The 243793-nt window shown below is 42.8% G+C and overlaps 4 protein-coding genes, 1 non-coding gene and 1 pseudogene across 22 annotated transcripts; 3 read left to right on the forward strand and 3 right to left on the reverse strand.

Annotated features, from left to right (window-relative positions):
• Positions 1 to 98928: 98928 nt before the first annotated feature.
• LOC102277491 (acyl-CoA dehydrogenase family member 10) lies at positions 98929 to 147418 on the reverse strand. 9 transcript variants are annotated; one of them, XM_070386143.1, is made up of 21 exons: positions 147296 to 147418; positions 145219 to 145418; positions 140713 to 140861; positions 139125 to 139319; positions 135237 to 135395; positions 134370 to 134529; positions 132772 to 132913; positions 126708 to 126776; positions 125087 to 125268; positions 120689 to 120839; positions 119239 to 119384; positions 118307 to 118480; positions 112053 to 112441; positions 108350 to 108490; positions 107726 to 107863; positions 107510 to 107600; positions 106416 to 106574; positions 105224 to 105396; positions 103154 to 103297; positions 102060 to 102137; positions 98930 to 101464 (listed from the first exon to the last, which is right to left on the reverse strand). In XM_070386143.1, the coding sequence occupies exons 2-21, from the start codon at positions 145403 to 145405 to the stop codon at positions 101324 to 101326; spliced, it is 3168 nt and encodes a 1055-aa protein (XP_070242244.1). In that variant the 5' UTR covers positions 145406 to 145418; positions 147296 to 147418; the 3' UTR covers positions 98930 to 101323. The 9 variants fall into 9 exon arrangements, with proteins under 9 accessions (XP_070242243.1, XP_070242244.1, XP_070242247.1 ...); XM_070386146.1 differs by having other exon boundaries at positions 147308 to 147390; XM_005897410.3 differs by having other exon boundaries at positions 147261 to 147357.
• LOC138991483 (ras-related protein Rap-1b-like) lies at positions 127327 to 128368 on the forward strand. The gene has a single exon (XM_070386159.1). It carries the CDS (start codon positions 127342 to 127344, stop codon positions 127930 to 127932), a length of 591 nt encoding a protein of 196 aa, XP_070242260.1. The 5' UTR covers positions 127327 to 127341; the 3' UTR covers positions 127933 to 128368.
• Positions 147419 to 150466: 3048 nt separating the features above from the next.
• LOC102280128 (probable ATP-dependent RNA helicase DDX5 pseudogene) lies at positions 150467 to 152840 on the forward strand (annotated as a pseudogene).
• A 3146-nt stretch (positions 152841 to 155986) lies between these two features.
• On the reverse strand, positions 155987 to 202965 carry LOC102279848 (acyl-CoA dehydrogenase family member 10). Of its 10 annotated transcripts, none has more exons than XM_070386157.1 (11): positions 202846 to 202965; positions 198202 to 198401; positions 170476 to 170876; positions 166915 to 167055; positions 166306 to 166443; positions 166090 to 166180; positions 164983 to 165141; positions 164141 to 164313; positions 162393 to 162536; positions 161335 to 161416; positions 155987 to 160743 (listed from the first exon to the last, which is right to left on the reverse strand). In XM_070386157.1, the coding sequence occupies exons 2-11, from the start codon at positions 198386 to 198388 to the stop codon at positions 160610 to 160612; spliced, it is 1650 nt and encodes a 549-aa protein (XP_070242258.1). In that variant the 5' UTR covers positions 198389 to 198401; positions 202846 to 202965; the 3' UTR covers positions 155987 to 160609. The 10 variants fall into 10 exon arrangements, 9 of the variants coding, with proteins under 9 accessions (XP_070242258.1, XP_070242252.1, XP_070242251.1 ...); XM_070386151.1 differs by lacking the exon at positions 202846 to 202965 and adding exons at positions 176099 to 176280; positions 178185 to 178253 and having other exon boundaries at positions 155987 to 161416; positions 198202 to 198339; XM_070386150.1 differs by lacking the exons at positions 198202 to 198401; positions 202846 to 202965 and adding exons at positions 176099 to 176280; positions 178185 to 178253; positions 181813 to 181951 and having other exon boundaries at positions 155987 to 161416.
• TRNAG-CCC (transfer RNA glycine (anticodon CCC)) lies at positions 194220 to 194292 on the reverse strand. The gene has a single exon. It is a non-coding gene; the product is annotated as a tRNA-Gly (tRNA).
• Positions 202966 to 203108: 143 nt separating the features above from the next.
• BRAP (BRCA1 associated protein) lies at positions 203109 to 234768 on the forward strand. Its single transcript, XM_070386160.1, has 12 exons — positions 203109 to 203289; positions 205078 to 205239; positions 206209 to 206407; positions 207683 to 207872; positions 213544 to 213657; positions 215586 to 215734; positions 221095 to 221170; positions 221867 to 222005; positions 222380 to 222489; positions 224411 to 224500; positions 230010 to 230113; positions 232334 to 234768. Exons 1-12 carry the CDS (start codon positions 203208 to 203210, stop codon positions 232695 to 232697), a joined length of 1779 nt encoding a protein of 592 aa, XP_070242261.1. The 5' UTR covers positions 203109 to 203207; the 3' UTR covers positions 232698 to 234768.
• The last annotated feature ends 9025 nt before the right edge of the window (positions 234769 to 243793 follow it).

Consider the following 243793-nt stretch of genomic DNA (forward strand, 5'->3'; position numbering starts at 1 on the left):
TGGTGAGGGTCAAAACTGCAACTCAATTAGGTATTAAATCTAGGTCTGGTATCATGGACTTTAGCACAAGTAATGCCATTTGGGGCCAGTGGTTTTTCTCTTAAACAATATATATTATACGTGTGTGTGTGTGTGTGTGTGTTAGTCACTCAGTTGTGTCCAGCACTTTGTGACTACAGCCTGCCAGGCTCCTTTGTCCATGGAATTCTCTAGGCAAGAATACTGGAGTGGGTAGCCATTCCCTTCTCCAGGGGATCTTCCCAACCCAGGAATTGAACCCGGGTCTCACTCATTGCAGGCAGATTCTTTACTGTCTGAGCCACCAGGGAGGCTCCAACAATATATATTATATATGCAATAATATGGAGAAACCTGTTTTATTTAAAGATTTATGTTATGTGGGCCATTTTTAAAGTCTTTTACAGTGTTTGTTACAATATTGCTTCTGTTTCATGTTTTGGTTTTTTGGCCACACGTCCTATGGAATCTTAGCTCCCCAACCAGGGATTGAACCCAAACCCCCTGCATTGGAAGGGGGAGTCTGAAGCACTGGACCACCAGTGAAGTTCCTCTTATTTTCTTGACATCAAAAATTATCTTCCACCCCAACCCAAACCCATGGCACTGCCTTCCACTAGCCTACGAAGGAGCTTGGCTGGGAGGGTTAGGTGTGATTTATAGTATTAGCAAATTTCTGTTGGTAAGTGCTACAACCACAGCTACCACCATGATTTCATGGACTGGGAAACTGGAAAGAAACACACACTATTGGGTTTTTCAAGCGAGAAAAACCCAACTCCAGTGCCCATTCCCAGCCATTCTTGACAAATAATTGGAGAGTGAGCTGATTTCTTTTTTAAAGGGTTTGGAATACCATCAACCAACTACTGAGCTTTTCTCTTTTTGAGTGGGATAGACAAGTTGAGAGCCAGAACTGAGTTATTCCAGACCATTGAGAGGAATTTGTGCTGTGATAAGGAACCAAGACACAGAAAGGGAAAGAGGAGGCGGAGCCGGGAGAGGAGGCTGATATTTAGAGAAGAAATTCTGGTGGAATGAAGATGTTTAAAGGGAATTGCTGTGACGTTTGCTACGTGGTATGCAATATCATCCTTTTTCCACACCTTCTCCAAAAAATCCTCAGTAAAACTTATTGCTTCATCATGTACAGCAGATTGGAACTGATTTTCTAGCACTGCATTTAAGCCAGGAATGCAACCTCAAAGTGGACCGAGTGTGAGAGCTTATGGTTACTGTCAGGAGCCTTGCCACATCTAGGTTATATATTTTCAAACATGACCATGTTTGATGATTTTTAATAATTAGCATGCATTATTTGAGTTATCAGTAAAAATACTTTTTTTAAAGTTACCTACACTTAAGGACGTGGTAGCTTGAAACACCAATACTTTGGCCACCTGACTCGAAGAGCTGACTCATTTGAAAAAACCCTGATGCTGGGAAAGATTGAGAGCAGGAGGAGAAGGGGACGACAGAGGATGAGATGGTTGGATGGCATTACCGACTCAATGGACATGAGTCTGGGTAAACTCCAGGAGTTGGTGATGGACAGGGAAGCCTGGCGTGCTGCGGTTCATGGGGTCGCAAACAGTTGGACACGACTGAGCGACTGAAGTGAACTGAAGGACATGGAGTTGAAAGTTATTTTCTTACCTGACTCAGTAGAACATGGCATAGAGACCTTTGCACTTGTTTAAGGGAATCGAGTCCTGGAATAGAATCTTAAACCACTGGGTCTATTTAGAAGAATGTTTTGTTATAGAAAAGAATCTCCCAAAAATTTGTGTGCTTGCATTGTGTTTTTATTACAAACCTCTGGCAGAACTTCAAACACGCTAATAAGCCTCTCAAACAGCTATATAAAGAGAAGACATCTGTGCAGAATGGCCCTGTGATTCAAGTTTCTGAGATCATGGTGATCCTGTGGATGAGAAACCTGGAAGGAAAGCATTTGAGTCTCTGGCATGTTCTCCAATGAAGTGCAAATATGGATTCCTATTATTGTCAAGGCCTAGGAATTCAACCCTGAATGCTCATTGGAAGGTCTAATGCTGAAGGTGAAGCTTTATGTCAGTGGTATCTCACGAGATCACCCTCTTAGCTGCTCCCATTAGTGGATACTCCTGGGGCTGGCACCCATCAAACCAGTCTGGGAGAGAGATGCCCAAGTTTGCTGCAAAAGTACGCAGACTTGATGCTGTCTGGCTCCATCAGTGCATTTTCTAGCTTCCAGTCAGCCACCCAGGCTTCACCACTTCCCTTCTTTTTTGCCTTCTAAAGTTCCTGCCTTCCTAGTCCCTGCAAGCCAGCCTAGACTGACACACAGCCTTGCCTGGGTCCCCTGCTGCAGCTGCGGGATTCCATCTCACGCTTGCTGCCTGGGCCCCACCCCCTGCCTGAGCTCCCGGCTGTGGATGACTCCCAAGACTACAGCTCCTCAGCGCAGCCCTGATGGCTATTGTCACGCTATTTTGCTAAGTCAAATCACTTCCAAGGGCTAAGTCATTATTCTGTATCCTCTTTCTCTCAAATTGGCCTAATTAGTGCATCCAGAAGGGGCATGTGGAGTCAGCACAGAATAATGAGTAAAAAAGCACAAGCTTGGACAGCATGTGCATGTAGAATGCAATGTGAATTGCGCCACCTGGAGGAAAATTCCAGCGCTGCAGTCCACATGAATGATTTCCCCTGCATTTGCCCAGGCTTGTGTAATGGTGGGATCTTACAAGCTGCGTGGCTCTGAACAAATCAATTCATCTCCCAGCGCCTCGGTTTCATCATCTATAAAATGGAGCTCATATAGAGTACCTAGATGGGAATACCAGACCACCTGACCTGCCTCTTGAGAAACCTATATGCAGGTCAGGAAGCAACAGTTAGAACTGGACATGGAACAACAGACTGGTTCTAAATAGGAAAAGGAGTACATCAAGGCTGTATATTGTCACCCTGCTTATTTAACTTATATGCAGAGTACATCATGAGAAACACTGGACTGGAAGAAACACAAGCTGGAATCAAGATTGCCGGGAGAAATCTCAATAACCTCAGATATGCAGATGACACCAACCTTATGGCAGAAAGTGAAGAGGAACTAAAAAGCCTCTTGATGAAAGTGACAGAGGAGAGTGAAAAAGTTGGCTTAAAGCTCAACAGTCAGAAAATGAAGATCATGGTATCTGGTCCCATCACTTCATGGGAAATAGATGGGAAAACAGTGTCAGACTTTATTTTTGGGGGCTCCAAAATCACTGTGGATGGTGATTGTAGCCATGAAATTAAAAGACGCTTACTCCTTGGAAGGAAAGTTATGACCAACCTAGATAACATATTGAAAAGCAGAGACATTACTTTGCCAACAAAGGTCCATCTAGTCAAGGCTATGGTTTTTCCTGTGGTCATGTATGGATGTGAGACTTGGACTGTGAAGAAAGCTGAGCACCGAAGAATTGATGCTTTTGGACTGTGGTGTTGGAGAATACTCTTGAGAGTCCCTTGAACTGCAAGGACATCCAACCAGTCCATCCTAAAGGAGATCAGTCCTGAATATTCATTGGAAGGACTGATGCTGAAGCTGAAGCTCCAATACTTTGGCCACCTCATGCAAAGAGTTGAGTCATTGGAAAATACTCTGATGCTGGAAGGGATTGGGGGCAGGAGGAGAAGGGGACGACAGAGGATGAGATGGCTGGATGGCACCACCGACTCGATGGACGTGAGTTTGAGTGAACTCTGGGAATTGGTGATGGACAGGGAGGCCTGGCATGCTGCAATTCATAGGGTCGCAAAGAGTCGGACACAACTGAGCGACTGAACTGAACTGAACCTCACAGGATTGTTGTAGGGAGAAAACAAAATGCTAGGCAAACACAGCATAGTGCCTGGTACATTAAAAATGTTCTATATGAATTAGTGAAGCACAAGCTGGAATCAAGATTGCCAGGAGAAATATCAATAACCTCAGATATGCAGATGACACCACCCTTATGGCAGAAAGCAAAGAAGAACTAAAGAGCCTCTTGATGAAAGTGAAAGAGGAGAGTGAAAAAATTGGCTTAAAACTCAACATTCAGAAAATGAAGATCATGGCATCTGGTCCCATCACTTCATGGCAAACAGATGGGGAAACAGTGGAAACAGTGACAGGTTTTATTTTGGGGTGAGGGCTCCAAAATCACTGCAGATGGTGACTGCAGCCATGAAATTAAAAAACGCTTGGTCCTTGGAAGAAAAGCTAATGACCAACCTAGACAGCATATTAAAAAGCAGAGACATTACTTTGCCAACAAAGGTCCGTCTGGTCAAAGCTATGGTTTTTCCAGTGGTCATGTATGGATGTGAGAGTTGGACGATAAAGAAAGCTAAAGAATTGATGCTTTTGAACTGTGGTGTTGGAGAAGACTCTTGAGAGTCCCTTGGACTGCAAGGAGATCCAACCAGTCCATCCTAAAGAAAATCAGTCCTGAATATTCATTGGAAGGACTGATGCTGAAGCTGAAGCTCCAATACTTTGGCCACCTGATGCGAAGAGCTGACTCATTTGAAAAGACCCTGATGCTGGGAAAGATTGAACGCAGGAGGAGAAGGGGATAACAGAGTATGAGATGGTTGGATGACATCACTGACTCAATGGACATGAGTTTGAGTAAACTCTGGGAATTTGTGATACACAGGGAAGCCTGGCGTGCTGCAGTCCATGGGGTCGCAAAGAGTGAGACATGACTGAGCGACTGAACTGAACTGAACTGATATGCATTAGTAGGGCTTCCCTGGTAGCTCAGTGGTAAAGAACCTGCCTGCCAATGCAAGAGACACAGATGTAGGAGATGTGGATTTGATCCCTGGATCAGGAAGATCACCTGGAGAAAGGAATCGCAATCCACTCCAGTATTCCTGCCTGGAAAATTCCATGGACAGAGGAGCCTGGCAGGCTAGAGTCCATAGAGAGCAAAAGAGTCAGACATGACTTCAAGACTAAACAACAACAACAACAAATATGCATTAGTAGCTGTTATTTTCCAAGTATAAACCCAATGGCCAATCTTCTTTAAGCTTAAATGTCATCAGAGATGCTGTCTTTCTACATATTGCTGGGACTGGCAAGCAATACTGCAACATCCTGTCAGTATATGTGTAGCTGAAAGGGGGATCTGGCTGCTCGCTGCTCAAAAGTCAATAAAGAGGCAAGGTTGGAAAGGAAAATGTGCTTTATTTTGAGTGCTGGCAACCAGGGAGGGGGGTGGATGGGAGGGAGGGGGAGGGAAGAGGGAAGATGACTGCCTGTACAAGGTCTGACTCCCCGCCTCCACTGACAATTGGTGGCAAGAGATTTTACAGACTGAAGGAGAAGGTGACATATAGATACAGTACAGTGAGCTCTGAGAGTCAACTTGAAATTGGTCATTGGTGGTCTGACCACTATCATTTTGATTGTTTTAGTTACAGTTCATCTTAGTTCCAATGTCAGTTTGCTCCCATTTCCTTGAGGCCATTTCTCAGAATTGAGGTAGCTTATGTCATGGCTACAGTCTGGGTATCATGTAACTTCTGGGTAACTTCTATATTAGGTTAAGGGGTTTTGGTATCTATAAGGCAGCTTACAGGATATGGGGGCTTCTCAAGTGGCTCAGTGGTAAAGAATCTGTCTACCTATTCAGGAGACGCAGTTTCGAACCCTGGGTCAGAAAGATCCCCTGGAGAAGGAAATGGCTACTCCAGTGTTCTTGCCTGGGAAATCCCATGAACAGAGGAGCCTGGCGGGCTACAGTCCATGGGGTCACAAAGAGTTGAACACGACTTCGCAACTGACCATGCCCACACAGGCTATGGCTCAGAATATGACCTATAGCACTTGAAAAGGAACTAAAGGTCCTAGACTTTGCTTAATAACTACACTTATTATTTGGTCTCCTTTGACTGCTTTTCTTTGTTTCTGCATTTTCTCGCTGCTCTGATTAAACTTATTCTTCGGCTAAAGTTTTCCACAGACAAAAGGCAGGCAGGAGACATGTGTGTTGGGGGGTGGGGCTGGGCAAGGACCGTAGGGTCCTGCTCCATTTCATGTGGACTGGAGCCTTTTTTTTTTTTATAAATTTATTTTTTTGGCCCAAAGTTATACTTGGATAGGTTTGGGTTCTGTACATTTTGGCCAAGTCCCAGTTTAAAAGCAGTACTTCTTAAACTTCAATATGTGTATCAGTCATGTAGGGGTCTTAAAAATGTAGACTCTGAATCAGCAGGTCTGGTCTGAGACCTAAGACTTTGCTTTTCTAAGGAGCTGATGCCAAGTAATGCTGATGCTGCTGGTTCACGGACACATTGTGAATAGCCAGGTTTTATTGAGGTATGATTACAGATCATAAAATTCACCTGTTCTGAGTGTATGGTTCAATACTTTTTGGTAAGTTTATCATTCTGTGCCACCATTCTTATAACCCAGTTTAGGAATGTTTTCATCACCCCAACAATATCACCGCTTTTACAGTTAATCCCTGTTCCTACCCCCGGCCCCAGGCAACTGATCTACTTTCTGGTTTTATAATTTGCCTTTTCTGGGTATTTCCTATAAATGAAATGTTGCAGTACATGGTCTTTTGTGTCTGGCTTCTTTCAGAGAATATAATGGTTTGGGGGTTCACCCAGGTTGCAGCAGGTGTCATCACTCCATTTCTTTGTATTGCTCAGTAGTATGAGCAGACCATATTTTGTTTATCCATTCACCAGTTTGGGGGTTGCTTTCACGTTTTGGCTATTATGAATAATGCTGCTCTAAACATTCATGTGCAAGTCTCTTTGTGAAAGTATGTTTTCATTTCTCTTGAGTAAATGCCTAGGAGTGAGTTTGCTGGTGAGAAGTAAGGCTTTAGAGCATCATAAGATGTCAGACAGTTCTATGTTAAATAACAGGGCTTTGTTGATATTTGTGACTATTTTCAGGCCCAGGGAGGTGCTTACAACTCATGGACTATCTAGTAATTCTATTTTCCTTAAATCGGGGTTCCTCAACCTCAGCACCTTTGGGAATTTCCTGGCAGGCCAGTGATTAGGACTCCATGCTTTCACTGCCTGGGTTTGATCCCTAATCCAAAAACAGATGCCGCAAGCCATGTGATCCAGCCAAAAAAAAACACACCAAAAACAGAACCTCAGCACTGTTGATATTTTAGGCCAGGTGATTCTTTGTTGGGTTGGAGGGAGGGTGTCCTATGCATCGTGGGATGTTGAACAGCAGCCCTGGTCTTCACCCGCTCAAGGCCCCTAGCACGCCCACCACTAGCCCCCAGTTGTGATTGCTAAAGTTGTCTCCAGACATTGCCAAGAGTCCCCTGGGAGGCAATATCGCTCTGGGTAAGAATCATATATTAGGGTTTACTTAATAAATTTGTTCCAATCGTGCTTCTGACCTAGAGGTATTTAGTGGTCGAGTACATGGTCAATCCTGTCTTCCTTACTCGGAGAAGGTGTGTGGGTCCTGTCTTGGAGCTCTCAGCGTTGACATCCTACACGCTGCTTTATTTAATTTGTTCTAAATCAGTAGTTCTCCTGTGGTTCGGTGTGTATGCATTTGTTCTCAAATTGGGCCAAGAGAAGAAATAAAGGATTGCAGATGGCACAGGCTGTAGTCTCTGTCTATTTAATTCAGATGAGTCCAGCCTGATGGGACTTACTCCAAAGTATGTGCTTGAGGCATACCTAATACACATGTAGTAGGTATTTTGAGTTATTCAGCTCTGCTTATAAGAAACACAAAGGAAAATAGAGTGGATGTTTGTTGTTTTTTGACTGCCGGGTATACATTTCTTGCTTCCAAACAGCTTCCTGCTTGCATTTTGAAGAATTACTTCTCCCTGACTGTAGGTGCTTGGTGAGACAGAAAATCCAGGATGCAACTGAGGAAGACAAAGGGCTTCCTGGAGCCCTCCCCCACCTCTCGACAGATCCTTCCTATCCAACTCTGGGAGGGGGAGTGTTTCAGTTTTTCTATTGCTATGAAACAAACAACTGCAACCTTAGAAGTTTAAAACCACAGTGATTTATAATTTCTCATAATTATTCTGTGGGTTAGTTACCTGGACAGATCTGCTGGTCTCACCTGGGCTCATCCACATGGCTACCTTCAGTTAGAAAGTTGGCTTGGCCTGGATAGAAGACTCAAGATGGTCTCACTCAATATTTGGTAGTGAGTGCTCCTCCACGTGACCTCTCATCCTCCAGTTGCCAAGCCCTACAACAAGACTCACGTAAGATCTATTTTCCTCTTACCTGAATGGTGTGGCATGAAGATATGAGATGTACTAAAAGTAGCAGAATCCAGAACAGCCATAGGACTACTGGGAAGATTGGAAATGATGACTGTAGGAGTTAGAAAGGAGATGCAGAAAGAAAGACATGACATTCTTGGTGACATTCTGTAAGCCACTGGATCAAGCCTTACCTGAAGCTGAAGACTACATATAGACTTCAGTTATGTGAGCAAATAGATAATAAATTTTCAGTGTTTTTTAAGCCATCTGGAGTTAGCTGCAATCAAAAGCATCCTCACCAACAACTATCTCTTATAAGAATAACCTGCTACTTCTTTAGAGGGTAACAGATGGAGGAACTTTAAGCTGTGTATCATTGAAGAGGACCCAACTCCCAAAGCAAGCTCTATAGTCTCTCTTGGCACTTTAAGGGGTATTCATAGATCCTCCTTGAGCCCCTTCAGTTATAGATACCATATGTCTGCATCCTCCAATAGCATCTTTTAGAGTGTCCTATGTAAGCAAGAAAAGCAATTTGCAATTGAATGGAAATTTTCTTTGCAATTTAGTCTTTGAAAGTTTTTCCTATAGTCTAGGTCTCTAAGTGTGAAGAATTTGGCAAGAACAAACAGAGCAAGTGTCTTGGGGCTCATTCTGGGCTGTTAAAATCCATATTAAGCTCAGAAGATCATTTATTTTCCACCCCTGGCCATCTCAACCTGCAGGATTCAGAAATAATTTGGTACTTCCGAAAGTGACCAGAGGAACAGCCGAGCTTGTGGGAGCCAAGCAGATAATTCATCTTATTCTCTCACTGCTGCTAACATGTGAAAAGGAAGTGTGAGCTCCATTTTCCAGATAAAGCAAATTGAAACATGTGGAGGTGATTGATTCAGCTATGGCTTAAACAAGCATTATCAAGGGTGCTTACATTTGATGCTGGCAGAGCTCCTAAATAACCTTTGTAAATCACATGTTATCCACCTGCCTGTGTGTGTGTGCTAAGTCACTTCAGTCGTGTCTGACTCTTGGCAATCCCATGGACTGTAGCCCACCAGGCTCCTCTGTCCATGGGATTCTCCAGGCAAGAATACTGGAGTGGGCTGCCATTCCCTTCTCCAGGGGATCTTCCTGACCCAGGGATTGAACCCGCATCTCTTATGTCTCCTGCATTGGCAGGCATGTTCTTTACCATTAGTGCCACTTGAGAAGCCTAGACACCTAAAAATAGAACCAGAATTCTGAGGGAGCAGTCCCCCCAAAAAAAATAAGAAAAAGAAAAGGCCAGAAGCATTTCAAAATTATAAATCTAGTTTAAATGAGCAGGACATGCATTACGTGACACAGTGCAAGGACCTCATTAGTGACTGACTTTTAGGGAGTTATTAGAATTGTCCAAAAATGAATACTGATCCTTCCACAGTTTCGTGGGTAGAATCAAATGCCATGAGTAAGTATGCAAATTAGCAGATGCCCACATGTCCAGAGTCTAAAGAAAATAAATCAAGAAGTTATCCAAAGAAACACATTCTTCCCCTTTATTAGCATTCGGTTCAGTTTAGTTCAACAAGCGTTTATCGGATGCCTACTCCATGCCCAGCACTGGTCATTTCATTTCCATTCATATGATGGTCAGCTATCATTTTCTCATTTTCCTCATCAAACTCTTCCAAATAGAACACTGTGTTAGTTTCCTAAGGCTGTGTCGACTAAAAAATATAGACACAACCTGAAAGTCGAGAGTTATTTTATTTGGTGGGAATGTTTAGGAGTCCAGGCCTGGGAGAAGGCGTCTCAGTACCTCCGAGAAAACTGCTCCAAGGAAGCAGGAGGGGAAGTCAGGCTATATATAAGTTTGCAATAAAGGGAACAGGCACCCTGAACATCAAAGATCAGCTATCAAGTTAAGGAATTGAACATACTATGTGGAAAGATGCAAACCTCTGGGCTCACTGAATTCACTCCCTTCACCTCAGCTTTCTGGGGCCAATCCTGTCTCCTTGCTCATCTTGCTTCTTGCATTCCCCCAGCCCCTTAGCAATCACCGTGGGGGATGACAGTGTCCACTGGATCAGAGTGTTGGGAGCCCTCATTCACATGTGGAGGCCAGAAATTGCTGATGACTGTGACATTTCTTGTTTATCGATATGGCAGATGTTTTCATCTCACAGCTGCCATAACAAAGTACTGCCACTGAGATTAAACAATAGAATTTAATTCTGTCACAGTCCTGGAGGCTGCAAGTCCCAAATAGAGGTGTCTGCTGAGCCATCTTCTCTCTGAAGGCTCCAGGGGAGGACTCTTCCTGCTTCTTGCAGCCTCTGGTGGTGCCAGACTTTCCTTGGCTTGTGGCCACATCACCCCAATCTCAGTCTCTGTCTTCATGTGGCCTTCTTCTGTGTGTGGGCCTCCCTGTATCTTCTCCTCACCCTATAAAGATGCCAGTCTGTGGATTTAGGGTCCAGCCTAAGTCCAGGATGATTCCCTCTTGAGATCCTTAACTGGTTAGATCTGCAAAGACTCTATTTCCAAATAAGGTCACATTCTGAGGTTCCAGGTAGGCATGAATTTCAAGGGGCAGGGGTACACCATTTAACCCATTATAAATGCTGTCTCACTAAAGCCTGAAAGAGAAATGCTGATTTCACCAAAGCTTTTGAAAGGGAGGAGGAGAAGGTTCAGATTACTCACCCTACAGCCGACATCCATGAAATCCCCTGTTGCAGGTTGAATAACTGGGAAGCAGAGTCAGGTGAAGATTAGCTTGAAGGGTGTTTATTAAACAGTGCCTTGGGACTTTCCTGGTGCCTCAGATGGTAAACAATCTGCCTGTAATGCAGGAGGTGTGGGTTTGATCCTTGGGTTGGGAAGATCCCCTGGAGAAGGGAAAGGCTGCCTACTTACCTGGAGGATTCCTTGGACAGAAGGGCCTGGTGGCTACAGTCCATGGTGTCACAGAGTCCAACATGATTGAGTGACTAACACTTTCACTTTTGGGATCCTAACCCTTGGAGAGGGAGGGAAAGAAAGCCAGACTGGGGAAACTTGAGCTATGATGCAGTCACCCCAAAGTCTGACACCCACCATGAAGAACTCTGGAGCTGGGATGTCCTTCAGAGCTTTTCTGTCCCCATCCATTACTGGGTGTAGGATTCCCAGGGATGGGTATGACCTTGGGTGAAGTGGGTATCTTTTGGAAAGGCAGTCCCCATAGTGGGCTGAAAGCTGAGGACTGCCAGCCAGTAAAATGACCGGCAGCCGGGGGAGTAAGTCCTTCATCCTTGAAGGGGGATCTGGACAGTGCATCACAGTATCTACAGCACTGCCTTAGTCACTGCTCTCTTTCTGCAGCTGCCATGGAGGAGGTTTTCCTTTTTTTCCTGTCTCCATGAGGTGCTGAGGACCCCTCACAGTCCTTGCCCCACTGAAGCTTCCTTCTCCAAACTTGCAAAGTTTGGAGTTTCCATCCACAAAAAAGGAGTCTGAGAATTACCTCTAAGGGTTACCTCCTTAAAAAAAAAAAATATTAAAGAGGTAATAAAGAGCAAACGACATGTTTGTCAGTATTGCATCATGGACTATGTACTGGATTTTGAGTAAGAAGACATAGATTCAACAGCTAGTTCCACCACTATCTGTGTAACCTTGAGCAAATCACTAGTTTTTTAGAAGAGAGGGCAAGGAGTGTGTCTGCTTTGTTTGTGACTGATAATGCAGAACCTAGGGTAGTACTTTACATTTTGTAGGTTTAGTAAACATTCCCCACGTACATGAGGGAATTAACAAGCTTTGCCCGGGCTTTGGTTTCTCTGGGATAATGTTGATTTGGTAAGGAGAAGCGAGGTCATGATTCCCCAAGTGTGGTGCCTGCAGCAGCAGCAGCAGCAGCAGCAGCAGCAGCGGCAGCATCCCCTGGGAACTTGTTAGAAATGCAAATTATCAGGCTCCACCCCAGCTGTGCTGAATCAGCAAACCTAAAGGAGGGGCCAGCATTTTGTGATTTAATAAGCTCTTCCGTTGATTCTGCTGCCTGCTCAAGTTCAAGAACCACTGGGCTAGGTTACACCAAGGCAACAAACTCAAAATCTCAATGGCTTAATATGGCAAAGGCTTATCTCTTGCACACACTAAATGCCCATCTTCTGTTGACAAGGGGCTCCGTTCATCATGGTCACCCAGGGATTCAGGCTGATGGAGCAGCCGGCATCTAGAAAGCCATTGGTGGTCATGGCCAAAGAAAAAGATGTGGGGAATCACAAACTGGGTCTTTGAAGCCCCACCAACATGTGCTGTCATTTCTGCTCACAATCCATTATCCGAAGCAAGTCGCAGGGGCACATCCAACTGGAAAAGAGTAGAGAAGGGCTTCACCCATTGTGGGATTGTTGGGAGGATCGAGTTAAGTAGCAGATAGGGAAGCCTTTGGAGACCTGTTAAAAGCTATATCACTTGAAAAGATTATTTCTATTACTTCTGCTCTTGGTATAAAAGTGTTGGCCCCCTGGCTGTTTTGCTCCTTGTCACCGTTATTAAGTGATGGCTGAGAATGGGGACACAATGATGTGGAATTCTAAAGCAGGAAGTCACAACTATATAAGGTTATGTTCAAAATAAGTTTATCAGATTTTTTTTGAGATGCTGGCTTTGAGGAGACCAAACGATAGAAACGTATAAAAAGCACGATGCATGCTTCACGTGGCACGTAGAATGTATTTGATATTTTCTTAAGCAAGCAAATTTTTCCTACTGTTCAGATGAATTATTGTGACAATCTCACAGTTACAAAGACTGGATTGGTTTGGAACAAGCTTTTTGTTTACTGGTCACATTAGATGTAGGGTTCATACAGCTGGTTCACAGGGTAGTTTATAGAGGTAGGAGTCCATCCAGAGTTCAAATCTCAGCTCAGCTACTTATTACCTGTGTAACCTGAAGTCAGTTATTTAAGCTCTCTGTGACTCTCTTTTCTTCTGGGGAAAAAATGAGGCTCATCATAATTGATACCTCACAGGGTTATTGTAATGATTACATGAAATAATACCTATAAAATGCTTAAAACAGTATCTGCAACATAGCAGGTACATAATACATACATGAAGCTATTGTACTGTTGTTGGTTTTTACATTTTTAATTCTAAAATCCAAACTCTTCATCAATAAATTTCAAGATTCTGCTTGAACTCTGTCTACCTTCTCCACCTCACCTGCTCCTATACTCCTCACTGACTTACCTCTTGAAGACCACACTGGCCTTTTCCTTTCTCAAATATGCCAGGTTGGTCCCTGCACCAGGGCCTTTGTCGGGAAGCTTCCCTGTAGCTCAGATGGTAAAGAATCTGCCTGCAATGCAGAAGATCTGGGTTCGATCCCTGGGTCAGGAAGATCTGCTAGAGAAGGAAATGGCAGCCCACTCCAGTATTCTTACCGAGAATCCCATGGACAGAGGAGCCTCGTGGGGTACAGTCCATGGGATCACAAAGATCACAAGGATCACAAAGTTGAACATGACTGAGCAACTAACACTTCTACCAGGGCCTTTGTACTTGTCATTCCCTCTGGCTTGGCTCTGTCAGCAGCTTTGCAGATGGCTAGCTCTATCTTATAGTTTATTTCTTGGTTCCAATTAGTCTTGTTTAGGCTTCAGAGATGAAGCAGAGCAGGCCTCTGACCTTACTTCTAACCTGCCTGGACACTGCCCTGGCTGTGAGTGACTACGTACTATGCGGCACCATAGATGAGATAGGGGACGGATCATGAGATAGTTGAACCCCTGGGAGGGGGTCAAGCCAACCTAGCCCTGGGCGTAACAACATTCCAAGTCTTACAAGACAAAATAAACAGCATTAACATGAAGCCAGAGCTGCAACTTGCTCACGGATTGATGATGATATCAGTTTGCATTCTGGGATTATAAGCAGGAACTCAAGCTGCAGTTTTTGAAGTCTCACCCATGGAGCGGACGTGCCGCCTGGGAGGTTTTCCCAAATGGGACTCCAGATGTGCCATGTCACAGGACTTCGCAGTGCTAAGTCTGGATGTTTGTCAAAAGCCAATTTAGTGATGTATCCTCTGCTGTTTCTATTTCTCTTTTAATGTTAGTATATTGAAAGTAAGCTAGATAATTCTCTAATAAATACTGGTATTATTTGTTTGTTTAGAATGAGTGGCTTATTTTGTTAACAAATCCTTTGAACCTGAGACGAAAATGAGAACTTACTCCAAAACAAATGTACTCTTCTACATGGGTGACCGCAAAATCCAAAATTAGCCACCCTTACAGGCTGATTTAGTTTTTCTCCCCCACCATCCTGGCATTTTTACTCTCTGTAACCATCTTGTTCATCAGTTTACCAGCTATATGTCATTTTCTTAAGAGCAGGGACCTTGAATATCTCCTTTATCCCTGGGACTCAAACTTCTAAAATGATGCCCAAGACATAAGTCAGCACCCTATGAATTGTTGAAAGAAGGGTTCGGGTGGATAGATCAGCACTCTACCCCATGAGAAGAAACTATCTTCTCTTGAAACTTGAGATGACAATGATTTTCTGCAGCAGAAATGTTTTTCATGTTGAGTGGATCCAAAAATGAAGTGCTTCTGGAGCCATGTGGGGAGGAAATGCTGTTTTTAACAAAGGGCCGACACGGTCACCATGCCAGCTGATCTACTTTGCCGCCTCACCATGGATGAGGCAAAATATTGTACTCACGGCCAAATGATTTTTGTACATTACTACGCTAGAGCTATGTGCTATGTCCTAGCAGTTGGGTGTACACATACTTTGGGGGAGAAAAATAACATGTATTGCAGCCTTCTTTAAAAAAAAGTTCTAATCTCAGAAAAATCACAAGCTCAGTGTAGAAATTTTGGAAAACAGAGGAAAGTAGGAAGCACACAGAAAAATGTGAGACTTCAATCAGCTTTCCAGTCTTTTTTCTGTGAATGTTTTAAAAATGAGTCTGCATCACATAAACTGTTTTAGAGTTGAACTTTTCATAGTGGCATATCATGGGTATGATTATTTATTTAACATTCTCCTACAAAAATGTTTATTGGTTATAATAGATTTAAATAAATTTGAATATCTAAAATACACACTCATGGTGAAAAACAAAACAAAACAAAACTCAGATAGTACAGGGGACTAGGAAAGAAAAAAAGCTTCTCCTACTGCTAAAGGTATCTGGCAATTCCTTCCAGAATATTCTATGTTTACATATACATAAATGGAATCATTACATTATGGTTTAACAACTTATTATTTAACAGTATAACAATACGCTTTAGATATCTCTCCATAGTTGCATGGTGTTCTGCATTGTTTATTGCATAAATATGTGGTAGCTTTTTTAACTACCTCTACTTGGACACTTTTGTAATACTTAGTACTTTGATGTTTCTACACAATGATTAAATTCTCTCTCTTTCTCTCTCCCTCTTCTGTCTCTTTTTCTTCTTTCAATAGATACATAGATAGATGGGTATATAGACAAGTACATAGACAGTTAGATTAAATAGATAGATAGATAGAGATACATAGATATAACTGCTTAGAGTAGTGCCCACATATGTGTGTGAGTGTATGCATATCTCCTTTGACTTATAAATTCTTTATACATTGCAAATCTATAAATTTTTAGGATCAATAACATATTTTAAATTTTGTAAGATACTACCAAGTTGCCCTCCAAAGGGATGTACTAGCTTCCAATTTCACTGAGAGTTTTTGAACGTATTTTTCTACCCTTTCTCTACCCTTTTGCCAACATTGTTGTTGTTGTGTTAGTTACTGCTCCAGGCAAGAATACTGGAGTGGGTTGCCATTTCCTTCTCCGGGGAATCTTCCCGACCCAGGGATTGAACCAGGGTCTCCTGCGTTGCAGGCAGATTCTTCACTGTCTGAAACACTAGGGAAGCCCTTTGCCAGTATTAGATAGCATCATTTTTTTTTAAATTTGTTAAACTGTTAAATGAAAAAGTATACTTAATGGTTGTTTTTAATTTGCATTTCTCTAATTGTTAGTGAACTTGCTCTATCTTTCTATGTGCTGCTGCTAAGTCACTTCAGTCGTGTCCGACTCTGTGCAACCCCACAGACGGCAGCCCACCAGGCTCCCCCGTCCCTGGGATTCTCCAGGCAAGAACACTGGAGTGGGTTGACATTGCCTTCTCCCTATCTTTCTATGTGTCTATCTGCCCCAGTTCAATTCCTGTGTTAGGATGATCCCCTGGAGAAGGGATAGGCCACCCACTCCAGTAGTCTTGGCCTTCTTTGGTGGCTCAGCCAGTAAAGATCTGCCCGAAATGCGGGAGACCTGGGTTCAATCCCTGGGTTAGGAAGATCCCCTGGAGGAGGGCATGGCAACCCACTGCAGTATTCTAGCCTGGAGAATCCCCATGGACAGAGGAGCCTGGCGGGCTACAGCCTATGGGGTCTCAAACACGACTAGGTGACTAAGCACAGCACATACGTACATAGAGAGATGTCAATATATAGATATTTATTGCTTGTTTGTTTATTTTTCCTGAGAATTGCCTTTCATGTCCTTTGTGCGGTTTTCCATCATTCCTCTTTTTCTCATTGTTGTCTAATCTCATATGTTGTTAGGAAGGAAATCGTATGTTGCTAGGAAGGAACAAAATTCATGTAACTAGTGTCTTGGTGTTAATTATGTGTTGTTTTCAATTTTCTGAAAACATTGGAGGTTCTCAGCTCTGCTCTGTTGCATCACCTGAGAGGTTGTTGGTTTTTCTTAAATACTAATGTTCTCCCTCAAGAGATCTTGATGTAGTCGGTCTGAGGTGGGGCCCAGACATCAGTGTCCCACAGGGTTTCTTAATCTCAGCACTACTGACTTGTTGGATTAGACAAATCTTTGTTGCAGGGACATACTCTGTCCTCTCTTGGGTGTTTACCAGCATCCTGGTCTCTACCCCTGAGATGCCATTCCTCCACAATTGTAACAATCAAAAATATTTCCAGGTAATGCCACCTGTCCCCTGCATGCAAAGCGCTCCTCTAGCCTTCCCCTGCAACCCCACACTTGGTTGAGAACCACTAATATATTGGCTTTAACTCCCGAGTGAATCTAAAATGCAAGCAGAGTTGAGAACCTCTGGTGTAAATAATGCTGCAGTGAATATCTTCAAGCATATGTTGTTGCCTACATCTTTAATCCTCTCCATGGGTCATGGACTTGTTGTGAAGGGGCTTGAGTAACTCAATGAAGCTATGAGCCATGCCTTGCAGGGTCACCCAATATGGACGGGTCATAGTGGAGACTTCTGACAAAATGTGGTCCTCTGGAGGAGGGAATGGCAAAACAGTATGCTTTCCATGAGAACCCTATGAACTGTATAAAAAGGAAAAAGATATGACACCAAAAGATGAGTCCCCCAGGTGGGACAGTGTCCAATATGCTACTGGGGAAGAGCAGAGGACAATGGCTAATAGCTCCAGAAGGAAAGAAGCAGCTGGGCCAAAGCGGAAATTATGCTCAGTGGTGGATGTGTCTGGAGAAGGAAATGGCAACCCACTCCAGTGTTCTTGCCTGGAGAATCCCAGGGACGGGGGAGCCTAGTGGGCTGCCGTCTATGGGGTCGCACAGAGTCGGACACTTCTGAAGTGACTTAGCAGCAGCAGCAGTGGATGTGTCTGGTGATGGAAGTAAAATCAGGTGCTGTAAGGAACGGTATTGCCTAGGAATTTGGAATGTTAGGTCCATGAATCAAGGTAAATTGGCACCAATTCTAATGGACATGAATTTGGGGTAACTCTGGGAGATTGTGAGGGACAGGGAGGCCTGGCGTGCTGCAGTCCTTGGGGTTGCAAAGAGTCAGACATGACTGAACAACTAAACAACAACAACAACAACACCTTTCTTTCCTTAGCATAACCTCAGGAAGCTGGCACATCTCAGGGCTTCAGACAGAGTTTGGCCAGTTGCCCTTCAAAAAGATTGTAATAGGTATTGACTCTCTCATCACCAGTGCCTGAGAGCATCTTATCCCCCTCACGTTTGCCAGTTCTGAATATTATCAGCATCCTTCTCATCCAGTGTGATGTGCAAGAAATATTATCCCGTGTTGAAGCTGCTGTTTTGTAGGCTGCCTTCAAAACTGGGTTTCCACCTAATGAAGAATGTGCAAAAGGTGACCTTAAAATCAATCTTTTTCATCATGTTGGCTAGTTGATTTCACCACTTGTGAAAGCCGGAAGGATTTGGATAAGTTTTGATGCTCATCTAGCCGTGGTGTCTTTGTAAATGTTTAATAACTGGCTCTCTAGAGGTTAAAAATAACAAACAGACCCCTCCTCAAAAAAAAAAAAAAAACTGTTTGCCAGTTTCTGTGATGTAAGTACACCCATTGTGGTCAGTTTCAAGTTATCAGTGTGATGCCATTGAATACGCAGATGGGAGGAGATGTACACAATTGGTTGTTGGTGGTTGGTTGTGCCTGGTTGCAGCTCACCACAGCCTTGTATGAAGGTCAAAATAACTGTATAATTCAGTTCTGGGTCCTATATCTCATAATAAGAATTTAACCTATTCCTGTTAGATTAGGTGTAAGTTAGCAAAGTGGACAAGCGAATAAGTGACAAATCTAGCCCATGAGTTCAGCTTGCATAATGAAAAATTTGAGAGAAAACAAGGGTAGTAGGTGAAGACAAGGGTCTGTGTCATCCAGGACTTATTCTAAATACCCAGAGGGCCTAAATATTGTCAGCTTGCCACTCTACGTAGAATAACCTGACTTCAGAGGGTCTATCCTTGGTTTTGACACTTGCAAGATGTCCAGCCTTAAGCAGCCCCTTTAAATTTCTGTGCCTTATTTTTATCCCATGAATTCAGAAGAACTGTGCAACGCATCACCAGGGATGCAGTAAGGCCATCGCCCCACTGATTAACATGAAGCCACAAAATGACAAGTCAGCTGACTTCAGCTCTGCGCACTCAAGACAGTTCCAGAGCTTAATAATCATCGTGTCCAGCACAGAATCAAAATGCATGACCTGACTTGCTAAGCAGTTTCCCAGTGACAGCAGTCAAAATAAGAATGAGTTTCCCTTCTTCCCAACATAAAAAAACAGCAACATATAAGGTCAGATTCCAGACAGAAAATGACCTATTAACTTCAGTAAACATTCAGCTCCACTGTTCAAGGACTATTTTAGCAGTTTAAGAATTTCTTAAACTAGTTGTTCACAATTCTGACTGTAATTCTGACTGTAGTCACAAATCAGACTCATCAAGGGAAGTTTTAAAAATTATGAATGCCTAGGCCCCAACCACAGGGATTCTAGTTTAAGTGGTTTGGAGCAGGCTCTAGCACCCTGAGTTTTTAAACTCTCCAGGTCACTCAGCTGGTAAAGAATCTGCCTCAATGCAAGAGCCCCCGGGTCGATTCCTAGGTTGAGAAGATCACCTGGAGAAGGGATGGGTTACCCACTCCAGCACTCACGGGCTACCCTGGTGCCTCAGACAGTAAAGAATCCACCTGCAATGGGGGAGACCTGGGTTCTATCCCTGGGTTGGGACGATCCCCTGGAGGAGGGCTTGGCAACCCACTGCAGTATTCTTGTCTGGAGAATCCCCGACAGAGGAGCCTGGTGGGCAATAGTCCATGGGGTCACAGAATCAGACATGACTGAGTGACTAAGCACAGCATAACACAGGTCATTGTAATGTGCAGCCAGATCTGAAAACCACTGACCTAAGTCAGTGGTTCCTAAGCTTGAATCTGTATCAGAATCATTTGAGAGAAACGTTTAGGCAGACAGGGACCTGGGTAGGAACTTGGTAGGAATCTGCAGAGATTCTAATTTGGTGAACTTTGTCTCTGCAGTGCGACCCTTCCCTGGTGATCCAGTGGTTAAGACTCTACTTCGTCTGCAAGGGGTGAAGGTTTGATCTCTGGTCGGAAAACTAAGATCTCACATGCTGCTCTGTGTGGCCAAAAAAAATTAAGGTATACTTTTAACAAACTCCTCACCTCAAGACTCACTGTTAATTTAGACAGTGGGGAATGCTCCAAGGATTGGGCAGTGATGGGGAACGATCAGATCAGATCAGGATATCAGCAAAATGACTGGAGAGAGGAGATACAGGATGACTCCTTAGGGAGCTGTGAAAGAATTCCAGGCAAGTGACTCTGATCTGAAGTAAGTCAAGGGCATTGGGGATGGAGGGCAGGCACTGGACCTTGGACAGACTTGGGAGGTGGTGTTAGCAGGATTTGGTGATTGATTGGATGTGGAGAATGAAGGGAGAGGAAAAAGTCACAGATGACCACCAGGTTTCTCCATTCATAATCGGTTGGATGGTGGTGCAAATACGGACATAGGAGTCACAGTAAATTTGGAGAGAAAAGCAATGTGTTCAGTTTGGGACCTGATACATTTGAGATACCTCTGGGACAGAGAGTGCATATATTCAGTGGCTGACTAGATAGTTATCGCTGCCATCAAGAAAGATAATGGGGGAATTCCCTGATGGTCCAGTGGTTAGGACTCCACACTTTCACTGCCAAGGGCTGGGGTTCAATCCCTGGTCCAGGAACTAAGATCCCTCAAGCTGCATGGCCAAAAAAGGAAGAAAGATGATGGGCTTTCTTAGTAGTAACAAAGTAGTAACAAAGGTGATGGAGACCTGAGTGTTGTTGATGAAGAAATGGAAATGAATGAACAAGTTTCCATTTCTTCAACTGTCAACAGTTGAATGGATGCATTCACTCAGGGCCAACTTCTCCATTAGGCCTAGCAGGCTCAGGGCCTAATGCCCATAAAAAATGTTTTAACTGCTTTTAAAAGCAGAAGAAAGCAAATAAATCTAATAATAATAATGAACCCAGTCTGGATTATTTGCATCTTTATATGCACAAAGTCATAAAATATAATTTTTAATATCTTATATAGTCAAAACCATGGTTTTGCCAGTAGTCATATATGGATGTGAGAGTTGGACCATAAAGAAGGCTGAGCACTGAAGAATTGATGCTTTCGAACAGCAATGCTGGAGAAGACTCTTGAGAGTCCCTTGGACAGCAAGGAGATCAAGCCAGTCAATCCTAAAGGAAATCAACCCTGAATAGTCATTGGAAGGACTGATGCTGAAGCTCCAATACTTTGGCCACCTGATGTGAAGAGCCGACTTATTGGAAAAGACCCTGATACTGAAAAAGATTGAAGTCAGGAGGAGAAGGGGACAACAGAGGATGAGATGGTTGGATGGCATCACCGACTCAATGGCCATGAGTTTGAGCAAACTCCAGGAGATAGTGAAAGACAGGAAAGCCTTGTGTGCTATAGTCCATGGGGTAGAAAAGAGTCAGACACGACTTGGCAACTGAACAGCAAATGGAGGGGGCCCTCTGTAAACAAAAGTGCCTTGGGCCCACAGAAGTCATCATGTGGCCCCAAGTCCACCAGGGAGAGGAGAGCTGAGGCCAGGCTGAAGGAACTCTTGGGTTTCACAGAGATTTTCCCTCCCTGTGGGTGGAGTCCCTTGGGCAGTCTTGTGAAGCTGAGGAACCTTCCTTAGGCTTTTAAATGTCTAAGATAAAACACAAAGTTACCAGGGAACCAATTATGTTGAAAAGTGAAGTGAAGTGAAAGTCGCTCAGTCATGTCCAACTCTTTGCCACCCCGTGGAGTGTTCATGGAATTCTCCAGGCTAGAATACTGGAGTGGGTAGCCTTTCCCTTCTCTAGGGGATCTTCCCAACCCAGGGATCAAACTGGGGTCTCCTGCATTGCAGGTGGATTCTTTACCACTGAGCTATCAGGGAAACTCTAAAGAGAGTCATCAAAACATTTTAAGAAACCAATTTGGTATATAGTAATATGTTTGTGTGTCTTTACTGAGGCATTGAATAATAAGATTCAGCAGCAAACCTAAAAACTCCCGTCATTTCAAAGTAGTAACAAGTGTTAACTTTGAAATAACAGCAACAGCTATAGATGTAAAATGCAAATATCCGTGACTTGTCCTGGCGACAAGGTCACAGGCACCACTGACACTCCTGTATTTCGTTGCTTACATCCATAAGGGAAGGAGAAATGCTGACTCTCATTCAGAAATAGATGAAAATAAAGTGACTTTCTCCCAGTCAAGTTCATGGATGCCTGAATTCTATCCACAGTCTCCCTGAGGGTCTGTAGATTCCAGTTAGGAACTCCTAGTCTACAGGGAGAGATCAGAGGAATATGAACAGATCCAAGAAAAACATGACCCAAATGTGGAGTGTTTAATAAGAGCTGCCCTGAAGTGTTAAGACAAAAGGTTGGTATGGGGCTGGGGGCTGGGGTGAAGATAAATCAACTATCAGCACCTTGAGGACAGAGATTGTATCCTGTATTATCCAGGAGTCGGAGGGTCATGGAGTTATCATAGGGACCTGTGAAATTAATGTAACCCATCATCAGCTACAGACTGAAGAAATGTTGCCTCCTACATATTAAATACAAGAGAAGTTTTCAGTTATGTAAAAGTGATGCTGCAATAAATAAAATAGAAATCTGTTAAATGTCCTTGAATCCTGGTTTCTTTGAGTCAGTATGTATTTCCTCTATGGGAGTGCTCTAAAATTATATGGAGATCATTGAGCCATCAACTACGCTGTTTTCTCTGCTGAGAGGGCTCTTATCCACTCTCTCCCCTACTTCTTTGCCAAGACAGCTCTTACTCCTCCTTGGGTCTCAGTTTAAACATCACTTTCCCAGGGAGGCCTCTGCTGCACCCTCCAAAGATGAACTCACCCTATTACTCATCTCCAGGGTTCCTAAATGGCTAATTAATAGCTCCCATCACATGTGTCTCACAGAATTGGACACGACCTAGAGACTGTACAACAAATCACATGCATAATTAATTAGTTGTCCAATATTTGTCTTCGCTTTCTCCGTGAGGATTGGGATTGCACCTGAATTCTCAAACCAGGAATGAATGTTTGTCGCCTGGATGGTGAGTGAAAGGCCCATGGGGACAGGAATTTAGAGAACAAGGAGTATGTTTAAATATTTTCCTTTTTCCCATTGCCTCATCAGTTTTCACCGATTTTGCCTGCCATTTATATCATAACTCCCCTAGGTTTAATCTCAGTTTAATTTCAGTTTAATCTCATTTTAACTTTGGAGTCTGAACTCAAAGACTTCTGTCACTTCCAGTTTACTTCTCAATGGATTTAAGGGGCAAGGGAAAGAGGCAGGAAGTTACTATTCCCATGATAGAAAGAAAAAAAGACAGGTGGGTGTTTTGGGAGTAGGGAAAGTTTGAGGAGGCAGAAAATGAATGAAAGAAGGTATCAACTTGGTAGAAATCGGGGAGAACCATCAGCTGCCTCACTCCCCCCAGAAACTGACCAAAGGAGCCTCTGAGAGGAAACTTGCATTTTGGTGCCATCTGGTGGCTGATATTGGAGCAGTTCCCACAGGAAAAAATTCTACCCTACAATTATGAGGCATCTATTGTGTTCAATGTGCCAGGGAATCTATAAGCAATTCCTTACTTTTTTATCCTCCTTTACCAATGACAGAGCATTTTTATAACAGGGAAGAGCAAAATCTGACTCCATGTTGGATCTGTTTCTTTTAGTTTAACCTTTGCTTTCATTGATTTGTTACTATAATCTCCAAAAGGATGCTGTCTATAACTGTAAGCACACGTAATGGAACCCTGCCCCCCTGCTTGAATGTTAAACTAAAGGGCCTTTGTTCAGCTCACAGGGAGACATTCTGACCCCTGCTCTGCCTGTGAATGGCTGCAGTAAAGAAGAAATTAACATATCTCCTCGATGGTGCTGGCCAAGCTGGGAGATATTTTGCAAGATTTACGGCCTTTTTGCTTTACCTCCTCACCCTCTCCCCTCTTTAGTCTATAAAACAAATTGACATCCAGACCCCAGTAAGATGATCTCTAAGGCTGTAGCTCGTCATCTTCTCTTAAGCTCAGCTTTCTGAATAAAGTCACTATTCCTTGCCTCAACACCCCAGTTATTGGCCTGTGGTGTGGTGAGTAGACCCCGCTTGGATTTGGTAACATTTTCACATACAGTATTGCAACTCATTCTCATAGCAACCCCAAGAAGGAGGCCCTAAGCAAGTGAAATTACTCCCATTCCCATTTTGCAGATGAGGAGACTGAGCCCCAGCTTGCACAGGCCCTTGCAGCTGGTCAAGAGCAGAGTTCAGATGAGCCCAGAACCCATATTATTGACTCTTATTTCACTGACTACAACCACATTGATATTACTTCTTTAGTTCTATTCTGGGTAGAAGACAAAAAATGAAACAACAACAACAACAACAAAAAATCTAAGTTCTCCTGCAGTGAAAGTGTATAAACCTGGAAAGAGACAAAGAAAAGGAAAATGAACCAAGAAGAGAGAGAAGGAAGAAATGGCATCTCTAAAATTTTTTCCAGCTCTTAATTTATTAATTTCAAGTAGTACCCCCAAAGTTTAAGGCTTCAGATCATTGAAAGACAAATAAGAAACAACAAGAAATAACAATACAGTATTGTATAAATGAAAGTTGCTAATGAGTCTGGGTGAACTCCGGGAGTTGGTGATGGACAGGGAGGCCTGGCGTGCTGCCATTCATGGGGTCACAAAGAGTCGGACACGACTGAGTGACTGAACTGAACTGAACTGAAGAGAGTAAATCTTAATAGTTCTTATCACAAGAAAAAGAACATAATTATGGGAGGTGATGATTATTAACTAAATTTATTGTGGTAATCATTTCACAATTTATACATATATCAAACCATTATGTTGTACACCTAAAACTAATACAATTTCATATGCCAATAATATCTCAATTAAAAATAATTTAAAATAACTTTAAAAGAATAAAAAGGAATCAATTAAGATCTTCCCTTGAAGTTTGGCATTAGAAGGAACCCTGAAAGTCACATAAATTACTCTTCCTTGCAAAGCAAGTGTTCTCTGCACAGTATCCTCCAACCTTACTAAGCATGCAAACTCCCTGGGGATTGTGCTAAAATGCAGCTCCTGAGGCAGTCGGTCTGGCACAGGGCCTGAGACTATACATTTCAAACTGGTCCCCAATTGATGCTTATAATGCAGGTCTGCAAACTGCTACTTTGAGCTGCAAGGATCTAGAGCAAAGGCTGGCAAACTTGCTCTGTGAAGGATGAGATACTTGAGACTTTGCAAGTCGTATAGCCTCTCTTGTAACTGTTCAATCCTGCCATTGCAGATTCTCCATTCTGCACAATAGCACAACCTTAGATAATGCATAAAAATGGGTGTGGCTGTATTCCAAAATAACAAAAAGTTTACTGGATTTGGCCTGCTGGCTATAGTTTGCTCACTCCTGCTCTACTTATTTCTATTCCTGGATGAGTTTTATGTATGTATGGAAAATGTGTTGGTGGGGTTATGTGTGGGGTACTGTCCCTGGTGATTCAGCAATAAAGAATCCGCCTGTGATGCAGGAGACATGGGTTCGATCCCTGAGTTGAGAAGATTCCCTGGAGAAGGAAATGGCAACCCACTCTGGTATTCTTGCCTGGAAAATCCCATGGACAGAGGAGCCTGGTGGGCTAAAGTCCATGGGGTCACAAAAGAGTCAGACACAACTTAGCAACTAAACAACAACAAACAACTGTCCAGCAGTCGAGATTTCAGGTTCTTAAACTCAAGGACTGTCACCACCACTCCTTAAGTTGTTCCCATTCATTTGAACCTTCATACTGGGTATTGGTCTGACATCAGGTTTCCATAAAGGAGTAGAGAATGGAAGGTAATATTACTGACACTTGCAGAGGGCTTGTTATGTTCCAGACGCTGTTCTAAGTTCTTTGTATATATTAACTATTTAACCCTCACAACAACCTTGTTAGGAAGCACAATTATCATCTCCAATTTACAGATGGAAAAACTAAGTTTGGTTAAGTTATTTGTCAGAAGTTGCACCAAATAGTAATTAACAGCTGGGCTTTGAATTGAGGGAAGCCAATGCCAGACTCCCTACTCTCTCTTTTTTTTTAATTGACAGACTTTTTTTTAAGTCTTTATTAAACTTGTTACAATATTGCTTATGTTTTGATTTTTTTTTTTTTTTTGTGACACATGTGGGATCTCAGTTCCCCAACCAGGGATCAAACCTACACCCCCTGCATTGGAAGGCAAAGTCTTAACCACTGGACTGCCAGGGAAGTCCCTAGACTCCTTATTCTTTATTGCCTCATTATACTACTCCTGAAGAGAAGCAGCAGGTGGTTTACCATTAGTTGCGATAAATGGGTGGAGGGAGACTGAGTTACATGGAGAAAGATGCAAAATAAAGAAGTTGAAATAGAAATAGAAATAGAAATGATCTTCTGTTGCCTAATTTGCTGTTATTAGTTTTCTTACGTTCTATTTTGTCATGCATTAAATTCCTTTAATGATGGTATATAGCTATTATTTTCAAGAGTAGGAATAGAAATGGTCATTTTCACATTCAGCTGTAATCCCAGCTACCCTTCTCTTGCTAACGTGCTTTAAATACATGCTATCCTTACAACAAAGGGTCAGGCAGAGTTTGAGAGAGTGAATTTTCCAAGGAGGTTAGCTGGGCGCTTTGAAAACTTTTACCTGCCATGTTCAATGCCCCCTCCGAAACTGGGAAAAGAGGACTTCAAGGGCACCTCACTATGCCAAGACCAGCCTTAGAGGGTGCTGTCAAAGTTTTCTGTCGAGGCAAGTCTTCTTGTCGAGACTTCTTTAGATGCAAAAGTAAAAACCAGACCATATCTGTTGGCACAGATTAGAGGTTCTCAACCCCAGCATTATTGAGATTTTGGACCAGATAATTCTTTGTTGTGGGCGAGCTGCTATCTGTGCATTGCAGGATGTCTAGCAGCATCCTGTCCTCCCCACCATGAGAAGCCAGCAGCATCACCCCAGTTTGTGACAATCAAAAATGTCTCCAGGAATTGCCGTCATCCCCGGGGAAGTCACAGTCACTCGCAATTGAAAACCACCAGTACAGATCAATGACAGTTTACAATTCAAGAGTGCCCACCACCATCTGTGCATGGGAGTATATATTGGCACAAACTTTTTGAAGAGTGATTTTGAAAGTGGCTTTGGAAAGCAATCATTAAAATATTCAAAATATTTGCATTTGGAAGGAAATAGAAAGGATTTACTATTTATAGACCTGGAAATGTAAAAGAGTCATTAGGAATAAAGATTTGACAATCTACAAGATTCTATTTTCCTTGAATGATAGGCACAGATCTGGAGGCTGCCAGCTTCCAAAAATCCCTAAAGCAACTGTGTGCATGATAAATCCTTGGATAATTGATTGGAGGTGTGGGCATCTGGCTTAATGTGCTTAGTCTACACATTTCCAGGACTGCTGTGATTGGTCTAAGGCTGAGCCAAACAGAGTACTTCCTAGGGTGCTCCTTACCAACGTGATGGGGCAGCAGGGGGCACAAGGGTTTCTCTCTAAGATCACAAAGCAGTAAAGATGGGAGCCCAGCATGCAACAGCCATGCCCCCACCTAGTGAAGTCACCGTTCTGAGAAAATGAAGCCAATTAAGTTAGAGAGCAGCAGAGGTGAGAGGCACAGACAATGCTAGCGATGTTCTACTCTCAGCTTCTGACCATCCCCATGACCAGCTCCAACCAGGACATGCCGGTGATTTCATCATGTGAAACAACTTATTCAAGCTAATTCATATTGGAGTTTTGTCTCTTGCAACCACTCGGTTTTTACTGAGGTACCTTAACAAAGATGTTAAGAGAATCCATACAATGGCCAGAAACATGTATAAAATGTTGACTCATAAATCTCTTAAGGCAAAAAAATCCCTGTGCAAACCAGATAGGTGCACATACATCTATTTTGTCAATTCTGGCATGGCTCTAGAACATTCTCAGCAGATATGGCTGCTTCTTTTCACATACAGATAATCACAATGGCTTCCACCGGTTAAAAGGATTTATACTTCCCACAGCTTTCACATTCATTATCTCCTTTGCCTTCCACAATAATGCAATCAGACAGGGAAGGAGATTTTAGCATCCCTGTTTCCAGGTGAGAAAATGGAGACACCATGTGGCTAAATGACTTTTTTATGTAATGTAGGGGTTTGGAACAAGATCAGCTCTTCTCGAATTCAATCAGTCACGAACTGTGTCATGACTGATTTGATGCTAATGGTTAAAGTACCAGAGCTGGAGAATGATTCATCTTTTTTAAAATAACACATTATCCCTGTAACAACCTAATTCTCACCAGCATTCAATATGCATTCCCAAGTAGGAGAAAAGCAGTGGAGTTACACCTGGCATATTGGGAATTCCCATGGGAGTGTTATTCATGTGACTAACCAAGCACGTTCTTAGCAACAGAAAAAAACAAGGTTGAGAGTCAGTGGATTAGCCAGGCCTGGAACTTGTTTCCAGCTCTAAAACTGGATGATTCACCCAACATAAATGAGTTAATAGTACTTGAGAGTAAAAAAACCACTTTTCCTTGCCCGTGGATCTTAATCCATGACTTAGCAACTGAACAGCATTTCAAAGAGTGGTAGATTGATCATAAAATGTATCATCCAAACCAGGGTAGTTTTAAGAGACAAAGGAGCATCTATGGAATGGAACATCAGGGCAATAGATTAAACAGGAATTGCATTGAACAAACCAGAACTTGAATCACTCTAACTATATGTAACTCAAGACAAGTATGTTTATATAACTGGAAACCACGAGACGTGGCCTGAGGAACATCACTCTGAAGGTGAGTTGGATGTGTCTTGGTTTCAGTTACCCCCAAAAGCAGACTTTAAAGCAAGGATTTTTTGGTGTGAGTAGTTCACTGAGGAAGTTCGAGAGAGTGAGGAAGTGAGACAAGGAAAGAAAGACAGACAATAAGAGTGTGCTGGACTTCCCTGGCTGTCCAGTGGTTAAGACTCCCAGCTTCTGATGCAGGAGACATGGGTTCAATCCCTGGTCAGATAACTAAGATCCCACATGCCATGAGGTGCAGCCAAATAATAATTAAAAAAATATTCTAATGCCACATGGGAAGACATTAAAAAAAGACTGTGTTCTCAAGCCAGCAACTGCTGAAGCCAGCTGGAATGGGACCCCCTGAGGCGATCAGAGAGATGTGCCACCCACATTTCCCCTCAAGGAAAGACTTGCTGTCCAGCTGCAGGCAGTGGGGTCTGCAGACCCCACCTCACCCCCACCCTGGCCCCACTCTTCAGGATCTGCCTTAGGAACAAACAGCTGCCTCACTCAAGGTCATGCCCTTCCCAGAGAAGCCTGTACTGTTGACCAAGCAAGGCAAAGCTAGAAAGGCTGTCCATTTCCTCCAGCTGTGGGACACTCTAACGGGCAGTCCTCACTCCAGAGTTTCCCTTGGATTGGCCAAGTGTTGGTCCAGCTGGTGTTCCAACCAGACTTTTCCTTTCCTTTCAGAGGGGTTGATCCCTAATAAGCATTTTGTATCCCAAGCTGCATACAAGCTTCTGCTTCCAGAGAAGCTAGCCCCAAACCATCCCTCTGGGGAAACTCAGGGTATTGATTATGTTTTTTATTTTCTGTATCTTATGATATTTTGACACTTTGAGGGACCTTTCAGACCTGAGTAGAAACTGCACCTACAGGGCCATCTAGTTCCTAAGGGTGGTGGACTGTTTGCTTGGAACATGTCTAGTCATGAGCAGACCCCTTGATCTGCTGCCATGTCCCCATCCGCCTGTTTATCTAACTCAAACACCAAACCAATATTTCCTCTGCCCCAATCACCCCAGAATCAGATGCCTATGCCCCAGAGCCTACTTGAATTATTCATAGGTTCCCATCCTAAACTATTTACAGTCTCTTTTTCTGCAGAAGCTTAGGCTTTCCGCTATTACTGATTCTGTTTCCTGATCAAAATCTGATGCCTCCCTCGTGGCCCTGAGTGGCATGCTGTGTCCCTGTCTCTGGGGAATGTAAGTAATAAACAGTTGTTCAATGGCCTTGGATTCTTCATGTCATCACTCAGACAGAGAATGCCTATAGCACCTTTATTTATAACTGCCCAAATCTGAAAGCAACCAAGATGTCCTTCAAAGGCTGAACAAGCAAATGAAAGCAGCCACTCTGAAAAGGCTAAATACTGTGTGATTCCAACTACATGACATTCTGGAAAAGACAAAACTGTAGTCAAAAGTAAAAGAGGATGCTAATAAAAAGAGGCAGGAAGAGGTGGGTGGTTTCCACACTTTGGGGGAGGGAGGGAGAGATGAATATGTAAAGCATAGAGGATCTTCAGGGCAGTGAAGCTACTTTGTATGATACTGTAATGACAGATATAGGACATTACATATTTTGACAAAACGCATACCACTGTACAGAGCTTCCCAAGTGGGTTCGCCATCCCTGGGTCAGGAACATCTCCTGAAGGAGAAAATGGCAACCCGTTTCAGTGTTCTTGCTGGAAGAATCCCATGGACAGAGGAGCCTGGTGGGCTACAATCCATGGGGATCACAAAGAGTCGAACACAACTGAGCAATGACACACACGTGCACACGTGCACACACACCATGGTACAGCATCAAGATAGACCCTAGTGTACATAGGGACTTTAGTTAATAATAATACATCAACACTGCTTCACTGATTGTAGCAGATATATCATACTAATGTAGATTTTACTTAAAATGTTACTAAGAGGGGAAACTGTGGGCAGAATAAAAGAGGATAAGGCAACTCTGTACTCTCTGCTCAATTTTCTGGAAACCTAAAGCTGTTATAAAACCAAGCCAAAACAAAAAACTGTGTGAAAGAAGAAAGATGGGGAGGGAAATGGATGGATGCTCCAGATAGATATATCTGGGCTCAGCCAGGACAGAGTGAAATTTAAACTTTTCAAAAAATAATAGATATAAGCCACAAGATGCCACTTCACACCCATTAAGGTGGCTATAATTAAACACACACAGGAGGAAGTGGAGAAACTGGAACTCTCATATATTGCCAGTGGAACATAAAACAGTGTAACCACTTTGGAAAACAGGTGACTCTCACATGATCTAGCAATTCCACTCCTGGGTATATACCCAAAGGGATTAAAAATGAGGACTTGAACAGAGCTGAATATGCCAGTGTTCACTGCAATATTATCACAGTAGCCAAAAAGTAGAAACAGCTAAATGTGTGTTCCTGGATAAATGGATAAACAGAATGTGGTGTATCCATATACCAATGGAACATTCTTCAGCCATGACAAAGGAAGTTCTGATACATGTTACAACATGGATGAAATTTAAAATCATCCCAGTAAGTGAAAGCAGCCAGATGGGAAAGGTCACATATACGGCATGACTCTATATGAAATATCGAGAATATGTAAATCCATAGAGACAGAAAGTAGATTAATGGTTGCCAGAAGCTGGGAAGAGGGAGAAATAAGGAGTGACTGCTAAAGGATATAGGGTTCTTTCTGGGATGATGGAATAGTTCTGGAGTTAGATAGTGGTGATGGTTTCATAACACAGTGAACATACTGAACACCACTGGATGGTTCACTTTAAAGGGTGAGTTTTATATTATGCAAATTATATCTTAATTTAAACACACATAAATAACACAAGTGCCAAACTATTTCTCGCTCCTCCTTTGCTAAGATCTACATGAAAACAGAACTTCCTAGAAGTAACCTACTTATGGCTAATGCTGAGTGGCAAGAATTTGTCTTTCAAAGGCTAGATTTTTTTCATTTCTAGTTACTGCTTATTAAGTAAACCTATTGTGCTTGCCACTTAAGGGGAAAGTATGAAAACAGCAACAAAAAAACACAAAAACCCAAATACCTTCATGCCTGTGACCCACCACCTAAACAATAATTTCTTTCTGATTCGTGGGATGTAAGGCATTCACTCAATTTCCAGCATCTGAGACTCCTGGGGAACCCAGTTTCCAACATTGCTGGTAATTCTTTTCTCAATAGGGGTGTTACTGAGAACAGTTTTCCAGGACACCTACAAGCAAAGATTAGGCTTATAAACAGGCTGCATTTGAACTACCATTGGGTGTTCTGAGATGCACGTAGCCTGCTGGGTATACATTTTAAAATGCCATCTCTGGAGCTATCTTTAGTCTTTGCCTTGCAGCTTCTGCTCATGAAAATAAATACGTCCACAAGACAGTGGTTTCAGGAGCAACTTTGACCTTACAAACACAATTGCAGTGCGGTGGTAGATCTCTTCGTGATCTACAGGAACCCTTATGGATGGAGGTCCTCTGAATTTCGTTCTTCCATTTAACAAATATTTACTGAGCACCTGCTATTAACATGTGCAGGCACTGTTCTAAGCCCTGGGTTCAAGAAAGAAGGGGCCAGAGAGTCCTCTGCCTCTGTACCTGCTTCTAGTCACAGAGTTGGTTTATAAACCAACTGTACATCTCTGCATATCTTTGTTCTGTATTATTCTACAGAGCAATAATCAAATGCCTTCAATGTGCCCAGCACAGTGCTCGAGGCAGGTGAATGAGGCTCTGGTCCAAGAAGTTCACAGAAGGGAAAAAAAAAATTGTTCAATAAATAAAGGAAAAATGTTAAAACTTGCTCGTGTTTATTTATTTATGGGTTGCTGTGTTCCAAAAAAAGATTCAAGGCTGCTTACAAGGATACATAAAACCCAGCCAGATTGCATAAATTTTAAATAGGAGAGAAGGGAGAAAAAGAAAAACAAGAATGAGGAATGAAATGGGGCCAGGAATGAGACAAACACAAAGATAAACATGAGAACTTCCTCTATGCCTGACGCCCGGCTGTAGTCCCTTGTATAGTAGATGCCCCCGGGGCCCTGCCCAGAGTCCCTCAGTACTCTGCTCTGTACACACAAGGGTGCTCGTTGCTACACTTGGCACTTTCTGAATAAGGGCTTTGTTCTGGTTGTGGAAGCACACCTGGCGAGCAAGCAGGATGGCCTGGAAGTCCCAAAGAGTTTGTGTCTCTAGAAACAGCCCCACCCAGTGATGGATGGGAGTTGGTAGACGAATATCCCAGCTTCCTCTCCTTCCACTGAGATAATGTGAGGCGTGTTCTCCACAGCCTCCCAGTGCCCCCTGGGGATGCTGAGATCCACTTGCCCATAGCGATAACTCACTTGCCACATGCCCTTTATTGGCCATCTTCCTTTCTGTGTCTCCCTTTCCCTCTCCCCACGCTGCTATTTCCTGGCTTCATCTCCTAAATAAATTACCTGCCCTTGAATCCTTGTCTCAGAATGAACTTCTTGGGGAACTCAACCAACGATAACTCACCAGACCCTCATCTGCTATTTTTTGTAGAACTCCAGGTTCCTGCAAGTATCACTCCCAGAATCTCCTGGGATGCCCAGGAAGGAGTTGCACATGCTCAGAAACAAGTCTAGTCAGCTAAACTACCAAGTTTGTACATTTTTCCTCTTTTTCTACTTTTCTGGACACCTCTGCATCAACCAGGCATGTTGATATTTCTGCTGCTTATGACTACCCTGGTTGACTGCCACTTTATCCAAGAGTCATCTCCACTTTGCATCACTGGGCACCTTTTGTACCAGCCATGCTGCCTCCTATTGGGTACCAACTAACACTAGGGTACCAACTAAGGTACCAGGGGCCAAAGTAGTTAGATGTCCCATGGTGATGTTCAGTAGAGGAGAATGCCTCCCCACACACTGTGTTCGACATTGTGGATGCAATGCCAGAACAAAATTGTTTGAGAGCCAAAGAGAGGTTTTCATTAAACAATCTCCTCATTTTTTACTTATAGCCATAGCCACATAAAACTCAGGCATGGTAAGTCCATAAGGACTAGTTGTTAGAACAAATCTGAGTGAAACGTACATCACTATCTTCAAAAATCACCCATCCAAACCTTAGCCAAGTATAAACCTTGTTTTAAGGCTATCTTGTTTGATCTTGTCTTCCTCTTGATGAGTTATCTCCTGGGAGGTCCTTGGGCCCCTGGTGCAAATAAGATACATGCGAAATGTACACGGTGTCTTGGTATCTGGAGTTATTAACTTAAATACCACTGAATATTGGAGGACATCGACTCAAACCAATCAGTTCTTAGTTCTTCTTTCTGGTAATTGTAGAACAGAGTCACCTATTTATTGAAGTTACTACAGGATCATTTGTATATGTGTGTGTGTGTATATATATACACACACACACATATTTTAGCATCTGGTTACTCGTGCGCTCTGAAACCATCATTGGCTCCCCATTACCCTTAAAATAAAATGTAGACTTCTTAACATGACCTGTTTGGTTCCTGTTGGCTCCTGTTTGCCAACTCCATCTCCTATCCCTTTTCCTTTTGTATGCCACATCCTAGTCATATGACTTCTTTTCTGTTGTTCCTCAAACACATCAAACTGTCAACTGAAGTCCTTTGCATCTGCTGTGGCTTCTGTCTGGATTGCTCTTCCCGTGGCTGACTCCTTTTTCTTCAAATGTCAATTCAGATGTCACCTTCTCAGAGACTACCAGTTACCTTACCTAAATTAGAGGCCCCGTACACACACTCCCCACCATTTGATAAAATTACTCTTTACCAAATCATTATATTAATTTTTGTCATAGAACGTGTCAGAATCTATGATTATCTTATTCAATGGTTTTCTGTCTCCTTTCACTGAAATATAACCTCCACGAGGACAGGCACCTTGTTTGGCTTTTTCTCCTAAATACTCAGTACCAACCACAGTGCACCCAATATCCACCCAATACGTTGATGAGTGAATGTATGTAAATAAGTGCTCATTTTCTGTTCTCAATAGCAGAAAGGTACATACTTGGGTTTATCCAAAATTAATGGCACATCATTAAAGTATGACTTAAAAAGCAGGGAGGCCAGCAAGCATCCCTTACTTTCCCTCAAGACTTTTCCTAGTGACTCTGATCCTGTATGAGCATCAGTGACTGGCAGGAGAGAAGGAAAGCTTCATCAAACTCCTGCGATTAAACCCATAACCAATTTCTGGTCCCAGTTAAAGGCTAAGGAAAGGTCAATAAAATTGATAAACATTACTTTTAACTACATTTTTCACATGACAGCAAAAAAAAAAACCAAACATATATATATATAAAAGTTCATGTTAGGTGCTCAAAAATAAAAACAAACAATTGAAATTAATTTTAGTAGTATATTTTATTAAATTTAATGTTTCCAAAATGGTATCATTTCAACGTGTAAAGAGTATTTTTTAAAAAGATAAAACAGATCTTTTACATCCTTATTTTTCCTACTAAGGCTTTGAAATCTGCTGTAAATATAATTTCATACTTACAGCATATCTCGGTTGGAAGGATAAATTTGAATTGCAAATTATGGCTCTGGATTTAGATTTCAAAAATTTAGAGCTGAAAAAGTAGATGCATATTCCCAAGGGATTCCAAACATACTTAAGAGTTTTTCCAATCATGGAGTCAAGAATCGGTTTTAAAAGTTAACATGAAGATTGATGACTTTATGCTAAGTGAGAGAAACCAGACACAAAAGGTCACATATTATATGATCATTAAATCCATGGAGACAGAAAAACTAGTGGTTGCCAGGGGCTTGGGGGAGGAGAGTGAGGGTAATTGTTTAATAGGTACAGGGGTGTTTTGCGGAGTGATAAAAATGTTTTGAATTAGATAGAGATGGTTGTTACACAACATTGTGAATGTACTAAATGCCATGAAATTGTTCATTTTAAGATGTTTAACTTTGCATTGAGTTTAACCTTGATTTTTAAAAACTGAAATTAATCAAATTTGATTCAAGTTACAACTTCAGTTCCTCCATCACACTAACATGTACATCACAATCTGTGTACTCAACAGCCCTAGACCATGACACTGTCCAACACATGACCAAACTACTCCTTTGCAGAGACCTGAGCTTCTTAAATCATTTATTTCTGTTTTTACAGAACACGGCTTCCCTGCGCTTAGCGAAAGCTTTCAAGGTGAAGTGTCCCAGTTTATTTAAACACCACCTGGCAGCCGCTGAAGTGGTACGTTTCTATTTCATGAGAGCCAGCCATGAATCTGATTGCTACTGTTCCACATGATTAGCACGTTTGGGGTGACAGATTGTTAAGGGCTGTCACCTTTTTGAGCATGTTGTGATTCTTTCATAGTTTTTCTGAAGGGCACCAGGCAGCATTCAGAAGCTTGCGGTCTGTGATAATGGTTTCCAGCAGCCCTTGCCTCCAGGGAGCTAGAGGGGAGCAAGGAGGAGATGAGTCACAGAGAGCAGGCACTGTGCCGGTCATGACACATGTGAAAGGGGCAGTTTAAATGATTAAGGGTGTAAAACCTTCAGAAACCTGAGGATGACTCATAAGACGCTGAAGGATCTGATGAGTTCACCTTGTCCATCCCAAATGAGTATAAGGAACTTGCTCTTTTCTTTCAACTCCCCAGAGGTCCACAACCATTTCTGTTTTCTTATTGCGCTGAATCATACCTCTCTGGTATTAAGACGTGTTCCTCTAAGTCTTTCTTATCAAAATCTCTCCTGTTAGTTTATCATTTAAACCTCCCAGTTAAGCCTGATATCATTCAGTGATGGTTATTTCCTGAATATCAGGACCTTTACCTGGAAATATCTCCTTAATATTTTCTCATTTTTAAAAAAGTATTTTTATTTATTTATTTAGCCTCACTGTGTGGCATGCAGGATCTTAGTTCCCCGACCAGGGATTGAACCCATGCCCCCTGCATTGCAAGGCGGGTTCTTAACCACTGGATCACCAGGGAAATTCTGTGTTTTCTCACTTTTGATGCTTCTATATTCTAGTATGATTATTCAGTTTTTAGATTGCCTGGACTTTTTCTTCTCTCTCTGTCTTCTTGCTGCCCAGTGCTATTTTCTTTCTTTCTTTCTCCTTTATTATATTGAAGTTGTTCAGTTGTGACTCTTTGTGACCCCATGGACTGTAGCCTACCAGGCTCCTCAATCCATGGAATTCTCCAGGCAAGAATACTGGAGTGGGTCGCCATTTAAGAGAAAAGTAAATAAACTTTTCACTGATCAGTTTTTCTTGGCCAGTCCAGTAGTGGAAATATATTCAAATTATATTCAAATATATTCAAATTCTATCTTTCTAATACTAAGTGACAGCTATCACCATAAACCTATGCCTCTTATTTATTTATAACACAGTGGCCTCTTATATTTATATAATTTATTTATAAGACTGTGGTTAGTTTCTTTCAACAGCAACAACAAAATATATGCCATGGTGACACTTTCAGTCATACTGCTGATAAAAGTGATAGCTTTCATGGATGTCTCAGAAGAAATGACAGATATTCCCCCAAAGAGTTACCCCTTCCAAGGTTACACTTGGCTGAATGCAATGTCTTGTCCACAAAATTTTGATTGCAATGAATGGAAGTGTCCTATGGTTAGCATAAACCAAAAAATAAAAACAGGGAAGAAGAGGAAGTTAATGAAAGGAGGCTGGGGATATTTGTGGCATGAAAATAGGAGCTGAACATGGGACTTCCTTGGTGGTCCAGTGGTTAGAATCCTCATTCTATTGCAGGGGGTGTGGTTTCAATCCCTGATCAGGGAACTAAGATCCCACATTGCCAAGGGGCAACTAAGCCTGTGTGCTGCAATGAAGACCCAGCACAGCCAACAAAAAAAGAAAAGATGATGGCAAAACTATTTTTTAAAAAGAACTAAACACCTAAGGCTTAGAAAAAGAAGAAACTAAGGATGAGTTTTGAGAATTCAGTAGCAGTTCACAAACTTTTTCTCCAGAGCACTGCCATCAACATCACTTTGTTCCAGGTCTCCTCCTACTTCTTTCTTTTCTCTTTCCAATTTCAGATTCTTGGGAGAGAGCCCAGGGTGGGTCAGGTGACCTTCAAGATACTTGGTGCAAGTGAAAGATGAAACTAATGTTTAAAAGGATGAGCTCAAATGAGATAACACACATAAGGTGAATTATGTCTTCCAAAGATGACCAGAGCCATATCTCCCACCCCCACACACTCTTCTGCAACATGACCTTGTCACTCCCTCACCAAGAGGTGTTTGAATCTGGGTTGCCTTAATGGCTCACCTGTAACCAATGCAAAAAGACAACAGTGGCAAACATGACAACACTCCTTGTGGCCCATCATTAGTGCTGACAGACAAAACACAGGACATATGGCTAGCTTTGAATTGCAGATACCCAACAAATAATTTTCAGATAGACAGTGAATATGTACAAATGGAATATACTTATACTATTAATAAACATGGTTGTTTATCTGAAGTTCAAAATTAACTGGGATTACTATGTGCTAATTCTGGCACTCTTATCCAGTTTCTATTCTCCCTTTTAGAAATAAGAACACCCCACCCCAGCAGTTTTAGCCCAGCTAGAGACTGTTTCCATGCCTCCCTTGCACTAGGAGTGGTCATATGAGTGGTTCTTGTCAGTGGAATGAATGGAAGTAAAAATGTGCCACTTCAGCCCACAAACTTTCTCCCTTTCCCTCCTTCCATTAGGCTCAAATGCTGATACAGTGCTGGAGAGTTGGCTTGTACTGTGTTGATAAAGATAGTACCCAGCTGGTACAGCAGAGCAACAACACAGAAGGAGCCTGGGGCCCCTTTCAGTGTCTTGTAGCAGAGCTGCCTAATCTCCTTAGACCAACTCCTACCTAGGGCTTCCCAGGTGGCGCTAGTGGTAAAGATTCTGCCTGCCAGTGCAGGAGACATAAGAGATGTATGTTCAGTCCCTGGCTTGGGAAGATCCCCTAGAGGATGGCATGGCAACCCACTCCAGGGTTCTTGCCTGGAGAACCCCATGGATAAAGGACCCTGGCGGGCCACTTTCCATAGGGTTGCAAAGAATCAGACATGACTGAAGTGACTGAGCACAGCACAGCATAACTCCTACCTGTAGACAAGAGCGTGAGAAAGAAGGAAAAGTCTAACTTGATTAAACTCCTATATTTTGGGGTCTGTTACAATAGGTCATTCATGAAATAATAGAGCTGGGATTACTGCACTGGATCTGAAGGACTTTCCAGTTTCTGCCTTCAATCTAATCACTGGGAAACCCAACAAGATCCAGTTTTCATACATTTAGGAAGACTGAGTTGTATGCTTTTATCTGGATTCCCATGAGTCCTGGCAGCCTTTTGAGATCTCTGCTTTCCTCATTTCCATTCATATGTTCATAGTAATAAGAGGCCATCTGTTTCTTGATGCCAAATCTCCTAGGAAAATTTCTCCCCTTTGATTCTGTAATTTTCATTTATATGTGCCCTTTCTGTCTTCCCTGATAAATGTGGGCTCCATGAGAACAAGGATCATCATCCCTCTTCCACTCCTGTTTCCTCAGTACTTAATGTGGTACCCAGCCCATAGGAGGTGCTCAATAGAAGATGGATGGATAAAAAACTAGACTGTAGTTTATATGAAGGAAGACTTAATGGAATTTTTCCCTCAAGCTCTGAATTCCTTCTGTCTTGACATTCTCTGTGTCACTGTGACATTTGAGTAGGCCACATTCCCTTTTTTATCTCCAATTGTAGAGGCTTGCCTCAACAGAAGTGTTAAGTCAGGAGAGTATGCCTTTAGGACCTTTCTTTCTAGTGTTTTCTATGATCTTACCACCTTCTTCCTAAGCACCCAGAGGCCTGATATTATGGACCTTCCCCTTTATCATAATGAAAGATTCCTTTCTTTCATTCCTCTAGAAAAGAGCCTGAGACCAGGATTAAAGGACTAACATCTTATTTAGGAGGTAAAAGCCTACAGAGGTGAAGATGTTGGGGGAAAAAGAAAGAGACAGAGAAAGAGAAGGTGAGGAAAGATGCAAAGCAACGTGATGCAGTTCCAGTGTTTGCTTGACAGTCTTTTCAGAGAGGCCACAGGAGAGACCACAGCTAATAGTGGGTCTGCAAAGGGGAGGAAAGAGATGGGTCATATCTGGTCAGCTCTCTCTCATCTCCCACTTTCTAGCAGTCAAGACCCGTCGGTTGGGAAACTAACTTCCCTTCACTTCTTGGTTGTGTCACCTGGCACCTTGCAGCCACCCAGGCTGAAAAATTCCCATGGCATGGTATTGCATCAAGACCAGAAGTAGAAAGACAAGTCAGTGTCTTGACAGGTCAGACAGAAGACAAGACGAGACAAGGATGGGGAGCTGACCAGGAGAGGAGAAAGAAGATGGTAATTGAGGAATCTGGAAAGTTTTATAAGGTGCAAATCTGGAGACTTCCCTGGTGGTCCAGTGGCTGAGACGCTGCACTCCCAGTGCGGGGGCCCTGGGTTCAATTCCTGGACAGGGAACTAGATTCCACATGCTGAAACTAAAAGATCCAAACTGCAACTAAGACCAGTGCAGTCAAATAAATAAATAAAATGTTAAAGTATTTTTTAAAAGATAAAGTGTAAATCCCTTGCATAAGTCATGTCTACTCATGTCCTTCCATAGGATAATATTGGGCCACCACTGGGTCTGTAAGAACCACATTGCACTTACTTTCCCAAAGAAGGGGGAAACAAATTCAGTCAGTTATAGAGCTTGTCTCAGGGATGTGGCACTCACTAATTCCAGGAAGGCTAAGACAAAGGCCTCAGTGACACAACCTACAGTCTGTGGTAGAAGGAATAATGTCCCATCTCCCAAAGATATCCATGCCCTAAGCCCTGGAACCTGTCGATATTTATCTTACAAGGCAAAAAAGGTTTTGCAAGTGATAAAGTTGAGGACTTGGAGATAGAAAGCACAGCCTGGATTATCTAATCACATTACTCTTAAAATCAGAGAACCTGTCCTAGCTGTAGTTAAAGAGAAACCCAACAGCAGAAAGATGACAGTGATGCTACATTGCTGGCTCTGCAGTGGAGAAAGGGGGCCACCAGCCAAGGAATGTGGGCGATCTCATGTGAGGCTGACCCTCAAGGAGCTGACAGCCGGAGCCCATCTGCTTGCTGACTGCACTCTTCACAGCTGGGCAACAAGTTCTTCCTTGAAGAGGGACTGGAATGGGACATCTCTGTGTCTACCAGAGTCCACCTCTTGCTCTGCTGGGATCCTGTCTTCATGTACTCTCCTCCATGGCCCCGTGGGTCTCTTTCTGAGCAAGAACTCCGGAAAGGAAATTAGTCAGAGGAGCCATTAATTAGCCCCTGCTGCTGCAGTTGGTCTTAAGGCTACAGCTGACACTCCTTCACTTCCTCCTCCACTACCCAGGCTGGAGTCACCTCCATCTCAGCTACCACCTCAGCAGGCTTTGGTGTCTTAGCTGGTGATGTGATTCAGACCCTTATTGCTAGAGCTTGGCAGGCAGGAAGTTTACTAAAGAAGGCTCTCAGCGTCAACACCTGGGGGGCAAATGAAAGAAGTGAGAATGGATGCAGAGAGAAGTTGTGAGGCAGTCACAGCAAGATTCCAGCTGACCCCACAGGGAGCTCCACAGCTGGGCTCACTCTTCAGAGAGCCATCCCCAACTGGGGCCAAGAAGACTGGCCCTTTTCTGCTCCTGCTTTGACCTCTGCTTGAATGGGAACTGCCTCAGGAAAGTGGGTGTGACACAGGTAGGATGGCTTTCTTCTGCAGAGGACGATACCCACAAAAGGCTGGCGGCTGAGGGCTGGTAACTGGAGTGTGTAGTTGCAGCAAGTGTCCGTCAGTCCTGAAGGGGAATGGGGTGGTGCTAACCATGCTAGCTCCATCTGTGTCCAGGGCCCAATGCTTGTCTCTCCCTATCACAGTCTCAAACTTGGCATCAAAGTTGTTTCTCATTGACTCCTCTTTCCAGGATTTGTTATCATAGTAAAACTACCAATAACAGAAAATTTACCGTCTTAACTATTTTTAAGTGTACATTCAGTATTGTCAAGTATATTCACAGTACTGTGCAACCGATCTCCAGAACTTTTTCATCTTGCAAGATAAACTCAATAGACAGCCATGAAGTAACTCCTTCTTCTTCCTCCTCCTCCCCAGACCCTGAAAACTCAACTGCCATTCGGCTTTCTGTCTCTAGAAATGTGACCATTCTAAGTACCTTACATAAGAGCCTTTTGAGACTGGCCTATTTCACTTAGCATAATGCCCTCAAGATTCATCCATGTTGAAGCAAAAAACAAAACTTTCTTCCTTGGTAAGGCTGAATAATACTCCATTATGTCTATATACCACATTTAGTTTAGCCATTCATCCATCAATAGATACTTAGATTGCTTCCACTTTTTGGCTATTGTGAATCATGCAGCTATGGACCTGGATATACAGATAGCTCTTCAAGATCCTACTTTAAATTCTTTGGGATACACAGCCAGATCTAGGATGTTTTTATCAAAGATATTTTTAATCTCTCATGGCCTTAACTCCTTCTAGACTAAGACAGAGGTGAGGGTGAACCACCTACTGTCTTCCTGCTGCTGCTGCTGCTGCTAAGTCACTTCAGTAGTGTGACCCCATAGACAGCAGCTCACCAGGCTCCCCCGTCCCTGGGATTCTCCAGGCAAGAACACTGGAGTGGGTTGCCATTTCCTTCTCCAATGCATGAAAGTGAAAAGTGAAAGTGAAGTCTTCCTAGGGAGGCAAATTTTATAAATCAGAGCACCTCCAAGGTTAGTTCATCACAAGCAGGATTTTGAGAAACAGCCTCTCTGATGAAAGAAAATAAGGTTAAGAGGCAGGCATGGAGCCAGCTCATTACCATGAAGCTGGTGAGGATGTCTTTGTGATGAGGAGGGGAAAGCAGGGGCTGACCAGGGAGAGGTAGATACTGTCGAAGCAAAGGGGCTCAGGGGAGGTTGATGAGGTTTAAAACACTTTTTTGCCCAGGAACGATCAGTACATCAATTTATTGGCCTGGTTATTTCAGTCTAAGCAATACCTGAGATATCAAACAGCAAAAAGGACAAGTGCATTTTTGATAAATTATTAAAAATAACTCAAGCTTCTCATCTCAGACCTATAAATTTGGATGAACACATACACTCAGAGTTTATTTCCTCTGTTTTCATTAAAGTTAAATCTAATCTGCACGACTCAAGCCAAAAGTTAAAAGCAGCATCAGACGTCTTTTGCGCTTTTCTTCACCCCAGGTAGCCAGCTAAAATGAGAAAGTGATAAAAGAAACCTTAAAATTCAGAGTTCATTTTCTTAAGAAAATTCTCAATGCTGAAACACACCCACTCAGAGCTGTGTGCAAGTAGATAATTGATACTGAATACATTAATGGCAAAAATCATATGTACACTTACTAAAATAAGTAGAACTGTTCCATGGTGGTTGGGAAGGAGGCTTAAAAAATAAACAACAGTAAGAACTCCCTACCATGAAAGACTCATTTTTAACCATCACTTGAAATAATACCTGTTGGCTATGCTGCTGCTGCTGCTGCTAAGTCGCTTCAGTTGTGTCCAACTCTGTGCGACCCCATAGACAGCAGCCCAGCAGGCTCCTCTGTCCCTGGGATTCTCCAGGCAAGAATACTGGAGTGGGTTGCCATTTCCTTCTCCAATGGTTGACTATGCTAGACACTCCCAAGAATGTGTCTGGAAAAGACCAATCAAACCTAAAAGTTACATTGTTATGGTGCAATGTTTAGCTAGCTTTAGGATAAAGTTGGTAATTAGGATAAAGTTGATAATTTTATCCTCTTGGGACATGCCCATCTTTATGAGAGTAGTTGTATGTAATACTGTATATGTTCTCAGTTATGTATTAATACAATGATTCTATATCTTAAATAACTTCCCTGGTCATTTCAAGGAGAAAAAGAAAATGGCCAAAAAAAATCCAGCACCTCTCTGACTTTTCTCCATAATTCTTCTTTTAATTGGCGGAAACACGAACAAATCTAAAACCCCCCTTTCCCTTATTCTCTTTAGCAAGATAAGATTATCTATAATTTCCCAAAGAAGCTTCACTAGAAAACACAGAAAGTACCAAAAAATAAGAAAAGAAAAAAGCAAAATTGAAAAATATAGGTTTTTGATTTTCTGATTCTATAAAAGCTTACTGAGACAGCTAGCTCTGATCTGACACCCTGATCAAACAATTTCCATGCTTAATTTTTCCATTCTTTCTCCTCTGGCTTCTTCTTCTCTCTCCTATATTTGCACCCACCCAAAAGGGGGTACCAGTTACTCAAAACTTCAAGGGAAAAGTGAATGGAAGGTAAATGAGGTTAGTGAACCAAACCTGTGTGAACAATGGACTTTCCATTCTTCTTTACGTGGCTTTGAGACAGAAGGGTGTTCCATCACCTGAAAACGGTCATGAATTCATTTCTTAGAGTAACAGTCTGTGGTTATACCTAATTTGTAATATCTATTCCACAAGAATCTAATGAGCTGCCTTAACCCAACTTCAGGCCTGTAGACTTAATTGTAGCTCTAAAGTCAAATTCCATTTATGGAAAAGAAAAGAAATTTTTATCATGGAAGTCACAGCTGTCCTTGATATAAAATGGTATCCTTCTCTTTTTACTGTCAAAACTGTCCACAGCTGAAACAAACCATCCTGATCTATCTGTAGACATCTCAAAGAAGTCCAGTTACCATAATTTAACCTAAGTGTTAAATTAAGGGCAAGAAATTTTTGGAAATGTCACAAGTTGACATATATGACCAACATAATGGGTTTAGGTTTACTTTAGGTCAGCACACACTAATTTCTGTTTTTACGGTTAATAGAATAGAGTAATAAGACAGAAGAATAAGTCCTGAAGAATTGATGCTTTTGAACTGTGGTGTTGGAGAAGACTCTTGAGAGTCCCTTGGACTGCAAGGAGATCCAACCAGTCCATCCTAAAGGAGATCAGTCCTGGGTGTTCATTGGAAGGACTGATGTTGAAGCTGAAACCCCAATACTTTGGCCACCTGATGCGAAGAGCTGACTCATTGGGAAAGACCCTGATGCTGGGAAAGATTGAGGGCAGGAGGAGAAGGGGACGACAGAGGATGAGATGGTTGGATGGCATCACCAACTCAATGGACATGGGTTTGGGTGAACTCCGGGAGTTGGTGATGGACAGGGAGGCCTGGTTTGCTGCAGTTCATGGGGTCACACAGAGTCGGACATGATTGAGCGACTGAAGTGAACTGGAACTGAACTGATGTGAAGAACTGACTCATTGGAAAAGACTCTGATGCTGGGAAAGATTAAAGGCAGGAGGAGAAGGCGACGACAGAGGATGAGATTATCAGATGGCGTCACTGACTCGATGGACATGAGTTTGAGCAAGTTCTGGGAGTTGGTGATGGACAGGGAAGCCTGGTGTGGGGCAGTCCATGGGGTCGCAAAAATCGGACACAACTGAGTGACTCAACTGAATAAGATAGAATAAACAAATAAAAGTTCATTTTTGTATCATTTATTCATCTTTGATGTTCACCATGGCCACCTCCAAGCCATCTTAGCCCACCTACCCAGTTTTTCAAAGCATCTCAGAGTCTGTAAACTTAGTAAATGATCCCAGAGTCAGGCAACCAGCATTTTCTGAAAGTTTTCTTTGATACTTAAAGAAAATCCTCAGTGCAATTAGTAGGCAATTGATCCCCACTATTATGGTTAATTTTATGCAGCAACTTGACTGGGCTGAGATGCCCAGGTAGCTCATGAAACACTGTTTATGGGTCTGTAGGTGAGGTGTTTCTGGAAGAGACTGGCCATTTCAGTCAATAGACTGATAAAGAAGTTTGTCCTCACCACTGCAAGCAGGCATCCTCCAATCCACTGAGGGCCTGAATGGAATAAAAAGGCAGAGTAAGGCTCTATTTGGTTTTTTCACTTGAGCAGCTGAACACTGACTTTTTTTTTTCCTTTTTGTGGCCACATCGTGCACCCCGACCAGGGATCGAACGTGCACTCACCTACAGTGGAAGTGCAGAGTCTTAACCACTGGACTGCTAGGAAAGTCCAGGCTCTTAGACTTAGAATGAGACTTACACCAGCAGCTCTCCTAATTTGTGGGCCTTTAGTCTTGGGCTGAATTACCCCGCCAGCTTTCCTGGTTTGCCAGCTTGCAGACGGCAGATCGTGGAACTTCTCAAGTCTCCACATTCATGTTAGTCAGTTCCTATAATAAATCTTCATATCTCTGGCTAAATCATTTTATTCATTCATATTTTTCTTTGTTAGTTCTGTTTACTAATTGTTTGACCATATTTTGTGATTCTCTGAACCATCTGCTGGTCTTGGTTGCATCCTGACTTAGAAAGCAGAAATGTGAATGGTGGCTAGTCCATCTCTTTGCTTCAGGTCCCCTGGATCAAGACTAGTTTGCTCCACAAGAAGCAATGTCTGTCCTAGGCTCAGACCAGTTCTAGTTCATGGTATTCTTCTGTACCTGCCTCCAAACTAAATTATACTTACTATTGTGCAGCTCACCCACACCTGGAAGCTCCTATTTCAGCCCAAGAATTTCCGCGTCTCACCCACAGTCCTTCAAATCTCATAAAACCCCTGGAAAATTAGAAGTCTGATTTGCCAGCACATCAAGAGCAGTTCCATATTTTAGAATTGGACTTACATTAATCAAGATTACTAAGTCCAGTGTTCAAAGCCAGGACACCAAAGTACTGATTTATGATGAGAAATGTAAATTCTCAAACACCACAATGCCAAGATTCACATAACTAAAAGCATTTTCCCTTTATAGGCAGAGAAACCAAATTGCAATCAGAACACAGATTAAGGAGTTTATAATTAGAACAAAGAGAATTAGATGCACGAGCTAAAGGAGCATCCCTCAGTTTAGAAATACTTTGCTCTTTCTTGCCAATGAGTCAGTAATACTAGAAGTCCCTTGCTGAGCCATATTTGAATAGGACTCTTGATATTTACCCCTGTGGTGCTCCTTTTTCTAACTCTTCCAATAGACAAACTTCTCTTCTGATGGACAAAATTTTTTGAAATTGTGTTAAAAAAAACCCAAAATTTAAGCCTTGCTCTGGCTTAGAGATAACTGTGTCTCTCTATTCTGTTACATTGTATATTTATTTTATAGATCTCTTTTGTACCACCAAATAAGTCTTATTTATAAACTTCACAGAACCTAGCATAGTCATTATACAAGGCAAGTCCTCAGTTTGTTGAAAGGAGAGTGAAGGAATGAATGAATAAGTATATTTCAATGACAGATGACTTTAAAATAGCTCTCTATCACTGTGGAAAACAGAATGGCAGTTTCTCAGGAAATTAAAAATCGGATTACCATAAGATCTGGCAGTTCCACTTCTGGGTACATACTCAAAAGAATTAAAAGCAGGGACTCAAAGAGAAATTTGACCACTCATGTCCATAGCAGTATTATTCACCATAGCCAAAACGTGGAAGCAACCCAAACTTCCATCAATAAATGAATAACTAAACAAAATGTGATGTATACCTGCAGTGGAATATTATTTGGTCTTTAAAAAGAAGGAAATTCTGACACTGCTGTGATATGTATTAAGCTTGAAGACATTATGCTAAGTGAAAGAAGCCAGTCACAAAAGAATGTATACTATATGATTGCAGAAGTTACCTTGAATAGCCAAATTCATAGAGACAGAAGGTACAGCGGGAGTTGCCAGGGGCTGAGGACAGAGAGGTTAGGAGTTCGTTTTTAATGGGTACAGAGTTTTAGTTTTACAAAAAGAGTTCTATGGTTAGATAGTGGTACAACAATATGATGTACTTAATGCCTCTGAACTGTACACTTAAAATGGTTAAAATGGAAAATGTTATGTGAATTTTACCACAACTGAAAAATAATGGCTCATCTATGCTGACTCATGGCTTATGTTTTTAAACCTAAGCTCTGTCTCCACAAAACCAATATATCAGTTCTATTTCATTCTGTTTGGGGCTTCCCGTTACACAGTATCACTGTATTATCCATGCCATTGAGTTGTGCAACACAAAACACAGCATTTCAAAGTAAAGCCATAAACCATATTGTCACTCTTGTCAAATTAAAAGAACAGACTTTCAATCAAAAATATAAACACATTATTTGTAGTAGATAAGACAATTTGATATGGGGTTAACATCAACTTAGACAATATTATACTTGTTTTTTAAGATCTGCAAGAAGTAAACACATGAGCTGAATGCAGTTGAACCGAATGCAATGAGCTGAATGCATTGTAGGATTAGCAGTTTTCTGACCCACTTACTAAAAAAAAAAGCTGAATCACTCAGTTGAGACCCCAGGGAAATGCAGATTTATGCCTTTGAAATATTGCTTGGTTTTTCTTCAGTTAAATTCAATTCCATGACCAGTTTTTGAGTCCTTGGCATCTTCTTTTCTTTCAACTGGTTGATTTCCTATGCCTTCTGGAACACAAGCCTTTGCAAATTCTTGATTTTTGTAAATGCAAATGTACAGTAAAACCCCAGACGGCTTTCCTCTATGCAATTATTTTCTAAACCCATCAGGAGGGCTGCTTCTCTCCCTAATCCTTTCCTTTATTAGACTGGGGCTGAATGGGTGGGGTGAGTTGTCAGGAAGAGGTCAATGCTCTTTGCTTGCACATGGGAATGAGGGAAGATGGGGAAAATGGTCACTTCATCTGCGGCCACAGTGGCCCTTAAAAGAGAGGTGCTTCCATTCCCACAGGCATGGAGCCATAGCCAGCTGTTTCCTGTCTCCTGGCCTCGATTAATGCTCTTCCAAATGTTAGGTAGAATAGGGAAAAGGAGTCCAAAATGGCGGTGGCTAAAAGACAAGGAGGGAAAAGCCCACGGAAATAGAACAAAAGAAGGTCTGAGGACCGGAGTGAGGACCTCAGGTAAAACAAACAACACTCCTGGCTTGCCCAATTTACATAGGACAGGCCCAGGGAGAGATAAACATATAAACAGAGGAGCCAAAGTTAGCTCTCTCTCTCTCTCCCCTTCTCGTGCTGGGGCGCTCTTCTCCTGGTATCTTTGGATCGACGTGCCCTCACGCCTTGAAGATAGATTTTCCTGCTATCTTCTAAATAAAATAGAGCTGTAACACTGATTTGTCTAAGAACTATAACATGGTCCATTCGAGACCTGAGATCTATAACACGGTCTATCCGAGACCTGAGAGCTGTGACACAATGTCCGTCACTCCAAATCTTTGTTGTGACGAGACAAAGAACCGAGGAACATACACTCGCGTGACACAAACAAGAGAACCACCTTTGTCCTCTTGTCAAGTACTCGAGCCCTTCTCTTCCATCCAGTGCAGCTTCCTTTAGGAAGGTTTCTTTCATATGAAGAAATTCTTTTCATTTTCAAGTGAAGTGAAAGGATTCCTGACCAATATCTCATCAACAGTTCAGTCTTAGAATTGCTATGTTTATACTGATTAGATGCTTGTCTTAGTTCCCTGTACAGGCCAGATGTCCTTGGCAATGGCCAAATCAAAGGGCCTAATTGTGTGATTCTCTCTCTTGTTTCTGGCTTTTTGTTTCTGGCAATAGTACCATCATTCTGTTGCCCAGAATAGTAACCTCAGAGGAGTCCCTGCATCCTCCTTTTCCCTCACTCCCACTCCCTAATCAGTCTCCAAATCCTAGTAATTCTGTTTTTTCAACTTCTCAGACATCTTTACTCAGTTTCCATTATCTCTTTCATCTAGACCAGCAGTCCCCAACCTTTCTGGCACTAGGGACCAATGTTGTGGAAGGCAATTTGCCCACAGACTGGGGGGTAGGGGATGGTTTGGGGATGATTTAAGTGTATTACATTTATTGTTCACTTTATTTCACTCTGCCCTCTGCTCACTTCCTGCTGTGCCTCCTGGTTCTTAACAGGACAGAGATGGGTACCCTGATGGGATCCCTGATCTAGACTCTTCCAGCAGCATCATAACTGGCCTCCCTGATTCCCAGCTCCCACTGGGAGCTCATCCTTCAGAGCCAGATGCATCTTTCTGAACTACAGCTTTATTCAGATCACGATTTAAAAAAAATCTCTGATGGCTCCCCATTGACTCAAGGCTATCATAGGTGGAAAGACCACAGGTTTTATAAGTAATCTGATCTCTGTTCAAATACCAACTCTACCCTTTACTAGTTGCAGGCTTTAGGGCAAGACCCTGATCCTCTCAGAACCTCAGTTTTCACATCTATAAAATGGCAGTCATAACCCAACTGGAAAGATTATTAAAAGGTTTAAGCAAATTAACATAAACCAGTCCTTTGACTGCCCGTGTTGTTGTTGTTTTGTTGTTCAGTCATGTCTGACTCTTTGTGACCCTATGGACTGCAGCACTCCAGGCTTCCCTGTCCTTCACCATCTCCTGGAGCTTGCTCAAACTCGTATCCATTGAGTTGGTGATGCCATCCAACCATCTCATCCTCTGTCGTCCCCTTCTCCACCTGCCTTCAATTTTTCCCAGCATCAGGGTCTTTTCAATGAGTCGGCTCTTCACATCAGGTGGGCAGAGTACTGGAGCTTCAGCCTCTGCATCGGACCCTCCAGTGAATATTCAGGATTGATTTCCTTTAGGACCAACTGGTTTGATCTCCTTGCAGTCCAAGGGACTCTCAAAAGTCCTCTCCAACACCACAGTTCAAAAGATGCTTGCTCCTTGGAAGAAAAGCTGTGACAAACCTAGACAGGTTTGAAAAGCAGAGACATCACTTTGCTGACAAAGGTCCATATAGTCAAAGCTATGGTTTTTCCAGTAGTCATGTATGCATATGAGTGTTGGACCATAAAGAAGGCTGAGTGCCGAAGAATTGATGCTCTTGGCTGCCCATAGTAGGTATTCAATAAATGGCATTTTTCCTTCTTCTGCAAGCCCATGCCAAACTATCTTTACTTTTACAACTTTATTCTCCTTCCTTGATTGTTCTCCAAACACAACTTCCTGCCCTCTGTGTCTCTGGAGAAGTTGTTCTCTCTATTTGCCTTCCATCTTTGCCTTTGGAATCCCCAATGCCCTGTAAGAGCAAAAGTCATGTCATAAAGTGTTCCTTGATCAACTCTGTCAAGTATTGTCAGTGGCATAACAAGGGGGAAAGTGAGAATATGTTGTCATTGATAGTATTTAGAACTGCAAGCTCAGAGTGATAATAAAAAGCACACAGACTTTTTATTATTTTTTTAATTGAAATACAGTTGTTTAAGCACCTAGAGTTTTAGTTTTATGTTACTATATCTAATATTGCCCTTCTCTGAATTCCAGAAAAACACATGGCATAATTTATCAGGTATTTAATGTACTGTTTAATATAAGTCAATATGGTTATAATTATAGTTTTTTCTATTCATGTTTTCTGTTTATTTATTAGATTATAAACTTTTTGAGGGCAAGTATCATAACATACACACGTTTGTTTCCCCTACATAATATCCATTACTATGATTTCTTGCAACAAATGTTCTGGATAAATTAAAAGGTTAGTGAAGTGAAAGTCGCTCAGTCGTGTCTGACTCTTTGTGACCCCATGGACTATACAGTCCATGAAATTCTCCAGGTCAGAATACTGGAGTGGGTAGTCTTTCCTTTCTCCTGGGGATCTTCCCAACCCAGGGATCAAACCAAGGTCTCCCTCATTGCAGGCGGATTCTTCACCAGCTGAGCCACAAGGGAAGCCCAAGAATACTGGAAAGGGTAGTCTATCCCTTCTCTAGCTGATCTTCCCAACCCAGGAATTGAACTGAAGTCTTCTGCACTGCAGGTGGATTCTTTACCAACTGAGCTATCAGGGAAGCCCAAATTAAGAGGTTAATACCAAGTTAATATGTAACACATCTGGCATTCTGAGGTCAAGGTTGTTTTTTTTTTTTAATATCTTGAGTGAGCACTGACTATGTGCTAGGCAGTGTGCTCAGTGCTTTATATACATCATTCATTAATTTTAAAAATATTTATTTGGCTGCACCAGGTGGTAGTTGCAACAGGTGGAATCTTTAGTGGAATCTTGATTGCAGCACATGGGATCTAGTTCCCTGACCAGGGATGGAACCAGCCCCCTGCCTTGGGAAGCAAATTCTTAATCACTGGGCCATCAGGGAAGTCCCACATCATTCATTATTAAATTATATCAAACCTACTATACCCTATGCATTGTGTTAGGCCTTAAGAATGCATTTGTGAACAAAATTAATTACTTACACAATGCCTGGTCAGAGACATTAACTAACTTACTCAGGGTTATTTAGCTAGTAACTGGGGGAGCCTCAACTTGAAACTGGTTTACCCTAGAAACTATGTGGTCAATCACTATATTACATTTCCTCTGATGTGAGCTATAGTGAAGCCATAGGAGACTGGTGATTGCCCAGTTTGGCCATACTCTTTTTAAAAAAAAATTTTAATTGTAGGCTAATTACAATATTGTAGCAGTTTTTGCCATACATTGACATGAATCAGCCATGGGTGTACATCCTGAACCCCCCTCCCACCTCCCTTCCCATCCCATCCCTCAGGGTTGTCCCAGTGTACTGGTTTTGAGCACCCTGTTTCATGCATTGAACTTGAATTGGTGATCTATTTCACATATGGTAATATACATGTTTCAATGCTATTCTCTTAAATCATTCCATCCTCACCTTCTCACACAGAGTCCAAAAGTCTGTTCTTTGTAACTGTGTCTCTTTTGCTGTCTCACATATAGGGTCATTGTTACCATCTTTCTAAATTCTATATATATATGTTAATGTCCATCTTTCTAAATTTGATATACATGTGTTAATGTACTGTTATTGGTGTTTTTCTTTCTGATTTACTTCACTCTGTATAATAGGCTCCAGTTTCCTTCACCTCATTAGAACTGATTCAAATGTGTTCTTTTTAATAGCTGAGTAATATTCCATTGTGTATATGTACTACAACTTTCTCATCCATTCGTCTGCTGATGGACATCTAGGTTGCCTCCATGTTCCAGCTATTGCAAACAGTGCTATGATGAACATTGGGGTACACATTTGACCACACTCTTTTACACAGGCAGTGATGGAAATCTTCTCAACCATAGCAATTTGTGTTTTCCTAAATCCTAAATGGCTTTTATGATGTTAAGTCTAAATCCATACCAACTTCTGATGGATACTTAATAAATACTCACTAGCCAATGGCCTTGATAACTATACAATTCATTAGGCTTCTTTACAACTTGAGAATTAAAAAAAATTAATTCTCCCATAAAAATTTAATCACCAGTAAGAGCTTATTTCTCCCAGACACCGTCAGGGATAAATTAAATTACCAGTATTAACTGGTGCATTATTCCATCTATCTTTCCAGAACACTTAACATGCCCACATATATACCCATAACTACACTGTGCAATACATGCAGTTAAACCTTGACTCTTCAGAAAATGACGAGTCCTCCTATCATAGAAAGGCACCAAGAAGCCCATATAGGCTTTTTACCCAGAGCAGGAAATGTAGTAGTAACAATGACAACACAAAATATGAAAAATAGGTTAAAGGCATTTTACCTAACCACCAGCAAAAGTTTTCAGGTGTCCTGGAAACTGGATGGTATACTACTTCCTCAATCAGTTTACTCTGAAATTAACAAAGAAATATAAAGAAAAAATGGGGGAGATTCACTTAAGGAATCAGTGCTACCATGTGTAAAATAGATAACTAGTGGAAACCTGCTATAACGCACGGGAAGCTCAACGTGGTGCTCTGTGATGACCTAGATGGGTGATATGGGCATGGGATGGGAGGAAGGTCCAAGAGGGAGTGCATATATGTACACATATAGCTGATTCACTTTGTTGTACAGCAGAAACTAACACAACACTGTAAAGCAATTATAATCCAATTAAAAAAAAACAACAGTGTTACTATGAGCAGTTATCAATAGATATAAATAACTTGCCTGCCAACAGATTAAATAAAAGTGTGATGCAGAAAGAACAAGACAAAACGAACGTTTGGCAAATTCTTGAAATAATAAAACCAGGAAATGTCTAAAAATAGCATCAGATGAATGATGTATGTACAAAACACATCAGTAGTGAGTTTAGGGCCAAGATTATTGAAAAGAAGCAGGAAAATGTGAACACAGAAAATTGAATCACAAATCTTTCTAGATTTGGGCATTGGAAGAACCAAAAATAGCCAACTCTTGAACATAAATTTAGCAGTTGTTTTCTGATGAATATGAGCAGTGGAGACCGCCAAATCACTCAAAGAGGGAGTGGGGAGGAGGGAACAAGTTAGTCAATGTTGGAAGCCAGTCAGCCTGAAACAGAAGGGTTTTGTTGTTGTTGTTATCTATTTGTTTGTTTGCGTAAGTGGCTCTTTATGAGCTGGCTTCCAGATGGGAATTCCTAAGAGCAAGTACCCTTGGACTCACATCACAGCTTCTCTTGTGTATAACCCATTCATATATTTCTCAGGCAACAGATCCCATTGTCAGGTTGTAGAAGCCTATTGTTTTACATCAGGATTTCTCAACCTTGGCACTACTGGCATTTAGGGACAGATAATTCTTGTGGGAGGCTGTGCTATGCATTGTAGAGTATTTAGCAGCATCTCTGACCTCTATCACTTAGATGCCTGTAGCAACCCCCATTCCCAGTTGTGAAAACCCAAAATGTCTCCAGATATTGCCCAATGTCCTCAGGGGGCAAAAATCAGCATTAGTTGAGAACCGCTGATTTAGAGAATAAAGGCTTATCCAGCCCAACCATGTACCATACAGATGACGAAACCAAAGCTCAAACACACTGAATGCCTTGCTCGAGTGTATACAGCTGGTTAACGGTGGATCTAATCCAAGAACCCCAGATCTTGGGGTTCTTGCTCAGAAATCTGTGCTCAGTTATTTGATGTATTTATTGATTTGTCAAGCACCCACACTGTGCCTACCATGTGCCAGGCATCATTTTAACTACCATACATACATGAAATCTTTTTTAAAATTTATTTTATTTTATTTTTATTTTGGCTGTGCTGGGTCTTTGTTGTGGCACAGGGGCTTCTCTTTCTGTGGTTCACAGGCTCTAGAGCCCAGTAGGTGCGGTGCTCAGGCTTAGCAGGATTTTAGTTCCCCAACTCGGGATTGAATCCGAGTCTCCTGCATTGGGAAGCGGATTCTCAACCACTGGACCACCAGAGAAGCCCTAAGAAATCTTTTTACCTTAATAACAACTGAAGGGGAAAGGGGAGTGAAGGATGGGGTTGAGGTCCAGGAGAGGACCCTGGAAGGGTGAAGGGAAAGGCATGATGGGAAGGTTCTTGCCAAGGAAAGAACCTAGATTTGGGAGGGGCTGGGAAAGAGGTCCCAGCAGAATGAGCTGGGGCCCTAGTGACAGGTAGCAGAGAAAGCTCACTCCTACATCAGACAGGGCAAGGTATGCGCTAAAGACTGATGCCACTGAGCATGAGCCACAGAAGTTAATGTTTTTCCCTTAAAAACCAAGTTGAGGATCACTGGAGGTATACACATCACATTTCACAAAAATGTTGACTCAGTTCATCTCTAAAAAACATAAAATGTTTTTGGGTAACATTTTAGGAATTTTTGAGACTTATGTTCCTATGACTAGTTCATAAATAAAATATAAAATTAAAAGCACACACACTCATAATTGCTGGATGAAAATACCAAATGTGGAACTGCTTTATCACATGTTTTGCCAGCTCCTCATGTTTCTTCAACACGGCTTTTCAAAAACAAATTTTCTGGAAAATATTTACACTTACCAGTTTCCACAGACCAAGATGCTAATAAAAATAAACAACTTGAGGAAATTCAATGAGTGTTATCATGTTTGGAACTATCAGGATTTCTAAGAAAGAAAATTTCATGCTTTGCCCTTAAAGATGTGACAGCATTTATGTGGAAATCTATCTATGCTAAGATGGGTCATACCTAAGAGGTCTGACACAATGCAGTCCACTGGAGAAGGGAATGGCAAACCACTTCAGTATTCTTGCCTTGAGAACCCCATGAACAGTATGAGAAGGCAGAATGATAGGATACTGAAAGAGGAACTCCCCAGGTCAGTAGGTGCCCAATATGCTACTGGAGATCAGTGGAGAAATAACTCCAGAAAGAATGAAGGGATGGAGCCAAAACAAAAAAAATACCCAGTTGTGGATGTGACTGGTGATAGAAGCAAGGACTGATGCTGTAAAGAGCAATATTGCATAGGAACCTGAAATGTCAGGTCCATGAATCAAGGCAAATTGGAAGTGGTCAAACAGGAGATGGCAAGAGTGAACATCGACACTCTAGGAATCAGTGAACTAAAATGGACTGGAATGGGTGAATTTAACTCAGATGACCATTAATTCTACTACTGCAGGCAGGAATCTCTTAGAAGAAATGGAGTAGCCATCATGGTCAACAAGAGAGTCTGAAATGCAGTACTTGGATGCAATCTCAAAAATGACAGAATTATCTCTGTTCATTTCCAAGGCAAACCATTCAATATCACGGTAATCCAAACCTATGCCCCAACCAGTAACACTGAAGAAGCTGAACAGTTCTATGAAGACCTACAAGACCTTTTAGAACTAACACCCAAAAAAGATGTCCTTTTAATTACAGGGGACTGGAATGCAAAAGTAGGAAGTCAAGAAACACCTGGAGTAACAGGCAAATTTGGCCTTGGAATATGGAATGAAGCAGGGCAAAGATTAATAGATTTTTGCCAAGAAAATGCACTGATCATAGCAAACACCCTCTTCCAACAACACAAGAGAAGACTCTACACATGGATATCACCAGATGGTCAACACCGAAATCAGATTGATTATATTCTTTGCAGCCAAAGATGGAGAAGCTCCATACAGTCAACAAAAACAAGACCAGGAGCTGACTGTGGCTCAGATCAAGAACTCCTTATTGCCAAATTCAGACTTAAATTGAAGAAAGTAGGGAAAACCACTAGACCATTCAGGTATGACCTAAATCAAATCCCTTATGATTATACAGTGGAAGTGAGAAATAGATTTAAGGGACTAGATCTAATAGAGTGCCGGATGAATTATGGACAGAGGTTTGTGACATTGTACAGGAGACAGGGATCAAGACCATCCCCATGGAAAAGAAATGCAAAAAAGTAAAATAGCTGTCTGAGGAGGCCTTACAAATAGCTGTGAAAAGAAGGGAAGTGAAAAGCAAAGGAGAAAAGGAAAGATATAAACATCTGAATGCAGAGTTCCAAAGAATAGCAAGGAGAGATAAGAAAGCCTTCCTCAGCAATCAATGCAAAGAAATAGAGGAAAACAACAGAATGGGAAAGACTAGAGATCTCCTCAAGAAAATTAGAGACACCAAGAGAACATTTCATGCAAAGATGGGCTCGATAAAGGACAGAAATGGTATGGACCTAACAGAAGCAGAAGATACCAAGAAGAGGTGGCAAGAATACACAGAAGAACTGTACAAAAAAGATCTTCATGACCCAGATAACCACAATGGAGACATCCTGGAATGTGAAGTCAAGTGGGCCTTAGAAAACATCACTACGAACAAAGCTAGTGGAGGTGATGGAATTCCAGTTGAGCTATTTCAAATCCTGAAAGATGATGCTGTGAAAGTGCTGCACTCAATATGCCAGCAAATTTGGAAAACTCAGCAGTGGCCAATGGAAAAGGTCAGTTTTCATTCCAATCCCAAAGAAAGGCAATGCCAAAGAATGCTCAAACTACCACACAATTGCACTCATCTCACACACTGGTAAAGTAACGTTCAAAATTCTCCAAGCCAGGCTTCAACAGTACATGAACCATGAACTTCCAGATGTTCAAGCTGGTTTTAGAAAAGACAGAGGAACCAGAGATCAAATTGCCAACATCCGCTGGATCATCGAAAAAGCAAGAGAGTTCCAGAAAAACATCCATTTCTGCTTTATTGACTATGCCAAAGCCTTTGACTGTGTGGATCACAATAAACTCTGGAAAATTCTGAAAGAGATGGGAATACCAGACCCCCTGACCTGCCTCTTGAGAAACTTATATGCAGGTCAGGAAGCCACAGTTAGAACTGGACATGGAACAACAGACTGGTTCTAAATAGGAAAAGGAGTACGTCAAGGCTGTATATTGTCACCCTGTTTATTTAACCTATATACAGAGCACATCAGAGAAATGCTGGGCTGGAGGAAGCACAAGCTGGAATCAAGATTGCCAGGAGGAATATCAATAACCTCAGATATGCAGATGACACCACCCTTATGGCAGAAAGTGAGGGGGAACTAAAAAGCCTCTTGATGAAAGTGAAAGAGGAGAGTGAAAAAGTTGGCTTAAAGCTCAATATTCAGAAAACGAAGATCATGGCATCTAGTCCCATCACTTCATGGGAAATAGATGGGGAAACAGTGGAAACAGTGTCAGACTATTTTTTTGGGCTCCAAAATCACTGCGGATGGTGATTGCAGCCATGAAATTAAAAGACGCTTACTCCTTGGAAGAAAAGTTATGACCAACCTAGATAGCATATTGAAAAGTAGAGACATTACTTTACCAACAAAGGTCCGTCTAGTCAAGGCTATGGTTTTTCCTGTGGTCATGTATGGATGTGAGAGTTGGACTGTGAAGAAGGCTGAGCGCCGAAGAATTGATGCTTTTGAACTGTGGTGTTGGAGAAGACTCTTGAGAGTCCCTTGGACTGCAAGGAGATCCAACCAGTCCATTCTGAAGGAGATAAGCCCTGGGGTTTCTTTGGAAGAAATGATGCTAAAGCTGAAACTCCAGTACTTTGGCCACCTCATGCGAAGAGTTGACTCATTGGAAAAGACTCTGATGCTGGGAGAGATTGGGGGCAGGAGGAGAAGGGGGCGACAGAGGATAAGATGGCTGGATGGCATCACTGACTCAATGGACTTGAGTCTGGGAGTTGGTGATGGACAGGGAGGCCTGGCGTGCTACTATTCATGGGGTCGCAAAGAGTCGGACACTACTGAGCGACTGAACTGAACTGAAAGCAATATTGATGCAAACGTATTTTAAAGGAATAAAAATGATAAAAAATATGATGCTTAGTAACTAAAAGCAAGCACTTTAGAGTTGCTGCTGCTGCTGCTGCTAAGTCGCTTCAGTTGTGTCCGACTCTGTGCGACCCCATAGATGGCAGCCCACCAGGCTCCCCTGTCCCTGGGATTCTCCAGGCAAGAACACTGGAGGTTGCCATTTCCTTCTCCAATGCGTGAAAGTGGAAAGTGAACGTGAAGTCGCTCAGTCATGTCCAACTCTTAGCAACCCCATGGACTGCAGCCTACCAGGCTCCTCAGTCCATGGGATTTCCCAGGCAAGAGTACTGGAGTGGGGTGCCATTGCCTTCTTCTGCTTTAGAGTTAGGTAGCATCATAGTATCATGTCATAGTACATACTTTTGTTATATACGAGCATTGTAAAGTTACTGTGGGGATTAAATGAGATGTTATACAAAGGATTTTTTTTTCCAACTACAATTTTATTTTATTTTTAAACTTTACAAAATTGTATTAGTTTTGCCAAATATCAAAATAAATCCGCCACAGGTATACATGTGTTCCCCATCCCGAACCCTCCTCCCTCCACCTTCCCCATACCATCCCTCTGGGTCGTCCCAGTGCACCAGCCCCAATCATCCAGTATCGTGCATTGAACCTGGACTGGCAACTCGTTTCATACATGATATTTTACATGTTTCAATGCCATTCTCCCAAATCTTCCCACCCTCTCCCTCTCCCACAGAGTCCATAAGACTGTTTTATACATCAGTGTCTCTTTTGCTGTCTCGTACACAGGGTTATTGTTACCATCTTTCTAAATTCCATATATATGTGTTAGTATAGTGTATTGGTGTTTTTATACAAAGGATTTAAGGAATGAAATGATACATATTTTAGCCGCTATTATTCTAGCATGAAGCAGAATAAATTAAATAATAGATTTCTTAGAAGTCTGTGGGTTTTCATATCTTTGCTTTGTGTTTTGAATCCTGGCACTAATTTCCATAGCAAACCTAGCATATATGCATGCACCAGGTTGCTTCAGTGTCTGACTGTTTAGGACCCTACAGACTGTAGCCAGCCAGGCTCCTCTGTCCATGGGACTCTCCAGGCAAGAATACTAGAGCGGGTTGCCATGCCCTCCTCCAGGGGATCTTCCCAACCCAGGGATCAAACTCTACCTCTCTTATGTCTCCTGGATTGGCTGACGGGTTCTTTACCATTAGTGCCACCTTGAAAGCCCGACAAGCCTAGACAGCATATTAAAAAACAGAGACATCATTTTGCCAACACAGGTCTGTTTAGTCAATGCTATGGTTTTCCAGTAGTCATGTATGGATATGAGAGCTGGACCATTAAAAAGACTGAATGATGAACAATTGATACTTTTAAATTGGGGTGCTGGAGAAGATTCTTGACAGTCCCTTGGACAGCAAGGAGATCAAACCAGTCAATCCTAAAGGAAATCAACCCTTTAGGAAGGACTGATGCTGAAACTGAAGCTCCAATACTTTGGCCACCTAATGCAAAAGGCAAACTCATTGGAAAAGACCCTGATGCTGGGAAAGGTTGAGGGCAGGAAGAGAAGGGGCCAAAAGAGGAAAAGATGGTTAGATAGCATCACTGACTCAATGGACAAGAATTTGAGCAAACTCCAGGAGACAGTTAAGGACAAGGAAGCCTGGCATGCTGCAGTCTATGAGGTCTCAAAGAGTTGGACACAGCTTAGTGATTGAACAGCGACAACAACTAAGTGCCATGTGGGAAGGTATTTTTTTCATTCTTCTTAGTTTAAGGTTGACTCGTCTTGAATGGTTCTAAATCAGCAATTCTCAGCATGGTTCATCAGCTCCTGAGGTTCTAAAGACCTTTTCAGAGGGTCAGCAAAGTCAGCACTATTTTCATAATAATTGCATTGATAGTAATTCTAACGGTATCAACAACAGTAAAGCTAATTTCATAATCTTGTATTTTATTTCATAATTTCATGTTAGTAAACATAATACTAACTGTATAATACTATTTTTATTTTTCACTATGTTGGTCTTGGTGGTGTGAAAAGGATAGTGTGGATAACATTACTGATACCTTAGCATGATTCATGGCAGTGGTACCAAAGTATACTCATAGACATGTTCTTCTTCACTACTATTTGTTCACAAGAAGAAAGAAGCTAGTTTCATTTGAGAATGTGCGTGATGAAACATAACTTTTATTAAATCCCTTCCTTGAGTAAATATCTTTTTAATACTCCATGTGATGAAACTGAAGTACCCATAAAGCACTTCTGTTGTATAGCTAAGTACATTGTTGTTTTGAGATAAAACCTTTGTACCACTGTTTGACTTAGGGATTGAACTAATCATGTTTTTTGGGGAACATCATTTTTCCTTAAATGAATGACAGACTGTGGTATTCTGATTTGGGTATTTGGCAGATATTTTCTCAAAAATGAATGTAGCAAGACTGTCACTTCAATGAAAACAGTAGAAACTATGGTTACCAATGATAAATTTGGAGCTTTCCAGTGAAAATAAGAATTTTGGAAAACTCATATCAACCCCAGTGAGCTTGATAGCTTTCCAATACTTAAAGACTTCTGATGAGATCAGTGGTGATATTAATGAATAGAATTTTGAAATACATAAAGACATATAACAGTATTTGGAAGATCTGCATCACTCAGTGAACCATTATTTCCCAAATACTGATACATACTGTTAAAGAATCAATCACACACACACACACACACAAAGAATCAGTCACATATGGGTAAAAAAGCCATTTGTGGAAGAAAGATGAGTGGATTTCCTTCAGGTTTTAGATTTCACATTGCAACTAACCTATAAGAAACTATCTCTTGTTGAATTTCAGTATATTATCAAAGAAAAATACCCTTGACAATCATAAAGGGCTATGAGAATATTCCTCATTCTCCCAACCAAATCCTTGGGATTTTCTTCACATATTTCAACCAAAACAAAACATCACTACATTGAATGGAGAGGCAGATATAAAAATCCATTTTCTGCTGTTAAGTTAAACGTTAAAGAGATTTGCAAAAATAAAAAAGAATACCATTCCTTTTGTTCATTTATTTTTTGGCTTGGGAATATTTAGTTATTTTTCATTAAATACATTATGTTAACACATAATGGGTTTATTATAAGTATTTTTAAAACATTTAATTTTTAATACAGTGAATGTTGATATCTAAACCTATATAAACTAAAGGTTTTTAAGAACTTTATTTTTTAAGAGTGTAAAGAGGTTCTGGGACCAAAAATGTACGAACAATTATTCTAAATAGTTCTCCGAACTTGGGCTGGTCTCCTTTGACTATTCATGGGAAACTAGTACCTAGGGCCAAACCTGCAGCAGAAAATGATCGCTTCCTAGTCAGGTTAGGCAAGGAAATATTGTGAGGAAGGATCTTCAGAAATTAGAATTATTATTAGCATTGTAATAGCTCATTTTCACAGTATCAGGCAAGTCTAATAGAGTAGGTCCACTGAGTTTAAGGAAGGCAAGACAAAGACCTTTGGGGAAAGATAGGCTGCAAGTCTGCATTAAGAAAAAATAAATAGCTGAAACCTCTTTTGATTAAGAATTCTATTTGCTCTTGTCCCTAATCTATTTTTAGGAGTAACTTCTCCTTTCCTGATCAAAAAAGACAAAAGGGATTTGCCATTGGGTTTCACCATGAGCCCACGATTTCTGCTCAAGGGAATATAATAAAAAGTGTTAGAACAGTGCTTTGTTGGAATGGTACCAAGGTCAACTCTCAAAGCTTACTCTCAGATTGATGTGGGAAACCCTCTATTGTCTGTCTCCTTTTCAATCCACAGGAGAACAAAGACAGATCTGAGGCTCAGGACCTTTGGGATTCTCTCCTTCAGTCTGAGGGTAGAAAGTGATGCATATACCTGAGTATTGTTAGGCTCTGAATTTAACAATGAGAAGAAGTTAGGACAAATCATTTGACTCATTTCAGCTGAAATCTCCATCCTATTGTGATAAAAAGAAACAAAGTGTGGTCTAACTTAAAAATGGGTTGTCCAAGAGGAAAGGAACCAATTCTAGCCTCAGATGAGACTGTTTCTGAAGATAGGAGACAGAGCATCACCAATGACGTCAAAGCCAGAACTGACTGGCATCACCTAGTAGACTCTTAAGTCCTTGGTTTGGTTATTTCAGGAACCTTTCCTGATATCACCTCGAATATCGACCCCGGCCCTCTTGCTCACGATTACCATTTATCTTCCTCAAGATTTATATCTGAGGGAAGTAAAGAATAACAATATATGCAAACCCTGGAGTAAGTCTGCCTGGATCTGATCCGATCTCTCAAGCTCTCAGTTTCCTTCTCTGTAAAATGGGAAGAGTGACTTTATAAGATTCTTGTGAAGATAATGCGTATTTAGCACTTAAAACAAGACATGGCACATAATAAGTGTCTAATGGAGAAGGCAATGGCACCCCACTCCAGTACTCTTGCCTGGAGAATCCCAGGGACCGCAGAGCCTGGTGGGCTGCAGTCCATGGGGTCGCTAAGAGTCGGACACGACTGAGCGACTTCACTTTCACTTTTCACTTTCATGCATTGGAGAAGGAAATGGCAACCCACTCCAGTGTTCTTGCCTGGAGAATCCCAGGGACAGGGGAGCCTGGTGGGCTGCCGTCTATGGGGTCGCACAGAGTCGGCCACGACTGAAGCGACTTAACAGCAACAGCGAACAGAAGTTATTATTGGGCAGAATGTTTGCTTCGTATTTCCCACCTGTGAGCGGTTTTCCCCATTATTTCTAAATAGAACCCCTTTCTTTCGGGGTTGCTGGTTTCCAAAGCATCTGATCCCTTGTATTCCTGCGTCATCATCGAGAAGCTGGGATAATGAAGTCATCTCTTCTATTGCTCTCTAGCGCTCCCTCTCCTGACTGCTTAACTCTCACAGGGAATCAGACCCAAAATCGTGGCTGGAGAAATGTCCTCAGTTCCCTTGGATACCAACTAAGTCTGAGACCCACTGAACACACAGAAACTCCTAAACCCGAAATAGGAGTGAGGCCAGGCTCTCACAGCCGCCCAGAGGTGAGAACGAAGCTGGGGGCGGGGCCGTGCTCCGAGGTTCTCGCGAGGCCACACCCCGAAGTGAACGTGCTAGGGGCGGGGCCATACCGAGAGGTGGGTGTGAGGCCGGGGGCGTGACCGCACCCGAGAAGCGCCAAGACCGTTAGGAAGGCAACAGCGGTCTCCACAGGTAGCGCGCCCAGGAGTTCAGGCCGCCAGCGTCGCCTGGGCGCCGCTGAGGAGATGCATGAACCGGCGAATCGCTCGCGGACGCGGTGAACAGGTGTCCGCGCGCGTCCTGTGCCGGCAAGGGGCGGGGAGAGGGGGTGCGGCTGGCCGGGAGAACTGGAGGAGCTGAGGAATGCAGGGAGGAGCTCGCGGGGCTGTGCTGCGCGAGACCTGGAACCGCTGTCGCTGCTGCTGCCGCCGAGCCAAGGGACAAGGAGCTCGGTTCCATCAAGCGTCGCAGCGACAGCACAGCGCCCCGCAAGGCGTTGCCCGGGCGACCGCGGCAGCCCCACCTAGCAGCAACAAGGCGACTGAAAACCTGGTGGTTCCCCCTCGCAACCTTCCTCCTGCTTCCTGTCTCCTCAGTCTCCCCTTCCTCATCCTTTGTTACCGCCTCCTCCCCAGCAAGCGCCGACCCCCTGAGCCCGGGATCGGCGGAGGGGCGCGGCCGGCCGGCGGGTCGGGGCCCCTCCACCCTGCCGGCCGGCCAGCCGCACCGCTGAGGGCTCCGCGCGGGCCAAGTCCGCCCGCCTCCTGCCTGGGCCTAGCGGCCGCGCTTCAACACCCGCCAAGCTGAAGAGCGCCTGCTACGCTTGGCTGCTTGCCGCGGCTGAGGTCGCAATGCTGTCGCCGCCCTCAACTTCTTTCCCGGGGGCCCGGCGGAGCTGGAACTGGCGCTAGAGGAGGAACTGGAGCTGCTGGCGGCCGGGGAACGGGCCTCCGAACCCGGGGAGCATCCCCAGGACAAGCCCAGGGAGGGTCGGACTGCAGCCACCGCGCCCGCCCAGAATCCGGCAGAAGGATCTGGTGTTAGCGACCCGAGGGGGCACGGCATTGCTGAAGAGGAACCGGGACAAGAGTCGGCAGGATGAGCAGATGCACAAGGAACTGACAGATAAGCTGGAGGTGAGAACGTCCCTCCGGCGATGAGTGAGACTGAGTGGTGACTCCTGGGGAGGCACCTGCCCGCTGGGTAGATTTGGGAGCCACTCACTCCTCTATCCCCACCCCCCAACACACCCCGCCCCTCCATGCCCCCCTGCTTCCCTCCTCATCCTACTGTTACCAAATCTCAAGTGCACGTGCCCCAGGCACAGTGAGGCCAATCAATAATAAAACATAGAGTTTGAAACAGAGAAAGGTTTATTACAGGTTCATACAAGGAGAGGGTGGCTCATACCCTAAAAACCCCAAGGTTACTGAAAGCTTTCAGCAAGCCCCTTCAAAAGCCAAAGGTGAGGGTGGGCTGTGGTTAAGTTGTTGCAGACTTCTTGGTGTCAGAGCCTTTGTTCTTCAGGTCAGGTCATGGTCAGGTAGCGATGTTCCTGTAAATCTCTACCAGATGAATGTTATTCTCTGTCCTGACAAGAAAGAGCAAGGTCCCAAGGCACAACTTGCACCCTCCAAGGTCCCAGTCCTGGCTAAGAGGAGGCAGATCTCAGGTCACAGCTCCCTCAGGGCCAGGTTCCCACACCCCGCCCAGCTGTCATCCCTGAGGGAACCAGGCACCCAATCCAACTGGCCCTCAGTCTCCTCAGGCCACCCAAATAGGGGAGACCAGGTCTGACAGACCGTGACCCACATAGTCGGCCACTGCTAGTAGGTCGCAGAGACAGGGATGGGGGAGAGGTTCACCAATGCCTCAAGGCCTGGGCTAGTGGAGGCCCTTAGTCAGGGCTCTGGAGCAGGACATAGTCCCCGGTCTGTTTCCTGGGCCCTCCAGCTCACCTGCTGGCCTAAGGCTGAGTGAGCTTGAGGGCCTCCAGGAGAAGGCCTGAGGGCCTCTTACTTCACTGTCTACCTGATGATCTCCACACCACTAACCCTTAGCTGAATCACTTACCTAATGGTCCCTCACTGACTGTTACTTGTGGGCAGGGTCCACTGTGGCACTGACCAGTAGCTGAGCAGGACAACTACGGTTTCTCATTGACAGTTTGTGGCTTATGGGCAGAGCCCACTGAGGAACCAGACCAATGGCTGAGCAAGACCTGTTGCCTAGTAACAGGGTGTGGAGTAATGAGGCCCAGCAGTGGCTGCCTGCTAAGTGATGTGCCCATCCTTCTGTGTTACACTGCTTCACAGAAAACTGCCTGGAAGGGGGGTGGAATGGACCGTTTGGGATCATCAGAGAAGGGCATTCATTGAGCCCACTTGACTTTCCCTCACTACTCACAAAAAATGGGTCCATGCAGGATTTCAAACACCGTGGGCCATTCTAGATATGTACTGTTCAAAGCATCTAAAATAGAGCATACCTATGGCTAAGCAACCCACTCCAGTATTCTTGCCTGGGCAGTCTCACAGACAGAAGAGCCTGGCAGGCTATAGTCCATGAAGTTGCAAGGGTTGGACATGACTTAGTGACTAAACCACCCCCACCACCATGGCTACTTTATATAGCACTGAAGTGATGTTTGCACACAGAGTAATTAAAAAGCAGCAAAGCATTTAAAATATGTTCCAGGTTTTCAGAGAAGTAGTGAATCACTAATCAGGGTGTTATCCTAAAGCTTTTCAGCTGTGTTAAGGCCTCCAGGTAGCCATGTTTTAACTTCCCACATGGAAGGAAACAACTGCCTTAAGGGAGCTTCATATACCTTCAAGTACTCAAGAATTAGGAAATATGGTTCCATTGCAGAAATAAGGTATGCATGTGCTCATCATGTGACCATTGGTTAAGTATTTAATTTGGACTGTAGTATATTTCGGAGAAGGCAATGGCACCCCACTCCAGTACTCTTGTCTGTGGGGTCACACAGAGTCGGACATGACTGAAGCGACTTAGCAGCAGCAGCAGCAGCAGTATATTTATATGTATTTAAACAGTACTTTTCTGTTTGTGTTCTCAGTCTCACACATGCAGTTGGATGGCCAAATGTAACCTATGAGAACCATATAACTTGTTGTCCTTTTCTGCCTATACATTTGCTGCTGCTGCTAAGTCACTTCAGTCGTGTCTGACTCTGTGCGACCCCATAGACAGCAGCCCACCAGGCTGTCCCGTCCCTGGGATTCTCCAGGATATTGTTACCCAATTTGGTTGCAGCTTTCTTTTTACTCTTACTTACAAGAGAATAGTACGGTCCTGAATAAGGTCTGAAATTGACCCTAGTCTGGTCCCATATTACTGCTACTGGTTGAACAGTCAGAATACAGATTCAGAAACTTTTCTGTAGTAAGAAGTGTGTTTGTAGTCCAATGACATATCAAATCAGAGAGGAAAAAAAGGAAACCAGTGAATGCCCTGCAGTTCAGTTAACTGCCTAGTTGTAGTTAACTAGCTAAGCCAGTTGATGAACTCCTGAGATACCGGGGTCCAGCCCCAGTTGGATCCAGGGATTCCCTCGGGAGGATGGTGTTGGTGAATAGGATAGCAAAGCAGAGAGAATCAGATGCTCATTATAATTGGTTTACACGGAAAATCAATAAAACCCGTGACACCAGGTTTGCTCTGACCACAGAGGCCTCAGGTGCCCTCTCAAATAGCGGAAAGTGCCCCACCTTAGGCACCTTCTGGAGTGGGTCTTAGAAGCCCAGGCAAGTAAGTGGTCTCAGAGGGCCCCCGCGCTCCAATTATTTTGGCCTGAAAGAAGAACAGAAAAGAAAAGGAGAGAAAAGGAAGCAAGAACGACACGGGGAGACCAAGCCTGTTGAGCAAGGTAGCTTTATTTTCAAAAGGAGCTTTTATACCCTAAGTTGTGCATAGAAAGTAATAGGGGGTGCAAAGTCATGCAAGGTCAGCAGTCCTTGACCCTTATTGAAACCAGGCTTTTTCCTGCAAACTTATCAGATACAAAGGCTTTAGGTGATTTACATCATCTTCTGGTCAGGAGACCTGCTAACATTTTTCTTCTGATAAGGGTTAGTCAACCAGAAAAACTTATTTTCTCCAGAGGTGATTTTTCTTAAAGTTTGGTGCTACTCCCTGAAAGCACTAGACAGAGTTGCATTCCTATAGGGCAAAGGTGCAGTGGGGATAATCAAGGGAAGAATTTATTAGCTCAAGGGTCTAGGGTTAATATTAACATTAAGGCTTCTACTTATATTTCTATATACCAACTATATTAATCAATACACTCCCAGGGACACAGTGGGTAAGGGATATGGAAACTTGGCAGCAGGCATTAGCTCAACAAAGAAATCCTCTATTAGTTCTATTTTAACAATTTCTAACTCCCCAAGAGGCTCTGCATTGTTAGAATATTTTAGGCCTCCCATGTCTCTCATGGTTGGGAGGCTGCAAACAATCGCATGCGTAGCTGTAAGAGTCCGGAAACCTGTCAGGCAGGTTAGAAAGCTTTCTGAGGGATTTGAATTGGAACACACCTTATTATACCCTGGAGATTTATTAACTAGAGCTCAAAGTTGATTTTCTTACAGAGAAAAGTGGTCGGGGATAGCCCCCCGTGACTTTCAGAGGAGTTGGTGAAAGTAAAACAGACAGATTCTGGTTTTGGGGTAGACGCTCAGGCAGGTCCGGGGGGAGCCCTCAAGCTCTGACTCGCCTTGCCCATAAGAGCTCTCCCGCATGACCTTGTCATGGGTGGGGACTCCCGTACTGGCTCCTGGCACTGAGATACCACTCTGAAAAGTGGTTTGTGAAACCTATAGGTAGACTGCCAAAAAACAACTCCGTGAATTGAATTTTTTAATTTTCACTTGAAGGCAAGCAACAAGAAATAAAAGGGTGTCTTTAAAAAGATTCAAAAATTAAAAAGAGATTTGATTATATAGAAGTATTACTGCAGAGATGTATGCTTGTGATTTGAAATTCCTTCAGTGAGGGATTTGATTAAAGAGACAGCTAACCTGAAAGAAACATCCTATCAGTCAGTTTGACTGGTGATAGATTTCAAGGTAATCCTCTGTGTGCAGTTACAAACATTCTGGGTTCCATTTGGAACCTTTGTACATGTCTTCAGCAAAAGAAAATGATTTTCAAATTCTATAATGAGAAAGGTTCTGGCATTTTGTTTGTGAAACCGACCTTCCCTTCTCTGGAAGAAGGGAATATTTTTGCAGTTGTGAAATGGGCAACTTTTCCTATATGGCAGTGTTTTGTTTTGACTGACAAGGGAAAAGAAAAAGAAAAAAAGGCTTTGGAATTTTTAGACCCTGATGCTGGGAAAGATTGAAGGCAGGAGGAGAAGGGGACAACAGAGGATGAGATGGTTGGATGGCATCACCGATTCAATGGACATGAGTTTGAGTAAACTCGGGGAGTTGGTGATGGACAGAGAGGCCTGGCATGCTACAGTCCATGGGGTTGCAAAGAGTCGCACATGACTGAGCAACTGAACTGAACTGAAATTAAATCCTTTTCACCCAGCAATTAGAACAAGAGAAATGTGAAGGAAGATGATTTGAAAACCAAGAAGGGGAGGGCGTGTGTCTGAGCTGGAGAGTGGTGTGAACCAGCTTCAGTTTGAGTTGGAGAGTCAGCAAGCCAGGAAGCAGATTGAGAAGAAACATGGACTGTCCAGGAATTATCAGAACAGAACCAAAGGTTATTGGATCAACTCAGCAGGGTGAGTCACAAGTTAAGAATTTGTGGAATACAATTATAAAAGTTGAAACAGAGCTTTTGTGTAACGTCAATTGTGTATATGGTAAGATTAGTTCAGATTTTTGTTGCCTTTGTACTGATATCAACAAATGAAGTGTTTTTCACCTATAAGAATTCCAGTTTTCAGTTGTCAGGAGCAAAGACCCTTGCCTGTCATTAGCCAGCTGTGAGACTTTGGCAATCACTTGGGAGTTTTCTCACCATAAAAATGAAAGAGTTTGCTTAATGATTTCTGGTGTTTCTTATAGCGTTTGTTGTTGCGCTTGTTCTTCAGTTGCTAAGTCGTGTCGGACTCTTTGCAACCCCGTGAACTGCAGCATGCCAGGCTTCCCTGTCCTTCGCTATCTCCTGGAGTTTGCTCAAACTCATGTCCATTGAGTCAGTGATGCCATCCAACCATCTCATCCTCTGTTAGCCCCTTCTCCTCCTGCCCTCAATCTTTCCCAGCATCAGGATCTTTCCCAGTGAGTTGGCTCTTCACATCAGGTAGCCAAAGTATTGGAGTTTCAGTTTCACCATCAATCTTTCCAATGAATATTCAGGGTTGATTTCCTTTAGCATTGACTGGTTTGATCTCCTTGCAGTCCAAGGGGCTTTCAAGAGTCTTCTCCAGCACTACAAATTCAAAATCATCAGTCCTTCAGTGCTCAGCCTTTTTTATGGTTCAATTCTCACATCCATACATGACTACTGGAAAAACCATAGCTTTGACTATACGGACCTTTGCAGGCAAAGTTATGTCTCTGCTATTTAACATGCTGTCTAGGTTTGTCATGGCTTTTCTTGCAAGAAGCAAGTGTCTTTTAATTTCATGGCTACAGTCCCTGTCCGCAGTGATTTTGGAGCCTAAGATCTTAATAAAGTCACCGTTTCCACTTTTTCCCCATCTATTTGCCATAAAGTGATGGGACCAGATGCCATGATATTAGTTTTTTTTTCTTTTTAAAAAATTTATTTATTTTTTGATTGAAGGATAATTGCTTTACAGAGTTTTGTTGTTTTCTGTCAAACCTTAAAATGGATAAGCCATAGATCTTAGTTTTTTAAATGTTGAGTTTAAGCCAGCTTTTTCACTCTTCTCTTTCACCCTCATCAAGAGGTTCTTTAGTTCCTCTTAACTTTCTGCCTTTAGAGTGGTGTCATCTGCATATCTCTAAAAGTACATGATTCTTTTACCTAGAGAAAATCTTTCATTGATAAAATTCTGTTAATGCTTTTAGCGTAAATGTTAAACAGTGCCATCTTTAAAAGGAAAAGCTTGGGGGGAAATTTCTAGAGCAAATGGTTTTCATTGATGTTACATTTGTGACTGTATCAATACATTTCTTCATATTATTTAAACATGAAAGGAGGTATGTATATCTATATTTAAAATTTGTTCTCTTTATTGCCACATTAAGTAAAAGTTCTTTTTTGTAGCCTTTTAAGGTGTTGTCATGGAAGTATTAATTAACCAAAGTCAAGACTGTAAAATCATTGCAGAGAAGGAGTTTGAGGGTTGAGTAGGTAGAAATCTAGTTTAAATACAGAATATACCTTTTATAAATGCAGAAACATTATTCATGCCCTGGTCTCTAAATCTACTTACTTTTGAAAATTAAGAGCTGGATTTATTATTGTACCTCAGCCCTTCTTATGTGTTGAAAATGAGTTCAATTACCAGAGGAAAAAAGAACTTCTACTCTGATCTCATCCCTAAGCACAAATGATCTCAGGAGAGCACTGTTCTTATCTGCACGGTTAGTGTTTGGTGCTTAGGTCTCTGGGAAAGGCTTAGCTAGAGCAGCATGTGAAGTTATTTCACTATTTTGTGTCATAGTTGCTTCCTATAGGAACCCTGAGACAGGTCAGAACCGTCGTGCCTTACCAGGAAGTGCGAAGTAAATGCTCCCACTAGAGAAAAGAAGAAGAAGAAGGAGAGGTATAGAAGGAGAGAGTGGAACCAGGGGCTGGGGGAGATGAGGGGCAGTGGAGAGACAGGAGAGAGGTGGGAAAAACTTGAAAAATAGCTAGTTGCAGGAGGTATTGAATGTATGTGAAGGTGAGAATTCAGTTGGTAGGTGGAGCTAAAACTAAAGATCTGGCCTACTGGTTTCTTTCTCGTCTGGGGAATCAAATCACCATTTGATTTGCTGGAAAGGAGAAGCTGGACATTTCTTCAAGAAGTCATTACAGGGCCAGCTCAGTAGCCTTTCTGACTCAATTCTAAAACTTTGTTTCAGCAGTTGGGAAGGATATATTTATCCTTGTAAGACTTTATAGATTTTTAAGTCTTTGTTCACCATTCATGAAAGATTAACCAGATAGGCCTGGCTAGATTGACTTATTTGCTCAAAAACACTTTATTTAATACTTTATTTTTATTATTACAACAGTCTCTTTGTCTTTTTAAAAAACTTTTTAAAGGCTCAGACAGGCTCCTCTGTCCATGGGATTCTCCAGGCAAGAATACTGGAGTGGATAGCCATGCCCTCCTCTGGGGGATCTTCTTCACCGAGGAATCAAACCCTACTCTCCTGTATCTACTATAGGCAGATTCTTTACCACTGAGCCACCAGGGAAGCCCAGTTCTCCCCCATTTAATACCTATTCTAATAAGTGTTTCTTATGGAGACTTATGAAAAGAATACAACTAACCAGAACAATTTTGGAGGAAATTATTTCTTGGGAGCTAAGTTTCTGTTACAAAATGATGTGAGCAGAAGCTGACTCAACTCTGCTTTCTGATCTGGTGAAATATAGGTGGCCTAGAGAGATGGCGTCAGAGAAGGCAATGGCACCCCATTCCAGTACCCTTGCCTGGAAAATCCCACAGACGGAGGAGCCTGGTAGGCTGCAGTCCATGAGGTCGCTAAGAGTCGGACACAACTGAGCAACTTCACGTTCACTTTTCAGTTTCATGCATTGGAGAAGGAAATGGCAACCCATCCAGTGTTCTTGCCTGGAGAATCCCAGGGACGGGGGAGCCTGGTGGACGTCTGTGGGGTCACACAGAGTCAGACACTACTGAAGCAACTTAGCAGCAGCAGCAGCAGAGAGATGGAGTAAGAAAATAAATACTAGTGTCACATAGCAAGAGCACTCTCATCTCTTTACCACTCTGGAATGGAAGTAGTGGTATTTATTCTTTGACACATCAGGAAACTGGGCATCAGAAGTTTAGTGACATTGCCCAAGGCTTTGCACAGGTTACAGGTTAACCACTGATTTCAAGAGTGGTTTTTGTATATTTTCCAGAATGGGTGGTCAGTCAGCAACAAGAACCTCACATTTATTTCCATCTTATTGGCTTATTTTTTAGTTGCTTTTGCTGAATGTTATTGTTTTGGATACTGTTTAACTTCCAAGTCACTGAGTAAAGTGAATCTAGAGGTTTGGAGTCCACTTTGAGCAGTTTGTTATATCAGGGGTGTGCTGGGAAGACAAAGAAGGATTTGTTGAGAGGCTCACTTCAGCTAGAAAAGAAAAGTAGCTTTTGCATATAGGAGCGCCCTTCTGTGAAGACAGCATTTCCAGCTTTTTCCAGATTGGTACTGTTGCTCCTTAGTAGGTTAAATACATTATTTGAACCTGCTGTTAATTATTTAGGGGCTTCCCTGGTGGCTCAGATGGTAAAGCGTCTGCCTGCAATGCTGGAGACCCGGGTTTGATCCCTTGGTCAGGAACATCCTCTGGAGAAGGAAATGGCAACCCACTCCAGTACTCTTGCCTGGAAAATTGCACGGATGGAGCAGCCTGGTAGGCTACAGTCAATGGGGTCGCAAAGAGTCGGACACAACTGAGCGACTTCACTTTCTTTCTTTAATTATTTGCCCAGAGAGAGCCATGCCTGATTCAGGAGTCCTCAGGTTGGTTCTGTTATTCAGATGTGTCACTGTGGGAGTAGATCTTCTTAATGCTGCTAGACTTAATACAATGGCAGTGGGCTTTTTTTTTTTTTTTACATTGAAATCTGAATTCCAATGGTCCCTGTAGGCAGCTTAGTATATTGCATTGGAGTAATGAAAACAGAATTAAATGAGTTGCCCCTGCCTGGTATGGGGTGAGGCCTCTAATTTTTGTACCTGCCACATGGATTGCAGGTGACAGGTTGCGGTTTACTGGCATAGAAAAAAAAATTGACTGCAAATTACACACTCTTTTGTTATTACGCTGCCTGACCCATAGTTCTGGTCCCTGAATATTATTGCCTTGAAAAATAAAGTATCTGTAATCAGTGAGTAAACATAATCAACAGAAAAGCTGGTAATATTTGTTTTGACTCTGATAGCATCTTCTCCATTGCTCTTCATTGGTGTCCAGGACAATGATACAATACTATCATATATTTTTAGAACTGAAAAATAATTTCTAGTCTAGCTGGACCAGACCAGAAAATGTTGGTAAAATGTTTTTCAGAGGTTCTGCAAATTTGATTGTGTTTTTAAATGTTTGTTACACTTTGAAGAGCCATTACCAAAAAACATCCCATGTTCTCTTGAGATGAATGCCAGTTTAAACAGGTGAAAGACCATTGGTGCCTCAGATTGTGCTGCCAGTTTATCTTGCCTTTGTGCCCTCTCTTTTAACTAAATAGTATGATGCTGTTGTAACCTGAGCTGTGTAAAATCTGGTGGCGTTTGTAACTTCTTCACTGGGTGAATTTAAAAATTTGTGTTCAGTATTTTAAAATCAGAGCTAAGCTAAACCCACAAATACAAATACCTACTGAGTAAAGTTACCACTATCATCCTAGTCCTCCAATTTCAAATTATTTTTAGAAGGCCTAAGATTGAGGGTGGGAGGAGAAGGGGATGACAGAAGATGAGATAGTTGGCTGGCATCACCGACTCAATGGACATGAGTTTGGGTAAATTCCAGGAGTTGGTGACCGACAGGGAGGCCTGGCGTGCTACAGTTCATGGAGTCACAAAGAGTCGGACATGACTGAGCGACTGAACTGAATTGAACTGAATTATTTTTAATGAGTTTATAAATCTTATATAGTTAAACTTATAAAATATTTAATGTTAACAAAAGATAACCTTTACCTATATCTGTTTATTGAGACTTCTTGTAAGATTACACATGTAAAAGTATATGAGTTGGGGAAAAACCTCACCAGACATAAATTGGAAAGCCATTAGTTTAGATCAGTAGTTCTCAAACTATAGTCTGAGGAGCCTTAGGTCTCCAAGAGGTGCCTCAGAATAGTTACAAAGTAGTACAATTCAGTTATTTTTAGCAAATTTATAAAATTGTACCACCATCCCTGTGAACCACTTTTAGAAATTTTTGATACTCCTGCTCTCCCTGCAAAGATTCCCTGGTGACCTTTTGCAGTCAGTTTTTAATCCCCACTCTCAGCCCCAGACAAACATTGATCTGCTTTTGATCTATATTAATGTCTTTCTTGGATATTTTGTATAAGTAGAATTGGACAACAGATAGTTTTTTTGTGTGTCTGACTTCTTTAGCATAATGTTTGTGAGGTTCACCTACATTGTAGCATGTATCAATAGTTCCTTTTTATTGCTGAATGTATCCTGTTGTGTGGATGCTGTGCATTTTGTTTATCATTTCACCAGTTGATGGACATTTGGATTATCTGCTGCTGCTGCTGCTGCTGCTAAGTTGCTTCTGTCGTGTCCGACTCTTTGCGACCCCATAGACTGGACTATGCAGCCCACCAGGCTCTGCCATCCCTGGGATTCTCCAGGCAAGAACACTGGAGTGGGTTACCATTTTCTTCTCCAATACATGAAAGTGAAAAGTGAAAGTGAAGTCACTCAGTCGTGTCCAACTCTTAGCGACCCCATGGACTGCAGTGCACCAGGCTACTCCGTCCATGAGATTTTCCAGGCAAAGAGTACTAGTTTTCAACTATTATGAATTGTGCTGCTATGAACATGAACTTGATTCATGTACAAGTCTTTGTGTGGACAAGTGTAACTTTTTAAGAAACTGCCAAACTGCTTTTCAAAGGACCATGCATCATTTTGCATTTCCACGAGCAATGTCTGAGAGTTCCAGTTTCAACAAAAAAAGGACCCTTTTTAATATTAAAAAAATATGGTGTATTCTCACATAATAGATGTCATTTTAGTATCTGCAGGATGATAAAAAAAAGAACAAAAATGACAGGGAATTAGTAATATTCCTAGAAGGATTTATATTCTGTAATCACAGCAGCATTTAACGACTTGATGCAGTTAGTCTATAGGCTGTACTTTGTGTGCACCCTTACAGCAATTCAGTGGCCCACAAGGATCATGGTTGGAAGCTACTGGTCCAGATGATGTGTTTATGAATGAATATAAGCCATCTTTTAATCATCTTCTATAAAATAGAGACCTACTTCATAGTTGTTTAGAAACCAAAGCATTTGGCCCATCCTAGGTGCTCAATTAGTGACAGCTGTTACTACTAGGAATTAGTGTGACTTTAAATAGCAGGAGACCTGGGTTAGATCCCTGGGTTAGGAAGATCCCCTGGAGAAGGCAAAGGCTACCCACACCAGTATTCTGGCCTAGAGAATTCCATGGACTGTATAGTCCATGGGGTTGCAAAGAGTCTGACACGACTGAACGACTTTCACTTTCACTTTTGGAGCCATACAGGTGAGAATTCTAACTTTTCTGAAGCAGGTTAAACTAATAGCAGTCTCTTCTTTATTCAAACTGACTTGGAATAGAGACTAATTGGATTTTTGGAAACACCTCTTTTCCGTACTTCTTGCTGACTTCAAAATGTTGTTTGTATCTATCCATTTTGTTTGATTTCATCTTTTTTGAATTGGAAACTCCTCTTCCCCACCCTCAAATTTATCAAAGCCCCTTAGCAAATGTTGTTACTGTATTCTACAGCTGTAATTCTCATCTCTGATATGCACAGGAATCACTTGGGTAGTTCTTGACTGAATACTGATTCCTGGGTCCCAACCCCAGAGATTCTCATTTAACTGCTCTGTGATCTGCACATCAGCATCTTTTTTTAAAAGGCAGGTGATTAAAACTAATACAATTATGTAAAGTTTAAAAATAAAATAAAATTAAAAAAAAAAAGGCAGGTGATTATAATGTATGGCCAAGGATGAGAATTATTATTCTAATATGAAACAGGATTGGTGATAGTGTTCTTGCCTACTTGAGTATCAACAGTCAGTGTTACAAGTATCTTAATTCCTTCATCGTAAAGACATTAAGCAAAATAGAGTCTCTGGGATACCCTGTTAGAATGACACAAAGCTGCTGGAGGAATCTTTCAGGTACGGCTTTCTTCCACCTAAGTGGTACAGTCAGTGGTACAGTTGTGTGTAATGAAAACAAAAACTTTAAGCCATGCTGAAGTCAGGGCATGTTTCATTCATCATCACTTCTTCTAGGAGGCACTGTGGCATAGTGTAATGGATTCAGGTTTTGGCACTAGATGAATTTGGGTTTATTTTCGATCTGTAGATTACTATGTTGATTGAGATTCAGAGTTTGCAACTGCACATTTTTCTCATGTGGAAAAAAATAAGGATTATGAAAAACACAACAGGAATCATACTATACACCGTCCAGGGTTGTTAGCATTGTAGACTATATATAAAATCCTTAGCAAACTTTCAGACTTAGTAAATAGCAGTTGTATTATATATACCATCCCTCCTCATTCTAAAGACTGTCTTTGACTTGTTTGTATCTCCAGTGCCAATCACAGTGCCCTAATGCTCAGAAGGTTATAAAATTTGATGATGATATAGAAAATCTGATTTCTTTTTTTTAATCAATTACTCATAGGTAAATAATAGAGTTGTGGCATTATAAAATTAAAGCTCAGCAAGTAAGTGTTGCCACACATTATTTAATGGCAGTATCCCTTCATTTTTGTTTAATGAGAATCATGGTCAAAGTCATATAGAGTCATACAATCCATGGAAAAAATAGTAGCACCTCAGTATTTAGCAAGTGATGCTTTAGTGGCTATAGTAAGTATGATATAAACAAGAGATATGGTTGCAAGGGAAGGAACAATTATAAAAATAGACAAGAACTTAATGTCAGAAAAATCAAGAGTTAAAAAGGTTAGGACAGATACACAAGCTAGAATCAGAACATATTAGACAAATGCAGTTCATCATGTATTTTTTTCCTAGCTCTGACTTTAGAAGGCCTAGAAGCAATGAAATACTAGCAATAATAAGTACCCCTAATGCACAGAATTTTACTTCCTAAATATCGTTCTTGACTAAAAGGGACCAGGGCTCCTTGGAGAAATTACTAATTCCAAGTTTTAGTTGGAATGTAGGCTGAGTTTGAGACATCATTTTGTGCTAGAAGCAAGAAAGTTTTCAAAACCTAGTGGAATAATTATGTGTGTACATCAGTTTAGCAGCAAGATCTTTCTTGACCCACCCTTTCATTTAATGAAAATGAAAACAAAAGTAAACAAATAGGACCTAATTAAACTTAAAAGCTTTTGCATACCAAAGAAAACCATAAGCAAGACGAAAAGACATAAGGAAACCATAAGCAAGACGACCTTTAGAATGGGAGAAAGTATTTTCAAATGAAGCAGCTGACAAAGGATTCATCTCCAAAATACACAAATAGCTCATATAGCTCAATGTCAAAAAAAACCCCAACCCAATCAAAAAAACTAGGCAGAGACATAAATAGACACTTCTCCAAAGAAGACATACAGATGGCCAACAAACACATGAAAAGATGCTCAACATCACTAATTATGAGAGAACTTCAAATCAAAACTACAGTGAGGTATCTATCACCTTATGCCCATTGAAATGGCCATTATTAAAAATCTACAAACAGTAAATGCTGAGAGGGTATGGACAAAAGGGAACCCTCTTGCACTTTTTGTGGGAATGTAAATTGATACAACTACTATGGAGAGAAGTATGAAGATTCCTTTAAAAACTAAAAATAGAACTACCATATGAGCCATATATGAGCATATACCCAGAGAAAACCATAATTTCAAAAGACACATACAACCCAATGTTTATTGCAGCACTACTCACAATAGCCAAAACATGGAAGCAACCTAAATGTCCCATCAACAGATGAATGGATGAAGAAGATGTGGTACATATATACAATGGAGTATTACTCAGCTATAAAAAAGAAGAAAATTGGGTCATTTGTAGAGACGTGAATAGACCTAGAGACTGTCATACAGCGTGAAATAAGTCAGAAAGAGAAAAACAAATACTGTATATTAACACATATATGTGGAATCTAGAATTGTACAGATGATCTTATTTGCAAAGCCCAAATAAAGACACACAGGCTGGATACCAAGAGGGGAAGGAGAAGGGGTAGGGGTGGGATGAATTGGGAAATTGGGATTGACATATACACACTATTGATACAATGTAAAAATACTATAGGATTATTTCAAGCTGGAATCAAGATTGCTGGGAGAAATATCAATAACCTCAGATGTGCAGATGATACCACCCTTGTGGTAGAAAGTGAAGAGGAACTGAAGAGCCTCTTGATGAATGTGAAAGAGGAGAGTGAAAAACTGGCTTAAAACTCAGCATTCAAAAAACTAAGATCATGGCATCTGGTCCCATCACTTCATGGCAAATAGATGTATAAACAATGGAAACAGTGACAGACTTTATTTTCTTGGGCTCTAAAATCACTGCAGATGGTGACTGCAACCACGAAATTAGAAGATGCTTGCTCCTTGGAAGAAAAGCTATGACAAGCCTAGACAATGTATTAAAAAGCAGAGACATTACTTTGCAGACAAAGGTCCATCTAGTTAAAGCTATGGTTTTTCCAGTAGTCATGTATGGATGTGAGAGCTGGACCATAAAGAAGGCTAAGTGCTGAAGAATTGATGCTTTTGAATTGTGGTGTTGGAGAAGACTCTTGAGAGTCCCTTGGACAGCAAGGAGATCAAACCAGTCAATCCTAAAGGAAATCAACCCTGAATATTCACTGGAAGGACTGATGCAGCAGCTCCAATACTTTGGCCACCTGATGCTAAAAGCTGACTCACTGGAAAAAACCCTGATGCTGGGAAAGATTGAAGGCAGGAGGAGAAGGGGATGACAGAGGACAAGATGGTTGAATGTCATCACTAACTAAATGGACATGAGTATGAGCAAGCTCTGGAAGATAGTGAAGAACAGGGAAGCCTGGTGTGCTGCAGTCCTTGGGGTCGCAAAGAGTTGGACATGACTGAGCTACTGAACAACAACAACAACAATAATAAAATAGATAACTAATGAGAACCTACTGTATAGTTCAGCATTGAACCTACTCAGTGCTCTGTGATGAACTAAATGGGAAGGAAATCTAAAGAAGAGGAGATATATGCATACATATAGTTGATTCACTTTGCTTTACAGTAGAAACTAATACAACATTGTAAAGCAACTATACTTCAGTAAAAAATTTTTAAATAAAATAAATTTCTCTTTCTGGTAATTCATTATTACTGTACAGAAATTCAACAGATTCCTGTTTATTGATTTCTTATCCTTCAACTTTACAGAACTGATTTATTCTAATCATTTTTTGGTGGAGGCTTTAGGGTTTTCTATATATAATAATATCATGTCATCTGCAAATAGTGACAGCACAGCCCCTCCTTCCAGAGGAACCACTATCCAGACTTTTTATGATAATCATTCCTTTCCTTTGCTTTCTAGTGAGTTTTACTTGCTAATTGTACATCTGTAAATAATACCATTTTGTTTACTTGTTTTTGAATTTTGCATCAATGGAATTATACAGTGTGAATTATTTTGTGTCTGGCTTCTTTTCACTTAGCATTTTGTCTTTGTAGTTCATCCATGTTGATACTTATAGCTTAGGTAATTCATTTGCTTTGATGTATTATATTCCATTGTGTGAATATATAACATACCTGAGTCATGTACTGGTACCTTGACTGCTGTGGGGGTAGAAAGTATTACAGGGTAGGGGCCCTTCCATGTGGGCTGGAGACCTTGGGGACGCCCAACTCCAGTCTAGGAGGTTGACCTGCCTCAACCTGCCTAGGAATCTGGTCCTCAAAAGGTTGTCATGCCTCAACCTGCTCAGGGATCCGCCAGTCCAGGGGTCCCAGAAGGTTGACATGCCTCGACTTGCCCAGGGACCCAATTCTCGGGAGGCTGACCTGCCTTGACCTGCCTGGGAATTCGATCTGCAGGAGGCTGTCACTCCTCAGCTTGCCTGGGGATCTGCATCCTGACCCAGGGACACCTGGCTCTCAGGTTGCAACAGAATTGGGTAGGATAAGTTTCAAAAAGACTCACCACCCATGGAAATTGAAGGAGACCTATTAGTTTTTTTTTCTTTTTTCTTTTCCTCCCTGTCATCACTGTCTTTCATATGGTAAATAACCAATCCACTTCCTGACAGACGTCCTTGAGATGCATCCTAGATAACTGGAAGCTGTTTGATCCTCTAACTCTAGGAGAAGTTGCTTAAAATTCTTTTGTGCCACTGTGTGGCCACGGTATCCTCTGGAGAAAAAGGAACACTAGCCTGAGGATGGGAGTTTAAATTACAATACCATCCTGCAGCTAGACTTATTCTGTAAAAGACAAGGGAAATGGACAGACTTATGTCCAAATTTTCTTCTGACTAAGAGATATGAAGGAACTCTGGCCTAAGTATGGGATTGTTGTATGCCCTTAAAGTGAGCCTACTAGACAAATGGTATTAGGCACAGACAACCAAGAGAAGGTACCTGCCTGTGAAGGCTCACCTCCCATGGCTCCCGAGTTGCCTGGTGCTCCTTCCTTGTATCCAAACCATACCACCATATCTAGGAGCACCCCCTTTACAAAAGTGAACTCGAGTAAGTCCCTTAGTCGAAACTGGGGGAGTATTTGAACTAACCTGGGTCCATAAGCCCTTCTCCCTCTTAGGACTAAGACAGATCAAACAAGACCTGGGAAGCTATACAGATGACCCAGGCAAATATATAGATACATTCCAACACATTACCTTGGCCTTTGACTTGATGTGGAAGGACATTATGGTCATATTTAGTCAAACTTTATCTGACCCTGAGAATGCTAGGGTCTTAAAGGAAGCCCAAAGGTATGCTATGGGGCTTCACATGTCAAACGATAAATACCCAGTAGGGGAAACTGCAGTCCCCTCCTCAGATCCTAATTGGAATTATAATGACCCTGAGCACATCTGGGAAAGGGAACATTTTCTGATCTGTGTGAAGGCAGGACTGAAAGGAGCCCAGCAAAAAGTAATCAGCTATGCCCGGGTCTCAGCAATAACTCAGGAGCCCAGTGAGAACCCCATTGCCTTTCTGGAAAGGCTAAAAGAGTCCCTCCAGTGATTACTAGAAAGATCCTGCAGAGGAACAGGCCTCCAAACGACTATAAGGCAGGTGGTCTCCTCTTGTCCCACTTGCCAATTAAACAACCCCCAAGGAGCTTGAAGACCTCAGCCTGTCCAACGACGTGGGACCTACCCAGGAGAGGACTGGCAGATGGACTTCACCCAGATGCCAGTTTCTCAAGGGTAAAAATACCTATTAGTTATGAGAGGTACATTCACAGGATGGATTGGAAGATTTTCCACCCAGACTGAGAAGGCTGAGAAGGTGGTAAAAAAACTGCTCCATGAAATCATTCTGAGATTTGGTCTGCCCAGGTCATTACAAAGTGACAATGGGACGTCATTTACTTCTAAGGTCACCCAAGGAGTCTCTAAAGCATTGGGCGTTACTTATTATCTCCATTGTGCCTGGAGGCCTCAGTCTTCAGGAAAAGTAGAAACAACCAATTCTTAAAATCAGTGATAAAAAGATAACCCAGGAGACCTCCATGGGGATGGAAGGAGGCTTTACCAATAGCTCTCCTCTGCACCCACATTGCCCCTAAGGAACGTGTTGGTCTTAGTCCTTATGAGATGCTATATGGGAGATCTTTTGTTTGTGTCAATGACCTCTTCCTAGATCCAGAGGCTCAGACCCTCCGGTCTTATACCATGGCCATTGGGCAATTCCAACAGGATATATGCTTGTGGGGTGTCAACCAGGACCCAAAAGATTCTAAAGAGTCACCACTATATGCTCCAGGGACTCAAGTCCTAATTGAAGTCTGGAAAGATGGGTCCCCAAAGGCTCAACTCCAGCCCACATGGAAGGGCCTCTACCCTGTAATACTTTCTACTCCCACAGCAGTCAAGGTACCAGGACATGACTCCTGGATTCACTACTCATGAGTCAAGCTGTGGAAGAAAACAGAAGAGGACACTCAATACACCTGTGAGCCCCTGGGGGATGTCAGATACCTATTCAGAACTACAAATGAGTGCCATTCTAATGAACACCCCCAAAATTAAGTTTCTGGGGATAAGATTTCTCAGGACAGCTCTAAAGAGCCAACATAGCTTGGCAGAGGTTGTACTCCAAAACAGACAGGAGATAGATCTCCTGATCCCTTGACAAGGAGGGACTTGAGCCATCTTGAGTGAGAGGTATTATTTCTGGGTAAATACCTCCAGCTAAGTTAAAGTCTCACAGTCCTCAAGAAAAACATTCAGACCCTACAGGATCTCAAAGAACAAGCTGGAGAGTTCTCAGGGTGGCTACAATCTCTCTTTGGGGGATCCTCCTGGTGATGGGAAATTTGGAGTTGGCTAATGCCCCATGTCCAAGGCCAGAGAAGCCCCAGAAAGATGGTAGGCGCTGGAACAGTGGCTGCGTAGTTCTGGAGACTGTGAGGAGATACACCACGTCCAAGGGCAAAGGAGAAGCCCCAGCTAGACAAGGGCAGACAGACTGAAAACCACAATCACAGAAAACTAACCAATCTGATCACATGAATCACAGCTTTGGTCCTAACTCAATTAAACTATGAGCCATGCCATGTAGGGCCATTCAAGACAGACAGGTCATGGTGTAGAGTTCTGACAAAATGTGGTCCACTGGAGAAGAGAATGGCAAACCACTTCGGTATTCTTGCCTTGAGAACCCCATGAACCATATGAAAAGGCAAAAAGATAGGGCATTGAAAGATGAACTCCCAAGGTCAGCAGGTGCCCAATTGCTACTGGAGATCAGTGGAGAAATAACTCCAGAAAGAATGAGGAGATGGAGCTAAAGCAAAAACAACACCCGGTTGTGGGTGTGAATGGTATTGGAAGTAAAGTCTGATGATGTGAAGAACAATATTGCATAGGAACCTGGAACGTTAGGTCCATGAATCAAGGTAAATTGGAAGTGGTCAAACAGGAGATGACAAGAGTGAACATCAACATTTTAGGAATCAGCGAACTAAAATGGACTGGAATGGGTGAATTTAACTCAGATAACCATTATATCAATCACTGTGGGCAAGAATCCCTTAGAAGAAATGGCGTAGCCATCATAGTCAACAAAAGAGTCTGAAATACAGTACTTGGATGCAGTCTCAAAAATGACAGAATGATCTCTGTTCGTTTTCAAGGCAAACCATTCAATATCACCATAATCCAAGTCTATGCCCCAACCAATAACACTGAAAAAGCTGAAGTTGAACAGTTCTATGAAGACTTACAAAACATTCTAGAACTAACACCCCAAAAAGATGTCCTTTTCATTATAGGGGACTGGAATGCAAAAGTAGGAAGTCAAGAAACACCTGGAGTAACAGGCAAATTTGGCCTTGGAATATGGAATGAAGCAGGGCAAAGATTAATAGATTTTTGCCAAGAAAATGCACTGATCATAGCAAACACCCTCTTCCAACAACACAAGAGAAGACTCTACACATGGACATCACCAGATGGTCAATATCGAAATCAGATTGATTATATTCTTTGCAGCCAAAGATGGAGAAGCTCTATACAGTCAGCAAAAACAAGACCGGGAGCTGACTGTGGCTCGGATCATGAACTCTTTATTGCCAAATTCAGACTTAAATTGAAGAAAGTAGGGAAAACCACTAGACCATTCAGGTATGACCTAAATCAAATCCTTTACGATTATACAGTAGAAGTGAGAAATAGATTTAAGGGATTAGATTTGATAGACAGAGTGCCTGAAGAACTATGGATGGAAGTTTGTGACATTGTACAGGAAACAGGGATCAAGACCATCCCAAGAAAAAGAAATGCAAAAAGGCCAAGAGGTTGTCTGAGGAGGCCTTACAAAGAGCTATGAAAAGAAGAGAAGCGAAAGGCAAAGGGGAAAGGGAAAGATATACCCATTTGAATGCAGAGTTCCAAAGAATAGCAAGGAGAGATAAGAAAGCCTTCCTGAGCAATCAATGCAAAGAAATAGAGGAAAACAATAGTATTGGAAAAACTAGAGATCTCTTCAAGAAAATTAGAGATACTAAGGGAACATTTCATGCAAAGATGGGCACAATAAAGGACTGAAATGGCATGAACCTAACAGAAGCAGAAGATATTAAGAAGAGGTGGCAAGAATACACAAAACTATACAAAAAAGATCTTCATGACCCAGATAATCACGATGGTGTGATCACTCACCTAGAGTCAGACATCCTGGAATTTGAAGTCAAGTGGGCCTTAGGAAGCATCACTACGAACAAAGCTAGTGGAGATGATGGATTTTCAGTTGCGCTATTTCAAATGCTAAAAGATGATGTTGTGAAAGTCCTGCACTCAATATGCCAGCAAATTTGGAAAACTCAGCAGTGGCCACAGGACTGGAAAAGGTCAGTTTTCATTCCAGTCCCAATGAAAGGCAATGCCAAAGAATGCTCAAACTACCACACAATTGCACTCATCTCACACACTGGTAAAGTAATTCTCAAAATTTCTCCAAGCCAGGCTTCAACAGTACATGAACCATGAACTTCCAGATGTTCAAGCTGGATTTAGAAAAGGCAGAGGAACCAGAGATCTAATTGCCAACATCCATTGGATCATCGAAAAAGTAAGAGAGTTCCAGAAAAACATCTATTTCTGCTTTATTGACCACACCAAAGCCTTTGATTGTGTGGATCACAACAAACTGTGGAAAATTCTTCAAGAGATGGGAATACCAGACCACCTGACCTGCCTGTTGAGAAATCTGTATGCAGGTAAGGAAGCAACAGTTAGAACTGGACAGGAAACAGCAGACTGGTTCCAAATCGGGAAAGGAGTATGTCAAGGCTGTATATTGTCACCCTGCTTATTTAACTGATATGCAGAGTACATCATGAGAAATGCTGGGCTACATGAAGCACAAGCTGGAATCAAGATTGCCGGGAGAAATATCAATAACCTCAGATATGCAGATGACACCACCCTTATAGCAGAAAGTGAAGAAGAACTAAAGAGACTCTTGATGAAAGTGAAAGAGGAGAGTGAAAAAGCTTAAAACTCAACATTCAGAAAACTAAGATCATGGCATCTGGTCCCATCACTTCATGGCAAATAGATGGGGAGACAATGCAAACAGTGACAGACTTTATTTTTTGGTCTCTAAAATCACTTCAGATGGTAACTGCAGCCATGAAATTAAAAAACGCTTGCTCCTTGGAAGAAAAGTTATGACCAACCTAGACAGCATATTAAAAAGCGGAGACATTACTTTGCCAACAAGGTCCATCTAGTCAAAGCTATGGTTTTTCCAGTAGTCATGTATGGATGTGAGAGTTGGACCATAAAGAAAGGTGAGCACTGAAGAATTGATGCTTTTGAACTGTGGTGTTGGAGAAGACTCTTGAGAGTCCCTTGGACTGCAAGGAGATCCAACCAGTCCATCCTAAAGGAGATGAGTCCTGAATATTCATTGGAAGGACTGATGCTGAAGCTGAAACTCCAATACTTTGGCCACCTGATGCAAAGAGCTGACTCATTTGAAAAAACCCTGATTCTGGGAAAGATTGAAGGTGGGAGGAGAAGGGGATGACAGGATGAGATGGTTGGATGGTATCACCAACTCAATGGACATGAGCTTGAGTTGGTGATGAACAGGGAGGCCTGGCATGCTGTAGTCCATGGGGTCGCAAAGAGTTAGACACAACTGAGCAACTGAACTGAATGCCCCTACTAGTCCCCGTCATCACATATTGATGCTGCTTATGATTGTTCCATATATTATTAACTGTCTACCCCATTTTGTCTCTGTCCAGGTCAACAAGCTACAACATGCAGTGACAGTTCAACAAGGATATATAAACCTATAGTGCACCAGAGAAAATATCACTCACCCTTAGATGGACACTGCTATAAGGACTCTGAGGCCTGAGACTAGCAAGAGGGGGAGGCCCAGTGCCCCTCACTGTCCCAGTTCAGCAGGAAGTAGCCAGAAAGACCTCAACGCCCCTATTCCCAAAGAATTGGGCCTCCCATCTCTTGAGGGGGGAATGTTGGTAGTTAGAATAGGAAAAAGGATTCCAGAATGGCAGTGGCTAAAAGAAAAGGAAGGCAAAAGCCCACAAAACTAGAACAAAGGAAAGTCCAAGGACCGGAGTGGGGGCCTCAGGTAAAACAAACAGCATTCCTGGCTAGCCCAGTTTACACAGGGCAGGTCCAGGGGGAGGAGAAAAAATGTATAAAAAGAGAAGCCACAATTGGGCTGGGGGCCTCTCTTCTCTTCGCGTCTTTTGGGTCGGCATGCCCTCATGCCTCATGCCTCGAGAATGTATTTTCCTTTACTTTCTAAATAAAACTGAGCTGTAACATAAAGCTGTAACACTAGTCTGTCCAAGGGCTGTAACGCTGGTCTGTCTGTCCCTTCAAATTTTTGCTGTGACGAGACAGACTGAGGAAATTACAAACTCCCCCAACATACCTATTTGTCTGGAAATGGTTGTTTCTAGGTTTTAGTTAACAAATCATGCTGTTATGAACAATCCATTCTGGTAGACATTAACACACATTTCTGTAGGATATACACATAGGGAATTGCCAGGTACATAAAACTGCTGGCTTCTCTGATTATTCCTGAAGATAGATTCCTAGCAGTTAAATTAATGGATCAGAAGTTCTACACTTGGAAGAGGATTCAGGACCTCTGTGAATTTACTCCATAATCAGCAAGATAGCCTTTATCCTAGTTTAATTCTTATTTTTTTAAATTTAAATTTACTTTTAATTGGGAAGATAATTGCTTTACAATGTTGTGTTGGTTTCTGCCATACAATGACATGAAGCAGCTATTAAGTATAATATATATTCTCTTGAGCTCCCCCACCCCCACAAGTTTAATTCTTCTACAGTGTAAACTAGCTACACTTTGTTCAGTGTGGGAACAAACTATAGAATCAGTAAGCAATTTCCTTGTTGTTTTCCTAAAGTTTATATGGAACTGTATTTCTTTCATGCAGTCTAATGCTTTACAATTCATATGGGTTTGTGTAGTGATTATGGCTGATTGACTGGAAAGCTTAGAACTGTTGAACCTCATTGTATAGAAACATCAATTAACCATGATCAAATTAATAAAGACATTGATTCAGTGTGCTTTATTTCAGGATTCACTTTCCAGAGCTTAAATTCAGTCAACTGAATGTTTTAATATATGTGCTTCTATGTTGTTTTCACTTTAGCAAATGTGAAATGTGTTTGTTCATTCACCTGTTTTGTGCAGGGCTGAATCCTAATCAATGCCTAAAATCTTGCCTTGGCTGTGGTGGATGTTCAGTAACTGTGTGTTGGAATAGTGTTGGATTAACACATTATTTGGGGTTCCCCAGTAGCTCAGCAGGAGAGAATCTGCCTGCAGTGCAGGAAACGCAGGAGATTTGAGTTTGTTCCCTGGGTTGGGATGATCCCATAGAGGAGGAAATGGCAACCCACTCCAGTATTCTTGCCTGGAGAATCCTATGGACAGGGGAGCCTGATGTATTATTGTCCAGTTCAGTTCAGTTCAGTCGCTCAGTCGTGTCTGACTCTTTTCAACCCCATGGACTGTAGCATGCCAGGCTTCCCTGTCCATCACCAACTCCCAGAGCTTACTCAAACTCATGTTTATCGAGTCAATGATGCCATCCAACCATCTCATTCTCTGTCATCCCCTTCTCCTCTGGCTGTCAATCTTTCCCAGCATCAGGATCTTCCAATGAGTCAGTTCTTCACATCAGGTGGCAAAAATATTGGAGTTTCAGCTTCAACATCAGTCCTTCCAATGAATATTCAGGGTTGATTTCCTTTAGGATGGACTGGTTGGATCTCCTTGCAGTCCAAGGGACTCTCAAGAGTCTTTTCCAACACCACAGTTCAAAAGCATCAATTCTTCGGTGTTCAGCTTTCTTTATAGTCCAACTCTCACATCCATATATAACTATTGGAAAAACCATAGCTTTGATTAGATGGACCTTTGTTGGCAAAGTAATGTCTCTGCTTTTTAATATGCTAAGTTGGTCATAACTTTTCTTCCAAGGAGCAAGCGTCTTTTAATTTCATGGCTGCAGTCACCATCTGCAGTGATTTTGGAGCCCCCCAAAATAAAGTCTGTCACTGTTTGCATTGTTTCCCCATATATTTGCCATGAAGTGATGGGACTGAAGCCATGATCTTAGTTTTTTGAACATTATGTTTTAAGCCAGCTTTTTCACTCTTCTCTTTCACTTTATCAAGAGTCTCTTTAGTTCTTCTTCACTTTCTGCTATAAGGGTGGTGTCATCTGCATATCTGAGGTTATTGATATTTCTCCCGGCAATCTTGATTCCAGCTTGTGCTTCATGTAGCCCAGCATTTCTCATGATGTACTCTGCATATAAGTTAAATAAGCAGGGTGACAATATTCAGCCTTGACGTACTCCTTTCCTGACTTCGAACCAGTCTGTTTTTCCATGTCCAGTTCTAACTGTGGCTTCTTGACCTGCCTACAGATTTCTCAAGAGGCAGGTCAGGTGGTCTGGTATTCCCATCTCTTGAAGAATTTTCCACAGTTTGTTGTGATCCACACAATCAAAGGCTTTGGTGTAGTCAATAAAGCAGATGTTTTTCTGGAACTCTCATGCTTTTTTGATGATCCAACGGATGTTGGCAATTTGATCTCTGGTTCCTCTCTGGCCATTACATTCCCATGCCATTACAGTCTATGGGGTCATAGAGTTGGACATGACTGAGTACACATATACACACCACATTATTTGAAATTGTTGCCTTTTTGTATTTTTGCTCTTCCTTAGTATGTTAAGTGTATTAATGATTATGATCATTTTGACTTTACAAAGCACCTTCTCTTCCCCTTAGGAGCTGTGAGGTGACAGGTTATTTTGATTCTTTTTGATTTGGAATAATTATTTTGACATTTAAATGAGCCTCTGTCTGAATGTGCCCAAATTTTCATTTCTATCTTTTTAAACTTTCCTGCTCCTCAGAATTTTCAGGCTTATAAGACTGCAGGTAATTAATAATCTCCATCACTGCATCCCAGATAGACATGGGAGTTTCCAGAAAGGAAGCAGAAACAAGTTTAAATAGAATAACACTTAGCAGTGAGATAACATGTTATACCTGAAAGCCTTCGCAGACATTACCTAATCGATTTTCCAACACATTGGAGAAGTAGGAAATGGGTTTTTATTATATTTTAATGCTGAGAAAGTGAGATATGCCTTTAATCTCTTAACTCTTCCTGAGAAGTGGACATTCACAACTTTCTTTGTTTAAAATCATAAAGACATTTTTTTGCAGCCAGGTTTACATGATAGATTTCTGTCTTTTTAAGCTTAATCTTTTAAGAGACTCATCCCTTGACCTTCCATTTTTCTGAGAAGGAGGCAGCTGTGTCAACTTCAAAGCTTATTGATTTCATTTTCACAAAGCCAACACACTAGGCAGTTTCCAGAAGCAGTAAGCTCCTTTTGCTCCTTCACCATCCTTGGAGAAACAAGAGAATAGAGCAGATGCCAACTCAGAACACAAAGTAACATCTAATTCCCCCTGAAGGATGGTCTGGTGGTGGGTAGAGTTAGTTTGTCCCATGTGTTTGAAGGCCAGATTGCTTACGTGAGTTACTTATGTTCATCTAGTTAGGAAAGGAGTCTAGTCATAGGTGATCCCTTTCCCAATATTTTTTGGTTCTTAACCTTTTTTCCTTCAAGACGTATGTTTACTTTGCCCAGAGGTCTAGCTCTAATACCTTTTCTCTTCTAGTCAAGAAAATATAGTGAGTAAATATTTTTAATTTTGTTACTACTTAAATTTTTTGAAGAAATGAAATATTTACTTCATTACTTTATTAGTAATAACAAATGATTTGCAACATATCTCACAACTAATTATGACCAAATGGTATGTTCATAGTTACAACTTTACATAAGATTTTTTAAATTAACTTTTTCAAAATAGTAAGTAGACATTGTTATCTTTTTCAGTATATTTTATTTCTTCAACAAAAACAAACAAACCCAACAGTCTTCCTCTCACTTGCTTACATCAGGTATAGTTCTTTTTATTTTTTTCACTGTTGATTTTCTTTAAGTCATTTTTGTCTATTGTGAGCCAAGCCCTTTCTGAATCCTAGAGAAGTGGCAAGAGGTGAGCCACCCTTACCTTGAATAGCCTACAATCAAGCACAAGTGATTGTTTTGAGGAAACAACTTGTACTGGGAAAATCACTTAACCTCTCCAAAGTTCAGTTTCCTCATCTAAATAGTGGATTAATAATACCTGCTTAAAAGGTATCATTATGAGGACTTAAGGAAATAATTCACATGATAGCACTTAATACTGGCACAAGGTACACACTCAGAGACTATTTATTCAGTTTACTTCTGGAGAACCATGCAAGACACTATCATTAGATTATTAAATTATAATATGAAGGCTATTTTAAAAATATGAATTGAGAGACATAAGCAAGAACTGAGAGCTAGAATTTATTAGGAAAGGATCTGTGGAGGATATGAGGTTTGAGGAGGCTCAGAGCTTAAATGATGAAGCTGTAGGTATTATCAGGGTAAGGAATGGATTGGCTCTGATTTGGAGAAAGAGTTTGGACTCCCCTACTTAAGTTTCATCAGCTTTTTATGCCAACATTGTATCTGCATTGATTCCCAAGTGACTTCACAGAAAATAATTCTGTATTCTGTGGTAAAACCCTGAGCTAATCCTTGTTAGTGTTACTGCTATTTTCATGGCAACCATCAGATGACATATAATCTTAGTGAGACAAGATGTGAGAAGTATTTTCATCAACAAATGCCCAAATTTACTGGTGGAATGTCCCATGGGAGATAACCTTATCACTTAGCTGCTGTCCCCCAAATCTAAACCCTGCTCTTCTACATTTCTGTGTTTGAACATTTAGGAGATATTTTTAAGAAAAAAAAATCTTGCCATGGATTTTCTCCCATAATGGAATATCATTACGCTTGAATTCTGTTTGAATAGTTTTTGAAAATTGGACATAAGTGATAAGATAAATCTGAGAGGTGGGAAAGGCTTTATATTTCATTTATAAATATTTCTGTGACTATTGATAAAGTTTTGTAACTACTGGTAATAGGTATGAAGGTAAAATTGACCTGATCATCTTTTGTTGATTTTACTGAAAGATTTAAAACTAAAATTCTTAATATTTAAATATAAAAATTTCTTGCTGAAAACTGAACTCACTGTGTAATATGGGGGGTTTTATAGAATTTATTTTGTTTTCTGTGACATTTAAGGAATATTTTATAGAGGATTTGTAAATGGACTTGATGTGGGTAGAAGGGGAAAAAGGAGAAGTCTGGGATAATTCCTTTGTGCAGGGCTAAAACTCCTAAGAATGGAGTTGCCATTTCCTAAAGGGAAGAGGCCGGAGAAACATGTTTGGGTGGAGGTCCTAGAACCAAGAGTTCCGCTTTTGTACGTGTTGAGTTTGAGATGCACATCAGCTATCCACCTGGACTTTTTGAGTAGGCAGTTGGAGGAGCCAGAAGTCAGAGCTGGGGATAAATTACAAAAGCAGTCTGAAAGCATTCAGGAAGAAGTGCCCACCGGAGACCTGGTTGTTGCTGGTAAACCTACCCAAGGTAGTTATGAGGAGGAGTCTTTTCCCTTGGGTGTGGTTGTAGAGTGGCATTTTCATTGGCTTTTGGATCAGACCTGTATTTGAATACTAGCTCTAATTTACTAATTAAGTGACTTCAACCATGTGAGTTAATCTCATTTAGCTTCACTTTCTTCACCTATAAAACAGGTTAACAGGACATATCCCATACCATTGTTAAGATAAAATGAAATAACATGTTTCTTAGAGCAGTGGTTGGATGTGGTAAGTGCTTTAAAAGTATTCATTATCTTCTTTTTCTTCAGATTTAGTTTGTTGCATTCAATCCAAACTAACAAAGCATGAGCTTCTCTTCCAAAATAAAATAAACCTGAATTTAAAGTCTACTCTCACACATACTTTTGGGGGTGCCTACTTAATGATAAGCTCCAAAAAGGATTTGATTCAAATCTATTTCCTATCAATCAATAATGACTTTATAAAATAAAGGATTTTTGTGCAGATCCTCTGCAACTTGGCCTCATTAGGGTTGTCATTCTCTCCATCAATCTCTGTGCCAAATTTTCTTGGCTCTTTAAGACCAACCTGCCTTCTTTTACATTTAATCTTTTGGGCTTTCTCTGCCAATGACTTCAACATCAGATCTTCAATCCAGTTGATCTTTGAGGTTATTAGAGCTATGATAGTGATGGAGACAACAAATCAGCAGAACAGTTAGCACATACAGTACTTAACTGTGCACCAGACGCTCTTCTCAGTACTTTATATAGATTAGTTTATTTCACCTGCACAACAGGCTTTTGAGGTAGCTACCACTCTATCTTCATTTACAAGTGAGGAAACTAAGGCACAAAGAGTTGAGTAGTTTTGCCTCAGGTTACACAATGCAGTAACTGGGAGAGAAGAAAGACTGTGCTCTTTTCAGAGGTTGAGTTTGGAAGACAGTTTTCCCACAAGAACAGTCTTTTTCATCTCTGTATCCTCAATTAAAAGTATAGAAAGCAAATTAAAAAAAAAAAAAAAAAAAGGAGGGGGGAGACCAAGTTAATCAAAAGCTCTGATTGTGAATACAGTATACTGGCAACATCTGGGGCCTGTTTTATTTTATGAGTCCTCACAGGACATTTAAAAATAAAAATTTAAAAATCTATTCTGACTTCTTCTGAAATATTTTTTATTCAACTAGCAGTAGGGATCTGACATTGAATAATGACCCTCCTCCAGAAACAAAAGCAGATTAACATTTGTCCTTTTTTTTCAATTAAAAGCCTGTGCTGCCAGATTTGCTGGTCTTTGATGCTGAAGGATTACTGTTTGTGACGTGATTAAAAGATGATAATAAAACTAGTATTGTGCTCTAATTTTAAAGTTAGTTCAAATAAAATTAGACATGACCCCTAAGGGCAGTTTTTCACAGATCCATATAAACAGGCATTCCCTTCCATGAATAATAAACATTGTTAGTAGCATCAGACTTTCCTCATTCCAGGGGATGAGTTTTTAGCATATCTGAAAGTCATCCACTCTGTGGCTTTTTGTCTAAAAGAAGAAAAATCGTATTAAAACGGAAAGAAACTGAAAATGGGAGCCAGGCACCAACCAGCTGTGTGATCTTAGACAGGACCTTACTGTCACTCATTCAAATCATATTATAGCCTATACAAGGTCATGCTGGGTTCCCACTGGTGTGCACAGTTGTTGTGTGTATCAGTTTAGCACACACGTTGGGTCATAGGTTCTTTTATTCTGGTTTGTTCGTCTGTGGTGCTCACCATACCCCACTAGCAGTTTTCTCACCATGGCCCCCTAGTTTTAGGGGCCCTTCTTCCCCAGGCCCATCCAACTATCTCTGCTTAAGGAAATCTTTCCTACCAAGATTCAACCCAAACCCCATCTTCTGGGGAAGTCTTCAGTAATCACACCTAGCTTCTCTTAGCTGCTTTCACCAATTTTCAGTTCAAGGTCAACCGTATACTGCAGCTCAAGATTAACTGCATGTGCTGAAACCCTAATATAGCTGTGACTCCATGTGGCTCAGTCTGTCCAAGACATTAAGTACAATTTAACTTTCAACCTAGATTTCTCCTTGACAATATGTGTTGACTCTTTCTTCCACTTTACTTTCAATATGTTTTCTTGCTCTTCTGTAAGTCTTTGGTCTAATTTTTTTTTTTTTTAATCTTTTTCTCTAGGTACAACTTTCTCTGTTATTCTCCATTGCCCCTTGTCTGTGTGGACTCACTGCCAGGAATGACACTGACAAAAGCAAAGTATTCTTAGAGGGAAGAGGAATGAAGCAGGGAGAGGATCTAAGCAAGCAAAATGTAACATCTTTTGAGGATGCTACAGAAGGAAGAGACGTGAACACTTTGACATAAATAAACATTATCCTCCCACCATGCCGAGATCATTGGGAGAAGCTCCGAATTGGGTAAGAAACAGTCATTCACTTCCTCTAAGAAGTTACACAAAGTCTTAGCTTTGAAATATTCCAAAGCATTTTATTGTTAGGGCCCAACAGTGTTTTCAGGTTCCACCCGTTCTCTAAAAACAGTGGTAACTGAGATGTCCTTCAGGGTCATTGAATGGTGAGATTTTAGATGTTTGGTTGTTTAGTCCCAATGCTGGGATACTGACACTATCAAATGGAGGGAGTTTTCTGTTTTGCAAACTGTGTATGGGGGAAGGGGAGTAATTCAGAGCAATAGTTAAACAAGAAGACATTCTCTCTCAGGAGCAAAAGGAAAAAAAGTGGTCCAGCCTGTGCATAGGCTGCCCTCTTTATTTTCTATGTGCACACATGCACACACACTCTGATGACAGGCCATCAGCACTCCATGCCCTACCTTCAGCCCTAATGCAGATGTTCCCACAGGGGCTGCCCCCTAGGCAGTAAGGAGGTACCCCCAAGATTCCCCAGCTTTGGAAACAGACTCACATATTTTATTCATGGCAGTACATGCTCTGGTTGGCTGCCTGGGGCTGCTTTTTCTTCTTCCTCCTCCCCCAGGTGAGGCAGCCAGCACCTCTCAGGAAGCCTCTCAGAGATGGTAAAAATCCATGCCTCTGAGTGGAAAGAGCTCTGCAGTCTTGTGATTTAAGTTTGAATTCACTGACTAGCTGTGTGATCTTCAGTTCAGTTCAATTCAGTCACTCAGTTGTGTCCGACTCTTTGCGACCCCATGAATTGCAGCAAGCCAGGCCTCCCTGTCCATCACCAACTCCTGAAGTTCACTCAGACTCAGGCAAGTCATTAAACCTCTTTGAACCTCAGTCTCCTCACCTCTAAAATGGGCATAAAAAATTATTTGCCAGTTGTTAACATGTGCAGTTCTTGGCACCTGCTACTGCTGCTAAGTCGCTTCAGTCGTGTCCGACTCTGTGCGACCCCATAGACGGCAGCCCACCAGGCTCCCCAGTCCCTGGGATTCTCCAGGTAGGAACACTGGAGTGGGTTGCCATTTCCTTCTCCAATGCATGAAAGTGAAAGTGAAGTCGCTCAGTCGTGCCCGACTCTTCGAGACCACATGGACTGCAGCCTACCAGGCTCCTCCATCCATGGGATTTTCCAGGCAAGAGTACTGGAGTGGGGTGCCATTGCCTTCTACCTGGTAGGTACTAAAAGTGCTGTGCTAAGTCATGTCAGTTGTGTCCGACTTTATGACTCTATGGACTGTAGCCCACCAGACTCCTCTGCCCATGGGATTTCCCAGGCAAGAATACTGGAATGGGTTGCCATGCCCTCCTCCAGGGGATTTTCCCAACCCAGGGATTGAACTCCCGTCTCTTGCGTCTCCTGCATTGGGAGGCAGGTTTTTTTTTACCACAAGCATTAGCCCATACCTAGTAGCTATTACTGTATCCACGTGATGAAGTGAGGGGAGTCTAGCCATTCTCCTCACTCTGCTTCTCCAGATGGGGTCCCCAAACAAACAGCAGTAACTGTTAGCACATTAGGAAGACAGGTCTGCTGAGTCACACTTGGCACTAAACCAGATCCCCAGGTTCACTCCTCTGCACATTAGCCTGTGGGAGAGCTACAGCCGTGGCTGGTCCAGCTGTACTTAGTCTTGTGGGACCCCCACAGGCCTGTATCTCAAGTTGAGCATAGCCTCCTCTTTAGCCCCCTCCAGAATCCAGCCACATGACACACTGGTATGTACTACAGGCTTCATATTTAATCTTCATGAGTCAGCTCATTTTACCTTCAAACAGTCCTAGGAAGGAATGCTGTTCTCTCCCATTTTCCAAATGGTAAAACCAACTCTATAAGATGAAAATATCTTCTCTATCATCACCCAGCTCATCTGTCACAGAGGCAGGGTTGAAACCCAGGGTCATTTGAATCCAGAAGCTTAACTGACAAAGAGCCTCTCCCTGACTAGCCTCTTGCTAGGCTTCTCTAAGCACTCTTGCTGACTGGGCCTCATGCTCAGCCTACAAAAACTACAGACTCTCAGTATGAATGATGTGGTTCCCCCCTCCCCCCCAACCACATCCGAAGACCTGAACAGACACTAATACAGTTTCTAGCAGCTCAAGGCCACATCCCTAGGATGGCTGGAGCCTGGCGAATGTGCCTGCCTGAGGAAACTCAAGGCTGCCAGAAGTTACTGCCAGTTTATTCCATCCAGTGCTTCAAAATAGGACCCTGCCTTCCTGTCTCTGTGGGAGGCTAGGAGCCTAGATTCTTTAAGTGCCAGTTAGCAAACCCAGATAAATTTCATGTGGACTGGTGCCCTCCATCTTCCCACTTTCTGTTGATTTAGCAGGAATTTCCCTGTGTAATCCCCACCATTGCCCCTCCCTGCTTTCATTCTCTCCCTAAGATGCCCCCTGTACAAATGGAAGCTGAGGTCAGTTCATGCTGGGCCCTCATTCTTACTGCAGTAGAGTATAACTAATATTTGTCCTTAACACTGTAGTGTCTACGTTTTTCTGTGACAGCTCTTTACCACTAGGTTATCTATCTAATACTGATAAAAATTCCCTGAAATCATTTCTCTATTCAGCCATCTTGATTAAAAGAACTCTGCTCCCAGAGTATTTGTCCAATAGATGGTCACAGGTTTGGACCCCTGGTTGCTGGAGCCTGGTACTCTCCCGTCTTTCTGCTGTGATGCTTACATGCGTTGGCAAGTTCAGTGGTGGGGAGAGGGCTGTAGCCTCGTGGCACCATGGAGGGCAGTATAAATACTGATCCAGAGATCCCAGAGATGCTCAACCAAAACTTCAGCTCTGGGCTTGCCCCCCAGTTTCCCTGGGACTACAGAGAGGCCAGCGGCAGCATAGCCCTGGCCTCCCCAAGGCATCCCTGGGGAACTCAGAAGCTCTGGGCTGTTTCAGGAGCCCCCTCTTAGATGAACACTGGGGACTCTGGAATGGGGATGCTGCCAGAGAATGCAGGAGCCTATTCTTTCAACATCACTTCCAGTGACATTCTCCTAAAGGGGCCCCAACCAGAGGAGTTCTCTGGAATCCAGTCTCTTTCTTACAGCCTTTCTAGGATTATTCTGGAATTATCTGATAGTATATGAAATCAAGGCTGGGAGGAACACAGGCAGCTGTGGATGCCAGGACCACACGTAACTGCAGGGAGCATGAGGTGGGGGAGAATGGGAAGAGAGGGCTAGACGCCCCATCACAGCTGGCATTCTAGATGGAACTCTGAGCCCTGCAACTGTCATGGGGCCACTGGGGAGGGCTCAGTCCAATGGGAATCTAGCCTCTGATGCCAAGAGATGAGCAGAGGAATTGTGTGTCCAATTGCTTTGAGACAGAAAGTCGATGTGAAAAAAAATCAGTATGTTATGATGACATTTTGTTCCCATACCCAAGACAGGCTAATAAGAAGGCAGACCCGGCCACATAGAGATGGTGGCAAGAGATTAAGTGTGCCACAAATAAAGCTGGTCAGGTACCCTCATCACCCGCCAAGCTTGTTCATGCCCAAGCATGCATGTACAACCACACACGGACTCCTACTCCAGAGAAGCACAATGCTGTCACAGCACCACATTAGTTAGCACATTTGGCCAACCAAAAATGCCAGCTGTTTGCTGAAGGTAGGGGAAAAAAGAGAGATGAAGACCAGGTTAAATTTCCTTTATTCTTCAGATTTTTTGTTCATAACTCGTTAAGACCCCTGCCCCTCATCCTCCACCTTTCCTTCTTTTTTTTTTTTAATTTTAACTTTTTTTTTTTTTTGCAGCCCTCTGCAGCATTAGGGAACTTTGAACCAGCTCTAATCTTCCTTTATTCCTTCTTTATCCTGGTGAACTTTGGAGAGCAGAAGCAGCTTTTAAAAACTCAAAGTGTCACGCTAAGACCTAAACTTACTGTTTTGTCACATTTAGAATCAACACCAAACTCCCCACCAAAGGCCCTGAGGTCTCACATGGCCCAGCACCTTCTACCTTCTGGTATTCCACACCCAGACACACTGGACTGCCATGCAGGGCCTCTGCATCTGCTGTTCCTTCTTCTGAAGCACCCTTGCCCATTCTTATCATGCAGGTCTTGCTCAAATGCCTCTTCTGGAATGAGTTTTCCCTTCTTGAGCCCCCAGCTCCCACCCCCTAGCAGTGCCTATTAGAGCACCCACATCACCCACCACCATCTCAGATACTCGCCACCGTCCCCTACCTGAGAGAACACCCACCTGGGGCGGTTACAAACACACGCCTTCAGGGCACCAGGGGTCAGGGGGTCAGCAACTGGGCCAGTTTGTTTTCCTGCACATTCCCCAAGGCCTAGACTAGCGCCCAACCAAGAGGAAGGGTACAGTTGACAGTGGTGAGTGGTATTTCACAGGATGGGAGATCCTGGATAAGGGGCTGCTGGAGGCCGCATCTCTGTGAGTCACATCCTTTAAGCACGCTCACTGTCCCACCCAGGGCTTCCCCTTTCCCCACAGAACCTGAGGGAGACGTGCGGTCGCCCCACAGCTTCTATTTTCATCCCTGCAGCTGCACTAGTTAACAAGCAAGGTTAACTTCAGAGGCCATGAGAGAAACCTGAGGGTCACGTGATACACATGCCAGAGCACTTCCTTTTTCAAACCCCTCCTTACTAAGACTCAAAGCAAGAATTCAGGCTGCTAGAACCCTGCCAGTTTTCAAAAGGTTTGACAGTGCGGCTGGTGTGATAGCAATTCATTGTGGGGGAGGAGTTGAATTTAACTGTCTTTGTGAACAACAAGCAGTAGAGGAGGGCCTGCCTCCCCAGACCACTGAGGCAAGGACATCTGAGGAGCATTTTCACAAGCCCCCATGACTCCCCAATACCCTGAAGGCATGCGGTTGTAGCATCAGGTGGGTGTTCTCTCTGGTAAAGCAGTTCCTTGAGGGGGCCAGGTCTGCAAGGCAGCAGACAGTGAAGGGTGATCCCTGCCAATGTGGTCTGACCTGAAACGGGCAACTGTTGGCCACATTATCCCAGATCATGAGATTAGCAGACCAGGCCCTAAGAGCCAGTGGCTTATCTCCACCCACTGCCTGGGCTCATGGGCACCCATTCCTTGAACTCAGACCTCAAGTGAGCAAGTATGTCCACCTATCTCTGTGGGAAAAGTACTGCTCTCTGGATTGTAATGGCATATTTCCCACCACCTCCTCTCCCCACAAATATTCTGACTACAGAGCCGATGGAGGATGGCCCTCACACACCAGAATGCCATGGTCTTTTGCTGACCTTTAGATGAGTAGCATTGAGGTGGCTGGTTTGGGACCTACTATGGGTCACTGCGTCTTTGCCCTCCATGCGTACAGGGAGGCTGATGCACTGGGCAGGATCTTGTGTAAACTCAAATATGCGGAGGCAACTGACATTACTGAAACAGGGGTTGAAGTGATAGCCTTCATTCTCCATTCTTTTTATACGATATAGAGCATTCATGATGTCTCTTTAGTATACATTCTTATTCTTTCATGTCTCCAAAGTTTCTTTCTAAATTAACATTTCAGTGTTCTGTGTTTTGGATATTCAAAGAAAATCAGATGGCAGTGGCTTCATGATTTGGGTTTCATTCCTTTTTCCCAGGAGTTCTCCTACCCCAGGCTTGTAGGCTGCAGCCATCAGCTGAGAGAAGGGGTGGGGAGGGCCAGAGCAGCAGGCCCTGGGAGCAACCACAGGCCCAGCAGGTCTCCTAATACTCATGCAGATGCCCACAGCCTTTGCACACCACAGCCAGAGAGAAGGGGCCCGGCTGCCCATCCAGCTCCTGGCCTGAAGACCAGCTCTTCAGGCTCTGTGCCAAAACCCACTCAGCTCTTGGTTACTCCTCTTCCTCCTTGCCTGAAACAGGCAACTCCAGGCTTCTTACAGAAGTGTGTTCTGTGGGGACCCACCAAGGCCAACTTCACAAGGGTCCCAGGACAGAGCTGCCGGGAGGGGTGCACGGAGCACACACACCAGGCCTTTCACATTTGGGCACAACAAGCCTGGTGGGGACAATCTGGCTCCTGCGGGTCTAACTGTGGTGCTTCAGCTCCATCTTGGCCACTGCTGCTCGGTGCACCTCATCAGGGCCATCAGCAAAGCGCAGGGCTCGGGCCCCAGCGAAGAACTGAGCCAGTGGGTAGTTGCTGCTCAGCCCTGCTGCTCCAAAGGCCTGGAAGACACAGAGCAGGAGGGGAGGAAGCCCTGGGTGAGCCCTCATCCCTGAGAGCCCCACGAATAAGTGCCTGCTCCTAAGATGTGAGGACAGCTCAGAACAGCCACATTGCAAAGCTGTCCCCTGACACCTGTGTGACAACAGTGTTCTGTAAGACTCCAGGTGGGGCCTCACTAGCCGTCCCAGGGACACCAGGCTCCCCAGGTCTGTTCTGCTAGTTGACTTCTGCTGTTGGGAAGTCCTTCTCTAGGGCCCATGGATTGAGATTTGGGAAGGAGGCATCTCTGTGTGGTTAGGAGGCTGAGCCTGGTGTAAGAAGGACCTAGGTTCCCCAAAATCTGAGCTCAGCTCCTTGCAAGCTGAGTGACCTTGGACAAATCACTTTGCTGTGCTTCTGTTTCCATGTATTCAAAATGGAAGCAGGAATAGGACCCCTCATAGGGTTGTATCTGGGGAGGAAAAGGACAGTCATTATGGGGGGTGTGCAACAAAGGGCGGCTGTTAGTTTACAGGAGGTTGGGCAGCTGAAGGAGAGGAATTTTGAATCTTGTGAATGATTCAGAAGAACCAGTGATCCATCATCTGTGCTCACCTGAATAGCACGATCAATCACTCGGGAAGCCATGGATGGGGCCACCATTTTAATCATGGCAATATCCAGAGCTGCAGCCTACAAGGAAGAGGAGTTGTGGTGAGGAGGGCAGACCCCAGGGCGGAATGCGTGGAAGACTGATCAGTTTCACAGGGAGGAGTAGAAACAGCAGCTCAGAATAGAGATCTGAGGTCCTGCTGGACCACAAGCCTTGCCTGGTGCATGGACCCTGCCCAGCACCAATGGGTGGAGAGGCAGTGGGGGTGACAAGGAAAGTGACTTAGGATGCTGTGTGGTGTGGGAAGCTGCCTTGTCAAGGAAAGACAAGGGGTATCTTCCCAGGTGACAGGCAGCATCACTGCACACACAATGCAGAGTGGGGACTGGCCTGAGCCTCATTTGGGGTCACAACCAGCTCTGTTTCCAAAGGAAAGGTGGCATGAGGCCAGCCAGGACTCTGGGGAATTGAAGTACAAGCATCTTCCCTGAGTTTTGGATTTCAATCAAAGCCTCTGAGAGCCCTCATACCTGGCACTAGATGACCAAGAAACTAGGAACTTGAGCCTGGGTCACCCCCTGCTACCGAGGCCTCTGAGCTAAGGGTTAGAGACCCGGGAGAGAGATGGAGAAGACATCTCTCCCGAGAGATGGATGGAGAGATGGATTGACATGGCATCATGCCTGGTGTTAGGAGGCACTCAGAAAGAGCCATTTAAGGAATAATGTCATGTTGAAAATAAAGCTTCTCCTCTGGTTAACTCCCTGGCTTATTCTCAGTTTGCCTGATGCCTGGAAGACCAGGCAGGTCTGTGGCTCAGGCCAGGGCCATATGGCCCTGTCAGGCCTGCTGACAGATGGTCACTGGGTCAGTAAAACAGAAAGGTCAGTCCTCTTTATTGTATCGTTTCCGTTTTTGAAAAGCTGCCCAGGTAGTTCCAACAAGAATTGAGGCAAAGTTATTTATGTCAAGGAGCCAAGCGCTTTCTCTGTGGTTTGCTGAGTGGGGAGGGAAGAGTCAACATCTAGATTTCTGGGCTGGCATCCCTCACCGTGTCCTCTGGACCTGTCCTCTGTGAGGTCCCTCAGCCTCCTACCTTATTTCCCACCACATCCATGACATGGGCAGCTTTCAGCACCAGCAGCCGGGCCTGCTCGATCTCCACGCGGGACAGGGCAATGTCTGCCAGGACCGTGCCCTGCTCTACAAGGGGCTTCCCAAAGGCCACACGGGACTTCACCTGTGGACACAGGAGACAGGACAGGAGGCATGGACTGCCCTGCAGAGGAGAGGGTGGAAGAAGCACAGGAGAGGGCGGGGGCATGGGGGAAGCTAGACAATGTGGTGGCTGAACAAATTATCTCCAGGAACCCCTTTACTCCAGCCATTCTGCCCCATCTGGGCAGGCCTGGCCTCCAAGCAGGACAGAGCTTGATCTGAGTCGCCTGTGGCCCAGGGCTACTCTGGTAACCAGGCAGTGACTGTGGGCACCTCACACAGGCCAGGAGGGCGCCCTCTGCTGACAGAGGGCCTGCTTCACATCCTGAGGAACTCTTGGGAGCAAAGTCTGGGTGCCAGAGCCCTCTTGTGGGCAACTGTTATTGCAATGGGGATTCTATAGTCTTTGAAAACTACAATCAATCAGAAGAACTTAAGGGATCTTTTCTCTGCCCCCTTTTTTTTAACTAAAAACAGATAATGACACCAATTATATTACTAATGGCAGAAAAGTATACATTTTCAGACCAAAAAAAAAAAAAGCATTTTTTTTAACAAAAAAATAGAATCATATTCTTTATAATGCTTTTGTAGCCTGCTTTTTTTTAATTAAGGGTTATCTCTTTACATATATTAAGAAACAGATTTCTACAGCGTTGCTTTGGAATTTCACTGCATGCCCATAACCAGGGTTATTTGACCAAGCTCTACTTGTTAGCCTCACAGGTTGTTTCAAAGTATTATAATCATGGTTGTGGTGAACCTCCTAGTATCAAATCTAATTACTCTTTATGATCAGGTCCTATGAGTGGGATGGCCACATCAATACTTGGAACCTTCTAAGACTGCTTTTGAACTGTGGTGTTGGAGAAGACTCTTGAGAGTCCCTTGGACTGCAAGGAGATCCAACCAGTCCATTCTGAAGGAGGTCAGTCCTGGGATTTCTTTGGAAGGAATGATGCTAAAACTGAAACTCCAGTACTTTGGCCACCTCATGTGAAGAGTTGACTCATTGGAAAAGACTCTGATGCTGGGAGGGATTGGGGGCAGGAGGAGAAGGGGACGACAGAGGATGAGATGGCTGGATGGCATCACCGACTCGATGGATATGAGTTTGAGTGAACTCTGGGAGTTGGTGATGGACAGGAGGCCTGGCGTGCTGCGATTCATGGGGTCGCAAAGAGTCGGACATGACTGAGCGACTGAACTGAACTGAAGACTTCTGGCATGTACACTCAAGCTGCTCTGCAGGATGAGACTAGATACTGTACCTGAGCCCTTAAAGAGAGCATTTTCTTTAAAAAAAAAAAAAAAAACTAAAAACAAAAACATAAAACAAAGAAATTGGACAGTAAAACGGTGTGAATCTCAGCTTTGCTCAGTGATCTATGCACACATGACCATCTCTGTTCTTTGGACAGTATCTTGTGAGATATTTTGGGGGCTCAAAGGTTCCTTCAGTTTTCTTTGCAAAATTGGTATCACTGATTTGAATTACCATTGCCAGCAAGAGCTTTCATTTGTGTGGAGAACCTTCCAGGGGTCACAGAAGAATAAAGTTTTAAATGTGCTGGGGGAGGAGGATGGTGCAGGGCTGGATGCTAGAGCCCTGAGTTCTCTCTATTACCTGATTTTTAAAGATGAACTGATAGAAGAAATGGTCATCAGTAGACCATGACCCTGTGGACTTGGAACCTTGCCCTCTGCTGTCACAGAGCCTGGCCTTTTCCTTCTGGTCACCTTGACAGGGCAAGGCCCATTCTGCTCTGGATTTGAAACTTTAGCAAAGTAAAAGAGGCAGAGAAAACACAAGGACACAGCTTCTTGTAAAGAACATCACCTTGCTTCACCTGCTAAGTCTGCTCTCAGGAAACAGTTAGGATTAGAAGTCTGAAAGGAAGACAGATGGGTCGTTCTGGTCCAGAGACAGGCGCAGAGAAGTACTTACTCGGGCCTTCATGAGCGCCAGCGCCCTCTCCGAGCAGCCAATCAGCCGCATGCAGTGATGGATCCTGCCGGGACCCAGTCGGCCCTGGGCAATCTCAAAGCCCCGGCCGGGGCCCAGGATGATGTTCTCTTTGGGCACACGGACCTGCTCAAACAGGACTTCACCGTGGCCACCTGAAAGACAGAAAGGGTACTTCGAGTGATCTGCCTACACATTTTCCTTGGATGTGTTTATCTCCTCTGCTGGCAATATTTCTGCCCTTTTGTAGCCTTCTAACAGGAACGTGGTTGAACAGTGAGGGAGAACAAAATGGAGCCTATTAAAAATAGAAAATAAGTCACTAATTTACACAATAACAAATGAATAGCTTGGCATTCCTTTTCTAAAACATGACTCTAGGGATTTCCTGGTGGTCTAGTGGTTAAGAATCCACCTGCCAAAACAGGGGACATGGGTTCAACCCCTGATCTGGGAAGACCCCAAATGCCTCGCGGCAACTACGTCCATGCACCACAACTACTGAGTCTGCACTCTAGAGCCCAAATCGCAACTACTGAAGCCTGTGCACCTAGAGCCTATATTCTACCATAGGAGAGGCCACCAAAGTGAGAAGCCCACACACCATGATGAGGAGCAGCCTCTGCTCACCGCAACTAAAGAAAGCCTGAAGGCAACTGTGAAGACCAGATACAACCAAAAATAAAGAAATCTTAAAAAAAAAAAAAAAAAGGTAACTCTAACTTAAACTGGAACTCCCTAGCAGTATTGTGACTCTACAGTGTATTGACCCTATGGGAACTCTGAAGTCAAAATGTGGACATCATCAACAGAGAGAAAGAGCCCCTATGAGAGGACCTCCAAGCCAGGAAATCGGCTTTCCACACTGAGGTCTAGAAGAGAGGGTCTGGAGGCCACTTCCTGCCTCCATTCTCTGTGGCCTTCTTACCTCCTAGACTCCTGCTTGTCTTCTATGATTAAAAGAAAAAAACAACAACAACAGATGAATGCCTGTCTGAAACTTGCCAACATGGTTGATACTCATGAATGGAACTGAAATGCAGGAGCACATGGCCTTCCAAATTTCCTTAGACTCATAAAGGTGTTACTTTTGCACTGAGCAAGGGTTGCCCAAAGCCTTTTCCCCAGACCCAGACCCAGACACAGAGAAGCGAGCTGTTCCCAAAAGGCCAACCTGGTGCATCCTCCAGCCCATACACCGTCAGTGGCCGGATGATTTTTATCCCTGGGGTATCCATGGGAACCAAGAGTATAGACTGCTGCTGGTGGCGTGGGGCATGTGGGTCTGTTTTTCCCATAAACACGCAGAGCTGGCAGCGAGGATCCAGGATGCCTGCCAGGAAAGGAGAGAGACAGACCCCCATCATCTGACACCACGGCCATCAGCTCTCCTTAAACACTGAGTCTCCTGGCCCACAGAAGCTGAAGTCAGCGAGCAGATGGGGCCCTTTAAGATGTCACGTGATCAGATGAGGACATGCAGCCCTCTGACCAGCAATAAGAGCAACTGGTTTCTGTCCCAGTGAGGAAGGAATCCAACATCCTAAGAACAGCTGATTTGTAAAGCACCACATTGGGTTGAAAATATACTTTGGAGACAAAAGTCTGAAAACTGCTACTTTATCAGTGGCAGCCTGTTCTGCTTTGTTCCCACGGGAGGTAGAAACATGCTGGCTTTGGGCACAGGCTTCAGATTCAGGCCAGCCTTGAACTCTGGGTGGTTCTCTACTTGCCAATAGGGGGGCTAGTACCTTGGGCAGTGACTCAAGTCACTTCTCCATCCTGGTTTCCTTCTCTGTGAAGTGGGGATAATACCACAGACCTTCTGGGGAAGGGTGGAGACTCGGTGAGGGGAGGTCCCCACAGCATGTACCGAGGGCCCTGGAGAGTTAAAGCCTAGTGAACGACAGGATTATCACCAGCCCTTCTGCTGTAGCACAGCTGACCTCACAAGAGGGGGACACCATTGAGGAAGTGACCTCCGGCCTGTCTAAAGGGAGACACCCACAGCAGAATGAAGAGAGTGGGGAGTGGAGGAGAGATTCCTGGAACTGTCACATGTGGGGTCACCTGGAGTCCATGTAGAACCTTTGGTTCTCTCAGGGTTTGCTGCCTCTTCTGGGAACAGAGACAGAATCTCCTTTGTGTTAACTGGAAGTGAAGCTAGTCCCTCCCACAGTTTCTCAGACAACAGCAGGGCAGAGAAGACGTGCTTGTCAGGGAAGACCCACATAAATGTGATTGAAAAATGAATTTCAGGCCAAATACCTGTGATCCACCACTTGTGACCGTTGATGACATAGAAGCCATCTTCCTCTCGGATGGAAGACTCAATGTTGGTGGCATCTGAGGAGGCGACCTGAGTGAGAGCACATTCTGATTAGAGCTGGCAAGGGTCCTGAGTTCCCTGATGGCAGAGCCCGATGGGGCTGGGTGAGGGTCTGGCCTGATGAGGAGCGCCTGTGGGTGACCCAAGGTAGGCACCTGGGGCTCAGTCATAGCGAAACAGGAGCGAGCCTTTCCCTCCAGCAATGGAATCAACCAGCGGGCCTTCTGCTCCTCGGTGCCGTATCGAACCAGAAGTTCCATGTTCCCCGTGTCTGGAGCAGAACAGTTAAAAATCTGGAATGAAGAAAAAGCATAAGAGTGACTTCCACTTCCATATTTAAAATTCAAACATCTCAGAAACATGAACTCTTTCATGTCACAGGTCCTCTGACACCGTCAGGAAAGTCCTTCCTCTCCCCAAGGAAATGCAAAGACCCACAACATTCTGAATACAGTAGCTCAGAGGCCCATGAAGCTCAACCTCAGAGCTCCTTGGGGAGAGAAAGTAGATTGGAGCTGTTGGATTGAGGCTCCACAGAAGCCAGCCAGGCTGTGCTCAGCCAGGCCCTAACTTCCTGAGAAGACGCCACCCCTGGCTCCTTTCCTGCTCTGGCTCCAGCCACCTGCCTGCAGTGTCTTTACTCATAAGAAGTCTGAGTTTGTGTCAGAGCTCCTGAGGCCAGTGCTGCTGCAGGGAACCCCATCAGCCTAGGAGGATGGCTGAACTCTCTGGAGGACAAGGATTTTCTCCCATGCTGAGGAAGACGGTAAAGAAAGTACCTCGGGAGCATACAGAGACGTGCCCATGACCTCACACAAATGTGCATACTCCATGTTGGTCAGCCCTGCTCCGTATTTCTTCTTGGGATCAGTCTCCAGGGGTAGGAAAAGGTTCCAAAGTCCTTCAGCCTTGGCTTTCTCCTGTCATGGCAAAAAGAAATCAGGGGTTCACACAGGATGGCCTTCATTTTATTTTGGCCCATGAAAAATAATAAGTCCTAATCATCAGGCGGGATACAACCCCACAGATCTGTGGGAGGAGAATGGGAGGTGTCTGGGGACAGCCCATTCCAAACAGGGATGGTGCAATCAGTTCACTTCCCCGTGTCTACATCCCAGATGCCCCTCTAGCCCACTTCCATCACTGCTAGCATCACTACTGTCATCACAACACAGCTAGACCTCACATCATGAACACAAGAGAGTGAAGGTCCTTTAGCGAGTCTGCAGGGAACCAGCCCAGAGATGTGGCGGCAGTCTCAGTTGCTTTGAGAATAATATGATGATGATGGGTGATGAGGTACCTAAGGAAATCCCCTGTCCAGCTTTCTTCATGAGGCACAACTTTGGTCCTGGGGAAGTACCCCCTAGGTTTCTGAACATAGCTCCCGACAGGGAAACCAGGGAGTCCAGCCTGGGGATCAGGAACCCAGACCGTGAGTCAGACTGCCTGATTCAGACCCTGCCCCACCACACCTGTTGGGAGACCTTGGGCAAGATAGTGGAGCTCCCCATGGCAGTTTCCTTATCCCTGACAGGGGACGTCACCAACCACCCTACCAGTCACAGCTACTGAGTGAGACTAGGAATGGAGGTGACTGACTGGAAAAAGGATCCGAATGGGAAGATTATCAGGAGTTCAGGTTAGAGAAGGAGGCTCAGAAATGGATGGGAATCCAGGCAGCTTAGAGAATGGCAGCAGGACAAACACTCAGCAGTCCTGCTGTTCAGTGAGTGAGTGCCAGCTGTTTTCTCTATCGAAAACTCTTCCGGTTCCAGGTAGGGACCACGGAGCTGCCCCCACGTGCCCAGTTCCTGCCCGGGTGTTGTGGGGTGGGTTGAGCTGGCACCTTGACTACAGCTCTGCCAGACTGTCCAAAGGCAGGGAGGGAGGCACCCAAATGACTAGGGTGCTACTACCCAAAGAAAGGAGAAGAGACACTAGGGAGCCAACCTATGTCCAAAACATGCATCTCACTAGATTGTTGGCAAGATTAATTAGGTAACACAGAGAACACAGAGTGTTGGACTCAGAAGCTGGGGCTACAATAAATATTAGTGATGATGGAAAGTCTTCCCACTGGGAGGGTACCACCTGGCTGGCTCTTCCATTACATGGGGGCTGCGCTCGAGAACATATACTTCTAGAATCAGCACATACACTTGTCTCATGGCTGTGTTAAGCTAATTAGCTGAGACTGCAGTGACCAAGGAGAGGAAGGACAGATTAACTGGAACAAATGAAGCAGCAAAGGAAAGGAGAATTAGGAAAAGAAGCAAGGGAGTTCTGAGAAGAGGAAGAATAAGGAAATGAATAGAATCATCTCCTTGTGGGAGGGGAAAACACATAGATTTGAGCCCGGAAGATCTGCATTGAGTCCAGGTGATACTATTTCTAGTTGTGTCCCTGGACAAATTCGATTTCTTATCTTTAAATTGAGGTTCATAACGCTTAGCTCATAGGATTTGTGAGATGCAGTACAAATGCCAAATACTTCTCACTTACGAGTAGTAATGACACTTGATAAAAGCTGTGAGCCATTCTTTTACCACTCTCCCCAATAATCTTAGTTGTCCTTATGATTCCCATTCAGGTACGACCACAAGTAGAACATTCTCTAGGTTTTTCCTATACATTCACTTAGAAACTAGAGGTGTTCATGGCAATAATGTCTGCTTTCCAATACTTCTGTGCACTGGATGGGTACATTTAATGAGTGAGGATTAAGTGTGCAGGTCAGCAGGTGGGGTATAGGACATTTCATAAGGTAATGGGAGTACAGAATGGTATGCACCTTACTGATGAAAAGGACCTAAAATGGTCTCATTCAGGAATTCCCTGGCAGTCCAGTAGTTAGGACACAGTGCTTTCACTGGGCGGGGGGAGGGCAGGTCGGGGGAGGGTGTCAGGTTCGATCCCTGGTGGGGGAACTAAGATCCCGTGTGCTGTGGGGCCACAAAGCCCAAAGGCTGCAACTAGAGAAGCCAGAGCACTTTGGGGTCTGTGCGCTCTAGAGACCATGGGCCACAACTACTGAGCCTGTGTAAGAGATGCAACAAGAGGAAAAAAAAGTCAATGCACACCACAACTAGAGAAAGCCCATGCACCACAATGAAGACCCAGCCAGCCACAAGTTAAAAAAAAAGACACTGTAGAAACAGTAAGTGGACACAGAAGCATTCAAGCATTTGATGCACCTTGCTTGCACAGGATCCAAACCGCTTCTTACTCTGGGGTGCTCTCTCACTGTAAAAATTTCAGGGGCATCAACATGTGAGCATTGGACCTACACATGACTGGCTGAAAATTCCCACCTCAATCTCAGTGTCCTGGGGAAGCATCCAGTGGAGACCTCCTGGCCATTGCCCTAGTGACAGCTGTGACCACACTCCTGGCAGTCAGCATTCCCTTGGCTTCTACTGTCTCTTTCAGCTGGCTCTTCAGCCTCCCTGTCCATATTAGCAGCTAGCTGCTCACTCTGCTGCTTTGGTACCTGGAGTGACCTACACTGAGATCCCCACAGTGTCTCTCAGCCGGGGGCAGGGTAGCCAAATTACGGTGCACCCCCAATGTGGTCCTCTCGGGGATCCATCTCCAGGCACTGACATGGGATACATCATTAAATAACATAAGCCAGTGGGAGATTCAAATAATTGAATAAAACAGTTTCATTACAATAGGATGTGGGAATATATATATATATTTCTATATATTATAGGAATAATATATATATATATTACTATGTACTAGAAGAATGGAATTGGAAGCCTATAAATCAAATTGTTGACAGTCACTATCTCAGAGGCCAGAGAACTTTATAGAACTCTTTCTATGTCATGAATTCTTTCTAATCTTGCCATGTTTGAACTCTGGTTAATTTGCAACAGGTTTGTTACTATGATAGTAGAGATAATGCCAATTCATTTTAAAGTAGGTCTGGTTGCATCATAGGCAGAATATGTGCTCCTGAAGACCTCAGATAACTTAAGAACTAACACAAGCCAAGACCAATCCTGAAAAAGTACAGCAGGTATTTCCATTATACACTAAACTGATGTCACTGTGTGTCAGGAGCATAAACGTAGTTTACAGTTGATGTGGCCCTTCAGGTTTGATGTTACGGATTCTTTAAAGACAGCGTCATTTAACTGATGCAATTTATATCACTGTCTCAAATTTACATGATTCAGACATGTATAAAATGAGTCCATCTGCCTCAGAGTTAGAAGCCACAGACTTGGCATTCCTCTGCCTGCGGTGAGTATCAGGCCAGGACGTGGTCACACAGAAAGAACAATGAAGTGAAACTGAGTGATCTACGCTGGCTCTTTCTAGTGGTGGTGGCAGCAGAGACCACTGAGCTCAACTCTTCCATCTCTTCACAGCCTGAGAAGGAACAGATATGGCCAGCTAAGGTTGGACGAGTTAAGCTAAGATATGGACGAGCTAAGGTTGGGCTGTACTAACGAAAAGCTGCTTTACCTTGAGATCTTCGACCAGTGGGGAGGGGGTCCACCTCTCAGCTGAGACCTGGTGACGCTGTAGCTCCGGCTCAGCGGGGTACACATGTCGTTCCATAAACTCCTTCAGCTTCTGATATAGCTCCCTGACTCGGTGGGGAAGGCCTTCTGGAGAGAAGATCAGAGCTCCCTTTGAGGCATGAGCTGGAGAAGAGTCTGTGGAGGTGACATAACTCCTCGTGCCTGGGGTCCTCAGCAGAGACCATGTGTGGTGGGACCTCATTAATGGTTTGGTGGCTGGCATTTCCTTAAAAATCTGGAACCCCTCTTTGATTGCAAAATCCCATGCCAGGTTGGACATAAATTCTGTCAGCTTCTCAGTTTGTTTTGCAGTCGCCGAGCTTGCTTGCCCTAAGTAGAGGCAAAGAAAACCAGTGAGAACCCCCTAAACAACCCTTAATAGTACTAACGTATAACAGTATTGTTGTTCCATCAGCAGCAACTACAACTGCTGAGTACTTGACATGTACCAGACTTAGTGCTGAGTGTCTGATGCTCAACTCACTGAATTCCTGGAGTTGCATGACTGTTTTAATCCCCATTTTACAAAGATCAATAATCAGATTGATTACATTCTTTGCAGCCAAAGATGGAGAAGCTCTATACAGTCAGCAAAAATGAGACCAGGAGCTGACTACAACTCAGATCATGAACTCCTTATTGCCAAATTCAGACTTAAATTGAAGAAAGTAAGGAAAATCACTAGACCATTGCTGCTGCTGCTGCTAAGTCTCTTCAGTCGTGTCAGACTCTGTGCGACCCCAGAGACAGCAGCCCACCAGGCTTCCCTGTCCCTGGGATTCTCCAGGCAAGAACACTGGATTGGGTTGCCATTTCCTTCTCCAATGCATGAAAGTGAAAGGTGAAAATGAAGTCGCTCAGTCATGTCAGACTCTTCGCGACCCACCAGGCTCCTCCATCCATGGAATTTTCCAGGCAAGAGTACTGGAGTGGGTGCCATCGCCTTCTCCGACTAGACCATTGAGGTATGACCTAAATCAAATCCCTTACAATTATACAGTGGAAGTGACAAATAGATTTAAGGGACTAGATTGGGATTTAAGGGACTAGATTGGATAGACACAGTGCCTGATGAACTATGGACGGAAGTTGGTGACATTGTACAGGAGGCAGTGATCAAGACCATCTCTAAGGAAAAAAAAAATGCAAAAAACCAAACTGGCTGTCTGAGGAGGCATTACAAATAGCTGTGAAAAGAAGAGAAGTGAAAAGCAAAGGAGAAAAGGAAAGATATACCCATTTGAATGCAGAGTTCTAACGAATAGCAAGCACACATAAGTAAACCTTATAGCAAGCAGACATAAGTAAACCTTCCTCAGTGGTCAGTGCAAAGAAATAGAGGAAAACAAAAGAATGGGAAAGACTAGAGATCTCTTCAAGAAAATTAGAGATACTAATGGAACATTTCATGCAAAGATGGGTTCAATAAAGGACAGAAATGGTAGGAACCTAGCAAAAGTAGAAGATATTAAAAAGAGATGGCACGAATGCACAAAAAAACTGTACAAAAAAGATCTTCATGACCCAGATAATCACGATGGTGTGATCACTCACCTAGAGCCAGACATCCTGGAATGTGAAGTCAAGTGGGCCTTAGAAAACATCACTACGAACAAAGCCAGTGGAGGTGAAGGAATTCTAATTGAGTTATTTCAAATCCTGTGAAAGTGCTGCACTCAATATGCCACCAAATTTGGAAAACTCAACAGTGGCCACAGGACTGGAAAAGGTCAGTTTTCATTCCAATCCCAAAGAAAGGCAATGACAAAGAATGCTCAAACTACCGCACAATTGCACTCATCTCACATGCTAGTAAAGCAATGCTCAAAATTCTCCAAGCCAGGCTTCAGCAACATGTGAACCGTGAACTTCCAGATGTTCAAGCTGGTTTTAGAAAAGGCAGAGGAACCAGAGATCAAATTGCCAACATCCGTTGGATCATTGAAAAAGCAAGAGAGTTCCAGAAAAATATCTATTTCTGCTTTATTGACTATGCCAAAGCCTTTGACTGTGTCGATCACAATAAACTGTGGAAAATTCTGAGGGAGATGGGAATACCAGACCACCTGACCTGCCTCTTGAGAAATCTGTATGCAGGTCAGGAAGCAACAGTTAGAACTGGACATGGAACAACAGACTGGTTGCAAACAGGAAAAGGAGTACGTCAAGGCTGTATATTGTCACCCTGCTTATTTCACTTATATGCAAAGTACATCATGAGAAACGCTGGACTGGAAGAAGCACAAGCTGGAATCAAGATTGCCGGGAGAAATATCAATAACCTCAGATATGCAGATGACACCACCCTTATGGCAGAAAGTGAAGAAGAACTAAAGAGCCTCTTGATGAAGGTAAAAGAGGAGAGTGAAAAAGTTGGCTTAAAGCTCAACATTCAGAAAACGAAGATCATGGCATCCGGCCCCATCATTTCATGGTAAATAGATGGGGAAACAGTGTCAGACTTTATTTTTGGGGGCTCCAAAATCACTGCAGATGGTGACTGCAGCCATGAAATTAAAGGATGCTTGCTCCTTGGAAGAAAAGCTATGACCAACCTAGACAGCATATTCATAAGCAGAGACATTACTTTGCCAACAAAGGTCCATCTAGTCAAGGCTATGATTTTTTCAGTAGTCATGTATGGATGTGAGAGTTGGACTATAAAAAAAGCTGCTGCTGCTGCTGCTAAGTCGCTTCAGTTGTGTCCGACTGTTAATGACCCCATGGACTGCAGCCCACCAGGCTCCTCCATCCATGGGATTTTCCAGGCAAGAGTACTGGAGTGGGTTGCCATTGCCTTCTCTGAAAGAAAGCTGAGCACCAAAGAATTGATGCTTTTGAACTGTGGTATTGGAGAAGACTCTTGAGAGTCCCTTGGACTGCAAGGAGATCCAACCAGTCCATTCTAAAGAAAATCAACTCTGAATATTCATTGGAAGGACTGACGCTGAAGCTGAAGCTCTAATACCTTGGCCACCTGATGTGAAGAGCTGACTCGTTGGAAAAGACCCTGATGCTGAGAAAGGCTGAAGGCAGGACGAGAAGGGGACGACAGAGGACAAGATGGTTGGATGCCATCACCAACTAAATGGATATGAGCAAGCTCTGGGAGACGGTGAAGGACAGGGAGGCTGGTGTGCTGCAGTCCATGGGGCTGCAAAGAGTCAGACACAACTGAGTGACTGAACAACAGCAACTGCCTGGCATGGTGCCTGACCTAGCAGTGGCTCTTGGGAGTGAGTGCATGATCAATTCCCCTACTGCAACTGCCCTTCTCAGAAGATTTTGACACCCTGGCTGAGAGCAGAATGCTGCCAGAAAGCCTTGGGTACTGATGAGCACAAAGCTAAAATGTCCCCATAGTACTAACAAACCCACTGCTGGGCTTCTTTCTATTTGCCGTTTTAAGTTTTCATTTTGGAAAATTTCAAAGACAAACAAAACTACAGAGAAGAATTTAATGTACCTACAGGTTTCTGCCACTCAGCTTCAACAATCATCAAAGCATGGCCAATCCTGTTTCATCCTCTGCCTTTCCACCCCTACTACCCTGGATTTTGCTGCAGTAAATCCCAAACACCACATCTTTATACTTATATTTCATTTATGTCTAAAAACAAAGACTTAAAAACATCCACGCAATATCACTATCACACTTGAACAGCAGTTAACTATGACACCTTAATATCCTCAACTATCTAGTCAGAATTCATTTTTCATTGATTGCCTCACAAAAATTTTTTTCAGAACATTTCTTTTTTCAAACAGGGATCTGAATAAGGTCCAAATACTGTTTTTGGTTAATGTATCTTTTAAGTCCCTGAGATAGTTAAGACTGTCTCAGAAAAAATTTTTTCAGAACATTTCTTTTTTCAAACAGGGATCTGAATAAGGTCCAAATACTGTTTTTGGTTAATGTATCTTTTAAGTCCCTGAGATAGTTAAGACTGTCTCAGAAAAAATTTTTTCAGAACATTTCTTTTTTCAAACAGGGATCTGAATAAGGTCCAAATACTGATTTTGGCTAATATATCTTTTAAGTCTCAACATCATATCACCTTTTTCACTTGTTGAAGAAACTGAATTGTTTCCCTGTGAAGTTTCCCAGAATCTGGATTTTTGTGAGTGGCTTTGTCTCAGTGGTGCTATTTAATGTGCTCCACTGAACCCTCTGTTCCCTGTAAGTTGGTGGCTGGCACTAGAGGCTTGGTCAGATCCAGGTTCAACTTTTGAGGGCAGCATCAGGAGATATGTAATGTCTGGCTGCCTCTCTCGATTTTAGCACTATTAACACTTATTTTCCGGATGCATTCATGTACCAGGATGGCAAATTGGTGCTATGCTAATTCTATCACTGGGTCCAGGATGCTTCTCTACAGAGAAACTTCCTCATTAATCATTTGGTTAACATGACAACTAATTTGTATAGGAAAGGCAGGATAAGTGGTTGACGTTTTCCCCTTCATTTACCAATTATCAGAATAATGGGTTGCTTCCCTCTCAGCCTCCACAGTCAGCAGTGAGACTTTTAGTATCACTCTTTACTCATGGATTTAAACATACTTGATGTGTGTCATCCATTCCAGCTCTCATCCTTACTGGTGCTCAAAGTTTCCTGTCATTAGCAAGTGGGAGCCTATTCAAGTGGACTCTTGAAACAGTTAAATATGACCTTCATAATCAACAACTTCCTATCTTTCTGGTACAGGAAGATGTTCCAGATTCATCTTGTGGATTTTCTGCCCTAGACCTGAAATCAGTCACTTCTCCAACGTGCCCTGGTTCCTTTTGGTAAGAATGGAATTTATAGATTATAATGTGGATGATTATAGGTATTTAATGCTACTGGCCCAGTCACTATTGCTAAGCCTTTGGGGAAGTTTTTTCGGAGAGTCTACCTTCCTGCTTTCTAATTGCTTTCCTTCTACATAGGAAACAAAATTTAATCTGTCTTTATACCTTCTTAAATAATTTAGGCTATAGATTATTTCAGTGTCTACCCTACAGAATTCAGAATGAAAACTAAATTGGCACTGTGCCATACTTGCATATATATGAACACTCCATAGGTGACACGTGTATATATTGAACCATCAGTTCTAAGTAGCCAAACTTTTCTTCTCAAAAGTTCAAACTTTAAAGATACAATCTAGAAAACACTGGTTAAATAAAGTATTTTCCCATATATGTAAGAGGATCATCAAAGAAAATACAGTAATCTTTTTTTCTTCTTCAACAGTCCCCTCAATGGGCAATTTGGCAACATCTAAAAAATTTTAAATATACAAATTTTTAACCCAGAAATTCTAACTCTGGGAATTTATCCTTCAGATATATTCAAATACGAGTAAGAAACGATGTCCACCAACCACTATGTGACTGTGAAAATCTGCAGACGATCCAAAGATACATCAATAGGGTAACTGGTTAAATACATTACAGCATATCCATACAATGGAATGTACTATAGAAAGCAAAATGAATGATGTCTATACACACTCACATGGAAAGGTCTTAGTGAAGTACTGTTAAGTGGAAAAAAATAAGGAATTTGCCTTACATAGTTGTCAAATACATATATATGGCCATAATATATAAATATATATATATACACACACAATCAGTTCAGTTCAGTTGCTCAGTCATGTCCGACTCTTTGCAACCCTGTGAACTGCAGCATGCCAGGCCTCCCTGTCCATCACCAACTCCTGGAACTCACCAAACTCATGCCCATTGAGTCGGTGATGCCATCCATAGTATTTCATAGAAATTCTTTGGGATAAAAAATTTTTATATCAAGGTACTAAAAAAATAACATGTAAAATGATCACACTTTTATAAAACTTGCAGAGAGAGACAGAGAGGAGAGACAACAGATATACAGAAAAATTGGGGCCCAAAACCCTTAACTTAGCTTCGTCTTTGAGGAGTGATGCTGAAAAAAAATGGAAAACGATTTTATATTCTTCTATATGATTGAGTTCTTATTATGTGTTTTTACTTTTAAAAAGTTTTATACCTTACTTTAATAATTTTTTAAAATTCTAAATATTTCTTAAAAACATATGATATACACTTGCTGACAAATGGTTGAATTAACTGAACTTTGTAGTTTGGTCATGAGAGGGTTTCAGGGAGAGAAGCCTCTTGGCTTTGACTCACACCCTGAGGCCAGCTCTCCTAGGCTCCCATTACCTGTGAGTGAACGCTTGTAGACTCCCTGCAGGATTGCGGCGATGCGGAAGAAGGAGAAAGCCATGTAGAAGTTCCAGTTCTCAATAGGAGGGATCCCCATGTGAAGACAGTACATCCTGAAATAGTCCTCTGCAGTAGGGATTCCCAGCTCAGTCAAATCACAGTCACTCAACCCTGAAGCGACAGAGCCAGAACTAGGCAATGACCTCAGCTCCCCCGTGGCTCCTAATATTTGAATTCTGAAAATCATCTTGTCCCTTGGAAATAAGTTTCACAACTAGTTCAAAGGGTTATAGGTCATCATTTTAAGATGTCTGGAATCCAAGCATGAAGCTGTTCTTCATAACCTGGTTCTTAAAAGTTTTGGACTAAACTGACAGTAAAGGAAGTAATGAGGGGCCTCCAGGTTCCATCTGGACCACAGGTCAGGGTGGATGCATATTATTTTCTATCAGTCATTTGATAAAAAATGGTATTCAAAGAAATCTCACCAAATTATGAAAAAGATAACTGCAACAGATAAAAAATCTTACTGATTTTCTTCATTTATAACATTTTGATGGTTCAGAAGCATATAATATATTCTGTTCCAAGAATTTATCCTAGGAGTATACCTTATATACAGGCAAAGATATTACTATGCAGATATTCACTGCCCTTTTTGTGGAAGCACAGGGAAGTTAGTAAGAATTAAAAAAAACAAAAAACAAAAAACTGGAAACAAATACCCAAATTGAAATCAAACCAAATGCCTTGAATGAGTTAATTCTTTAACAATGAAATCCTATGCTGTCATTAAAAACGATACTGTAGAAGAAATACTAAATACCTGAATTTCATGGAGCCAAATCACCAACTACTTCAGCTGAGTTTGCCCAAATCTTTGAGAATGGAGGAGGCTCCATCCCCACTCCCCCAGCAGCAGTTCCTACCTGGCTGAATGGGAAAACCGGATGGCAGGTAGTGAGCCAGGCAGTTGTAGGCCACATCAGCAAGGGGGTCACCTAAAGTAGAAAGTTCCCAGTCCAGGACAGCAAGCACCTCGGCAGTTTCCGGATGGAATAGCAGGTTGTCCAGCCTGAAGGAGCCACAAGGAATGGAGACAGCACTAAGAAAACTGACCCCTGGGGAGTGTTCCATGCTGAGTGTTTATTTTGTTGGCCCCTCCAAACACACTTCCCAGCCCTCTGTGCCCCATGTGCCCAGGAGCCTGCATGGGCTGCATCCACCACCTCCCTTGCCCTCCGGCTCAGCCAATGGGGATACCAACAGGCAATGGGAAGGGGGCCTGCATATTAATTCCCCAGCCCCCTCTCAGCACAAGGCCAAGGGACAACTGTGTTCCTCTCCCAGGGGCCACAGCTTTGGTGAGGCAGCCCTCGCCACATAGAGACACTATCCAGGTTCTGGTAATTCTCCTTCCCTGAGATGGTTTTAAAACAGGTCTGCAATTTTTTGACACTCCTGCCACAAAAGGAAGAGTCTAATCCTTCACCTTTGGAAGCATCTCACTTCTAACAATTATGATGCAGGTGGAAGTGGTGCCGAGTGACTCCCAAGACAAGGATAGAAAAGGTGATCAGCTCCCGCCTGGCCCTCTCCCCTCAGAATACACACCTTTGCAGCCCTGAGCTACCAGGTAAGAAGTCCAGCTATCCAGAAGCTACAATACTGGAGAGTACGTGTGTGTGCAGTCAGTTAGTCGTGTCCAACTCCTTGCGACTCCATAGACTGTAGCCCACCAGGCTCCTCTGTCCATAGAATTTCCCAGGCAAGAGTACTGAAGAGGGTTGCTATTTCCTCCTCTAGGACATCTTCCCAACTCAGGGATTGAACCCACATCTCCTGCATTTCCTGTACTGGCAGGGAGATTCTTTACCACTGAGTCACCTGGGAAGCCCCATACTGAAAAGACTAGTTGAGAAACCATAGATATAGAGAGAGAGATTCAGGGAGCCCAGCTCTCTTCTGTCCCTGTGCAGATGTGTGAGTGAGCCATCAGGCGATTTCAGCCCCTGGCCTTAAAGTCACTCCAACAAGCCATCTTGCCCCCAGACTGTAGACTCATGAGCAAAATCACTGCTGTGGCTGTTGACAGCAATGCAGTTCTGGAGGCAGTTGTCCTGCAGTAGTTACAACTGGAGCCTGTGCTTGTGCCTTCGGACCTGGGGGTGATACTAACTCTTGCTGTGGCAAAGGCCCCAGATGTCAACAGTGTCAAACCTGACAAACCCTTCCTTAAAGGCCATGCACAGGGAGATAATTGTGCATGGATAGTTGTCAGCAGTAAACTGGGGCAAGACCAGCTGCTTCTTTCCCCTTCAAATGCCCTTCCTATCACTTTCCACATTTAAATATCAACCCTCCTCATGCCGAGTCGACCTGAAGTCCCCGTGCACCACTGTGGTCCGCTGCTGCCTGGGAAGGTGGAGGGGCAGCCACTCGATGAGCCTCTCCATTGCTGGAATGGTGCTGGTTTCTGAGGCTCGATACTGCTTGATCCATGTTTGCACCTGACGTGCAAGATAGTCCCCTGAGGGAAAGAAGATTAGAATATGGTGTGCCATTTCAACAAACTCCAAAGGTTTCAGAAATCAACCACTGCGTGAAACCCTTTGTAATGTCTGAGGCATCTTCATCCCATGACTGGAGAATTTTCCACTTGATGCTCCTGCTCCCTCAACTTGGAAGCCACTGCTATTTTGTCTTGGCTGGATCTGTGTGATCTGGGCATTGTTCCCAGCCACACAGCCCTCTGAGCCTGATCTCTGGCCCTCTCAGAGATCCTGTAAGCTTCCTAACAACCTTTAATAAATCCTTTCTTAGCTAGAGGACAGTGCTTGGCTAAGAGCATGGACTCTGGGATAGGTGGTCTGAGTTTGGTTCCCAGCCCTGCCATTCTCTGTGTGGTCTCAGGTAGGTTACTTCATGTCTCCATGCCCTTGTTCTTCATCAATGAGATGGCCCTCATTAGAGTTGTTGGGAGGATAAAATATGTAAGGCCCCTGCAACTGTTCGCAGCATGTAGGAAGTAATACATGAGTATTTGCTATTATTCAGTTGTTTATTAAGAAACCCAGAGTTATCACAGTTGAGGAACTTGCAAGTTATGGGACCATAGACTACAAGTGAGTTCTGGAGTTACCTGTCTCACAGTTAAGCTTTTCAAATGATTTAACCTTTCTAAGCCTCCATTGCTTCATCCGTACAATCGGTGTACTGATACCTATATTCCCCAGGACCATTGTGAAGGACAAGTGAAATCCATACATAACATGCCGAACACAGAAGGCTGCTCAATGAATAAGGGCCATTATTACTGTCACTGTCATTGCTGTCAAATGACAATTATTGTCACTATTAATAATAAACAACATACCAGGTCCATGCTCTAAGTCAAGCCCTCACCCCTCATCTGAGAGAAAAATGTTTCCCAGGAGCTTGAGGACAAGGAAAGAGAGACTGGGCTCCTTCCGTGGAGTCAGCTGCACACTTGGAGCATCCATTCACCTGTCATTAGAATGATCCAGCAGAGCTGTAAGAGGCGTGATCAAAACCCACAGGAATTCAACCCAGAACAAATCAAGCCTTGAGAACTAACTTTCAGTTTTCAGAATTATAGGAAGTAGAAGTCAGCAGTAAATGAAACCATAATCAAAATAAATCTATAATACACTTACCTGGTACCTTTAAAAACTCATTTAAAAAAATTGGTGAGGGGGTTGTTTTAGACGCCTCAATCAGATCCTGATTTGGAAAACAAACCAAAACACCTCACTTATAAAAGATACAAGAGGAATAATGAGGAAATCGAATATGGACTGGGTCTTAGATAGTCTGAGAAAATGGTAAATTTTCTTGGATGTGATAATGGTGCTGGGGGATGTTGTTATTATTAGGAAATGCATACTGAAGCACTTAGGAGTCAAGTGTCAGGGTCTCTTAATCATGCAGATAGATAAATACAGAAAGAGATAAATAAATATGGCAAAAGTTAGTCATTCTTAAAATCAGTCAGGGCATATAGTTATTCACAGCACTACTGAATGTTTCTGTAAGTTTGAAAATTATCCTAAGAAATCAAATACTAAAGCCTCCAGGAGCTGAACCTTGGTGGAAGGAGCCCCTCAGGTTAATATCCTACGTGGATTTAGGATGTCCCCCCATCCCCCATGCACACACCACCCCAGCGCTGTGCACACTCTCTTCTCATGGGAAGCAGGTACAGCTACCCCTGTGTTTCTGCTCTGCTGGCCACTGGCCTCGAGCAGGCCTGCCAAGGCACAAACACCCTTCCTCCCCAAAGCAGCCTGCCCTCTGGGATGAGAAAAGGGAATTTTGCTCTCTACAGATTCTTGGTGGAAAGTTTCTTTATGATAACTAGATTGGACCTAAGGGATCTTTGTCAAAAGTTCCTTTTCATCAGAAATCATGTTTATGTGCTTTTTTTGCCTTACAAATTTATATTTGTTCTCTTCAATAAATTATATATTCACCTGGTTCAAAATTAAAGTGACAAAAATGTGTACAATAAATCCCCAATCCCCTGCCCAGCCACTCAGCCCTTTCTCCCCAAAGGCAAACCACGTGACCAATTTCTTAGGCATCCTCTTGGGGATATTCTTCAAGTGTGCAAATAAATTAATTTTATTTAAATGTACCAATTGTACACAAATGGTATATTAGCTATACACAGCCTGTGCCCTGCCCAGCAGCTGGATTCCTAACATAACTTAAGAAATTACAGGATACTTGAAAAGAATATCTGATGGCCCTGTAGCTGGACCAGTGATTGTAAAATCTGAGGAAGCTGCTTTATGTAATAAGCCTCAAGACATAGCCAGCGGCCCAGGAGCCTGACCCTGAATTATATAAAATCAGACCAGATTTCTGCTTCGTCTCTTTGTCAACCTAATACGTCAGTGGAAAGTATATCAGAACGATCCACTGTAAAAGGCAAAGGATCCACTCAGCGCATAGAAGAGCCCTCCTTAAACCTGTTCTCTCTTCACTGTGCAATGGGATGTCACACTGCCCACTGCTTCATGTGACACACTTTGTCCATTCACAGCACTGGAACAGGTGCCATCTCTTGCTTTTCATATCAATGCTGTGAGACGGGCAGGGCAGGGCTTTTTCACTCAACCTCTATTCTTGAGAAAACTATGATAAAGTAATGGGGCTTGCCCAAGGTCACCCCACAAATCAGCACCTAACTTCTGTTCCAGGGCTCTTTCCATCCTGAAACAACAGATCAATATAGGCAACATCTGTTGTCTTTGCCTACTGGCCCTTTTACTAGTAACTAGGGCTCCAGATGAAATAGAAGATGCTCAGTTAAGTGAAATTTTGGATCAGTTCAGTTCAGTCGTTCAGTCGTGTCTGACTCTTTGCAACCCCACGAACCGCAGCACACCAGGCCTCCCTGTCCATCACCAACTCCTGGAGTTTACCCAAACTCATGTCAATTGAGTTGGTGATGCCATCCAACCATCTCATCCTCTGTCGTCCCCTTCTCCTCTTGCCCTCAATCTTTCCCAGGATCAGGGTCTTTTCAAATGAGTCAGCTCTTTGCATCAGGAGGCCAAAGTATTGGAGTTTCAGCTCCAACATCAGTCCTTCCAATGAACACCCAGGACTGATCTCCCTTAGGATGGACTGGTTGGATCTTCTTGTAGTCCAAGGGATTCTCAAGAGTCATCTCCAACACCACAGTTCAAAATTTTGGATAGACAACAAATAAATTATTATAAATATCTTCCAGTGAGACCACCAAGACGGGGAACCCCACTAAATTGGTAATTCTGTTCAAAAGTTAGCATTTGATACAGATCTGGCTACAAGTGGAAAGGGTAGAGAACTCCCTCTATTGTGACTGGGAAGTCAGCAAGCCTGCTATGTGGTAGCAAAGTTTCTCAAAGGGTTAGTTTTGAGGCCTTACATCATGTGCCTACAGAGTGATAGAATTTTAGGAAATTTGGTAAAAATATGTCAGGAAGTTGATGTACATTGGCTACATACTGCAGCATTTGATACAGTCCTAGAGGAATAGGCATGCTTTAGTTAAAAGCAGAGAAAGAACAAAATATAGCTTACTGAGATTCTTTTTAACCATGGTCAGGAAGGCATTGAGAGTCAGATAATTTTGAATGCTGCAGGGAAAAGTGAAACTCTTTGGTTCATGCTAAAGTATCTGCATGCAAAAGCACGGAGACAATTGTGATGGTGGTTATAAAACTGTGTGCATTTGTCAAAATTCATAAAATGCTACCTTTCAATACAACTGACTTCCAAAAAAAAGGAAAAGGGAAATCCCGACAACACAAAGTGCTTACAAGGATGAGTAACAACTGGAGCTCTCAGACAATTAAAAAAAAAGAAAGAAAAGAGCAGCAACAAATTATACAAATACCTTGGTACAATGGCATTTAAAAAAAATTTACCCCTGTTGAAAAGAATATTTAGAGGAAATGGTAAAAAATGGAGAAGAAAATACATATCTTAAGTACTTTAGGCCAGTCGGTATCAGAAAAAAGAATACAGTGAGATAAAATTTGCAGGGAAAAGAGATTCTATAGTCCATGGATGGATTTATCTCAGGACAAAACATCTAGGTAAACAACACCTCCACTAAAATGAAAGTGGATTTCCAAGTAGGACGCTAACAAGCCCACCTCACATTTACCAATGCTGCCTTAAAACCCTGGCACAATAGAAATTATGAAAGCAGAGGACCAGTGAGGAAACATCAGCACAGAAGACAAGGGGCCCCGTGCTCACCGTGTTTCCCATAGTCTTCCAGGCCCGCAGCCTTGAGGTCCACACTGTGAATCTTGCACAAGACTCTGTTCATGGCAGTGTAGATGGCCCGCCTCTGGCTGGGCTCCAAGCCTGGCAGAGAGGGGTCTTTGTAGATGAGGCCTGGGCAGTATTCCATCAGATAGAAAGGGGTACCGACAACACTGGGAGGGACACAAACAGGGTGTTTCAGTGGCCTGTGATGTGGCAGGCTGTTAGGGCACTGCTCTGTCCTGTGTGTAAGCTCTAAGTGCTGGGTGGGAGTCCAGACCCAGAGAACTGGAAACTTCCTTTTTCCTCTGCATATAAGTGGAAGTTAGAAGTACTCCTTCCCCAAACTAAGCCACACATAAACATCCCTGTCTACACTTCCTGGCCAGCATGCCTCTCTTCTCTTTGGAATCTACTCGGAATGGGATTGTAATAATATAGGAAAGCAGCATGTTGGGTCAAGGGGTGGGGGGTCAGGTCTGGAGTCACACAGAACCAGGCTTAAGTCCCACCTCTGCCCTTCCTAGAATTGTGACCCCGAGGAACATATTAAACCTCTCTGAGCATTGTTTTTACTCAATCTATAAAGCTTCAAAGAATAGCTATAAGAATTAAGGGAGCAATATACAGGGAATGCCTGGCATATGTGTCTGGTTCCATGAGGGTTTGATAAATACCCCTTCTTGTTGTTGATGTTATTTTCATCATTATTCAGTGAAATGAATGGTATACAAAACACCCCAAAGTATTAAGGTGACACACCAAAATGTCATTAATTAATCTTTTCGTCACTACTAGAAATCAGTTTAGTACTCTGAAAAGTTGTTTTGAAAATTCTACTGTTATAAATATTCATCCTGACTTGAAAATTTAAATTATTTTTAGTTTAAGTATAATACTGCTGCTGGAGTTATGAAAGAAAATGTCTTTATTCTTAGGAGATATATGCTGTCTGCAACTTACTTCAAAAGGTTCAATGAATAATAATTACATACATATGAAATATACTTACTTACTTATAAAACAATTATATAATTATTGATCAAAACAGTACATTAGAAAATGTTTATATAATTATTAACTATTTTCATAAAATTATTTTATCTATATTATACACTTACATATATACACACATACATATATATATATACACATATACATAGAAAGCAAATGTGGCAAAACGTCAACCAATGTTTTCATCTAGATGCAGTGTAAATGGGTGCTCACTGTACTGTTTTTTTCTTCTTTCAACTTCTGTGCATGTTTCAAATTTTTCATAATTAAAAAATCAGGAAAAAAGAGACTCAGAAAGTATATTATAATGCAATTCAAAAACAGTTTAGAAAGCCCACAATAAAAAAATTAATTAAAACAAACAACATGAAGCTAGATGGACGTATGCTCTTTAAATGTTAGGAAAGATGCTTCCTACCAACTCTCACGAAAGCAGGCATTTATCTTTCAGGATAACTTAAACCTCTTTAGGGGAGGTTGCTATAAAATCTCTTTTCTACTCAAATTTTACTTGTCTTTAGCAAACTAGAATTTGAGTTAATATATGGACTTTTCTGTAGCTTGAATATACAGTGGAAAAAATAAATCTGAACATTACCTTGAGTCTTCACAAAGGTCAAGAACTTTGGGGACAGGGACTCCAGCATTTCCAAGGGCTTTCATTATCCTAGCAGAACAAAGATGAGAGACACTGCTGAATAAGGTGATCAGATTTTCTTGAAATTATTCTTTGATTTTAAAATGGTACATGCAAAAATCAAAATGGAATGCTAAAATTTAAAAATTTCAATTGACCCAAGAAGACAAAAAGTCAAGGAGAACAAAAGAGAAATGGAACAAAGATCTAATAGGAAAATCATAGACCTGAGTCAAATATATTGATAATTACATTAAATTTAATAGTGTAAGCATTCTAATTAAAAGACAAAAATTGTCCTACTGGATACAAAAGCGAGACTTAATATGCTTTAAATATAAAAACATAGAAAAATAAATAAAATATGAAAGGATGGAAAGGGAAGTTCCATGAAATTGGTGAATATAAGAAAGCTAATGGAGAGTCAGGCGTGTAAACCAGCTGGAGTGGTGGCGGAGGCAGCAGCAGCAGCAGCAGCGGTAGCGGCAGGACCGCCGTGGTGCTGGGAGCAGCGACTCGGAGGGAGCGTGAGGTGACACTGGCTGCGGGCACCCAATGACAGCGCAAGAGGTACTAGCTTTTACAGGTTTGCACCATGCATGAGTATAAGCTAGTCGTTCTTGGCTCGGGAGGCGTTGGAAAATCTGCTCTGACTATACAGTTTGTTCAAGGAATTTTTGTTGAAAAATATGATCCTACGATAGAAGATTCTTATAGAAAGCAAGTTGAAGTAGATGCACAGCAGTGTATGCTTGAAATCTTGGATACTGCAGGAACGGAACAATTCACAGCAATGAGGGATTTGTACATGAAAAATGGACAAGGCTTTGCGTTAGTTTATTCCATCACAGCACAGTCCACATTTAATGATTTACAAGATCTGAGAGAACAGATTCTTCGAGTTAAAGACACGCATGATGTTCCAATGATTCTGGTTGGTAATAAGTGTGACTTGGAAGATGAAAGAGTTGTAGGAAAGGAACAAGGTCAAAATCTAGCAAGACAGTGGAATAACTGTGCATTCTTAGAATCCTCTGCAAAATCAAAAATAAATGTTAATGAGATCTTTTATGACCTAGTGCGACAAATTAACAGAAAAACGCCAGTGCCTGGGAAGGCCCGCAAAAAGTCGTCATGTCAGCTGCTTTACTATACTAAATGCATTGTAGCTCTGAGCCAGGTCTGAAGAACTGTTGCCCAATTCAACAGTGCCAGCATTCCAACTTTGTTAAACCTACCAACATCTTAAATGGACTTTCTGTGGTGGTACCCTTTAAGAGGCGGATGAAAACTACTACATCAGTTTGCACATTCTAATCACTTTCCAGTATCACAGAGAGATTTTTACTTATATAATAGTCCTAGAGTATGCAGCTGGTAAAACCAGAGGCTACAATCCAGTATTACTGCTAAGAGACATTTTTCATCCAGCAATGTTGTACATGTATGAAAATGGTGTACTGTATACTTTAACACACCCCATACTTTGTATTGGAGAGCACAATAATGTAAATCCTAAAAGCACCACTATTTTGGCATAATAAAAGAAAGTCCAAAGAGCTCCTATATAGACTACTCCAGATAACTTTGCTTCTTTGATACTTGTAGCTTATTATAATTTTTTTTTAAGAAATTCAAGGTCATTATCATTGTATTGTACAAATAAGTGCTTTGATTAACACAGCTATATAGTTTTTTTAATTTTTAAAAAACCTGTGGAGACAGTGATCTTGTCTTTAAAATATAATAGTCCTTTCAGTATAATGTCTTAGATTAAAGACGTTGCCTTTAATATCTGTTGGGAAGGAAATGTCCAGACTTTTCAAATCTTTTATTATATGTTTCCTTTTTTGTTTACATAGGGAACAATGTTTAGAGTTGTGTGTACAGTGGGGGTCTACAACAAGAAGTGTATATTTGCAAACAATTTTTTAATGATTTAACAATTTTTGTAAATCATTTTCAGGCTTCTGCAGCTGTAGATTCTCACTGTGAACCCCCTGCTTGCTCCTGCATAAGTGTATCTGCAATACCAAATACACAGGTTTAGTATTTTTGCCTGTTAGTGATTGTTTCCCGTGTGTAACGTTTTGGTTGAGATGTTAAATGGTGGAAGAGTACTGTGGATGTGAATGTGGGGAGTAATTTTAATCATGTGTAATTGGTCACAAGGCCTAAGTTGCAGTAACTATTGCTGTTTTATTTAACAACGCCTTGTTGCTTTGTATGCATTAACGTTTGGGTGTAAAGATTGTGTGTCTATCCAACAGGGAGCCACAGTATTTAAATTGACCAACCTAATGTTACAACTACTTTTGAGGTGGCCAAATGTAAACTAAAAGCCTTAATTAAAGTGGTGCAATTTTGTATAACTTAGCATCAGTAGTTCAATAAATTTGGATTGCCAAAAAAAAAAAGAAAGCTAGTGTAACTATATTAATATCAGAAGAAGAGACTTAAGACAAAGAGAACTACTAGAGATAAAGAGGGACATTTCAGAACAATACAAGAGTTAATTCACCAGGAAGATATTATAATCATAAATGTGCATGTGCCTTAAATAACAAGGTTCTACTGTGCAGCACAGGGAACTCTATTCAAAATCCTGTGACAAACCACAATGGAAAAGAATATGAAAAACAATACATATATGTATGACTGAGTCACTCTGGTATATAGCAGAAATTAAACATAACGTTAAATCAAATATGCTTCAATTAAAAAATAAATAAAAAATAAATGTGTATGTGCCTAATAACAGAGCTTTACAATACCTAAAGTAAAAATTTCATTATTAAAGCTAGAAATGGACAAACTGACAATCATAACTGAGACTGCAGAATGCCTTTATCATTAACTGACTTTATCAGACTAACTAGAAGTAGTAAGATAAGAACAACACTACCAACCAACTTGATCTGATGGACAGTTCTATAACACTTGCACAACATCCCCAGGATATACATTCTTTATGAGTGCACACAGTACAGTCACCAAGACTTATCATATAATGGTCCATAAAATAAGTCCTGATAAGTTTCCAAGTATCAAAATCTTAGTATTTCCAAGACCTTAATGGAATTAAAGGAACATTAAAAAACATTTCAAACTGTAAAAATAATAATAATAATACATGTCAAAACTTGTGGGATGCAGATGAGCTTAGAAAGTGATTCGTAACTTTGAAAGCTCATGTTAGAAAAGAAGGAAAATGTAAATCATTTACATTTACAAAATGTAAGGTTATAGCTAAGAAGATAAAAATATATCCACAGTAAGCAGATGGAAAGGAATAAAGCTCAAACGAAAACTAAATGAAATAGAAAATAAACAGAAAAATTAATAAAACTAAGCATTTGTACTCGTCAACACAATGATAAATCCTTAAGTAGACTGATGAAAGAGAGAGAAAATACAAATTATCAGTCAATTGCAGGAATCATAAAGAGAGAACATTACTAGAAATCCTACATACAGTAAAAGGACAGTAAGGGAATATTTTGAACAATAAATTTAATTGTTCATATGAAATGGACATATCTAACTTTATATATATTTATAACAATTTTATATATTTTAAAATATAAATGGACAAATTCTTTGGAAATTACAACTTCCAAAGCTAAGGTAAGTTGAAATAAAAGACCCAAATAATCCAATATTTATTGAATTGAACCCATAAGCAAAAACCTTTTCCTAAAAAAACTCCAGGCCCAGATGAGTTTACTGGTAAATTTTATGAAACATGTAACGAAGTCTATGGGTTTTTCCAGGCAAGATTACTGGAGTGGGGTGCCACTGCCTTCTCCTAATGTTTCAATGTATAAGTCTTTACAAAAAATAAAAAAAACCAGTTAAGACATACATAGTTTGTATCTGTTTTTGCTACATTAAGATTTTATCATATACATTTTATTACAGGCATCCTTTTATTGACAGCAATCACAGTATAATCATTAAGACTGGGCTATGGAATCCTACTACCCCTGGGTGTGAAGCCAGGCTCCATCCCTCACATACTAGTTATATATCACTAGGCATGTTGCTCAGTTTTTTTAAGCTTCATTTTTCTATAAAACGGGGGTCATAATAGGACCATATCAGGGGGTTGCTGAGAATTATCTGAATTAATAATACATTCAAAGCATGTATTATAGTGCCTGACACATAATGAACACTCAGTAAGTATTAGCTATTATATTTTTGTTCCAACAAATAGAAATACCAAGGTTTGCAAAATCATTTCTTGATTACTGCAGCTATAGGTTATGTCCATTTTTTTATTATAAATGACACTGCAGTCAGCATATTAATGCATAAAGGTTTTCTCCCTATTTAGAACTATTTTTTAAAGAGAGATCCTCTATTGGAATTATTAGGTATAAAAATATGACTACCCTGAGGTTTTTACAAATTGTGTTATACCGTTTTCCCAGCTTTCCAAATTTGATTTGGCATTTTATAAGCAGATACATGTTTCATCTTCAAGTGCACATTTTATTCCTTTACTAAAATGGAAATTCTGTGCATTTTGGATTTTTGGATGTCCTTCGAACAGTCCAGAATTCCTCAGAACACTGGGAAGTTGGAGAAAGTCCCCAGGCAGAAGGCATACATAGTGGTAGCTTCACATTTCAGGGTTTCTCTTCTGTAAGCACATACTATCACATGGGCACATATATAAATATAAACGCTCACAAATAGCTAGTGGACTTCTGTGGGCTTCACAAATGAACCCCGAAGCCTTCATAAATGTCAGTCATCAGTAGCTGTAATATAGAGAGTCAGACACAAGGAACCAAAAAGTCAGAGGAGACAGTCAATAATGAGAAAGAGGCCAAGAGCTAAAATCACATTTTCCTGACTACTTGCTGCAACCTTCCTTCTGGAGAACATGACAGACTGGAAGGAAGGTGGAGGAGGAGGCAGAGAAAGTCTTCTGGGAGAGGAAGCTCCACTCTGGAGCCCAGTCATCATGCTGTCACTCACTGTCCAAGGGTTTGAAGCTAGGTTTTTCAACCTACTATGTTTTATTTTGTTTTGTTTAATATTTATTTATTTTGTCTGTGCTGGGTCTCCATTGCTGTGCACAGGCTTTCTCTAGTTGCAGAGAGTGGGTGCTACTCTTTAGGGTGGTGTGCATGTGGGCTTCTCATTGCGGGGGCTTCCCTTATGGAGCACTGGCTCTAGAGTGCTCAGGCTTCTGCAGTTGCAGCTCCTGGGCTCCAGAGAGTAGCCTCAGTAGCTGTGGCCCCAGGGTTAGTTGCTTCGAGGCACGTGGGATCTGCCCAGACCAGGGATCGAACTGGTGTCCCCTAACCAGTGTTCCCTTCTTGTCCACTGGACCACCAGGGAAGCTTCAACCTACTATGTTTAAATTTTCCTATTTGTGAAGCAAGAGATTTTACTTGGGATGGGTTATAACACATTTATTGTTTTAAACATCTTATTATGAAAAATATCAAACATATACAGAAGTAAGAAGATTCACATAAGGAATCCCAGGTTTTAACAACTATCAACTCATGGATAGTTTCAACAACTATCAACTCAACTCTTTGGGCAATAGCCCCATTTAGTAGAATCTCAAAAAGTCTTGTTTCCTACAAGTTTAGATAGAGAAAAGAGAGTGAAAGTGAAGTCACTCAGTCGTACCCGACTCTTTGCGACCCCGTGGACAGTAGCCTGTACCAAGCTCCTCCGTCCATGGGATTTTCCAGGCAAGAGTACTGGAGTGGGTTGCCATTTCCTTCTCCAGGGAATCTTCCCGACCCAGGGATCGAACCCAGGTCTCCCGCATTGTACACAGACGCTTTACTGTCTGAGGCACCAGGGAAGTCCAAACAAGATAGAGAAAACCAGTTCCTAAAATCAGGTGACATGTTCTTATCTGAAATAATTATGGAGCATCATACTTATAATTTTAAATGTCTCAAGACACTATGACGGGGTGCTGACCTACCAGCCAGGGGCTGGGCTGAGGAGGCTGGGGACAGCGAGCACAACTCTCACCCTGAGAATTTACCTGAACTCCCTCTCTACTGCATGCGCGGATGGAAGGAGTGTCCCAGGGGGTTTCTTCCTCAGAACCAGCTGATGGTTAGCCAGCTTGACGTAGTAGGTGGGATTTGACTGCCCATGATCAAACTGAAGGAGTTCCAATGGGCCTGTAAGTTTGAAAGGAAGGAAAACTCAAACCAGCTCTGGAGGACAGATGTGGACAGAGACTCTTTCTTTCTAATGAGTACTGCACATGGGCAAAGAGCATCCTGATCTGGAATGCACTGTAAGGAAAGCATCTCCTCCCTGGGTACCAGACATGACTGGGTCAAACCTCCAATGTCACACTATAATGTAGCAAAGGCCACTGAATTTACATCACAACAATTTTCACTTTGTGCAGGTGTCCAGTTTTGTCCTTCCTGCCTATTTCTGCTCCATGAAAAAAGCTTTATAGTTCTGTTTATCAACCACAAGCACAGTCATGGCAACCCATCTTGCTAACTGGAATGCTTTAAGCCAAGGACAAAAGGTGCCCTTGCGTGTCCCTCACCCCAAGCTTGGGCACATCACACCTGATACTAGCGTGACAGCTGAAAGCAGCTATGCAGAGGCCTGCTTTCAGGAGATGCAATTTCCCATTCCATCAAGCTAAACTGTGAGGCTCCCTTGCAGAAATAGTTTATATAGGGACTCTGCACTTCTGCTCCATTATTCTTGCCTGAAGAATCCCCGTGGACAGAGGAGCCTGGTGGGCTACAGGCCATGGGGTCACACAGAGTCCAACATGACTGAGCGACTAAGCACAGCACAGCACAGCACTTCCACTGCAGGGGCTACCAGAGGGGAAACTAAGATCCCACAGCCACAAAGCCAAAACAAAACAGCAACAAAAAGAAACAGCCTAATTAACCCTGGTCTTCCCAGTGAGATGAATTTGACACATAAGATTCATTTCACTTGATCAGAAGAACAGGCAGTGGGAGTTTGCCTGAGTTGCCTGGTCTGGTCAGAAAGGCTCCCTCAACTTTGTAAAGGCTCTACAACAATCCATCAAGGGAAAAAAATCCTCACATGAAGCTGCATACAAAGAGTACTTTCAAGGATCAAACTTTATCACCAGGTAGAAATTTCTTCAAAGGATCATGAAACTATAATAATTTTTTTTTTTTTAAAAGGTATTGAAGCACCTGTTTTTCTGAGGGTGGAATATGAAAAAGAAGAGAGGGACCTTTGAAAGATGAAGACAAATTGTCTCATTTTAAACTCATGAGACTTTTTAAGTCATCTTCACAAAACAGGCTGTCATCTCAAAAATATGAGAAAGACCCAAACACCCTAGGCACATACTGCAAGTTCTTCTCCCCTGGGTCAGCTGTTTGCAGGTGACTGCTGCCACGCCATGGTCTCACGTGGGACAAGAGCCAAGTACACTCTGGGGACCCACAGAAAAGGAGGTCAGTGCTTCTTCCCAAGCAAAACAGAGCAGCACCTGGGTCTGCAGGGCCACCTGGCTATTTTCCTCACCACACGGCATCTTTATCTCCAGCCTATTCCACTAGAAGAGAAAGTGAGAGCCAGACTGAAAGCCTAGCCTCTACCGAAATGCAGAAACTTAACTACCTGTGGGTTGGATCCCCAGTAAGTCTTTGAGGTACTTCTCCAAAGCGTCTTTGGGAATTTCCATTGTCTTTCTCACAGGGCGAGTGTTTGGAACAGCCATTCTCAATGGAAATCCCAAAAGAGTTTCCAATTCCTTTACTGCAGTCTCTGGGTCATCGACCTGGTTTCAAAGAGAATATTGAGCATGGATCCCCAGACAACCCTGACCTCTCCTCCTACCTGTTCTCTAAGAGGGTACATTTTTAGAGGGAAATATAAACAAAAGCCAGTTCTCTAAGCAAGGACTTTGGAGCCAGCATAATCAGCTCATGAAAAAGCCTCAGAATGACTTTCCTACCCCATTTAATTCCTAACCACATTAAACTCTTTTATCTGCTGGAGAGAGTGCCAGTTAAAAGTTCATTAATACTCCCTTGTACCAGGAGAGCAAAATATTGTACTAGAGTATCCATTCTGCCCCTATAGGCCCATCAGCTAATAATGAAAACCTAAACGTAGAAAGCTGAACAGAGACCACCACCCCCTCCCTCAATACACACACACATGGCTTCTCCTGTTTCAAAGCACTGAGGTGGTCCAAGTGGCTGGTAGTTGAACAGCATCAACAGGCCAGCAGGACTGCCACCCAAAATGTCTTAAGCCTGCCATTCACCTCCCTGTGTAACTCTTTTCTCAAAATGCCTTCTTACTTCCTACTGAAAATACAAGCTGCTAGTCAACTAGACCTCATACTAAAAAAAAAAAAAAAAAGACTGTGGCAGCAAGGGCAAAAACCACCAGAGGCAACTCTGAGTGTAAGAGGACTGCACAGAAATACTTACACTAGTGCCTGAAGCACAAAGGGGTTCAAAAAACAGTGACCATTACCTTAATGGTGTGAATGCCAAGGCCGGCAGCTGCTTTTAGATTTGGTCCAAGATCATCAAGAAAGATGGACTCAGAAGGCTGCCGGCCAAGCCGCTCCAAGCACAGCTTATACATCCTGGGATCTGGCTTGCAGACACCTTCCAGGCAGGATTCCACGACCTGAGGGAAAGGCAGGAAGGAGAGATGAACATCCCTAAAAGTGGTGTTCCCATGTTATACCCTGGTATGTTTTTTTGAAAAGAAGACCAGTGGGACAGTGGAGATTTGTCATAACAAGTAACTTAAGAATGTCATAATATAAAATGATGTTGCTTTTTTAAGTGGAGTGATTTGGATATACTCATCAGGAAATTGGAAACACTGATAGCCATCTTACCCATCATAACAGTAGCTGGGAAACTTAGTGAAACTGGAAGGTATTCCAAAATGACACAGGATTCTGCTCATGTTAGGTATTGTGGCTGCATGGAACAGAAGAAAAGCTGCACATATCAGTTTTAGTGTAAGTATTTCACCATGTTTTCAGAAAGAAAGGCAGTATTTACTGTTGTGAAAGAAACATGACTTTAATATCCATATTTCAGAAGTGAAAAAACAAAGAGCTATGTTCAACCTAGACAGGAGGACTGACACCAGAGATACAGTCAGTGGCAAAGACAGGTTTCATGCAAAAAGCCTCCTCTATCCTGAGAGCCTTGACTCAAACTCTATCTAGTCCAGAACTGGTGGGGCGCATCTGAAGGTTCAGGAGAACCCTGAAAAGCTGTCTCAGTGTCAGGCTACCTCTGATCCAGCAACCCCCGGAAGTCCTCTGACACTGACCCCAGGGCTTAATCTCCTGTGAGTAGGTCTAAAACAGCCATAGAGGCCTGTAACCAATACTCTCTGGGTCTGTCCTAAGAATAGAACTAAATCCCTCACTCACTCCTGAATTGACCCTTGCTCTCCAAGATCAAGGACAAATCTGAGGGCCCCTCCCTCTCCTCCAAATTCCCACTGTTCAAGGCTGGGGAGAACTGCCCTTTCAGGTAAATAAATGTTGAGTAACTTACTCTTACTTATTTTTCCTGGTCTCCTAAGGACCTGAATGAGCTAAAATACAACAGAGAAATTCCTTCTGAAGAAAACATCAACAGTGGGCGGTGGAGAACCCAGGTGTTTCAGACACCAATGAAGGCATGACGTGACAGGAAAGCAGCACACCTGGACAGCCGGGACAAGAGGTGAGAGGGGAGCAAAGCCTGGGGATCTGGGCCACGTCTGGCAAGCAGACACCTCCTCTCAGGTGATTGTATCTGGAGAAGGGAAAACATTCTTGAGATTTAAACTGGTAAGACCCCTGGCCTTTTCCTTATGTTCTGTTTTGCAAGATAAAAAATTTCTGGGGTTCTGTTTCCCGAGAATGTGAATACACCTAATATTCTTCTGCTATATAGTTAAAAACTGCTAGAATGGTAAATCTTAGATCACATGTTCTTTGGCAATAAAATATAATGGAAACATTTTTTTTAATTAGAGGACCAAAATTTAAAAGCCACATTCACCTCAGCAGAAACAGAATCCTATAATATTATTGAAAAGTTTAGGAACAGCCTCCAAAGATGATGGGGATCATAGGAATGGTTATATTAGCTTTGCATGCAAGCTAAGTTACTTCAGTCATGTCCAACTCTTTGTGACCCCATGGACTGTAGCCTGTCAGGCTCCTCTGTCCATGGGATTCTCCAGGCAAGAATACTGGAGTAGATTGCCATGCCCTCCTCCAGGGGATCTGCCTGACCCAGGGATTGAACCCACATCTCTTATCTCTCCTGCATTGGCAGGTGGGTTCTTTACCACTAGCACCACTTGGGAAGCCCAGCTTTACTTCTATCAAAATATTTTTCCTCATAGCTTTAGAGGATAAAAACGTACACTCTTGCTCTTGAGGAAATAGATTTTCAACACTCCAGGTCACCTGCAGACCTGAAATATGAAAATGCATCAGAAAAAGCTGCCTGAAAGCACCTACCAGAGAGTCTGTGAAGTCTGCATAAATGAATCCATCATGTTAAAGAAGCTCACAAGTCCTTAAACACTTGAAGGACCCGGTGTGAGCCTGGCCAACTTAGTTTGTCCAGATCAAGATAATAATCCCCACTGCCGCACTGGAGGGAAGGAATCTCTGAAAATAATCTGCCAGGCACTCTGTAAAGTGCTTTGTATGTATTATAGTCTGGAATCCACACAGCCACCCTAAAGAAAGAAAATTGCTGCTCCTGAACCACAGGTGAGGAAACTGCGGTTCAGGGAATCAGAGCTACTGCCCACAGCAAGCTGCAGACAGGATCCAAATATGGCTGAGGTCCCTGAGCCCCCAAAGGGGAGGATGCTTGGAGAAAGGCTGTGCTGTGGACAAGCCAGGAAACCAAGAGTCAAAGTGGGTAAGGAGCCAGGCAAGGGTACAGAGGGAAGAGAACTCTTATCTTGACAGGCTTTGTATAAGGATGAATGAGGAGGTGGGAGGTGAAGAGAGCATTAGGCTGGGTGGTTAATTTCCCATATTTGAACTCTGAATTTCCGCTTGTCTGTTTCACCAATTTTGGGGGTTTTTTTGGCTATGCTGCATGGAATGCAGGGTATTAGTTCACTGAATAGGGATCGAACCCGCCCCCTGCAGTGGAAGCAGAGTAGGGGACTGCCAGAGAAGTCCCCTGATTAGATTTTATGTTCTAAAATATCACTATCCAATAGACATTTCTACAATGATAGAAATGCTATATTGCCCTGTCTGACACAGTAGCCACTAGCCACATGTGGCAGCTGACCACCTAATATGTGGTGAATGCATATTCCTGAGGGCAGGACTTGTGTCAGTCGCATTGAACACAGTACCCTTCATGCCTAGCCAGTGCCCGGTACATACCCACTGCTGTGAAAGAATGTGTTTTCTGACTGAAGTTTAAGTTAGTCATCTATCAATAATTTCTATCTGTCCCAGGATAATGATAATATACTTCCTTTGAGGAAAATGGGGAGTCTTTCACAGAAGTAACATCCTGGCACAGAAGACCATCTCCTGACTCAGAATCTTCTCAGGTACTTTGATAGTCTAGCCCTTCACACACCGTCCCATACGGCAGCCCCTAGTCATATGTGATGATATACATTTCAGTTGAAATAGAATTTAGTTGCTCAGTGCCACTAGTCACATTTCAAGTGTTTAACAGCCATGTGTGTGACTGGTAGCAACTATATTAGACACTTCCTTTCCTGCAGTAAGTTTGTTTGCTCAGCAATGGTCTAAGGATTAATGCCATAGAAATAGAGGGCAATGGGGTTGGTCTTTGAAAAGGTCAAAGGGCCTATTAAAAGGTGAGAGCTGATCAAAGTACATATGTTATCTGATGCTGTTGTTGTTGTTGTGTGAGTTCAGTTGTGTGGAACACTTTTCAACCCCGTAAGCTGTAGGCTGTCAGGCTTTCTGTCCATGAAATTTTCCAGGAAAGAATACTGCAATGGGTTGCCATTTCCTACTCCAGGGGCTCTTCCCGACCCAGGGATGGAACCTGCAGCCCTTGTGTCTCCTGCACTGGCAGGCAGATTCTTTACTAACTGTGCCACCTGGGAATCCCTGATATTTGATGACTAAGGTTCAAGTTCAGATAAAAGGGAGTCTCTGAAGCTGAGGGTTCACCCAGTTATCAAAGCCCATAAATAAGCTTGCTCACAGCTCAGTGATACTTTGCAAGTCCTCTTTCCCACCTATCATGTCTAATCCTAACTCAGTCAACTGTGTGAATAAACAAACCCATCCATTCAAGACCTTATGAGAGGCAGCGTTAATGCTACATCCTAAAATAAGGACAGAGACTTGATTCAGATTGTTCTGGATCCCTGTCAGCTTACCACATCAAACTGTTTCCGGTCCAAGGGCAAAAAGCTCTTCCCATTGGGAAGATAAAAATTATTGCTCAAGACTGCAGTCTGAAGGCCTTTAGCCCGAATCTGAGTTATGGCCTCAGTCATCACTGGGAACTGCTTCGCCACTCGCTCACTGGTCAGCAGAGAGAAAAAGGAGTCCACGGGCACGGAGGTCTTTGACTAAGATTGGAGGTAGGGAGAGAAGACAACCAGCCATCATTAAGAGTAAGAACAGCTTATCACCAACACAGAAAAACACATATTCCAGGCTTCCTGTCACTACCCCAGGCCTCTGGCTTGCTGCCAAAAGGAATTTTCTCTTTCAGCCTTGGTGCAGAACTTTGCATATAAGGTTGTAAAAAGTTGCTTAGAATTAGAATTATAATGGTTAGGGAATGGGGAAATTTATATCAATATTCCAGTTAAATGAATTCTTTATTTCACTCATTCATTGTCAATTTAAAAAAGATTCTGAAGACTCTAAGAGGATACATGAAACCCTAAAAGTGAATTAAGCAGATGTAGTTTAATTTTTAATGACCCAGAGATTTGATGATTCTGCATTGTCTCAGCTTCAGCATGACAAACTGAATGTCAGTTTCTGATCAATTTTTGTAATTTTAAATTCAGTCTCTGTGGGTTTTAAAACCTCTTATTTTATCATGTTTCAAAATTTGCAATGGCAAGCCTGCTATTTTATACACACATACTCATTTTACAACAGCTTTATTGAAAGACAATTCAAATATCACAGAAGTGGCCCATTTAAACTGTAAAATTCAGTGCTTTTTAATATATTCACAAAGGTGTAAAATTCTTAAGACAATCAGTTTTAGAACATTTATGTCACACAAAAAAGAAACATCATACCTAATAGCAGTCACTACCCATTCCTCTGCCTCCCTGCCCCTGATTCCCCAATACTCCCAGTCCGAGAAAATAACAATTCTATTTTCTACTTCTGTAGATTTATCTGTTCTGGGTATTTCATGTAAGTGGAATCATACAATATATAGTCTTTGGGGCTGGCTTTCTATGACTTAGCAGAATGTTTTCTATATATATATATATAAATATTTATTCATTTACTTAAAATTGTGGTAAGATCACATAACATCATAGTCACTGTTTTAACCACTTTGGATAACAATAAGTACATTCATTGTTATCTAACCAAAACCACCATCCATCCACAGAACTTCACTATATTTTAAATTATATTTTGGCAATTATATTGTGAAGGTATGGGAGTTAATATAAATAAAGAGCTTAGAACAATGCATAGTTCAGAGAAAGGCTCAATGTTATCACTGCGTTAAACAAGCTTTCTGATCAAAGCCATTATGCAACAATTCCAGCTTCACATAAACAATAGCTAATATACATAATATTTTTATTTTTCATTCGTGCAGTTAAAATTGAGTACCTGGGGATGGAAGAAATAACTTAAAATCTTATAATGGGTTATTAGGTTTTCCTTCTTCAATTTTAGTTTAACCAATTTAATGGATGAGTGTTGCAACCACTATTCTAGATGAAAGAATATTGAAATTCAAGTGTGTTTATCACTTACAATTTCAGAGCAAAGTCTCCCAAATTCTTGTAAGAAATCTTCTGTTGTTATCTCTGCTCTCATAAATTTCATCCAGGGCCCATTTTCGCCACCTGAGATCAAGGCCTTCACTATAGTTCCAGAAGGGATATGATTCTGTACCTCCCACTCTACCAAAAGTGAAACACATGGTAAGTGAAACAATATATGGACAAACAGCTGAAGTTTGGGGAACAGGGTAATTACCATACAGGTTCTGTGGCATCACTGTGGTGCCAGGTGGGATCTATTGGGAATTCAGAGAAATTCAGGAAATGGAAAATCTCAGCCTTAGAGCTCCCAGGGAACAGCCGTAATAATTTGTGTGACTGAGGGGACACTGCTGCCAAGCATCAGTCCATGCCACCAGCTTGAGATGATGCTGGACACTACATTATGAATTTTCTTCCCTGGTCTCTTATTAGCTGGTTCACATGTATTAGGTCAGGTTTCCCTGGTAGTTCAGAGATAAAGAATCCACCTACCAATGCAGGAGATGCATTTCATCCTCGGGTTGGCAAGATTCCCTGGAGAAGGGAATGGCAACCCACTCTAGTATTCTTGCCTGGGAAAATTCCATGGACAGAGGAACCTGGCCAGCTACAGTTCATGGGCTCTCAAATGAGTCGAACATGACTTAGCAACTAACCAACCACAGCAACAATATATTAGGTCACTCACATGGTCCTGGCACGTGGTATGGAAGTACATGAAGGAATAAATCAAATTCTGACAACGCTCCAAAACAAACCCTTCATTTTGTAAACTGAAGTAATCCTTCAGGGCAGTGTAGCTGGTACACTGAAACATTCAAATGGAGGTTGATGTCTTTGAAAAATAACAAAATTCCGTCCGTAAAGAGCCAAAGCAGTGGATGGATTACCATTGTGTACATGGGGAATGCTGGGATAGTGGATACTTTTTCCTGTACAAGAGGGTTTTCTCTTTCTATAATATACCTGCTCATGGGGCAAAAACATATAGCATCCATAATTATATCTAAGATATAACATACTTAACACAAAGTTTTTGTTTAATGTAGTGGCTGTGCACTGAAAATATTTCAGGCAACACTGAAAGGTATAAAAAAGAAAGCTGAATGACAAAGCAATCCCATTCTTCAGAAATCACCAACAGGACCAACTCAGTATGTCTTCTGAGAACAGCAGGTCTTTTAAAACTCAATCCAAATAATACCTCTTTAATTTTAGAACTAAATTTAGAGCAATTTTTAGGATCTTAAGAGTTGGTAAGCATGCAAGGAAAGGGTCTCTCTCCTACACTGCTGATGGGGGTGTAAATAAGCACAACCTCTATGGAGTGCAACATGTTAAATGCACATTTACAATTGATGTAGCAATTCTGCTTCCAGGAATTTCTCCCAAAGATATATTTATAAATGTAAGAAAAGATTAGGTATACCACTGTTGGGCAACCACATACTTGTTGACTATTGCTATGGCTGCTGTTGGCTCCAATAGTAGAGCTGAATAGTACCCCTGACAGAAAAAGTTTGCTAATTCCTGAACTAGACCTATGCCTCCTGTTGTTGGTTAGTCACTAAGTGGTGTCCGACTCTTTGCAACCCAATGGACTGTAGCCTGCCAGGCTCCTCTGTCCGTGGGATTCTCCAGACAAGAATACTGGAGTGGGTTGCCATTTCCTTCTCCAGAGGATCTTCCCAACCCAGAGATTGAACCTGAGTCTCCTGCATTGGCAGGCGGATTCTTTACCACTGAGCTACCTGGGAAGCCCATGCCTACTGATATAGAAAATTTGGCAAGATATTTTACTAGGTCAGAAAAAAAGAAAGGTACATCTAACAGTTTGTATGAAAAGTGAGAGTATTAGCCGCTCAGCTGTGTCCAACTCTGTGATCCCATGGACTGTAGCACTCCCAGGGACTGAACCCAAGTCTCCTGCATTGCAGGCAGATTCTTTACAGTCTGAGTCACCAGGGAAGCCCAAACAGTTTGTATAGCATGACCCAATCAGTGTAGACACAGTATACACACACACACACACACACACACACACACACGTTCCTGTGTATATATTGGGAATTTTTGGAAGGATAAACAAATTTTTCACAATGATAACCAATGAAGGCTAGAACTGCGGGGAAGGGGTGGAGGTGACAATAAGAAATTGGCCTTTGTATTTTTTTAAATCCAAAGTATTAAATATACTTTTAGCACCAACTATTTAATAAATATGGTTGGCATAAGTGAGTTTCTGAATAGAAAAAAATTAATTAAATCTCTATTTCTCACAATTACAAAAGTGAATTCTCAAAAGACTAAATACCCAAATCAGGAAAGAAAAAAAAAAAAAAACCTCTAAAAGTTACAAAACAATATACAACATCTTTATGAATGTCAAGGAAAGAAAGACTTCCTTAGCCTAGACACTTTACACTCAAGCCATAAAGAAAAACAGATGATTTTGATGACAAGAAAAATGAAAATCCTGGTATTACAAAAACATTATAAGATAAAAACACAAGTCAATAACAACCACAAGCCTTACTAAGTGCTCAAAAGATTCTGGGCACTGCTGAATAACATAAAAGTATGAGCAGGATTTGAAAAGGGAGAGCAGGAAGGAAGGGTAGCTTCAAGCAGAGGGAACAGAACCTGCAAAGGCAAAGGAGTATAAACACATTTGGCAATTTTAAAGAGCATCAAGTAGTTGAAGGTAGCTGAAATGTGGGCATACATGGCAAATAGTGTGAAAAAAGGACATGAGAGCTGTTTGTGAGAGGCCCTGGAACCAGGTAAAGCTTCCAGTCTTGAAGGGAAAAAAATTGCAGGCAGTCAAGGATTTGAAGCAGGAGAGGGAAGGGAGAAGATGTGATGTGTGTTTTAGAAGGGCAGTTCTAGGGGCTGTGTGGAAGGGGTGTAAAACCCAGAGGCCAGAGGTAGAATTAGCAGTTAGGAGGCTGCTGTGATCAAGCAGGTGGGAGAATTTAGGGATATAACATGTGTAGAGGCAGTAGCAGTGGAAAGGAGAGAATAGCTTCTCAAGGTATTCTGCAAAGAGTTGAGAAAATTCCTGCCAAGTGATCTTTATGTTCGCTGTAAAAGCAGAGATTCAGCTATCTGCCAAGGTTTGGTCTGGAGAAATATGATGGCTCCGAGGGGAGTTTGGAACAACCCTGTAGTAAGTTCAAGAGGAATATCAGTGGAGGAATAGAGAGCCTGAGGGCTCACTTGCAGCTGAGCTAAAAGACAAAACAAAACAAAACAAAAAATAGCCCAACGAGTTAGCAAAGCTCGGTAATTTTTCAACCAGGGGCACAGAAAACCTGACCTTGGGTTGACTTAGCATACAAAACTGCCCAATCAGCAACCACAATCTGTCAAAAGAACAGAGACCTCTGTTTGGTCCTTCCTGTTGGCTAGAATCGGAGAAGGCAATGGCACCCCACTCCAGTACTTCTGCCTGGAAAATCCCATGGATGGAGGAGCCTGGAAGGCTGCAGTCCATGGGGTCGCTGAGGGTCAGACACGACTGAGCAACTTCACTTTCACTTTTCACTTTCATGCATTGGAGAAGGAAATGGCAACCCGCTCCGGTGTTCTTGCCTGGAGAATCCCAGGGACAGGGGAGCATGGTGGGCTGCCGTCTATGGGGTCACACAGAGTCGGACACGACTGAAGTGACTTAGCAGCAGCAGCAGCAGCAGCAGTTGGCTAGAATGCACATGTGATGGCAGAAGGTGAAGCAGCCAAACCTGATCCACGAGGTGAGAGTGGAAATGGGGTGTGCTCACAGCAGAGCAACACAAGGAAAACAGCCCAGGGCCCTGATACCACAGAGCAACACACTAGCCCAAGACACACACCTGGACTTTCACGTAAAAAACACATTTAACTTCAATCTTGTTTCAGTCAATGTTTTGTTAGGTTTTCTAACACTTCAAGCCAAACAAATCAAATTAAGTCAGTTCAACTGAGTGCACAAAAAGGTAATACCAAAAGGGGCTGAAAAAGGAAGGATCAGAACCTAGAGGTTTGTCTTATAACAAAAGCAGGTGTAGAGGGAGGTTGATGGAAGAGGAAAGGTTGTGATCACAGCGGGGAGGGCGGCAGATTTCAGCATTCACAAGTAGTTCTCTGGGAAAGGTAGTTAAATTCTACCTATAACATTGACAATAACAATGGCAGCTTGTCATTTATTGAGAATTTCAGATGAGCCAAGCACTCATTCTGCTAATCAAGTGCTTTCCATGAATGATCTCACTTAACCATCTCCTAGCACCAAAGACGTACAGACCATTAGCCCTAATTTAATGATGAGGAAACTAAGACTCAGAGAAGTGAAATCACTTGCCCAAGATCCTCAGCAGCACTACTGTTGCTTGGAATTTGATTCAAGAGCAAGAATAGCACCCACTGAGGCACACTGTCATCTCCCCTCACCACCTCCTTTCCCCCACCCCCACACACCCCAGTCTCTAAAGGTGAAGGAGAATGAAGAGCTCACCTGCAGCCACTCTCCCTGGAGAAGGAAGCAGAACTCCGCCCATGTCAAAAATCACTGCTCTGTAGGGGCCGCCTCCAGAATGTGTCCATCTCCAGGCTCCCGGGTGCCTGCCCTGGACGTGTTTCAGGAAGGCCGCCCTCCAAGCCCGCTGGAGCTGGGAGGACTGCAGAAGCTGCCTTAGGCACATGTTGGGGCCAAGGCTGTGAAGCAGAAACAGGACATGATTAGCCTTCACTGCCTCCAAGTGGACCTCCATCCTGGCACTCAGGGTGCCACCAGCACGTCTACTCTGACTTCCAACCAGCATTTCAGACACAACCAGAGCTGAACTCACTGTCTCTGCCCTCCATGACAACTCCTCAGTCTTCCAGCAAGACATCTCCATTCTGGTGCTTGGTGTGACTGGTCATTCCTCCCAAAGCTCTCCATCTACTCTCTTCGCATGATCTCACCCACAGACCTTTGCAGCAGCCTCCTAAGTGGTCCCCTTGCCTCCTCATTCAAAATTTCAAATTTGATCATGTCCTACCCCCATTTAAAATCTCCAGTGACTCTCCACTGTCCTCAAGATAAACTCCCAGCTCCTTAAGCCGCCTGAAAAGGCCCTCTGAGAACTTCTTCTTTGCTCTGGGCAGCAGCTCTCCTTTGTACTTCACCTTAGCCTGGGTGATCTCGACACTCACATCCACAGCAGCTTCACTGAACACGTGATGCCCTCCTCCTGTGGCCAGGCCTTAGCATATGCTGTTGCCCTGGACTGAATGCTCCCTTCCATCCATTACCTGGATAACTGCCCATTGTCCCTCAGGTTGTAGTTTGCCTGTCACTTCCTTTGAAACCTCTTCTGGCTACCAGAAGAGACAGATGAGCAGTCTCTCCTGTACTCTCTCAGGGTGCCCTGTACTTACCTCCTCCTAGCACTCGCGATGCCACCACACTATCATCCCTCCTACAGAGCAGGGCAATGACCTCCTGATCTTCACTGCCTCTTTTCTAAACTTACTTTCAACCAGTTCGGGGAAAAAAAATAACATACACACAACAGGTACCTGTATATATAGATACATAAACATTTTCACATGAATAGACATAAATGTGGCAAAATGTTAATAATTAGTGAAAGGCACATGATGAGAGGTATATGAGAGATCATTGTACTATTATTTCAATTTTTTTATAGATCTTAAATAAAAACCTGGGAAAACAACAACAAAAAATTCTACTCGCAGCCAGTTCCACTTGAAAATGTTTAAGTTTCTCATGTGATGTCTATGGTTAAAAAACTAAGAAGCCAGTTAGAGCAAATCATTGAGGACACTGTCCTCGTCATCAAAGTGAAAGTCGCTCAGTCGTGTCTGACACTTTGCAACCCGATGGACTAAACAGTCCATGGAATTCTCCAGGCCAGAATACTGGAGTGGGTAGCAGTTTCTCCTTCTCATACTCCTGGTAATGGATAAGTCGGCAACTCTCCCATCACTGGCTTCCTTCTTCCTTCCAACTAAAGATGACGCTTCAGTTCTAGCCACGTACTCATTGCGGCTCATTTCATCATCACAGCTGTACAAAGATACAAAGTCAAGTTTACACAAAACTTAAACTCAAGGTCACGAAACTGGTAATCAGGGTCTATTCCATAATCACCAACGTATCTCTACCGCCGCAACAGAGCCTGGGCTCTCAGTAAATATTTGTTAAGAGATTAGTCCGGGAGGGGGACCCAGATGGATCTCCAGTTCAGGGCACTTAACCAGCCCACCGTCCTACCTTAACAGAATCAGAAACACTGCAACTAGTGCCAACTCCCCAGGCGGATTCAGCTCTCTGAGCCTCAGCGCACTTATCTGTAAAGCGTGGCTGACACAAAGCAACTCTGCCTACAGCTGGAGCGAGATCAAACACGACAAAAAGAGACCAGAGCTCGGGTCTCTGCAGGAAGCGGGTTCCTCGGACAATCGGAGACCTAGCAGAGCCAGAGACTCCTCGCCGTCAGATAAGGCGGGCTGAGGGCACGTCCCCTCAGGCCTGAGAGCAAAACCCACTGATCCTCCTAAATAGTGTCCAAGTGCCCACGAACCCTGTGACGTGCCTCCTCCAAGTCCTCTTGGAGATCCTGAGCAGTGGGCGCGGGTTCACCTCCAAGCAAACACGGCAGTCACGTGGGCGCACCCAATCAGCGAGCCCGCTGATCCGCGCTTGCGTAACCTCAAGGGTCAGCGACGGCGGCCGGCAGGCGGCAGTGAAGGTTTTGGCTGGAAGCGTTGCACGTAGAGCCGGTGGCGCTGAGGTGGCGGCGGCGGCGGCGCTACCTGCTCCGGGGAGCTCATCCTCAAGCCTCCCCTCCCAGCCTCGCCTGAGCCCTCCGGGGCCTGCGCCGGTCGGCGCCTGCCCTGTGAGCGGTTGTCATCCACCCGGAGCTCCCAGAACACTCGCGGGTCCCCGCCGACTTCAGCTTCAGCGGCGAGTCCGCGCCTGGGCCCCGGGGCTCGTCCTCTTAGAGTCTGAGTCCGGGCAGGAGCCTCGGCGAGGGCTTTCGCCTCCGGAGGAAGCCGAGAAGTCGTTGGGATCCCTCTCACTTCCCCCATCCTCAGGAGGTCTTCCCAGGTGTCATCCCTGGGAAGTCTCCCTCAGTTCCTCCTTCCTGGTGCCTTCCCACCGGGACTGTTTATATTTGGCGCATAGGTCTCTCCAACCTGGGTCAGAGCCTAGTTGTGAGAGTTGATTTCCTCTTGGCTTTGTGAAGACGGAATACCCAGCACTCTGACGGCTCCTGGGAAGGTTTAATTAAATCCTTCCTCTTTGGAAAACTTTCCATTAAGGGGCCCTGTAGCAGTAGTTAAAACTAAAATGTCTACACGTTCTGTATCTGAGCACTGTACTAAATACTTCCTGGGCACTGTTTTCTCTAATTGTCTTCATTCAACCCTACAATTAGATGGGTGTGTGAGCCTTTTACAAACTGGGAAACTGAAGTCCTGGGATTAAGCGCCTTGCCTAGGATCATGTGTCAGATGGAATTCTACCTCAGAGAGCTGGACTTGAGAGTCTGAGCACTTCATTCCCAGTCACACAGCCTCCTCAGGGGGAATGCAGATATGGCTCTGTTCCTTGAACCTCCATCAGTTATCTAACAATAACATTCATTCAAAAAATGTAATCCAGTGTGTCTGATTTCTTCCACTTTCAGTTCAGTTCAGTCCCTCAGTCCTGCCAACTCTTTGCGACCCCATGGACTGCAGGCTTCCCTGTCCATCACCAACTCGCACGGAGCCTACTGAAACTCATGTCCATTGAGTTGGTGATGCCATCCAACCATCTTATTCTCTGTTGTCCCCTTCTCCTCCCGCCTTCAGTCTTTCCCAGCATCAGGGTTTTTTCCAATGAGTCAGCTCTTCGCATCAGGTGGCCAAAGTATTGGAGTTTCAGCTTCAACATCAGTGCTTCCAATGAATATTCAGGACTGATTTATTTTAGGATGGACTGGTTAGATCTCCATGCAGTCCAAGGGACTCTCAAGAGTCTTCTCCAACACCACAGTTCAAAAGCATCAATTCTTGGGCGCTCAGCTTTCATTATAGTCCAACTCTCACATCCATACATGACCACTGGAAAAACCAGAGCCTTGACTAGATGGACCTTTGTTGGCAAAGTAACATCTCTGTTTTTTAATACGCTGTCAAGGTTGGTTATAACTTTCCTTCCAAGGAGTGAGCATCTTTTAATTTCACGGCTGCAGTGATTTTGGAGCCCAAAAAAACTAAAATCTGCCACCGTTTCCCCATCTATGTACCATGAAGTGATGGGACCAGATGCCATGATCTTACTTTTCTGAATGTTGAGCTTTAAGCCAACTTTTTCACTCTCCTCTTTCACTTTCATCAAGAGGCTCTTTAGTTCTTCCTCGCTTTCTGCCATAAGGGTGGTGTCATCTGCATATCTGAGGTTATTGATATTTCTCCTGGCAATCTTAATTCCAGCTTGTGCTTCATCCAGCCTGGCATTTCACATGATGTGCTCTTCCACTTTGGCATGTTTTAAAGACTCAACTGAGCAGCTCTGTGTTTTCAGAGCTTTTTCTCTTTGTGACTAGTGTTCCACTGTGTGGATGAACATCATTTACTATTCATTGATTTACTGGACGTTTGGGTTTCTGATTTTGGCTGTTTGAATAAAACTGTTAACAGCATTTGTGTAAAAGTAAAAAAAAAAAAAAACTTTTTGAGAACCCACTCTCTGTTGGAGTTTTAGTTGTGTGTGGAAAGGGATGCCTTGCTTTAATGGCACCAGCAGTTCACTCAATTCGTGGAGACAAATGAAGTAAACACTTACAGAATAAATGTAGAACTGCAGCTGTGACAAATGTGGTGAAGGAAGGGAAGATAGTTTTTAGACAGCTGTTAGGAGAGGATATGTTTGATTTGGGGAGGGGGCCTGGGCCTGGTGATGTGGGGAACTTCCCTGAGTGTGTGAATTTTGGAGCCATTAATTAAAAGACTGAATATGATTTAATAGGCTACTGAGTTTTGAAAGTCAACTAAGTTGACATAAGCCACATATACACTTCTACATGGGTCAGTCATTGATTCATTAATTTATTCAACAAATCTTTAAATAGCTTCCAATATGTGCTAGGCACTGTGATGTAACTGCTGAGGATACAGTGCTGGGCAAAACAGGCATGATCTCCACTCTGATAAAGCCTATAATCACAGATTTAGGGTGTGATGGCATAAGGCTAACCCAAGGTGTTTAAGACTACCCTAAAAGTTTTTTAAAGTTTCGATTATTAGTGGACTTTAGCCTTCATTTGAGGTCCAACACAGAGTGTCACTCTACAAGTGTTACTGAAATGTTGGTTCATCTGAGCATGATCACTGTCAAAGCTCTTATCTCCTTCATTTGCTTTAAAGTGCATGATTTTCACTAGAATTGCCCTGTGTTTCTGAGTTTATTGCCCTGGGCATTAGTTGACTGTCAGGTACAGCAGGAGCCCCAGAGGTGAGTGAGAGGACTACTGCCAAGGCATCTTATAGTCTTGAGGGAGGGCAGAAGAGAGAAAAGGGAAACCTGTGGATGGATACAGTGAGAGTGGATTTATCAGGTATTAATCATTCATGTATTCTTTTGTCGGAGAAATGTCTGAAGAGGAGATCCAAAAGAAGACACTAGCTTCAGTTGTAGCCTGTTAGAAGGGAAGTCACCAGGGGAGAAAGCAACAATCATACATCAGCATCTTGGTCGTCGAGAAATGACAGATGTGATCATTGAGACCATGAAGGCCAACCCAGGTATGCTTTCCAGAACCCTAGGCTATCTTCTGTAAGGTAAACCCATGGTTGCATGTGTTGGAGTGGTGTTCAGTGAGCCTGTGATTAAGACCTCTAGCATACTTAGCTTTTACTGCCTATGTTCCTTACATGAAACTGTCAGGGTGGATTTCAGTTTCTCTAAATATTTCTTCTAAATTACTCGTAACAAGCTAGGTTGACAACTCTCCTCAGTGAGGAGAGCTACTTAGCACGTAGGTCTGTGGCAATTCATGTTGAATCCAGGTAAGCACAGTGTGAGTCCCTGCCCCCGACCCCCTCCCCAGCTCACTCCATCCAGGGGAGTTGATGTGTATTGCATCTCCAGTGTGAGGAACTGGCAGGTTTGGTTTTCAAACTTAATAGTCCTGAATATTTGTCTCAATTAGGAGTATATGATAGAAGACACCTGCTTTCTTATGGTATTTCTAAACATAAGAGCCATCTCTGCGTTTGAAGGTGTTAATGAAATTTTTTTATGGGGCAGAGACCACTTTTAAGTTGAGATTCCCCCATAACTCCACTGTTCTGTGATATAGTTCTTAACATAAGACATCACAATTTCTCTGGGACCACAATGGAGGTGAACACCATCCCCATTTTCTAATTTGAATTCATTTCTGTCTGAGAACATCTCCATCAGAACCCCTTTACTTTCACAGCTTAAAATCTTCCTGACAGCTGTGGCAAACTCCAGTTCTCATTGTGTCCCGTAGGATGCTGTTTCCTATAGATGGCCTGAATTGCACAGGATAAAGAGAGTTAATACTTAAATTTCTGCCCTCTCACTCTTTTTTAAAATTCAAGTGATTTAAACCACTTTTAAAGAAATATTGCAAGGCATTTAATTTGGATCTGTGAAAACAAAAATTTTGTCCAAGTTAAAGGCTTATGGAGACCTTTTTCATTCTGAAGAACCATGCATTGGTTGACTGATTCTTTTCTTTAGATAATTATGTCCACTGGCTGGCTGCAAGTAAAACAGATGAAAACTAGTACAGTATGAGGGTGATAGTTGCCCAAAGGAGAAAATAGATACCTTATAGTTAAAAGTAAGATATTTTATTAGTAATTACTAAATACCTATATCTACTGCTTTTTACTATTCCAAGTGTCCATCAACTGGATAAAGACAAATGGATAAAGAGGGTATGGGTGTGTGTGTGCATGTTCATGTACACACACACACATACACATATACACACAATGGAATATTACTCAGCCATAAAAAAGAATGAAATATTGCATTTGCAGCAACACGTATAGACCTAGAGATTTATACTAAGTGAACTAAGTCAGACAGAAAAAGACAAATATATATCACTCATATGTGGAATCTAAAAAATAATACAGGTGAATTTATTTACAAAACAAACAGATAGACATAGAAAACAAACGTATGGTGCAAACTACAACATTGTTCCAATTCTGGATATGTGTCATGATGTAAAATCTATGAAAAATGTATTTGCCTAATGGAAGAGATCACGAGTGACGAGAATAAAACCATTTTTTTCTGTTGAAATCCAAATAGGATGCCATGTACTTACTAGAAAAATGAGGAGAAAAAGGTGGCCTGTCATGAGTATCCATGGTGACATGAGTCAACAGGAATGTGACTAGGTTGTAAATGAATTTAAACATGGAAGAACTCCTATTCGGATTGCTACAAATGTGGCCTCCAGAAGGCTAGATGTGGAAGATAGGAAATTTGTCATCAATTTTAACTACCCTAACTCCTCAGAGGATTATCTTCATCGAATTGGAAGAACACTCACAGTACCAAAACAGGCACAGCATACACTTATTTTACACCTAATAACATAAAGCAAGTGAGTGACCTTATCTCTGTGCTCCCTGAAGCTAATCAAGCAGTCAATCCCAAGTTGCTTCAGTTGGTTAGAAACAGTTTCAGATCATTTCAGAGGCAGGGGAGACATGCAGGCTGAGTGTCACAACAGATACTCTGTAGGCAAAACAGATGGACTGAATCCCTTTAGAGACCAAGAAAATTATAAAAGGGGTTACACTAGTCTACTTAAGAGAGATTTGGGAGCAGAAACTCAGAATGTGGTTTATATTTGCTACAAATTACACCAGGGGGAGCTTTGAAGTAATTTTGTGCCTGCTGGTATACAGACCAGTTTTAGAACTAGTAATCCAACAGGGACTTAGAATGGCTATGATACCATTCAGCAATATGGTAGTAATGTTCCATATATGCACCATGGTGTGAACCAGCAAGTATTTGCGTATCCTGCTACTGCAGCTGAGCCTATATTTGGTTATCCAGTGCAAACAGGATATTCTCAATAAGACTTCAGAAGTATGTGTAAACATCTGTTTTTTCATAATTGCTCTTTATATTATATGTTATCAGACAAGATAGTTATTTAAGAAAAGAAACATGGGAAATGCAGAAATGACTGCAGCAGTGATTATGATGCACTTTTTTGCTATTTAAGTTGGATATTTCTCTACATTCCTAAAACAGTTTTTAAGGGTTTTTTTGTACTAAAAAGGGCAAGCAGTGTTTTCCCCAAAGTTAAGTGTACAGTGATTTGAAATACAATAAATGAAGGCAATGTGTGACATTCCAATAAAAAATATTTGAAGATTAAAAAAATATTTTTCTCTATCAAACTTTATTCTTCTGACTCAGTTTTCATCTGATTGGAATCCTGCTAATTTTTAGTTTCTGAAAGATGAGCTGAAAGCTGCAATGGAAGAAAGTCTTCAGAAGCATCCCCCATTGCACCGAGAAGTAAAGGTCAAAGTAAAGAAGGTGTAAACACTGCTCCCGATTCTCCATCCAGGCAGCTTCCAGACCAGATTTCCTTCTTCAGTGGAAACCTCTCAGTTGAAACAGTTCACATATTCAAGACAAGGTGAGAAAAACACTGTTTCCTTTTGAGTTTGCCTATTTTTTGACATTGGGCAGAGAAAGTGCTCTTGCCCTGAAGGGAAGTGGATATTTTAAGCTTTGAGGAATAGAACAATATTTTGTGTGTTAAAAAATTCCCTGGTGTTTTATATTTAGCTAAATCTTGTAGATTGGGTCAAAGCTTCTTACAAAAGTAACATAGATACACCTGAGAAAATACCTGGGAAAATATTCTGAGAAGGTAGGCATGCAGGTGATTGGGAAAAGTTGAAAGGAAGCGATACAGGAGATAGATGGGCTCCAGGTTAGACATTTACAGCTGGCCTCCCGTTTGCATTTCATGGGGCACGAAGAGGTGGGCTTCGGGCTGGATACTTATAACTGTTAGCATTTTGTGAGACAAGAGATAGGTGGTCTCCAGTTAAGTTATTTACAATCAGCCTCTTGTTTGCCCTCCGAAATGGAAGTAACAACAGAAACAGGGTAAATCGTCAGTTTGTCTCTTATAAACACCTTTTTTTTTTTTTTCCATCTATTTAATTTTAGCTATTTTGGTGATTGTGTAGTGATACTTCATTATGACTTTATTATGTATTTCTTTTATGATTAATGAATTTGAACACCTTTTTTCCAACTGTCCATTTGGATATCCTCATTTGTGAAGTGCTTATTGAAATGTTTTGCTGAGGGTTTTTTTTTTTTTCTTACTGATTTTGAAAGGTTGTTGTTGAATCACGTGAATACACCGGGATTCTTGGCCCCCGGAGGAGAAGAATTCAATCCGGGGCCAGAGACGAGGCCTGATGGCTCAGAGCTTTTGTGTAATAAAGTTTTATTGAAGTATAAAGGAGATAGAGAAAGCTTCTGACATAGGCATCAGAAGGGGGTAGAAAGAGTACCCCTAAACACCTTAAGGTCATAGTCCTGGCTATACCTATAGTCAAGGTTATAATCATGACAAGGACAAAGAGGGGCAAAACCTTGTTTGAGTAAAGGATTAAGGGATCTCCTTCCCTTCCTCTTTTGAGACAAGGGAGACACTACACATGCCAGAAAAGCTCCTTGTGGGTCAGAAGTCAGGGGACAATGCCAGGCCATAATGAGTCTTGCTCCTCCCAGATGCCTTCACTTTGAGATCCATCTTGGCTGAGGGGTATGAGTGTACCCTTAAGGGAGTGTCCCAGGTTAGGTCAGGTGTGGAAAAAGAAACCAGATAATTGAACTGGAGGAAGACAAAGACCTGGAAGAACTGACCTATATAAATGACTTAACCACCTCTTTATTGCTCTCCTCCTCATTGGGGGATGCACGCACCCTTCGTCTCCGGGTGTGCATCTCTGCCTTGCTTCTGTCTTAACTAAGCAAACCATTTCTCTATGTGCTCTCCCACTTGTTGTACTACGCCTGTAATAATAAACTTTGTATCTACATTTACAGTTTCTGCCTCTGTGATAAATGCACTGGGGGCAAAGATCCAGGGAAAAATTGCTTCTAGCCTGTAGCCCTTGCTGGTCTGGTAGCTGGGATTCCTGGTTTTCATTCAGGCTACCCAGGTTCAATACCTGGGCAAGGAATTAAGATCTTGCTTCATGCCACTGCTTACTGCTGCCTTGCTGAGATCAGAAGGAAGATAAAAAAGAAAAGAAAAATTATAAGTGATCCATTACATCGTTGTAGTCTCATATTCCCACCAAGCCTTTACTAAAGAAGCTTGTAGGTCAGTTAATTGATTGCAGTTTCATCATGTCTTTCAACTCCTTTCTGTGGTCCAAACAAGGCTTGCTGGAGGCCAAAGGAAAGGAAGGGTTTGGCTTGGTAATCAATAAGCTGGGCCACCAGCTCCTTGGATATTGGTAGCCGACCTCTTTAGAAGCCTTTAAAGAGGACAGTCCTTGTCCTGCCTTGCTTGCTTGGTCCCCACTGGGACACAGGATACTCAGGTAGCCATTTTGGATCACAGCTGTTGAAGTGAGTTTGCAGCATTTCAAAAGCAAATTGCATTGTAGGGGGCTTTTCTTTCCCCTCTATTCCAGCTATTCCAACCCAGCAACACTTTCTGTAATCTTCAGAATCACATCCTCAAGGTTCAGAATTCTCTTTCTTATACTTAATTTTTGGAGAAGGCAATGGCACCCCACTCCAGTACTCTTGCCTGGAAAATCCCATGGACAGAGGAGCCTGGTGGGCTGCAGTCCATGGGGTCGCTAAGAGTCAGACACGACTGAGTGACTTCCCTTTGACTTTTCACCTTCATGCATTGGAGAAGGAAATGGCAACCTACTCCAGTGTTCTTGCCTGGAGAATCCCAGGGACAGGGGAACCTGGTGGGCTGCCGTCTATGGGGTCGCACAGAGTTGGACATGACTGAAGTGACTTAGCAGCAGCAGCAGCATACTTAATTTTAGAACACAGATCATGTGTTTTTATGTAACTAACTGAGGTCTTACCTCCTTGGCAGAACCTTTGGATTTATTTAATATGTCGCCACATAGGATGTGGACGATATGTGAGTCAACATGCCTATAAGCACTTAGAGGAGACCAGCACACGTATGCCATGCAGCCCACCAACCATCGAGTCTGGGACTACACTGGAGGTGAACACCACTCTCATTTTCTAATTTGGATTCATTATGTCTGAAAACATCTCCCTCAGAACTTTCTCTCAGCCTTCTCACAGCTTGAAATCTTCCTGACAGCTGTTGCAAACTCCAGTTCTCATGGTGCCCCATAGGGTGCTGTTTCCTATGAATGGCCTGCATTACACAGGATAAAGAGAGTTAATGCTACACTCCTGCCCACTCATTTTTTTTAATTCAAATGATTTAAACCACTTTTTAAAGAAATATTGCATGGCATTTAATTTGGATCTGTAAAAACAAAATTTTTGTTCAAGTTAAAGGTGTAATTATGGAGACTTTTCATTCTGAAGAAACATACCTTGGTTGACCCATTCTTTTCTTTAGGTAATTATTTCTGTCGACTGGTTTCAAGTTAAACAGATAGAAAAATAGTACAGTATGAACGTGAGGGTGACACTTGGCAGGAGGAGAAAATAGATGCCTTACAGTTAGAGGTAAGATATTTTATTAGTAATTACTATTTAGTCTACTATTAGTTATTAGTAATAACTAACAGTTATTACTATTAGTCTACCTATGTCTACTGCTTTTTACTATTCTAACTTGGAAGGTTGTTTGGGCTTTTAATTTTGCCATTTGCCCTGCGTGTTAGCTTTTGTTTTTAAGATCTATATTGCTCTGAAGGATTATTAAAATATTTTTATTCCATCTCACTTTCGTCTTTGAAAGCTTAGGTTTCCTTGAGTCTTATTACTTTCAGTGCCACCTCAGTTGTCTCAAGTTCAGCATCAGGGTTGTCCTCTGTAGCTGTGATAAAACTGGAGATAAGAATCTTCCTGTTGGCACCACAGTGGCAGTTGGAAATTGAGCAGACTTGGTCAGGATGGGGAATCTCCGAAGCATCCTTCCATGCCGAGAAGCTTTTTCACATATATTGGGCTGGAGTTTATGAACTGGACCCTTATACAGATGAAGTCATTTGGGGGTATTCATATAATTAAACAACAAAATTAGCACAGTCTGATTTTTCTCACTGAAGTAATTCCCATCTACTATAAAATTGATGTGTAAATTTTATGTTAAGGGAGGAATAGTTTAACATGAGGCCTATTTTATATAAATTTCAGAATGATGGTTTTAATAAATACCTTAACCATAGGAGGAAGTGGACATTTGAAACTTGATCAACTCCAGACTTTTAAGGTCAGTGGAATGGCCTAAAATAGGGTTGTTGTTACCATTAATAAATTGTATTAATCTGAAAAAGTTCAAATCTTTAATGTTAAAGTTTTAAAGTTTTTAGACTAAGTAACTATAACATATTAAGTATGTTTATTCAGTGAATATTTATTGGGAGTTATTCTCCGTGTGCTGGGAACTCAGCACTGAATAGACTCGGTGCTGTCAGAGTGCACATTCTAGTGACACACGCACATTTTCCCAGTTGTCCTTTCTTTCTGTTACCCTTTCATTCTCTTCTCTAGCCTGCAAACATGATTAGATTGCTTCCAGTCTCCTGGAACAGTTTCCAGAATGCAGATGTGACTTGTCATCTCTCATAGTCATGTCCATTGATTGAGCTCAGCTACACAGGGCTTGCTCATGTTGCACAGTAAAGGCACCTGGGGCCACGGGTGCAAGGTGGCTTCTTCACTCATATGTCTGACACCACATAGTTGCTTGGGTCTCCTGACTGTATGGCAGGCTCAGGCTAGTCTGACCTCTCACATGACAGCTGATTTCCCCAGAGAGTTCCACAATACCAGGGAGAAGCTGTAAGACTTCTAAGATCTAGCTTTAGATTTTGCCACCAAATTCCATTGATCAGCATGAGTCATAGGCCCCATCCAGGTTCACAGAGAGGGAGGAGAGCCTCCACTCCTGCCTGAGAGGAGCAGCAAAGAATTAGCAGCCACCTTTCCTCTACCACACTACTGTCATGATTGTTGTAAGAACCAAGTTAGATTATTCTTTCAACCACTCAACAAATTTTTAGTGAACACCTGCGATGAGCCAGGTACTGTTCTAGGGCTGAGGACACAGTGGGAATCAAACTCAGTAAAGATCTCTCTCTCATGGAGCTGGTATTCTGGTTGGCATAGAAAATCAGTCAGATACACAAGACAACCTCAGACTGCAGTCGTAAGTGCAAATGAAAAAAACAGGATCCAGAGAGTACCGAATAGGGGGAAGACAGAGAAGGCTAGCTCTGTGCTGTTGTAAGGAGGAACAGCTCCCGCCTCCGGGGAGAGACTGCTGCTGGTTTAATGAAGCCAGTATCAGGGATACTCAGGTCTCTCCATTCACTCAGGGAAAGAGTCCTTACGCAAAGCCACTATTCTCGTGTCAGAGTCTCTGCTCCCAGAGCCAAGCAGTGGCCTCAGGGAGTACAGAGGGGAAATTTCCCCTGAGGTTAAGGAAGCTGATCTCTCAGGGAGGAAGCTGAGGTCACTTTAGTCACTTCAGCCAAGGTGAAGGTGAAGGCAAGGACACCTGTCCAAGCTCTTCCTTGCCCAAGAGCTGTCCCAACATGGCTTGACCCTGGCTTAGGACTCCAGTCACTCTGGGCCAGGGTCTGGGACCTCAGACAAGATCAAGGCATGAAGCAAAGCCCAGAACTTAGTTGATGCCAGGGCCTGAGATTTCAGGGCAGCAGGGCCCAGGGAGGGCTGGCTCGGCTCAGTGGCCAAGGGTCGAGACAAGAATCAGGATGAATCTGGATCTTTTAATCACATTGCCCCATTTGTGTCACGTGGGACAAAGGACTTCCCCTGCCCACACCTTCATTTCCTCATCTGTTGAGCAGGAATCACTGTAATACCCCTCACAGAGGGGCACGTGAGAGGCTTCCAGGTGTTGCCTTGAGCCTCACGGAGCGAGCATGCAAGGCAGTGACCATAATGGTAGTGCGTGGGTGACACAAGAAGAACCGGGCAGTCTAGGTCCACTAGGGGTCACTTTCTTAGGCTCAAATTTGGCATTTCAGCACAATGCCTCCCCAACCATCACGGCAGAATCTGAGCTGTGCACCTGCGGTAAAATGCTCTGGGCCTTCAGGAAGAGAGTGTGGGTGAACACCAGCCAGGTTCTTTGGAAATGTGTGGGTTCACATTAGTTGGTTGACCATCAGTCTGGAGGGAAAAGACACCTCTGTTTCTTCTTGCAGGAGGGCTGGGAAGTGGGTGACAGGTAGTTTCCAGTGGCAGGAACAGGTGTGGCAGGAAGAGTTCAGGCTGGAAGCCAGGCAGACCCCAGTTCAAGCTGGACTGGGCCACACCCTGCCCACATGCTCCCCTCTCTGAGAATCGACCTCGCCTCCTGCTGAACGTGGAGGAGTGTGAAGCCCATGGGGAGAAGCAGAGATAACACCCATGGAGGAGGGAGGAGGGCCTGGCCCACAGTCTGCAACCACTCTGAGCATCTGTTCCATTGCCACCCTGAGTGCAGGTTCAGGATTCACAGCTTCACACCCACAGCTTCCCTGAAGCACTTGAAGGGGGAGGTCAGCTACAGGGGTGGGTGAGCCCGACTAACCTCGTACTGTTTCCTCCTCCTGACCAGGATGTCAGCACCTGGTCCCGAGAGGATGACCCACCCAAATTTGGGTTATGTACTCAACACAGATAGTTGAGTATTTCTGAACTATATTCTGGTCACAGGCCAGTATGATGCTGTTGTGACCACATTCTTGTCAGTCTTAATCTTGTGTCCTATCGTTTCTCTTCACCAAGGTCTTTAAGTCTGGGAGTGATGAGTTTTCATGTGTGCTTTTGAGGGGTCCCTCTAGGGACAGCATGGAAAATCGGTCCTAGAGAGGAGGACAGGCTGCAACAGCAGAGAGCTGACGTGAGAAATGATGAAGGCCTGAGCAGAAGCAACAGGGCTGGCTGGGAGGGAGAGCATGGAGGCAGACTTGACAGGCCGCTGGGTGGAGACGAGGCAGAGGAGGAGTGAAAGATGTGTGAGGCTGCAGCTGACATACTGCATCAGGCTGAAGTGTGAGCTTTTGTTCTCCACTCCTTGTGTATGACAGAATGTTCACAAAGTCTCTGAGACATATTTTCTTCTTCTTTGTTCCCAAAGCTCATTTCCAAAATAACATTTTAGCAATCTGTGTTTCGGATATTGAAACAAAGAAAATTACCTAGCAATGGCTTCACAATTTGGGTTTATTTCCATTCTCCCAGAGCAGTCCTGCCCTGGGTCTGTAGGCTGCCACCATCAGCTGGGGGCGGTGGGGGACACAGAACAGGAAGCCACCATATCACCCTCAGACTGGGAGCAACCACAGGCATAGCACCCTGGCAGGACTCCTAATACTCATGCAGAGCCCCACAGCCAGAGAGAAGGGGCCTGGCTGCCCATCTGGCACCTGGACTAAAGATCACCTCTCCAGGCTCTTCATTACCCCCCTTCCCCCTTGCCTGAAACAGGCAACTCCAGGCTTCTTACACAGGAGTGTGTTCTGTAGGGACCCATCAAGGCTAGGTTCACAACAAGGATCCCAGGACAGAGCTGCCGGGAGGGGTGCAAGGAGCACACATACCAGGCCTTTGAAAGCACATCATTTAAAGATTTGGGCACCACAGGCCCGGCGGGGACGATCCGACTCCTGCAGGTCTAACTGCGGTGCTTCAGCTCCATCTTGGCCACTGACCTCTGGTGCATCTGATCAGCAAGGCGCAGTACCCGGACCCCCACGAAGAACTGAGCCAGTGGGTGGTCACTGCTCAGCCCTGCTGCTCCGCAAAGACCTGGCAGACACAGGGCAGGAGGGGAGGAAGCCCTGGGTGAGCCCTCATCCCGGAGAGCCCCACAAACAAGTGCCTGCTCCTAAGATGTGAGGACAGCTCAGAACAGCCACATTGCAAAGCTGTCCCCTGACACCTGTGTGACAACAGTGTTCTGTAAGACTCCAGGTGGGGCCTCACTAGCCATCCCAGGGACACCAAACTCCCCAGATCTGCTCCACTAGGTGACTTCTGCTGTTGGGAAGTCCCTCTCTAGGGGCCATGGGTTGAGATTTGAGAAGGAGGCATCTTTACATGGTTAGGAGGCTGGGCCTGGTGTAAGAAGAATCTAGGTTCCCCAAAATCTGAGCTCAGCTCCTTGCAAGCTGAGTGACCTTGGACAAATCACTTTGCTGTGCTTCTGTTTCCATGTATTCAAAATGGAAGCAGGAATAGGACCCCTCATAGGGTTGTATCTGGGGAGGAAGAGGACAGTCATTATGGGGGGTGTGCAACAAAGGGCAGCTGTTAGTTTACAGGAGGTTGGGCAGCTGAAGGAGAGGAATTTTGAATCTTGTGAATGATTCAGAAGAACCAGCGATCCATCATCTGTGCTCACCTGAATAGCACGATCAATCACTCGGGAAGCCATGGATGGGGCCACCATTTTAATCATGGCAATATCCAGAGCTGCAGCCTACAAGGAAGAGGAGTTGTGGTGAGGAGGGCAGACCCCAGGGCGGAACCTGTGGAAGACTGATCAGTTTCACAGGGAGGAGTAGAAACAGCAGCTCAGAACAGAGACCTCAGGTCCCTCCCGCTGGACCGCAAGCCTTGCCTGGTGCATGGACCCTGCACAGCACCAGCGGGGGTGGAGGGGCAGTGGGGGTGATGAGGCAGGTGACTCAGGATGCTATGTGGTGTGGGCAGCTGCCTGGTCAAGGAAAGATAAGGGGCATCTTCCCAGGCAGCATCACCAGCACACAGGCAACACAGATTGGGGACTGGCCTGAGCCTCCTTCGGGGTCATGATCAGCTCTGTATTCAAAGGGAAAGGTGAAACGAGGCCAGTCAAGACTCTGGGGGTTTAGGTTCAAGGATCTTCTCTGAATCTGGGATTTGGATCAAAGCCCCTGAGAGCCCTCATACCGCCACTAGAAAGCCAAGAAACCAGAATTTGAGCCTGGATCACCCCCTGCTACTGAGGGGTCTCAGCTAAGGGGTGGAGACCCGTGGAGAGATGGAGAAAGCAAGGGTCAGCCTGGCATCATGCCTGGCACTAGAGGCACTCGGGGCCATTTAAGGGATAATGTCACATTGAAAATGAAGCTTCTCTAACTCCCTGGCTTACTCTCAGTTTGCCTGATGCCTGTAAGATCAGGTGGGGCTGTAGCTCAGGCTGGGGCCCTGTGGCCCTGCTGTCTTGAACCCATAAGGTCACTGGGTCAGTAAAACAGAAAGGTCAATCCTCTTTATTGTACATTTTCTGTTTTTCAGAAGCTGCCCAGGTAATTCCAAGGAGAATTGAAGCAAAGTTATTTATGTCAAGGAGCCAAGCACTTTGTGGTTTGCTGAGTGGGGAGGGAAGTCAGCATCTATTAATAGATTTCTGGGCTGGCATCCCTCACTGTGTCCTCTGGACCTGTCCTCTGTGAGGTCCCTCAGCCACCTACCTTATTTCCCGCCACATCCATAATGTGGGCAGCTTTCAGCACCAGCAGCCGGGCCTGCTCGATCTCCACGCGGGACAGGGCAATGTCTGCCAGGACCATGCCCTGCTCTACAAGGGGCTTCCCAAAGGCCACGCGGGACTTCACCTGTGGACACAGGAGACAGGAGGGGAGGCATGGACGGTGCCCTGCAGAGGAGAGGGTGGAAGCACAGGAGAGGGCAGCGAGGGAAGCTAGACACTTGGTAGCTGCACAAATTATCTGCACAACCCCTTTACGCCAGCCATTCTGCCCCATCTGGGCAGGCCTCGCCTCCAGGCAGGACAGAGCTTGATCTGAGTCACCTGTGGCCCAGGGCTACTCTGGTAACCAGGCAGTGACTGTGGGCGCCTCGCACAGGCCAGGAGGGCGCCCTCTGCTGACAGGAGGGCCTGCTTCACGTCCTGAGGAACTCTGAGGAGCAAGTCTGGGTGCCAGAGCCCTCTTGTGGGCAACTGTTACTGCAACAGAGATTGAGTAGAGTGTTCAAAAGCTACAGGCAATCAGAAAAAGTGATAAGGGGTCCTTCTTCCACCTTATTTTTAAAAATTAAAAACAATTACAACACACACGAATATCTCATGGCAGAAAAGAGTATACACTTTCAGACAAAATATAAACACCCAGCACCCCGTTATCTAGTAAATTATACTTACTATTTGGTGCATACCCTTCTAGACTTTTTGTATATGCATATACATATATCTGCTTTTTTTTTTTTAAGTCATTCTATTACTTTATAGCCTTTTTTTCCACTTAGCATATGGCAAACGTATCTCTAGTTAACAAATAGATTACTACAGCATCATTTTGGAATTTCACTGCACACCCATAGCAGGGTTATCTAACCAGACCCCAATAGCTAGCCTTATAGGTGTTTCCTAACATAATCATGGCTGTGGTGAACCTCCTAGTATCAAATTTTTTGTAGATTCCTGATTACTCCCTTTCGACCAAGTCCAATGAGTAGCACGGCTACGTCAGTACTATAGCATCTTCTAAGATCTCTGACACATTAGGTCAGATTGATCTGCAGGATGAGAATGGAGACTATATCTAAGTCCTTAGAGAGGAGCGTTTTCTTTTAAACTGGCTGGTTTCAACTAAAAAGGATTTGAATCACAACTTTGCTCAGTAATGCGATACCCTGAACTGTTGCTATTCTTCATTAAGACTATCTTGTGAGACATCTGTTCAGTCTGAAGTTTCACTCTGAAATCACTTCAGAGTGAAACTGATTTCACTGATTTGAACCACTGTTCACAGCAATAACACTCTTGTATGGGCTTGCAACCTTCAAGGGGTCACAGAAGAATAAAGTTTTGGACGTGCTGGGGGAGGAGGACGATGCAGGGCTGGATGCTGGAACCCCGCTCTCCCTGTTGGCTGATGTTTAAAGGTGAGCTGGTGGCAGGATGGTCATCAGTGGACCATGACCCTGTGGGCCTGGAGCCTTGCCCTCTGCTGCCACAGAGCCCACAGAGCCCAGACGCCTTCTGTCCCCTTGGCAGAGGGAGGCGCATTCTGCTCTGGATTTGAAACTTTAACAAAGTAAAAGAGGCAGAGCAAACACAAGGACACAGCTTCTTGTAAAGAACATCACCTTGCTTCTTCACCTGCTAAGTCTGCTCTCAGGAAACAGGATTAGAAGTCTGAGAGGAAGACAGATGGGTCGTTCTGGTCCAGAGACAGGCGCAAAAGGAAGTACTTACTCGGGCCTTCATGAGCGCCAGCACCCTCTCTGAGCAGCCAATCAGCCGCATGCAGTGATGGATCCTGCCAGAACCTAGTCGGCCTAGGAGGATCTCAAAGCCCCTGCCGGGGCCCAGGATGATGTTCTCTTTGGGCACGCGCACCTGCTCGAACAGGACTTCACCGTGGCCACCTGAGAAAACCCATAGAGTACCCCTGAGCAATCTGCTTTCCTGTTTTCTCCAGATGCATTTATCTCAATATCCCTGCCCTTTTGTAGACTTCTAACTAGAACATGATTGAAGGAGGATGGAAGGCAGGAACAAGACTATTGCAGATGGAAGGTAAATTGGTCATTTAAAATAAAGGAATAGTTTGGCATTCCTTTTATAAAACGTGACTCTAACTTAAACTGGAACTCCTAGTAGTCTATGACTCTCACAGTGTAGTGACCCTAAGGAAACTCTGAAGTCAAAATGTGGACAGCATCAGCAGAGAGAAAGGGCCCCTGTGAGAGGACCTCCAGGCCAGGAGATAGGCTGTCCACACTGTGGTCTATAAGAAAAGGTCTGGAGGGCATTTCCTGCCTCCTGTTCCATCCTCTGTGGCTTCCTTACCTCCTAGAGTCCTGCTTGTCTTCTATGATTAGAAGAGAAGAAAAAAAAAAACAAAAAACAGATGAATGCCTGTCTGAAGCTTGCCTGCATGGTTGATATTCATGGATAGAACTGAAATGCAGGAGCACGTGCCCTTCCAAATGTCCTCAGACTCTTACAGGTGTTACTTCTGCACTGGAGCAACTGCTGTCCAAAGCCTTCTCCCTAGATCCAGACCCACACAGAGAACAAACAGACACACAAACCTGGTGCGTCCTCCAGCCCATACACCCTCAGAGGCCGGATGATTTTTATCCCTGGGGTATCCATGGGAACCAAGAACATGGACTGCTGCTGGTGGCGTGGGGCATGTGGGTCTGTTTTTCCCATAAACACGCAGAGCTGGCAGCGAGGATCCAGGATGCCTGCCAGGAAAGGAGAGAGACAGACCCCCATCATCTGACACCACGGCCATCAGCTCCCCTTAAACACTCAGTCCTGGCCCAGAGAAGCTGAAGTCATCGAGCAGATGGGGCCCTTTAAGATGTCACGTGATCAGATGAGGACATGCAGCCTTTTGACCAGCAATAAGAGCAACTGGTTTCTGTCCCAGTGAGGAAGGAATCCAACATCCTAAGAACAGTTGTGTTTTTTTGTTTTTTTTTTTTTAAAGCACAACGTCAGATTGAAAATACAATTTGAAGACAAGAGGCTGAAAACTGCTACTTTATCAGTGGCAGCCTGTTCTGCTTTGTTCCCACGGGAGGTGGAAACATGCTGGCTTTGGGCACAGGCTTCAGATTCAGGCCAGCCTTGAACTCTGGGTGGTTCTCTACTTGCCAAGAGGGGGGCTAGTACCTTGGGCAGTGACTCAAGTCACTTCTCCATCCTGGTTTCCTTCTCTGTGAAGTGGGGATAATACCACAGACCTTCTGGGGAAGGGTGGAGACTCGGTGAGGGGAGGTCCCCACAGCATGTACCGAGGGCCCTGGAGAGTTAAAGCCTAGTGAACGACAGGATTATCACCAGCCCTTCTGCTGTAGCACAGCTGACCTCACAAGAGGGGGACACCATTGAGGAAGTGACCTCCGGCCTGTCTAAAGGGAGACACCCACAGCAGAATGAAGAGAGTGGGGAGTGGAGGAGAGATTCCTGGAACTGTCACATGTAGGGTCACCTGGGGTCCAGGTAGAACCTTTGGTTCTCTCAGGGTTTGCTGCCTCTTTTGGGAACAGAGACAGAATCTCCTTTGTGTTAACTGGAAATGAAGCTAGTTCCTCCCAGTTTCTCAGACAACAGCAGGGCAGAGAAGATGTGCTTATCAGGGAAGACCCACATAAATGTGATTGAAAAATGAATTTCAGGCCAAATACCTGTGATCCACCACTTGTGACCGTTGATGACATAGAAGCCATCTTCCTCTCGGATGGAAGACTCAATTTTGGTGGCATCTGAGGAGGCGACCTGAGTGAGAGCACATTCTGATTAGAGCTGGCAAGGGTCCCAAGGTCCCTGATGGCAGAGCCCAGTGGGGCTGGGTGAGGGTCTGGCCTGATGAGGAGCGCCTGTGGGTGACCCAAGGTAGGCACCTGGGGCTCAGTCATAGCGAAACAGGAGCGAGCCTTTCCCTCCAGCAATGGAATCAACCAGCGGGCCTTCTGCTCCTCGGTGCCGTATCGAACCAGAAGCTCCATGTTCCCCGTGTCTGGAGCAGAACAGTTAAAGATCTGGAAAGGAGAAAAAGCACAAAGGCCTTATCATATTCAAAACTTCAGATTCCCCAGAAACATGGATCGGGGCTCCTTCCAAGATACACGCCCTCTGACACCCTTATCAAAGTCCTTCCTCTCCCCAAAGATGTAGAGACCCAGGACATTGTGAGTACAGCAGCTCAGAGTACCTAAGCTCAACCACAGAGCTTGTTGGGAGAGAAGGAATAGAGTAGAGCTGGGGAACTGAGGCTCCACGGAAGCCAGCCAGGCTGTACTCACTCGAGAAGATGCCCACCCCCTGCTCCTTTCCTGCTCTGGCTCCAGCTACCTGCCTGCAGTATCTTCAACTCATAAGAAGTCTGAGTTTGCGTCAGAGCTCCTGAGTCCAGTGCCACTGCTGGGAACCCCGTCAGCCCAGGAGGATGGCTGAACTCTCTGGAGGACAAGGATTTCCTCCCGTGCTGAGGAAGATGGTAAAGAAGGTACCTCAGGAGCATACAGAGACGTGCCCATGACCTCACACAAATGTGCGTACTCCACGTTGGTCAGCCCAGCTCCGTATTTCTTCTCAGGATCAGTCTCCAGGGGTAGGAAAAGGTTCCAAAGTCCTTCGGCCTTGGCTTTCTCCTGTCACAGCAAAAAAAAAAAAAAATCAGGGATCCACATAGGGTGGTTGTCATACTATCTTGGCCCATGGAAAATAATGAGTAAGTCCAAACTACCAGGCTGGATACAACTCCACAGATATGTGGGAGGAGAATAGGAAGAGTCTGGGGACAGCCCATTCCTAACAGGGACAGTGGCAATCAGTTCACTTCGTCTGTACCCCAGATGCCCCACCTACCCGACCCCCTCACTGTTAGCATCATTACTGTCATCACGATGCAGCATAAAACTCGCTCCATAACACAGAGAATGAAGGGTCGTTCAGTGAGCCTGCAGGGAACCGGCCAGGACATCTGGCAGCAGCCTCAGCTACTCTGATGAGGTGCCCAAGGAGATCCCCTGATCGAGCTTTCTTCACGAGGCACAACTTTGTTCCTGGGGAAGTAAACCTGGGTTTCTGAATGTAGCTCCTGACAGGGAAACCAGGAAGTCTAGCCTGGGGGTCAGGAACCCAGGCCCTGAATCAGACTTCCTGCTTCAGGCCCTGCCCCACCACACCTGCTGGGAGACCTTAGGCAAGATGGTGTGCTCCCTGTGCCAGTTTCCTCATCTGTTGTATTGGGACGGTCACCACTCACCCTACCAGTCACAGCTACTGAGCAAGAGTAGGAATGGAGGTGACTGACTGACTGGAAAAAGCGTTTCCAAGTGGGAAAGTTATCAGGAGCTCAGATTAGAGAAGGAGGCTCAGAAATGGACAGGAACCAAGGGAGCGTAAAGAATGGCAGCAGGACAGACGTTCTGTAGTCCAGCTGTACAGTGAGTGAGTGCCAGCTATTTTCCCTCTCGAAAACATTTCACTCTTTCAGTTCCAGGTAGTGACAGAATATAGTGTGCCAGAAGCTGGAGCTGCACTAAATATTAGTGATGATGGAAATTCTTCCCACCGGGAGACCACCACCTGGCTGAGCTTCCTATCACACTGGGACTGCTCTCTAGGACACATACAACCAGAATCAGCACATATACTTGTTTCATGGCTGTGTTAAGCTAATTAGCTGAGACTGCAGTGACCAAGGAGAAGAAGGACAGATTAATTGGAACAAATGAAGCAGGAAAGGAAGGGAGAATAGGAAGGGAAGCAAGGGAGTTCTGAGAAGAGGAAGAATAAGGAAATGAATCATCTTGTGGGAGGGAAAAACACATAGATTTGAGCCCAGAAGATCTGGATTGAGTCCAGGTGCTATTATTTCTAGCTGTGTCCCTGGCAAACTTGATTCCTTATCTTTAAATTGAGGTTCATGATGCTTACCTCACAGGATTTGTGAGATGCAGTGTAAATGCCAAACATTCTTATTTATTGGTAGTCACGACACTGAATAAAACTCATGAGCCATAATTTCACCACTTTCCCCTAAAATCTTAGTTGTCATGATTCCCATTCAGGTATGACCACATGCAGAATGTTCTCTAAAGCAGATTTTTCATATGCATTCATTTTCGAGTCTAAAAGTGTTCACAGCATGAGTGTCTGCTTTTCCAACACTTCCGTGCATGAGACGGGTACATCTAATGGGTGAGGATTAAGTGTGCAGGTCAGCACGTGGGGGATAGGACATTTCACAAGGTAACAATGGGAGCATAGAATGGCAAGCAGCTTTCTGATATACATTTGGCAGTATTTGTCAAAACTTAAAATGGTCTCATTCAGGAATTCCCCGGCAGTCCAGTGGGTAGGATTCACTCACACTTCAGGGGCCCAGGTTCGATCCCTATTCAGGGAACTAAGATTCCAAAAGTCACGTGGTGCAGTTCAACAAAACCAACCATCCAAACCCAAAGCAAACAACAACTAAAAATGTTAGCCTTGGACCAGAATTTTTACTTCAAAGAATTCATGCAGGGACTTCCCTGGTACCAGAGGCTAAGAATCTGCCTTCCAATGTAGGGGACACAGGTTCAATCCCTGGTGGGGGAACTAAGATCCCATGTGTTGTGCGGCAACAAAGCTGGCAGGCTGCAACTAGAGAAGCCTGAGCACTCTAAGGTCCGTGTACTCTAGAGACCGTGGGCCACAACTACTGAGACTACGCGCTGCAACAAGAGGGAAAAAACGTCTATGTGCACCACAGCTGGAGAAAGTCTGTGCACCATAAAGAAGACCCAGAGCAACAAATACTCTTTTCTTAAACTGACACTGTAGAAACAGTAAGTGAACACAGAAGTATGTAACAGCATTCGATACCCTTTGCTTGCACAGGATCCAAGCCCCTTCTTATTCTGGAGTGCTCTCTCACTGTAGACATTTCAGTGGCATGAAGATGTGAGCATGGGACCTACATGTGACTGGCTGAAAATTCCCACCTCAATCTTGGAGTCCTGAGAAAGCATCCGGACACTGCCCTAGTGACAGTCATGGCCAGGCTCCCCACAGCCGGCCTTCCCTTGGCTTCTACTGTCTCCTTCAGCTGGCTCTTCAGCCTCTCTGTCCATGTTAGCAACCAGCTGCTCACTCTGCTGCTTCAGTGACCTGGAGTGACCTAGACCGAAATCCCCACAGTGTCACTCAGGCAGGGGCAGGGTAGATAAATTACGGTGCATCCCCGATGTGGTCCCAGTGCCTGGGTTCATCTCCAAGCACTGACATGGGATACATCATTAAATAACATAAAACAACTGGAAGTTTCAAGTGCATAACACATTTTCATTACAACAGGAATGATAATAATATGTATTATTATGTACCAGAAGAAAGGAGCCGGGAGCCTATAAATCAAATTGTTGACAGTCATTATCTCAGAGGCCCAAGAATTTTAGAGAATTCTTTCCAGGTCATGAACTCTTTCTACTCTTGCCATGTTTGAACTCTGGTTACCTTGCAATAGGTTTATAACTATGAACAAAATTCAATGCCGTTTCTTTTTAATGTAGGTGATGGTTGCATCATAGGCAGAATATGTGCTCCTGAAGACCTCAGATAACTTAAGAACTAACACAAGCCAAGACCAATCCTGAAAAAGAACAGCAGGTATTTCCATTATACACTAAACTGATGTCACTGTATGTCAGGAGCATAAACGTAGTTTACAGTTGATGTGACGCTTTAGGTTTGATGTTATGGGTTCTTTAAAGAGAGCGTCATTTAATTGATGCAATTTATGTCAGTCTCAAATTTACATGATTCAGACATGCATAAAATGAGTCCACGCTCCTCAGGATTATAAGCCACAGATTCGGCATTCCTCTGCCTGGGCTGAGTATCAGGCCGGGACGTGGTCACACAGAAAGAGCAATGAAGTGAAACTGAGCTGGCTCTTTCTAGTGGTGGTGGCAGCAGAGACCATTGAACTCAACTCTTCCATCTCTTAACTGCCCGAGAAGGAACAGATATGGCCAGTGGACGATCTGAGGTTGGGCTGTGCTAATGAAAGGCTGCTTTACCTTGAGATCTTCGACCAGCGGGGAGGGGGTCCACCTCTCAGCTGAGACCTGGTGACGCTGTAGCTCCGGCTCAGCGGGGTACACATGTCGTTCCATAAACTCCTTCAGCCGCTGATATAGCTCCCTGACTCGGGGGGGAAGGCCTTCTGGAGAGAAGATCAGAGCTCCCTTTGAGGCATGAGCTGGAGAAGAGTCTGTGGAGGTGACATAGCTCCTCATGCCTGGGGTGCTCAGCAGGGACTGTGGCCTGGACCATGAGTGGTGGGACCCCATTAATGGTTTGGTGGCCAGCATCTCCTTGAAAACCTGGAACCCCTCTTTGATTGGAAAATCCCATGCCAGGTTACACATAAATTCAGTCAGCTTTCCAGTTTGTTTCACAGTCGCCGAGCTTGCTTGCCCTAAGCAGAAGCAAAGAAAACCAGTGAGGACCACCCCCCAAACAACCCTTAAGAGTAGTAATGTTGACAGTATTGTTGTTCCATTAGTGGCTACTACCACTGCTGAGCGCTTGACATGTACCAGACTTGGTGCTAAGTGCCTGACATGCGTTATTATAGCTCACTGAATTCCTGGAGCTACACACGAGTGTTTCAATCCCCAATTTACAGACAAGGATCCGGGTCATATGGAGGAGATGGGTCCAAGCTTACATTCCATGGGCTGGGAGCCAGAAGTTGGACTCAGTTGGCCTGCTTCCTGCTCTTTATCTCTTCTTTTCCTAAATAAACTAATCAGGAATTCCCCAAAGCACTTCTGCTGTCATATTGGGCTATAGGGAGCCCTGCCATGATGTTGCTAACAGTGTCACAGGGGATTGGATTAATGGCTAGTTTCTGGGCACCATTTTGTCTAGATCAACACATTTGTCATCATCACATAACTCACTCTAGACATGATCTGTTTTCTTTTTTTTTTTAATCTTTAAAAAATATATATTTATTTATTTGGCTGTCCCAGGTCTTAGTTGTAGCATGGAGGATTTTCCATCTTTGGTGTGGCAAGGTGGATCTTTTACCATGGAATGTGGGATTTGCAGTTGTTGCATGTGAACTCTCAGTTGCCATACACGGGATCTGGTTTCCTAACCAGTGATGGAACAAGGACCCCCTTCACTGGGAGAGTGGGGTCTTGGACACTGGACCACCAGGGAATTCCCATGCTCTGTTTTCTTTATTTAACACATGCATCAAGCCTTTTTAAAATGATTTTTGAAAAAAATCTAAGGTATAGTGGACATACATCGTCTTTGTAAAGTATACAATTCTGTGAGTTTAGTCAGGCAGCCACCACTGCCCTCAAGAAATGGTATATTTATTTCTATCATCCCCAAAGTTACATGGTGTCCCTTTGTAATCAAATCTTTCTCCTTTCCTCCGGGGGACAACACAGATCTATTCCTGTAGTTTATCTTTTCTTGAATGCCACATAAATACATACTTTCTACTCTAGAGTTGCCTGGTTCATAGTCAAGCTGTTCAGTTGATTTAACCTCTAAGCTGCCACTGATGCATCAGTACTATTAGTGTACTGACACCTATATTCCCTGTGAAGGCCATATGAAGTCCATATTATAACGTGCCAAACACAGCACTGGCACAGAAGGCTTCTCAATGAATTGTGGCTGTTATTACTGTGACTGTCATTGTTGTCGAATGACAATTACTATCACTATTAATAAACAACATATCAGGTCCATGGCTCTAAGCCAAGCCCTCACCCCTCATCTAGAGAAAAATGTTCCCCAGAAGCTTGAAGTCAAGGATAGAGAGACTGGTCTCCTTCTCTGGAGTGAACTGCATACTCAGAGTACTCAGTCACCTGTCCTTTGGAGAATCCAGCAGGGCTGGTTTTTTTTTTTTTTTATTGTAACGAGTAATCTTTTAAGAACCACTTTACTTATTTAATTTGTTTGTTTATGGCTGTGCTGGGTCTTCGTTGCTCTATGTGGGCTTTCTCTACTTGTGGCAAGCAGGGACTGCTCTTTGTTGCAGTGCTGGGGCTTCTCATTGCAGTGGCTACTCATTGCAGACCTTGGGCTCCAGGCACTCGGGCTTAGTAGCTGAGGTTCTTGGGCTCTAGAGCACAGGCTCAGTAGCTGTGGCACATGCGCTCAGTTGCTCCGAGGCACATAGGATCTTCCTGGACAGGGATCAAACCTGTGGCCCCTGCATTTGCAGGTGGATTCTTAACCACTGGACCACCAGGGAAGTCCCTATGAAAGGTTTTAACTCAAAGTAAAATCAAGCCTTTAGAACTAGAGTTCAATTTTGGGAATTACAAGAAGTCCATAGTAGTAAATGAAACCATAAGGTAATAATCAAGACAAATCATAAGACAACTGACTTGGTCCCTTTAAAAATTCATTAAAAAAAAAAAGAGGGGGTACTGTTCTAGGTTCCTTGATCAGATCCTGACTTAAAAAAACAAACCAAAAACAAACCCACCTCACTTATAAAAGATATAAGGAGGGAAATGAGGAAATCTGAATATGGACTGGGTCTTAGATATTGGGGAAAACGATGAGTTTTCTTGGGTGTGAAATGGTACTGTGAAATGTTCTTATTATTAGGAAGGCATAATGAAGCACTTAAAAGTCAAGTGTCAGGGTCTGTACCACTTTGTTAATCATGCAAATAGACAGATGCAGAAAGAGAAAGATAAACAGACATGGCAAAAGTTAATCATTGTTAAAATCAGTCATGGGCATACAGTTATTCGCAGCACTATTGAATGTTTCTTAAGTTTGAAAATTATCCTAAGAAATCAAATACTAAAGAAACCAGGAGCTGAACCTTTGTGGAAAGGGCCCCTCAGGTTAATATCCTACGTGGATTTAGGATGTCCCCCCGCCCCCCATGCACACACCACCCCAGCGCTGTGCGCACTCCCTTCTTGTGGGAAGCAGGTGCAGCTGTCCCTGTGTCTCTGCTGTTGGCCACTGGTCCTGAGCAAGCCTGCCAAGCACTAATGCCCTTCCTCCCCAAAGCAGCCTGCCCTCTGGGATGAGAAAAGGGAATTATGCTCTCTGCAGGTCCTTGGTGGAAAGGTTCTTTGTGATAACTAGATTGGACCTAAAGCATCTTTGTCAAAAGTCTCCTTGATTAGATCATTTCGTGTGCCTAAAAAAATTTAAATGTGTTCTCTTGAACAAATGATACATTCACATGCCTTGAAATTACAGTGACAAAAGGGGGTGCGGGAAAGGCTGTCCCACCCCTTTGCTCAGCCACTCAGCTCATTTCCCTAAAGGCAACCAACATGACCAGTCTTAGGTGTCCTTTCAGAGATTTTTTTCACTTCAGCAAACAAACATTTATATTTATTCAAATTTTAAGTATACTCATTTTACACAGATGGCAGATTAGCTATATATAGCCAATGCCCTGCCCAGCAGCTGGGCTCCTGACGTAACTCTAGAAATTGCAGGATTCTTGAAAAGGAAGATCTCATGCCCCTTTAGCTGGATCAGTGAATGTGAAATCTGAGGAAGCTGCTTTATGCTGTCAGGCTGAAAACACAGCCTGGGAGGCTGGTCCTGAGTCACAAAAAATGACACCATATTTCTACTTTGTCTCTGTCACACTAATAGGTCACTGTAAAAAGCACTTTAAAACTAAAAGGCAAAGGATCCACTCAGCACGTGGGAGAGTCCTCCTTAAACTGTTCTCTTTCCATTGCAGGATGTGATGTCACACTGCCCATTGCTTCATGTGACAGGCTTTATCTGCATTCACAGCACTGGGACAGCTGCCATCTCCTGTGCTTTTCACACCAGTGCTGTGAGAGGGGCAGGGCAGGGCTTTTTTACATAACCTCTACTCTTGAGAAAACTATGACAAAATAATGGGGCTTGCCCAAGGTCACCCCACAAATCAGCATCTGACTTCTTGTCCAGGGCTCTTTCCATCCTGAAATAATGGATCAATATAGGCAACATCTGTTGTCTTTGCCTACTGGCCATTTTACTAGTAACTAGGGCTCCTAGACAGAGGATGAGATGGCTGGATGGCATCACCGACTCGATGGACATGAGTCTGGGTGAACTCCAGGAGGTGGTGATGGACAGGGAGGCCTGGCATGCTGCGATTCATGGGGTCGCAAAGAGTCGGACACGACTGAACGACTGAACTGAACTGAGGGCTCCTAGATAAAATACAGGATACTCAGTTAAATTTGAATTTCAGATAAATAATAATAAAAGTTTTACTTTGAGACCACCAAACAGAGGCAACACTGACAGAGTTTGTAACTCTGGTCAACAGGTTAAAATATGGGAGGATGACATGGGTCTGGATGTACTTGGAAGGTGTGGAGAACCCCCTCGACTGGGGCTGGAAGTTGGCAAGCCTGCTTTGTGGTAGCAAAGTGTCTCAAATTTTGAGTTTTGAGGATTCAGATCATGTGTCTATGGAGTGAAAGGATTTTAGGTAAGTTGGTAGAAGTATGTCAGGAAGTTGATGTACACTGAACACATACAGCAGCCCTTAATATGATCCTACAGAAAACAAAGGTGTTTTGGTTAAAAGCAGAGAAAGAAGAAAATACAGCTTAGCTGACAGATTCTTTTTGACCACAGCTAGGAATGCATGGGCTTCCCAGGTCATTCAGTGGTAAAGAATCCTGAATGCAGAAGACACAGGGGACACAGATTCAATCCCTGGGGTTAGGAAGATCCCCTGGAGAAGGAAATGGCAACCCACTCCAGTACTCTTGCCTGAAGAATCCCATGGACAGAGAAGCCTGGCGGGCTACAGTCCATGTGGTTGCAAGGAGTCAGACACGACTGAGCAGTTAACCATAGCCACAGGAATGCAAACTGCTCAAGAGTTAGAAAATCTTGAACTCTGCAGGGCAGAAGTACAATTTTTTGGCTCATGATAAAGATTCAACATGCAAAAGTATAGGGACAATTGTGATGCTGATTATAAACTATGTGTATTAATGGGGATTTCCTTGCAGTTCAGTGGTTAGGACTCCAGGCTTCCACTGCAGGGGATATGGGTTCAATCCCTGGTCAGCGAACTAAGATTCTCTATGCTACTCGATGCAGCCAAAAACAAACAAACCTACAAATCGTGTCCATTTGTCAAACTTCATAAAATGCTACACTTCAATAAATCTGATTTTTTAAAAAAGAAAGCAAAAAACCTGATGATAACAAATGCTCACAAGAATGAGCAGGAACTCAAATTGAGAAACAAAGAAAAGAAAAGAAAAAAGTAGAAGCAAATTATATAAACAAATATTTGGCACAATGGAGTTTTAAAAATCTATCCCTGTTAAAAAGAATATTTATGGGAAAGGGCAGAAAATGAAGAAAGTAGGTATCTTAACTACCTTTGGGCAGTATCAGAAAAAAAGAAAGGTTTAAATGATAAAGTGAGATAAAAATTGCAGGGAGGAGAAATTCTGTAGTTCATGAAGGTATTTATCCCTGGACAAAATGTCTAGGTAAGCAACACCTCCACAAAATGAAATGGGCTTTCCAAGCAGGAAACTAACAAGCCCACCTCACAATTAGAAAAGGCTGATGCGTTAATACCTTGATACCATCCAAATCCAGAAAGCAGAGGACCAGTGAGGAAACGTCAGCACAGAAGACAAGGGGCCCCGTGCTCACCGTGTTTCCCACAGTATTCCAGGCCCACAGCCTTGAGGTCCACACTGTGAATCTTGCACAAGACTCTGTTCATGGCAATATAGATGGCCCGCCTCTGGCTGGGCTCCAAGCCTGGCGGAGAGGGGTCTTTGTTGATGAGGCCTGGGCAGTATTCCATCAGATAGAAGGGGTTGGTGACGATGCTGGGAGGGACACAAGCAGGGTATTTCAGTGGCCTGTGATGTGGCAGGCCATTAGTCAGGGCACTGCTCTGTCCTGTGTGTAAGCTCTGAATGCTGGGTGGGAGTACTGGAAGCTTCCTTTTTCTTCTGCATATAAGCAGAGGTTAGAAGTATTCCCTCTGCAAACCAATCCACACACACACACACATCCCTGTTTACACTCCCTTGCCAGCATGCCTCTCTTCTCTTTGGTCCACTTGTAGAAGGTATCAGAATGGGATTAAGTGTGATAATATAGGAAAGCAACTGTTGAGAGGGGGTCAGAGTCACACAGAATCAGGCTTAAGTCCCACCTCTGCCTTTCCTAGCGATGTGATCCTGAGGAACATAGTAAACCTCTCTGAGCTTGTTTTTCTTAATCTTCAAGGGGCAGTTATAAGAATTAAGGGAGAAAATTTATATATGGAGTGTCTGAAATGTGTCTGGCTCCAGTGAAGATTCTATAAGTATCCCTTCCCGTTAGATATAATTTCATCATTATTCAGTGGTTTGAATGGCATACAAAATGTCATTAATCCATCTCTTCATCATTCCTAGAAATCAGCTTAGTACTCTAAAAAGTTGTTTTGAAAATTCTACCATTAGGATTGTTTATCCTGACTTGAACATGGATAAGATATTAAGTTATACAATTCTTTTTAATTATCTTAAATGTAATACTGCTATGAAAGAAAATATCTTTATTTTTAGGAGATGTATGCTGCCTCCAGCTTACTTCTAAAGGTTCAATCTTATTTATATATATTTATTAAAAAGATACTTATTGGGACCTCCTTGATGGTCCAGTGATTAAAAGTCCATGCTCCTAATGCAGGGGGCACAGGTCTGATCCCTGGTCAGGGAACTAAGATCCCACATGCCATACACCACAGCAAAAAAATTAAATATATATAAAAACAAAAATAAAAATATATATGTATATATATGCATACATATATATATATTTGTTTACAAAATAATCCTTTATAATTATTTAACAAAATTATTAAATGTTATAAGACAATATTATCTTATAAAATTATATTATGTAATTATTACTATTTCTATAATATTTTATATATATAAAATACACTTACATACATACATACACATATATAGAAAGCAAATATGGCAAAATGTTAACAATGTTTCCATCTAGCTGAAGTATAAGTGGGTGCTTATTATGCTATTTTTTTTCTTCTTTCACCTACACTGTAAGTTTCGCATTTTTCATAATTTAAAAATTGAGAAAAAAGACACAGACTTAAAAAGCATATTACAGGGACTTCCCCGGTGGTGCAGTGGTTGAGAATCTGCCTGCCAACGAAGGGGACATGGGTTCGATCCCTGGTCCTGGAAGATGCCACAGCCGTGGAGCAATCAAGCCCAGGTACCATAACTACTGAAGCTCACATGCTCTGGGGCCTGAGAGACTCAACTACTGCAGCCCGCCCCCTAGACCCTGTGGTCCACAAGAAGAGAAGACATCGCAGTGAGGAGCCTGTGTGCCGCAACTAGAGAGCAGCTCCTGCTCCGCAACTAAAGAAAGACCGGGTGCAGCAACGAAGACCCTGCGCAGCCAAAAATCAATCCATAAAATTATTTTTAAAAGCATACTACAAAGCAACTTTAGAAGTTTAGAAAGCCACAATAAAAAAAAACTAAGAAAAACAAACAACATGCAACTTGATGGAAATATATTTCTAGAATGTTTAAAAAAAAAAAAAGATGTTTTCTACCAAACAGGAGGTTCCTATAAAATCTCTTTTCTCTTCTACCCAAATTTTATTTTTCTTTACTCTAGAAAACTGAAATTAGAGTTATTATATGGGCTTTTCTCTTCTGTACCTTGAGTATACAACATAAAAAGTAAATCTGGACATTACCTTGACTCTTCACAGAGGTGAAGAACTTTGGGCTTATGGGCTCCAGCATTTACAAGGGCTTCCATCATCCTGCCAAGAAAAACGAATGAACTTCTGACTGAAGTGATGAAATTGTCTTGAAATTATTTTTCTGATTTAAAAATTAATAAATGCATAAATTAAAATGGAACTCTTAAAAAAATTCAATCGACCAAAGAAGGCAAGGAGAACAGAAAAACAAATGAGACAAACAAAAAATGGTTCATTTACAGACCTAAGTCAAACATACTGATAATTACATTAAATTTAATACAGTAAATATTCTGATTAAAAGATGAAAATTGTCCTACCAGATAGAAACACAAGACCTAATAGGTACTGTTTATAAGAGACAATCTTTAGGGACTTGCCTAGTGGTCCAGTGGTTAAGAATCTGCCTGCCAACTCAGGGGACAGGGGTTCCATCCCTGGTCCAAGAACTAAGATCTCACATGCCTCAGAGTAATTAGACCTACACCCCAGAACTACGGAAGCTCACGTGCCCTAGATAGAGCTCATGCTTTGCAACAGAAGAAGCCACTGCAATGAAGAGCCCGTGCGCCACAGCGAAGACCCAGTACAGCCAAAAATATAAAATAAGTAAATAAACTGCATAAAAAGTACCTATGTAGAATTCCAAAAATTTCTAGCCTCCTAGTGGTTTAGACGGAGAAAAGAGAAAAAACAATCTCCTGAATAAAATTAGGTGACATGTTCTTATCTAAAATAATTTTGGAAAGTCATACTTGTAATTTTAAATGTCTCAAGGCACTTCGATGGGGCACTGACTTGCCAGCCCAGGCGTGGGGCTGTGGAGGCTGGAGACAGAGCACACCCCACTCCACACACACGCCCTGAGAATTTACCTGAACTCCCTCTCTACTGCATGCACAGATGGAAGGAGTGTCCCGGGGGGTTCTTCCTCAGAACCAGCTGATGGTTAGCCGGCTTGACATGGTAGGTGGGATTTGACTGCCTGTGATCAAACTGAAGGAGTTCCAATGGGCCTGTAAGTTTGAAAGGAAGGAAAACTCAAACCAGCTCTGGAGGACAGATGTGGACAGAGATTCTTTCTTTCTAAGGAGTATTGTACATGGACACAGAGCATCCTGATTTGGAATGCACTGTAAGGAAAGCATCTCCTCCCTGGGTATCAGAGATGACTGCATCCCAGGCATACCCCCCACCCCAGCTTCAGTCCAGAATGTCACGCTGCAGTGTGGCAAAGGCCACTGGATTTACACCACAACAATTTTCACTTTCACAAGTATCCAATTTTGTCCGTCTTGCCAACTCCTGCACCGTAAAGAAAAGCTTTATAGTTCTGTTTATGAACCATAAGCACAGTCATGGCAACCCATCTTGCTAAATGGAATACTTTAAGCCAAGGATGAAAAGTGCCCTTGTGTGTCCCTCACCCCATACTCGGCCACACCACACCTGACACTGGTGTGACAGCTGAAAGGAGCTATGCAGAGGCCTACAGCTCAAACCACAGCAGCTTTGGGGAGATGTGATTTCCCACCACAAAGATTAAACTCTGAGGCTCCCTTGCAGAAACAGCCTAATTAACCCTAGTCTTAGAATGATATGAACTCTACACACAGATTTGTTTCACTTGGTCAAAGGAGCAGGAAATGGGAGTTTGTCTGAATTGGCTCAGTTCAGTTCAGTTCAGTTGCTCAGTTGCGTCCGACTCTTTGCGACCCCATGGACTGCAGCACGCCAGGCCTCCCTGTCCATCACCAACTCCCGGAGTTTACCCAAACTCTGGTCTGATTCAAAATGGTCCCTCAGCTCTGTAGAGGCTCTAGGAACAATCCGATCACTAGAAAACATCCTCACATGAAGCTACATGCAAAGAAAGAGAACTTTCAAGGATCAAACGGGAGGCCAAATTTTATGCCCAGGTAGAAGTTTCTTTAAAAGCTCATGAATCACCTGTTTTTCTGAGGGTGGAATGTGAAAAATGAGAGAGCAACCTATGAAGAGATGGAGACATGTTCTCATTTAAACTCCTGCAACTTTTAAGTCACCTTCACAAAATAAGCTGTCATCTCAAAAATATCAGAAAGACCCAAACACCCTAGGCACATACTGCAAGTTCTTCTCCCCCAGGACAGCTGTTTGCAGGTGACTGCTGCCATGCCACAGTCTCACGTGGAACAAGGGCCAAGTACGCTCTGGGGATCCGTAGCAAAGGAGGTCAGTGCTTCTTCCCAAGCAAAACAGAGCAGCACCTGGGTCTGCAGGGCCCAATGGCTATTTTCTTCACCACATGGCATCTTTATCTCCAGCATATTCCACCAGGATAGAAAGTGAGAGCCAGGCTGAAAGCCTAGCCCTCTACCAAAATGCAGAGACTTAACTACCTGTGACTTGGGGCCCCAGTAAGTCTTTGAGGTACTTCTCCAAGGAGTCTTTGGGAATTTCCATCGTCTTTCTCATAAGGCGAATGTTTAGAACAGCCATTCTCAATGGAAATCCCCAAAGAGTTTCCAATTCCTTTACTGCAGTCTCTGGGTTATTGACCTGGTTTCAAAGAGAATACTGAGCATGGATCCCCAGACAACCCTGACCTCTCCTCCTGCCTTTTCTCTATGAGGGTACTTTTTAGAGAGAAATATTTTTTAATAGCCTGAGCAAAGACTTGGGAACCAGAAAGTCAGCTGATGAGAAAGCCTCAGAATGAGTTTCCTCCTTCCATTTACTACCTAACCACGTTAATCTTTCTTATCTGCTGGGAAGAGTGACGGTTAAATGTCCATGATACTCCCTTTTGCCAGGAGGACAGAATATTGTACTGTAGTGTCCACTCTGTCCCTATGGACCGGTTAATAATGAAAACCCAAATGTAGAAAGCTGGATGGAGACCCCTTCTCACATGGTTTCTCCCGCTTCAAAGCACTGGGGTGGTCCGGGTGCTGGTAGCTTCTGGGTCCCCACCCGAAACAGCATCATCAGATCAGCCTGTCACCTGAACCATCTTAAGTCTGCCATTCACCTCCCTGTGTGACTTTTTCTTGACTGCCTTCTTAGTATGTGTGTGTCTTACTTCTTATTGAAAATACAAGTGACTAATCACCTAAATTTCCTAATTAAAAGGTAAAAAGACTGTGGCAGCAAGGACAAAAACCACCAGAGGCAACTCTGACTCTTGAGTGTAAGACGACTGCACAGAAATGCTTACACTAGGACTCCCTGGTGGTACGATGGGTAAGAATCTGCCTGCCAATACAAGGGACACAGGTTCGATCCCTGGTCTGGGAGGATTCCACATGCCTTAGAGCAACTAAGCCGGTGCAGCACAACTACTGAGCTTGTGTTCTAGAGCCGGGGAGCCACAAATACTGAGCCCACATGCTGTAGCTACCAAAGCCTGCGTGCCTAGAGCCCCCGCTCCACAACAGGATCAGAAGCCCCTGCATGGCAATGAAGATTAGCCCCTTCTCGCAGCAACTAGAGAAAGTTCACATACAGCAACAAGACTCAGCACAGCCAAAAATAAAATAAATAAATTTTTGTAAAAAGAAATACTTACGCAATTGTCTGAAGCATACTTACACTAGTGCCTGAAGCACAAAGGGGTTCAAAAAACAGTGACCATTACCTTAATGGTGTGAATACCAACGCCGGCAGCTGCTTTTAGATTTGGTCCAAGATCATCAAGAAAGATGGACTCAGAAGGCTGCCAGCCAAGCCGCTCCAAGCACAGCTTATACATCCTGGGATCTGGCTTGCAGACACCTTCCAGGCAGGATTCTACTACCTGAGGGAGGGGCAGGAAGGAGAGATAAATGTCCCTAAAAGGGGTGTTCCCGTGTATACCCTGGTATGTTTTTTTGAAAAGAAGAGCAGAAAAAAAGACAGTGGAGGTTTGTTATAACAAATAAAGAGTGTCATGATATGAAATGATGTTGCTTTTTTAACTGGAGTGATTTGGAAATACTGGGATGCAACCTGAGGGAAGACTCAGAAAACCAAAGTTCTGGTTCAGACATGGTGAGTGACCTTGTACCAGCAGTGAGGCCATGAGGGACTGCAGGTTCATCGTCAGGAAACTGGAAACACTGATAGCCATCTTACCCATCCTAATGGTGGTTCAGACAGTAAAGCATCTGCCTACAATGCAGGAGACCCGGGTTCTATCCCTGGTTGGGAAGATCCCCTGCAGAAGGAAATGGCAACCCGCTCCAGTATTCTTGCCTGGAAAATCCCATGGACGGAGGAGCCTGGTTGTCTACTGTCCATGGGGTCGCAAAGAGTCGGACACAACTGAGTGACTTCACTTAAGTGACTTAAGACCCATCTTAACAGAAGCTGGGAAACTTAGTGAAACTGGAATGTGTTCCAAAACTAGGTATTGTGGCTGCACAGGACAAAAGAAAAGCGGCACATTTCAGATTTAGGGAAAGTATTTTATGGTTTTCTCAAAAAGAAAGCAGTGTTTACTGTTATAAAAGAAACAAGACTTTAATGTCCATATTTCAGAAGTGAAAAACAAACAGCTATATTCAACCTAGACAGATAAATTCCACAGAAGGGCTGACACCAAAGAGATCCTCAATGGCAGAAACATGGTTCCTTTCTTTTTTAAAGAACTTTTTTAAAAAGACTTTTTTGATGTGGACCATTTGGGTCATGGTGGAGAGATTTGACAGAATGTGGTCCACTGGGGAAGGGAATGGCAAACCACTTCAGTATTCTTGCCTTGAGAACCCCATGAACAGTATGAAAAGGCAAAAAGATAGGATACTGAAAGAGAAACTCCCCAGGTCAGTAGGTGCCCAATATGCTACTGGAGATCAGTGGAGAAATAACTCCAGAAAGAATGAAGGGATGGAGCCAAAGCAAAAAGAATACCCAGCTGTGGATGTGACTGGTGATAGAAGCAAGGTGCGATGCTGTAAAGAGCAGTATTGCATAGGAACCTGGAATGTCAGGTCCATGAATCAAGGCAAATTGGAAGTGGTCAAACAAGAGATGGCAAGAGTGAATGTCAACAATCTAGGAATCAGCAAACTGAAATAGACTGGAATGGGTGAATTTAACTCAGATGACCATTATATCTACTGCTGCGGGCAGGAATCCCTCAGAAGAAATGGAGTAGCCATCATGGTCAACAAAAGAGTCCGAAATGCAGTACTTGGATGCAATCTCAAAAACGACAGAATGATCTCTGTTCATTTCCAAGGCAAACCATTCAATATCATAGTAATCCAAGCCTATGCCCCAACCAGTAACGCTGAAGAAGCTGAAGTTGAACGGTTCTATGAAGACCTACAAGACCTTTTAGAACTAACACCCAAAAAAGATGTCCTTTTCATTATAGGGGACTGGAATGCAAAAGTAGGAAGTCAAGAAACACCTGGAGTAACAGGCAAATTTGGCCTTGGAATACAGAATGAAGCAGGGCAAAGACTCATAGAGTTTTGCCAAGAAAATGCACTGGTCATAACAAACACCCTCTTCCAACAACACAAGAGAAGACTCTATACATGGACATCACCAGATGGTCAACACCGAAATCAGACTGATTATATTCTTTGCAGCCAATGATGGAGAAGCTCTACACAGTGAGCAAAAACAAGACCAGGAGCTGACTGTGGCTCAGATCATGAACTCCTTATTGCCAAATTCAGACTGAAATTGAAGAAAGTAGGGAAAACCAGTAGACCATTCAGGTATCACCTAAATCAAATCCATTATGATTATACAGTGGAAATGAGAGATAGATTTAAGGGCCTAGATCTGATAGACAGAGTGCCTGATGAACTATGGACAGAGGTTTGTGACATTGTACAGGAGACAGGGATCAAGACCATCCCCATGGAAAAGAAATGCAAAAAAGCAAAATGGCTGTCTGGGGAGGCCTTACAAAGAGCTGTGAAAAGAAGAGAAGCGAAAAGCAAAGGAGAAAAGGAAAGATATAAACATCTGAACGCAGAGTTCCAAAGAATAGCAAGGAGAGATAAGAAAGCCTTCTTTAGCAATCAATGCAAAGAAATAGAGGATAACAACAGAATGGGAAAGACTAGAGATCTCTTCAAGAAAATCAGAGATACCAAAGGAACATTTCATGCAAAGATGGGCTCCATAAAGGACAGAAATGGTATGGACCTAACAGAAGCAGAAGATATTAAGAAGAGATGGCAAGAATACACAGAAGAACTGTACAAAAATGATCTTCACGACCCAGATAATCATGATGGTGTGATCACTGACCTAGAGCCAGACATCCTGGAATGTGAAGTCAAGTGCGCCTTAGAAAGCATCACTACAAACAAAGCTAGTGGAGGTGATGGAATTCCAGTTGAGCTATTCCAAATCCTGAAAGATGATGCTGTGAAAGTGCTGCACTCAATATCTCAGCAAATTTGGAAAACTCAGCAGTGGCCACAGGACTGGAAAAGGTCAGTTTTCATTCCAATCCCAAGAAAGGCAATGCCAAAGAATGCTCAAACTACCGCACAATTGTACTCATCTCACACGCTAGTAAAGTAATGGTCAAAATTCTCCAAGCCAGGCTTCAGCAATACATGAACGGTGAACCTCCTGATGTTCAAGCTGGTTTTAGAAAAGGCAGAGGAACCAGAGGTCAAATTGCCAACATCCGCTGGATCATGGAAAAAGCAAGAGAGTTCCAGAAAAACATCTATTTCTGCTTTATTGACTATGCCAAAGCCTTTGACTGTGTGGATCACAATAAACTGTGGAAAATTCTGAAAGACATGGGAATACCAGACCACCTGATCTGCCTCTTGAGAAATTTGTGTGCAGGTCAGGAAGCAAGTTAGAACTGGACTTGGAACAACAGACTGGTTCCAAATAGGAAAAGGAGTACGTCAAGGCTGTATATTGTTACCCTGTTTATTTAACTTATATGCAGAGTACATCATGAGAAACGCTGGACTGGAAGAAACACAAGCTGGAATCAAGATTGCCGGGAGAAATATCAATAACCTCAGATATGCTGATGATACCACCCTTATGGCAGAAAGTGAAGAGGAACTAAAAAGCCTCTTGATGAAAGTGAAAGTGGAGAGTGAAAAAGTTGGCTTGAAGCTCAACATTCAGAAAACAAGATCATGGCATCCGGTCCCATCACTTCATGGGAAATAGATGGGGAAACAGTGGAAACAGTGTCAGACTTTATTTTTGGGGGGCTCCAAAATCACTACAGATGGTGACTGCAGCCATGAAGTTAAAAGACGCTTACTTCTTGGAAGGAAAGTTATGACCAACCTAGATAGCATATTCAAAAGCAGAGACATTACTTTGCCAACAAAGATTCAACTAGTCAAGGCTATGGTTTTTCCTGTGGTCATGTATGGATGTGAGAGTTGGACTGTGAAGAAGGCTGAGCGCCGAAGAATTGATGCTTTTGAACTGTGGTGTTGGAGAAGACTCTTGAGAGTCCCTTGGACTGCAAGGAGATCCAACCAGTCCATTCTGAAGGAGATCAGCCCTGGGATTTCTTTGGAAGGAATGATGCTAAAGCTGAAACTCCAATACTTTGGCCACCTCATGCGAAGAGTTGACTCATTGGAAAAGACTCTGATGCTGGGAGGGATTGGGGGCAAGAGGAGAAGGGGACTACAGAGGATGAGATGGCTGGATGGCATCACTGACTTGATGGATGTGAGTCTGAGTGAACTCCAGGAGTTGGTGATGGACAGGGAGGCCTGGCGTGCTGTGCTTCATGGGGTTGCAAAGAGTCAGACATGACTGAGCAACTGATCTGATCTGATTTTTTAAGTCTTCATTGAATTTGTTACAACATTGCTTTTATTTTATGTTCTGGTTTCTGGGCCAAGAGGCATGTTGGATCTCAGCTCCCTAACCAGGGATGGAAGTCACACCCCCTACACTGGAAGGCAAAGTCTTAACCACTGGACTTCCAGGGAAGTCCCAACACAGTTCCTTTCCTGCAAAGAGCCTCCTCTATCCTGACAGCCTTGCCTCAAACTGTATCCAGTCCAGAACTGGTGAGCAGCAGCTGAGGGTTCAGGAGAACCCTGAAAAGCTGTCTCAGTGTCAGGCTACCTCTGGTCCAGCAACCCCCGCAAGTCCTCTGACATTGTCCCCAGGGCTTCATCTCCTGTAAGCAGGTCTAAAACAGCCATTGAGGCCTGTAACCAATACCCTCTGGGTCTGTTCTAAGAATTGAACTAAATCCCTCACTCACTCCAGAATTGACCCTTGCTCTCCAAGATCAAGGACGAACCTGAGGGCCCCTCCCTCTCCTCCAAATTCCCACTGTTCAAGGTTGGTGAACTGCTCTTTCAAGTAAATAAATGTCCTGAAAAAACTGGACCTCTCTACTTACCCTTCCCCATCTCCTTATAATTTGAATGACAATTAAAAAAAAAAAAAAAAAGAGACTGCTCCTTCTAAAGAAAATGTCCACCATGGGCCGTGGAGAAGCCAAGTGTTTCTAATCAACAGATGACCTGGCAGGAAATGAGCACAGCTGTACCAGCTGAGAGAAGAGGAGAAAGGGTAGCAAACGCAGGGGCTCTGGGCCATGTCTGAGGAACAGACAACTCTTCCCATAGGTGATTACATGTGGGGAAGTGCAAAAAAACACTTGAGGTTTAAATTGGATGAGATCCCTGGCCTTCTCTTTGTTCTGTTTTGCAAGATGAAAAAGTTCTGGAGATGAGTTTCATCACAATGCGAATATACTTAACACTAATAGAACTCTACAGTTCAAAATTGGTAGGATGGTAAATCTTATGTTCTTTCACAATAAAAAAATGTTGAATTTTTAAAAATATTTATTTTTATTTATTTCTTTGGGTGCACCGGGTCTTAGCTGCGGCACCCAGGATCTTTTTTTTTTTCAGTTGTGGCATATGAACTCTTAGTTGTGGCAATGTGGAATCTGGTTCCATGACCAGAAATCCAACCCAGGCCCCCTGCATTGGGAGGGTGGAATCTTAGCCACTGGACCACGAGGGAAGTCCCCGTCAATTTTTTTAATTAAAAGAAAATGGGGGGGTGTGTGGAAATGGGGCTTCCCTGGTGGCTCAGTGGTATAGAATCCACTTGTTAATGCCAGAGACATAGGTTCGATCCCTGGTCTGGGATGACCCCACGTGCCCCAGGGAAACTAAGCCCTGTGCCACAGCCCCAGCACCCATGCTCCGCAACAAGAGAAGCCACCGCAACAAGAACCAGCAGCACCACCACCACCACCCGCTCCCCGTACCTCAAGTAGCACCCCCCGGCCCAGTCATAACTAGAGAAAAGCCCGCATGGCAACAAAGACCCAGCACAGCCAAAAATATATAAATAACATTATATTTTTTTAAAAAAGAAAGAAAATGGATGAAAACATTTTTGAATGTCATATACGCCGCAGGTCAGGAAGCAATAGTTAGAACTGGACATGGAACAACAGACTGGTTCCAAATAGGAAAAGGAGTTCGTCAAGGCTGTATACTGTCACCCTGCTTATTTAACTTATATGCAGAGTACATCATGAGAAACACTGGACTGGAAGAAACACAAGCTGGAATCAAGATTGCCAGGAGAAATATCAATAACCTCAGATATGCAGATGATACCACCCTTATGGCAGAAAGTGAAGAGGAACTAAAAAGCCTCTTGATGAAAGTGAAAGTGGAGAGTGAAAAAGTTGGCTTGAAGCTCAACATTCAGAAAACAAGATCATGGCATCCGGTCCCATCACTTCATGGGAAATAGATGGGGAAACAGTGGAAACAGTGTCAGACTTTATTTTTGGGGGGCTCCAAAATCACTACAGATGGTGACAGCAGCCATGAACTTAAAAGACACTTACTCCTTGGAAGGAAAGTTATGACCAACCTAGATAGCATATTCAAAAGCAGAGACATTACTTTGCCAACAAAGGTTCAACTAGTCAAGGCTATGGTTTTTCCTGTGGTCATGTATGGATGTGAGAGTTGGACTGTGAAGAAGGCTGAGCGCCGAAGAATTGATGCTTTTGAACTGTGGTGTTGGAGAAGACTCTTGAGAGTCCCTTGGACTGCAAGGAGATCCAACCAGTCCATTCTGAAGGAGATCAGCCCTGGGATTTCTTTGGAAGGAATGATGCTAAAGCTGAAACTCCAATACTTTGGCCACCTCATGCGAAGAGTTGACTCATTGGAAAAGACTCTGATGCTGGGAGGGATTGGGGGCAAGAGGAGAAGGGGACTACAGAGGATGAGATGGCTGGATGGCATCACTGACTTGATGGATGTGAGTCTGAGTGAACTCCAGGAGTTGGTGATGGACAGGGAGGCCTGGCGTGCTGTGCTTCATGGGGTTGCAAAGAGTCAGACACGACTGAGCGACTGATCTGATCTGATCTGATATTCCTATAACATTGAAGAGGTCAGGAACAGCCCCCAGTGATGACACAGATCGTAGGAGTGGTTACACTATCTTTACCCCCATCAAAAAAATTTTTTTTTCGTCTTAGAGCTTTAGAGAACAAAAACATAAACCATGCTCTTGAGAAAAAGGATTTTCGACACTCTAGGTCTCTTGCAGACTAGGTTTCTTGCAGAACAAAATTATGAAAACTCATCAGAAAAGCTGCTGGAAAGCACATGCCAGGGAGTCTGTGAAGTCTGAGTTAAGTCCATTGTGTTAAAGAAGCTCACAAGTCCTTAAATAGTAGAAAGGCCCAGTGTGAGCCTGGCCAAGTTATTTATCCCCATAGGCGCACTGGAGGGGAGCAATCTCTGAAAATAATCAAAGTGTATTGAATACTTACCTGCCAGGCACTCTGTAAAGTGCTTTGCATGTACTATGCTGTGGGATCCACATAGCCACCCTAAACAAAACTGCTGTTTATGAACTACAGATGAAGAAACTACAGTTCAGGGAATCAAAGCTACTGCCCATAGAAAGCTGCAGAGACAGGGTTCAAATCTGGCTGAGGTCCCTGAGCCCCTAAAGGGAAGGGTGATTGTAGGAGGGTTGTGCTGTGGACAAGCCAGGAAACCAAGAATTGAAGTGGGTAAGGAGCCAGGCAGGGATGTACAGGGAGGAGACTGTATTTCAGCGGGCTGTGCACAAGGAGGAATGAGGAAGTGGGAGGTGAAAAAGAGTATTAGGTTGGGTGCTTAATCTCCCATATTTGTGCCTGTTATCCAACTAGATTTCATGTTCTAAAATAGCACTATCCAACAGAACTTTCTATAATCACGGAAATGCTATACTGCCCAGTCCGACATAGTAGCCACTAGCCACATGTGGCAACTGACCACCTAAAATGTGGCAAACATATATTCCAGAGGGCAGGGCTTATGTCAGTCACATTGAACACAGTAGCCCTTCACACCTAGCTAGTGCCCAGCACACAGCCACTGCTGTGTAAGAATGTGTTTTCTGACTGAATGAAGTTTAAGCCAGTCATCTATCAATAATTCTTATTTGTACCAGAATAATCATATACTTCCTTTTAGGAAAATGGAGAGTCTTTCACAGAAGTAACCTCCTGGCACAGAAGACCATCTCCTGACTCACAGTCTTCTCAGGTACTTTGATAGTCTGGCCCTTTATGCACTGTCTCATATGGTGGGATGATTTACATTTGAGTTGCAATGAAATAGAATTCAGCCTCTCAGGGCCACTAGCCACATTTCAAGCATATAACAGTCATGTATGATAGTAGCAACCATACTAGACATTTCCTTTGCTGCAGTAAGTTTGTTTGCACAGCACTGGTCTAAGGATTAATGCCATAGAAATAGAGGGCAAGGGGGTTGGTCTTTGAAAAGGTCAAAGGGTAAGGGCTGATAAAGTGCATGTGTTATCTAATGACTAGGTTCAAGTCCAGAATGAAAGAGAATCTCTGAAGCTGAGGTTTCACCCAGTTATCAAAGCCCATAAATGACCTTGCTCACAGCTCAGTGATACTTTGCAAGTCCTCTTTCCCACCTATCTGTCTAATCCTAACTCAGTCAACTGTGTGAATAACCGTCCCATCCACTCAAGACCTACTGAGAGGCAGCGTTAATGCTACATCCTAAAGTAAAGACAGAGACTTGATTCAGATTGTTCTGGATCCCTGTCAGCTTCAGTTCAGTTCAGTTCAGTCACTCAGTCCTGTCTGACTCTTTGCGACCCCATGAATCACAGCACGCCAGGCCTCCCTGTCCATCACAAACTCCCGGAGTTCACTCAGACTCACGTCCATCGAGTCAGTGATGCCATCCAGCCATCTCATCCTCTGCCTGTCAGCTTATCACATCAAATTGTTTCCAGTCCAGGGGCAAAAAGCTCTTCCCATTGGGAAGATAAAAATTATTGCTCAAGACTGCAATCTGAAGGCCTTTAGCCCGAATCTGAGTTATGGCCTCAGTCATCACTGGGAACTGCTTCGCCACTCGCTCACTGGTCAGCAGAGAGAAAAAGGAGTCCACGGGCACGGAGGTCTTTGACTAAGATTGGAGGTAGGGAGAGAAGAGCAGAGAAGGCAGTGGCACCCCATTCCAGTACTCTTGCCTGGAAAATCCCATGGATGGAGGAGCCTGGTAGGCTGCAGTCCATGGGGTCACTAAGAGTTGGACACGATTGAGCGACTTCATGTTCACTTTTCACTTCCACTCATTGGAGAAGGAAATGGCAACCCACTCCAGTATTCTTGCCTGGAGAATCCCAGGGACGGGGCAGCCTGCTGGGCTGCCGTCTATGGGGTCGCACAGGGTCAGACACGACTGAAGCGACTTAGCAGCAGCAGCAGCAGAGAAGAGAACCAGCCATCATTAAGAGTAAGAACAGCTTATCACCAACACAGAAAAACACGTATTTCAGGCTTCCTGCCACTAACCCAGGCCTCTGGCTTGCTGCCAAAAGGAATTCTCTTTCAGCCCTGGTGCAGAACTTTGCATATAAGGTTGTAAAACATGAGTCATTAGGGAATGGAGCTATTTACATCAACATTCCAGTTAAATGAGTTTTGTAAAATAAGTATTTATTTACTTATTTGGCTGCATCGAGTCTAGTTGTGCACTGTGGGCTTAATTGCCCTGCAGCATGTGGAATCTCTTCTGGGACCAGGGATCGAACCTGCATCCCATGTTGCTAGGCAGATTCCCTATTACTGGGCCATCAGGGAAGTCCCTAAATGAGTTCTTCATTTCACTCACTGACTGTCAATTTTTAAAAAGATTCAGAAGACTCTAAGAAGATACATTAAACTCTAAAAGTGAATTAAGCAGATGTAGTTTAATTTTTATTTGATTCCTTTGGGGAATTCAGAAGACATTTGATGATTCTGCATTGCCTGAGCTTCACCATTATGCACTGAAGGTCAATTTCTGATCACTTTTTGTGTGTCCAAATTCTATCTGTTTGGGTTTTGAAAACTCTTACTTTATCATATTTCAAAATCTGCAGTGGTGAGTCTGCTATATTATACACACACACACACACATTTCACAACAGTTTCATGTTATTGTTAAGTTACTCTGCTGCTGCTAAGTCGCTTCAGTCGTGTCCAACTCTGTGCGACCCCATAGATGGCAGCCCACCAGGCTCCGCCGTCCCTGGGATTCTCTAGGCAAGAACACTGGAGTGGGTTGCCATTTCCTTCTCCAATGCATGAAAGTGAAAAGTGAAAGTGAAGTCGCTCAGTCATGTCCGACTCTAGCGACCCCATGGACTGCAACCTATCAGGCTCCTCTGTCCATGGGATTTTCTAGGCAAAAGTACTGGAGTGGGGTGCCATTGCCTTCTCCTGTTAAGTTACTCAGTCATATCCAATTCTCTGTGACCCCATGGACTACAGCATGCCAGGATTTCCTGTCCTTTACTATCTCCCAGAGTTTGCTCAAACTCATGTCCATTGAGGCAGTGATGCCATCCAAGCATCTTAACCTCTGTCATCCCCTTCTTCTCCTGTCCTCATCTTTCCCAACAGCTTTATTGAAATACAGTTCACATATCACACAGCTGACCCACTTAACTGTAAAATTCAGTGCTTCTTAATATATTCATAAAGTTATACAACCATCACCACAGTCAGTTTTAGAACATTTTTATCACCCTAAAAAGAAACCCATATCCATTAGCAGTCACTACCCATTTGGCGCCTCCACCACCCCAATACTCCTAGACCTAGAGAATAACAACTCTACTTTCTGTTTCTAAAGATTTACCCGTTCTGGATACTTCATATAAGTAGAACTGTATATTATGTGGTCTTTTTGTATTGGCTTCGTTCTATCACTTAGCATAAGGTTTTCTATGTATATTTATATATTTAAATACAAGCTTATTTAAATATTTAAATTATAAAAACACATAACATCTAATTTAGTATTTTAAGCCCTCTGAGTGACATTAAGTACATTCATTGTTGTGCAATCAAACCCACCATCCATCCATAGAACTTGACTATATTTTAAATTATATTTTAGCAGGGTTATTGTGAAGGTATGTGAGTTAATATAAATAAAGAGCTTAGAACAATGCATAGTCCAGAGAAAGGCTCAATGTTATCACTGCGTTAAACAAGCTTTCTGATCAAAGCCATTATGTAACAATTCCAGGGTCATATAAACAATAGCTTATGGAGGGGCAGGGTATATAATATTTTTATTTTTCATTCATGCAGTTAAAATTGAGTACCTAGGGGTGGAAGAAATAGCTTAAAATCTTATAAGGGGTTATCAGGTTTTCTCTTCTTTGTTTTTAGTTTAACCAATTTAATGGATGAGTGTTGCACCCACTATTGTAGACGAAAAGAATATGGAAAATATGTTTATCACTCACAATTTCAGGGCAAAATCTCCCAAATTCTTGTAAGAAATCTTCTGTTGTTATCTCTGCTCTCATAAATTTCATCCAGGGCCCATTTTCGCCACCTGAGATCAAGGCCTTCACTATAGTTCCAGAAGGGATATGATTCTGTACCTCCCACTCTACCAAAAGTGAAACACATGGTAAGTGAAATGATATATGGACAAACAGCTGAAGTTTGGGGAACAGGGTAATTACCATACAGGTTCTGTGGCATCACTGTGGTGCCAGGTGGGATCTATTGGGAATTCAGAGAAATTCAGGAAATGGAAAATCTCAGCCTTAGAGCTCCCAGGGAACAGCCGTAATAATTTGTGTGACTGAGGGGACACTGCTGCCAAGCATCAGTCCATGCCACCAGCTTGAGATGATGCTGGACACTACATTATGAATTTTCTTCCCTGGTCTCTTATTAGCTGGTTCATATGTATTAGGTCACTCACATGATCCTGGCACATGGTTAGGAAGTACATGAGGGAATAAACCAGATTTTGACAGCACTCCAAAACAAGCCCTTCATTTTGTAGGCTGTAGTAATCCTTCAGGGCAGTGTAGCCGGTACACTGAAACATTCACTTGGGGGTGTTGTTTTATAGAATAAAGAAGAAAATTTTGGTCCACAGAGAGCTAAGGCAGTGGGTGGTGGATCAGTATTGTTTCTACTGTGAGCATTTGTATAGGAATTGCTTTTTTTTTAACAAAGATGTTTCTTTCTACAATACAGCTGCTATGAGGCAAAAATATATATAGCATTCATAATGATATCTAAGACCTAGTATACTTTATACATTTTCTTTCAATAAAGCAGTGCCTTGCATTGAAAATATTTCAGACAATATAGAAAGGTTTAAAAAAGAAAGTAAAATGACAAAGTAATCCCATTCTTCAGAAATCACCAATGTGACCAACTCAGAATGTCTTTTGAGAACAGCAAAACTTATAAAACTCAATCCAAATAATAATACCTCTTTAATTTTAGAACTAAAGTTAGAGCAATTTTTAGGATCTTAAGAGTTGGCAAGCATGCAAGCAAAGGGGCACTCTCCTATGCTGTTGATGGGGGTGTAAATAAGCACAACCTCTATGGAGTGCAACATTTTATTTTACTTTTAAATATTTATTTATTCATTTGGCTATGCCAGGTCTTAATTGTGGCACACAGGATCTTCATTGTGGCAGGCAAGATCTTTAATTTTAACAGGCCAACTCTTAGTTGTGGCATATGGGATCTAGTTCCCTGACCAGGGATCGAACCTGGGTCCCCTGCATTGGGAGCACAGAGTCTTAGCCACCAGACCACCAGGGAAGTCCCGAATACAATATTTTAAATGTACATTTACATTTGATGTGATAATTCTGCTTTCAGGAATTTCTCCCACAGATGTATTTATAAAAGTAAGCAAAAATTATGTACATGGCTATTGGGCAGAACTGCTCATAACAAAAACTAGAAACTTACATGTATGTTAATAAAGGGCTGGTTAAATCAACCATGGTACACCCATATAATGGAATACCATGTAAATGTTGAAATGTATAAACTAGGCCAAAGGTCAGAAAATTATGGCCTGGGGGCCAAATCTGTCTCCCATCTGTTTTTTTGTAAATAAAGTTTTATTGGAACACAACCACACCTACTTGTTTACCACTGTCCAGGGCTGTTTCTGGCTCTAACACTAGAGCTGAATAGTTGTGATAGAGCCATTATGGCCCTGAAAGTCTATCTAGTCCTTGACAGAAAGAGTTTGCTAATCCCTGAACTAGACTTATGCCTACTGATGTGGAAAAGTTGCAAAGATATTATACTGAGTCAAAAAAAAAGAAAAGGTACCGAACAGTTTGTACAGTATGATTCAGTTTTGGTATGCACGTTTTCCACACACACACACAAACACACACACACCCATTCTCAAATACATAGATGAAATTTTTTGAAATATAAACAATAAACTTTTCACAGTGATAATGAATGAAGTCTGGAACTGATTGAAAAGTAGTGGAGGAGCAAGCAGGAAATTTATCTTCATAGTTTATATACTTTTAGAACTGACTATTCAATAAATGAGACTGTCATAATGAGTTTCTATAAGGAAAAAATTTAATTAAATCTCTTTTTCATACCACCACAAAAATTCCCAACAGATTAAATACCCAAATCAGAAAAAACTCCAAAACAATACAGAACATCTTTATTTGAATATATTTTTCTTAGCCAAGACTCATAAAACTCAAGACATAGAAAAAAACAGATGATTTTCTTGATATCAAAAATGAAAACTCTTGTACAGCAAAAACATTATCATAAAATAAAAGAGAAGCCCCAGAACAGAGAAATATTTGTATGTGATATGACAAAAGTTTATTATTGCAAATCAACAATAAAAATGAGCAATTCACAGAAAGGGAAAAATGACCAATTAATATACAAAAAAAGCATTCAACCTGAATATTAAAATAACATACAGAGGGGAAAAAACACACAGAGATAGCCTTTTATCCATCACACTGACAAAAATTAAGCAGTCTGATCATATGACACTCCCTGAATGCTATGCTAAAATGTTTGGGCTGTACTCTTATTTAATTTTTTGTGTACACTGATTTTATAGTAAACTAATAGCTGAAATCAGGGCCTTGCAAACTTTGTGAGAAGGGCCACAGATGGACACTATGTAAATGAATGAACATGGCTGTGTTCCAACACAACTTCATTTTTATGGATACTGAAATTAGAATTTTGTATAATTTCCACATGCCACAGAATAATATTCTTGTTTTGACATGTTTAATTATTTCAAAACATAAAAACCATTCTTGGCTGATGAACTATACAAAACCATACAACAGACCAGATTTGGTCCACAGGCTATAGCTGACTGACTGACCTCTGGCTTAAATGTAAAAAAAAGTATGCCATTAGAGGTGATCTGAATTCTAGTACTTGCTGCTCCAGTGACCCTTGATATGGGTCATTTTGTTTTATCTGGGATGGCAGTTTTTAAAAATTTATTTGTTTATTATTGACTGCATCGTGTCTTACTTGCGGCAGGCGGATCTCTGTTGCAGCACTTGGGGTTAGTTGCCCTGAGGCATGTGGGGTCTTAGCTCCCCGACTGAGATCAAACCCAAATCTCCTGCATTGTAAGGCAGATTATTAACTACCACTGACCACCAGGAAAGTCCCATAGGCCTTTTTAATGAATAAATAACATTAGGAGTTCCAGTCAAGAAAAACAACAAGGAGAAAGTAGAAGGCATTATTATTTCCTTCTTTATCCATCCAACAAACCTTTACTGAATGAACACCTGAACCAGCTCTGAGCTGACACTGGAAAAGTGAAGTTAACACATCCCAGACCCATGGTCCCCAATTCTAACTGCTCCACAGAGGAGATAGGAACACATCCCATAGCCAGCTAAAACACCCCTTGGTGTTAAGCTGAACTGGAAAGCTGCTATCCAGGGACATTCTGCCAGGCAAGGAGGTCAGAGGAGTCTTGACAGAAGAGAAGTCAATAATAACAACCATCATCTGATTTACTGAGGGCTCAAAGATTTTAGGCACCATGCTGAACACCATACCATTTAACTAGTCATTAAAGTATAGGTAGGATTTGAGCACACAGAGGATGCAAGGAAGGGTAGCTGCCAGCAGGTGGAACAGAACTTGCAAAGGTGCAGGGGTGCAGATGTGTTTAAAGAACATCAAATGGTTGAAATGTGGGCACATGTGGGAAGTTGTGTGGTACAAGGGTATGTGGGCTAATTGTAAGAGGCCCCTAATGCCAGACAAAAGCTTCCCAACTTAATCTAAGAGACAGAGTGCAGGCACTCAAGGATTTGAAGCAGGAGAGTGAAGGGGTAAGATGTGTGTATGTGTGGGGTTATTTTGGCATCATGTGAGATCTTGGTTCCCTGACCAGGGATCAAACTCTCACCCCCTGCAGTGAAAGCATGGAGTCCTAACCTCTGGACAGCGAGAGAAGTCCCGGATGCATGTTTTAGAAAACTAATTCTGGGGGCTGTGTGGAGGGTGGTGCAAAAAAGCCAAAGGACCAGAGTCATAGAGAGGACGCAGGTAGCTGATATGATTTCAAAGGTAGAACAAGTCGGGGATTTAAACTTGGGCAGAGGCCATGGGAGTGGAGAGAAGCAAGTAGCTTCTCAAGATATTCTGGAGAAAGTCAAGAAAACTCTTGCCCAGTGATCTTTATGTTTCCAAGCAGGAAGGATTGGGGTAGGGGAGTACAATGACTCAGGGAGTGTGGAACAGGCCTGGGGTAAATGCAAGAAGAATAAGAGTGGAGGAAAAGCAAAGCTTAGGGCTCAGCTTAGAGCTGAAGCAATTAGAAGGAAACAAAAAAGGCTCACCTCAGCAGTTTGTATACCCAGGTAATTTTTTGACCAAGGTCACAGAAAAACTGAACTTAGGTTGACTTAGCATGGAGAACTGCCTAATCAGCCAGCAGTACAGGTCAAAAAGAAAGGTCCATCTCCATTCCTGCTGGCTGTAATGATAATGTGACAGCAAGAGATGAAGCAGCCAGCAGAGACCATAAGGTAAGACTGGAAATGAACAATACCCATAGCAGAATGACACTATAGAAAGAGCCCACAGCTCTGATATCATATAGCAACATACTAGCCCAGACCACATACCTAGCTTTCATATACAAAATAAATCAACTTCTGCCTTCTTCAGTCACTGTTCTGTTAGGAAGGACAGATAAAGAAATGATCAGAACCTATAGGTTTGATTTTATAGTAATAAAAGCAGGTGTAGAGGGAGGTTGGTGGAAGAGGAAAGACTGCAATCAAAGCAGGGAGGGGAGATTACAGCATTCAGAAGCAGTTCTCAGGGAAAGGTAATTAAATTCTACCCATAACAATGACAGTTCGTCATTTACTGAGAATTTCGGATGAGCCAAGCACTCATTCTGCTAATCAAGTGCTTTCTATGAATGATCTCACTTAATGCTCCCCAAACCCCAAAGAAGTATGTACTATCATTAGCATTAATCTAATGATGAGGAAACTGACTCAGAGAAGTGAAACCACTTGCCCAAGATCCTCAGCAGCACTACTGTTGCTTGGAATTTGATTCAAGAGCAAGAATAGCACCCACTGAGGCACACTGTCATCTCCCCTCACCACCTCCTTTCCCCCACCCCCACACACCCCAGTCTCTAAAGGTGAAGGAGAATGAAGAGCTCACCTGCAGCCACTCTCCCTGGAGAAGGAAGCAGAACTCCGCCCATGTCAAAAATCACTGCTCTGTAGGGGCCGCCTCCAGAATGTGTCCATCTCCAGGCTCCCGGGTGCCTGCCCTGGACGTGTTTCAGGAAGGCCGCCCTCCAAGCCCGCTGGAGCTGGGAGGACTGCAGAAGCTGCCTTAGGCACATGTTGGGGCCAAGGCTGTGAAGCAGAAACAGGACATGATTAGCCTTCACTGCCTCCAAGCAGACCTCCGTCCTGGCACTCAGGCATGTCTACTCTGACTTCCAACCAGCATTTCAGACACAACCAGAGCTGAACTCACTGTCTCTGCCCTCCATGACAACTCCTTTCCTAGGGTCCTTGGCCCAGCAAAGGGCTCCACCATTTCCCCAGCAACCCAAGCTAGACAATTAGACTCACCCCAGTCCCCTAGTCACACACCTCCATTCTGGTGCTTGGTGCGACCAGTCTTTCCTCTGGAAGATTTCGATCTACCTCTCCACTCACTGTGTGATCTCACCCACAGACCTTTGCAGCAGCCTCCTAAGTGGTCCCCTTGCCTCTTCATTCAAAATTGCAAATTTGATCATGTCCTACCCCCATTTAAAATCTCCAGTGATTCCCCATCGTCCTCACAATAAACTCTCAGCTCCTCAAGCTGCCTGAAAAGGCCGGGAATTTCTTCTCCCCTTTGGGCAGCAGCTCTCCTTTGTACTTCACCTTAGCCTGGGTGATCTCGACACTCACTTCCATGTGAGGCTGTTGCCCTGGCCTGAATGCTCCCTTCCATCCATTACCTGGATAACTGCCCATTGTCCCTCAGGTTGTAGTTTGCCTGTCACTTCCTTCATGAAACCTCTTCTGGCCCTGAGAAGAGGTAGATGAGCAGTCTCTCCTGTACTTTCTCAGGGTGCCCTGTACTCACCTCCTCCTAGCACTCACAATGCCACCACACTATCATCCCTCCTACAGAGCAGGGCGATGACCTCCTGATCTTCACTGCCTCTTTTCTAAACTTACTTTCAACAAGTTCAGGGGAAAGAAAAACATACATATAACAGGTACATGTATACATATATACAAACATTTTCACATGAATAGACATAAATGTGGCAAAATGTTAATAATTAGTGAAGAGCGTGTGATGAAAGGTATATGAGAGATCATTGTACTATTCTTTCAATTTTTTAGGTCTGAAATAAAAACCTGGGGAAAAGAACAACAACAAAAAATTCTACTTGCAGTCAGTTCCACTTGAAAATCTTGGTTTCTCATGTGATGTCTATGGTTAAAAAACTAAGAAGCCAGTTAGAGCAAAACAGGTTGGTAAGACAGCCTGCATGTTCATGGGAGTCACCTCAGTGCCACCGTAAGGACTAAATAAAGTATGAAGAATCTAAAGAAAGAACTCTTAGGAAGTAAAAGTTCAAGATGATATAACGTGTTTCTTATGTAGTTGGAAATTTGCTGGATTGGGGCACGAATGCTGAAATGAAAAGGCAGATTGATTTGCATTTTGGGTTTTACTTATGTTCTGTGCCAAGGCCAAAGTCAATGACGGAAGGAGAAATTTATTTATAGGTTCCAAAAGTGTTAACAAGTTCTGTATGAGGGCTTAACAGAGATGAAAAGGGCTGACTTTCATACTGAAGGGGTGACTTTTATTCTCATTGAAGACACTGTCCTCCTTATACTCCAGCTAATGGATGAGTGGGCTCCCACAACTAGCTGCTTCTTCCTTCCAACTAGAGATGATGGGCTGTTCTTACTTCCCAGTGCTCTCTTCAGAGCAGGAAAAGGTTGTGATTTCTCATACCATACATCCTGGTAACTCCGTGCAACCTGCCCACTGACTGGAACGCCTCTGCCTGGTTTTTGTGTGTTAATTGCTCAGTTGTGTCCAACTCTTTGTGACCCAATGGACTGTAGCCTGCCAGGCTTCTCTGTCCATGGAATTCTCCAGGCAAGAATACTAGAGTGGGTTGCCATTCTCTTCTCCAGAGGAACTTCCCAACCCAGGGATCAAACCCTGGTCTCCTGCATCACAAGCAGATTCACCATTTGAGCTACAGGGAAGTCTGCTTTATTTGCTAGTAAATTTCCACTCATTTTTACATCACAGCATCAGCTTTATCTCCTCTAGAGAGGCTAGTCTTTCTTTTTCTTGGAAGACTCTGATACTAATTTTTTTTTTCCACTTTCACTGCTTCTTATCCATACCTTCACTAGACAACTTACCCCATCATAGTTCTTTTGACTCTATCTACTCCTCTAAATGTAAACTTGTTAAGGAAAGGCCTTATTTTATTTTCATGTCTATCCATCCCCTAGGACCTGGCATAATATCTAGACACGTTGCAGGTGCTCAGTAAAAACATGAGTTGGAGGAGTTCCCTTGGCTTCCCTAGTGGCTCAGACAGTAAAGAATCTGCCTGCAATGCAGGAGACCTGCAGATCCCTGGGTTGGGGAGATCCCTTAGAGAAGGGAATGGCTACCCACTCCAGTATTCTTGCCTGGAGAATCCCATGGTCAGTGGAGCCTGGTGGGCTACAATCCATAGGGTTGCAAAGAGTCAGACACAACTGAACCAACAACACTTTCTTTCACTTCCTGGGCACCTAATAGGATTTCCGGCTTTCACTGCTGTGGCCCTGGTTCAGTCCCTGGTCAAGGAACAGAGATCCTGCAAGGTGTGTGGCAAGGCCAAAAATCAGAATAGAAATATGAGTTGGAAGGATGAATAAACTGGATGAATCAGAAAACAGGGGAACACAGGTGGCAGGCATAGTATTTGGCAGCTACAGAGTACTGTAACAAGCCCATTTTGCCCATCTCTAGTGAGTAGTTCTCTGGAACTGGCATCTTCCTTCTCCACCGTAAACAATATTCATCTTCTCTCTCTCTGCCTCTCAGTATGTGTAATGTAGATGTGCTATCTAAATTATACTTTCATAAATATGCACACAGTGTGAAAAAGTGAAAGTGTTGTTGCTCAGTTGTGTCTGACTCTTTGCAACCCCATGGACCAGGCTCCTAAGTCCATGGGATTCTCCAGGAAAGAATACTAGAGTGGGTTGTCATTCCCTTCTCCAAGGAATCTTCCCAACCCAGGGATTGAACCCATGCCTCCCGCATTGCAGGCAGATTCTTTACCATCTGAGCCACTAGAGAAGGCCAGTTGTTGCATATTAAAGAGGTGGTTTAGTAGAGATTGAGTGTTGGCTCTGGAATCAGATTCCCTGCATTCAAAGTCTAGCTCTGCCGCTTACCTACTTGTGAGATCCTGAGCAAGTGACTCTCTCTGAGCCTCAGGTTCCTCCTCCATAAAATGGGAAAAATTATAGTATCTCTCTCATGAAGTTATTCTTACTACTACATAGAGATAAAGTATGTATTAATAAAGCACTCAAGTTATTACCTGGCACACCATTAAATGTTATCTGCTACTGTAATATACTATAAAAAAAAAGTTCACATGAGATCTCATATATTATATACATATAGTGGGATGCATATGACATATACAGTTCCACAAAAATCAGCAACTGCCACTGCGGGGAATTTTGGCCCCAAGGGGACATCTGGGAATGTCTGGAGACATTTTGGTGCTCACCAGTTGGAGGTGCTACTGGTACCTAGTAGGTCAGGCCAGGGATGGTGCTAACTATTCCATTAAATGTAGGACATACACACAACCCAAAGGCTTAGTGAGTCCAATAATGTTAACAGTGCAGAGGTTGAGAAATCATGATATAAAGTGTACACTGAAACTAATTCATAGTGTGCAGTCATCATGTATAAACATCAGGTGGTCATGATATGGATTTGTAGTCCACACACCTACATATGTCCAGGACACAGTGTGTCCTATGACACACTTACATGTCATGATAACATATACCGATTAGCATCCTGTCACATATATGCTATATATGTATTGATTGTGGCCCTCCATGTTCACGTGCCCAAGGCAAGTCTGTTGTTCAGCGGCTAAGTCCTTTCGGACTCCTTGCTACGCCATGGACTGCAGGATACCAGGTTTCCCTGTCCTTCACTATCTCATAGTTTGCTCAAACTCACGTCCGCTAGGTCGGTGATGCATCCAACCCTCTCATCCTCTGTCGCCCCCTTCTCCTCCTGTCCTCAATCTCAAGTCTGGGATATTGAAAAGAATGCGGACTCTCAGAAAAATTAATGTAAACAGAGTCACAGCCTCTACTTGCTTCATCCTCATAGCTGTATAAGGATATCACACAATTTTATGAAAAACCTCGCTCAAGGTCACACAACTAGGGACAAGATCAAATCCATAAGAACGGGAGTTGGGTGTTCATCTTATTCACCAATGTATCCCCACCACCCCAACAGTCCCTACTCCCTATCGGCCCTCAGAGAAAGAAACGGATTCATCTCTATGCCTCAGAGCACCGATCTGTAAAGAGTGGCTGACCCAAAGCAACCCTGCCTACAGTTGGAGCGAGAGATCAAACAGGACAAAAAGAAGCCAGAGCTCTCTGCAGGGTGCGGGTGGCTCAGACAATTGGGAGACCTCGCGGAGTCAGAGACCCCTCGCCGTCAGATGAGCTGGGCTAAGAACGAGGTCTCTCAGGTAGGCTAACTCAGGTCTGGACGCAAACCCACCGGTCCGCCTAATGAAAGCCCAGCTCCCGAGATTGCCGTGACGTGCCTCCTCCACGATTTCTTCCAGATTCCGTACGCAGGGTTCAGGCTCACCTTAGCGAAAACACCAGTCACGTGGCTACCGCCACACCCAATCAAAGAGCGCGCAGGCCCGCGCATGCGTAACCTCACAGGACAACGACGGCGGCCGGGAGGCGGAAGTGGAGGTTGTTGTGGCTCAAAGGGTTGCTCGCGGAGGTGCTGCTGCTGCTGCTGCTGCTGAGGCGGTGGCGGCGCTGCCCGCCCCGGGCCTCTCTACCTCTAGGCTCGCCTCCCAGCCTCGCCTGAGCCCGCCGGGGCCTTCACCGGCCAGCGGCTGCCCTATGAGTGTGTCACTAGTTGTCATCCGCCTGGAGCTCGCAGAACACTCGCCGGTCCCCGCCGGCTTCGGCTTCAGCGCTGCCGGTGAGTCCGCGGCCTCGCCGCCTCCCCCGTGGCCCGCGCCTGGGCCCCGGGGCGCGTCCTTTCAGAGTCTGAGTCCGGGCAAGGGCCTCCGCTTCAGGAGGAAGCCGAGAAGTGGTTGGGATCCCTCTCATCCCCCCACCATCCTTGGGCAGTCTCTTCCCAGGTGTCACCTGTGGGAAGTCTTTGCCGGTCCCTCCTTCCTGGTGCCTTCCCACTGGGACTTTGTTTATATTTGGCGCGTCGCACTCTCCAACCTGGGTGAGAGCCTAGTTGTGCGAATTGATTTTCTCTAGGCTGCCGTCTCTGGGGTCGCACAGAGTCGGACACGACTGAAGCGACTTAGCAGCGGCAGCAGCAGCAGCAGGCTTTGTGAAGGCAGACAGGGAATCCCCAGCACGCTGACGGCTTCTGGTTTAATTAAATTCTTCCTCTTTGAAAAACGATCCATTTGGGCGCCCTGTGGCAGTAGTTATAACTGAAAATATGTACAGTTCCTATATCCAAGCACTGTACTAAACACCTCGTGTGCACACTTTTCTATATCTTCATACAACCCAATTAGTTTTATGGGTGGATGAGGCTTTTACAAACTGGAACTGAAGCCGTGGGATTAAGTGCCTTACCCAGGATCATCTATCCGTGGCAAAACTGGAATTCTACCTCAGAGAGCTGGACTTGAGAGTCTGAGCTCTTCATTTCCAGTCACACAGCCTCCTCCTGGGAAATGCAGGTATGGCTCTGTTCCTTGAAGAGCCAGCAACGCATCATTCAAGGAATACTTTATGAGTGCTTACTCTCTGTTGAGCTTTAGTTTTGTGCGGAAAGAGACATGGTCCCTGCTTTAAGGGCACCAGCAATTCACTTCAGTTCATGGAGATAGATTAGGTAAATAATTACAGGATAAATGTAGGATACAGCTGTGACAAATGTACAGTAAGGGAAGGTAGAAAGCTGGAAAGGAGTTTGGAAAGCTATCATGAGAGGATGTGTTTGGTTTGGGGAAGAGGCCTGGGGCTGGTAGGGATGGTCTTGTGGGAAACTTCCCTGAGTGTGTGAATTTTTGAGCTGCAAACTAAAGACTGAATATAATTAAATAGGCTACTGAGTTCTGAAAGTCGAATTAATTGACATAAGCGACATATACATTTTTACATGGGTCAGTCATTGAGTCATTAATTTATTCAACATATCTTTAAAGAGCTTCCAGTGTGTGCCAGGCACTGTGATGTAAGTACAGAGGATACAGTGATGGGCAAAACAGGCTTGATCTCTCTTCACATAAAGCTTATATTAAGGATATTTCTGTCAAATCTCCAAATTTATTTTTCATTTTTGTGTGTTTTAGTGATTTAAGAAAATGATCACAGTTTTTCAGGACAAGGTGGGATTAGGCTAACCCAGGTTGTTAAGAAGACTAACCCTAAAAGTTTTGTTGATTAGTGGACTTGATGCCCTAATTTGGGGTCCAACACAGTTTCACGTACAAGTGTTACTAAAATGTTGGTTCATCTGAGCAGGATCACTATCAAAGCTTTTATCTCCTTCATTTGCTTTAAAATGCACGATTTCCACTAGGACCACTATGCATTTCTGAGTTTACTGCCCTGGGCATTAACTGACTGTCAGTACTGCAGAGCCCCAGAGATGAGTGAGAAGGACCCTGCAAAAGGCATCTTATAGTCTTGGGGGAAGGCAGCAGAGAGAAAAAGGAAACCTGTGAATGGATACATTGAGAGTGGAAAGAGGCTTGTTTTATTATCAGATATTAATTATTCATGTATTCTTTAGTCGGGGAAATGTCTGATGAGGAGATCCAAAAGAAGACACTAGCTTCAGCTGTAGCCTGTTTAGAAGGGAAGTCACCAGGGGAGAAAGCAGCAATCATACATCAGCATCTTGGTCGTCGAGAAATGACAGATGTGATCATTGAGACCATGAAGGCCAACCCAGGTATGCTTTCCAGAACCCTAGGCTATCTTCTGTTAAGGTAAACCCATGGTTGCTTGTGTTGGAGTGGTGTTCAGTGAGCCTGTGATTAAGACCTCTAGCATACTTTAGCTTTTACTGCCTATGTTCCTTACATGAAACTGTCAGTGTGGATTTCAGTTTCTCTAAATATTTCTTCTAAATTACTTGTAACAAGGTAGGTTGACAACTCTCCTTAGTGAGGAGAGCTACTTAGCATGTAGGTCTGTGGCGATTCATGTTGAATCCAGATAAGCACGTTGTGACTCCCCCTGCTCTGCCAGCTCGCTCCATCCAGGGGAGTGGATGTGTATTGCATCTCCAGTGTGGAGAACTGGTAGGTTGGTTTTCAAACTTTCAAACAGCCCTGAATATTTGTCCCACTTAGGAGTGCATAGCTCAGTTGGTAAAGAATCCGCCTGCAATGCAGGAGACCGTGGTTCAATTCCCAGGTTGGGAAGATCCACTGGAGAAGGGATAGGCTACCTACTCCAGGATTCTTGGGCTTCCCTTGTGGCTCAGCTGGTAAAGAATCTGCCTGCAATGCAGGAGACCTGGGTTCGATCCCTGGGTTGGGAAGATCCCCTGGAGAAGGGAGAGGCTACCCACTCCAGTATTCTGGCCTGGAGAATTCTATGGACTGTATAGTCCATAGGGTCACAAAGAGTCGGACACAACTGAGCGACTTACACTTTCAGAAGTGCATGATGGAAGACACCTGCCTTATTATGGTACTTCTCAATGTAAAGTCAACATCCTTCAGTTTCTGAGGGGCAGGGAGAGTGGGGGCAAAGAGTACTTTCAAGTTGTGATGTCCCCAAAACTCTGCTGTTCTGTGAATGCAATTCTTAATGCAATTTCTCTTTCACTCTGACTTAAAATTCTCATCTAATTGGAATCCTTCCACATATTTCATATCAGTTTATAATCTACTAACTTTTTGGTTTGTGAAAGATGAGCCAGAAGCTACAGTGGAAGAAAGGAAGTCTTCAGAAGCATCCCTCACTGCACAGAGATGTAAAGATAGAAGTAAAGAAGGTATAAATGCTGCTCTTGATTCTCCATCCAAGCAGCTTCCAGATCAGATTTCCTTCTTCAGTGGAAACCCCTCAGTTGAAATAGTTCATGGTATTATGCATCTGTACAAGACAAAGTAAGAAAATCCTTTTCTCTTTTGAGTTTGTCTGTTTTTTGCCATAGGGTGGAGAAAATGTTCTTGCCCTGAAGAGAAGGATTATTTTAAGCTTTGTTCAAAGGGTTAGTACTTTCATATATTGTGTGTTAAATTCTTAGATATTTTCTTAAGAATTCTTAGATATTTTATATATGGTTAAATCTCATAAATTGGGTAAAAGAGCCTTATGAATGAATCATGCAGATTCACTTGAGAGAATACCCAAGAAAATATTCCCTGAGAAGGTAGGCATGCAGGTGATTGGAAAATTGAAAGGAAGGAAGAAAAGAAAAGAAAAATTCTAAGTGATGTATAACATAGATGTAGTCTCTTATTCCCACCAAGTCTTTACTAAAGAAACTGCTAAGAAGTCACTTAATGGGTTGCCATTTCATCGTATCTTTGAACTCCTTTTTGTGGTCCAAACAAGGCTTTCTGGAGGCCAAAGGAAAGGAAGATTTTGCTATATAATCAACATAGCTGGGCCACCAGCTCCTTGAATAATTAGTTGCTGATTTCTTTAAAGACTGTCCTTGTCCTAAATTGTTTGCTCAGTCTCCACTGGGAAACAGAATACTCAGGTAGCCATTTTGGATTGCAGCTGTTGAAGTGAGTTTGCAGCATTTCAAAAGCAAATTGCTCACCTGAAACTACCACAACATTCTTAACTGACTATATCCCAATACAAAGTTTAAAGTTTGAAGAAAAAAGCAAATTGTATTGTGGGTGATTTTTCTTTCCCTTCTTTTAGCTATTCTAATCCAACAACACTTCCTGTAATCTTCAGAGTCACATCTTCATGATTCAGAATTCTCCTTCCTATATTTAGAAGTCTTTTCTCTTCAAAAACCTTCAAGAGAAGTCTATGGACTTCAAGAGAAGTCCATAGTTAGAGTTGTTCTTCTATTGTTATCTAAGGATGGTGATTATTAAAAAACGAATGAAAGCAAAACACTGCAAATTTGCCTGATGTAGGTTTATAACCATTAAAAGCCTTTAACTGAAGATTAAAAAATATCAGTGGTGGGTATCATGTAGAACATTTCAAAGGTTACCTTAAAGTCCGTTGCTGATGTGTTTAAGCGGTTCTCCATTTACCCAGGTGAGTATTTTCCAGTAAGATAACAAACTGTTTAAATTGATTTATAAAGTATTACATTTTGTTTTTCCTTGGACATAAAAGTTGTCTGATTAGTGTTGCTTGAACTAACCATACCTCATCTATTCAAGACAGTCTAATTATTGTCTTATTAGTAAGATGACCTCCTTAAAAGAAGATGTGAGGCGTAGTGCCATGCTGTGTATTCTCACAGTCCCTGCTACAATGACCAGTCATGACCTTATGAAGTTTGTCGCCCCATTTAATGAAGTAATTGAACAAATGAAAATCATCAGAGACTCTACTCCAAATCAGTATATGGTGCTGATAAAGTTTAGTGCACAGGTAAAAGTTAAGATATTAAAAATCTGTTTGCCACAAAAACTGTGTTTTTGAAAGTGTTTGATACTAGCCATGTTTAATTTACTACGTCTTGCATTTAGAAGTCTTGATATCTTCTAGAGTATTAATGTAATTCTAGAAATACTGCTGAATTCATCAGCAAACACACAATTCTAATTCATAGCTGTTATTTTTTATAAATCAAATTGAGTGTGAAATCTAGGGTTGTGTGTGTTTGTTTATCCAGTAGTAGCTATTCTAGTAGAACAGTAATTCCCAACCTTTCTTAACGCTGTATTGTTATTTGCCATTATAAAACTGTGCCCCTGCTTCTATCATTCTCTTTTTAGTAGATATTCTTGGGCACATTCTAGAAAATCAAATAAAAATTTTTTTGATGATGAAGGGTTTTGTGACATTCCCTGAATTATTAAAGATGCTTTTGAGTTCTAACTGGAAATCACTGCAATAGAGAGACAAACTCAAAGCAAGCTGATATTAAGTATACTTGTGTGTTGTAACAATGTTTAAGAAGGTTTGGCCATCCAGTCCATTTCCCTTGTTGCATTAAGCATAATTTTGCATGTGCCTCGGTTCTAAAGATGTCAGAAAGATATTCTCTTGGTTTTGTATTTTCATTCTTAGGAGTCTGCGTGTTTCTATGTGAATATAAAAATGAGGTAAGCTTTAGGTATTATGCAGGTTAATAGAGGACTACCTTGTCCATAGGTTTTCTTTAATTTGTTTGTATTTTTTTTTAATAACCTGTTACATTTTGAGATTTCATCAGGTTGTGAAATGCAGCTTTGTCAAAGTTAGTTCTTTCACACCTCACTGATAAATAGCCTTTCTGAGTTTGCCCCAGATAAGCAGTTCCAACTTGCAAAGAAATGAATGTGCCTGTAGGGTCATTTGTCATTGCGTCTGACCAATCACCAAGATCTGTGGATAATAGAACCTCATGACACAATGCCCATTTGTCACCTCCTCATTATGAAAAGCTAGAGTTGACAGCAGTAGTGGCTATTCATTGGTTGTAGGTAGAGAATTAAGAGAAATAAGAGTTGAATTGTATTTGTACCTGTTCATTGGGCCACCAGAAGAAAAAGAAAACAAAAACTTAGTGTGCATTTCTGAGTCCAAGAAAGTACACAATTATCTTTAACCTTTACAAAGCACTGCACCTTTGAGGGAGACATTTAAAAAGTATTTCAATGGCCCTATGAGCTTAGACTTCACAAGTTGACACTGAGAACTGAAAAGCATCTAACAGCTGGTTTCACTGACTGTCAGAACACCGTCTAAGGTCACTGAGACACTTTGCGAATAGTGGGCAAGTGGTATATTAAATCTTTTAAATGTAATAATGAGGTTAGTGATAATACGCAACCTTTATTGACTGCTTATTCTGTACCATTCACTCTGCTAAGTGCTTAATGGGCACTAGCTGATGTAATCCTTACTATACCCCTATGAGGTAGACAGGTACTGTTGTTACCGTAGTTTTACAAATGAGGAAACCAGCTGCAGAGCAAGGTTAGTGATTTGGCCACGGTTATACAGCTAGAAATAAGTGACTGGGAATTAAGCTGGGAATTAAGCCCTCACTTTAATCCCTAGGGTGTAGTCCTTGTCCAGCAGGAGCAGGATGTGGGCAAGGGAAGATACTGTTCGCCAAGAATTGTGTCCTGACAGTATTTCACTTGTAGCTTCTACTGAATGGGCAAGGGTGGTAAGCAAGTAACACAGATAACGTAGAAAGGGATTGGGAAAAAAATGTTTGAGAATATATTAGGCTTTTTATTTAGTCTGAGGTGTATTAAGCCCACAACAGTAACTTGTCTAAAAATCCCATAAACGTCTCTGTAGCACATGCCACCCTTCGCAGTCTGCAGATGATGCTGTGGAATTTTTCTGCTACTCTTAATGGATTTTCTTTGTAAGATTTTATGGAAAAATCCAAATGAACTTTTTGGCCAATCCAATACTTGTTTCTCCACCTCTGTCTTTTGACCACATGTAAGTTGCTTAAGTTGACAGATGTTTTCTAGGACTGTAACACAGCTTTCTTAGTGCTCTCTGAAGATAGACCCCTTGACCTTGGTATTGTGAGTTGTATTTTTTATCTGTAATGCTAGATCTTAAGGTCTAAGGCTCATTCTATCGGGGATTTTCTAAGGCCTAAAACTACCCTCTTAGTATAGGTCTCGAAGATGTTAAATTAATATTGGGCCCTAATGAGAGTAGACTCAGTAGGCACCAAATCTGGATCACTTACTGGATGCCAGGTATTAGCTTCGCATGCATTAGTTCCTTGAGTCCTCTCAGATATGTCATGAGGTAGGTGTCATTATTTTCATATTTTATAATTGAGGAAACATACATGAGTGAGTCAGTTGCCCAAGGGTACACAGCTAGTGTCAAAGAGTTATGATTCAAACACAGGCAGCCTGACTCCATGGCCTGGGCAGGTAACTGTATTCTTATGCCTTTCTGTTTCTCACCAGAGAATTTTTATTAAGAACTAACAGACCTATTTTATGTCTTTTATCATTTTTTGAATCTCTATTGGCCTCATCTTTCTTTATGCTGGAGGTGTCAGATGTGCCTACAAAGTTGTACTGTGCCCTTTGATGAATTAATTTATAATTCAAGGTACAGGGAGGCAGAAGGGGGTTCAGTTTTGTAGTTCTTTGGAACAGAAAAGGACAGATAACCTCTCAATGGAGTATGTTGGCTCATTATCACTTGTAGGCCTAGGCCAGCCTACTTTTCTTTGAGAAGTAAAAAATACGTTCTTAGCACTGGTTGATCACTAGTAACAACTAGTTACTAGCTGATTACTTTGCCTGGAAAATCCCATGGACGGGGGAGCCTGGTGGGCTGCAGTCCATGGGGTCACTAAGAGTCGGGCACGACTGAGCGACTTCACTTTCACTTTCATGCATTGGAGAAGGAACTGGCAACCCACTCCAGTGTTCTTGCCTGGAGAATCCCAGGGACGGGGGAGCCTGGTGGGCTGCCGTCTATGGGGTCGCACAGAGTTGGACACGACTGAAGCGACTTAGCAGCAGCAACAGTAAAGAAACATTGATATGATAGTTTTTTCTTTTTCGGAGTTAATCCTGAGGAGAGAACAATCAAATCAAAGGACTAGAAAAAAACAGAAGCTGGGTTTCATTAAATTTGGGGCTCTATATAGTACAGGCATTTTAAATGAGTTGTTTCTTCTGTGTGTTTTGCAGTTAGCTTCAGGCTTTTGTTCAGTGCATCTCAGTGCTGGGTTGAAGCAGGAGGCACATGGATTTTGCTCCCTGCTCTTGTCCTTTGCATATACAGTACCTGGCATGCATTGGGTGTTCAGTAAATATCCCAGCCAGTAGAGCTACATTTCCAATATCAAGATTTTAAAGAAGAGAGCAGTGTGTTCAAAAAGTATACACCTTTGGTCCGGGTAACTCCCCCAAGAAAGAAAGGATTTATCTGGGATTGAGTAGATTTTGTCACATTCCCAGTATCACACACCTTTTCCCTTCCCCTGAGGAGGCTTGGGCGCTTAGGGAGCATCTACAGAGCTGGAGGTCTTTGGCCGGGTCTGCTGTTCTTGGCAGCCACATCTGCAGCAGTTCTGGTGGTGATGGCAGCCCTGAAGAGCTGGCCGTGGCCCACTGGCCCTTGGTGCGTGAGTCCAGCGGCTCACTGTGCTGGTTATTCATCCAAAAGCATTTCAAGGCAAAGCCACTGCTCTTGAAAAATGGGAGAAGCCATTTGGGGCTGCTGCTGCTTAGTGTTAAAGACAATTTATTATCCAGGAACTGACTTTTAACATTTTAATTTCAAATACCCTTTACCCAATATACAGGTTATTTCCCAAAGGAAAAGCCTCCCCTTCTCCACCAAAAAGTCCCTGCAGAATCTATGTTCAGAACTGGTCATCCTCCCTTAGTGGCTTAGCTCTCTTGGTCATATTAAGATAGCATAGATAATATAAGAATCCACACTTGAATTACATCATCCATGTGCAGACTCAATGGACATGGGTTTGGGTGGACTCTGGGAGTTGGTGATAGATAGGGAGGCCTGGCGTGCTGCATTTCATGGGGTTGCAAAGAGTCGGACAGGACTGAGTGAGTCAGACAGGACTGAGTGACTGAACTGAACTGGGTGCAGTGAAAAGCTACTGAAAAGCTTCAGTGGCTCTAAGATTCAAGACCCCGTGAGGGTAGACAGCCAGGACTGTTTTTGCCTGATACAACTCAAATCTCGACCTCAAGGTTGATGGTGCGGCATTTCCTTTTGCAGAACACACTTCCTCTCTTCAGGCAGCTTGTCTGTACTGGCAGGGCCAGAGCACGTAACTTCCTATGTTGGGGCTAATGCCTGTGTGGGAGTGAAATCCACACAAGCCACAGCCTCTCAGCTGCCTCTAAAAATTGCTGAGCTTTAAAAGCTGGAATTGTCTCTTTGTTACTTCCTACTGAGGCTAGACTGGAAGATTGGATTTACTTGTGTTCTTATCCACAAATGCACATGTGCTTTCTGCAGGGGACTGATTTCCCCTGGTTTTATCTGTCTTCCACTCCAAGGGACCAAAACTGTTAGAATTTTAAAGGCTACTTCATCTTGGACCTCTTGACCGTGGCCAAGAGTTTTGCTTTTGGTATTGTACATTAGGTTGTTTAAAACCTCCTGACAGGATCCTGGTCTAACTATCATGTATTAATTACTGTTATTATTTGGCTTATTGAAAAAAAGGAATTGGCTTCTCACTCCCTGCTGGTTCCACTCGTCCTCTTATTTTTTCTCACCTAGATGCTGACATTTGTTTTAAAAAGCTTCTCCATAGGGAATTCCCTAGCAGTTCATTGGTTAAGACTCAGCACTTTCACTTCTGGTGGGCCCAGGTTCAATCCCTGGTTTGGGAACTAAGATCCTGCAAGCCCCAAGGTGCAGCCAGAAAGGAAAAAAGAAAAACTCTCCCGTTAACAGTCATCAGTTATGATTTGGTTCCAAATAGAACTGACCTCAGCTGCTGTGAAAGTGCTGACTAGAGGCAAAAGGGGAAAAAAATGATATCAAGGGAAACATTGACCATTGTTGGTTGACTATGTATTAAAATTGTAAAGTGTTCATGGACTGTTAGCATTAGAAGCAGACTGTGTCCCCAAATTCTAAAACAGCAGCAAATGATGTTGCTTGTATAAAGCCTAATAATAATTTTTAGACTAATTTCCACGGTGCCCTGTTGGCATTAGCACTACCATTGTACCCTGCTGTATAATAAACAATCTTAGACATTTATCAACTGTTGATACAAATGTTAGTCCCTAACCACTTTTTATATGTTTTAAATTTTTGAAATTCAAGTGTACCTGCCATAACAAAATAAACACTAGACCATCATATTTTGAATGAAAAATAAATAAATAAATAAATAAAATTGTAGGAGCCATCAGTTTATTGCACTTCAGTAGCTTCTGATTATTCAAATAAAACTACCATGTATCAGAAAAAATTGTCGAGTAGGATATTGACCTGCAGGGTTCACTTAGCCTCTCTCCTAAGTATAACTTTTAAAAGCTGATGAAGAGAATAATTGAAGCCATCTTGAATAGAAAGCACATTACCATGATCGCTCTCTTAATTTTTTCCTTTTCCGCCCTGGTTTACCTAGGCTGATGCAGATAGTTTTTACATGGCATGCAATGGCCGCCAGTTCAACTCAATAGAAGATGATGTTTGCCAGCTCGTCTATGTGGAGAGGGCAGAAGTATTGAAATCTGAGGATGTAAGTGCAAACTCTGTTTGAAATAAATGTATCAGAATGGTATAAAATTGAAAATTAAGATACCTGTGGAAATGTCCAGAATTGGCCAGTCCATAGAGACTGAAAATAAGTTAATTGCCAGAGACTGGGGGGAGATAAGTGAGAAGTGACAGCAAGCACATGGTTTCTTTTGGGGGTGACAGAAGTGTTCTAGAATTAGATAGCAGTGTGACGGTTGTACAACTTTGTGAATATACTAAAAATCACTTGAAAATGGCAAATTTTATATATGTGAATTTTATCTCAACTTTTAAAAACTGTCCAAAGTATTTTTTTAAATAAAGAATATTATTTGTGTTATTGAAGTTGAGTATGTATCTATTCCAGATGGATGAAACTGTGCCTGGAGCCCCAAAATGAATATTTTTGTTTTAAATATTAACCCTTAATCCTTATCCTAATACTTAATTCCCTTTTGATAGCAATTTGTATCAGTAATTGCTCTGATCTCCCACCCTCAATGAAGCATTCCTATAACATGTGCTCATTTGAATAAAGTAGTAGATCCAGCTCTGTTATACTTTTAATATTTCCTCTTTTAAAGTAGCCATAAAGGTCTTTTCACATTGAATTCCACTTGATAGGAATAAATTCAGATTAGATTGTTCTGTCATTAGATTAGGTAAAATAAAAATTGGCACAGGGGACTTTCTCTGGTGGTCCAGTGGTTAAGACTCTGCTCCCAATGCAGGGGACCTGGGCATTCAATCCTTGGTTGGGAAGCTAAGATCCCACAGGCTGAGTGGCGTGGGCCAAAAAAAAAAATCAGTCTACTCTTTTGCCGGGTACTGTGCAAGGCCTCAGTGTTAGGAATTCCTTTCTCTAAATGAACACGGCTTCTTGAGAGATTTTCAAATATCTACTCTTCAGGGACTGCAGATTAATGTGACTTTTCTTGGTGTGTTCTTATTTATGTGCCTCACCTTTGCCTCAATAGTCCCCTAGTTGGCAGGGCTTGGGTCAGACATTTCTGTGTTACAGGTGTTTTTTTTTGACCACCTAGATCCTTATGCCCTTCACACTGTGTTCTTTCACAGCCATTGGTAATTACAACCATTTTACAAGCATTGGTAATTAACAGTTTTTAAAAGTTTGGAGTTTTGCGGGACTGCCCTGGTGGTCCAGTGGTTAAGACTGTGTACTTCCAGTGCAGGAGCCCTGAGTTTGATCCCTGGTCAGGGAACTAGATCCCACATGCCACAACTAAAACCTGCCCTGGCCAAATAAATAAATAAATATTTTAAAAATAATAATACATGAAAATTTTGAATTTTGTATCTCTCTCTACTAGAGGCTAAACTCTGTGAGGAAAGGGACAGACTTTGTGTTTTGCAACTTAACTGAATCTGTTTTTGCTCACCGTAGTCCCACACCTAGAACAGTGTCTGGCACACAAAGCAGGGATTTAATTTAATAAGTATGTACTAAATAAATAAAAATCACTGTTGTTGATACTATTATCACATAGTAGAAAGTGTTGAGTTTTAATTTAATCTGTGGAAAATCATTCAGATACACTCCTGCCTTTTTTCCTTTGTGTTCTGTTATGGTCATGGCCATTTACAGTTAGAGCTAGGAGTCTGGTAACATGAGATTCTGGCAGCAGTCTCCCTTCCTCCAATGTCAGCACTGTGAGGGCAGGGATCTTCGTCTGCTTTGTTCCCCTTGGTATTCGTAGTGCCTAGCACAGTCCTGGGACTCTAGGAGGCGACCAATTAATATTTGTTGCATGGATGAAAACCTCACCAAATTAGGTTGTTTTCACAAAGCAATAATATTGAGAACATCCTACCAGGAGTCAAAGAGTATCAGGAAAACTATTGCCTTAAAAAAGAAAAATTAGAACCTGTGGATGACAAGTGAGGCTCATTCAAGTTGTTTCCCTGTAGGGCGCCAGCCTCCCTGTGATGGACCTGACAGAGTTGCCCAAGTGCACCGTGTGTCTGGAGCGCATGGACGAGTCCGTGAACGGCATCCTCACCACCTTATGTAACCACAGCTTCCACAGCCAGTGTCTGCAGCGCTGGGACGACACGACGTGAGTGCAGGGGCGCATCCCCCTCCCTGTCAGAGCTCATTATTACTCTTTCCCAGAATTAAAAACAGCACCCTCCAGAAAGAACCACTCCAAGTATTTGATTTTATAAACCTGGGTACCACAGTGGTGAGGAGGTCACATGGAAGGGCCTTCTGTATTTCGTCTTTGCTTTTCCTCAGTTCACATGGGGTCAGCATCTGTAGACCAGTTCCTTTCTAATGTGCTGACTAATATCCTTGTGGAATGTCCCAAAGCAGCATGAATCGTTCTTTCCTTCCAAGAGCCAGAGAATGAAAGGAGTGGGGGGTGGGGGAGTAAAGGTTAGCTTTTAGGCTCCTCTACTTAAAGGGCATCTAGGTCTAAAATCTTGTTTATCACTTGCATTTTATGTCTACCGTTGACTTTGGCTTTCTTATCAGAGTGCCGGGCTACACCAGTTGGACGTTTTAGATTTATCATTATCGATGGCTTGGTGGCCAGTAGTAACAACAGGCACTAAGTAAGAGGCACACACACACCTATGGTGTCCTGTTTCCTAAAGCAGCACAGACCCAGTTTGTATGAAAGGGAGCACTGTGCAAAGAACTGAGGTGTAACCTGTACTTTTATTTCCTCTAGTCAGAAGTTGCTGCTCCCTTCACAGACTGCATTGTGAGTCTTAGCTAGAAAGGTAGATCAGACTGGCCACAAGGGTTTCCCAGCAGAGAAGAAGGTGCAGAATCAAATAATCACACAGATAAACGAGGTTACAAAGGAACAGTGTTGCAGCACCGTGACTAGGGAATAGGGCCCTGACCCCACCAAGCTTGTCCGAGAGGCATCACTCAGGGAAGAGGAATAGGAGTTAGCCAGGTGACCGGTGGAACCCAAGAGAAGATGGTGTGGGGGAGAGGTGTAGCCAGGGAGCAAAAGGTCACGTTCCAAAGCCCAAGAGTGAGGAGGGGTGAAAGTCTACGGGAGTCTCGGTTCTTTGCCCCCATGTGGCCAGCCTTCCAGAGCAGGGACCTTGTCTGGCTGTTCTCTGCTGTGCCCTCCATACTTAGGGGGAGATGTAGTACGTAGGAGGAGCTCAGTAAATATCTCTGAGCAAATATATAGACCCTGGCTTTCCTGTGGCTTGTTTAACCAGAGAATAATTTTGGCCCAGTTCTGTAGAGTCCTTAGTCAATTCTGTGGTATCATTTAGTTCTTCAGAGAATTGTCCAAGGTTTAAATTTGCCTGGAATAAAGCCACTCTGAGGTGTGTGCATTCCACAAAGTATTAGTGTGTATCTTGTGTCCATCTGCTACCCCATTTAAGTTCTGGATACTTCTTTGTTTCCCACCACTCCAGTCTTACTCTCAGTACACGTTAACTTTTGTTTCGGTTGCAGTGGGTCTCTGTTGCTGCATGCGGGCTTCTCATTGCGGTGGCTTCTCTTATTGGAGAGCACGGGCGGTAGGCGTGTAGGTTTCAGTAGTTGTGGCTCCCGGGCTTAGTTGTTCTGTGGCCTGTGGGATTCACTTGGACCAGGGATTGAACTTGTGTCCCCTTCATTGGCAAGCGGATTCTTATCCACTGTGCCATCAGAAAGTCCCACATTAATTTTTGTAAAACCATAGCATTTTCACGTTTCCTTAGGGACCATCTTGTCCAACCTCCTCGTTACTTATAGAGGAGGAGACTAAGGCCCAGAGGTGATGGTTGGCATGCTTAGAGTGTCAGGACAGAGAATGCCAGAACTGGGACCAGAATTCAACCCACTGGGCAACTGCCTTCCAAACCATACAGTGTCTTCAGCAAGTGGGTTTTAAGCGTCTCTATATGCACAGTGCTGAGGGGCAAAGAATCAGAACACAGACTCTCTTTACGGACATTGAGTCTCCTAAGGGAGAATCACACATGTATGCGTACAATTCAAGGTAGAGATGAGAGATCGAGCTGGTTCCTCCTCTGGGTTGGTCTGGAAGGGCTACTTAACAGAAGACAGTATTGGTACCAGGCCTTGAAGGGTACTTTCTTGTCAGGGAATGACATTCTGAGAGGGTTTCCCCAAATATCTCCTCAGGAAAATAAGGTAACAGCTCGTAATTATTTTTGAAGGGAAAGCAGGAAGAATTAATGAACTGTTATTTTTTAATAGACAGATGGGATGATGTATCATGGAGTTCTAATTGTATAGTACAAATAAGTTAATTTTTGTAACTTCCCCTCTTTTCTCCTTTTTGATTCTCAGGATCATACATTTCAAAAAATCATTCTGGCACAGTGTTGAAAGTTAGATTTAAAAATTCATTTGTTTTTTTTTTTTTTAAATTATATTGATTTTTGACTGTGCTGGGTCTTCATTGCCACGTGGACTTTTCTTTAGTAAGGCACGGGCTCTAGGGCACGTGGGCTTCAGTAGTTTCAGCGTGTGGACTCAATACTTGCGGCTCCTGAGGTCTGGAGCAGAGGCTCAATAGTTGTGGTGCGTGGGCTTAGTTGCTCCAAGGCATGTGGGATCTTCCTGGATCAGGGATCGAACCTGTGTCTCCTGCAGTGGCAGGTGGATTCTTTTACTACTGAGCCACCAGGGAAGCCCCAATTGTTGATTTCTTATCCCACAATTACTATAGCCACCACACAGACTGAAGGGATGACACAGAGCTAGTTCCTACCTTTGACAAGACCGCTTGCGAGATCCTACCGGCAACTTCTGTTGTTTTTTCAAATTTCTCCTGTCTTCTCTTTTGATCCTAGAAAAAGAAACAGACTAAATCCTTTAGTTTTCTCTTGACAAACATAGTCCTTATCTGTGACAAGCACTTAGCGTTCTTCCTGCATATTTCCTTTCCTTGGTCTTATTTATTCAGTTGAGTAACAGATTGATTCTAGTTATATCTTGAGCATTGGTGGTGCTAGTTCACTTAGCCTCAGCTGTAACCCTCTTTCTATCATGTTTGCCCATCAGACACAAATATTCATGGCTGGCACTTAGTATTACTTTGTCTTTAGTTAAGGGTTAATAGATTTTTTTTCAAAAATGTTTTTAGTTTTATTGAAGTATAATTGACAGTCAAAATTGTATATATTTCTTCTTTTCCAGTCTGGATTCCTTTTATTTCTTTTTCTTCTCTGATTGCTGTGGCTAGGACTTCCAAAACTATGTTGAATAATAGTGGTGAGAGTGGGCACCCTTGTCTTCCTGATTTTAGAAGAAATGCTTTCAGTTTTTCACCACTTAGGATAATGTTTGCTGTGGGGTTGTCGTATATAGCCTTTCTTATGTTGAGGTATGTTCTTCTGTGCCTACTTTCTGGAGAGTTTCTATCATAAATGGGTGTTGAATTTTGTCAGAGGCTTTCTCTACATCTGTTGAGATGATCATATGATTGTTATCTTTCAATTTGTTAATATGGTGTATCACATTGACTGATTTGCACATCTTGAGGAACCCTTGCATCCCTGGGATAAAGACCAATTGATCATGATGTATGATCTTTATAATGTGTTGTTGGATTCCGTTTGCTAGAATTTTGCTGGCATTTTGAGGATTTTTGTATCTATGTTTATCAGTGATACTGGCCTGTAGTTTTCTTTTTTTGTGGTATCATTGTCTGGTTTTGGTATCAGGGTGATGGTGGCCTCGTAGAATGAGTTTGGGAATTTTCCTTCCTTTTCAATTTTCTGGAAGAGTTATAGCAACATAGTTGTTAGCTCTTCTCCAAACTTTTGGAAGAATTTGCCTGTGAAGCCATCTGGCTCTGGGCTTTTGTTCATTGGGAGACTTTTGATTACAGTTTCTATTTCTGTGTTTGTGATTGATTTGTTCGTATTTTCTATTTCTTCCTGGTTCAGTTGTGGAAGGTTACACTTTCCTAAGAATTTGTCCATTTCTTCCAACTTGTCCCAATTTATTGCCATACAGTTTTTCGTAGTAGTCTCTTATGATCCTTTGTATTTCTGTGTTGTCCATTGTAACTTCTCCTTTTTCATTTCTAATTTTATTGATTTAAGTCTTCCCCCTTTTTTCTTGGTGAGCCTGGTTACTGGTTTGGCAGTTTTGTTTATCTTCTCAAAGAACCAGCTTTTAGTTTTATTGATCTTATATGAAGTCTAGAAAAATAGTACTGATGATCCTACGTGCAGGGCAGCAGAGGAGACACAGATGGGTTAAAGAGAGGGTGGGATGATTTTAGAGAACAGCATTCAAACATACACATTATTACATGTAAAACAGATAGCTAGTGGGAGTTTGCTGTGTGACTCAGGGAACCCAGCGCCAGTGCTCTGTGACAGCAGGTGGGCTGGGGGGCACAAAGGGAGGGGACAGTTGTATATCTGTGGCCAATTCATGTTAATGTATGGCAAAAACCATCACAATATTGTAATTAGCCTACAATTAAAAACAAAATATAAATAATTTAAACATTGTATGTACTTAAGGTGTACAACTGGATGACCTGATATACATCAACATTGTCAAATACACATCACAACCAAGCAGTTCAGCATATCCGTCACTTCACACCTTTACCATTGTCCTTTTCTTTCCTTTTTTAGTTTTCTTTCTATTTTTATTTTATGGTGAGACCACACTCCGCCCTCTACTAAATTTCAGGAACACAATATAATATTGTCAGTTACAGTCAACATTAATGTACACCAGTTCTCCAGAACTTACTCATCTTGCATAACTGAAAGCTTGTAACTCTTGACCAGTATTTCCCCATTTCCCCCTTTTCCCAGCCCCTGGTAGCCACCTTTCCTCTCTATGTATCTATGAGTTTGGCTTCTGTGCCATTTTTATTGGCTTTTTGTAAATCGAAACAGTACTCACAGAGCACTGATACCTTCTTCCAGGTGAACTTCATTGTATGATAAAATGTCATATGCATTTCATGAGTACATTAACATTTTTGTTTTAATTTAGTGAAATTTACTACAGAATTTAATTTCAGCTCTTAGGAGCAACCTTGAGAGGACAAGGGTACATGTTGGATGATTTAAAACTTTAGGAAGTGAAGATAAGGTAGATTGTAAGTAAAAATACATTATGGGTAACCAGACATGAAAAAAATAACTTGTCTCAAGTCTCTAATTGTAACCTGTAAATATTTAGTTCTTTGATTACCTCAGCTTTAGGCAGAAGACTGGAAAAAGATATGGGGCATATCAAGATTTCTCCCTTTTCTTCAGCTTTATCAAGATCTTTTTTTTTTTTTCCATTTTGTTTGAGAATAGCTTGGAAGTGTTTGTCTTTTGAATGATAGCCTTAGTTATAAAAAATATTATGTAAGAGAGGGAGTATATAAAATTGAATTTTTGACTTTGGGGTTCTGTAACAGCTGTCTTTTACATTTAATCTGTGTCATTATTTTTTTGGTGCCCTTTATAGATGTCCTGTTTGCCGATATTGTCAAACGCCAGAACCAGTAGAAGAAAATAAGTGTTTCGAGTGTGGTGTTCAGGAAGTAAGTAACAAGTGGTGGAAAAGAATAATGTACACAGCTTTAATTGTCTGGGATTTTCTTCTGCCCATTGTGACTTAAATTGTTTTCAATTCTTTTTGAGACAGATTTTTTTTCTCTCTCTGTTGAGGATCAGGCAAAAAAAGAAAAAATTAAAATACACAAACTATTTTACTCCTACACAAAATACTTTATGCTTTCATTCTTTGGTGTTTGAAAAGGCCGAGATTTTTGTTGATAAATTATTTTTCCTTGTTGTTTACATAGAGTTCCATAGAATCCAGAGTGAAAAACTTAATTGACCCATAAAAGCATCCTTGTTGGGTGTTTTTTAAAAATATTTATTTATTTGGCTGCACTGGGTCTTAGTTGCAGCACTCAGGCTTAGTTGTTGGTTACTCAGAGACATGTGAGATCTTAGTTCCGTGATCAAGGATCCAGCCTGAGGACCCTGCATTGGAAGGTGGATTCTTAACCACTGGACCGCCAGGGAAGTCCCCTGGTTTGAATAAGGGGACTTATTTGAATGTAAAATAATTTGAATAAGTTTGAATAAGTCTCCTTATTCAGAACTCCTGTAGAAACATCTCTAAACCTCATCCTGTGTCAGGCCCCTCATACACCCCAGTGTCATACACCTCATACACCAGGTCATGTAATTTTACATCACTAATGAAGATCTTACCTCCTTCCTGGCAGAACCTTTGGATTTGTTTAATATGTGGCCACATAGGATGTGGACGATATGTGAGTCGACATGCCTATAAGCACTTTGAGGAGACCCAACACACGTATGCCATGCAGCTCACCAACCATCGAGTCTGGGACTACGCTGGAGGTGAACACCACTCCTGATTTCTAGTTTGGACTCATTCTATCTAAAAACATCTCTGTCAGAACCTCTCCACTTCCTTTCTCACAACTTGAAATCTTCCTGACAGCTATGGCAAACTCCAATTCTCATGGTGGCCCATAGGGCCCTCTTTCATATGTGAATGGCCTGCATTGCCCAGGTTAAAGAGAGTTAATACTTACACTCTTGCCCTCTCACTCTTTTTTAAAAATTCCAGTAATTTAAACCACTTGTAAAGAAATATTGCGCAGCATTTAATTTGGATCTGTGAAAACAAAAATTTTGTCCAAGTTAAAGGTTTATGGAGACCCTTTTCATTCTGAAAAACCATGCCTTGGTTGACTTATTCTTTTCTTTAGATAATTATGTCCATCGACTGGTTGCAAGTAAAACAGATGGAAAGCTAGTACAGTATGAATGTGAGGGTGATACTTGCCAGGAGGAGAAAATAGATGCCTTACAGTTAGAGGTAAGATATTTTATTATTAATCACTAAATACCTACGTCTACTGCTTTTTACTATTCTAACTTGAAAGGTTGTTTGGGCTTTAATTTTGCCATTTGCCTGGCATGTTAGCTTTTGTTTTAAAGATCTATATTGCTCTGAAGGATTCTTTAAATATTTTTATTTCATCTGATTTTCTTCTTTGGAAATCTGAAGTTTCATTGAGCCTTATAATTTTCAACATTATGTTCCTGGTTGTCTCAGAGTATTAGGGTTATCCTCTGTAGCTGTGATAAAACTAGAAGTTAAGAATCTTCCTGTTGGCATCACAGTAGCAGTCGGAAATGGAACAAACTTGGTCAGGATGAGGAGTCCCCAATAGCATCGTTCCATGCCGAGAAGCTTTTTTGTATATGTTGAGTTGACATTTAGTAATTGATAAAGATAAAGCCTTATATAGATAAAACCATTTTTGGATATTCATATAAGTGAAGAAACAACAAAATTTGCCCAGTTGGTTTTTCTCATAACAGTAAACTTTATATAAACTATAAACATGATATGTAAATTTTATATTACGGAAAGAAAAGTTTAACATGAGTCCTATTTTATATAAATTTCAAAACAATTACTTTAAAAACAAATACCTTAACCATTGGAGGAAGTGGACATTTGAAAACTTGCTCATCTCCAGGTGTTTAAAGTCAGTGAAATGGCCTAAAATAGAGCTGAAGTTGTTACCATTAATATATTGTATTGACATGAAAAAAGTTCCAATTTCTAGTGTTAAGTTTTTAGTAACTCCTACAAATTAAGTATGTTCATTCAGTGAATACCTATAGAGGGTTGCTGTCTGTCAGCTACTCTTCCATGTGCTACTTGTCCATTTAACTTAGCATTAAATGGACTCCCTGCCCTCCTGGAACATACATTCTAGTGACATACATTCTCTCAAATTGTCCTTTCTTTCTGTGGCTCTTTCATTCTCTTCTGGGGCCTGCAAACATGAGTAGATCTCCAGTCTCCTGGAATGATCTTTTCCAGAATACAAAATGTGATCCTGACACTCTTTGGCTCACATTTCTAGATGTGATACCCCGGAACTTTGCATAGGCCCCATCTCACCACACCCTATACTCCAGGCTCACTGGTCTTACTTCATGGCTGCAATAATCCTAAACGTCCACAGCATCACATTTCTCTGGAATCTTTCTGTCTCCTCCTATCTGTCTGTCAAGGTGTCAAGGGTCCTCTCAAATCTCACCTTCTGTCAGAAATCCTATCGGATCCTACCGTCATAAGCCATCTGTCCTTTCTCTGTAGTTACACAGCACTGTTCATTCATTCATGCACTTGGGTAGCAAACTTTTCTTGACATCCAGGATGTGCCAGGCATCGAGGGCACAAAAATAAAGATATAGCCTTGCTTTCAAAGAGTTCACAGTCCAGTCAAGGAGAGAGCCTGGTAAATGGCTGATTAAGTGCTAATGTCATAAGTGCTCTTAATGATGGGCACAGTGGGAGCCAAGAGGGGCAATTAACCCGAGGCTGGAAGTGATAGGGACAGCTTCCTGAAGGGGTAGCTGGATGAGCTGATTTGAGTTATACTCGATTTAAAACCATGTGGTTCTTGAAGTCAGCTTGAACAGAAACAAGGGTTTTTTAAATTGTACATTTCTCTGTTTGTCCCTAACTAGATTGATTGTAAGCCCCCAGAGGGGACTGAAGTGTAATTGTCATCTCTGTGTTCCCCTAATTATTGAGTAGAGTGGAACCAAGATGTAATATACATTCTGAATGTTCCTCTTACTCTTCTTAAGGTCATTAAAAATCAGGTTTTAATTGACTTTCAGAGACTGACAACAGTAACTTATGTTTTGGTGTCCATTCTCTGTGTTGACAACAGTAACTTATGTTTTGGTGTCCATTCTCTGTGTTTTTATAGTATTCATATTTACTAACAAGCCAGCTGGAGTCACAACGAATCTACTGGGAAAACAAGATAGTCCGGATAGAGAAGGACACAGCAGAGGAAGTAAGTCTCTCATTTGATGACTGCTAAAATGCCACGTGCTAGGACAGCTTGCTGGTGGGGGAGAAGGCGGAGTACAGGGGAAAAGGGATCCCACAATCTTTCCTTTGAGTCTCATCTATAGGCAGAGAGCTGGTTTACCTCTAAAAAAGAAACCTTTGTTTTAGGTCAGTTAAATCTCAACAAGGGTGGAGGCTAGTAAGGGTAGAAAAAAGAAAGGATTGGAATCGCTTGGCTCACTCCAGTGACCAAACTCTTGATCAAGGTTCCAGTAAACACCTGACTTGCCATCATACTGTAGACTTAGCCTCTGAAGGCTGTATCAGGAAACAACTTCCAGACAACAATGAGAGTGAAAGTAGTCAAAAAGAGGAAAAGGAAGAGACAAAAATACACTTACTGCAAATGTAATCAAGAGTTGACTCATTGGAAAAGACTGATGCTGGGAGGGATTGGGGGCAGGAGGAGAAGGGGAAGACAAAGGATGAGATGGCTGGATGGCATCACTGACTTGATGGACGTGAGTCTCAGTGAACTCAGGGAGTTGGTGATGGACAGGGAGGCCTGGCATGCTGCAATTCATTGGGGTCGCAAAGAGTCGGACATGACTGAGCCGACTGATCTGATCTGAAGCATAATTGAAGAGAAGGGAAGTGGACATATTCTCACCTAGGATTAATAAATCAAGATTTTATTGTGTGCTCACCTCTGCACACAAGCTTATTGTGTGCTGAGCCCTATTCTATACTAAGTTAAAGAAGAAATCAGACACTTGGTATGTACTTAAAAAAAAAGAAAAGAAACCTTGGATTTAAAGCCTTAAGTATTTTGGTATTTTGAGGTTGGGATGTTGTTTGTTTGTTCACTCAGTCAGGTTTTCTAGTGGCTTGTGCAATTCCATTTAAAAAATAGAAGTATGTGCATGAGAGTTTGTAATTTGAGTCAGCCAAGTGGTTTGTCAACTTGGGAACAGCTGCTTTGGGGAGCTGAATATGGGCTCCTAAGGCAAGAGGATGGTGCTTTAAAATCGAAGGGAATAAAATTAGGCAGAGATGCTAGAGTGGTCAGCATGGCACCTTGTTGGTCTCAGGCAGTGGTCTTGAAAATTTAACAAGATAATCCTTTAAAGAAGAGGCCATTCACTATTCCAGTGGGTAGAAGAGAAAAGTGATGTGATTTGGCGGAAGCCCAGCCCAGAGTGGCCCAGAGCGAGCGGCCCAGAGCTCCACCAACTTGGTTTTCCCTTTGTCTCCAGCATGTACAAGGAATGCTGAGAGTACCAGAGAAGGGAGTTTGAAAACCATTGAGCACCTGAGTGTTCATGTATATGGGGCTCTGGGAACCATTCTCAGGATCTAGGGACAGTGATTCCCTTAGTCTTAAATAAAGGCTTTTAAATTTAAATCATTGATTTAAATGGTTATTTTAAAAATGCTTATTTTAGTAACTGAATCTCCACCAGTAACTAGGTCTTCAGATGGGGAACTGCAGAGCCAGATACGGGGTTCACTTCTGTGGTAGCTGGTATTATCCTGGAGCTTAGCAGGCAAGGCCAACCTGTCACTTTATGCCAGGCTCAAGGGTCCCAGTTTCTGAACATGCGTACAATTGAGAAGAAATCAGGTCTCTTTCATTAAGGCGTAGTGTGTGCGTGCTCAGTCGTGTCTGACTCTTTGCAACCTCATGGACTGTAGCCCACCAGGATCCTCTATCCATGGAACTTTCCAGGCAAGAATACTGGAGTGGGTTGCCATTTCCTATGCCAGAGGATCTTCCCAATACAGGGATCAAAGCTGCATCTCCTGTGTCTCCTGCACTGGCAGGCAAATTCTTTACCCATAGCAGCACTTGGGATGCCCCCAGCTTTACAATAATCTCTCTCGAAAAGTTCATGATGCAGTTCTTACAAGAACCTTCTAAGCAACGGCAGTGCCTTTCTAGAGGGGCTTGATTGGAGTCCACATGGGAAGGAGGTACCTCTGACAGCACTCGAGAGGCAGAGCAGGGGTTGCTGCCACTCGGTGTGAAGTTTGGGTCTCCCCAGGAGGAGCACCAGCAATGCCATGCAGCCTCACTAATGAGTTTTTCTATGGCTGTCCCAGTGTGACCACCTAAAGTGCTTTGTACAGACCCTTGAGAACTTAGCTCAGGATCCTCTCTGCCTTTTAAGATTCTTGAGGATTAACTGCATTCCCTAACACATGCCAATGGAAAGCAAATCAGAGGGCAGGAAAACTAAAAATGTGAAACTCTGTTTACTTCGAGGTAGGGATAAGGTGGCGGCCAAGGCAGCCGTAAATACAAAACCTGGAAAGGATATTTTGTGTTCTAGTAAAAGAGGTCAGTTAATGGGTGATGTAAGCCTTTTGTTCCTGCCTCTGTCCTTCTCCTGACCAGTCCTCTGTCCGTTGGCACACCCAACCATGGTGCACGTGCAAGGAGAAACGGTGATCATGAGTTTCACGGGCAGAGATTCTTGGTCATGGGACTCATAGAAAGTTAATGTAGGGGAGCAGAGGGGCTGAAGATTGAAATTCACTGTGGACTTCAATTACAATACTATTCCAGTCCCTCGATGCCTTAGGTAGTGCAGTTATTACAGCGTGAGCAATGGAAAATGAAGCTCATACCCATTTGAAGGTTCCTAGTGTTAGTGGGCCATGTATGAAGAGCATAGAGTAGGTCATCTATACAGGTGAATTCTCCTAGATACCACTTTTTTTCTGGAATTCCCTAAGTGGTCCAGTGGTTAGGACTTGGCAGTTTCACTGACAAAGGGGATGGGTTTAATCCCTGATCGAGGAACTGAAATCCCACAAGTTGCATGACATAGCTTAAAAAAAAAAAAAGATAAATCTTTTCTTTTAAGCCTATAGCTCCATATATAAATTGCTGTTTTCCAGCTATAGATTGTGAACTGAGTTTGGTGGGCCACAGCTGGTATTTTTATTAAACAGCATGGGATAGATATCAGAGTGAATCACATTTAATATTACTTTGTGAAACTTCTGTTTCAGGAGTGTGTGTGTGTGTGTGTGTGTGTACACAAAGTGTTTCTTATTGCGGGCTAATGGTCAGAAATGGTTTTTAAATCACTGGTTTAAACCATCATAACATTTGTCTCTAGCAATATTAAAAACCTTTTTGAGGTCACTCAGTATTTTTCATCTTGATTTAAATGTGTTTGGCTTATTGTCTTTAGTCACCAAAACATTGGTTTGGTTTCTTTTGATGGTTATTTCTGTCCTTTCCAGTTTCCCTGAACTGATTGGAGTAACTTTAAGAGAAAAAGGTCAAAAGGATCTTGTGGTCTTATTTTAAAAACAGTATTGAGGAGAAAATTAATAGTGAATAGAATTAGAGTAATTTGAAAGCTATTTTTATTTTTATGACATAGCAGAACTTTTAGAAATCTCCTTTTAATTGCATGTTCTTCCAACTTAATAATGTTGGCTCTAAAGTTAATTACTACAAAGCCGTTATTCTTATTTAAAAAAAAAAAAAAAAGGGAGCAGTGCAGTTAGAGACCTGCTAGGCAGGCCATATGGCAAATGTTTAAAAAGAAAGCATTAAAAGTAGTGAGCTTTTTTCTGGCATGATGGATGTTGCATGAATGTATGCTGAGAGTTTAGATCTTGCCCAGAGGTCACTTTTCCTTTGTTATTGAGCTTTGGCCCACTGTCTGGTGCAGAGAGAGTTTTAGAACTTGGCTTTGAACCCAGACTTGGGGTCCAGTCCTGGACTCACATCACTCTAGCTGGGTGACCTTGGGGTGTATTGCCTCACCTTTCTCAAGCCTCAGTTTCTGTAAAAAGTTTATACACCTAAGTCATAGGCTTGTAATAAAGAATAAATGGAAAAAAGGGAATAAATGAGATACTACCTATAAGACACCTAGCCAATGCCTGAGCCATAGGATTTAAACTCTCAGTCACTTCCATTTCCTACTTGACCCACCTATCATGACCCACCTATCTTCTTCCTGTCTTTAGACCAGTGGTGTTGAGGCATACGTTTTTAAGACAATGTAACATGAATTCTTTCTGTAAACTGCCTCTATATAAACTCAATAAAATAAGAACTGCTTATGTTGCATGTGACTTCAGAGTACATGAGAATATTAATAGTGAGTTTGGAGGGGAAAGAATACCAAATAGCTAGAATCACCTGTTACAAGTACCTTTGGATTATTTGGATAATACAGTTGACCCTTAAACAGCATGGGTTTGACCTGCACTTACATGTGGATTTTTTGCAACAGATGCCTACTATAGTACTATAGGAACCACAAGTGGTTGAATCTGCAGATGCAGAACCTCAGATACAGAGCACTGATGATAAAGTTATACTCGGATTTTCAACTTTGAGGAGGGTTGAGTTCCTAACCCCCACGTCATTCAAGGGTCAAGTGTAATTTTAGAATATGATCTCAAGAGGTAAAAAACAGTAGTGAGTTAAGAATGGGAGATTCTTGTCCTCCTACACTGTTGATAGGAAAGTAAATTGGTGCAGTCACTATGGAAGACAGAATGGAGGTTCCTTAAAAAAATTTAAAAATAGAGCTACCATATGATCCTGCAATCCCACTCTTGGACATATATCTGAAAAAGACATAAACTCTAATCAGAAAAGATAAATGCACCCTGGTGTTCATAGCAGCACTATTTATAATAGCCAGTACAAATAGAAGAAACCTAAATGTTCATCAACAGATAAATAGATGAAGATGTGGTACATATATACACTGGAATACTACTCAGCCGTAAAAAAAAGAATGAAATAATGCCATTTGCAGTAATATAAATGGACCTAGAGATTATCGTATTAAATAAAGTAAGTCAAAGAAAGACACATATTGTATGATTATCAGTTACATCCAAATCTTAAAAAATAATACAAATGAATCTATTTACAAAATAGAAACAGGCTCACAGATATGGAAAATAAATTTATATTTACCAAAGAGGATGGGAAGGGGAGTGTGGAATTAACTGATAGACACTACTCTATTTGAAATAGATAAGCAACAAGGATGTACTATATAACACGGAATCATATTCAATATCTTATAATAATTTATAATGGAAAATAATCTGAAAAATATATATGTATTACTGGATCACTTTGCTGTACACATGAAACTACCACAGTATTACAAATCAGCTACATTTCAATTAAAAGAAAAAAAAGAATGGGAGGTTCTGGTCTGGCTTCTTACAAAACCATCTCCTACTCTGTAGCCTGAAGCTCTTTACCTTCTAGCAGTTTCACTCAACATTCAGTAGCTTTTGATCCCTCTTCATCCTGGTTGAGAGAAATGGTAAGAAAAAAGAGAGTTCTCAAAATATTTACTCCTGTTGCAGAAATTCTTTCAGATAATGGTCTCACCTTTTCTAAGTTTGGTTTGTCAAAGTTAAAGACAAGTAGTTGGGAGGTGAAAATTGTAAAGTTAGCCCCAAAGGCCACACAGCTTTCTCTTTGAAATAAAACTGATCTCTGTTTACTATTTCAGATTAACAACATGAAGACCAAATTTAAAGAAACAATTGAGAAATGTGATAGTCTGGAGCACAGACTAAATGATCTCCTGAAAGAAAAGCAGTCTGTGGAAAGAAAGTAGGTATAACTGACCTGTTCTTTTAATTAGCTGTTTTATCCTGACAGGCTCCATAAACAGAGAATCTCCTTTATTCCCAGGGACACACACTCATTATTGTCAAGTGTGTGTGTATGACCGAGTTTTCAAGGGTCTCTCTATATATGGAGCAGACCTACTGTGACTTCCTATTTACTAAAAAATTCAGTGTTTCATGCCAGATGGATGCCATGTGGAATACAGGGCTCTCTCCTGATGACAGTGCTTATGCTTGCACAAGTGTCTCCTATTTTTGCCTGTAGAAAGCTATCTCCCTTTGCCCAGAGCTTCTCTGAGCTGTGGTGACTGAAAGATACTTAAATCTAAGCTGGAGATGGTGTGTCTTCTGGCTTTGCTTGGGAAATAAAGGCCAAAGATACTGAATATGGAGCAAAAAGCACATCAACAACATGGCAAGAACATTCTCTACTACTATTATTTGGGAAGATAATTGCTATTAAATGAAACTACTTTTCTAGCTTAAATTAGACTCACAAAAATAATTGGATTTTTTGCCTCCAGACAAATGGATAAAAAATAAAGGGGATAATTGTCCCTTAAGAAGGTTTTTTGGTTTGTGTTTTTTTAATCTTTTATTTTGGAATAAATTAAGGTTTACAAAAAGGTTGCAACGATAGTTCTAAGAATTTCCATATACCTTTCACCTGTTTTCCCCCATAGCAAATAACTGGATATTTTTAGTAGTGTGGGGGGGTGTGTGTGTGTGTGGTAAAATCTGTGTTACTTAGATTTTGCCATATTAATCATTTTAAGTATACCAGTGTGTATACTTAAAGTGTGTGTATACTGTGAGGTGTCTTCACGGTGTGTATACTGTGAGGTGTCCTCACAGTGTGCAACTATGATTCTAGAATTTTTCATCACTCCAACAAAAACTCTTCACCAAAGGGGTTAACTGTTGCGAAAACAATACTACAACATAAATAGAAATAAAAATTAAAAAGTCTCTTATACTTTCAGTGCCCTAACTAATTGAACTGTTCCAAAGAATTTAAAGTTAAAACTGAAAGTTTTCTTTCACTCCCAACCTCTAGGATCTAATGCCTGATGATATGAGGTGGAGCTGATGTAATAATAATACAAAAAGTGCACAGTAAATGTAATGCACTTGAATCATCCTGAAACAATCTCCCCCGTCCCCCTTCACTTCCTGGTCCATGGAAAAACTGTCCTCCATGAAATCAGTCCCTGGTGCCAAAAAGGTTGGGGACCACTGATCTAGAGGTTCTTAATGGCACCAGTGAATACTTCTTGTTCCAGCTCTTTTACTGTACCTGTATAAACATCTCACATACATCTTTTTTCTACAAAAATTGAATAATATTAGGTATTCTCTTTGGTAAAATATTCTGTTTGGGAGGGTTTTTTTTTTCGTTTGGACTGGCGCAACTAGATCTATACCTTGTAACATGTATGAAAATCATAATAATTTTAACCAGTTCCCCTTGATGGACATGTTTTACTACTATAAACAATGTTGCAATAAGCACCTTTCTCCATATGTCATTTAGTGCAACCCTGAATATATTTATTTTATAGGATAAATTCTTGGAAGTAGAATAGCTATGTCAGAGGGCAGGTGAAATTTTAATTTTCATAGATGTTGCCAAGTTGACTTCCATTGAGTGTGTATCAGTTCACACTCCAGTGCCACCATGTGGGAGTGCCCCCTTTTCTCACATCTGAGCATTCTGATACATAAAAATGGTATTTCAAGTGGTGTTTTAATTTGTCATTCTTTACTTATAAGATTGAGCATCATATAAGGCACTCCCTCTTCTTGAAGACTCTTCTCCAGCAAATGCAGTGAGGTCAGAGCACTTGACTCTTTAAGAATGTCACTTTTCCTCATAACTTCTTTATCACAGTTATCATCTCTAAGCCACTCATGTAAACAATACAGAGAAGCAGTAGACATTCTATCATGAATCACAGAATAGTTTCTGTGATTGAAAAATCTCTGATCCTTAAATATTGTCCTGAAGCTACACTTGAGTTAACCGAAGCAGAATTCTGATTTCAGGTGGCTGTTGCAATGGCAGCAGACCCCTTGGCCATGGGAGCGAGGGGTCTGCCGTAAGTGGATTCTGAGGTCATGTTCTCTGTTCAGTCCCAGAGCAGAAAGGGAACTCTGTCAGCAAATGGAAAATGTCCATTGTCTCCCTTTGTTTTTGTGAAAGGTGCACTCAGCTAAACACTAAAGTGGCCAAACTCACCACGGAGCTCAAAGAGGAGCAGGAAATGAACAAGTGTTTGCGAGCCAATCAAGTTCTCCTGCAGAACAAGCTGAAGGAGGAGGAGAGGGTGTTAAAAGAGACCTGCGACCAGAAGGACCTGCAGATCACCGAGATCCAGGAGCAGCTGCGGGATGTCATGTTCTACCTGGAGACGCAGCAGAAAATCAACCATCTGCCCGCTGAGACCCGGCAGGAAATCCAGGAGGGACAGATCAACATTGCCATGGCCTCAGCCTCCAGCCCCCCGTCTTCTGGGGGCAGTGGGAAGCTGTCCTCCAGGAAGGGTCGCAGCAAGAGGGGCAAGTGATCTTCAGAGAAGTGCACTTCCCCAGGACTGTTCGCCCTGGCAGAGCGAGAGCATGCTGGGGCCTTCAGCTAACTATGAGGGTGGACCCTGAATAAGTATAAGTCAGGATCAAGCCACAGTTGTTCTGATCTTTCATTTGCTAGCGTGCGGTGTAACGACCGTAGAGGGCTGACGACCAGGAGAGTTGAGGGAAACAGGCAGTGTTTTCAAAGGTGGCTGCTTTTCTCAACCATGATAGTTCACTAACCTCAGACATTCTGATGACCATTTTGCCTTCATACTTGATAGATGCCCCAACGCTGCTGTGCATTTTTCCGTTGTATTTACTGAGTTGGTGTATTTGACTTTCAGTTAAGAGCTTGGATTTTTTTGTGTCCCCTGAAAGGTAATATTACCTCGCCCTAAGGCACCAAACCTGCCAGAAGTCACAGCAGTTGCTTGAGAGAGAGGCTCCTGTTGGCCACTAAGGATTTATGAAAACGCCCTAGCATTAATCTCATATCATTGGCATCACTTCTTGCCTCTGGGGAATTGAAGAAATAGTTAAATGTTACATGAAAAGAGGCTAGGTCTGTAAACCCAGCACTGGCTTGTCACCAGCAGCCATCTCCTCTTGCTCTAGGCCTCGCCAGGAAAAACAAACAGCCCCCGGGCAGACTGAGTAGACCCAGTGTAGGAAAAATGGTGACGTCCCCACTTTGTTTATTTTTGATGCCTCCACAGCTCATTATGAACCTCAGAGAAGGAGGCTTAATTTTTGCTTTAAGACTCAATCTCAGTGGATTTCCTAGCATCGCAAGAATAAACAGGCAGATTTATCGTCGATGTGAAAAGGTATGAGCAAGGCCTCTGACTGGCTGACTGTATTTTGTTGGGATCAGTATTTTCTGAGTGTTTACAAAAAACTGGGCTACGTGTTTAGGTTGTGACTAGAAGAAGCTTGGGCAGATCTGCAGTTATGCTTTCAAGATATATCCAAAAGGCTGTTGCTAAATTCAAAAATTAGAATTTTAACAGAGGCCCCTTTAAAACAGTCATGTAATGCTTATATGGGCCAACAGAGGGTCTGTGTACTTTTTCTAGAAACAGAAATGTCAAAAAAAAAAAACAACTCACAATATGTGATAATTAAACAAAATTAAAGTAAGACCCGTGTTGGAATTTAGCTTCCAAAAGAGGTGGCTGTATAGGTTAACAAGAGACACTTAAATGACAGATTTTCTTTTCTGTTTTTATAATTAGACAAAGTTTTCAAATGATCACACTTCAGAACTGGTTTTTAGCCTAGGATTAGGCCTCATCCTCCAAAAGTCTTCATGTCACCTGTTCACACACCAACTGTATGGCTAATCACCATGAGTTTCTGTGGGGTCTGCCACAGCATTTCCCAAAGAACCTTCTCTGTAACTCTGCAACATGAATGTACTCAGACATTCTCAATTTCTTCTTAGGGCAAACCAATTCCACAAGTCCCCCTTGGACTTTATATATATATATATATACACACAGGTATCTTAAAGCAAAAGTGGGAATGGGAAGCTAACCTAATTCTCTTTCCTATAGAGATTCTATTTTATTTAAAATCTATTTTTACACTAGTTAGAATCCTGCTTTTTTGACCAAGTACTTGTCGTGCATGTCTGACCTTGCAGAAGCTGGGGTGGATCGTAGCATACTAATTAAGAGAATTAGAAGTAGTTGACAAAGCTTGCTTGCTCCTCATTTCTCTGTGATCACCTCTTGTCAAGCAGCTCTACCACCACTGGGAGAACAGAGATTTTTCTCAGTAAAGGTGAGATAAACACTCTGAAAGGCTGTGCCCAGAGGAAGGAGCAAATAGGCAAATGTTTCCAAACGACTTGAAGGTTTAAAAAAAAAATGTTCCAGAAAAAAATCTTGTCAAGCTATGTAAAGAAAATGTTTTAAAAAAAAACAGTCAATGAGTCATGTTTGAATTTGACAAAATTACATAAGGTAGAAACTCTTAGTGTTTTCTGCAGGATGGAAATGAACCACTTAACATATCCATACTACCTTGAAATTGCATTAAAATAACCAAACTTGGAAATGATCCTGCCATGTGTGAAATCTGTGTCTCTCTGGTGGTTATTTTGCTTGGGGGCTTGTACCTGAATCATCTAAGAAAAAGTAACTGAACCAGATAGAGAAGAAGGTTCTCTGAATTGGGAGGCTCGGGTTAAGAGAAGACTCAGACGCACCATTCTCTTGCAAACTATGGTTAAAAAAAAAAAAAAACAGTCAATTTCTACACCCAAGACTTTTTTCCAGGCCCTCTACAGAGCTAGGGTGGTTTTGTTTTTGAAAACTGTCATAAATGTGACTCGTTTCAGGATCCACCGTGTAAGATAAAGCACTGAAGTGACTCCCCGCTCCCTGCTTGCTCAGTAAAGTTGCTCTCGGCTGAAAAAGGGATTTAAATGGGCCAGTCAGTAAGAATGTGAAGAACTTGGCAAATCACAAATGAACAACCTTCTGTCACTACTTGGAAACCTCTCTCCTGGTGCACTCGGGGTATACAAGCTACAAATACTACCCGTAAAATTTGGCTGCAGTGTATGAGGCCACATTGCTTGGGCTGGTGGTAGATTTTGGCTCGTTGTGATAAAGTCCATGGGCTAATCTGGAAAAGAAAAGTCACTCTTATAACATTTGAGGAAAGCTATTTTGTTTCCTCCAGGATAAAGCTGATTTAACTCTGTTGCAGTGATTCTGCTGTGTTACTTCCCTCTTGGCAGCAGAAGGGAAGATTTTCAGGAACTTTTCTTGAGATCTAGCTCCTGTTCTTTAATGGCGCTGGGGGGTACATCTAAACCACCCAGAGACCTGGCCAGCATCTGAAGCAAGTTTAGGAAGCCACCGAGTGTTCTCTGGCAGGCCTGTGCTGCTGGCCAGTCTTCATTCTTGCCTGTGAAAATTCCTGAAATGGGAGTCCTAGAATTCTCTGTAGTGGCTACACCAACAGATGCAGCTTTTAAAGTTAAGATTTTTAAATGACAGAGTAAAGTCATAATAACCTGTCCTCTGAGGAACCCTGAGTTCTACCCCAGAGCCAAAGCCCAATCTCCTCTACGATGTGAAGTTATCTCCCCCCAAGGCAGTACTGTGGTCAGCCTGCAGCAGGCAAAAAGCATGCTTTGCATTTGTGCAGTAGGGCACTTCAGGGAAGTTATATAAGACTTTTTACTTTTTTGGGGGGCGGGGGGAGAGAGTGTGGTCTCTTTATCCTGATTAATGTCATAACTTCTTTACACCCTCTTCTCATTTTCTGAAGGTAGTGGTAACCATTTACCACCTGATGGTAACCCTTTTTCTTGCTTCCCTGAAACTTACGAGCCCTCCCCAGAATGCTGTCATTTAGGACAACAGTTTCTATCAGACATGAATTTTGAAAGCTGGACTTCTAGAGGCGAAAACTATTTCAGAACCATTTTAGCTAGTGTACCTTTCCAGGGCATTGAGCAGCCTCTCACTGTAATTCTGGAAGCTTATAAGAGCCTGAAAGGTGGTCTGCAGTTGGTTTTTAATCTGGATTTTGAATTCTTTCTGCCTTAAGGCCAGGAAGAGATGAACAGTCTGTCGTGTTATACACAATGACTGTGGCCTTGGGGGCCTAATATTGAACTTCTTTGGGGCAGAAACTTCTCACTAGAACGGAGCTGCACTGGTGCAGACACTTGTTACCCTAAGGCTAATTACCATTTCCGTAGTGTAGTGGTTATCAAGTTCACCTCACAAGGCTAATTACCAAGGACACAACATGAACTAAATCAGCTTTGCTTCTTTTCAGACTGTTCTAAATCCTCAATCCAAAACTCCTTTCAGATCCAGCATATCTTGAAATAAGAGAGGTTTGTCTGGGACTGGGGAAAGGGAGGGTCCATCAAAGGGTGAAATCACCAGCAAAATCTTGGACCATGAAGGTGTTTGACACCTAGGATGAATCTACCCTAGCACAACACAGCTGACTCTAAAAAAAAATCAGAGTGAGGGACTTCCCTGGTGGTCCAGTGGCCAAGACTGCACTCTCAATGCAGGGGGCCTGGGTTCGATCCCTGGTCAGGGAACTAGGTCCCACAAGCCACAACTAAAAGATACCACTTGCTGCAACAAGTTCCCGTGCAGACGAAAAAAAAAAGTGAGTCTATGGCACTGAATCGGAAAAACAGTTCTGACTTGCCCTCTGTGGAGACGTCTTCTGCCATCTTCTGCTGGGAAGAAGCTGCAAGTCCCAGAACAAACCTACTTGATTTGTTTCCTCATTTAAAAAGAACAATTGAGATCCCGCCAGCTATATGGATTCCTGATTCTAAATTCTTCATTCTTTGGTTGTGGCCCAACGGGCTAAAAGTTCAGACTTTTCCCTGGAGGGCCGAGAGAGGGTGAGTGCCATTAAGAGAAGGTGTTTCCACCACTTGAGAAACTTGCTTGTATCACTTACATCATTATCATTGTGCTTAACACCAGCAGGCTGAGGTGCTAAATGGAAAAGAAGGAACGCAAGCTAATTTCTGGGCAGAAGAACAGATCACAGAGAAAGACCTAGAAGTGAAGAAGAAGAAATGGAAATTTTCAGAAGGAATCAAGAGAGTTGCTGGCTTGGAGACACTCCAGCGGACAGCAAATTGGAACTTATCGCACAAAGCCAGCGGGTCCTGCAGCAGCATTCTCCTGGAATTATCTTTTGTGAAGAATCTAGCCTTCATCGTAGCCGTGTCCACTCACACATCCTGATTAGTTTATGCATGCTTGGAAACTCTGAGCCCAAAACCGCTCGCCAAAGTGACCGCAACAGAAGAGCCACGTCATGACTCCCCCACCTCCCCACTCCACCTGTCCTTGGGGAAACAAATGAAAAGCCTGCTTTCGAAACGCACGCCCCAGGAAAACAGCCTTTCGGTTGCATTTGTTTCTATGCTGTGCAAAATCAACACTGACTGGCTTTGATCCCAAACAGGGCCAACTGCGGACACTGAGATTTCTGCAGCCTTCGGCAGCCCTCCCCACCCCCAGCACATTCAACTTCAATTACGTGGGAACAGGCCCGGGGCCGGGGGCTGCCGCCAGATTCTCCTGGCCCAGCTTAGGAGGCCCCGTGCTGTGGCCCAGAATCTTTCCTAAAAGTCTCTGCAGGATTGCTCGGTCGCTGCCAATCCTGCACTTTCTGTTTGGCTAGATTCCTGGCTCTGTTTGATCAGAGTCAGGCGAAGGCTCTCTCCTGCTCCTTTTCCTCCTGTATGCCGGGATCTCCTCTCCCTGCAATCCCACGGCCTCTCACAGTTTTATGTAAATAAAGACATCCTGCTGCTTTTCAGAAACAGAATAATCCCCCAAAGATGACCCACACCATGCAGTCCTCAGCAAAGGGCTGCCTTTTTGGTGAACTCTGTTCAAACACTTTTCACCTGCTGAGATAATATTCTTGTACAAAGGGAGGTAATTAATGTCAAAGAATCCTGATTGGATTATTGTTGGCTCCTGTGAACCCAAGTAGACAGGGAAAAACCTAAAACATTGTAAAGTTTAAAAAAAAAATTAAAAAATGAATTATGGTAGAAAAAAAAAAAACATTAAAACAACACCCCTCTGAGAGACCTCTTTTCCAGCCCTGGTTACCCCAAGTAGAAATCCAGAGGGGCAGACCCCAAATCTGTTTTCTTTGGTAGGACCCAGAGCTGACAGAGTCACTTTGCTCTTGCCAAGAATCAGAAGCGGAAGAAAGTCCTGTCTTTGCTGAGGTGTTTGTTTCCAAGGCAAGCTCGCATTTGTTGAATTCCAAACCATGTACCAAATTACAGTTGCTGTGTCGGGTGCTTTCCATGTACTCAGCGCGCGCCTGTAAAGTAGGTAGTTACCCCATTTTACAAATCAGGAAACCAGGGCTCAGCAGCGGACATTTCAGCATTGACATGAGGTGACATAGCTGATACACGTGACAAGGGCAGCTCCCCATTTCAGCACTGTTTGACCCCCAAATCTGGGCTCCTTGCCACTCCTCTCCACTGCTCCCCTAATGTTGGAAATTGGGGACAAAGGACATGGCCCCCAATTCCTGTTTTGTGGTTGCCTTGGGAAAAGAGCAGAGTATTGGCTTAAGACTACTTTTGTGTGAGGACTGTAGTTCTGTCCGCCCACCCTCTGCAAGCCTTGCCCTCTCCTCATGGAACTGTCTGACTTCTCTCTGGCTCTCTCCCACTCAGGCCGGGCCTGAGCCAGAGCTGATAAAGGAGAGAGAAAACTTCACCAGTACTTCCCCTCATTCCACCCAAGGGCAGACTCTGGGAAATTGCCTCTCGTGGCCCTCTTCATTCAGGGGCTCAGGGCCCAGGCCACACCAAGCAAGTAAGCTGACATCTCAGTTCATTTACATGGAGCTTCCCTAGCTGGAAAAGTTGCTTCTGGAACAAAACTATCTAGACCCTGAGGAGTCCTTTCTTTGAGCGTGTAGACTCAGTTACTGCCCCCAAAGGCACAGTCAGACAGGCATAAACAGGCTAACTGGAAACTTTAAATTCTGGAGGGATCAGCTTAATTTGTGGCTTCGATTTATTACAGAATAAATAGGAGAGAGAGAAAACCTAGAACAAGATTTTTATAAACTACTGAGGGATATAAAGCAGTGTTAATTTGGTAGGTATAGACTGATGTGTGTACAAATGTCTTCCAAAAGCTTTTTCTGTTTTTTTTTTTTCTAATTGAAATATAGTGATTTACCATGGTGTGTTAATTTCTGCTGTTCAGCAAAGTGATTTATACATATATGCATTTTTTAATACTTTTCCATTATGGTTTATCTCGAGGTATTAAATATAGTTCCCTCACTTTCACTTTTCACCTTCATGCCTTAGAGAAGAAAATGGCAACCCACTCCAGTGTTCTTGCCTGGAGAATCCCAGGGATGGGGGAGTCTGGTGGGCTGCCGTCTCTGGGGTTGCACAGAGTCGGACCCGACTGAAGCGACTTGGCAGCAGCAGCAGTGCAATATTATACAATAGGACCTTGTTGTTTATTCTATATCCAACTTTATTTCTTTTATATTATCACAAGTCAAATTCAATTTGAGAGATTCAATACCAATTTTTGTTATGTAACTCACATCTCCACTTATTTCTACTTATCCTATTTACAATTATGTATTCTAAGTGCTATAAAACAATAGTAAGAGCTTTCTCTTTTAAAATACACAAGTAGGGGACTTCCCTGGTTGTCCAGTGGCTAAGACTCTGTGCTCCCAATGCAGGGGGTGCACGTTCAATCCCTGTTCAGGGAACTAGATCCCATATGTTGCAACTAAGACCCAAGGCAGCCAAATAAATAAAAATAAAAACTAAATATTTTTTCAAAAGAAGATGAATTGGGAAGGGCAATAAGAAGAAGGCACAGAAATGCCGCGGGATTCAGAAGAGGGCAGGATAACTGGGCATGGAGAGGCTGTGGGGACAAGGCCTTGGTTGAGATGGACCTTGCCTACCCTGCACCCTCTGTGGAGCTCTAAGACCAGTGTGGAAAGTGTTGTCTTGAACAAATTCTATCTGAGTTACAGGAGAATGAGGATGCCTCCAGCTACAAGTAATAGAATCTCAACTCAAAATGGCTTACACAATAAGAGATTAATTATTTCACAAAACAAGGATGGAGACAGGTCAAGTTCTGGATTGGTTAATGAGCAGCTCAACAACCTCACCAAAGAACTGGTGCAGAAGCCCTCCCAAGAGACTCCCCCAAACTCCTTGAGGACAATCATGATTTACCTCCCAAGATTGGGGGTAGGCCTCACCAGCCCAGAAACTCAAACAAGGTGAATATCTGGATAACTGTACTGCTCTCTTAGCAAAGAGATGAATCATGATTGCTCCTAGTTGATGGTATCAATCCTATTCCCTTGTGCAAGAGATTGGTCAGAGATGGTCATGGGACTTGATTTTGGCCAGTGAGATGGAGAAGGAAATTTGCCAGAGATTTCTGGAAAAGATTTTACCCTCTGAAATGAAAAGCATGAAAATGAGAAAGCTGTTTTTGCTCCTGCCCTCTTCCTTCTTTCCTTCCTTCCTTCTGAGAATGCCTCTGTGTGAGGATATGACACTTGGTTTCACAGCAGCCAGTTTGTGACCCAGAGGGACAATGTTGCTGACATGCTGAGGATGGCAGAGCAGAAAGAGAGAAAGAACCTGGGCCCCTAGCATGCAGGGAGAACCAACCTTGGAATTACTTATCTTTAGATAGCTAATACATGCAATAAACAACTTTGACCTTGTAAGTCCCACTAGTAGGGTGTTCTATTACTTATAGACAAATGCCTTTCTAATAGATAAGAGTCTCCAACTCTCTGTCTAAACTTATTGCCCTGTATATATCACACATTCCTTCTTTGCTGGTAATAAATACATTTGGGGCTGGTGGTGACCATCTTTTCTCCCATGTGGAAAGAGACCACATGAGAATAAAATCAATGCAGAAAAAGCAAAGGCGGGGGTGGGGGGGGCCAGTCCCTGATGTCACTGTCTGAGCCTCTGGATTAGCTGTGCCTGAAGTCAGCCCTACTCCTGGACTTCGCAGTTACATAAGCCAATAAATTCCATTCCCTTATTTATCTATTCTCTCAATCCAGGTCCTCTTGATTTCCTGTCACTGAAAGAGTCTTGATTAATATACAGTGCCCCGAAGTGCCACTTCAGGGCCTTCCCTCACATCACAGATGATCATAAAGTATTTGTCAGGGAGATGAATTCACTACTTTCTCTCCTCATCTCTGCTTTCCAGACTTCTGAATGCTAACCTTGTCAGTATCATCGGTATCGCCTCCGCAAAAGTAGGGCAGGAGAGCTGGAAGGAGGAGATGCCTGGCACTTCAGGGCAGTGAGAAGTCACCTTCCTGGGTTTCCATAGCATAAGGAGTGTTACATCATGACGCCTTACAGAGGTAAAACCAGCATTGAAAAGCATTAGTTGCTCAGTCGTGTCCGACTCTTTGTGACCCCATGGACTGTAGCCTACCAGGTTCCTCTGTCCATGGAATTCTCCAGGCAAGAATACTGGAATGGGTTGCCATTCCCTTCTCCAGGGGATATTCCCAACCCAAGGATTGAACCCAGGTCTTCCACACTGCAGGTAGATTCTTTACCATCAGAGCCACCAGGGAAGCCCAAGGCCAAGTTCAGGGGTGGACCTTGGGGACTGTTGTTCCACAACTACCATCTCACTAACTGCCCAGAACTTTCTGCCTGCAGTTGGGTTTCTTCCAGGTGGAGGGGGATGGGAGCCCCAGGGCCCCAGAGAGCCCCAGGCGCTGCCCACACCAACTCTTGGGCGCCTTCTCTCTCTAGCCTCCATGAAAAATCCCAGGATTTCATTCTCTTTAGCCCAGGCTGGACCACACGCCCCTATCTGCAATGACCACTCTGGCTCTGACTGGCCAGACCTATTCCATGTGCCAGGGTGCTGTGGTCTGTGGGCCCTTGTCACCACCTTGTGTGGGGAAAGGGAGTTTCCCAAATGAAGGCAGGCTGGGAGCTGTTATGCAAACAAAGGGTCAGGAATGTCCACTGGGTAGATGAAACAGCTGACGTCCATCATAAAGCCAACCCTCTACAAACTGGAACTTAAGAAATCTTAATGCATTTCACTAGCAGTTGTTGGATTCAGCAAATATTATTTTTTGCACTCCATTAAATGCCACAAGTTATGTGTTAGGAGTCTGGGGCAATAAAAATGATCAAAGTCTTCAAAGACTTCAGGTGATCAGATCAAGTGATCAAACAAGTGATCTGATAATGTAAACCAGCTACTGTGATTCACTGTCATAAAATGCTATGCTCTGGAGACAGGAAAGAAAGGGTGTGCTTCATTCTACTTGGTTTGGGGGTGAAGAGAAGCTACAAAAAAGAAGTGCAATTTGAGACAAGCCTTGACATTAAAGCGCACAGACTGGCAGGGGAAAGGGATAGGCTGGGGTCCTTCAGCAGAGAGCAAAGGAACAGAGGGGAGGAAGTGCCTGGTAGATCCTGAGAACAGCAGGGGATGCCCAGCTGCATAGAGCAGGGGTGCCATGTGTTCGGGTGACATGTAGAGTAGTGGGCCCTCAAAGATGTCCATAATCTAACTCTCTGAACCTGTGTAAGTCACCTTATTTGTTAGGGACTGTTATCATCTCCATTTTATAGATGAGGTAACTAAGAAATTCAAGAGTGAGGAGCTCCCTCTCAGTGGTCCAGTGGCTAAGACTGATGCTTCCCATCCAGGGGGCATGGGTTAGATCCCTGGTCAGGGAACTAGATCCCACATGCCACATAGTGGGGTCAAAAATACATAATAAAGAAAAATGAAATAATTTGTCCATGATCACCTGGCTATCAAAGAGTAAAACTAGCATTCAACCTGGGCAACCTGGACTTGGGAATGAAGTGATGCTGGCCAAGGACTTGCAGGTCTGAAGGTTCTGTAGGAATTCTAGTGGAAATGAGTGGCAGGCAGCTGATGGGATGAGCCCTGAGCTCAGAGCAGGAAAGATTTGGGGATTCTTCACTGTACATGTGTGGCCAGAGCCATGGGTATAAAACTGTGGTGTTAGAGAAGACTCTTGAGAGTCCCTTGGACTGCAAGGAGATCAAACCAGTCAACCCTAAAGGATATCAACCCTGAATGTTCTTTGGAAGGACTGATGCTGAAACTGAAGCTCCAATACTTTGGCCACCTCATGAGAAGAGCTCACTCATTGGAAAAGATCCTGATGCTGGGAAAGATTGAAGGCGGGAGGAGAAGGGGATGACAGAAGACGAGATGGTTGGATGGCATCACTGACTCAATGGACATGAGTTTGAGCAAGCTCCGGGAGATGGTGAAGAACAGGGAAGCCGGGCGTGCTGCAGTCCATGGGGTCACAAAGAGTCAGACACAATTAAGCGACTGAACAACAACCACAGTGGGTGTAAAAAAGAATGCCTGAAAGAGAATGTAGATGTGAGATGACGTGAAGGCTTAAGACAGAGCCTGGATAACAGTGGCAGTTGGGCAGGAGTGAAAGAAACAGGAAACGAAGATCCTGAGAGGTCAGAAGAGGCCCAGTTGGGTAGATGTCCAGA

The sequence above is a fragment of the Bos mutus genome, chromosome 17, assembly GCF_027580195.1.
Source record: "Bos mutus isolate GX-2022 chromosome 17, NWIPB_WYAK_1.1, whole genome shotgun sequence".
Taxonomy (NCBI): Eukaryota; Metazoa; Chordata; class Mammalia; order Artiodactyla; family Bovidae; genus Bos; species Bos mutus.

What these genes read in the sequence shown, in the direction of transcription:
- LOC138991483 (XM_070386159.1), top strand. Translation starts at nt 127,342, where the DNA reads ATGCATGAGTATAAGCTAGTCGTTCTTGGCTCGGGAGGCGTTGGAAAA.
- LOC102277491 (XM_070386141.1), bottom strand. Translation starts at nt 145,603, where the DNA reads ATGGAGATGTCTTGCTGGAAGACTGAGGAGTTGTCATGGAGGGCAGAG. An exon ending in GTGGTGCACGGGGACTTCAG is followed by an intron (nt 119,385 to 120,688) that starts GTCGACTCGGCA and finishes TGGCTCCTTCAG; the next exon opens with GCTGGACAACCTGCTATTCC. An exon ending in CGGTTTTCCCATTCAGCCAG is followed by an intron (nt 118,481 to 119,238) that starts GTAGGAACTGCT and finishes CTGTCGCTTCAG; the next exon opens with GGTTGAGTGACTGTGATTTG.
- LOC102279848 (XM_070386151.1), bottom strand. Translation starts at nt 178,252, where the DNA reads ATGATGGAAGCCCTTGTAAATGCTGGAGCCCATAAGCCCAAAGTTCTT. An exon ending in GGAATACTGTGGGAAACACG is followed by an intron (nt 170,877 to 176,098) that starts GTGAGCACGGGG and finishes GCTTCTGCTTAG; the next exon opens with GGCAAGCAAGCTCGGCGACT. An exon ending in TCGCTATGACTGAGCCCCAG is followed by an intron (nt 166,181 to 166,305) that starts GTGCCTACCTTG and finishes GCTCTCACTCAG; the next exon opens with GTCGCCTCCTCAGATGCCAC.
- BRAP (XM_070386160.1), top strand. Translation starts at nt 203,208, where the DNA reads ATGAGTGTGTCACTAGTTGTCATCCGCCTGGAGCTCGCAGAACACTCG. An exon ending in TAGATGCCTTACAGTTAGAG is followed by an intron (nt 222,490 to 224,410) that starts GTAAGATATTTT and finishes GTGTTTTTATAG; the next exon opens with TATTCATATTTACTAACAAG. An exon ending in AGAAGGACACAGCAGAGGAA is followed by an intron (nt 224,501 to 230,009) that starts GTAAGTCTCTCA and finishes TTACTATTTCAG; the next exon opens with ATTAACAACATGAAGACCAA.